Below are 249,461 nucleotides of genomic sequence, written 5' to 3'. Positions count from 1 at the left end.
TGTATGAAATGTTAAAAGCAGGAGAGGGATCTTGGGAGAAGCGGTTTTTTTTTTTTCTTTCTGTTTGTCTCTGGGTTTTGTTTTTGTAACGGTTTTCAGAACTAATTTAAGAAAATCATAAAAGTTAATGTAACATTTTTTCTGAGTTTCTTTCTTTCTTTCTTTTCTACAAAAATGTCTTGAATGTGTTTGGCTGATTCCAGATGGTTGGTAGTACATGATGACAGCTATGTGGGGTCATGTGTTTGACATGAGGGAGGGACGGCACGTCACGAGCTGATGCACGCAACTGTCAGCAGCAGCAGCAGCAGATCCTGGGAGAGTCAGAATGCTACAGTGATACAGTCAGTCAGTCACTTCCTGTGGTTTGTTTTTTACAAAGCAAACATGATGACAGAATGTTAGGATGCACTTCTTAAAAACTTGAAAACTTAAAAACTGCCACAAATCACAAGTATTTTCTCATCCAGCAAGACAGTTGTCTGTGCTTTCTGAAAGGATTGTAAATCACTGTTGCAATGATCTGAAACTACTGTGGTTAAAGTTTGGTTAGGTTCAGCCACTAAAACAACTTTGTAAGGGGGGAAAATCGTGGTCATGGTTTAGACCACTGCCAACATCGGCTGATGGTCGGAAACTGAGGGGAAAGTCTCCTGTGTCAAAGATGATGATGATTTGTCCATCCTCTCTGACCATGTGACAACTACTACAAGGCTTCTATTATATGTGCAATACTTTTGTCCTTTGAGATGTATATTTACAACAATTATGGGTTTTTTTTAAGTATATTTTGGGGGCTTTTTTGCATTTTAATGTACAGGTTAGTAGAGAGAGGCAGGAAATGGGAGGCAGAGAGGGAGGCAATGACACGTAGGATAGGACTGCTGCGGGATTCGAACCGGGGTCGCCTGCAGTGAGGACTGTAACCTCAACACATGGGGCAGGTGCACTACCCACTGAGCTAATGTGTGTCATGTTATTGACTTATCGTACAATAGCATAATTATCAACATCATCATGTCTATATATGGACTTATCGTATGATACATGGACATGACCTTTGACCTCAATATTGCCACACTTCACATTAGCAGCTAAGAGGCTATTCATTGGTTAAACAAGTAGTGTCCTCCATTCCTCACTGTGTATGTCCTGAGTGGAGACTGTAGAAGAATTAAAGGTTACATTATTATACTATTATATTATCATTATATCAGTGGTATAAAATGATACGACAATAATATCGTTTATCACGATTATTTCTGAGACAATTTATCGTCTAATAAAAGTAGTTATCATGACAGGTCTAGATTAGGTATCTAGATTTTAATTGGAGTCATACATTCTTGTTGTAACTTGGTCTAGAGACATGACAGATTGCACACTACAGTGTTCTAACTGACAGCATCAACAGGCATTTCATAGGTCGACGTTCCAGAGTGGATCATAGGTTTGTTAAATAAGGCAAGGAAGAAAAAAGCATTTACTGACACAGCAGTTCTTTGTTAGGATGTTGTGAGTCTTTCCAGATGTGTGTCTCTGTTGTCTTCAACCAAGACACAACAGGATGAAAGAAGAAAATAACACTTACAACCTTGTAGGGTTGTCGTGGATGTATGAGACAACAAGACAAGCAACTAAGAAGACAGACTGGTATGTGTTTCCTACCAACAGTCAACCATTTTTTAGTAGAACCTGCAGTACAAAATAATAGCACTTGTAAATTATACATTGGAATTATAAACAACAATACAACAGCATGAAACAAGACTGTAAGAGAACAAAATGGAGAAAAAGAAAATAAATGGAAACTATGGAGGCAACAACAACCACAGAAACAACAAAAAAAAAACAACTTTTAACCATGATCACGATCACTGTCACTTTGACAACAGAGGTTCCTTGACCCAATTGGTTTTTGACTAAACCATAATCTGCCCCTAATAACGGAGTAGTTTTGCACCTAAACTTCAGTAAACTTTAACCATAGTCGTGCTAGATTAAAAAAAACCCCAAAACAATCATAATTCCCTTTTTTAAGGTTATTTGTAAGAGTTTCGGGAGGATTATTAGATGATTGATAAACCATGTCCAGTAGACAGAAGTGTCCTTTTGTGAAGGTTTGTAAATGATACAAAATCCAAAATCAATATTTTGCCTTTGTCTATTGGCCTGATTTGGCCTGAAGATCCAAGTGTGCAACACTGTGGTCCAAAACAAGCTGTCAAACTGCTCTAAAATCAGAATTTTAATATTACCTTTACTCTAGAATCACAACAAGTTACCTCATTTACAGTTGTGTTGTAAAGTAAGACAGGTGAGATGTTTTCAGATCAATCAGAATCTCACCTATATTCCCACACAATGTAACGCAACACTGACAAAAAAATACACAGGCTTTATATGAAGTGAGTTAATTTAGTCAACTCCAGCACATTTTCAGCATCTGCTCATTGAATTTCATATTGTGAAAAAACAAAAAATGAAGAGAAGAAAAAGCTGCTACACACTGTCTCGCTCACTGCTGATGGTTTTATTAAGTTACTGCAACGTTTCAGTCTCTCATACCTTCAATTAGCCAATGATAGGACTTGGAAAGATACTCTGACTCATTGAGGAGTACCTAGTGTCCGTTACAGTCACCTGTCAGATAATACAATGTGAGAATTAGAAAGAACAGAAAATTATAAAAAGGTCAAATTCAATAGACAGCACAAATAAGGACATGATCAATAAATATTACATCTAGTTAGTGGTCAAAATACTGTGGAAAACTGACATTCAATAGAAAACCATTGGCTTCCTTCAATGTAGGAAAAAGTATAGTACCTTCATATCATGTGACAAAGTAATGGAATCCATTGGTCCACCTCATTTCTGTTACAAGGTAATTCATGTATACAGTTGTAATATAAAGCAACACAGAACTTAGTTTCTTATGCAATCACTTCTCTAACCCTCCTTCCTTCTGAGTTGGGGGACTCTCTGTGTTCTGTTGCAGTGCTGCTTTTCCTCATCCTCTGTGTGTGTGTGTGTGTGTGTGTGTGTGTGTGTGTGGCGCAGGACAACAAAGAGCAGCCGAGCGTGGAGGAGGAGGAGGAGGAGGTGGTGGTGGGGGTATGCGAGTTGTCAACAGCGGCTTTCTTCACTGGTTTTTGTGTACACTCTCACTCTGTGGCCCCTCAGTCACGAAGCCCTGCTGGAATACACTCTGCAGTGGTGGGAGTTTGTACATCCATTAGTTTTCTCTCTCTCTCTCGCTCACTCTCTCTCTTTCTTTTTCTCTCTGAGCTTTGTAATCATTTGTCCTGCATGCGAATGACACCGGCTGGTGGAAGGTGTTTTTTGGCTGACATATCTAGGCCAAGCGAGGCTGCTGCTGCTGCTGCTGCTGCTGCAACCGTAACGAGCATTACCCACATCAGGAGAAGAGGGCTGGAGGAAGAAATGCAGTGGATGTTATCAGGAGGAGAGCTGCAGAAAGGAAAAGTAAGAACCAGAAGAAAAAAAGAAATCACCAGTTCCACCATAAACACTATAAGGAATGAGTGGATCTGCACTCTCTCCACACATTGGTTGGGGTGATATGTGGAGTCGTAAAAAGTTGGATTAATCCTTGGCTCCGAGTCTGCCACATGTAGATTAATAGAGAACTGGGCTTCTTTGGCTTCTCATACCCATGAAGATGCTCTTATAATAAATCCACAAATAACCGAAGCTAGACAAGTCTTTTAGCTTCACATGTTTAATTGTGAGTTGTACACAGATCCATATATAAACTGCATATCTGCACCGTTATATGGGGGAAATACCAGTAATAATATCAGAAAGCCTTGACAGAGCTGCATTGGAAAATGAAACACTTTCAATTTTCAATAAAGGCTTATCACCACTTGCAAAATGCTATTATTTTTATACCTATAAAAGTCTTCAATTCAAAACAAGAAGCCAAAGTCATTAAATGTAACATGTCATCTCTTAACCTATTTGCAGTCTAAAATTTATTAGAAACTCTTTATTGAAGACGAAAATGAACAACATTACAAATCTGAGCAGTTAATGCCTACTTTGGATACTTGACAGCTTTAATAATACTAATAATGCTAGTGCTACAATCACATTTTGTTCAATGGCGAAAAAGCTTCATGAGGTTTGATACCTCAAATGCTAATTGATTGATTGATTGATTTGATTTAATGACCACACAGCCAGGCTGGTGGAATTTGTTTTCAGTACAGCTCTTGGTACAGGTTCCAACATTACATTAAACATATAGTACATACAAACAGACACAAACTTACATCACACATAAATACGTAAATACATAAGGGTTATACTTAATCCACAACAACAACAGTCCTCAGCGACAGCAACAACAACAGTCCTCAGCGTTTGGAGTTCAGAATGGTTATTGCTATGGGAATGAAACTATTTTTGAAGCAGGTTGAAGCAGGTTCTGGAAGAGATTGTCCTGTAACGCCTCCCAGAGGGCAGTAGCTGGAAGGCGTAGTGTGCAGGGTGGGTGATGTCAGAAGTGATCTTGTGCGCCCTGCGTAGTGTCCGTTTGAGATGGAGTGATTCAAGGGATGGTAGGGGTGAACCAATGACTTCGGATGCTCTGTTGATGATGCGCTGTAGTTTCTTCCGGGAGAGTGTGTCAAGACTGCCGAACCAGACTGTGATGGATGTGGTGAGGATGCTTTCAATGATGCCTGTGTAGCAGCGGAGCAGGAGATGAGACCTTACTCTGAATTTCTTGAGCTGTCGGAGATGGAAGAGTCTTTGCTGGGCTTTTTTGTAGATGTGGTCTGAGTTGGTTTTCCATTTGAGGTTGTTGCTGATGTGGGTCCCAAGGAATTTGAATGTGTCAGTGATGGAGATGGGTTCACCTTCAATGAACACAGGAGTTTTGGGGGATGGCTGGCGTCTGAGGTCGACGATGAGTTCTTTTGTTTTTGATGTGTTGAGTAGGAGGTTGTGGTCTGTGCACCAGGTCACTGCTTGGTTGATCTGTGCACGGTATTCAGTTTCTTGGTTGTTGGTGATGAGTCCTATGATGGTTGTATCGTCCGCATATTTGTACAGGTTGACAGAACTGTGGTGTGATGTGAGCTGGTTGGTGTAGAGGGAGAATAGCCAGGGTGAAAGTACATAGCCTTGGGGTGCGCCTGTGCTGAGGGACAGAGGGGAGGATGTGTTGTTGTTGATCTTCACCTTCTGTTGCCTGTTCCAGAGAAAACTGTGAATCCAGTGACAGATGCATGGGTTGATGTTCATGTCCAGTAATATATTGAGCAGTTTTTCCAGGTTTATTGTATTGAATGCAGAACTGAAGTCCATGAACAGGATGCGGGCATATGTGTTTGTGGACTCAAGGTGGTTCAGTATGTGATGAATTGCTAAGTTGACAGTGTCCTCAACTGATCTGTTGGCTCTGTATGCAAATTGGTATGGGTCCATGAGGGGGGTGGTGACGGTTTTTAGGTGATTGAGTATGATGCGCTCAAATGATTTCATGACTGCTGATGTCAAGGCAATGGGTCTGTAGTCATTGAGGCAGGAGATGTTATTGGTCTTGGGAACCGGGATGATGATGGATTCTTTGAAGCACTTGGGTACTGAGATTTGACAGAGGGAGGATGTCGGCAAAGACCTCAGCCAGTTCTGCAGCGCAGTGGTGGAGAACGGTGGGGCTGATGTTGTCTGGGCCGGGGGCTTTATACCTCTTCAGTCCCCTGAAGGTGCTCCTCACTTCTAGATGGTGAAGGGGGGGGAGGGAGGGGGGTCGGGGGTAGATGGCGGAGGAACTGGCGCCTGCTCAAACCTCCCATAAAGGAGGTTGAGTGTGTCAGGAAGCTGGTTGTCGCTGTCAGGTGTGGGGGTGGGTTCAATCATGCTAATGCTAAATACAATAAAAAATTAATTAGAAACTATGCATTATGTATAAGAAGAAAATTAACATTACAAACCTGAGCAGTCAATTCTAACTTTGGATATTCCACAACTTTAATAATGCTAATGATGCTAATGCTACAGTTACACTTTGTTTAATAGTGAAAAAGTTTTTAAGTGTGATACCTCAAATGTTATTCTTTTTTATTTAAATACTCTATTGAGTTTAAACAGACAGAACATCATACTATACACCACCCTAGACAGCTACAGCTCACCCAACAGAAGAGAGAGAGGAAGAAGAAAAAATGACAGTACTTGAATAAGATTAAATTATGGTAATACAGCAACAATGAATAAATTATTATTTTTTTTTAAATTACATTAGATTAGACTGCTGACTAATCAAATGAGGCAAAAAGTTATCATTTTCCAACCCATTATAGAATTTATCATCATGATGGGGTTTGGTAATGAGGTGAATAAATGGCTTGCTAATCATTAACACAACTTCTGAAATTCTCAAAAAAAAGTCTTAATTTTTCTACAAAAGTTACATTACAGAAACATATTTGTGACCCTCCACCTTGTTTTGAAATGAGATGGGAGCTGTTTTGAGGAGACTGTGTGGAGAGGCGGACCAGAGCACAGCTGAAGTGTAATGAGCCGTTCACCCTGGAAGCTGAAGGTATGTGTACTGTGTATATTGTGTGGTGGAAAACCCTCTGAGCTGAGAGGTGTGTATCTGTCACAGGCATCGACCCACATACGTACATGGATGGATGGCTCGGGGGCACACAGGTGGAGAAGCGGGTCAACTTTTAAACTGTTTCTTTTTTCATCCCCCTTAATGAATCAACATGCTGCTCTTTCTCAAGTCATTTGACAGATTCTTGACAGCGACGCAAAATCTTTCGGTGGCTTCAAAACATGACACAAAAAATCATCTCCTGCTGTGCTGCAGTAGCAAACTGTTTGATTTTGCCTTTGATAATCATTAATGCAATTCTCGTGTTTGTGTGTGTGTCACACAGGACACATGCTGACACAAAGATCCCAAATACACACACTTTATTTCTAATTAAAGCTAATAAAATACTTTAAGTCACTGAATGGAACAGCAGTATATTATGTTATATAATCTGATAAACAAGTCTCCTCCACAGTAAACTTTTTATAATCATCCTTAAACCTGATGTTTCTTCAGTCTAAAGTCTACCTTCCTCATCCTCATAATCAGGAAGGTTTGAATGACATGTCTACATAGACCTCCCAAAATGTATGACCAGTATACTGTACGTGTCTTCACCTGCAGGGACAGCTGTGTGGAACACTTTGGTGCATGTTGACACCTTTAGGTTGCATGTGCTGAGTATCTGTTGTCTCCCTCTTTATTTTCATGCAAATTTAGCAAAATCGCTGATCTTCAAATCCTTCCCTTGATACTGCAACTTCAGCAGTTGCTTATAAAACAATGGTGATCTAGTTGGAATTAAAGCTGCTTCATTGATTTTTATTTATTTATTTATTTTTAAATGTCATCATGATAAAACACAAATAATGAGATATTATCACCTCATAAAGTTGTTAATATTAGCAAATAGTTTCCATCTTACAGAACTAGCAGACATGTTGCAATGTAAGCATTCATTTAGAGTCATACTTCAGTGCACATGATAACTTTAAGTTCAAAATTAACTCTTTATTATGTTCTGTTACACACCAACACATGTTCTGTGTCTTTAGCTGCAAAATGTTCTATGTTCATCAGCTACTCTATAATGTTTTCTGATGTTTGGTACTGGACAGGTAGTGTACAACAACAAGGTTGATTGCTGCATTTATACAGCACCTTTCTAGTTTCAAACCATTCAAAGTGCTTTTACACTACAAGCGACATTCACACATTCACACACACATTCATACAGTGATGGCAGGCTGCCATGCAAGGTGCCTGCTCATCATACTGATACCACAGCCTTCAGGAGCAATGTGAGGTTCAGTATCTCGCTCAAGAAAACACCAAAATGTGGACTGGAGGAGCTGGGATTCAAACCACCATTGTTATTCTGGAATATCTTTGCATGATTTACAGTTACAAAAAACGAAACAAAAAATGTATCTTACACTGTCCTTCTATGCAGCCCCTCAGTTCAGCCTCTATCTAAAACAGGCCGTTTTAGCTCCTCTCATTTTAAGGCCCTCCTCCTGATGAGCACATTCTGTTCTGATTGGTCAGCTGTCCCTCTGCTCCAGAGGTTGTGGAGGCCACATCAACAAACCATAAAATAATGAAACAAACTACTACTATAGGGCACTTTCTCCTTGTTCTTTAAATTAAAATGTCGACGTCTCAAATCCATATGACATATTCAAATATGAATCCAAAATATGAGAGAGGACAAAAAGGAAAAACCTTAGCAACAACCTTAGCAACCAAGGCTACTGTGCAACATCAGCTCGTTTTCAGGATAGAGAAAAACTTAACTTTTGACTTGCAGGAAGAATTTCTGGCATCGGTTAAGCCCCAACTTTTTAGAACTTTGACCATGTTGAACAATTATGTCTGTCACATAACACTACATAGATAACATAACCACGAAAAGGATAATGGGTCCACTTTAATGCAGCTTTAAATGGCATGAACAGCACTCTTATACCTCCTAAAAATTGAATAGTGTGACAGCCTAACAAATCATGCATTTGTCTTTTCATAACCTCTGAAATATTCTGCATGAAAAGTAGGATCAGAGTTACATCATAGACTCTTGAACTCATGAGCCTCACATAGTCCATTGCTTATGATCAAACTAGCCAGCTACAGTATTTCACCGTGTCCTCGTCTGTACTGCATGAGGGATCCAGTGATCCTGTTGACTCTCAACAGGCTGAGACTTGTAACACCCACATAAATTAGCATCTATGATATGTAGCCTGTGTAATGTAAATAAGGGACGCGTCAGCCTATTCTGCAGCTGAATCTAATCAGAGATCAAAGTGGTGCTCATTCCGATGCTCTGTGGTACTTTCATAAATCACATTTGCGAGTTTGTACTTTTGTCTCGGTGCTTAAACCTGCACTCATTTCACTCCTCCAGCTGTGATTAACCCTGGGGCGGCTGTTAAACAATGCTGCTTTGGTCCTTGCTCTATCAGCCATCTTCACATCATAATAGCTGCATTTATTATTTTACAATGCAGTCGTCTCCTTAGCAGTCTGCTTCATGTAGCATTTAATTGCATTAGTCTTGTTAATCACTCTATGTGATTGCATATTAAGTGTCAGTCTTCCTTGTCCAGCCACTTTGACCGTCCGTCCCCTGCTCTGTACCCCCAGAGGGCCTCATCAAGTGCAGGCGTCCCCGTGCTCTTCATAGCTGAGTGCCGCTCTAATCACCCTTTCCTCTAATGGCCTATTCAACCTAAAGCACTATGGGTAATATTTAACAGGCCTCTTATACTCAGGATGTCAGGCCATCTCATAATGACTGCCATCGCCATTTGGTGCTGATCAGCCGGCCAGCTGTAATAATGAATACAAATACCACAGAGGAGGATGCCTGTTCTATCACTGCCTTCCAGCCACTGCCATTATTATGTAGTCACTTACATTAGGTTAACAAAATGAAAAAAGTTAGACCAAAACGAATAAAAAAACCCACAATATAAGACCACATCTGACTAAAAAAAAACAAACACCAAATTCACTAAAACATAGGTGTAAGAAAAATGTGAGTGCTGGTCTCAGAAAAAACAAAATTAGAAAAGCTTTATTCTTCATCTTACACAACAATACAGGAGTCATTAGAAAGTGTCACCAAAATTTTGGGTCTGGCTTTGAAAGTGGTCAGTCTTTTAACTCTATCCTGAGTATGGGTATCAATTGGTGTAAGGAAGCAAGGATGTCTGTATTGACAGTTGCAACATGCCATCAGACAGTTCAGAAGAAGCTTTAAAGCTTTAAACTATAGTATTTGGAAATAACCTAACAATCATGTGTAGCCACACCGTGTCATGTAACTGTGGAGGCATTTCTGCATGCAATATTGAGTCTAAGACACATTTCACTACAGGGACAATAAAGTATATTGTATCGTATCGTATTGTATCGTGTTGTATCGTATCGTATTGTAAATTGTTTAAAAACACTAGTATTGTATATATGAAATAATATACAGAACACTACTGGGTTGAAGATTAAACAAATATTATTACCAACCTAACCTGTTAGTCTCTGAAGGAACAAAGAAATCATCTGTGATTGGTCAACCATATCAGCTTATATGACTACAGCCAATAGCAAATAGCCAAGAAATACATTTGCATATATGCATATTTATTACCCAAAAGTGGTTTCTTATAAGGGTCACACATCCCCCTGGACCTAGGAGAGTGTAGCCTTCAGCCATAAAGGATCAACAGTTTAACATGTTCTACCCTTTCCAAGACCCCAAGCCTTTGCCCATATGTCAATCTTACATAAAAATCATTAACTCAACCATCTTCTTTACTTTTACAGCCTATTCTGCATCAGGTTGTGAAGCTCTAGGGAAAATCTAGTTCAAATAAATCATAATAGAAAGACATTTGTCAACCCTGAGGTTTCTGATCTACTGACTGTAGATTTGAAAATGACTCTTCAGTTGGTTTTGCTTTGGTAAAAGTGACTTGCGTAGTGTAATTAGTTACGAGTTTGAAACGTAACCTTGGTCAGTCACTTCTCTGCCCTTTTTTACTGTTGCATTTCTCCAAACGTCTATGGAGGTCATGAAAATGGCGGTTTAGCTAATGAGAGATACAGCTTCACAGTTCACAGCTTTCTGGGTAATTTTAAGCTAAGGTAATGTATTTAAATAAAACGTCTACTAAATATATAATATAGAAAAAATGCAAAAATAGATGTCAACAGAAAAGGTACAGTATAAAACTAGAACTATACAATCTACTAACTATATAATCTCTGTTTGTATAGCTCACCAGTAGCAAACCATGAACTGACTTTAACACTGACTGTTTGTTGCTTTCAGTTTTTTTTAAATCACAAAGTAATGTACTTGATATCTAAACTCACAATGTTGCCTTCAGGTATCTGTGAGAGGAGCTTCAACGCTTGGAGCTGCTGCTTCAGTACATTACTATTCATTCCTTACTCTCAGCTCAGCATGAGGACTGAGTACTGAACACATCCACATGATGGAACGTGTGTGTTGTTTTTTTTTTTAACCATGAGGCATTTGTTGATTATCTCATCGTCTTTCAGGCAACAAGAAGGTTCAGAGAGAGTTCCTCCAGTTTCTGGGAGTGTTTAGCTGCTATAACAAATAGTACTTGGGACCCTGAAAGCACAAAAAAACTTTTTAAACAAATGAAGAAATCGGCTCCAGCAGGATGCTCATATTTCAAACAGCTGATGCTGAAGAGTTCCTCCTGGCAGTTCCTCTTGTAGCTCAGCGGGGAGCCGTGAGAGCAAAGACGAAAGATGGAGATGGAGAGAGCAGGTGTTTCATTTTCCTCTCCTCCGTCGGGTCCCTGTTAATTCCCACGTTGGATGGAATAGCTGATGTGGTGATTACAGAGGCTGTGGGTACAGACATGAGCTTGATAAGGACATGCAGCCTTGCGGGGCTACCTGGGTACAGGTGTTTCTCTCCTTCGCCAGCTGAATTAAAAACGCAAGGTTGACCAACCCTGGGAGGACGCAGTGCCAGACAGGAGCAGAGCAGGTTTTCAGCCTAATGATGACGCTGATGAGGAATGTTGGGTGAAGTGCAGTAGGCCAGATGGGGTGTAAGGAGATGAAAGAAGGGGAGAGGAGTGTTGAAAGCAGCTGGTCTGAACCTTCATCTCTTCCTCTCTGAACTGTCTCTCTCTGCTGAGCTTTCATCTGAGCATTTTGTCTTGAGTTCCCTCAGAGAAAGTGCCATCCTCTCTTTCTGGTTCCCTCAGTACTCCCTATTCACAACACAACATAACTTGAAACTAACTGAAATTCATTTCTTTTCATGCATCATTAATTGACTTGTCATGTAGCCTCAGCCATGAGCTTGTTTTAAATACACACATTTTAACATCCCTTTAACAGTGTTGCAAAAGTAGTCATTCCACTTATATTTATTTATTTGCAAACATTGCTGACATCCTCTGCATGTCCCTGGTTTGTAAATTAGATATGAAGAAGATTTTAGCAGGAAAGCTAATGTAGGTTGTTGTTCAGAGTCTGTGGCTCTTAGAGATCAGGCTGTATGGAAAGACATTCTCTATCGACATAGATGGGAAACTAAAGGTATTCTGATGAATAAGTGCTAAGACAGGGAGTGACCGTGAGACCAAAAATATACATTTCTCCTTCTCTAGTTTCTGTTTTTTAGTTTACAGAGCAGATTTGTATACACTATATGCTGTTGTGTTGTGTAGCAGGATGCAATCAGGCTCAGTGTGATCATCTACCTGTGATAGAATATTGATGATAGATCAGGCTGCATGGAAACATATTCTCCATCTACAAAGATGGGGAATTAAAGATATTCTGGTGAATAAATGCTATGATAGAGGGTGAATGTAAAATGTACATTTCTCCGTCTTTAGTTTCTGTTTTTTTCTCAAATGAGTTGGATTTAAAGGTGTGTACAAACTGAACACCATGCAAATTGTAGATGAAAAGGTATGTTTAATCCATAATATCAAACTAATGTGTATGCCTACATGCTGTAGCTCTTTAAGGATAGGAGTTTGTTCTGTAACCACCTGAAACCTTTCTAATGACCTCTCCCTATATAACTCCTAGAACTTGTCATTAGTAAGTTATCCAACTGTGTGTGTGTGTGTGTGTGTGTGTGTGACCGCTTATTTTTGGTGTGTGTGTGTGTGTGTGTGTGTGAGTGGTAGCTTGTACAAGCAGCAGTCATGGATAGCAGGAGGTCTGTCCGCCTGTATTGCTCCAGTGCCCCTTGTGTACCTGCTGACTCGGCTGCAACAACCAGTCACTCAGTGTTACACACACACACACACACACACACACAGACACACACACACACACACACACACACACACACACACACACACACACACACACACACAGCAACTATGACAAGGAAACTATCAACAGATGAGTGAATTTCCTGTAAAAGCGTGTCCATACTCCATTATCATTTCCTGCATAAACAAACATAATAAAACAAGTGACATTGATCATCTGTGGAAAGTAGCAGATCCAGACTGTGTATGTCAGCCAGGGCCTTACTACCATTGGTGGTTTAGAAGAAGTACATTTGTAGATTTTTTTAAGGGCAAAAATCTCAAGCCCCATTGCTGTTAGTTGAATGTAAAACTAAATGAATGTAACAGCTTTTTCTTTTGCTCAAGTCCAAACTACAATCAGATGACGACATCCAAGTCCGATTCACTGAGGAAGGAATAAGCTGGGATGAGGTAAGACATTTCCAAAAAAGCCACTGAGTGGACCTTGAATTTAGAATATTTCATGAGAGATTTTGATATTGTGATCTCAACATAAACTCCAGGTTTGTAAAATAACCCTCATAGTGATGTTGGACTTTTGCACTAGCTGTTCTACAGCTTTCAACAACATCACATCATCTTCTTTAGCAGATGGTGTATAGATGTACAACCTTCCATTTATCTGAACATTTGAAGGATGTCTTTTCCATGTAGAGGACGGTTGCCAACTCTGTCTGCTGAAGTGAGACTGTAGATATTTGTTGGCCACTAGGGGGCAGAAGAGCTCTTCTTGTTCCTTCAGTTGGATGTTTGAGCGTCACTCTACAGAATGATGCATGTGAGTATTAGTTTGTTTTCACATTCATCTGCTGAAAGTAGAAAGCTTCTTTGAGCTAATTGAAAATCTTTTAATTTGAAAGGATGGGCCTATGAGCAGGATTTGTGACATCACAACTAGTTTGGAGCCATTCTTGGTCCAGTATTCCAACTGACACAAGTGTGATGAGGAAAATTGAAGCCTCTGGTGCACAAAAACTTAGAATGAACTGTACAGTGAAGTAGGAGACATTGTGTGTGTCCAACAGTTAAACTTTTAACATGAAACACATTTGCATATTGGGAGGAGATTTAATTTTGCAGTTAGTTTCCAGCATTGTGACGCAAGGAAGCAGCTTGAATTTTCTAGTTGCAGCTGCAGCAGATTTATCTTCATTTGTCATTCCCATCCTTAATCCTGCTGATGAAGATCTACTGGAATCACTGAAAAATAATTATGGAGACTGGAAACAAGCTACTGGTAGAGCAAGAGCAGTGAAAACTTTCACATTATACATTTATTCTTTATTCTTTAAATACTCACCTGACAACCTCATTCAAATCTAAACCAGAAACTACCACTGTCCTTTTATTGTCAGCTTTTTTTAGGTATTTGAAGAGGAGTGGAGAGATGGAGGTAAAGGTAATCCTGAGCTGTGTTAATACACACACACAGGATGTGGGAGCAGACTGACCTCGCTCTCATCTTTCACAAAGAGAGGTCAGTTGGTTTTTTGGAGCGGGAGCAGCTGCTGCAGTGTGCCCCAGCGCCTCACACTCAAATGAGCTCTGTTTCAGAGCAGGAGGCCGAGCACTCAGTGACCAGCTGGCCACCACGCAACAGGAATCGCAATGAAACGGTCCGGCCAGATGTTCGGCTTGTTGTTGACTGACTTGTCTGCCCTCAGGCTCTCTCTCTCTCTCACACACTCTCTCTCTTCCTCTCTCTCTCAAGCTTCTCTTTTTGCTCTGTGGCCTTAAAACGATTGCAATTCCTGAGGAAACACATGCAATAGCAGCCAAGAGAGTAAAAGAGGGTTTTCTGAACACTGAGGTAAAACACAGTTTTTTTTAGGAACACTTGTACATGTGTAATCCAATAGCTCTGCAATAAAGCCTATTCTTGTGAAGCTTTAAATGTGTCAAAGGCATTGGTTGTAATTTCTGCATCACATTTAAGGATGTAACTATCAGTTCATCTGTTGACTTTTTTCTTAACAATTAATAATTTATTTAGCCTATTAAATCATAGGAAATATGATCCTAACCCTAAAGACCAAAGGACACATTACTTGCTTTATATGTTTTAGGTGTTATACCTTTTAGATATATTTTAGATACTGTGGTGCACTTTTGCGGGCACTTTTATTTTTTTGGTATTTTATTTATTTTTTAATATTTTATTTTTTGTAGTTTTTTTGTATTTTATTATTATTTATTACATATTTATCTGTTATATTAGTACAACCTTTGCATAGTTAAAGATGTGTTGTGATGTTCCATCTATCTGTCTGTCAGTCTGGCTAAATCTAAAAGCAGCAAATTCTCAAATTTAATAAGCTGAAAGACAATATTTTGCATTTCACCTCCGCTTAAATGTTCAGTTCATCAGCTGTCTATTCATGTATGCAGAAGAAACTAACACAACTTACCTAAGAAAGGCTGATCTAAAGGCTTCTTCAGCTCTGACTGACTGGTGAGGACCCCCATATTGACCTCTGTGAGGTCATTATCAAGATCATTGCTACCTCTCGGTTCATTAGTGTCATTAAGAGTAGTTGAGTCATCTGAGGCCAAAGTGTAAATGTCAGTCAGTCACATGAAGCCAAATGTGAATGGTTAAGTCTCCTGATGAAAGGACATCATTGTAGGTGGAGGATAAGCCACCTACAATGATGTCCTTTCATCCTCTTTTTCCTGGGAGGGGGATGAAAGGAAGACCCTCGGATGAAGCGTCTTCAAGGATCTACAACTGTTGCCCTCAAGTCAACCCTGCTTGGATAACCATGACCTGGATGACTGAGTCTTCGCAGACAGTAGGAAATGACACAAACAATAAAGTTTTTACTGTAAAGTAAATAACGAGTAAACTGGAACAGGTATGGTGGTTTATAATAATGCAGCAGCAGTTTTGAATAGAACACATGCACTAAATCACTCAGTGGCCCATAACATATGTTAATGTACCTGTCCTGCAGAACATCCTACATGTGTCTTCTTGCTCTCCTGTCACTATGAGCTGCTCCTCCTCCTCTTCCTCTTCTTCCTCTTGTCGGACTCGTTAGTTTATTATCGGTCGGTGTGCAGAGGAAAAGGTCATGTCTGTGTCACAGCAATCATGCGCTCCTGCACTTTGTACCGGGCTGCATTGATTTTCTGCTGCTGATGTGACTGTAGGCCAGTGGAGGCAGCGCCCTCCTGCGCATGCGTTAGCAGGCGGGTTTTCCATTCCGATGTTGCTTTCAAGTACTCCAAATAAACTCGTATATCCAAATGTCACTTCTCAAACGCGCTTAAATGCATTCTTAATACTAATTCTTACAGTATAAGCCTATAGCCCGATATATCCCGTCATCACCCTTTCCTTCTTTCTTTCTATACCAAAGACTCCAGTGGTTTTTATGCCAGTCATCTTCATATTTTTACAACTTTGTATTACTAAACTAAACATTGTTTTTATATTAATGCCATTACAAAAGAAATTAGGCTACAGTGTTGACGCCATTGATTGTATATAACTGAACAATGCATCTCTACTTCCTATTGCTATGAAAAAGTGAAGCCAAATTTTTTCCTTTCTGGGAGCTTCCATATTTGTGAGATGTCATTTGGAGCCAGGGTTTAGTGGCCCATGGGACATGCCCCCTCATTATTCCTGCTGCAACAACTGTCAGTAATCATGTCAATGAATCTTGTCACATACCCTTTTATAACGTTAAATAACTACTTAAAAACAAACTTAAAAGAAAAATTAGCAGTTGGTGGACAAACATCAGCCTAACAAGAAGTACTTTAATGACCAAATCCGTCTTTCAGAAAAATGTATTTAACTTTATTTTTTTATTAACTATTGTGGGAGTTATGTTAATCAAGTTGCATCCATGGTATACTTAGGTTTTTCAGAAGCATTTTGTCTAATTTTTATTTGTATTTTTATTTTTTACACTTTTTTTTCTTTTTACGCTCCTTCTGGTTTTTATTTTACAGAAGACATAAACAGATATATATGGCAACAAGACAATATCCTTGCTAATCTAACTGCTGTTATTATGTTGAAGACCATAATAACCTCCATCTTGCATTACAAAACGTTTTAAGAAATGTGAAATGGACAACTGACAAATGTAAATGATATGAAAAGTAATCCACTAGACACTGGTCCTCTTGCGTACGCCGAGGTCCGACTTTCACCACCCGCACCTGAAGGCATCACCAAACATCCACACCGTCCCAGCAATTCACCGCACACACACAGCCGCTACCTGCCAGGCGGAATGGACGTATCCTCCGGTGCTGTCTGCTTCATCCTCAGCCCAGCGGAGCCGCGGGAGAAGCCAGGACCGACATGACAGCCCCGGCACGGGAGAAAAAAGCCCGCCAGCAGCCGCGAGTGAGCGTCCGGCCGGAGGCTGTGTGGGCTGCGGGTCGCTACGCTGTGCTGGCCGCCCTGTGTGCCCTCTGTTACAGCAACTCTCTCCGCGGGGAGTTGGTGCACGACGATGTGTGGGCTATCATCAACAACCCGGACGTCCGACCGAGCTCCAGCCTCCGAAACATCTTCAGCAACGACTTCTGGGGCAAGAGGATGGCGGACAACACGAGCCACAAGTCCTATAGACCGCTGTGCATCCTCACCTTCAAGTAAGTTCTCCCCGCTTTCTCAAGTCCGCTGTTTTCACCGAAAACAAACACTTTGTGCTAGTTTACCGTCGTTATCGCCATTAAACCGGTGTTAGTAAGCAGAAGCTAACTCTTTATCCAATGATTTACATGTTATTAAAGCTGACGTCATGTAGCTGTCCGCTCATAGAAAGAAGCTGTTGCAGCCTTACATGTAACTTTAAAATAACACAACAAGCTACGTATTACTCATTATAACTCTTTATTGTATTATATAGTAGCTTCACATGAGTGAGAAAATACAACAAGTGTACAGCAGTCGCTATTCATTCACTGTGAGCGCCTATGAGAGGATTCTAGGAATATTACAGCACCCTACAGGTTTCCATTCGGTCTCAGCTCCTATAATAAATATTTATACAGAGTCAGAGCAGGGACACAACACTGCTGATACTAATTCAGGTGCAAGGATTAAAGACAAGAAGGCAGAAGTAGGCATAGTTTGGGTTTATGCTGAATTTGTTTTGCAGCTTTTTAAAGGACTGTTAGTGTTATGTGCAGCAGGGTCAATGGAAGTTGAGGATGGGAAGGAACACAGCGTGCAGGAGGGCGGGTCTGCCTCTGCCTCTCTCTCTGCCTACTGCTCAGTTTGGCCCTGGTGTGGCCCGCATCCAGAACAGGGTGGGATTGTGTTAGAAATGATATTGTGTTGCAGAGAGCGAGGGGGGAAAAAAAAAGAGGGCAGTCCACGCACTGTCTGTAAGTGAGAGGAAATGTCTTAACAGAGGCATGCTGATGCAGAAAAATAAGTCTGTTTTCTTTTAACTTTATAATTCCACTGATGATGCATTTTGTGGTTGTGATGCTGTTTGCAAAGAGCTTTAATCGGTTTAAATTGCACAATATGAAAGTCAGTTTGTTTCCCTTTTAACTGAATTGCATTTTGATTGAGAGAAAATGAAAATGGTGGAAAAGAATTAGAAAAGATGAATGTGATGATCGTGAATCAGCAGCTGAGAATGAGAAACAAACCTTAAATACTTTATGGTTTCTACTGAAACGTGTCCAAGTTTTGTAAAAGTCGACTTTTAAAAGACGATATTGATGTTTGCTCAGATTTGTGATGTTTTACAAACTGTATGATCAAACTGTATACAAACGATGCCAGTTTTTGTTCTTAGACAACATTTCTATTTCAAACCTTTAGTGTAGTCGCTGTATCAGTGACTCAGGTATGATATCTGCACTAGTTCACCACCAAGGTTTCAGTCTGCGTGTTTGATCGTCTAACAGCATCCAAAACTGCTCCAGAACAAGAAGATGCAGAACAAATAGACTAACTAAAACATAACTTCTACCCCAAATCTACTTAAAGCAGGGCTTGTCCAGGTGTGTGGAGGTGAGAAGATGAACAGACTTTGAATTTCCTTCTCTTTTTTTATTCTTCATGCTACTACTTTTGCCATTTTGGGTGTGAACAAACACAAACATCTATCTGTACAGTTTGTTGTAGTCATTATATGAAGCATACTGAGACCTTTACTGATAATAAAGGTTCAAATATGAGTAACAGCAAAATTCCTTTACATGATATATTGATCTTTTTACACTTCTGACTAGGGTTGCAAAGAGGTAGAGCATTTCTGATGAATTTTTGGTAAATTTGTGAAAAACTTTGCATGAGAAGTTAAGCTGGGGAATTTTGGAAATATTCCAAGTTGGAAACTTTCCATGGGAATTGTAGGAATATATGGGAATTTATTGGAATTAACAAGAATTAACTGGAAATTTGGGGTAATTTATTTATCTTTCATTGAACAACAAAAACATGAATATACCCTACCCTACCCTACCCTACCCAGCCCCCCCCCCCTCCCTTCCCAAAAATGTCCCATGTGATGGAGGAATGCACAGTGCATATAGGGGGTGTGGCCCTGCAGTAAGTAATGTGCTATGTGCATGTGATTGACGACCAGGGTAGATAGGTAAGCAGTGGCACACAGTTCTGAGCATATGATCAAAAAACTATAACCCATTTAAAACATAATAGAATATCATTACACTATAAAAAATGCACAGAATATATCATAATTCTATTAACAATACATAATATGACCAATGTCCAATTTGTTCTGCGCTTCCATCGCCAGTGCGCCTGACTCGCCTCTAAGCAGGTTTTGGTGACGTTTGGCTGGCAGCACTGAACATGACCAACACGTGACGCCTGCTGTCAGACAAGCTGTGTGTGAAGAGAGACTCCACTCATGTCTGTGTGGGAGACCAGAGAGAAAGCTGTGTGTTCAGTTCTTTTTTTTTTGTAGCTTCTGACTGAATCTCTGCAGTTTAGTCTCTATCTCACACTTTCACACATCTGCTTTATTTCCTGGTTTCATTCAGTCTAACGGGAGTCGTGTTAAGTTACCGCTGATGCCCCTTCACATTAAAAGCCAAACAAAATAACAAAGACTTCTGTTGTGAAGTCAAGAGCAAATAGTGCTAAAGAGGACACTCAAGACAAACACATCATCAGTAAATTACACACCTTTAAGCGGCAGGCTTTGCTGTAATAGAGATGGAAACCCCCTGCTGTGCTCAGTTAGGCTGGGTCAGCACATGTGTATGGAAAAAAGGCCAACTAATGCTTCCTCAGGCAGCGCTCCATCACCACTCTGTGTGTGCCTAACATAACTAAAAAGCAAAAGGAGTGCAAGTGTGAGAGCGGGAAGCGTGGTGCGTGTTTGCTTTCATTGTTTGATGATACTCAGTGTAATTACCCAGCAGTGTTACAAGCTCTCCAGCAGCCGCTCCACACTCCTCCCTCTGGTAATACACTTGTTGAAGACCATATCGGCGGCTTAATGCTTCTCCAGAGAGCGGGGCGGCGTGGCTCGAGGCTCTGCAGGAGCATCTACTATCGGAAACACACACACACACACACACACACACACACACACACACACACACACACACAGTGTTGCAGACAGCAGAGCTTACAGTGACTGTCAGAGACAATAGAGAGTAAGGTGATCATTCAGGAGTGACAGGTGTTGCCTTATTGGTCACTCCGGGAGGAAGGGGGAGGGTGTTCATTGCTTCCAGGGATGCTCTCTTCACACAGTCTTCATCAGCTTTGTCAGGGTGGAGGATGTACACACCCTCCTGATGTACACCAGGATGGAGGATGCACACACCCTACTGATGTATACCTGGGTGAAGGATACACACCCTCCTGATGTATACCTGGGTGGAGGATGCACACCCCCTCCTGATGTATACCTGGATGGAGGATGATTGTACAGCAACACTCTTTTTTTTGTGTCACAGTCTTTAGAACAATCCTCACAACTCAAAATTAACAGCGTCCCATCGTCATGGGGATGGTAGAAAATGTATTTGGGATGAATAGAGATGCTTACAGAATAAAAGAGATTTTACATATAATAATATTAATAATGGGTTTTATTTATAGGCGCCTCAAAGACACCGTACAATACAAAGAACAATGCATCAAACATCATAAAATCAGCAAAGCAGAGAAATAGAATATTAAGTTAAAAGAAGAGTGAAAGAGTTTGATACATTTTCATCTGCAAGGTCTTAAGATGACTCTGAATAAATTTGAAGTGGGCCAGATTAAATCTCTGAATGTCACCTCTAATTTCTCTGCTCTCTCTCTCTCTCTCTCTGTCTCTCTCTCTCTCTCTCTGTCTGTCTCTGTCTGTCTCTCTCTCTCTCTGTCTCTCTCTCTCTCTCTCTCTCTCGTTCATTCAACTCCAAATGCTATCTCGATTTTTTATAATGAAAAGTATTATTAGATACCATTTACTGAATAGAGCTGAATAAAGTAGTTCCTGTGTAATTTGATAAGGCTGTACGGCTCCATTCATGCAGGATGTGACGAGTGGGTATTGTTTTGCTGTTGTGAACGTTCTGCAACCTTTTTTTTTGTATTTTGAAAGGCAGATTTTTGGCAGTGAATCATCAAAGTGTCATTTTGTGTGCTGCAGCTGTTTCAGAATCATGTATGATTATCTGAACAACGGAGATGAATCAGATTGCTGGCTTCCTTCCACAGATTGGAGTCACATCAGTGGACCTGCAGCTGAGAGAGGCTCAGGGTACGACTCAGCTGTTAGAAGTTCTCATGTGCTTCAAAACAGATGCAGACAGCTGGATAGATTTTGGACGTGCGTGCGCTTCTATGTTGGGTGTCTTTATGTCCACACATGTGCAGTCTCTGCAAACTTTTGATCCATAAATTTAGGTGGAGCCTGACTGATACTGGACTTTTGGGGTCGATGCCGATACTGATATTAAGGAGTTGAAAAATGTCCATATTGATATATCACCTGATATTTTATATATATTATTTATATATATTATAATTTTATATAAAGAATATATACACAAACATAAATTTGTTTGCAATGATCTTGTGACAAAGATATGTAATAAAGGCCATGATATTTTACTATTTGACAATAAACGTATATAAAATGACATCAATGCACTGAAACTGTAAACTACACTGAGAATTGAATTATTATAAATAACTAGAACTAACTAAGCTAACTAGAACTAACTTAATAACATATTCAACTTCAGTTAAGAAAAAGGATAAAATGAACATTAAATGCTGCCTATATAACAAAAAATAAATAACTCTGCACACATCGGACAACATATTCGTCAATATTGATATATCAGTGATAGGTCAATATCGGCCGATAATATCGACTGAGCGATATATCGGTTGGGCTCTAAATGTGGGCATCACTTTTGGGCCACACAATCCTCTCATTCTGACAGACACCACTTCTAATTATTTTTGGCATTTCTGAACTGTAATTTCTTGTTTCATATTTCCCAACTAATGCTGATACAGTGTATCAGTGATAAGATAATAAGGGTTGACTTAACCAGCTGATTTCTTTAGTACAGATCAGTGAATTGACAGACAGGAGAGAATTAGACACTTTAGATTTGATATTAAAAAATGTAGGAAAATATTTAGATAAAGATCATGTGTAAGGAGAGAACCTTCACTCTATCACACCACTGTTCACTTGTAAATGGATCTCATCATTTGAGTCACATTCTCCAGTTAAGCGGTCCAGGAATCTGCGCCTACAGAATTCCAATGACACTTCTGCAGATTTTCCACAGATTTTCCCAGTGAAGTGAAAAACGACTTTTCCCCACTTTTAATCCTGTGTCTTTGTGTTAATTTCTTATCCATCTTTTATTATATTCCAAATGTGTGTCATAAAATCAGTATCAAAGTATCAGTATCATCCAATCAAATGTGAGGTAACAGAGCAAGAAACAGGAAGGAGATAGGAGATATGTGTGTGTTTTTTATATTAGTTGGCAAAAACTTTGTTTTCATTTCCAGAACAATGTGGCTGAGCTCTAATTCACTGAAAACAATCTCTGTTATCTTAAATCAGGCATGTCCAAACTATTCCACAAAGGGCAGATTCGACGAATCAACCGTCTTAAGACTGAGATCAGGTGATTAATGAGTCCAGCCTGGTGTGCTCCTGCTTAGTTGGAATGAAAACCTGCAGCTACATGAACCTTTGTGGAATAGTTTGGACACCTCTGTCTTCACATTACAAGCAAAAAAACCATTAGGCAGAATTCCACAGATTTTCATTCTGGATTAACCATTCCATTTGTTTCTATCATATCAATAAATGAATCATATCAGTTTGATCCAGGACCTTTACTATTTGGATTAAGTTGCCTTTGAATTCAAGTCAGAAAGCTACACTTGTTTGCAATGTGCCAGATTCATATTAAACCAACATTGCATATCTTCTAAGTAGACTTTGTGTCAGCAGATATTATAGGACTGTTCAGGGCCAGAGAAACTTGATGGGAACATCATCTGTTAACAGTGTTGGGCACGTTACTTTTAAAAAGTAATTAGTTATAGTTACAGTTACTTCTCCCAAAAAGTAACTGAGTTAGTAACTGAATTACTCCACTATAAAAGTAACTAGTTACCAGGGAAAGTAACTATTGCGTTAATTTAAGAAAAAAAAAAGTATAAATATGGCTAAGAATTTGGATTTTGGGCTTCTAAAGGCAGATGTAAGCATAAAACTGCAAAGAGAGGTACCTACACAGAAATTTCAATTTATAATATTTATTGCACCTCATCAGACCACAACTAGTAGACATACTGTACTTGAAGTACAAATACAGTTTTCTCAACAACGTTAGCCACACTGCTACCATAGCCAACAGCGTCAACAACTGTGTTTTTGGCCACACGTTTTGTAGTTGCGTGTGCCGTTGAGAGATGCTTCATTAGGTTAGAGTTGCTTGTAACGGACGTGGACAAATACTTCGCTCTGATACATCATGTACATTTCACATGTATGTTCCTGCCTTTTACCTCAAGGAGATTAAAGTAGTGTCTGTACTTTCAGTTTAAAAACGCAACCTTTTCCTCCGAACTCGCCATTGCTGCAGCTTCTGCTAGTTTGTTTGTGTGAGACTGCTGTGTGCATGAGTTGTCTGTGTGTAAACACTGCCTCTGATTGGCTTACCATGAAATCTTACTCTGCCTTAACCAATCATCATCACGGTTGTCTCGCCCCTCCCTTCTCCCAGCTTTGCAGCTTTTGTGGCTGAGAGCAAAGTTGGATGAGAACAGGTTCACTGAGTAGATTAGCTTCAGTTTGTAACGTGCCTCATTTAATTAAGTAACGTAACGGCGTTGGAAATAGTAATTAGTTACATTACCTGTTACTGAAAAAAGTAACGCTGTTAGTAACGCCGTTTATTTAAACGGCGTCATTCCCATCACTGTCTGTTACCATATACCAATACACAACAACAGTATGAGTTTACAGCTGGAGTAGAGTTCAGCTTTATGTATTAAACATACACACAAAGACAGCAGGAGTGTTGTGTGTCACTAACACCACCAGATGTTCTGGTTTTTTTGCTGGATGTTCCACTGAAACACACTCGGATCCAAACTCTGGCCCGGTCAGCGTTTCAGCTCGTCTGGACTGAAGCTCATTCAGGCTAGCAGCTTTATAACATCTCAAACACTGATGGACTTTTTTCTCAGGCTGGACAGCTGGCTGGCTCACACACTACATGAAAAGAATCATTAGTTAGTCATCTGAGGGAGGAATCCTCTTTTTATGCATGTAGAGAAGCATATGGGTACACCGCTCTTTAACACCTGTGTCCTGGAGGTCTGCTACACACACACACACACACAAACACACACACACACACACACACACACACACCTGTAGTAAACCTATGGGAAATGTGTAGTTAGTCTAACATTGTCTCTTCTGTGGCTGTGACCACTGCAGGGCTTTTAGGATGTGATCAAGGTGAAGGACACACACACACACACAGACACGTAGTAGCCTCAAGGCCCCTTTCGATGTGCACCACGAACTGAGCAGTGTTTGCAGAAGGGAAAACAAGAAGGAGATAGAGAGAGAAAGCAAAAAGGTCCGTGTGATTAAAATAGCAACACAAGGACAGATGACACAAGACGGGGAAGAAAGAAGTGGTGACGGATGCTCTTGTGGTGAATATGTAGAGGAGGAGGAGGAGGAGGTGGTGGAGGAGATGGACACGGCAGATAATGGCAAGAGACAAGAGCAGGAGCCAAAGAGTGAGAAAATAAAGCGATGACAAAGAAGAAGGGTAAGAGAAGTGATGGATGATGCTGACTCAGACGTGATGTGAGAGCTTCATCTGCAAATGCTGTTTATCTCATGAGAAAGTTATTAGGTGAAGTTGAATGATGTGGACGTGTTGTCATTTTACCAAATTATCTACTATCCCTTTTTTTTTCTTTTTTCTTAAGCTTATCTAAAGCATTTTTTCAGTTTCCAGTCGTCTGCCCTTCCCACCTGCAGTGTTTTATTCAGCCTATTTTACATCGCGGGGATTCGGTGAGGAAAATTACCATAGCTGTTAACTGCTGATGCAATGTTCTCCGGAATAATTAACAACCTATTTTTAGGATCCTCTCAACCCTCCTTTGGGTCACGGCCCAGTCTCCAAACGCAGGAAAGTATATCAGAGTAAAAAGACAGAGAGTCATCACGCTGCTAACCAGCAGAGAGACAGACAGCCCCCCCCCCCCCCCCCGACCCTCAAAGGGGACACGGTGTCTGTCTCAGCAGATTTGATCGTGCCACGTCTAGCGTGCTCGGTTTCAAAATGTTGCTTGTATCGGATCATTTAAATTTTTGCTCCTGAGGCCTGAGAGCAGCTTTATTGGTTAGTCAAACACCAGAGGATCACATCTCAACAACTGTTGTCAATCACGGTCAAATCGACTTGAACTTTTCTTTGGATTTTTGGGATCCTCAGAGGATGATGCCCAATAATTCTGGCACCTCCATTTTTAAAGGTAGACCAGATGTAAAATTGTTCCGTTGCTTCTGGAATTTTGGAACTGACAACTATGTGTTTACCAAGAAGTTCCCCGGCCTGATGGAATATGTAACGCATTAAGTGTCTCCTTCCAATTAGACTTGCCCGGAAAACCAATAAAGGAATAAGTTATCCAGGAGGCATTCTGGTGATGACCTCAAACAGCTTCTTCTGAATGAAAGGAGCAGCAGTTTGACTCTACAGATTTCGGGTCCTGCCTATTTTTTCTATACGACACATAGTTCTCAGTAAAAACAGACAGTGGATATGATCTCTCAATATCATGTTGGCATCATAGCAACACCTTTCATCACACCTTTCGGTACAGTTTCAGTGTCTGTATTTGTAGAATATGCCACTCTGTTGGAGAACTCCAGTACGGAGAGTCGGTGACACACAGAGCTTCTTTCTTCAATCCCTCTTTGTTTCTGTGATATCAGTTCAAACTGGGACTCCTGCCTGTTGTTTCACCTGTTTCCAGACAGAGATTTGCTGTTGTCATTTTCCTTATTTGTTGTCAGTCTTCCTTCCTGACAGTCACTTTGGAGGTTTTGTTTGTTGGAGTGTGCGTTTGGGGAACTTGGATTTGTCTGGAGGAATTTTTCTTCACTTGGAGCGGTGACAGCAGGGGTTTAACTGGAGGAATAATTAATATAATCAATAAAATCCCCGTCCTGTATGAGGAGTGTATGTGGCTGACACAGCAGTAACCCCACCATGCCTGTTAGAAAGAAAGCCACATAATATTATTTACAGGCCACATACTGCTTAACCTCATTCTGTCTCAACTAAATATTTTAATTTATAATAGAATCATATGAAACATTCTATTATTGATGGCCATTATCAAAGTCAAATGGTATGTGGAAAGACAGAGCTGGCACTAGTAGCTCCGCCGCAGCAGCAGCAACGTTATCTGTGTGAACAACGCAGGCATATGAACTGCAGCAGTTCAGCTAAACACAGGCAGCTGCTCAAGTAGAGGCAGACTGTGTGTGTTACAGGTGTAAACTCCATTTCCTCTGCTTGTATCTCCAATGTCATTCTTTTGGTCACTACCCAAAGCTCAAGACCACAGATGAGGGTCGGAATGTAGATCGATCAGCCTCAGCTCAGTCCTGAACAAGGCCTGGGTAACCGCTGATGCAGCACCATCTGAAGCTGAAATTATACTGTCTACGTCTACAAGTACATGCGGGTCCAATAGGGTCAGTGTGATGTAGGGGTGCAACGGTACAGGTAACCCACGGTACGGTCTGTACCTCGGTTTTTGGGCCACGGTTTTGGGTTTGGTTTCGGTACATGTTTTGTGCAAAGAGAACAACTTTTTTTCTCCCAAAATTATCTCTTTATTTTGCTTGTCAGCTAAAACTGCATTTCACAGTAAACAATTACAGTATCACTGGTGTACTGAATAATGTAACACTTTCCTTTCAAGTTAACAGTTACCAAACACAACACTTTCAAATGGTTAACTGCCTCTTATTCCTTGACTACTCGTATACACTATACAGTATAAAATATGTATAAAAAATTACACTGGGTTGGGGAAGGGGGCGGGGGGCTGTCCGACCTGCCTGGACGGACGGACAGACACACACACACACACACACAGTGGTCTGTAAAGCATCAATGTAAAATGAATTGCGAAACCGAAAACCTGCGGTCCATAAGGTCGTATTTTTCCGTGCAGAGTGGACTGAACAGTTCAATATTTTACTGAGTACCATTGCATCCCTAGTGTGATGTAAATTTCAACATCAGATGTACAGATCTACATGAAGCTCTATGAGGACTATCTGCATACCAGTTTGTTGTGACTGCATGCTCACAGTGCTGTCTTGCTTTAGATGCCGATCTACAGTGCATCTGCCTAATGTGTCCTCCAAGCAGACTTCAGAAAGGAGTATAAACAGTGCTACTATGTGTCCATGATGTCCACAGTGTCCACTTGAGGATTATATCTGTGGCTTTACTTTCGCTCCTGAACACTTGAACTCCTTTACTTAGGCCACCAAGTTACTCCTAACTCAGAGTAAATAAAGCACTGTTACCATGACCTCAGGATGGTAGGTGGAGGAGGTGCATCCCAACTGCTCATGGGAGGTCAAGTGTTAATATCTAATAAGCTTTACTGTGCATATTCATGCTCTCCAGAAGATGAACCATCTCCACATTTGATACTTATTGAACATTGCTGTTGAATCAACCTCAGATCAAATCCCAGTTTTCATGAATGTAACCAGTTAGCTTGGTAGGATGATGTTTTCCTTTTGCCTTGAATTTTGTTACACTATTGTTTAGCATTATTATGATGTAATTTAGTTGTTTTTCTAGCTGCAGAACCAGAGGTCAGTGATCTCAACACCAGACCTACTTGAATCCCTGATCAAAGTGAAGATACAGGCTTTGATTCAGAGGTCTGGACAGGCTTGGACATTGATGATTGTCAGAGGATGAATCCTAATGATCTTGTTTGACTCACTGACTCTTACTGTAGCTCTGCAGGACAGTTACACTTTTCAGTTAGGCACACTAAATATCTCAGTCATACAGTAGCATACCATCATGCTCTCCAGAGGATTAACTTTCTATTCATTTTGGATATTACTTAAGGTGTCCTGTAGTGACACTTTCAAAATGACACCTAAGACCCAAACTTAAACCCTTTTGATTCATGACCCCATGACCTTTCTTGAAGTAAGTTACTAAAACAACTGGCATGTGTCTCATGTACATGAATAGTTTCGTCCTGGGAGGTTGACCGCTGTAGTCTCTGGTGGGTGTTAGCTGTTAGGACTTTTATTGTTTTTTTTGGTAGACATGAAACTCGCAGGCTGAGCGGAGGTTTTGTCTGTCTATTTACATTCTGTAGAGATCCAGTAGTGCTTACAGAAGCATATTTACAACATGGCATCATATGATAGTCATTTCATTTGATTATTTGTAAGATTGTGGCAGTTGTAATAACAGGTTGATTCTGAATTTGTATTTATTACAAGCTTTGGATTGCTGACACTGCGGTGTGTTTGCCTTTCATATTCTTTGGCTCATGTCATGCCTATTTTCCCTTCATTCCTTACGATCACCAGAATTTTTGGCATCTCATCAAGGTTGAGCTGAACCTTCAAACAATCTTTCATTATCTGCTCTTATCAAACACGGTTCTGTTGTGTGCTGTTGCGTTTTGACTGGACTGAATTGTATCTCTAAATACCAATGATGTTATCTCAGACCTGGCCCCTGGGCAATTTGAACAACTTTTGGTTTTGATGTCATTACTCAAAAACCTGGATGAATATCTTATGAAGGTAACTCCCATCTGTGTTCTATTTGTTAACAGTCATCAAATGTTTTTTACAAGCACTGTCAGATTCACAGTATTGATTGAAACACTAGAAGTAAAGTGCTACATCTGCCCTGATGTGCAAGGATGATTTTATCAGCATATGAGAGCAATTATAACACATATAATAGCATCATATAAATACCAAGACCACAATAAACTACCATGAATAAAGATATAAATAAATTATTTAATATCCATTGAACAATACATTTCAGTTGAACTAAAACAGTATAATTAATCATAATTATACACAAGGCTGCACTAGTAGCCCCAGGGGCCCTTGGGCATTGTAGTTCATGTCAATGTTCAATTTTTCATGAGTTTTCATGCACATTTAGCTGCTCAAAATTGTGTTTGTTTGGGAACAAGAACGAGAAAAAGAATAATTCTTTCAGATGCAATAGAGTCAAATAATATATATAACCAGCTAAACATAACAAAATTGAAGTGACGGCAAACTGTATGTTCTTCCCCAACACAGGTGAACACAACAGGAGTGTTGACAAGCATTCAGATCTGCTAACTTGCTGTGTCAGCCTCAGTGTCACGTTAGAGGCATCAGACCCATGATGTGGTTGACGATATGAAGCTTGAAGTCTGTCAAGTGTGTCAAATCTAAATGCTTTATTTGGTACATGTGAGAGAGCTTATCTTTCTACAAAATCCATACAATAGCACATTACATTCTGTTGTCACTAATACTTTGTCATTGATCGATGATAAGATATCCTTCACTGTAATCAGCTATGGATATTCATGCTTGCCAGAGCTTTAAATGTCATGTTGTTGGTGACCTCTCTAACCTTTTTCCCAAAGAGTCACCATTCTTTTTGTTCCTCAAGCATTGATAAAAAAATCACATTTCTTCCTCCTACAGCTTGAATGCAGGAGAATCTTTTTCTATCTTGGCTTGTCAAACATTGTCTTGACAGCAGCACTATTCAGTGAAGTGGTCACCATAAATGTGGTGAAGCATACTGATGACAACAACAACATGGCCAACACTTTCTATGACTGTCCTTAGTGTAACTTACAGAGGGCACTGTGAACACTGTTGTTGTTTGCTTAGCAACAAGGAAGCACACGTCATCTGGTTAAACAGAGGCAGACCAAATGTTTTACATGAACACTGGAAGCCTCAACATCAGTCAGACAGAATGTGTTCATACATTGTCCCTGGCCAGGTGTCAGCTGACAGCCTAAAATCAAGAAACCCATTTAAAACACTGTTTGTAAGACATGTCAGTTACAATAATTAAAAAAACACAGATCGATATAAGGAAGAGCAAACTATGGTTAAACAAAGCAACAAACGGTTACAAAGCAGTTTGACCAGAGCAGACACAAGCAATGACAGATGTGAGCAGAAACAGACATGAGCACCAGGACATTTAGCAGCACAAACACAGACATACTGGTGCAAACAAGCTCTAATGATTCCCATTCTCAATCTACATCTCTAAAATCCACAGGCCCACTTGATACATTTTAACATTTAACTGTGGAATAAAACATGATAGAGAGCAATTACCCTTTTCTAAAGTTTGAGACACAAACAGTAAAAATCATTATTTAAAAGGAGAGAGGTCAAAAAAGTGTGGCTCTGCTCTCCACTTAACAATCACACCCCCTCCTCTCCTAATCATCTGTTACTAAATACAAATAATCAATTCACTTTTACATTTATGCAAATATGAACTACAAATACATCAACTTGTAAATATTCCTTTACATTTCTTTTAAATCAACTGTTTTTCATATGAACTTAAATTATAACGGACTAATTAATCAAACACAAATCAATTCAAGTAGTAAAAACAGATAGGAGCAGCAGGACATCACACACATTATGTTCTTCCACACTGGCCAGGTTGAGTTCTTCCTGTGAGCACTGGAGGTTTTTTTTAGTTGTTTCAGGTTTTGGGTTGCACACTATTTGCATCACCAAGCAATCAAACAGACTGAGACTGAGTTGTTGCATTAGTTAGTTAGTATTGTTAGTGTAATGTGCAGATGTGTGTAGTGTTTGTGGCTCGTAAGAGCATGATGCAATCACTATTAAAGGGACCCATCTCACCCAGGACACTCAGACAAACGCTACAGGACATTGAGAGTACGCACAAATACATTACACAACAGCTTTTACGCTATAGCCATAAATGCACTTAACTGCATTCAATAATGGTAATTATTTATTTATTTTTGTTTCTGCACTTTAAAGACGGCATCTCAATTTCGTTGTGCTTTGTACAATGACAGTAAAGACTGTCTTTTTTTTTTTTTTTTAAGTATATTGTTTTGGGGCTTTTTGCCTTTTAATGGAGAGACAAGTAGAGAGAGACAGGAAACTGGAGGAAGAGAGGGGGGAATGACACGCAGGATAAGACCGCTCAGTGCGGGATTCGAACCGGGGTCGCCTGCAGCGAGGACAGTAGCCTCTATTCTATTCTATTCTATTCTATTCAAGAAAATGATTTCAACAATTCATTGTGAAACAGAAATCAGGAAATGTGTGGAAGCATGAATAATGAATGTGTAAAATCTGAGAGACACAATGTTGCATTTAAAATAAATCCAACTGAATTTAGTTTTTATCATGCATTCATTAGTTTTTTATATGCATTCATGCTGTTTTAAACTAAAAAACTAGACTGCAATATAGAAATTCTCTGATCCCAGCTTCTCAGTGACAGTAAAACTTAATATCTTTGAAGTTATGGACTGTTGGTCAGGATAATCAAGACATTTGAGAATGTCATCTCGGGCTTTTAGAGAAACACAGATCATGATATTTCACCATTTTCTGACATTCTACGGACCAAACAACTCTGATAAATAGAGTAATGGTTATTTGCAGCCAACAAAATATAGAATCTGTACTGGTATTGATACAAAGCACACATCATCCAGAGTGATATCCATGATAACATATATTAAACTCCATCATGCAGGCCCAGGCTCATTCTCATTCATCTGTGAAAGTAGTGGTTATACAGGCCCATCACATAAAGGTCACAGATTAGATTCCTCCAGCAGCTAGTGTGTGTGTGATGCTTCCTGTCAAAATGTCCTTGAGCAGGACGTTGAACCCGGACCTGTTTCCTCATTGTAAGTCTCTCTGGATAAGCACGTCAGCTAAATGCCTCAAATGAGAAATTCAAATTCCTCTGAAGTGCGATGTGATTGGATGGGTTGAGACCCTGGACCGACTCCTCAGGGGGGAAATCCATCTAACGGCCCCTCCCTTGTTCCATGCTCATCTCAGCATCAGCTCCCAGGGCAGATCAGCATCAGCTAAGGTCAGGCAGAGATAATGATGAGGAGTTAATGCCTCTCTGCAAGCACAAGCAGGTTTTATCAGCTCTCCTCATTGAATAGTGAATAACAGAGCAGCAGTGGAGGCCACAGTCTCCTTCATCACATAATGGACTGGACAGGGGCGCGCACATGAACCCATTAAACTAATTACAATCACAGATAAGAAGTTCAGATCTGAAGCTGTGTTTTGTTCAGCTCCTTCTGTTCCGTTTTGTTCTGCTTGGCAAAGCTTTACCCTAGATGTGAACCTCATGTAAAGCAATGTTAACCCTTTAGCATACACTTTACTGTTTTTCCTTAAGCTGCTTTAAGGATTCCACTTAGTCTGACACTACCTTATATATGTTCTTTATCATTTTGTTTCATTTCGACCAAGATCAAGATCTCAAACTGATCCGAATAATTTTCTTTAGTCTTCTGTTGTCGGTAAACTCAATATCGTTGGGTTGACAAAACAAGACATTTGAAGATGATTCTTGGCCTTGGAGAAACAGCAATCAAACATTTTTCGGCGTTTTCTGACATTTTATGGACCAGATGTGCAGTCAACATGTTGACGGAAGTGGGGCGTAACTGGTAGGTCATCGTGTGGTTACAAAGCGGAGTTGCTACTAGGGCTGGACGATTATGGCAAAAATCATAATCACGATTATTTTGATCGATTTTTGAAATCGCGATTATAAAACACGATTATTCATAGATGTGTAAACATAAGCATTTATTGAACCACCAGAACTCAACTTGAAATATATTTGAACAGCACAGCCAGAAATACATTAAAATCAAGAAAAATATATATAATGATAATTGGAAATAATAATAGCAATATGTAAAAACAAAAAATAAAAATAAATAGCCAAAACCTGCTGAGCTTTTTTTGTTGCTTTTTTTAATTTAAAAAAGCCATCCTGCTCTCTGCAAAACCTAGTGCAAACTAGCAATATGTAAAAACAATAAATAAAAATAAATAGCCAAAACAAAAATCCCCTGGCTGCCGAGCTTGTTAAACAAATTGGTCGTGTTGCCATGGTGTGCACTGTGTCAAGCAGTTCACACGCTCTCACGCCACACCTGTCATTTCTCACGCTGAGAAGTGATAGATCCCACTGCACAGAAATTAATATATTATGTAATCCATACATCCCAACTCTCTGCATATTGATAGCAGCTCCCTGACGCCTGCAAATGAGACACATCTCACATCACTGGGTGCATACGCGTCACTCCTCCTGAACAAGGGAAGCAACTAGGGCTGGACGATTAATTGAATTTTAATCGCGATATCGATTTAAAATTCTGAAGTGAACGAGCTGAATTGAACGAGCAAGAGCGTGCGCTAGAGAGTGACTGCGGGCGCGTGTTTCTCAATGTAGCTCGTGTGAGAGCGCAGCGTTCTGATAGCTGTGTGATCTCACTGAAGATGTCCCAGTCCTACCTTTTCTTCTTGTCAACCAAAGGCCTTTCTGTCATTTTAAATCTCCCAGATCTGCGCAGAAACACACCGTTCCTCCAGTGGGTATAACATAAGGGGCGCGGCACAGAACTTGCTGGGAAAGACCGGGGCGTTGGATTTATGTCACAGGTGCGCCGCCCCGGGCGGAACAATAATCGTTTTATGTCAATTATTACATTTTTATAATCGCGGGAGGCCCAAATCGATATCGCGATTAAAATTCAGTGATGCGTATGCACCCAGTGATGTGAGATGTCAGGAAACGGTCTGGCCAATTAGAGACCGGCCTACAATTTGCACTCCACTACCTGACACAGTTCGGTGAATGTTTCAGGACACCACCGATGACGTCACCGATGGACCGTGGACTACCAGAAGACCCACACTGTAGCTCACAATGTAGGGCTGTGATCTGGAAACATGGACGGTTATAAAGCAGAAGTCTACAATGTAAAGAAGAGCAGTGGAGAAGGCGAAAGACACAATCACAGGACGGATGTGCAATTCCAGGTTGACAATCTCAGAAGTATGTGGCAAGGTATAAGAACAATGACAGATTAAAAGCCTGCTCACCCACCCCAAATCATCAAATGCTGATATGTCTCTAACAATGAGCTAAACTTGCAACTTTTATTCGCCGTACGAGAACATCGGCAGCCAGCAAGCAGAAGCATCTGAAGCAGAGGTTAATGGATGGGTGGGTGCACCTTTCACATTTATCACCCTCTCTGAGCACGATGTCAGGAGGGGTTTCGAGAGTGTGAACACCAAGAAAGCAGCAGATGGTATCAGCCAACACTCAAGCTATCAAACAATGTGAGATTACTGTTCATCGACTGCAGTTCCACATTTCACACCATAGTTCCTTGATAGCTTGTCACAAAGCTGAAGGAGCTGAGATGAAACACCTCACTGTGCATGTGGATCCTTGACTTTCTTGTCAGGACAGACCCCCAGGTGGTGAGAGTACTTCAGGAACCTACACCATAGTAATACTTCACTCTTCCTGGTTTTACTATTCTCAGGTTGTTGATGTTCTGTTAGGCGGAGAAGGAATTGCCAAGGCGTTATACCAATTATGATAAAATAGGTGAAAATTGCATATCAGACTATTTTTCCTCACTGTGGGATTAGCTGCTGCACGATCTTAAGCAGGGTGTGATTTGATTTCGGGAATTCGACATTCTTTGTCTCTCTCTCTCTCTCTCTCTCTCTCTTTCTCTTCTCTCTCTCTCTCTCTCTCTCTCTCTCTCTCTCTCTCTCTCTCTCTCTCTCTCTCTCTTTCTCTCTCTCTCTCTCTCAAAGCAATCACACTGGTTTTCATTTGAAATTCATGGCGGTGCAGAAAATGGATTGAGATTCCGTTCAGGATTATAAAACAATCGCTTTATCCGGGAAATGTAAAAGGTAATTTACTCTGGAGATTCCCACACAGCGGTGTATAGGCTGACTGATTGTTTTAGATAAAGTTGACCCTTTTGTGTCTCTGTGGTGAAGCTGTACTGACCGTATTATTGATTTAGCGGTTTGTATCTATCTTCTTTTTTAATCTATTATCTTTCACACATGAACAAAAATTGCAACTCCACTTCCACTTCCCAGCATGCTGAATGTCTCTCTTTGTGTCCCGTCTACCAGGTTGAACATCCTGCTGGGCGGTATGATGCCTCTGTACTTCCACATGGTCAACGTGTGTCTGCACTGCGCTGTCACCTGCCTGCTCATGCACACGTGCGAGCGCTGCGTGTTCGAGGAACCACGCCTGGCCTTCGTCACCGCACTCCTCTTCGCTGTGCACCCCGTCCACACCGAAGCTGTGAGTACATGACACACACAATCACACACAGGCACATACACACAATCACACAGAGGCAATGAGACTCTTGCACAGGAGTCCACGCAAGAGACGAACCGTTCAGATCAAGGTTCCACCTGAAACACAGTACAGAAACAAGTTACAACACAGCACAGGTATAAAAATGAGAAATGCTTTTCTCTCAGTCTAATGTGAAACTTTGACCTTTCATAAATGTTCCATTACACTGAAATAGCTTCAATTCGAACAATGACCTTTACCTCCTTGCCTCCACCACCTGCAGCATCTTCCAGCTCTAATCCCTCCAGAGGAGCACTTTAAAGGAGTACTCCAACATAGATATAAAGCTACAGTCAGCAGCCAGTTGGTGTAGCTTTGTATGAAGGCCTGGTTCTGTAACAATTCCATTAGTTTAATCTGTACAAACATCCAAGTTATGTGCTCAGAGTAGGGCTGGACGATTATGGCAAAAATCATAATCACGATTATTTTGATCGATATTGAAATCACGATTATAAAACACGATTTATTCATGGATGTGTCAACATAAGCATTTATTGAACCACCAGAACTCAACTTGAAATATATTTGAACAGCACAACCAGAAATACATTAAAATCAAGAAATATATATATAATGATAATTGGAAATAATAATAGCAATATGTAAAAACAATAAATAAGAATAAATAGCCAAAACCTACCAAAAAAAATCCCCTGGCTGCCAAGCTTTTTTTGTTGCTTTTTTTAATTTAAAAAAGCTATCCTGCTCTCTGCAAAACCTATGCAAACTAGCAATATGTAAAAACAATAAATAAAAATAAATAGCCAAAACAATAATCCCCTGGTTTCCGAGTTTATTAAACAAATTGGTCGTGTTGCCATGGTGTGCACTGTGTCAAGCAGTTCACACGCTCTCACGCCACACCTGTCATTTCTCACACTGAGAAGTGATAGATCCCACCGCACAGAAATTAATATATTATGTAATCCATACATCCATACAGTGACTGCAATGGTGGGCAACTAACTAATCAGAATTATTGTTTGTTTATGGCTAGTACGCATCAAAACATGAAATAATAATTGACATTTTCTACACCTTTAACATAATACAGTACTCACTTCAAAACACTATTGAATTTTTGCTGGAATAAAATGAAAAAATAAACGATGGGTTATAGTCAGTCAATAGTCAACACCTAAAAATCAGATCAAAATGACTTCTAATCTTGCCAATTATTCAACGCTTTTTTTTCAATAACGTACGCTTTTACACTCGCTGAACAGAAAGGCAGGAACTGCAGTGAAGTGGAACATCTGCCCAGGTCTCCTGACTTAAGTTGAGCTGGACTCAGTGGCAAAAACTTTGTACTTCACTGCAACATAATTACATTCAGTCTTTATCCCACAGCCTGCACGGTTAGCTAATTGGTTGAAAGCATGGTGGAATGCCGATGGAGTAAATTGATCGCCTGTGGATATTCTCTCGCTCCTTTTTTCCCTGAATTAAATAGCCTCTTTAAGAAAAAAAGGGGAGGCAGAGTCAGGGGCAGAGTTTATGCTCAAGTTGATACAGAATTTATTCAGAGCCTAAACACAGGCGACATCCCCCTCGAGGGTGCTGTCTTTGTCCCAGTTGAGTGTTTTGTGCTGCTGCTTACTACTGAGAGACCACCGCCACCTCATACCTATTCAACAGCTCCTCTTCTGTGACCCCGAGTTATAGTCTAGTAATATTTCATTTTATTCTGAAGGTGGGAAATATTTATGTAGTTCAAGTCAAGGCCTGGGAGACATGGCCAACAAAATAATTATTTTTTTCAGGTATGAGGATAATTCACGATTTAAAAAAAAAATTTCCCTGCAAAGTGAAAAAAAACAGGATTACAGGTTATTCAACTAACAACTATCAGTATCAGATGCTTTAAATAATTAGAGCTCTACATCCAGTTTATTAATCAGTCAACAGATACAGCGTGCTCCTGCTTATCTAGATATGTGATATGTGCAGACAGTGCACAGCAGGCAGGATCACACTGTTCTATTGGTGTCATCTCTTTAAATCAGAGATAACATCTCACATCTTAATGACACACAGGAGGAGACTGCAGATCAGATTCTATTGTATAGTAGAACTACTACTATACTCTACACAGCTCATGTAGCACCTATCATTTACATGACTTTTGACCCAAAAATAACCTTTTGTGCATGTTGTAAAATATATATATATGTAAAATGCCCAATCATTAGCTGTTATACTGTTTATTTATCAGTGCTATTGCTCTCCATGGGAATGACAGAGTGATGAAACTTGGTGTCTGCCTGTCCTCTGCGCTTTACAGTAGCAGATAGCAGAGGCCTTACTTATAACTGCACTGTAAACCCAGATAAGTTGACTTTACTTAAAAAATTTTAGGAAACTGGTTGCCCTAAAAAAATTAAGTAATGTTTTATGAAAACTGTGTGAATTTAACTTAAAAAAATGAGGGGATGGCATTGTTATTTTGAGTTCAATACACTTAATACCAAGTTTGTTTGTTTATTTATATGTTAGTAATATCAATTGGTTTGCCCCTTTATTCCACTAAAAACTTAAAGTTAAGTGCACTAACCTCCAAGATGATTAAAATTAAAAACATTAGTAATATCAATTGCTTTACATATTTATTCCATTTATAACTTTAAGCTGAATACACTAACCTCCAAGTTGATTTACCTTAAAAAATCCTTCGCCCAATTACTCCACTATCTGAAGAGTAAAATAAAATCTGTTTAATAAAAAAAAAAACTAGACAGATTAAATTAATTAAGAAAATAAAAAAGCAAAACCACAAGAGTACATTCTTGTCTACATGTTTTATTAAACTTTGTCTTTATCATGTTATCAAACAAAATAGGTTTGCAATCATAAAATCAAATAGGACTCCAATGCTATACAACATAGGTAGCAATAGGAATTAAAGTAGATCAGTGCTAATAACACAAATCATACAGCAATCAGCATGGAATCAAATCGCAAAATCAGTGGCAATGCATAAAAAACTTGCTTATCAAACAGTGCCAACAGTAAACATGGTATTTTTAAAGTGCAACATTACAAATAACCAAGCACTCAGATCCAGAGCAGTGGTATAAGTGGTATTAAACAATTTGTGGTATTAAAACAATGGTCTAAAATATTCAGTCACAATTTTAATATTACGTTATAATGGATGAATAAGGGAAAATAACAAAACAATATTATATCATGCAACATCATTCAGGCAAGTGCCTGAATGATGTTCTGTTCTGATTTGCTTCCTGTTGATAGATAGAAAAATATTTTAATAAGACTTAATAAGAAATAAACTATCATGAACAAACACAAATGAACATTTTGTTTTGTCTAGGTAAATAAAACAATTAACACATGACAGATTTATTTGTGAGTAGAACTTGTAATGAACAATTGATTCTTTCGTTGAACTACAAAAACATGAATCCTGAGTAAAATAATACCCCCCGGCAGCCCTCCCACTTTACAGGCCAGCACAGACCAATGTGGCGTTATGCTAACTTTAAATTAACTTATGAACAGTGACATATCTTGCGTTAAACTACATGCAGACTTGTATATTATCACAAATTTAAAACAGAACAACCGTCGCACGTGCTACACCTTGCTCTGTGATCCTGTAACGTCAAGAGCAGAGCCAGTCCTGTCGTGCATGCGTTTCAAAACGCTACACTTTCAGAGTAAAGTGTTATGTCACTATACATTAATAGACAGTCTCAGAATCACTCGGACGGACGGACTCGGACGCTTTCAGCTCAGTCGGACATTTGTTTATTTTCCAGCAGGCCCTACAGGAAGTTACGTCATTCTAAAGGAACATTACACCTGAACTCTCACTGTACATAAAGTTTATGTAGTATTTCTAGGTTTATGTACATACAACTATTAAACATTTTAATGGTATGAGGAAACCGAAGTAAAACTTACTCTTCCCCCATAATTCATGTATTACGTTAATAAAATGTTTAATTTTACTTAAGAAACTCTAGTTCTTACTGAATCTTAAAAATACAAGGTAGAAATTATGACAGTTACTCTAATAGAGTTTACTGCACCAAAAAGTTACTTTTTTCAGTGGAACAGAAAAAGAAACAGACAAAGAGAGGACATTGTAATGTCAATAATGCTAATGCTAACAAAGGACAACACCAATTTTAAATCACCATAATTTGAGATGGAGAGCTTTTTCAGTCCCAGTCAAGCTGAAAAGTTGTGTAAAAACTATTTTCAGTACAGATGCAATGGGATCTATGCACAGCTCCACTACTTCCTGAACTTAATGCTGCTTTATATCCTGTCTTACATTATTGGACAAACTGATTAATCCAGGTGTGTCTGACCATTGTGACTACTCAGACACACCTGGAGTAATCAGTTTGTCCAATAATGTAAGACAGGAAACAAAGGAGCAGCATTAAGTTCAGGAAGTAGTGGAGCTATGCATAGAGCCCATTGTTGCAGTTGATACAAATGTAATTTCAAAAAGTAAGAATTTATGTAAGGGTTTTTCATAGTCCTCAGCAAAATAAAAAGAGGGGTCCCTCCCTGTGGCCCCATCTCACACTAGCTGATGACAATTTCACAGAGATAAAGACAATGTTAACAATGTTAATTTTTTTGTAATTTAGAGTAAGTAGTAGTAATTTATTTTTTTTATAGTAAATTCATATCAGATGGTCGTGCTGTGAATCAATAATACAGATATCCAAAACAAATTCAGTTACCTACCTAGCAGATTTTGAAGAACGCAGAGGAGTCATACTTAAATTATCTATGTACGTTGAAATTGATTGTTTGAGTAGAAATGAAATCCGGGCTAACAGTGTGTAAGGTACACACAAAACAGAAGCTTGAAAGAAAAAAACTAAAAAGTTGTGATTTATAAAAGCAAACTTGATGGTAGAATATGCACATCTGTATAGATACTCTGACCCAGATGCACAACTGAACTGAATCCAGATTTTATAATGATCCTTGTCACATTTTTTTTATTGCACTTTATCACAAGTGTTAAATATAGAGCCATTTAATCACATAACATGTTTGTGCTTGTAGTAAGTTGTGGAGAGGCTGCTGCAGCTGCTACACACACCCTGCCTCCTCCATCACCTCATCAGAGAAACTTCTGTATGCTGCATTTAGGAGTTAACTAATATAGAGTGTAGTCTCATTAGTCACATACAAGCCCCGTGCCTCCATCAGTCCATTCTCTGACAGTGTACACTAATGCACTTCTTGGCATCCATCTCCATGTCTGATCACTTTGTTTGATTTTGGGAATCATTTTATTTGTTGAACTGTGTGCATTAACAGCTGCTGCAGCTGTCAGCCTCTCAAACTCTTTCTGTTTTTAATATTAGAGCTGAACAATTCATCACATAGAAATTGTATCAGAATCACAACATGACTGACTGCAGTGTTCAAATCAAAGGAGGCTCAATATTTGGTAAAGATTAATGATCAAAATACATTTTTTTGTGTTGCTGTAGAGAGATCCTAGCTTGTATATCGTGTTCTACAGACTTAACCCTCCTGTCGTCCTCCCGGGTCAAATTGACCCCGTCTGTTTTGACTGTTCCTTCTTTCCTCCCTTCCTTCCTTTTTCTTTATTTTTTCCTTCGTTCTTCCCCTCCTTCCCTCTTTCTTTGCTCCCTCCTCCTTCCATACTCCTTTCCTTCCATACTTCCTTCCTTCCTTCCTTCCTTCCTTCCTTCTCTCCTTACTCCCTTCTTCTTTTCCTCCTTACTCCTTTCCTTCCTTCCTTCCTTCTCTCCTTAATTCCTTCCTCTTTTCCTCCTTACTCCTTTCCTTCTCTCCTTACTTCCTTCCTCTTTTCTAAATCAGGGGTGTCAAACTCATTTTAGTTCAAGGGCCACATACAGCCGGATCAGTGAAACCATTGCATAATAACCTATAAATAATATTATTATAACTAGGGTTACCCTGGTAAGAGATACTGATAAAATGTGTCAAAGCCCACTGAGGCAGATTTGTCCCTCAAATTGGAATCACATTACAAGTAATTTATCTTAAGTTGGACTACTATGGGAAAATCCGAGGTCTTGACTGTGAATGGTGAGTGAAAATAAGTGAGAAAAGCAGTGAATTCTTTTGTAAAACTGGAATTAATTATCTGCAATTTTCATACTTTGCAAATATATCCAGCAGGCCAGATTGGACCCCGGCCCTCAGTCAAAAAATAAACGTACAATTAGGAACTAAGGAACAGGAACTATCTACACCAATATTCACGAGTGAGGTTTTTCCATTGGCATCCATTGGGCATGCCAAGTTAAGCCATGCTGCGTTGATAAAACAAATCACAGTGATGCTGATACAACCCTCTCCTTTCTACTCAAGACATATTAGTTAAAAGACACACCTTCCAGCAGCTAGCCTGTTGTAATGAAGATGCAAATCTGTGCTTTAATGGGCTGACATGCTGAGTCAAACTGAGTCAAGCCAAGCCAGCACATGTATGTGGAAAAGGCCTTACAGGGCTTAGACATTTACCATTCGTGGTTAATTGTGGGAGTGTAGATGAGAGATGAGTGGTGGGATATGAGGTTCAACCATGTGCCAATATTTTCAAGTTGATTCAAGTCAAGTTAATATGTATTTGTATATAGCCTAACCTAGCCTATCCTAGCCTATCACAAATCACTACTGTGCCTCAGGGGATGTTGCAATCTACACAGCAATACATCATCTTCTATTCTTATCTTATTCTTCAACAGTACAAAGATATGACTTTGACTTTTGCGTAACATTAATTGATGATGTATAGATCTGACAATCTTTCACACCATTTCAGTCTTTGTGTGCACATAAACTTTTGGAGCCGACACACAGTTTTATAAATGAGTCCTCACATTATTACTTCAGTCCTATGACTCCTTTGTGTCTCTGGATGTCAACCTAATTCGGCTGTCACACCTATCAGCATTTTGAATCTTTGCTCCGAAGGATAACATTTCCCCTTATCTGACTGCCAAAAAGTATTGAGTCAAGTTGCACAAGTTGTGAAAAAAAAAGCAGATAATTATTCCTCACCCCGCTACTACAGAGGATGACAATAAAGGCCTCAGATGTTTGCTCCATGTGTGCTGTAGAGAAATTGGAATGGAGATGAGCAGAAGAGGGAGGAGGGTGAGGGGGAATAATGGAGGAAAGGAGTATGTGATTTGGCAGAGGAGGGCCATGAAAGGAGATGGAGAGACAGGCAGGAGAGAGAGAAGTGATGAATGTGTGTGGGGTTTGCAGCAGGACAGACCTCCTGCCAGGACGCTCCCATGACTCCCCGTACAGAGAGAGAGAGCAAAGGGAAGGCTCAGAGGAGAGGGAGAGGAAAAAATCGAGCCGGGAGCAGAGGGAAGCGAGACGACAAGACAGAAGAGAAAAGTGAGAGCAGGAAGCGTGAAGGAGTCAGAAATAAGGTCTCAGAGTCTCCAGGCCAGTGGAGAAGAGAGTTTGATTTCCCTGCTCATCTCATAGCATGCCAGTCAAAAGTCCCAGAACAGGCAGAGACACTTGGACAGGGTGTGACAGAGAGAGAGGAGAGGAAGAGCTGGCTGCTGGCTCTGTGCAGCCACTCTGCCTGCTAGAGTTTAGGTTCAAAAACACTTCATGGAATCACAATCAATTTTCAAACCCGCCTGTCAAAGTCAAGTCTTTTTTAAATCTGTTCTTGAGTCTAGTGAGGTACAATTTTCAATATTTTTTTATCTATGCTTAGGGCTGGGTATTGGTACTCCATACCTTTAAGGTATAGACCGAAATAAATAGATACCAAGTAGTATTGAAACGTCTCCTGTCAAACAATGCCTGCAATTGATCCTTTTTGCACCCAGAGCTAGAAAATATGACCATTTGTATGTTAATATGAAATGTGATTGGCCTACTGCAACAGCAGCTACAACAGGCTTGTGGTGGTGGTGAAGTCGTGGGTCGATGGGTGTAGAATGAAATAGTCAGTTAGTATCAGTATCACTTTAAAGGTGCTTGGATTGGTACTGGTATTGTATTTTTTAAACGATACCCAGCCCTGTTTATGCATGTCTGCAGATCTACGCAAAGAAAGGCGTTATGGGTAATTTAGCAGACCTCCTAAATCTCAACAAACAAGCTGATTGGCTAATCTAACTTTCTGCTCACATTTAAGGAACATTTTTAATTGAAACATGACAATAAATTGATTATAAATTTGTTGCTGATATATTTTCTGGTGATTAAGCGACTCAGTACTCCTTATCAGTTTAGCTGTGCATGAAATGTAACTGATTGGGGTCATTCTGAAGAAGCCATCACACTCTGTTTATAACAAACACAATTACAGAGTGATAGTGGTGCTTCTTTCCCTAACGAACAATCTTTGTCCAAGTGACACTGTTTACAATAGACAGTCATCATTTTACCGTTCACTTTGTTTTCTCTTCAAAAGAGGTTTGTCTAACCTGGGATATTATTTCCAACATCTCTGATCATCTGACACTTTGTGCTTCTTGCCCTGTTATTAGTGATGTTGCTACGTTACAGGACCTCAGCAATCACATCACAACTGATGGACAGAGCTCCTTCAGTTGGACAACAATGTGAAAGTTGCTTACTTTCACCCATGTTACTTACAAATTACCATTAGCCACAGCTGATTTAATGTCACTCTGCTGCTGCCACTGTTTGTTATTTCATTTGGCTTTCTGAATCTTTGGTACATCCCTATTTGTTTTTAAAAATATGCAAGAAGATTAGTTAGATTGTAGATTAGTTATCTCACAGAGTTCAGAAAATTCAAATGTCTTTTAAACTAGAATTGGATTTATAATGGAGCCAGCCTTCTTAATGTTTCTATCTAAATTTGCACATTTTAGTTATATTTTCAGTTCTATCATAATGCAGATATCTGAGGAGAAAAGTGGATGGAAACTCGCCTGAACACACACACACACACACACACACACACACACACACACACACACAGCTTGATGAATTCCAGACTGTAGCTCAGTATAAACAGTCTCCGTCATTAAGAGCAGATGGAGTTCATTTCTCTTATCGTGATAAGAGCTGATATTGGCAGACACACACACACACACACACACACACACAGGCACAGCCATTAGGGAAAGAAACACACGTTCTCACCCAAGGCAATTACCCACAGACCCAGCTCATGCTTGCTTTGTCCACTGGGCTCCTTCCATGTTCACCCAGTCACGTTTTAGAAAAAAACCCTTTCCAGAAGAAACAGACAAGGTCAGCGTGTAGAGTTTCTACATAGAAGCAGCTTCCTCTTCTTTCTCTATCTGAAGAGATTTTTCCTCTTGATTGGTCTAAGTCTTTATCTAAACTGAAACCTTTAGTGGCCAGTCATATGGATAACAGTTTTCATTGAGGTTAGAACATTTTACTTACTCAGCTCTCTCTGTTCTCTTGTGGGCAGTCAGATGAAAACAGAAGAAGGAAGATCTATTAATTCTCAAATTTTCTAAAAGTTGGTTTGTTTCTGCTTAGTCTGTTTCACTATTGGAGAACAGGCGTAGTGTGGCGTGACTGAAACCAATGTAACTTCATTAATTCATTTCCTTTCCTCCTTAGTTAGTTAATGGCATCAGCTGATATCATTAGTATTGGAAAGCTAAATAATTGACTACAGATGACCGTGTGTTCACCTAAGGTCAACCAGAATTTCTGTCTGTGCACACTTTTCAAGATACAGTTAAGAACCAAACTGAGCAATATCACACACATTTTAAATGATTCAAAATTGTATCACGTTTCAGTAATTGTAATATTTCCAGAGTAAGGTGTAGGGTCTTATTTGTAATGAAAAGTAACAGGTTAGATAGACATTGAAAAATACAAGTACAACCTCAACGCAACAAAAGTGAATACAGCTGTGGCCTCCAATTAAAACCAATACTAGACTTAAACTAATTGAGGGAACAAGGTTATAAAGAACCTGTGAAAACCACAATTTTCTAAATGTTGGGTTGTGTCTCTTGCAACATGGCTAACTAGGGGTGTGACTAGATCTAGTGGCACGAGGTCTCGCGAGACGAAAACGTGACGATATTTCTCGTCGAAATGAATTTTGTCTCGCTATAATTAAGGGGCACACCAAAAAAAAAAGACGATTGATTTTCTATCGCTCATTTGCTCATCATGTGTTCTTTTTATAGTGTCACGTGTGGATCATTAACCTTATTGCAGCTTCTAACTGTTGAGAGGATCTCAGTCAGAAGTATGAGATGAGGAGAGGAGCAGGTTAACCTCAGGTCACTGCATTGAGAGCCTGAAGTAGGAGGAGCAGCTATGGAAGCCTAATGATGTCAAAAGTAAAATGAGTCACACTACCAAATTATAACACAATTTATATGTTGTTCTACTTGTGTATTTATGTGATACAGGATTTGTGTAATTTACTTTTATTTCTGTGTTTTTTTATTAGCAATATGATATCATTTGATAATTGGATACTTTATTTAATTTATATTTATATATTAGAATTGTTTCTATTCTTTATAATTTACTTTTTAGTATTTGTGATTGTATCTAACCTTTGTATTTATGGTTCTTATCTCCATAAATACCAAAAGCTATAAAATATCTATATGGAGAAACCTTTTACAGTGCTACATACTGCATATGATAATTATATATTTAGAAAGTAGAACTAAAGTGATTCATTACAAGATGATTAGTTAAAACATTTCAATTTAATCTTTTCATTTATTTCCTCATTGAAGTTTTCTTATAAATAGAGTTAAAATCTTGTCTCGTCTCCATCTCGTGAACCCAATATCGTGTCTCGTCTCATCTCGTGAGCTGAGTGTATCGTCACACCCCTATGGCTAACACATGGGATGGAATTGACTAAACAAGTAAGAAACCAGATTGTTAGACTTCATAAAGATGATAAAGGGTACCATATTATCAGAAGGCCGCTGAGCAGAAGCCAAACACAGCTGCAGCAGTGGTTACGAAGTTCAGGAGGACTCATAGATTTATCTACCAATAACAGAAGTTACAGTGTTCGTCCTCGAAAAAACGACGGCAAGCACATTTCACTATTTATGCAGCGTTACATTGAAAAACAGACGGGAGAGTGCTTCTGACTTGGTAAAGTATGGACAAGTATTAACTGTGGAAATTGGTATTTCAAGAACATCACATGAAATCAGTCTCTACAGACTACGTCCACAAAGTAAAACCTGTAGAATCAGCACTTCTCTGTTTGTAATAAACCTATACTCTACCATCAGGGTCTGCCTCCTCACATTATGTGATCTCAAGCAAACACACTTTATAGATCATATTGACGGACTGAAATAATCTCAGAAAATATTGGATGGATTGCTGTGAAATTTGGTTCAGAAGTTCATGTTCCTCACAGGATGAATCACAATAACCTTGATGATTCTGATGCTTTTCATCTGGTGATGTCATCAAGTCAAATGTTTTATTCCTCGAGATAAATAAGATAAAGAGATAAATTCCAGGAGATAAATAAGAGGAGATCCTTTTCTGCCAGCAACTCTTCTATACTATAAACCAACAATAAACACATGTATACGACCAGTATACTGTGGGAATGCATTAAAGTACTGTCTTAAAACAAGAGTCAGGAGCCCAAATAATAATGTGATCATTCCTCCTGTTCATACTGACCATTAGAAGATCAAAATCCACAGTCCTCCTTCTGTGTAAAATTGTATTTAAAGTTGATCTGAAGCTAATATGAAGCTTCAGCGTCCAAGTCTTTTTGTTACTATACTTCCACCACAGCTCAACAGGAAACACTAAGAGGGAATTTGATGCTAAAAAGACTGTAAATGTGTCAGATATCACTTGATATAACTAACTCACACTGATGAAGCTGAATAGAATCTTCACATCTACTTTTAAATGACTGTGTGGATTTAGTCCTCCATCACTTCTTTTGAAAGCACATTTGAAGGAGATCTGTTAATAGTCAGAACAGACAAATGCAAGGAGAACCTTTCACTGTTCTTTTAAAACTTGAAATCTTGTGAATGTAACATTTAGGGACGTTGTGTTGCCCCAAAGCAGCCCCAAAGTTATTTCTCTCATGCTGAGGTCATGTGATGAAAACTGATGCCTCCATCCATGAAAAATTGTGAACCTATCTTTTAAATCCTATTTCAATTGAAGATAATTAAATCCTGACGATTCCAGTCGTTTTATAAAGAAAAGTAAACTGATTTAGGGTCTAATTTCTTGCTGCCGATTCACAGATTTTTGTTTTTGAACCATTATTCACATTATCGAGCTTTGCTGTTATGCAATACGTCCATCTGTAATAAGACATCTGAAATTACAGTCTCAGTGGGGTTTCTCTCTCTCTCTCTCTCTCTCTCTCTCTCTCTCTCTTTAGAGGCTCTTTGTATCACAGTTTGAATGACTTCTCCTCCAGTTCTTAATTGTTATTGTGTTGCAAATAAACTGGGCCTGAACCGCAACAGGATCAGGCCTCTGGGTTCAGACCGACTCCACTAGTTCTCTATGTCCAGTACGGCCGGTCTGGCAGTCAGTGGCTCTCTCCGTATCCAGTGAATGGGGCTCCTGTTTCAGAGCTGAAAAGCCCCCATTCATCTATTCCTCCATTCCTCCCCTCTTCTGTCTGCTGATAGCATGCTGGCCATGTGTGGATCCTGTCTGCCATATGTGTGCCGTGGGCCCTTCCATACCACACACACACATATAAAGCTGTCTGGGGGTGTTGGGGCTGTGGGTGAATGCTAGGACAGACACAGCTGAGGGACAGGCGACTGGAGATACACAACTCTTTTAGAATGTGCTCCGGGTGACAGTCCGCCTGCAAAAAGACACACCCTACACACACACACTATTTGCGTGTTTGGGTGTGTTTAACCGAGCCGTACTTTTACACTTCCTCCCCCCCTCCCCACCCCCACCCCACCATGGTGGGGTTTGGATGCAGACAGCCAGCTGTAGCTGAGCCCAGATTCTTGCTGAATTATGTAATTGGCCCGAATTGAGAGAGCGAGAACAAGCCAGACAGAGGAAGACGGGGCGAGAGAGTGAGACAGATAGGTATGTTTCATTCCTCCTCCTCTCTCTTTGTCACACTGGTTGCATCCATATGGAGACTCTTACTCCAATGATAATCAGACTAACAGCTCAATTACAAATTACATGCTCCTCCTGTAAACACTGTTATCAGTTCAAAGAGCTATTCAAAGTGAACTTTCTATTGCACTTCCTGACTTTTAATCCCTAATATGTCAAATACCAAACACACTGGATATTACACTCCCATAATGTGACCACAGCATCTTTTTATTAGATCCTCTCTGCCTGTTAACTGCCCGTCATGACATCATCAGGGTTATTTCCTCAAAGCCACAGAAGACATTCAAGCAAATCAAAGCAGCTGAATGCTTCAAACAGGCCTTGGTCCAAGATATTTTATTGAATTCTGGTTGACAGGCTTTTATAAAGCTTTTTAAATGATTTAAATGATGACTTGATTTAAACACACTATGTTATTATGTATTTATTTATATATTTTGGTTATTTAGAATAAATAATGCTCTTAACCAGTGTTACTTTGTGTATAATGATGTGGCTAAAAAGAGGCAGTTTGACTATGTGTGTTACTTGGGTTGAGTAAAATGATGCTTTGACTGTTGAGTTTCATTAATAACTTATTTTTATAATTTATCTCAATCAATGACTTCTGTTTTTGCTGTCTTGCCTTTGTCGTCTTATCTTATTGTCTTTTGTTTATCTTGTCTTATTTTATCTTCTCTTTTCTTATTTTACCTTGTTTTATCTTCTCTTTTTGATCCTGTCTTGTTTTATCTTGTCTTTTTGATCCTGTCTTGTTTTATCTTCTTTTTTTAAATCTTGTCCTGTGTTAGCTCGTAATTTAAAAAAAAATCTTCTCTTGTTTTATTTTATATTATTTTATCTTCTCTTTTCTTATTTTATCTTGTCTTGTTTTATCTTCTTTTTTAACTTATTTTATCTTGACATTTCTCTGTTGTTCCTATCTCGTTTTATTTTGTCTTGTTGTTTTTTTATCTTATCTTGTCTTATTTCATCTTGTGTTGTTTTATCTTGTGTTGTTTTATCTTGTCATTTTCTTATCTTCTCCTGTTTTATTTTCTTTTTAACCACTTAACGCACGCTGTTCCGTCTACGGGACGGGACGGATGTTAGGAGGTAGCCACAAGTTCTTCTGAATGTTTTAAACACCAACCCTTAAACATATATATTCATGTCGTACATCGTTGGAAAGCTTAGATTGTTCTGATTCATTCAAGACCACTCACGACTTATATGGTTGCTCACAGCCGTAATAGTATTAGCGATTAGCTCGGCTAGCCCCTGAGCTAAGTAAGAAAAGCTATAATGCCTACATACCTTCAAAGTCTTCCCTTTATCCACAACGTTCATCTTATGACTCGGGACTTTCTGTACAGCTCGCCAAGTATCCATTCTTGTGAAATATGAAATCCGTTTCCATAAAACCGGAATACTTTCCTCAATATGTCCATGTATTTAGTCCAACACGTAACGTAATAACACAAATAACAAACCATATACGGTCCATTTATGTCATTTCCTGACCTGCACGTCCATCTCAGAGTACATGTGACTAGATGTTCACGACCGTGAGCCTCTCCTGTTTCTGACGACACCACACACAAGCCAATCGGTGTTTAAGTTTAGGCAGTACATGTCTCCAAAGCCAATGAGGACATGTGACCGACAACAATGACGACATGGCTTTGATTGACTGCTGTTCTAGCCTATGGAAATATTCGGTGAAATGAAGTTGATAACCTTTTAGCCAATAGTCAGAGGTTTCCAACGGTGTATGACACTAAGCTATCAAGTTTGGCTGTCCATAAACAAACTCCAAGCGTAATCGGCGTGCGCCCTGTGCGTAAAAGAGTTGAACCATATATCATTACGCACACGGCATTTTGGTACACGGTTGGTTCTTCTTCGACTTGACATATGACTTATACCAAAATAAACAGATAGATAGATATATAGATATGGCCAAACAAAAAAATATGGTTATATGTAATAATAATAAAAAAAAAAAAAATAATAATAATAATAATAATATGGCGTCAGCTTTCATTAGAGACCAAGATTTTGATTGTAGGCAAAGGGGATGTGAAGTTATAGGTGTTTGATTGCGGTTATACAGCTTTGGTAACCAAGTGTCCATTTGGAGTCTCCAAAAAGGACCTGAGGAAAAACGCATGGACATACCTGTTGAAAAATAATTCAGAAAATTCATCTCTTGGTCTTTTGACTCCAAATTTGGACTGCATGAAGCCAAGACCTGTGGCGTCAATGTGTCTATATCCCGCTGAGAGGTCCCTGAATGTCTGTACACATGTCATTGTATAGGCAAACCTATGGGCGAGTAAACAACCCCATCATTGTAACCTCTGCCACTCTTTGTCAGTAAGTCACAGAATCACACAGACACTTTTACAAGAATCCTGAGAGTGTTTCCTTTCCAATGATACCAGACACATCTCTGAGTCTCAAACTATGTGGGATCTGTGCTGCTCACAACTTGGGCATGTCGTTTAGGCTAACAACATAAAAAACAGGGGCGTGTGTTAAGTGGTTAACTTATCTTGTTTTATTTTATTTTATCTTGTCTTGTTTTATCTTTTCTTTTATGTCTTCTTTTGTCTTGTTTATCTATTCTTTTTGTTTTGTTTTTCTCTTTTCATATCTTGCTTTATCTTATTTTGTCTTGTCTTGTCTCGTTTTATCTTCTTTTCTTCTTTATCTTTAAAAAAAAATCTTTTGGCTCTTTTTTCTCATCTTGTTTTATCTTGTCTTTTTATCATGTCATTTTGTATCTTCTCATTTTATCTTGTTTTATCTTGTCTTGTTTTATTTTCTCTTATATTGTTTTATCATGTCTTATTTAATCTTTTCTTTTTGCTTTGTTTTTTCTCTTTTCATATCTCCCTTTATCTTATTTAGTCTTGTCTTGTCTTGTCTAATCATATCATATCATATCATATCATATCATATCTTGGCTACAGTCAGAGTATCCACATTCCTCCCGTGCACTCCCGTTGAGTGACATTTCAGGGGAATTCTGCTGGTTGCTGTGGGTGGCTGTGGGATTTTCTCCTGTTTAGTAACTGCAGCAATGTTGTTCTGAACAGGCTTTAATAAAGTAATGGTGCTACATGCTCAACATAGTTTTCCCTGTTGTGCTGGACTGAGTGTAGAGGTTATGCCAGAGAATCCTGTGTGATTGGTGACTGGACAGTGGAGCATGCTATCCTGTCATTCATTGTCACACTTACAGTTACAACTGGCTATCCACATTTTGACTTTTCCAAAACTATTCTGAGCGTTCCCTTTACCGACATGCAGCTCGGCACAACTGTTAATCTTACATCTAAAAAGCACTAATGCAACCAAAATGTCTCAGGATCAATTCCATTACAACAAAAACAACATCACTTCTTTATTGCATAGATTATTGCACCTGGAAAAGAATCTTTTTCCATGCCTGGAAATCTTCTGCAGATCTGTCCAGACAAGAGGGGCTTGGGATCATGTGGCAGATGGTCATAAACTTTCCACCACCATGAGGAAAAAGAATTCCTCTGTGAGGTTGGGAAATGGAGAGCAAGGTGGAAGGACAAGTGACTGTGACTGTGAAAGAAAATGTGACACATTGTCCCACGCAGTTATGAAATATTCTAGATTTCTCCCGACTCGCCCTCTTGGCCTGCGACACACTGCGTTTGTTGATGTGCTCAGTAGGCTGACAGCTCTGCCTGCCCAATTTGCATATTGAGGTCACAATGCAGACTCAATCGAGGTAATGAGAACACTGGATAACGTGCAGGGGACCAAATTCATAAAAGGCCATTTTTGCAAATATATGACTGGAATGACACTGTTAAAGAGATGTTAAAATGTATGTATTTAAAACAAAGCCATGACTCAGGTTAGTTCAAATGCTGCTACATGACAGTTAATTAATGATAGATCCAGAGAAATTATGAAGGTGCTTCTCTCACCTCCATATTCATCTCTTACCACCTCTCCATAGAAGCCATAATTGCTTCATTAATAACAGGCATTAAGAAGATGCTAATTATTATACAGCTGTGATACCATTGCCATGTGCCAACAAATTAGTTGAATATAATACACATATCATCATATCATTATAATACTGAGGCTTGGAAGACATTGTGTATTTTAGCCACATTCTAAAAAGCAACACATAAGCTTTAGATAAGGTGTATTAGACACTAGTTTATAAAATATTTTAACAATTAATGCTCCTTCATCCCTTCCCTTCTTCTCTACCAAGTTACTGAAAAAAGTGCTTAAAGAACTTCATTATTGGCCTAAACATATAATATTTAGTAAACAGTTCCACATTCAACATTCATGTAAATGTAGCTGCATTCACTGTTCTTACATATTCACCTTTTGAGCAAATACATAAAATATGTCTGACATTAATAACACAAACACAATCACTGCTGAGTATAAATAATGTACATCAATTTGACGCTCAGTTAGAAACTCAGATTACCTTAGCTACACGTCCTTAATTTCATCATATTTCTTAAATGTATCATATTGTTGTTACCTTGTAGTTTGAGAAGCATTACATAGCTGCTTTGCACGGGATGTGCCATGATAATAGTAATAATAGTAGCAGAATATTAGTTCAGTCACATTACCTCACAGTAAACTATTATCACTAACACATATTATTTAAATTCTCTTTCAGCTACACACAGAAAGAAGATGAAGAACTGAGTGTATTATGTATTGTGTCACGCTGGATGTATAAAGAGGCACTTTCTCTCTGCAAGGCCAAATGTGCATACAATCTTTTATAATAGGCGATAATCCATTGAAACTTTTCCTACTGCATTTCTATGACCCATTCCTGTAAATTACACTGCAGTACATTCTATAGAGTGCTACAAATCTTACTGTATTTACACAATATACACATTTCTTACACTGTTAATCATTAAAAAAACAACATATACGTGAAGAAACTGAACATCGCAGGCTGCCCTAAAAGATGTGCATGTGTCCTGTTGTTAGTGTTTTTATCTCAGTGTGTCCTCATTGACATGAGTTTCTGTGTTAGTCTCTGCTGGAAGCATTTGATTTCTATGTAAAATGAACCGATGTGCCCAGCAGTGTGTTGACAGTATAAAGAGTTTTGAAGATGTGGACTCAGTATTGAAGCATGCAGTCAACCAATCAAAAAAAACTGTAATACTAAGTGTAAATGCAAAGAACTGTGATCAAATATCACTATCCATATTACATATGCAGAGACAGATGGTATGTTAGTGTCAGAATATAACAATCAAATGGCATATTAGACTTTTTATGTTTTGCAATTCGCTCTTTAGGTGTTCTCACTTTTTCTACATTTCCCAGAATGCCTTTAAAATCAAAACCCCTCTAGATTAACATGGAACATAAAGTAGATAGAGTCATTGCCTTACTGCATGGCATCCTGGTCTACTTCCTGGTTTGATACTGTAGATAAACATATATATGTACATACTAGGATTTAACAGTACACAAAATCCACAGTTCGGAATGTACCTCATTTTTGGGGTCACTGCAGTTCTTGGTACACTGGGGGGAAAAAAAGAGGAAGAAAATAATATTTTGGTCCTTTATTTTGAAAAGTGTAAACGTCCAACAATGACTCATTGGTCAAAACTATTACCGACAAAGTGTAGTTGTGGATCAATTACGGCACAAATTACTGATACTATATGATACTACATTCTGACACATGATACTAAAGTGATACTACTTGGAACTACATGTGATACTACCTTGTGTCACCAAATGATACTACATGTGATACTATATGATACTACAGTGATACCGCATGACAGTACAGTGATACTACAGTGATAATAAATAATACTACATGTGCTACTACATGAGTTTGAGGTAACAGGGCAATCAGGTGAACTTGGCTTACCTAGTAGTGAGTATACATCCATGAGCTTTCATACTACAGCTAAGTGTTGCACTGCCAGAACTAGAATTATTGATGATGCGCATGTCCGAGTAAGTAGCTTGTTGAACTATTTTGACAGTAATTATTTGGGTAAGGGAGCATAACCAAACCTAGGAAAGTCACGTACTGAACCAAACCATAATTAACCATAGTTAATAGCAGGAGACAACTCATATTTACCTGCTTTGGTAACATCAGACAATGCATTGAAATAAGTGGATGAGGACAGTAAAGAGAGACATGATGGAGTTCTGGTGTTAGAAGTTGACAGTGTAGGAGGAGGAGAAAGAAAAAAGAGGGAAGGGTCAAACAGACAGAAGAAGAAGAGGAGGAAGAAAGTTTGATTACTGCTGACATTCTGTGAATGCAACAGCCTGTCCCAAGCCATCTAGTCTGTGTGTGTGTGTGTGTGTGTGTGTGTGTGTGTGGTTATTAAATGGACAGAGCAACTTGGACAGCAGCTCTTTTCCCTTTGCTTCAAGGAGAGTAATCTGTTTACTGCTGCTTACACCCTCAACATATTCTTCATTGTGTGTGTGTGTTAGTGTCGAGGAAGGGAGAGGCTCCACACACTGATATTTTATTCATGCAGAGAGACAAGTCTACCCTGTCCTCTCTCATAACCCCCTCTTCCCAATCCCCCCACGAACCCAGCCTTTCATCTTGCACTTCTTTACCTCTCCTTCGATCACTCATCATCCCTCACTTCCTTCTCTGTTCTCTTTCCTTTCATCTGCGTCCATCTCAGCACCTCAAAGTATTTGTGGGTGACTAAGCAATGTCTTTTTAGTGCACACACACACACACACACACACACACACACACACACACACACACACACACACACACACACACACACACACACAAACACAAACAAGGGTTTCAATAATCTCCTTTCATCTCCCAGATTTCAGGGGGTTTGATGTGTATTTCTATATGGCAAAGAGATACTTTACTATATGTATAGAGGCACAAGTTGTGTGTGTTTTGCAAACAGCATTGCATAAAACACCAAAGTAAATGGTAAAAAAGTGTGTGTGTAAGTGTGAAACCTACATCTCCTCTTTTTGTCAAGGTCCTGGCTCTCCGGCACTGCAGCTGCTTCCAATAGCAGCCTCTTGGAGACACACCCTTCCTTTATAACCACTGTGGGACATCTGGCTTGGATTGTACATTTAAAGGAACAATCCAGTTTAAAGTACATGGTCACAGTTTAAACAATGGCAGATTCCAATGTGCCACAAAAAGTTGGACACGGTCACTTAGACTTACAGTACAGCATGACATATTTATTTGGTTTCTTATGTTCATTATTTATTGAATTTGCCTTTTAAAAGATTGCACAATTGGATTTAAAGGGACATATTCTTCACATTTGCAGGTCTACAAATATATTTAGGGTTCTACTGGAATATCTTTGCATTATTTATAGTTTAAAACTCTTATGTATCTTATACTGGCCCTTTATGCAGCCTCTCAGTTCAGCCTCTGTCTGAAACAGGGCGTTTTAGCTCCTGTCTCTTTAAGGGTTAGCCCACTCCTCCTGATTGGTCAGCTTCTGAAAGTAGCGTTTCCAGCCAATTTACAGCACTTATTCTAATTCATTACTCTCATTACTCTACTCAACTTCTCAAATTCATCCATACATGTTCAAGCTGGAATCTGATCTCAAATATGAGAGTGGACAACACAAACAACACACAGACAAATCTTAGCAACAACCTTAGCAACCAAGAGTTCATAGCAGGTTGAAGTCCTGGGTTTTGACTTTCCGGGAGCATTTCTGCATATGTTAACCTCAAGAACCATGTTGACCACTTTTAGCGTAGATATCAGACTTCATAACAGTTCATAAAAAACAGTAAATCACAAAAAGCTTAATATGACTTCTAATTAGAATATGTATATCAGATATCAGTCAAAGTACTGAGTGGATGGACAGGGTTAGTAATCATGCAAGACCAAATTCATTCATGTGTAGTTCTGAAGGTCCGCCCATAACTGTGCTCTACTAACCAGAGAAGTTCACAATGTATAACCGTAAAACACTGATATGTGGCATTTTCCCTCTTTTTTTAGCATTTAGCACATAGCATTAGCTATCAGACTTCAGCATTTTTAGCTGTGTGTCTCTTTAAAACATTTGGGAGGACTGTTGTGCTGTTAAGTTTTTCACTATTGCTTTAATTAGCTGTGCTCGCTAATGTATAGATTCCTACTTGATGCGAAAGTTTCTTCATATTATTTCAAAAGCTACTGAGTCAGTGTTGTGTTCGTCTGACATTATATAAAAGGGAAGGGGTTCTAGCTAACATTAGTTGCCTTTTTTATATATCCAGTTTGTAGTGATAGAAAAACAGTGGACTGTCAGAACTCCCAGCAACAAGTATCTGTATCCGCAGCACTCCATATGTGGTGTACAGAGTCATGAAATAACGTAGAGAGCTCTGAAAGCACACATGGGACTCAGCAATAGTTAACAATGTTAGCCACCTAGCTGGTTAACTGCTTTTGCAGCCATTTTGTTTTAGTTAAGTTTAGTTTAGTTTAGTTTATTTCGGTCATTAAATTCAAATACACATGAATAAATGAAGTACATAATGATATGTTCTTGTTCCTTGTCCTTCATAATAATAAAAATAAATTAATTGATATATAAATCAATTTCTGACTGAAAAGTTGCAGGCTGAAGCATATGCTTATAACATCTATCCTTTTTACATTAGTCATTTGAATAGATCCCTATGTACATAAAAACACAAAACATTTATAATAATTGACTATATATATATAATGCACATATATACATATACATATATACAGTGAAACTATACACATATACACATATTTCCATATACACATGGTATAAACATACAATAATACGTATGGCTCAGTTTTGTATTTGTTAATCATCTTATTTTTAAATATTTTGAAGTGATATAACAAACTGCTCCTAGTGCCCGCCCTTACTGACATTGCACCAATCCAAATACAGCACCAACACTGTTCTGTGTGTCCCTTACATAAATGTAGGGGGTCATTGTAGAAAAATACATGAACGTTTCATTACTTGGTAATTTGGCTATTTGGTAATTATAATTTACACATCAGAACAAACATCAAGGATATGAATGAATTTAAATTTCAGCTCAGCTTTAAAGCAACAGGTGGACCTTTAACATTTTCACATTGCTTTGAATATAAAACAAGGTTTTGTCCTATTCTCCCCTCTTGTATGATGTTACTATGGAGTTTAAATAGAACCTTGAATAAAACAGCCAAAACATGGCATTCAATTACACAATCTGGCATTGAATATCTTGGCAGTGAGAGCTTTTGAGCATTCTTGCCAGGCCTAATTTTCTCCTGTTGTAATTTAATATGTCTCTCCTGTTCTTTTGTTTCCCACTCACTTCCTGCAGCCTCTTGCCAGTGTGTGTGTGTGTGTGTGTGTGTGTGTGTGTGGGAGCTGATGATGAGATTCTACGGTGTTCAAGTTCCTTCGCTCTCTCCTTAATGACATGTCACATTAAAAAACATGAAAGTTCATCCACCATGTTCGCTCCTCCCTTCACTGGCCTCCATCCTCATCCCCCCTCCCTGCCTGTTCTGTATCAGTATCTGTTGGATATGTTTACTGCTCCTCTGCCACACACACACCACTGGCTGGAATTGTGGCTAATCAGCTTTATGGAGAAACGTCACCGAATTTAAGAAGATGTACAATATATACTTCTCAGACAGGAAGCTAACAGTTTGTCTATTTTTTCCAAAAGTCTGCAATACATTCTGAAATGATCCAGCCGTTAATGTGGATTGGAACTTAGACGTTCAAACATAGCAGACAACCCGAAATTGAGCAACATTTGGCCGGCTAGGTATAAATTCTATCATTATTCCCTTGTCTTAGGCTTGTCCAGTTAGAAAGACTGTATCAGCATGCTGCTACAGTACTTCCCATAAATCATGTCCTGCTGTGCTATAGGCTAATGGAAAGAAATCTCAGGTTTTGAGTATACAGGCTGTTGCTGTCACTTTTTTGTACATTTCCCTCAAAGATTTTGTCATAACTGGAAAATACTGCACTACTTGTCCTGTAGTGTTTGTCCCTCAGAGAGCAGTTTGGTCTCTTTAAAGAGTGATGTAACACCAGGCTGAAAAACAATGTTCCACTGCGCTCTCTGGTTGAAGGTTTTAAGGCTGTTTCACCTCTAATTGCACCCAGTGATGTGGTCTGAACGTGTAGCCAAACTACAGTGATGTCACAGGGTCCTAGAGTACACTTGTATTGATGTTATGTTTTATTTATTTTGCTTTAATAATTATTTATGAGACATGAGCTGGGGCATGGGGCACTATCACCATGTCTTTAAAGGATATACTGTATTCATACGTTTTCAAGTCAGTGAAAGAAGTTTTTCTCTCTGTAATCATTCCTCCTGTTCATACTGACTATTAAAAGATCTCCTTCAAATGTGCTTTCAATGGAAGTGATGGAGGACTAAATCCACAGTGTGTCTACACAGTCATTTAAAAGTAGATGATCAGCTTCTATTGAGCTTCAGCAGTGCGAGTTAGTCATATCAAGTGATATCTGACACATTTACTGTCTATATAATCACATTGCCTCTTAATGTTTCCTGTAGAGCTCTTACGTTACATTAAAAACACTGTAACGTTGAAACATAGAAGACTTGATTTAACTCATTTGGACGCTGAAGCTTCATATTAACTTCAGATCAACTTTAAATACAATTTAACACAGAAGACGGACTGTGGATTTTGATCTTCTAATGGTCAGTATGAACAGGAGGAATGATCACATAATTATTTGGGCTCCTGACTCTTGTTTTAAGACAGTACTTTAATGCATTCCCACAGTATACTGGTCGTATACATGTGTTTACTGTTGGTTTATAGTATAGAAGAGTTGCTGGCAAAGAAGCATCTCCTCATATTTATCTTCTTTGGAAACCCATCTAGTGGAGGAATAAAACATTTGACCTGATGACATCACCAGATGAAAAGCATCAGAATCATCAAGGTTATTGTGATTCATCCTGTGAGGAACATGAACTTCCGAACCAAATTTCACAGCAATCCATCCAATGTTTTCTGAGATTATTTCAGTCCGTCAATATGATCTATAAAGTGTGTTTGCTTGAGATCACATAATGTGAGGAGGCAGACCCTGATGGTAGAGTATAGGTTTATTACAAACAGAGAAGTGCTGATTCTACAGGTTTTACTTTGTGGACGTAGTCTATAGAGACTGATTTCATGTGATGTTCTTGAAATACCAATTTCCACAGTTAATACTTGTCCATACTTTACCAAGTCAGAAGCACTCTCCCGTCTGTTTTTCAATGTAACGCTGCATAAATAGTGAAATGTGCTTGCCGTCGTTTTTTCGAGGACGAACACTGTAACTTCTGTTATTGGTAGATAAATCTATGAGTCCTCCTGAACTTCGTAACCACTGCTGCAGCTGTGTTTGGCTTCTGCTCAGCGGCCTTCTGATAATATGGTACCCTTGATCATCTTTGGACAGAAAGAAGCTACATATTAGGGCTGGGTGATATGGACCAAAAGTCATATCCCGATATATTTAGGCTGAATATCGATATACAATATATATCCCGATATTTTTATCGCAAAGTGAGAGCAAATGTTTAGTCACAGTCAAATCCAAATATGACATGTCACAATTAATTTGATTGAAACCAGCAGGATGAAATAATGCTCAGCTGTTCAAAGAACAATAAAATGTAAACATAAATACTGTATAACCACAGGAGTACGTTCTTTGAAATCAAAGCTCCATAAGGTGCACATTTAAATGAAAAATATAGCCCATCTTAAATAAAAATAGCCCATAAAGTAAAATAAATATGTTTATATGAGAAAAGCATCAACATTTTGACAACTATAAATGGCTTATTAAAATTGTATTTTATTAAAAGTAGTTGCGACTGGGTAGCTCATATCTCGGTGATAGTGATTTTCAGTTTTCAGTAGCTTTTTAAATCTGACTTGTTCCACAGTTGCAACAGGGACCACATCTTTAGCAATGTGATAAGTGACCGCTTTAGTTATAGTACACCACTTGTCACTTTTCTTTTCATACAGTACACTACGGGAAAATTAAGCTTGCAGTGAGCTTTGTTTCGGGGCTGGAGCTTTTGCAGGTTGTGGATGGCTTGCAGCTGGGGCTTCTGCAGCGCGCAGTTTCACACACTCTTCGTACTGCAGTTTGTGCCACTGTCTGTTTTAGGTGGTGAAAAAGATTTGTAGTGCTTCCACCCCTGGCTGTAACTTGCTTATGGCACTCCCTACATATAACGTGATTTTGTTGCTCATCTGATAATTTGAATCTGAACCATCTCCATATTACTGAGCCAATACTTTTTCTTTTACCAACCAATTCGTCCTTCGCACGCTCCACAGACGTTGTTGCTTCCTCCAAGTTTGTTGAAAAGTGCCGGAGTGTCTACTTCAGCCCCGCCCCCCTCCGTATGTGAAATAGGAGGGGCGCGGGGAACAGTGCAGTGCAGAGAGCTCCGGGTCAGCAGCTTGTTTGGATGAAGGATCACAGCGCAAATTTGAAATATATATACGTATATCGATATATATGCGATATGGTACATTTCCATATCTCATTAAAAAATATATCGATATATATTTTTTATATCGATATATCGCCCAGCCCTACTACATATTAGTTTCAAATAAACTTTTAAATACATTTTTGCACTGTGGATTTTGGCTCCCATCACTAAGGTCCATTATGAAGGCGTTTTCTAATGGTCAGTATGAACTGGAGGAATGATTAAGTTCTTTCTGGCCCCTGACTTCTTTTAACATTCACACATTATGGACTCCTTGCTATATTTATGCTGCAGCTCTGACACGCTCACCAAATGGGGGCAAACATATTTCAATGGCTGTTGCAAAATGTGGCACATGTCTGATAGGACATATCATTCAAACAGAAGAACGTAGAAAGCAAGTGCGAAGGCTTTTTCTAATAACTGTGAAAAAAAACATAGTGGGAAATGTAGAAAGTGGCTCTCATAAATAACTCCTGGTGTTGTTTTTCTTAGAATGAGTAAGCAGACACTACGGGAACAGTTGAAACTCCATTACAATCATTTACTCACACTTTTTTATTGTTAAGTGAAATCACCTTCAAAGACAGCTTGAGGGCCTATAATACTTGTACTTGGCTTGTCATAATGGGCACATGTCCCCACCGTAATCACAGTCATTCTGCTCTCAGGTCTTTTCGGTATGAACAAGCATTCCTCAGAGCCAGATTCCACACAGACAGCGATGTGCAGCAGGTCAAGTTGTGGATCTCGCTGTAGTGTAGCAACACAATGGGCTCCACATGGATACCCAGCAACATTTCCTCACTAGAGCTGTCCGGCACATGAGTCATTTCTAAAATGTGTGTGTGTGTGTGTGTGTGTGTGTGTGTGTGTGTTGCAGGTGTCTGGTATCGTGGGCAGGGCTGACGTCTTGGCTTGTCTACTGTTCTTGTTGACGTTCCTCTCCTATATTAGGTAAGATGGCACAGCACCTCCCCCACACACCTTTTACACACACACACACACACACATGTAAAAGACATTACCCTGCCTGAGGGATTGATGATGATGCTGATGATGATGATGATGGGCCGACTGGGTAGACAAAATAACATGGACTTTTCATGAACGGGACATAAACTACTACAACAGATGCTCATGTTAGGTTGCGTGCCACATTTATCAACTTCCTACAGTACATGTGTCACTAGAGGTTGGTTGTAACTTATGGCGGCTGCTTCCTCTTTCTTAGTTTGTCAATTTAAGATCGTTTTTAAAAGACCACCATTTCCACTGCTTTGCTATCGTCAGACTTTAGATCGGCAACATCGATGGGGAAAGAAATCCATTAAAGAACGATCCCAGTCTCTTCCACACAGTCATATACAGCTTATTCATTAAACACTGCAGTTTTGGCCGATACTCAAAAAAATAATAAAAGTAGACTTATTTACAACCTGTTCAGTGGTTCTACCGCTGGTGTTTCTTCATCTGTTGGGCTCACTCGTAGTCTTAACGACGTGTTTCCACATCTCAGCAGTTGAGTGAGTGCTAATGAGATTATAGAGTGTTAAAATTGTTAGAAGTTATGCTCCAAAGTACAAAAATAGACCCAAGTTGTAAAAAAAACAAAGCAAAAAAACCCCAGCAATTGTCAAATTATAGTTGGTAGCATATAATGTAGTTTATAGCACAGCACTAATTATGTCAGTACAACAGTCATGCTATAGTTGCTCTTTTTTTTAAAATAGAAATAAGGTTTCCATGCTAATTCCAGCCATTTTCAGTATCAAACTAGTGTCAACACAACACCTGGCTCCTGCTGGTTCTTCACACTAAAAGACCACCTAGAAAAAGGAATGTGAAAATTCTGGAGGAAGTAAGTGTTAAAGGCAAAGTTGAAAATTTACTGATGGAGTGAGTGCTGTGGAACTGGACTGTAGAGAAAGTGTTAAGTTTGCATCAGCTTGAGATGAAGGGGATTTAGGCTGTACTAAACTGATGCATAACTCTCTGCCAGTGATTAAAATGTAGTGTCTGTTCACGGTGTGAGAATTTATGGTAATGATCCTGTAGTATGCTGCAGTATGATGGATAATATGTATAATGGATCCATGGGAAAATCACATAGTGCTCCATTAAATATATTTAATGCCTGCAGTTTGGGCTTAATCAGTCATATTTAGTTCTTAAACTATTAGTGGTTAAGTTGCTTTGTCAATCAACCAAAAATTAATTGGCATTTAATAATGGATTCATCATTTAAGTCATTCATCAAATAAAAGTATCTGGTTCCAGCTTCTCACGTGAAGATTTGATGGTGTTTTATGGTGAATATGTTTGAGTTTGAAGCAGTTTGTCAGATTATAGATTAACAGCCAGATTATCTCACATATCAACGTGCTGTCACGCCTCATGAACTACTGACAGATGCTGCTGATTAACTCTCAGTCTAACATGACCCACCTCTGTAGCACTGCTGGTATCTGTGATGAAGTTACTTACACTGCATGAAAGCTCCTGTCACTTTATCTAATACCTGAATGTGAACATTTGACTTTGACATAGATCTTAATTAAGTTAACGAAGCAATTCATTCCACCTATTCCATCATCCTACAAAAAGACTATTATGTGTAGTAAATGAACAGGAAGAGTCTGAGGCCAACCTGTTATCTTCTTCTTCTTCTCCTCCTCTGTGTTAGGAGTGTGGGTGTATGCTTCTCTGAGAACTCTCTGCCCTCCACGGTGTCTGCGTGCTCTCTGCTCATCAGCCTGCTGCTGGGCACGTGCGCCATGCTGGTGAAGGAGACTGGCATCACGGTGTTCGGGGTGTGCGTGCTCTACGACGCCCTGGTGATCTGCCGCAAACCTCTCATCTAGTAAGCACACAAGCACTCTGCCTTGTTTGTTTTTTTTTTTTCTTATCTTGATTTATGTGATGACAGTCTACTGAGTGTGCACATGGTTTTTCAGCAATGCTCAGATTTCTATTTACACAGTTAAACTCTTTTATACTTGCTGGCTGTGCACTGCAACCAGTTTGTTTTGAAGAGTGTTTTTTTTCTGCACAGATAGCCGAGAGAAGATTCATTTATATGTATAATTGTTCTTATATATATGTGGAAACCAATTTTACACCTTCGATGGAACATTTATACCAAACTTCATTTTTAATCACTCCTCAAACCTTCAAGTGGACTCGTTTAGGTTGGTTGATAAGGTTTTTCTGACATCCTGAGTCGGAAATTCAACTTCAGGGGGCATTCCAGTTCAAATTTCTGACTGGGAACTCTGAAATTTCAACTTCAAATACAAGTACAAATGGAACGTACAATCTATATGAGATTAAATGTAAGCATATTGAGAAGAAAGTGGGTCAAAGAAGGAGTTTAACTAAAAACATCTGGATTGAACTGTTTTTTGACAGTTGGTGGAGACTTTTAGTTGACTTGAAATTTGCACATGAAGACTTGTGACTTGACTTGGACTTGTCTTCAGGGACATGAGACTTGACACTTGCTTTTACAAGATTTGACTTAAGACTTGCTCCAAAAGACTTACAACAGAAGAAAACATTTTGACAATCCAAAGCATTAACAGTCTATATAGCTGTACACTTGGACTGCTGTCAGACTTTTCTATATTATTCTCATTGTCAGCAAATCTTATTAATAGAACCAAACTAACAATGAACTCATTCTACTTACTGTAGAAGTATTGTGTGTGTATCTTAAGGCTGATATATCTTATTCCTTTGTACTGTAAAGTTCCAGTGTGGTCCAAAAACGATTAAACAGGTTCCTTCATCCCTGAAGACACTGGTTACTGAAGCTTGTTCAGAAATGGCTCCAAAGAATAAAACCAGTGTGAAGATAGAAACCCACAGGAGAGAGTTTCCAGCACCACACTGCACATGTGCTTTGTATAACATTATACATTTGTCAAACAACTCCAGTACAAAATCAACAGATTGTGATATGTAGCATGACAAGCAAGTGAAGCTCTGTGGTATCTTCCATTCAAAGAGCCTCACTCCTGAGAGTTGATGTCTTATATGCCTTTTCTAAAAAGTTACAACAGCCACTCTCTTCAGGGATGAAGGAACATGTCACCCAGTGCAGTGATGTGGCTCGTTGGAATGTTTTTAATAGTTTTTGGACAACAATGGACATCTACGGCACAGTAGAATAAGATATATCAGGTTTGACCTGAAACTCAAAAGCAAACACATTCAAGTCTCAGGCTTTGACCTTACAGAGTCTTGGCTAGTAAAACTTTGCTCAACTTTTGCCGTAACACAAAGTCATGTCATAGTAATATAACAATGCGTGTGACTACCTGAGCATCATAACACACTGGGATGCTGACTAGAGCCAGACTAATTCATCTGTCAACCAATATTAACCTATCAGAGATATGTATCAGTCTCAGTATTTATGCTGTCCAATATGCACCAATTGTCTTTTAAAGATTTATAGGCTGCATTTAATGTACAGTATATTTAATACTTTTTCCTAATTCATGTTTAATATATACATATTCTATTCCCTGTGAAGTTGACTGTTTCAGAGCACTGATTCTTAAACTGTAAAATATCACAGCCTCCATTACATATTTTTGTCACAAGTGTTTGATAACCACATTATAAAAAAAGTATGTTTATGTACAGTACAGTATATATTCTTTATGTAGCTTTATCGGCATCAGAATTTTTTCACAGCCCCAAAAAGCCAATATTGGTCCGACCTTAGTAATAATTTATCATTACAGTATGTGATTACTGTACTGTTTTGCTCATGAATTGAAGGATGGACAGAAACAAACCATTTCGTTAACCACTTAACACACGCCCCTGTTTTTTATGCTGTTAGCCTAAACGACATGCCCAAGTTGTGAGCAGCACAGATCCCACATAGTTTGAGACTCAGAGATGTGTCTGGTATCATTGGAAAGGAAACACTCTCAGGATTCTTGTAAAAGTGTCTGTGTGATTCTGTGACTTACTGACAAAGAGTGGCAGAGGTTACAATGATGGGGTTGTTTACTCGCCCATAGGTTTGCCTATACAATGACATGTGTACAGACTTTCAGGGACCTCTCAGCAGGATATAGACACAATGAGGCCACAGCCACAGGTCTTGGCTTCATGCAGTCCAATTTTGGAGTCAAAAGACCAAAAGATGAATTTTTCTAAATTATTTTTCAACAGGTATGTCCATGCGTTTTCCTTAGGTCCTTTTTGGAGACTCCAAATGGACACTCAGTTACCAAAGCTGTATAACCACAATCAAACACCTATAACTTCACAACCCCTTTGCCTACAATCAAAATCTTGGTCTCTAATGAAAGCTGACGCCATATTATTATTATTATTATTATTATTATTATTATTATTACATAAAACCATATTTTTTTGTTTGGCCATATCTATCTATCTATCTATCTGTTTATTTTGGTATAAGTCATATGTCAAGTCGAAGAAGAACCAACCGTGTACCAAAATGCCGTGTGCGTAATGATATATGGTTCAATTCTTTTACGCACAGGGCGCACGCCGGTTACGCTTGGAGTTTGTTTATGGACAGCCAAACTTGATAGCTTAGTGTCATACACCGTTGGAAACCTCTGACTATTGGCTAAAAGGTTATCAACTTCAACCTCACCGAATATTTCCATAGGCTAGAACAGCAGTCAATCAAAGCCATGTCGTCATTGTTGTCGGTCACATGTCCTCATTGGCTTTGGAGACATGTACTGCCTAAACCTAAACACCGATTGGCTTGTGTGTGGTGTCGTCAGAAGCAGGAGAGGCTCACGGTCGTAAACTTCTAGTCACGTGTACTCTGAGATGGACGTGCAGGTCAGGAAATGACGTAAACGGACCGTATATGGTTTGTTATTTGTGTTATTACGTTACGTGTTGGACTAAATACATGGACATATTGAGGAAAGTATTCTGGTTTTATGGAAACGGATTTCATATTTCACAAGAATGGATACTTGGCGAGCTGTACAGAAAGTCCTGAGTCATAAGATGAATGTTGTGGATAAAGGGAAGACTTTGAAGGTATGTAGGCATTATAGCTTTTCTTACTTAGCTCAGGGGCTAGCCGAGCTAATCGCTAATACTATTATGGCTGTGAGCAACCATATAAGTCGTGAGTGGTCTTGAATGAATCAGGACAATCTAAGCTTTCCAACGATGTATGGCATGAATATATATGTTTAAGGGTTGGTGTTTAAAACATTCAGAAGAACTTGTAGCTACCTCCTAACATCCGTCCCGTTCCGTAGACGGAACAGCGTGCATTAAGTGGTTAAAGTCCGTGTAATGTAAGAATAAATATGTGTTCTGAGTTTGACATACCACAGAAAAGTGTGTTGTTAACCACCCTGCCAAATTTGAATGATTAAAAAAATTGCCAAATATATGAAATTAGGCTTCAAAGTTTTGTAAAACTCTGCTTCTTTTTCTGCTACCAAACGCTGTGGGCGTGGCCTCACGGAAACCCCGCCCCCATCAAGTGTCACCTGTCAATCAAAGTCACCACCTCGACCAGAAACATGGACGCTACGTTTGAGAGCTTTCTGCTGCTAACTCAGCTGCTAGCTCGGTGGCTAACTCGGCAGCTAGCTCGGCGGCTAACTGGGTAACTGTAGACTGTAGTAGTGGAAGTGTGCACTGAATGTATTTATACCTCTACAGCAGCAAGGGCGGGTTTATGCTAATCACCGCAGCGTTACGTAAATGTGGCGGTGATTTTTCAGACCCACCCACTAAATCCTGAACACAGAAATCTTGAAACACAGTTTGTGAAGTCTAGCTCAAATCTAAATGGTTGAAATGCTTTTTACACATTTTTTAGAAATACATTTATGACCTATTTAATGTGTTTAGAAGAAAATGTCTGAATTCACTTTACACGGTCTTTAAACTGCAAACTGTATGACTATCACTCTCTGTCTAGGTAACACCATTGTAAAAAGTGCTGTCCATTTTGCTCATTTGCTTATGTAAAAATAGTTGTAACATCTTCTTTAATGCTTTTTTAAAATGAATGAGGACATATTTGATTGACTCTTGAACCACAGATTACACAGATTGCACAGTGCTTCAGTATCAGAGGGGAACGTTTCCTTTATGGGTCCATACTGAAACGCAGTCAATTGAGCATTCTTCCTCTGTGTGTTTGTGCAGCTTTTACACCAATGCCATTGTCCCTCTTTTTACTACAGTATCATGCTGTGCCGCCCCCGCTGCTGCTGTTATAACCCCTGCTATGTACTTTTAAAAAGAAGCCTGCAGTGATAATGAAGGACAGATTCCTGCAGAGCAGTGAACTTCAGATAAAACACACACTCACATTTCTGCTCCTGTCTCCCCCCCCTCACCCTTTCCCCCAACGGGCTCCTCTTCCTTTCATTTTAACGGACCGTGCCAGTTTTTTTTTAGCCCATTAAGTACAAATCACATGCAGTATATTTGACTTTACTGCAAAACCATTTTTTTCCAAAGTGCACCATCAGTTTTTAGATTGATTTCCTCCTTTTCCAGCGAGCTCGTTTTGGTTTCAGGTCATTTTAGCACCTGCATAATCCATCACAGACATCTGATCAGTTTTTCAGGCTTCTTGTGAGTTCCACACTCCCACACACACACACACACACACACACACACACACTGTGATTTCCACCCTTACGGCATTCATAACAAGCAAACACAATTAAAAAAGTATTTGCATCTCCTGCCTGCTGCACCGCCTACAATCTTCTTTGTTTGCACCACAGGTATCAATTTAGGATCATCAAATGGTGCAAAAATGTATGTTTTCAAAGTAACAAAATCCTCATTCTGTGCAAAAAATAGCTTCTTAAATTCACCAGAAAAATGTAGACAAGACTGGCCTGTCGGATCAAATGAGGTGTGAATCTTCCAAATTTGTAGTCATCTTCTTCAAATTTAATTAGAATTCAAATGACTGCATTTGTGCCTCAAGGGGCAATTTGAGGGGAAAGCAAGTTTGGGAGCATAAACAAACAATTAATTCACACACATTGTAGCGCAGACGTCCCTCCCTGCACGTGTGCGTGGACGGTTTGTTCTTGCTGAGTTGTGGCAGAAAGAGAGAATTTTTTTAATTTTCCATTCACTTTCAGTTAAAAATGGAGAGAGAGAGAGAGAGAGAGAGAGAGAGAGAGAGAGAGAGAGAGAGAGAGAGAGAGAGAGAGAGAGAGAGAGAGAGAGAGAGAGAAGTGTGAAAAGAAAGAAAGAAGGAATAAATAAAAGCGTGAGCTGGATTGAGTGGAACATTGCGTCATGTTAACCAATCACTCCTGACATCTATCATAAATTTAATGTCACAATTATGATTTGCAGGTTAGTATTTGCTGCCAAAGTAAGAGTCCAATCAGATTCAGCACTGATTTTTTATCAGTGTGAGTGGAAACATTGACAGCAGTGGATATAGCAGTAGGCTCTAGTCTACTACATACCTTCATACCTTTTCAAAAATGGTATATTGCGGTATTTGTGTCAAAAATAAAATCCAGAATGTATGACATCATTGCCTACAGCACTGTACTGTATGTCTAATAGAGCTGCTGAGGTGTTCATTTTTCTCCTTACTGCACAAATTAGCAACACCTTTCAAACCATCATGGTAACTGTCATAAAAAAACATACATAAAACCTCAGATGTTATAGAAATAATTGGTTCCTAAATACCATGCCGGCCTGAATATAAGGCAACTCCTCATTATTAGACCACACCCTGTTTTCTAACTTGCATCATAGTCTCTCAGGCTCTGAAGAAGCTAGTGAAACACGGTTTATTCCAGTACTTAGCATTGATACGACTGCCTGTTTGCCTTCTTGTGATCAATGACTTTGATATTTGGCAGTTTGACATCTTCTGGTTCTGCTGCAGAGATGTCAGATGACTCTTTCGATTTGCTTTTAATCATCATGAATTGATTTCCTCTGTGGCAGAAAACATTTTTTTGTTACCAATTTTTTATTTCATTTCATTGGACATTCAGACATTAATATAATAAACAATATGGTCAATAATATATAAATGTACATGTGATTGGACACATACATTGCAAATCTCCACACTAAATCAAACTTTTCAGTAAACCCATGAGGTTGATGTATGACCAAACTGTTACTCCACATCTTTGGAAACATAATCAATTCATTCAACCTAAATGCAGGTAAATGTTCACTGTGATGGATTATACTGAAAGTTTCACGTCTCTGCAAGTTCAGTTTCATAACATTACTGACACTTTGGTAACCGACGGCAACCTGGAAGGAAGAACAAAGTGTGTTCATCTCATTTTTAAAGTTATTGTTTGATATGGAAAAAACAGTCTGCAGTGATATACAGTGGAAAAAACATTTAATGCAGCACTGTTTAACAAAAAGAGCTCTCCACATTCATCCAGGGTGTTTTAGTGTTAGCCATGTCATTGACACAGAGCTCTCATTGAGATTAGAGCTACAAAAAGCTAAAAGCTGTGTTCGTGCTTTCTAAGAGTATATGTGTGTGTGTGTGTTTCTCTCCATATTAGCATAAGTGTGAGTGTGTGTCTTTATGTGTGTGTGTGCCTTTGCGAGGGTGAACCATGCTGGAGCCAGGTCCAGATGTTTTCGGAGTGTCCCTGCTGTGTAAGCTGGCCTGGAATGTTCTGGAATTAGCCTGCTGCCACTGGGCTGGGGGAGCTGATAACACACTGAACCACTACGTGCTGGGGGAGGGGAGTTGTGCGTGTCTGTGTGTGTGTACGACATAGACTGTACGAGCATGCATGTGTACGTGTGTTTAATCGGTATTAAAGGTTATTTTGGGCAAGATACCCCAGGGTGTCTGTCACTTAGAAGTGTGGCATACGTCCAGGGAGATGAAGGGCTTTTTAGAATCTGTGTGTGTGTGTGTGTGTGTGTGTGTGTGTGTGTGTGTGTGTGTGTGTTTCTGTGTGCGACTTCCTGTTTGTCTTTGAGTGCCATCATGTGACAGTACCTCTAAAAAGAACAAACAAAAAGCATAACTACAATTTTTTGTTGAGTCCAAAGTTTCCCTGAAGTGTCATCTGATATTTGAAAACACTTAAATGACTAACAGAAGTATAGTGTACTAACCGAAGTGTACTAACAGAAGTATAGTGTACTAACTGAAGTGTACTAACAGAAGTATAGTGTATTAACAGAAGTGTAGTGTACTAACAGAAGTATAGTGTACTAACAGAAGTATAGTGTACTAACCGAAGTGTACTAACCGAAGTGTACTAACAGAAGTGTAGTGTACTAACAGAAGTGTACTAACAGAAGTATAGTGTGCTAACAGAAGTATAGTGTACTAACAGAAGTATAGTGTACTAACCGAAGTGTACTAACAGAAGTATGCAATTTGAGACACTGGCTGTGTTCAAAACCGTACATACTTCCATCCTACACACTAAACGACCAGATAGTAAGCAGACAGCTTACACTGTAGTAAATTACACGATAACCCACAATGCATTTCGTCCCTACCCGGGCTGATATCAGCAGGCTGAAGCTGATTTCATTTTAGCTCTAACTCTGTAAATATACCACTTTATCCACATTTCTAACCTTTTTAGGAAGAAAGTAAAGTAGACCTTTAGATCCACAATGTGACGCTAATTTGTCCAAATAACACCTGTTTAAAGTTTTGTTCCTGAGAATTCGGAGCCACTCAAGTTAGCCGTAGCGAGAAATGCACTTCCGGTCATTTTCACAAAATAAAACACCCGTTGCCTTTTATTATTAAAAAACCATAACGATAGAATTTGTGCTTTCATTTTGAAAACAGGAAGCGAACATACCCTCGCTGTAGCTAACTTTAAACCACCGTTTTTTTATGTTATGTTGCATCTTGGGTAATTTGAGTGTGAGTAGTCAGCTCTTGATGCATACTCTGCATTTCTGGTGAATCTAGTATATCATCCGGGAACTTCTCACATACTCTAAATCACATACTATGCAGCTGAAACACACTACATACTTCAAATGACGTCAGAGTTAGTACGAGTAGTAGGAAAGTATGCGTTTAGAACAGACTCAGTGACTGTCACACTGCTCACTGGGACACTTAAATAGAACAACTTTAATCTTTAATATTATTAGTAAAACCTGAGCTTTTCCTATTATGACAAAACCAAACATCTATCAGACTGTAACTGAAGAAGGATTCTGTGTTTTTATAACTCCAATCTTGTTTTTCATAGATTTGTGCATCATTTCTATCAGTTATTGATGACATTTGGGAATTTGCATGTCATTAATTTACCACAAAACAGCTGACACACAGTAAACATGAAGCAGTCAGATAATCACACAGGTTGTAAACGAGCCACCTGTTTATCCAGATGATCTAAACCAATCTAAATACATTTGGCTAACTTGGAGGTTTGTTTACAACCTGTTTGATTATTTCCAGACTTTGTGAGCGCAATCTTATTATTACTGATAGAAATGATCATAAACCAGTGTAATGAACCACAATGGTCTTTAAATGATTTTATTATCAGGTAATGATCTTAAAACATGGTTGTGTTCATAGTTTTTGGAAAAAGCGATACCCTGCATTGACATCAGTGTGTGTGTGTGTGTGTGTGTGTGTGTGTGTGTGTGTGTGTGTGTGTGTGTGTGTGTGTGTGTGTGTGTGTGTGTGTGTGCATTGTTAATGCAGTGATCCACTATGCTCCACATGTCCCCTCAGTCTGTGAGCAGCATGAGTTTGGGCCACTGGCGCCCGCCTCGTCTCCACTCTCAATCTTGTTTATGTCTTCCTCCAGATTAATGCCAGCCGCTATGATAACACTTAATACTCTAAAACTCATGCGCACACACACACATGCACGCACAGCAGTAAGCCTGTGTAATAGCAGTGGTAGCAGTGTAAAGCTCATAGAGGGCTGCAGCAGCATGATAATGTCAGTCTGAAAGCAAGCAAGTCAACATGTGTGGAGGGATACAGATGTCTCTCTGCAGGATTTAGACCTCTCTCTCTCTCTCTCTCTCTCTCTCTCTCTCTCTCTCTCTCTCTCTCTCTCCCTCGCTCTCTCTCTCTCTGTCTCTGTCTCTCTCTCTCTCTCTCTAAAGTCCTGGTAAACACACTGTGTTGACTTTGTTCCTGCTTCCACCACAATTAAACGTGCAGTCAGGCGGGGAACAGGCTTTACTGTTTCTACCTTTTTAGTGTTGGACTGCTCTTTAGATCCTGATTTCACTCAGCTGCAAGGTGGTCTGCTTTCCTGAGAGACAACACACACACACACACACACACACACACACACACACACACACACACACACACACACACACACACACACACACACATTTCAAAGCATTGGAATTTTTGTAGAGAGAAAAGGCAGCACACACACGCGACATTTCCATCTTTTAAATACTACAAAGCACTTTTATGAGTGTGGAAGCAGGTTGATACAGTGCATGTGGCTATGCAGACATACACATACAAAACAATTATGACATGTGTTGATGAATGGTGTAAAAAGCTTAGTATTAATCACATAATGCTTCTTGAGTTTACAGTGAAATATTTTCTCTGCATAGCAAACAGTATTAAATGTGTTTGTCCTGGTTCTGAATAACATTAGTTACTTTAGAGCACATTTAGTAGTTGGCAGTATGTGTATATGTTGGGATTCCTGTTAGATTAGATGATGATGATGTGGAGCAGGCAACTGGATTTACCAGCCAGTAAGCTTGCTAGTAAAAATCTTTTATTAGGATTGGAGGTAAATGAGCATCTGAAATACAGGATGTATTTTACAGATAAGTAGAATTATCATACTATAAAAACGATGGAAACGGAGGGGTTCAAATACCAGGTCAGGTGTAAATGCATATTAAAAAATCTGAAAAAAATGCTAAATTGATTAAGATTATAAAATGTGAAAATGATTTTAAAGGGGAAGTGTGCCAAATTGAAACACTATATTCAGTTTCCAGTGTCTTGGGGAGAATTACTACATATGTTAAAAAGTGTATACTATTCAGTGGTATACACTAAACATAACTAAACACAGTAACATAAAACTAATTAAAACTCATCATGAATAAAAACAAACAATAAATAGTATAAAAAAGAGCATGATATATTACACGTATACAGGTTGCACTAATAAAATCAATGTAACAGAATCACAGATTGTCTTTTTTATTTTGCATTTCTAACTTACCCACTAACACACCATCAGATTTTTCTCATTATCAAACTTGTAGTCTTCAGCCCCAACCGAGCCCCTAGCCTTCACACTACTATTATTAAACATGCAGTTGTACGCCCCAACATCTGGAAACACAACTGGTATGTAAAATTGGTGGAGTTCTCCTTTGAATGTGTTAAGTAGAGCCCAACCGATATATTGCTCAATTGATATTATCGTCTCATATTGGCCTATCACAGGTATATCGGTATCGACTTTTATACTGTCCCATATGTGCCAACTTTTTTTAGATAGATACATATACTGTAGGCCACATTTTATGTTTATTTAATCCTTTATCCTAATTCAAGTTTAACATATATACATAATAAATTCACAGTGAAGCTTACGTTGTCAGTGAAAATTAAGTTTATTCTTGAACTGTAAAATATCACAGCCTCCGTGCGTTTGGTAACTACTTTAAAAAAAGTGTTTTTATGTATATATTCTGTATATATAAGATATAGACTGATATGGATATTGTTGTACTTCCTATTACTGGTATTGACATCAGCCCAAAAATTCAGTATGGGTTGGGCCCTAGTATTAAGTATTTGAGTATGAAGTATTTGAGTATTATTTGGCACTACATAGTGAAAGTGGAATATTTAGGTCTAAATGATGAAAGGAGATGAGAATATGGAGCTTTAATTGATAGGTGTTGCATTTATGAGTATATTTCCAAAGGATAAAAATAGCTTATGATAGAATGACTTTATGTGAATCACAGTCTGTATATTATTTATTTATGACTTTATTCAAGATTAAAGTGTATTAACTTAAATAAATGTATATTTTGTTAGTAACAAGCTTTGGATATGTTTACTGATATTTGTATGTTATTTATATGTGTGTAGTGTGTGTCTGTATTTCAGTTAGATGATGGGATAAAAAACATATTGTCTGCTGAAATTTCCATGAAGTCTATACTGATGATGAATGTGTGTGAATAACCCTGTGAGGAATGACTGGTGTAAATAACCAGGCAGGAAAATAACACTCATTCATTATTCATTCATTCATTCCATTTCACACATACATTTGTTCGGTGAAAAATGTGCATTTTTGTGTGTGTTTTTGTGTATGTGTGTGTAGAATAGAGTGGATTCCAAGCAACTGTGTAAACGTCAGCATATGAAGCCCAGCAGGCAGTTTCTCTCTGTGTATCTCTCTGTGTCTGTATCTGATAGTGCTTTTACATGCAGGCGAATCATTTGATTACAACCAGATTAACCTCTTGAACCACACACACACACACACACACACAGACAAACACACACACACACTCTTTGGCAGGTTCCTACATACAGACTCTTGTTAGGCAGCCAGACTATGCTCAAAGCCACATAACTGAAGAGAATGTACAATTCTGGTGGAGATCCAAATAATTCCAAACATGTCAGGATGAATTACAGAGACATGTGGAACTGATCATGAATTTTCACTGTATTGTGATGATGCAACTATAAACACCTTGGATCCAATCCTCATCCACACTATAAGTGGAATAAATATTACAAAAACCTGCATCTACCTTTAAAATAATGAAAGCTAACTTGAACCATTTGTGCTCAGTTTGCTTCAGTTTCCTTCATGTCACCACATCTCATAGTTTAGTAGGTTATACGTATCACAATGTCTCCTTCTTTGGTTGTTCAAAACGTTTTTCAGAGTCTCAAAAAGCACTCAAAAATCACCAGGAGTCTTCAAAGCTGGGTGCAGTAGAGTTTTTATTGCTGGCAGCATACTGTAGTATCAGGCTGTAACCTGACACTGTTATCTCTCTTATCTCTTTCCTTGGTATTTTTTAAGCTCTTTTCCTCGGAATACACCAAGGCTTTCAGTAACTCTGGCCTTAGTTTATAAAAAACAAGTTTCCTTCTTGATATATCCCATTATGTTTGGTTTCTCTCCTTACTGCTTTTGTTTGTTGTATATTTGGTTACATGATTCCATTCTTGTGTTTGGTTACATTTCACATCAATCGGGTTTACAATACAGTAAATTCAATTTTATAAGTGCACATTCAGTCAGCTGGTGTGGAATAACATACATTTCAACCACTTGTCATGATCCCTTCACATTTGATTATCGTTTAGCGAATATAACAATCATGATCAGTAACTACTTATAGAATAACATACATTACTACTAGTAATAGTACTGAAAAATACCACCAATTGGTATGTGAGTGGTATGATAAAGTTTTGAAATGCTAATCTACATTAACTTTATCAATGCTGTTTCCATTGGGGATTAACATGTCTTTAGTTTTTTCCAGCAGGGCTACCATAATTTTTAAGTAATGTTGACAGGAAGTGGAACGTTTCCATGGAGTCAGTTAGACAGCTATAGGCTAACCCTTAACCCGTTTGTTCATTCATGACAGGATCACTTTTCATTTAGCACCACTATCAGGAAATATTCATATGTGTCCAATGCTTTGATTTATGACCTAATACCTGCAGATATAATAGCTGTACCTTGTGTTTAGCATTAATGTGCACAATAACTCACTATTATATTGATACTGACTAGATATGGTCTTAGATTTTGGTTATTGTGATATCTCGATGTTGCATTCCAGTAAAGTGATGTCATTTTCTCAACTTACCAGACTGTTCTAGCAGTTCTATTATTTGTCTCTGGCAATACGATACGTATTGCGATACAGGGGCAACGATGCGATATATTGCGATACTACAAGCAAGACGATATATTGTAAATTTTTTTACACACTTTAATTTTAGGGAAACTGTCTCAAACAAATTAACATGTACCTCTCTATGTCAAAAATAAAAGTGCCAGTAGGATTCTTAAAATAAACATTAACAAAAATGTTCACTGTTATTAAAAAAAAGAAAATTCAAAGCCCTGCAACATCCACCATCCAACATTTTTTTGTGCAATCTGAATAAAGGAATTACTTGCTTATATAAATGAGGTCGCTGGAAGTTTTGAAAAGTGTACCTCTTCGATAGTTCGTTGTCCTACATCCACCCGTCGTCGTTTCTCATTAGCGTGCCATGGTGCCTCGACAGATGCGCTTGCAAATTTATTTGCATGTAAATTGTTAATAAAAAATCGATAATGTGCGTTTGAGTATCGATACAATATCGCAAAATGAAATATTGCGATATTTCAGTGTATCAATATTTTCTTACACCCCTAGTCTTTACCCACTAAGTCATTATATCCACATTACTGATGATTATTTACTATTTTGGGGCGGCTGTGGCTCAGGAGGCATAGCGGGTCGTCCACCAATCAGTATATCGGAGATTCAATTTCCGCCTCCTCCACTCTGCATGTTGATGTGACTTTGGGCAAGATACTTAACCCCAATTTGCTCCTGATGGCTGAACCAATGGTGTATAATTGGGTGAATTTGACATGTAGTGTAAAAGTGCTTTAAGTAGTCAAAAGACTAGAAAAGTGCTCTATTAGTACACTCCATTTACCATTTACTATTTAGTTATAAGAATCTCATTGTGTGAATATTTTGTTAAAGCACCAATAGTCATCTCTAAAATATTATGAGGTATTTGGTTTAAAAATATTGTGATATTTGATTTTTCCCATATCGTCTAGACATAATTGTGAACATGGTGACAATAGCATTTAGCTCGAAACACTTCTGCACCTAAGTACACAGTGCTGCTAGCATGGCTGTAGACCCTTAGTCTAGTTGTAGCCAATATTCATTTATATTGGCTACAACTAGACTGTATTACTTTCGATACTGAAGAAAAAGGCTACATTTGATGATTTAAAGTTATAAGGAACGCCTTTTTTTGTATGATTAAAGCAAATTTATCGACATTTAACCTCAGCCTGTCAATATGAGTCGACAGCTTGATCTCCTTAGGCAGAGGACAGCTGTGGAGACAGTTTAAAAATAAAAATATATACCTTTATAAAATACAACATGAACATATTCCATTTTTTAAAGTTATTGGCACTGAGGATATACTATACGTCCTTCCACATATGAGAAGAATTAATTGGGATTACTTGGAAGTCAATCCAAGTATTGCGCCTGAAAAAAAGCCCTTTGAAGACAGAGTAATGATGGTGAAAATCCAGATCATCCCTGGAATTCAGACACAATGATAAATGTCCACAAATCTTCCTTTTGTCCCCTCAAGGCTTCTGTAGTCAGACAAACAACTTTTGGCGATCCGCTAGAATTGCCAATCAGTGGTAACGGAATTAAACCCGGGAGCAAAGTTGAATTTGTCAGTATAAACGAGGTTACTAATACCGTATATTGTAGTGCTGTTATGGGATTTGCTACAAGGAGGCATTGTAGGATTTTGCCAGCATCACAGACTGTCTTCCCAGTCCCTGTCTACCTCTTTGGTATCCAGAGAAGATTAAACTGCAGCTGATTTAATTTGAGCCTTAATTAAAACTCAACAGCTGCCAATGGATCCCCTGAAAAGGCTAACTGGTTGACAGACACAGAGGGAGAGAGTTTGGATATTTGTCAGAGATAAAGAAGTCTGAAAAAGGAGAAAATGTTCGCTCAGCCTGCGGGAAACAACATTTGTAAGCGTAAAAAAAACAACAACAACTGAGTGGAAAATTGTGATTTTTGTTCATGTTTGGTGTGAAAGCTGTCATGCTATGTAGCTGCTTTGTCAAAATCTGAACACATGAGGAGATGGCACCAACCGTTGTTTAACAGGATCAAACAAGATATTGTGTGAAAACCAATTGAACATACCTAAAAACCTAAAAAGCCCCCCTCCACTCAAAAACATGTTCCTCTTGTTCTTACAGTAAGGATGTTTGAGCTTGTTTGTGCAGAGTGATGTGTGTGCATACTGCCAAAGATTACAGCAGGAAGACTCTTTTATTCCTTCTTTTGTTGATCTCTCAGATCAGGAAGTTGTGTAATATGCTGGTGGAATAATCACACAGGGAACAGCGTTATGGTCCATATAAGACGATGTGAAAGTAAAACATAGTATAACTTAAATCCCACAGAAATGGTTTTGTTTCTCTTCACTCTTCAGTAGATTAGTGACTGTAGGAACAGCCTCGGTTCTCTTAGGTAACCGTTAGTGTACGTTGTCTTTCCTGGCGCTCCTGTTGACTTTCCGCCTGTATTCTTCATTTTTTCCTCTTAATTCTTTCAGTTGGTTTTAGCTCCTCTTTGTGGAGTCCAGCTTAAACAAATACACTTTCACATTCAAAGTGAAATGACTGATGATAGCCCGCTAGAGACTGTTTCACTTTGTTTCCCTACAGTCTAATTACAGTGAAAGTCAGACTAGTACATGTAAACAAACAAATGTGTTTAGTTTGGTTAACTGCCTCATCCCATAGATCTCTATGCAGTTAGCCAGAAATCATCTACTGGTGGCTAGTTCCTGTGTTTACTGTTATTCAAACTCAGAAACAAACTAGTGATTTATGTAAACACTATGTACAGCTGATATACATTTATTTCAAGCCCAAAAAAACCCCAAAACACCAGAATCTTATAAAATACGTTGAATTTAATGTTTAGCAGGACAGTTCATTTCAACGAGACGGGGAGTTCCAGTCCTCTGAAATGAGGCTAACGCAGAAGTAACTTAGAACTCCATTCTAGCAAAAGGCCACCAGGAGGCGGCCGTTTTGGTATCAAAAGGACTTCCATCTCAATACAAGTCAATGGAGAATTCACCAACTTTTCACTTGATTTCTAACCTCAGTAAACATTTTCAAAATGTGTTTATGGTCTCAATCGCTAGTTCAAAGCCTTCTTCAATGCACTATGATGTTCATTTGTGAAATTTTGGCCTCCCTGATTTTACATTTGACGATAAAGCAGGGTATGCATTAGGGCGTGGCTATGTTGTGATTGACAGGTTGATTGCCCAATGTCCTCGAAATCCAGCCCTCTCAACCTATCGCAACTCCCGCCCATGGCCCCGCCTCATGCCCATATAAGTAGAATCCGTGTTTTTATTTGTCCCAGCATGCACCTGAAATTTTCAAGATGGCGCTGCCTAGATTCGAAACTATTGGCTTCCGAGCAGCAGTCCACAAACCAATGGGTGACGTCACGGATGTTACGTTCATTTCTTATATACAGTCTATGATTTCAACACTACATACAGCTCTTCCTAGTTAGATTGGCACAATTAAACATGTCATTGTAAGCTGATATGCAGAAATAGAAACTCTTACATCAGCATATTTCTACAACTGACATGACAAATGTAAAATTAACAGCTTCTGTCAATAGATACCAAAGCATCAGTGAGAAGGATACATTACTCTCTACTGACTGAATGGGACAAAACAGGCGTTACCAATTCCTAGAAACAACAAAATATATTGTCATTGTTTTACAAAATGTTTCATATATTACCTCTCAAATTCTTTGCAAATGACCCTTAAATATAACTCATACAAGGCTGCAACTAAGAACTGTTTTGATAGTCAACTAGTCATGGATTATTGAAACGATGAATCGACTAATTGGATCAGTGGTTCTTGCTTGTAAGGCACAATGTGTTTGTGAAACTACATATTTACAGTATGGACTGTGGTTTATTTGGTGTGACTGATTTTAACTTTTGCATCGTTAGGCTACCGTACAAAGCTACTACCTTATCGTGGTGGAGGGGTTTGTGTGTCCCAATGACCCCAGAAGCTCAGTTGTCGGGGGCTTTTATGCCCCTGGTAGGGTCTCCCATGGCAAACATGTCCGGGGGGAAGGGCCAGACAAAAGGTAGCTCAGAAAACCCCAATGATGAGTACGACAGTTGGTTTTTCGTGTCCCTTGCCCGGACGCGGGTCACCGGGCCCCCCCCTGGAGCCAGGCCTGGGGGTGGGGCTCGGGGGCGAGCGCCTGGTGGCGCTGGTAGTGTGTCTACACTACACGCCTGTTACACTGGATAAAAGACAGAGCACTAAATGTGTAATGGGTATCTAATAAAGTACTCAGTTGGTATCAGTATGACTTAAAGGGTACTTGGATTGGTGCTGGTATCGTAATTTTTTAAACAATACCCAGCCCTAGGGAGGACAGGTTTCAATTAATGTGTATATGCTGGATAACAGTAGTTTAGAGAGGGTATTAATGGTCGACCGATACAGGTTTTTTAAGGCTGATGCCGATACCGATTTTTTTACATCAGCCTTAGCCGATGGCCGATATGTGCTGCTGATTTTTTTGAGCCGATATTTGAAGCTGATATTGCTTTTTATCCCTTCATTTACATGATAAAAATGACAATGATAACAAATGTTACACAAGTCTCAATTTAACCAAGAAAAGAAACATTTATTTACGAAAATAACAAATTAACAAATTGTATTGCAGAACATAAATAAATAGATAAAAATAAGAACATGAATATGTAAGCATAAATAAAATAATTACAATATTGCACACACTAGCAACAAGCACCATAATCTTTTTAAGTAAAGTGCACTAGGTAATCCTGTAATGCTGTTACTAGGCTAATTAGGTTCCTTGTCAACTAATTTTAATATTTCTTAAGAAAACAATAAACTCTAAAAAGTAGTCATTGAAATAAAGTGTTTAATTTGTAAAAACATACAGTACATAAAATAAAATGTTTTATTATGCCGCCTATTATGCAAAGACAACACACTAGTAGGATCTTCAGATGCATAAGCAACAAATTAAGTTTCTGCTCTAAAAACAAGCAACATGTAGCACCTATGTTTGTTGCATTATCAACTTTAACGCGAATAAATATTCAACCACACATAAACCATTTCTCCCATCATACTTCTAAAAGCTCTTCAAGACATGGAGCAGCTCACACACACACCTGTGATGTCTGCTACGTCCCGCTCTCAGTGAGAGAAACAAACACACATGCATTTGGCATTCGTGTTTTCACTTTCAAAGTGTATGGCAATAACACAGGTAATTTAGACGGTTAAAAATACTTTAAAGTGTGAAAACTTACCGATCTCTCACGGGAGCTGCGTTGTTATTGTTGGCAGTCTTCCAGCTGCACGCTGCCAGTGAGGGAGGGGTGTGCGCTTCACGTGCTCTCCAGCACCTCCAACAACACAGGGCTGCCGGTAAGCGCACCCGTCTGTAAATCCGGACGGGAAAAAAATAAATAAATAAATAAAAAAAAAAATTAAAAAAAAATAAAAATATATATATATATATATACATATATATACATACATATATATATACAGTATCTCACAAAAGTGAGTACACCCCTCACATTTTTGCAAATATTTTATTATATCTTTTCATGGGACAACACTATAGAAATGAAACTTTGATACAATTTAGCAGTAAATCTATAAGCTATACAAGCTGTACACGCATATCAAAGTTTCATTTCTATAGTGTTGTCCCATGAAAAGATATAATAAAATATTTGCAAAAAAGTGAGGAGTGTACTCACTTTTGTGAGATACTGTATATATACATACATATATATATATATATATACATATATATATATATATATATATCGGTGAACGCACCCGCGCATCGGCCGATGCCGATACCAGTAAAAAACGCGAATATCGGCCCGATATATCAGCCAGCCGATGTATCAGTCGACCCTTATAGTGTATACTGTCACTGTGTATTATTGTGTCTTGGTAAGCCCTTTGTGTATTATGACGCAGCCTTTCTTGCAGTATGGTGTAAGAATGTAACGCTTCTGGTCTTACAACATGAGAGACATGCATTCTTCAGAGAGACACAGATATAAAGAGAAAGATTTACAGAGATACAGAGGCAGAGGAAGGGATGGAGGAGGAAATGTACATTATTCATGAATGATGAGAAAGATGGAAGGAAAGAGATGGAATAGAGGATAAAGCGGATTCAAGGAAAAAATGAGAGGATTTCAAGGCTCAGAGGGCGACGCAGCGACTGGGGTGGACAGAGGGAGGTAGAGAAAGAGAGAGAGGATGAAAAGATCACCCCTCCATCCCACTGGCAGGGCCCGGAGTCTCAGCGCAGCACATTAAACACTGACCCGCTGCTAATTGGGAGTTTGTTTGGCAAATGGCTTTGATAAAACGAGGAAACAAAGACATAAAAATCACTCTTTATTTTTATTAAGCTGGGCGCTTTGTTCAGCAGCTGTTTGTAGCTGACTGGAAGCCTCCCACTGACTGAGATAATAAAGACTTTCTACACTTTTGCTGAGGTGTTTGGTTTTTGCCTGCTTTTCTTTGTACACCTTCAATTCAAAATGTTCTACAGATCTTTCACAATTATAATAAATTCTAGTCTATATTCTCAGCCTTTTAAATCTGACCTCTAACATAGATTACTATTGGGGTATACATTCAATAAGAGAGATCAGTTACAAATATATAGATATATATTTAACTAATACATGCACACACACACACACACACACACACACACACACACACACACGTGTGTGTGTGTGTGTGGCTCTTTTAGATATCTGTGGCTCTTTTAGATACTTCTGCTTCGGCTCCATCCTCAAGCTGTCGTAGCTGCCTCTTAGTCGGTAGGTTGTAGGTTGGGGGTGGAAGTGTCTTCTTAGCTGACTTTCTAATGTTAGCCACTATTAAAGCTTTTGAGCAATGTAATTACTTTTTAAAGGAGTAATAAGTGTAAATGATTACAGCTGTCAAGTGACTTGCCCAACACTGGTATAACTTATTAATAACATGTTTGAAGCTCTTTTATGATTAATGTGGTAACAGATAGTTTGGGGCTTTATTTTTTCTCTTTCCTTCATTTTATTCCAACGCTACAGCACAAAGCATCATCTCCATTTTATATCTACATTTCCTCAATAGTCAACATTAAGTTCAGAGAAATGACAATAAATCTTAATCTTACTCTCCTGAATCAGCCTCTTACATGATTGCTTGACATTAGCAGGTTTCAGCTCCTGCACTGGAGTCGGGAGTGTGTTTCTTCACTGAGCATCTAAAGGAATGAGCAGGGCTTTATGTGTCCAGCCACTTCCTCTGTTTGCTTTCACTCAGTCCACATAATTCCTCCTGCTGTGTTTACAGACGGCTTACAGAGAGTAGAGGACCATCAAATATGTCTTTTCAATCTCAGTGTGTCACATACAGGAAAGAGGCAGTAGATTGGCAGCTTTAATTTGGATTTGGAGAGCGCATATTTGTTTCGGTACATATGATTGTCTTCAGTGTACATCTGCTTAAAATGCCTGCAGGAAAAAAGCGGATTTGGAGAGAATTATCAGTTTGTGACATTCAGCTTTAATGTACTTGTACTAGAACGGGCATTTTCCACTCACGTTCTCACCATGAATACATGTTAATAAGAGTATATATCGACTGAAACATTAACTCAGGATCCGCCCCAATCCAAAATGCGTTCGACCCCAACTGACCCAAACAGAGAGAGAGAACAAACAACAGCAGCAGCCCGATGCGCTTAATTAATTTGATCAATTAACAAGCAGCCGCAGTGAGAAAGAGCAGCAGTATTATAATGATAATAGAGAGCAAGAACAACCAATGCAAAGTCACAGAAATGAAAATAATAAGTTCTTATATCAGCACAAATCTTTTAGAAGTAAGGAAGCAACTTTTTTTCTCAACTTTTCAACTCTTTGCATAAAACAGGAGCTAATAGCTGATAGCTTTTCCTTTTAATTTGTTCCTTCCATCAACTCTCTTCCTCTCACATAACAACATGGTCAGAGTTGATACTTCATACACTCAGGTCCACTTGGGTATTGGACATATTAACTAGGGCTGTCAATCTTCCTCTCTAATCCCATTCCAATTTCATTCCTTATTATTATATTTTTCGTTTTTTATGCCGTACATTGTTAGAAAGCTTAGATTGTCCTGATTCATTCAAGACCACTCACGACATATATGGTTGCTCATAGCCGTAATAGTATTAGCGATTAGCTCGGCTAGCCACTCAGCTAAGTGAGGAAAGCTATAATGCCTACATACCTTCAAAGTCTTCCCTTTATCCACAACGATCATCTTATGACTCAGGACTTTCTGTACAGCTCGCCAAATATCCATTCTTGTGAAATATGAAATCCGTTTCCATAAAACCGAAATACTTTCCTCAATATGTCCATGTATTTAGTCCAACACGTAACGTAATAACACAAATAACAAACCATATAAGGTCCGTTTACGTCATTTCCTGACCTGCACGTCCATCTCAGAGTACACGTGACTAGATGTTTACAACCGTGAGCCTCTCCTGCTTCTGACGACACCACACACAAGCCAATCGATGCTTAGGATTAGGCAGTACATGTATCCAAAGCCAATGAGGACATGTGACCGACGACAATGACGACATGGCTTTGATTGACAGCTGTTCCAGCCTATGGACATATTCGGTGAAATGAAGTTGATAACCTTTTAGCCAATGGTCTGAGGTTTCCAACGGTGTATGACACTAAGCAATGAAGTTTGGCTCTCCATAAACAAACTCCAAGCGTAACCGGCGTGCGCCCGGTGCGTAAAAGAGTTGAACCATATATCATTACGCACTCGGCATTTTGGTACACGGTTGGTTCTTCTTCGACTTGACATATGACTTATAGCTAAATAAACAGAAAAAGGACCTAAGGAAAACGCATGGACATACCTGTTGAAAAATAACTCTTCATTCATCTTTTGGTCTTTTGACTCCAAATTTGGACTGCATGAAGCCAAGACCTCTGGCTATGGCCTCATTGTGTCTATATCCCGCTGAGTGGTCCCTGAATGTCTGTACACATGTCATTGTAAAGGCAAACCTATGGGCGAGTAAACAACCCCATTATTGTAACCTCTGCCACTCTTTGTCAGTAAGTCACAGAATCACACAGACACTTTTACAAGACTCCTGAGAGTGTTTCCTTTCCAATGATACCAGACACATCTCTGAGTCTCAAACTATGTGGGATCTGTGCTGCTCGCAACTTGGGCATGTCGTTCAGGCTAACAACATAAAAAATAGGGGCGTGTATTAAGAGGTTACTTCAGAGGGTAATGACCTGTAGCATAGGTCCCTAGCTGGAATCGAACTTTTCTGCCCTTTATGGGACGTTACGTTAGCACAAACTCAGAAAACTTTCGAGAAGAAACTTCAATTGTGTTTTGTTTTTTTGTTTTTTTTTAAATTCGTTCCAACAGCCCTAATATTAACATACATTACTAAGACTCACAGCAGTAAAATAACACCCAAGTAGAACTGTGAAGACCTCTAATGGAGAGTAGTTCTTCATTCCTCTTTATACAATGATAGATAGATTGCTTTATTGGTTAAAATGAGATGGACGACTGAGAAATAAATATTAAAATGTATATCAGTGCGGTTTAAAAACTGTCAGAAGCAATGTAAAGTAACACTGTAGTGTGTGTTTTAACAAGAGGGAGAATGACTGAGCATGTGGTGAGATGGGATTTGTGTTAACGTATCTTTTGACTCTGCAAAAGTGCTTTCAAATAATGTCTGCTCCCACAAAAATAGAGTGCCGGTTTATATATTCACTTACCAGTTCTTCATTTCTTTTGAAGTGGGACCAAAACTGCCCCAGGGAGTTCTGCTTGACCTGCCCGCCTCTCTGTAGCTTTTGTAACAAGCTGTACTGCCGGCCCCCGCCTGGCATGCTCCAACGAGAAAAAAAAGAGGCCTAATTGGCAGAGAAACACACACACAAACACACTTACACACACACCTCCTGTTGTGGAAGGTTATTATCTTTGGTGAAGCCTGGAAGAAAACTAGTCCAAAGGGATTCAGTGTGTTTGTGTTTTCTGTTGATGCAGAGGGAAAATGTGATTGTATTAACGATGGATAGATGAAGATGACAAGACGGTGACAACAAGGCAAAATGCATCAAAGCCAGCTTCTGGTGTGTGTGTGTGTGTGTGTGTGTGTGTGTGTAGAAATGTCTTTGGAGGGCTGAAGATCAGAATACTTTGAAGAGTCCTGTTTGTTCAGATAGAAACCTTTGAAAATCCAACACTGTGTGAAGGGTCCCAACTGTGTGTGTGTGTGTGTGTGTGTGTGTGTGTGTGTGTGTGTGTGTGTGTTTGTTTGTCTGCCAGTCGGGTGAGAATGAGAATCAATGAAGTTTTTCATCCATGTTGAAAATGATCTGTTAACTTGAATTCACATTTTTTATTTTTATGCATCCGTGCATCATTTGTACAGTCTCTAATCTAAGTTCTTTAGCACTGGCTAGCTTTCTACTTATGTATTTATTTATTTGATAGTTTATTTAATAGGGACAAATACAACATACATAGACAGGCAAAAACAACTGTCCGATGCTTGTATCACAGAGTTTATAGAGAATGCTTATTTGCAACACCTGTCACTAAATGGGCTGGAGTATAAGATAGTAAAAATTTGGTTAACTAAATACATATAATATAATATAATATAATATATAATAAATACAATGCAGCATAGGCCTGTCATAATAACTTCTTTTGTCCGACGATATATTGTCTAAACAATATAATAGAAGATCATTTTATACCGTTATAATATAATAGCATAATAATACAAAGGTTGTAGCATGTGCTGTTGCTAATAAATCTGACAATCTACTTTTTATCCAAATACTAAAGATCCTGGATCGTGGTTCAGGTTTCAGTCATTGATATAATATGAAGTACAGTTTTAACTGGAGGATGTGATGACTGAAATTGAAACGTGATGTGATCCATAAGAAAGAAGAGGCATTACTCTGCTGGAGTTGTTTGAATTACAGAAATACTCCAATTGCAGTTGTACAGAGGTATAACAGAGTAGAGGTTCTTCCCTCGCAAACTATCTTTGGCACTTTAATACAACTACAATTTTGGCCTGCCATCAAGTTGCTCACAGAATTAGCGTTAATTGGTGACAGCTGATATGATCTGAAGTGTAACCTCCGATAGTGACGTCAGCAGTGGTTAAAAAATGAGAAGCTGCCAGCTGAATGTTTTCTACACTGATCTTTGCTTTCAGTTCATTTATTTGAGAACTCAGAGTCACTTACTGGTGTGTCCAAATGTTTTTTTTTCCATTCACATACACATTTTCACCTGTATGCAGTAGCTCACACTGTAGAGCCTGACTGTTGGAGAAAGGGAGGATAGAGGAGAGCAACACTGCAACACCAGCATGCTGAGGTGGACAAACGCAGCAGAGTACAATAAAGAAAGGAGCTGAATTTGATCAGCTTTACTTTAGTATACCTGATACCAAGCCTCAGGTTTGAAGATTTTTTAAGGTTTTTTTATTATTGTCATATACACAGAATAACACTTTCTATAATAACACAATTCTTGAGCTAAGACTCCAGCAGCCTCTACAATCATACAATAGAAATCATAAAGCAGAAAGAAAAGATCAATAGGTTGGAGATAATAGATAATACAACAATAGAACTCTATATAAATGGCAACAAATACATTACAGACTATATACATTGTGAATATTTTGTCCATTGTCTTTCTTGATTCTTGATTATTCTGTATATAGAAAAGGCTTTTTGATCTAAATGTTAAGTGGAGCCCTGGCAGACTCAGCTCCATTAGCCTTTTTTTACAGTGGAAAAATGAAAGTGAATTCAAATGCTACTTGTGTGGATTGATCCTCTGAGATTTACTCTTAAAATAGAGGTCAGCCGCTGCAAATATAGACATGACACTGGCAAATATTTGACTCATTCACAGGCTGATTAAGGATAAAGTGCTACGAGGGAAGTCAATTTAAAAAAAAAAGGTAATGCAGCATTTAGAGCCTCAGCCTATATTGTAAGGAGAAAAGATAAAGTAAAAGTAATGCTCTGTGAAACAAAGAAAAAACCTAGAATGTCTCCTCCCAGTTGCATTAAAATGCTTGCATGGTTATTTCCAAATCCAATTACCTTGGATTCGTGGCTCAGACAGCATACTAGTATGCATGCTGCAGCCTCACTTGTCTATCAGTAACATGAAGGCTGTTAGCAGTGAATGACCTGCAGTCACGCTGTAGGCAAAGCTATGGTTTCATTAGCTCCCCAAAAGTGTCCACAGCGCACCACAAACAGGTCACAGAGTAGCAATATTAATATAAGACGGCAGTAAACATGTCGTCCCCCTAGAAACAAGCCAGTCCCTGCAGGGTCACTAACTATTGTATCATCTCATTTCCATCAATAAAAGAACAGAGTTGGAGGGAGGGTTTGTCCTTAGTGATGGAATACTGAGCAAACAAACCAGATGTACAATGCTCCCTTTGTCTGTCAGTGTCAACCGCTTCACCACTTGGGTCTAATAAACAGAAAATCTGGAAAAAATTTGATTAATTGCAAATGAATTCTGTAAAGACAGTGATGAATCCTAATGACCTCTAATCCCAGCAAGACAAAGTTTTCTCTTAAATACTTCTATATCTGCCAGACTAATTGGTGTAGATATTCATGTTGAATTATAATAACTTTGATCCTCTGACTTGTTACATTCAGTAGTTCGGTTTAAAGACTAAATACCACCAAACAAATCTTTGTGTTTCCTGCTGATTAACAAATGTTAGTATGCTAACATGCTACACTAATGCTGTGTTTCAAAATGTGTACTTCTATACTTACAATTATATTTTGAGTGCATTCACACTGAGAAGTATGGAAAAATACAGTGCACTATACCCAGATGTTGCACTCAGAATCCTCAAAAAGATGAGTGTGGAACTATGGACACTTCTTGTCCTCAATGGTTGCCATCTTGGCTACATATCACTTTTCAAACTGGAAATGGTGGCCCGAGGACATTGTAACTACGCTAAACAATGCTGCATTATACTAATATAAATTATACATGTGTTTTTTACACTAAGCACAACTATACTTGAAAAATAGTGTTGGGGTGTGGGTGGTGGGAGAGCACGGATCGCTGTGGAGAGTCTGGTCAGGGCTCTGGTGGGTCTCAATAACCAGTCTGTGGAGTGCAAAGAGAGTTCTTTATTTCTGCCAGAGGTGGGGGTCCTTACAGAGACTTGGAGGTGTGTGGTTTAGGACAAATGGACGCACACAATCCTCTTGAACTGGAAAACTAGATCTGGAACATCAAAAAACCCAACTGAAAGCTCCTACAAGCATGTCTAATGCTCTCTTCTTTGCTGCTAACCCTAACCCTAACCCTAACCTCAGGTCTCTACACTGAGCCTGAGGTAGGAGGAGCGGAGCCTAATGATGCAAAAAGTAAAATGAGTCACACTACCAAATTATAACACAATTTATATGTTGTTCTACTTGTGTATTTATGTGATATAGGATTTGTGTAATTCACTTTTATTTCTGTTTTTTTATTAGCAATATGTTATAATTTGTGATAATTGGATACTTTAATTTATATTTATATATTAGAATTGTTTCTACTCTTTATAATTTACTTTTTAGTATTTGTAATTGTATAAAACTTCTGTATTTATGGTTGTTATTTCCATGAATACCAAAATTATCCATCTATAAAATATCTATATGGGGAAATAGGGCTGCACGATATATGGTTTGAGCATCGTCATCGCGATGTACGTGTGCGCGATAGTCACATTGCAGAGCCTGCGATGTAGGAGGCGAATGAACTCATCTAATTTCAAGGGTAGCTGACTGATATACACTGTATGTAGACTCTGCGTGTGCTGTGCAGCAATCCACCAATGACATTCGTTCTTTACTCAGTTGCCAAGCAGACTACCCTGACAGCCGTCAATCAAAATCAAAGAGGAGGAAACCACCCCCCTGCACATGGAGTGAGTCGCTGACGCTGCCGGTAACAACAACGATTGCAAAATGAGCAACGAACAAGAAAAAAACACAGAAAATGAAGACTTGTTGCCAAAAAGAAAAGCAGTTATCTGGAATTATTTTGGTTACAAGGATGATGTCGACCAAACACGTGTTCTGTGTTGGCAGTGCCTTTCATCTGTTGCCACAACGAGAGGTAACGCAACTAACTTGTTTGACCATTTACGTTGGCACCACACAGCTCAGTATGACGAATGCAACGCCAGATCTGAATGTGGTCAAAAACAAAACAAAAAATTCAGAAGCCTTTGCAACTTGCAAACAAGTTAGTTGTATTACCTCTCGTTGTGGCAACAGATGAAAGGCACTGCCGACACAGAACATGTTTTAATATCGCAATATATATCGCAGGGTTGAAAAAAATTGCAATGTTATTTTTTTCCAATGTCGTGCAGCCCTATGGGGAAACCTTTTACAGTGCTGCATACTGATAATCATACATTTAGAAAGTAGAACTAATTGACTTCTGACTAATTGACTAACTGATTCATTACAAGATGATTAGTTAAAACATTTCAATTAAATTTCCATTTTGTGAATTTCAAATTCCTTCCTCATTGAAGTCTAAAAATATAGTTAAAATCTCGTCTTGTCTCGATCTCGTGAAACCAATATCGTGTCTCGTCTCATCTCGTGAGCTGAGTGTATCGTCACACCCCTAGTACTGACAGAAGTGTACTGACAGAAGTGTACTAACAAAAGTATAGTCACAGAAGTATGTCATTTGAGACACAGCATAAGATGGTGACCATGATAAACATTACCTGCTGAAATGAGAATGCTACCATTTCATTGTAAGTGTATTAGTATGCTGATGTTAGCAGTCAGCTCACAGGACCATTCCTACAGCACAGCCTCACAAAGTCTCTAGCATGTCTGTAGACTTTTAAGGCCCATCCACACACAGTGTACTTGTGATGTCCGACACTCACTCGTCTTCCATTTTATCAAACGTAACAATCCAAACTGACTCCAAGACACGCATGACTGATGTGTGCCACTGTTGGACCCGTCATGGTTGTTTCATGGTCACTTTTTCATATGATTTCTGTAATATGATTTTTGCCACAGTTTGACCACCTGCTGCCTGTTCTTTGGTACTGCTGACAGGTCAGCTGACTCTGAGGACAGAGATGCTATAACAGTAAGAGTCTGTGACATGAATGGCTGGACAATTAAGCAGTGCTTTTGCACCACTGATGTCTTGCTTTTGATGTGAATTCCCAGTTAGTCTCGTTCCATAATCCATCATCCTAGATTGAATTAAAACATGCTTCCTCAGAGACATTCTGAATGTCCAATTAGCTCTGCTTTGTTCACACAGGAAACATATTTAATCAGTCTCTAATATGACAGAATAGAATGTCTAATCCATTAATGTGATGTGTGCTTGTCGCATCATCACATCATCACATTGCACTTCTACACTAAATACAAGGGTATTGTACAAGGTAGAGGTCGATGCAAAGTGCTTCTACTTGCACATCACCTATTGTTAAGTGGAGAAAGTGGATGCACAGTGTTGATTCACTTCCCCGACTACATGTTGCCCCTACAATATGTAGTGTAATTATAATTAGAATAATAATAATAATAATAATAATGCATTTTATTTCAAAGGTGCCTTTCAAAGCACTCAAGGACACTTTACAAGGCGCACATAACACAACAACAGTACATCAAACAAATGAAAAGTATACCTAGTATATGCCTAGCAGCAAAAACACAATAGTGAAATGTTTCCTATGATGAGGTCATAATGATATCATCAGAGTCTTGGACTACACATTTCAAAGAGTACCTTCACCTAGTCTAACGGCTTGATTCCATCGGGTGTGGATGTGTGTTGTTCCAGCTCTGACAGCTGATTGCTGCCAATCTAGTCAATGGTTGAGATCCCAACGGGCGCGTCGCGGCTCATTTTGGAAGCATCTCAGAAGTGGCTATTCGCTTCTTACAAAGCTGCGTCAAGCTCAACAGAACAGATCCAGCTGGACAGGATGTCAGACCATCCAGTCAACTTTCAAAATTAGACAACCTGTGATTCACAATCATATTCATGTAATGAACACAAATAAAACAGAGAAATGAAGAGAACATTTAACTACATAGTCTACTAGGGATGGGCATTTGAATACATTTTATCTAATACAATTATCGATTAATCATCATCTTTTATCTTAAAAATGCCATGATACGGACACTTATAAAAGCAGCTGAGCCCGAATCTCCTAGCCAAACTCTTCTCATATCAATCAATAGAGCACTCTGAAACACAATTGAGCCTCTTTTGGAAACACGTCCAAAAAGAAGACTCTTCTGTTAGTACAAGAATATTACTCCAAAATATAACATTGAAGGACTCCAAAATGCACTCAGCCAAGCCGAGAGAAAGAGGGAGAGTGAGTGACAGAGATAGTGTTACTTCACAATTATGCTTATTTAACTAGAGCCTCATAAAACAACCAGAGTGACTCACCTAAAGGCTACAGTGGTGACTGTCCACTGCTAACAAACTAAAGTAACTCCAGCCTACTGATTCTTGTTGATTAGCATGTTAGCATTTTAGCCAGCTCAGGGATCAGTGAGCGCAGCCTGGTGACAGTCAGTCCAGCAGCTGAACCGCTCTGACGGGACAAAGTAGCCGGGATGCAGAGGCATTGTGGTGCTATCCTGGGTATCCTGGCCAAGGTGCAGGGTTACAATGAACTCCGTCATTTTTAGTTTGAAAAGGTCCCACGCCAAACTTAGCCTTGACCTCTTGATGTTTACGTTTGATATCTACGGCAGCTGGTAGGTAGCTGAGCCGTTTTCTCGGTCAAATATCGCCCCCCGTTGGTAAGATGTCTCATTGTTGCCACATAGTGAAATTCATTGCATTGCTTCAAGACTCACACTACGCAACACAACTTCTATTTGAAACCAGAGTTTGATCGATAAAAATTTCATGTGATCGACAACATTTTTAACGATCAATTATTGATCATCGATTAATCATGCCCATCCCTATAGTCTACTGACCCACAGTAGAAGCACAAAAATCAAAGAAAATGACCAAATCAACTAAAGGCCACTTGTTCGGATTTGATTGTACTGCCATAATTACTGTATTAATAGTACAACTTCATTTAAAAGGTGGATTGCTTGGCCAGAGTACGCCACTTCTGAAACGCTCCTGGTGGGGTAGTACTATGTGCACAGGATGGGGCAAAACCATGTTGCAAACCTGCCTGGTGGGAACCTTGGGTAATAATCTGACTCACCCTGCTAACTAGTGGTGACGACCTGCTTTTTCTACAACCTGTGCAGCTCTGATGTACTGCTGTGCTACAGTTCTAAGAGACATCACAGCTGGGAGTCTATCCCAGCCTATCTTAACCCTAAATCTAATACTTAATCTCACCTCAATAACTCTAAGCCCCTAACCATAACTCCCTTTGAACGACCCCTCATGGAACATACACAGTCTTTGGCAACCCATGAATCTAAACCTTCAGGTTTTGAGACATTCCTGGACCTTTATGACTTTGCATTCTTCTATATTCTTGCTTCTACTCATTTTACTCACCATTTGAGTTTTCATCATGAGAGCATTTTACTCATTAATTAATAAAACAAAAATTGAAAATGCCAAAAAAAAATGTGAGCTATATTTTTTTGTCACCAGTCCGGCAGATCTCTGGATGCAGTTTTCTTTTATTAATATTAGATGCTTGTGCTTTGACTCTGCCTGCAGATACCTGGTCAGGCAGGGAGAGACAGGAACTCCAGCTTCATTAAATCTTAATCATGTACTGTGTATGTGTGTGTGTGTGTGTGTGTGTGTGTGTTTGTGTGTATGCTTGCTACTTGTGAGAATAAATATCTCATGCCTCTTTATTTGGCCGTTGGCTGACTGTGTGATCGTTCACTCAGAGAACCGGAGAATGATGGAAATGGAGATGAAGGAGTGGAAGAGGGAGATGTTGGAGGGACCGTATTTGTTTTTTCAGCTCAGTGGAGCATCTGCTCCACGTTCCTCCCAGACGTGTCTAATTAGCAACAGGGGAGGCAGAGTGTACATAATACTGCTCTCAAGGATTTATCTCCTTCTGCTTGTCAGATATGCTCTTTATTGTCAGAGTTTCGGTCTGGCTGCATTTACTGAACATGTCCACTGAGTGTCTGACTCGCTGCCACCGCTTGATTCCTCTGATTCTTTATAATTAATGCCCTCCTTAGGATATGTCCTTTAACACACATACCTTTTTGATAGCTTAATAGCTTTTTAATGAGTTAACAAGCTATTAAACAAAGGTGGAGTGTGGAATAATCCTCAGATCATCAGACACTGTCCTCCAGATCCTCTTGACCAATCAAATCCAACCAGAGATAGACACTCCATGTGAAGTCTCATTCAAGGCTGTGCAGGACTATTACATTAAGAGGGAGGGAATAAAACACCGGTAAGGTGTGGGACGTCCTTTCCACTCTCCACTATGAGCAGGAAATGTCCGTCGCCATAGAAACAGATGCATGCCTTGCTTCCTCAGCTGAATTACTGCATATTATGTACTTTTTAAACTAAACTGATAATGTGTACACCATCTACTTCACTTCACATTACTTGGTTTTAGATTTTAGACACGACCCACATGGACATGCAAGCAGAGAGTTACATTCGTGGATGGATCATATTGAGCCTCTGTGTTTTGTCTCTGCTTGGTATAATCATGGGACCTTTGGAGTTTTTAACAGGCTTTTTAGTATTTAGTATTTAGTACTGTTGGTCTAAATTTGCATAATTCTACACTTTTAAACAATATAACTGTAAATATGGCAAACGTTTGGGCTCCCTGATAGTGTTTAGTACAGTAACACCTGCTTTGGAGTGAAGAGTGCCACTTTTTTCACTGTGACATGCATTCTTAACATTCCTGTTTGTTAGTATGGTGCATGCTATTTACATGCATGTAAATAGCATGTGTGTGTGCCCTCTGTGGTCTTAGAGACTTCTAGAAGAGCTAATGAAGGCTTGTTCTCAGTGCTGGGTCACAGCAGTAATAACCAGAGCCAGAAATAGCCTGCATACCATTAGCATACTAATACAGTCAGCAGGAGGCTTCGCCCACTGCTTCACCTACAATGTATAATTGTGTAATGCATCTCATGTAAATGTGTTTAATGCGAAATGATGGTGATTGCTCATAATGAGGCTATTTGGATTGGATCCTAATTAGCAGCCATCGAAATCCTGAGATTCTTAATGTGAAGAACTCTCACATGGATCCTCATTAGACCGAGGGACCCCATTTGATAGGATTGTATCCCACGGTGCTCCACTGGAGAAGTTTTATTTAGAAAGGAAACAGTGACACTCATGAACAAAGTAACATGTTTCGTCAACTACAAGCTGTGAAGTCAAACTTACACTTTCTGTATGTTGTAATGAGTTGTTCTCATTTACTTTGATTGGTTTGACTTTGCCTCGACCAGTCTGTGTTCTATTAATGCTGCATTTCCCAGAGTTCCTTTGGACTACAGCCAGAGAATTCTGTAAAGCAAAAAAACGGACAATAATGATATTGAGCATGAAATATCTTTCTTCACCCTGTGAATAGTAGTTTGACAAAAATGATAACTCGAGGTCCAATTGCCAGCTTTTTCCTGGAGCTTTCAACTGAATCCCAGGGTCTTCATTAGCACTCAAGTGAAAAACTGTGAGATGCAATTAAAAGCCCTGGCAAAAGCTAGTAGGTGGATACAATTAATATATTTTTTCATTGTGTGAGTCCTAATCAATGACATTGGGCCCCTTTCCAGTTCATTATTTGGCATGGCCTCATACTCCATGTAAGTTCACTCCCACTCATAACAATCATGCTGAGCGGTTCCAGAAACAGTTGAACTTGTCACCTTCATTCAGATAGGAATTCTTCATTGTTCCTCTGTGACTCATTCAAAGGTCACACATTGCATCTTCTTTTTTCCTTCTTCAGTTTAGTGAGTACACAGTTTGTGATGGCCGTAGTCAGCCAAAGAAAATCTTGACTGAAATCATGCCTACTCTTTAACCAATCAATTGGTCAGTGTGAAAAAAGACCAAAAAAAGTAGCATTCATGTTATATAGTAAACAAAGTCCTCAGAGCTAATGCATGCTGACTATTCACGTTGTTAGCAGGGGATATTTTTTGCCAATCTATTAGAAAGTCAGAAGACGCAAAGACACATGTATATTCATTTATGCAACAAAAAAAATAGCAGAGGAGCAAATTATACATTGGTGCGAGTGCAACTTTCTTAGGATGCAGTACTTGCTCTGTGCTGAAGATGGCGAATGCTTGGTTTTTGGAAAGAGCCCTAAGAGAATGGTCTTCAGGGATAGAAACAACCCATTAGAGAGATACAATGAAGTGACTACTAAAAGTTATTACAAGCAATCTTGACATCAAGGTGTTATGGACATTACAGTAAAGACAGTTCAGGTTTGGAGAGATGTTTAGCCATTTACCCAGTAAGCTACGATGGCATTGGGGCGACTGTGGCTCAGAAGGTAGAGAAGTCGTCCACCGATCGGAGGTTCAATTCACAGCTCCTCCACTCCGCATGTCCATGTGTCCTTGGGCAAGATACTTAACCCTAATTGCTCCTGATGTCTGTGATAACGGTGTACGAATGTGTGTGAATGGTTAGCTTCCATCTGATGAGCAGGTTGGTACCCTGCGTGGTAGCTTTTGTCATCAGTGTATGAATTTGTTTGAATGGGTGAATGTGAGATGTAGTGTAAAAAACTACTTTGAGTGGTCAAAAAGATTAGAAAAGCACTATATAAGTACAGTCCATTTACATATTTGGTATCAACGGATACCTTAAGCCTGTGACAATCTTAAACAGACAGTATTGTTAATGCATACCACAAGGCCACAGTTGAATGTTTTCAGCAGGTAAAATATGTCGCTCGTCATACCAAACATGTCTGTGAAGTGTCTTATGTCAAATACTATTTTATGCCATTGGCCCTATATCATCTTAAGTTGCTGTGAGTTGTACTTTCACCACTTCTAAGCAGAAGGCAGAAGATGACATTATTTTGAAGCCTGACAAAGCCGGGTAAGGCCTCTCTTCCTCCGGGTAGCTCTCATGCTCCTGCCTCTGTCTCGCTGTGCAGTGCTTATCTTCTTCTTCTTTCTTCCATTCAATGGTGAGTGACAACCAGCCACCTACCACCCACCAGAGATATCTACCCCCACAAACAAACACAGCATGATCTTCTCTTTAAACTTTTGCGGGTTGGAAGCCCTGCATGATTGAAGCAATTGTCCCACCGATGAGAATTTTATCAGACAAGAACATATCGACCAACCAAATGGGAGACCACAGCCCTCGTGTTTGATTACTACTGTGGTCATGGAAATGCTCTGATTAGCTTTAACTGGCCTATATCACCTACTTCAGGACTGAGATTGATTGCATTCACTGGTGTAGTTTAGCATTTGGCATTGGTTGAGTCAGGTGTACTTGTCATGTAGAGGAGTCCCACTGGTATGTTTCTGTTAGTGCTTGTTGATTTAACAGTGTACACACTGGTGCTCATTCTCATTGTGTTTCAGAGTTGTCAGAACAATACAACACGACTTTGAAATCAGAACAGGATCTTGGTAGGAAAGCTATCATGGTAGAATGCCAGCAGTCAGACGGGGTTGGCTGGTTTTTGAAAAGTCAGGAAACAAGTGCTTTCCTGTAACTCTACCGGATTGTTGACAAAAACTACACTGTGCTTCAATCGTATTGTAATATGATAATGTGTAGAGGGCCTTAGATTCAGCCACTGTATGGTTCTCACATCAACAGTACATATAACAGATTGGTTATCCTACCATCAGAAACAATAGCAAAGCTGCATCCCTCAAGTCTGCACTGTTGTAGACCCTCTTGAAAGGTTTCGTCTCTGAAAATTGACCCGACTTTTTGAGTTTTCCGAGTTACTGAGCAACAGCAGGGGATTTTCCTAACTGAAAAGAAAAGAAGAACAGATGAAAATAATGAAACTGGACAGCAAGAACAAAGGCCTTTTTGACCTGAAAAATACTCTCAACGCTGCAGTTTTATCACTTAACTCCCTATCACCCGTTCCGTCTCTGACCTGACTTCGCTCTGTCTTTTCCCTCCAACATGTATTATGCACATTTTTTTCTCCCCTGCATTCCTTTCTCCTTTTTTGCCTCATTCTTCTCATTCCCTCTTTCATGCTGCATAACTCCTACCCTGCTTTCCTTGACACCTAACTCTACATTTCCCTGAAATGTGAGGAGATTTCCTGCTGGCTCAGGAGCAGACAGGCAATAATGAGGACATCAGGGAGATGTGAGAGGCATTTTGTTTTTAAAGCCATGGAGAGAAACGAGGTGAGGAGGAACAGAGACTCTCTCTCTCTCTGTGCTTTGACGCTCTCTCACTACTCAGAATATTCTGCAACTACATCCCTCTGTCTCTTGATCTCTTTTCCTATCATCCCCCAACTAATGTCTTTATTCGCTTTTTCGCTTTTTCTGTGCTGTAATGGCCACACATTACTCAGCATAATGTTATCCAGAGTACTCTTTCTGCTTCTCATTTAGTCTGTCTCTTACACACAAACATACACACACACACATACACACACACACATACACACACACACAAATGCCTAAAGAAAAAAAAGAATTTCATTGAGTAAAATAAAGTTAGCTACCAATCCTTAAGTGGCTTCATTTATAAAGCGTTAATTTTTATGGTTTTGCCATAATATCTATCACAAGTAATACAATGTTAAAAACATAACTCACAAACTCAATCGAACACTGGTATGACACCACTAAAAACAACAGTGATAGTGCAGCCAGACCAGCTCCCTGGTTCAGTGTTGGCTTACCACTTAGACAGAGACACTTACATCAAGGAATTTTCTTTTTATATCAATTGGTCATATAGTCAACAGGAATTGACAGAAAAGGATGCGCTCTTCAAGGGAGGCTTGCAAAGAATTTGAACAGCAGTGAGTATTAAATCAACAATATAAGCAAAGCAAAAAGCTTAGCGCATAAGAAGGAATTTGGGGTAGTTGATAGAACTGCAGCAGTAAACCATGTTGGAATCCAGGCATGAGCAGATTATCAGGAGTGTCATGTTATATGGACGAACTGTACATCTAAAGGGATATGACTGGACACTTGCAGTCAGCCAATAGACAAGCAGGGAGGCTAATTTTAGATGCAACACAATTCAAACAACAACAAAATACTGGAAAGACTTTATTTTGATGTCTACATTTTCACCATGTGTGGTTCTACAGGATTTCTTGGAGGGTCTTTATGGCAAGAATGCTTAAAAAGTTAACTCTTTTACACATAGTGATATATGCTGGCTTTGCTTGTGTTCTTCTACCTATAACAAACATTGATGTATACAGCATTGGCTGTTTTTGGCAATAAACACAGACTATGATCCATCAGTCAAATTCAAGCGATTAATACAAGTTATACTGGGATTAGTTCTGTCTGAACCAACCTGAAGGCTATGCTCCATAGTCCTGTGTCCTTCGAATGAAAAGGGATTTCTGTCATTTCTGGTGCACTCTGGTGAACTTTCAGGTCTAGATAGAACGATACATACTTTATTGTTTATTAGGCATCAGTCTGTTAAGGTTCTACAGTACAACCAGAACAGAAATTCCCAATCGCCTTAAGTCATCAAACATCACTGAATTGTTGTCCACCCTTGCTGTAACCGAAGCCCAAAGTCTTGTTAATCTGGCTGAACTGTTGGTTTGTTGTCTGACTTTTCATCTTTCTTGCACCATTGGGTCTTTGCGTAAAGATGTTGCCTTATTCGCAGATACTTTGGAGAGAAAAGCACTAAAGTGATTGTCGAGACTGGAATGGTAAAGTTGTAATAAACCGGAAGTATCCTATTAAGGTTTGTGTTTTTGCATATTACCTACAAATGGTGCTTTACCCTTCTTGTTCTTTCTTAGTCTTATATTGACTTGTGAAACACTCTGTAACACCTGCTTTAAACATATAAATTTATGTATATACTCAAACGTACCTTACATTGTCGACCAATATATCACCTTTCACAAGCAAGTTTCAGACAGAAAGGTGGAAATTAGTCTGAAAATGTATGGCACATGTTGTAAAATGGCTGGCAGTAAAATATATACTATTGCAGTTACTAGACTGTAAAAGAGGGAGAACTGACCAAACTGACCGCACTTCACAGACATGTCCAGAATCTATATTCTTGTGAAGACACTTGGTCCTCTTAAGTACAGAAACACAGAAGCACAGACACTCTTCAAACCACAGTTGGCTGGCATTCAGAAAAACCTCAAAGCAGCCCACTCACTGAAAACCTAATGTGCGATTTGGAAGCTCCACCAAAGTTAAAGTACTTCTCCTCTCACCCACTCACACTCAGTTGAAACTCTGCTCTCCCACTCTCCATCAAAGAAGATACCCATATTAAAGGAACACACCAGTATTTGGCAAATTATTCTCATTACTTATTAGGTGAAAAAGACATACAGAAAAACACTTCTCTTGTAGATGATACTGTCCAGTGCCTAATGACAATGTGAAAGGCATATTAGCATTATTTCAACAGCAGCAGAGATAGAAACTCTTAAAAAATATTTCCCTAGAAGTTCACAATAGTGGGCATTGGTAGACAACAAATAACTACAACGACCTGATGGAGTGGTTATGGGTCAGGTGTTGTTTGTGCAACAACTGGTGAACATGTGTACAATTGCAGATGTGAAATGACAGAAGATGCTAGTGGATGGACTGAATGGATGATGAAGCTGTTGCCATGACGGTTCCTTGTCCATCTGTAGTACCGAGCCACTCACCAAGGAACCAAGAACACAAATAGAGACTCATATTTAGACTTGTTCTGATAATGAACATCTTTGGTTTAACCACTGATGTTAACCTTCTTCATAAAGCAGCCATGCATACTGACTTAGAACAGAGCAGCATGGCTCTAGGGATGGCAATGTTGTTCGAGCATAGAGTCGGTTATTCTACCACTTTGGCTACCATGAGGTCAGCTTTTGTTGTCTACCCATTCTTTGTTGCCTATCCAAGCCTGGGCCACAGTGGCAGCAAACTGAGCAAGTTAACACAGACATCTCTCTTCCCAGAAACACCATCCTGCTTCAACTGGAGGATCCCATGGTCTTCCTTTGACAGATGATATATAATCCCTCTAGGGTGATCTGTGTCTGCCTCAGGGTTTCCTACAGGAGATGCCAGGGAAACCTTTAAATGGAGGTACCCAGGAGGCCTCCTGATGAGATTCCTCAACCACCTCAATTGGCTTCTTTAAAAAGGAACAACAACAAGCTCCACAACATCAATGATTTAATGAGAAGACACATGAAATACATATGTAGAATACTTATTTCAGTGTTGCCCTAAAGTTATTGTAATTGGATAGGTTTTGTTGGAAGAAAACAGGTGTGCGGCTGAATTGGAAGAAAATAGGTGTGGGGCTGAATCTAAATACGGTATTTAAAAAAGCACAAATAGTGTTTTTTATAAATGTTTATGTTTTACAAATATTTTAAAAATAATTTGTTTTTGGGAAGGAAAAAAAACAATCAAATAACAATGCATAGGTTGGTCACATTGCTATCTTTGTCACCCACTCTGCTGTGCTACGTGTATTAGCAGCTCTCAGCAAGAGGAGTCACATTCCCTTATTTGAACATCACTCCTAGATTTGGGGGGGAGGGGGGTGTTTTGCAGAGGTAAAGCTGAGCTATGGACACGTGCAAAGTGCACAGTAAAATCAACACTTAAAGAGTTAAATTTAACACTGCAAAATGTACTGTGTGCTCTTGAGGGACTATCCATAACCTGTTGTTATCCATAACCTTCCACCTTCCCCAAAGTTGGGTTGTAAAAAATAGGAGTTCCACTAGGAGTTGCCTAAGATAGACATATTCAAATTCTACAGATAGGGACTTTAATGGGTCTATTGACCAGGAGGTTAACTAACCAAAGTGATGTCTTCCTGAAACTGAATGAGATAGAGACAAAATGGTTTCTTAGTGCTACTGGCCCAACAGCATTATGCTAATACTTTGATTTTTTTTTTTTTTTACATCTACCTGAGCTGTGGTCATTTGGTTAAAAAGGGTATTATAGCAGACAGCAGGTCTAACGAAGGTTAATCGATCTCAATTAGCTGTTGACAGTTATGAGCACTCTTCCTTTGCGTGAGCACATGTGTGATATTCATGAGTCTCACTGTCTGTTGAAAACACTCCCTGCAGCTTCAACTGCCTCTTCCTGTTATTGATTTGGGAAAGATTACAAACAAAGAAAAGCAACGTGTTTCTCCATAAACTCAAATAAAATCAGAGGTTAGTGAAGACAGATCACTTTAATATGCAGACAGTGTTCTTTCTAACTCTGAGGAACAGTTCTTGAGCTGTCATGGGAGAAATGAGAAAATAGTATGTGTGTGTGTGTGTGTGTGTGTGTGTGTGTGTGTGTGTGTGTGTGTGTGTGTGTGTGAGAGAGAGAGAGAGAGAGAGAGAGAGAGAGAGAGAGAGAGAGAGAGAGAGAGAGAGAGAGAGAGAGAGAGAGAGAGAGAGAGAGAGAGAGAGAGAGAGAGAGAGAGAGAGAGAGAGAGAGAGAGAGAGAGAGAGAGAGAGAGAGAGATGCATGTGAATATCTCTTTGTCTCTGTGATTAATGAGCAGGTTCTTTGGGCACTTCAGGCTGTAGCTTCCAGGGAGGAACACACACACACACACACACACACACACACACACACACACACATGCACTTACAGAGCAGTCCTGTCTTTGGTATAATACTGAGCAGTGCTTGGGCCTTTTCTCTGGGAAAGCTCTGAGGTTGTGAGCCCATAACGATGCCCGATAGTAATCCTCCCCAAGGATTTATGCACATTTGACCTAAGCTGGCAGACGGATGAGTGTGATTTTGGGAGCATGTGTGTAGACTCCTACGCACGCAACCCTGATCATGACACTAAGTATGGGGAACCGGGGGGGTGAGTGATTAGAAAAAGATTAAAAAGTGCATTTCAAGCCTTAGCACAAAATATTTTAATCAAACTGCAGTGCATTTAAACTGAGCCCTTTATCCTGAATTAAAAACCTTTAGTTTGGACTTTGATCCTCTCCTCTCCCTGCTTTCTGTTTTTAATTGCAGAGGAGGGGTGCTTATGAAACTGTACCAAAAAAATCAATCAACAGTTCACTCTTATTTTCCATTTAGAGTACAAGTACATGAAACAACATAGTGAAACATTTAAAAAGGGTTGCACCTGTATTGCTTATATTCATGATTCCAAGAGGATGGCCTGCATAGTACATATAAGTATGTAACATAGCAGCATTTGCATTTATTATTAATCATAATAACTGACTGCAGTAAAATGTGTTGATGTACAGAAAACATATGGAAACAAACGCACTCATATCTGCTGCAGGTTTCAGTGTTTCAGAGTCAATTTAAAAACTTTTCATTTAGTTTAGGTAAGGACGGGGCAGATATGAGTCAGTGAGAGCTTGGTTACCATAGCAACCAGCGCACCAGAGTCTGATACCTGAGCCTCTTGCGAATTTCACAGTTTGAGAATATTTCACCAACATCAGACTGAGTTTGTTTGTTGAATTGGTTGATTGATATGTTTGACTGAACACAGTGAGATGGATCACTCTGCCTCTTTTTCTGATGTTGTTGTTTTTGTTTAATGCACCGTTACTGTCAAATCAAACATGCTTCTATTGCCATAAGTGTGAAATGATTATTGTAGAGTCGCGAGACGAAAATGCAACAATATATCTCGTCGAAGTGAATTTTGTCTCGCGAAGCTATAATTAAGGGGCGCACCAAAAAAAAAAAAAAAGACGATTGGTTTTCTATCGCTCATTCGCATGTGATGTCTTCTTTTTATAAAGTCACGTGTGGATATTAACCTTGTTACAGCTTCTACCTGCACCTCACAGAAGTATGAGATTAGGAGAGCAACAGGAGCAGGCTAACCTCAGGTCTCTACACTCCAACAACTGCACTTTTGTTTCACACAGTAAACTGTATCCTTGACAACAGTTTTGACAGCAGACTGACAGCAGATCCTATGCTGGAATCTCCAGGTACCAGTGGAGGATAATGTGGCAGCCAGGTGCACTGACAAGGGATGAGCTGAGCCTTTTCACACTGACTTCATTGACAAAAAGGGCACCTTGAACCTGACACACACACACACACACACACACACACATATTGCATGCAGGCAGAGTGTGTGTTTGTCAGTGACAGAGAGAAGTGTGAAGCGTTGCAGCTCTGTGACTACCCCGAAGCAACCCTTCACACTACATCACACATCATAAGACTGTTGCATTACATGACATCAACCCAGAGAGAGGGAGACAGAGAAGAAATGTGAACATGCACACACACACACACACACACACACACATAGCAGACATATCGCAAATGTAAAATAAAGCAGAGCACTGAGTAAGGACAATATTCCTGTGTGTTTGTTTGTGTGTATAAGCTTTTGACTGATAGTCCATGTGTCACTATGGGAGAATGTGTGTGTGTGTAGTTCTAGTATAGTACAACTTTTTGAAATCCTGAAATTATGTCAAGAACATGAATGAGTGTGCACTTCCATCTGCTCCACTCTGTGTAATCAAAGTGCTGCAACAGCATTAAATAATAGATCAAGCAGTGATTACTGCGAGGCATCACACTCTATCATCTGTGTTTTCTAATGAAAGAATTAGTCTCTTCTGATCCTCATGTGTTGTTATCAGCTGCTGTGGTGCTACAGAGAGGGTACCAATGTAACAAGGGCTTCCTCTCTTCATTTTCCCTTCAGTATGAACTGTAAACACTGTGGTGACTGTGTATGTAACGCCATCATCAGGTCAAAATGTTTATAATTAAAATGATCCAATGCTTTAGTCTTAAACAGAGAGCGCCTGCCTTAACTGTCTGGTGTGGTCAGAGCTAATTAAATGGTTAAAAGTAAATGGACTGTACTTATATAGCACTTTTCTAGTATTTCTGACCACTCAAAGCACTTTTACACTGCAAGTCACACACACTGAGCCACATCCACTGCAATTAGCATGCTAACATGGCTAAACTGAGATGGTAAACCTGATAAATATCAGCATGTTAGCATTGTCGTATTTAGCAAAGTAGCTCCACCATTTAGCTTAAAGCTCCAACTAAGTATGGCCTCATAGTAGACTCAATATTTAGTAACTGTAGACTCACAAAACACACACTATTATTTTATTTCACGTCTTAATCAGTTCTCTTTTTATTTACACCTGAGCTGCAAAAATGTTGTCTCCCCCTTCTGGCAGTGAGAGTAACTACAAAGACACTGATGTTCTTTATGACTTAGGTTAACCAGCTGATCTCAAACAGCCCTTCATGACTCCGAAAATGTCAGAGCAAATTTCAAAGTAGGCGTTATTTAGAGTAATGGACCACATAGTTGGAACCTAGATAGTTCAACTTTACACAATTTTATCGTCTGAAAAAACATTAGATCTAAATAAAGTGACACATAAACAGTGAAAATTACAACAGCTTAATCTCCACCATCCCTTGGTTGATGTTAAATGCGTTCTGGGTTACTTAGCTTTGATGGCCTTTGGCACTACCAGAGCACCCAAGTGAGAATGTCATACTAGATACTATATTTAATAACTCTGTATACTGTGAAATACAGAGAGGTTCCTCTGGTGGTGATCGACTCAATCAATGATCGGGCTGGGTATCGGCACTCAATACCTTTTAACGTATCGATCAAAATAAATCAATACCAAAGAGTATTGAAATGTCTCCCATCAAACAGTACCTACAATCAATCCTTTTTGCACCCAGAGCTAGGAAATATGACTATTTGTATGGACTTACTCACAGCCAATCAACACAAGCATCGATTTAATGCGACATATGATTGGTTCACTGCCACAGCAGCTACGACCCGTCTGTGGTGGTGAAGTCACAGTTCAGCAGCCAAGATGCCACCTAAACGCTCTAAAGTGTGTCTACACTACACACCTGTTACATGAAAGACAGAGCACTAAATGTGTAATGAGTAGGGGTGTGACGAGATCTCGTGACACAACAATATTTCTCGTCGAAGTGAATTTTGTCCCGCTATAATTAAGGGGCCCACCAAAAAAAAAAAAGACGATCGGTTTTCTATCGCTCATTTGCACGTGATGTCTTCTTTTTATAAAGTCACGTGTGGATCATTAACCTTGTTGCAGCTTCTACCTGTTGAGAGGATCTCAGTCAGAAGTATGAGATGAGGAGAGGAGCAGGTTAACCTCAGGTCTCTACAATGAGAGCCTGAAGTAGGAGGAGCAGCTCTGGAAGCCTAATGATGTCAAAAGTAAAATGAGTCACACTACCAAATTATAACACAATTTATATGTTGTTCTACTTGTGTATTTATGTGATACAGGATTTGTGCAATTTACTTTTATTTCTGTTTTTTATTAGCAATATGTTATAATTTGTGACAATTGGATTCTTTATTTAACTTATATTTATGTATTATAATTGTTTCTACTCTTTATAATTTACTTTTTAGTATTTGTGATTGTAACTAACCGTTGTATTTATGGTTGTTATTTCCATAAATACCAAAATCTATAACATATCTATATGGGGAAACCTTTTACAGTGCTGCATACTGCATATGATAATTATATATTTAGAAAGTAGAACTGAAGTGATTCATTACAAGATGATTAGTTAAAACATTCAATTCAATTTCATTTCAATGTCATTTATTTCCTCATGTTTTCTTAAAAATATAGTATGTCTCGTCTCGTCTCATGAGCTGAGTGTATTGTCACACCCCTAGTAATGAGTATCTAATGAAGTACTCAGTTGGTATCAGTATCACTTTAAGGGTACTTGGATTGGTACTGGTATCTTTTAAATGATACCCAGCCCTATGCATCTGAGCCTGGTGGAATCAAGCTGTTAGTCAGTCATTTCTTCTGAATCTTAGAGATCTCAATCTTTAAGTTCAGGTCCTCTAATAAGTGTGCTCGAATGCAATACTCAATTGTTATCAGTATCACTTTAAGGGTACTAAGATTGATTTTTTGAAGGATACCCAGCTCTATTTATTTATATGTTTTGCATTGCATCTTTGTTTGTCCTGCCTCTAATCCAGGGGTGTCAAACATGCGGCCCGTGGGCCAGAACCGGCCCGCCAAGGGGTCCCCCCCGGCCCACTTCCTGTCTTCTTTTCCTTCCTTCTTTTCATTCTTTGTTACTTAATTCCTTCCTTCCATCTTTCCCTACTCATTTTCTTCCTGTCTTCTTTCCTTCCTTCCTTCCTCCTTTTCTTTCTTTGTTCCTTCCTTCCTTCCATCTTTCCTTTGTCTTCTTTTCCTTCCTTCCTTCCTTCCTTCCACCTGTCCCGTCTTCCCTCCATCTTTGCTGCCTTCTTCTCTTTCCTCCCTTTCTTCCTTCCTTCTTTCCTTTCTGTCTTCTTTTCCTTCCTTCCTTCCTTTCTGTCTTCTTTTCCTTCCTTCCTTCCTTCCACCTGTCCTGTCTTCCTTCCACCTTTCCTTCTCCTCCTCCTTTTCCTTCCATCCTTCCTTCCTTCTTTCCTTCCTTCCATTTCTCCTTTCTTCCTTCCTTCCTTCCTTCCTTCCTACTTACCTTCCTTCCTCCCTCCCTTACTTCCTTCCATCTTTTTAATGATCCGGCCCACATCAGATCAAATTGGACTGTATGTGGCACTTGAATAAAAATGAGTTTGACACCTCTGCTCTAATCTGTCTTCACAAATTGAAGGAAAAATGGTACACAAAGTAGTGGGACCAAATTCACTTTCCCAGTGGGAATTGGGGGGGGGGGGGGCATTGATCAGAATATAGCGAGATGGAAAGAATATTTCACTCAGCATACTGTACCACCTTCTAGTCTGACTATCCTTCACTTCTGCTCTATTCCTCCTCCTGAGTTTCATGTGTCCAAACAGTCGTCAGGTACCTATCATTTCTCCTTCACTCTGACTACCCTTCCTTTTTTTTTAAACCTCTGAAGGCTGACAGCTGAATAGAGAATGTGATGGCGGTGACTGAGTCATTCAGCCATCTGATAAAATTTAAGAGGAGTACTAAAAGGTTTTTATTAATGTCTATCCTGCGTGAAGCTCTGACACATATTCTGAAAAGTTCTTCCCTTAAAGCTTACAACTTCATAGAGACTGAACATTATCTGTACTACTGAATGTCACAGAACACCCACAGCTGTCAGATGCTTATCATTACCTAACGTCTCTGTACTATCCCGCCGATGTAAAAAAAAAAAAGAAAAGAAAAGAAAAAGTGCTGACACAGAGCAGCTCTGACATCACTACAGAGGCCACTCCAGAGATTCGGTGAGTCAGTTTTAGCCCGGAGTCTTGTTAGCTGGGTGAGTGTGTGTAGCTGTGCGGCACAGAGTGAGGAAGAATAGGAGGAGGAGGAGAAGGAACAGAGGAAATGCCACTTAGAGGGAGGAATGTGAGGAATTTCAGCTGTGAGTGGAGCATCAATGAGCTGCAGTTTAGAAAGCAAAGAGATCGAGGCGCCACAATTACTGTCCATAATCCACAAATAAGATGCTATTACACTCCAAGTGGGACAGTGGATTTTAATCTGTGTGTGTGTATGTGTGTGTTTTTGTTGTTTTTATATGTGAGGAATCTGACACACACCCCTCCTCCTCCTCCTCCTCCTCCTCCGACCTTTCTTCAAAACAAATCAGCCAAACTCAATTTTTCTGTCTTACATCCCCCCCAAACACACCTCCTCTCCTCCATTCACCCTGCGCTGTTGCCGCGGTCACAGTTGTCATGGTAAATTAGCATCCTGTTATTCAGATACACAGAATCGTCTTTCCCATGATCCTACAGGGGTGAAAAAAAAAATAAAAAATTGAGGCCCTGGGTCTGAAGACACCACCAACATCTGTCCATTCCCCCTCATTCTAACCCCCTCTGTGTTTGTGTGTGTAATGGGGGTGGGTGGGGGGGGGGTCTCATTCTTTCATCATCACTTTGCGGCGTGAAACCAATCTTCTCAGCGTTGCTCCGTCTCACTGATTTTTCCCAAGGACATTGTGTTGCTCTGCATTTACTGTGTTTTTACCAAACAGCAGCTCCCAGGTGGATTTTTTTTATTCATCCAACCTCGAGAAGACACATTCACATTAGTGTAGCCAGGCAGCACGCAGCTTTCATCAGTTTCTACTGGGCAATGCTGTTAAAGTGGCACTACAACTGTGATGTAAACAGTATTTAACCCTTTATTGGGCAAATAATTATATTTGGTAACTTCTGTAAATATCCCAAAATATCCTTCCTTCCTTGCTTCCTTCCTTCCTTCCTTTCCTTCCTCCCTGCCTTCTTTCTTCCCTTCCTCTTTTCCTTTCTCCCTCCCTCGTTCCCAGAGGTGGAAAGAGTACTGAAATATTTGACTCAAGTAAAAGTACCACTACTTTGATGAAATTTTACTTGAGTACAAGTAAAAGTACTGGTCTAAAAATATACTCAAGTAAAAGTAAAAAGTAGCTTGTTAAAAAAATACTTTGAGTAAAAGTTACTTAGTTACTTTTATAACGGGGGTGGGTGGGGGAGGGGGGCGGCTGTAGAACAAAGTGATGGCTCATAAATCTCTAACTAGTTGTTTTAAATAAAGATAAAGGTATACATTTACAAATTCAGCTTCAATGACAAAATATGTCGACACACAACATTTAAAACATTTATGGAGATATGTGTCATTTTAGTGAAGACCATCCCATAAAACATTTTCAAATAACACAACCATTAAATTGAAGGTGGCATAATTGTGGATTCTGTAAACCCAGAGCGATTTTAGACTTTTTTTTTTGGATTTTCCAACACCCCTAAATTTGATCTCAGCAGCCCTAAAAATAAATGATAAACCCCTCCATAGTCTCTAAATATTGTGTGGGAAACACTGAATGATTATTGGGGTTTTTTAAAACACTTTCAGGGCATTGAATGTCAAATTCTCATTAGGAGCTGAGCCCCTCTAAAGCTCTGATCCTAGTCCTACAATCACCCTGTTGTAAACCAACAGTCATACTGCATATCTATGAATCACTATGGGTGAAAGTCACAAGAGCAATAACTTTTCTTAAAATTACCCAAAGAAGACCAAACTTTTAAGTACCCATGTTTAAAAGGCTGTGCCCCTGTGCAGCTTTCGCTCAATTCTCTCATTTCTGACGCTGTCCTTTTCACGTGAACGCATCATGCTCAATGCCTCGTCCAACACGAAGGGTGAGACAGATGACAGCACAACGTCTAATGGAGTTTGTTGTGTTGTGTTAGAGTTTATATGTCGCTATGAGAGCTAGCTGCCCGGTGTAACAGGCTGCATGAATGTTAAGTCATTGTATCATGCTGGTTAATGATTCTGTACGATACTCTTTGCTTTAAAAAAACATTCGGCCAACATTTTTTACTCAGTAACGGATGTGATTTAAAATGTAGCGAAGTACAATACTTCACACAAAACATACTTAAATAAAAGTAAAAGTACAGATTTTTAAAACTACTTTAAAAAGTACAAGTACACAAAAAAGCTACTCAATTACAGTAACGCGAGTAAATGTAATTCGTTACTTTCCACCTCTGCTCGTTCCTTATTTCGTCCGTCCTTCCTTCCTTTCCTTCCTTCCATCTGTCCTTCCTCCCTCCCTCCTTCTCTCCTCCCTTCCTTCTTTCCTTCCTCCGTCCTTCCTTCCTTCCTTTCCTTCCTTCCATCTGTCCTTCCTCCCTCCCTCCTTCTCTCCTCCCTTCCTTCTTTCCTTCCTCCATCCCCCTTTCTTCTTCCTTCCTTTCTTCTTTCTTCTTTCTTCCTTTCCTCCCTCCCTCCTTCTCTCTTTCTTTCCTCCCCCCTACCTTCCTTCCTTCCTTTCCTTCCTCCGTCCTTCCTTCCCTCCCTTCCTTCCTTCCTTCCGTCCTCCCTTCCTCCCTTCCTTTCAATGAGTGTCCTATAAAGGGTTAATGTATTGTAGTGGTGTGATAGGTGGTAGAGTTCAGGTCTGGGATTCAACTCTCAGCTCCACTCAGTGATGAAAATAGCACAAAAATGAAACAGTACTATTATTTATAGTTAGAACATCTTGTTTAGTAAAGATAGTCTCCAAATAATGAAAAAAAACACCCCAAATGTCTTTTAGTCTGAAATTTGATGACTTTTCCTAAAATGGCCCGGAATGGACAAAAGTGAAAATATTTTAAATGTAATGCTTTTGTATAGGTGCTACAATGTTTTCTCCATTGAGGCTGTTTTGGGTCAAATTTGATGCTTTCTAAACACACCTGTGGTTCAACATTTGGTATAGAAGATAAATCACAGGAATATGTACTTTTAAATTCTGCCAGTGTTTTGACTTAGTGATAAACCCACAGAGTGTTTGCTCTTCTGGAGGATTATTTTGCCCCTCAGGCATCTAACCCCTCTCAGCTAAACAGCATTTATTTGTCATATATCTTTATAATGATGTCATGCGATGTAACTCTGGTTCCCCACATGCTTGTTGTTTGGACTACAGGAAATAAATATTTGAGTAAATGTAGCTATTGTCATTTATAGTGACTTATTCCTAACAGTGGTGTGCACAATTCACATCCCAGTCATCCTCTAAGTATCCCTCTTTTACACAGTAGTTGTATTTACTGCACATCCTCTTTAGTTATATTTCCTTGTACCTGGATTCAGAAATCAGTATTTATAGCATGTTTTCGTGTATTTTAAGTCTGTCACATGCACAGCGCCTGTCTAGCAATAAGTTCAGTGATAGTCAAACAGCCTCTCTTATTCAGGATGAAACTCTTTCACGGAAACTCAGCCGAACGCAGCGTCTGCACACTCTGACTCCTCTTTGTCATTCTGTCTCTCAGCACCGCAAACCTCAGCAGAACAGACAGAGCAAAGACTTAGTCAAAGACAAATATAGAAAAGGAGAAAAAAGAGTAGAGAGCAAAGGGAGAAAGGGGTAGAGATGAAATAGACGAGACAGAATATGTGTAGAATTCCTGTGAGATCTCTTCTCTGGCTTTCTCTACAATGCTTTCAAAGCTCTGCACAAGGGAAACATCACAAAGTGATGGGGTGCTGAATGGATTCTCCATGCTTTCCTCTCTCTATCTGTCTGATCCCTCGCTCTCTCATGTTATTCTCCTGCTGCCTTTTTTTCCGCAGTCAGAGCTGACGCTTTAGTTTCTACCTCAGGCTAATGGACAGGAGTGTGTGGTCTGCAGAGAGTTCACAGATGACCTTGGCAGCAAATATGAGGATGAACCTAAATTACCATGCTACAAATGTGCAGGAAGTACTGGTAAATGATTGAAGTTTAATGATGATCTACTGAGAGATCAAAAAACAAATGCTAGAGATAATTTCTCTGATAGCATCCTGTGCCTGATTCATCTACATAGAGCAAGACTGAATAGTTAGCTTTTTACAGTTCTGCATGTGCTGCAAGTGAAAACACGTTAAAAAACATTGTTAATGTCATCATGACAAGTGAATGATGATAACCAGAGTTTTATTCCCTCTGCCTAATTTATAAAACACTTCTAACTTAAGATACCTAGCTTAAGCTTTTAGCTTAAAATAAACTAGCTCCTTGGGTGAGCGACAAATGGAATATCCAGAGGTGCTTCGGAATCCCTTCTAATATTTAAATGATAATTAAATCACACATACTGTATACAGTTAAAATCATTAATAAAGCAAAGTGTAGTTAAAGTCCAGTAGAATTGGTGTGGATGTTCTTCTGAAATACAAATACCAAAGTCCATTTCAAAGAGTTTGGATGACCTCGATCAAGCCCCGCCCATACCTGTGGTAAATCCAACCATGAACATCATATGGATCAAAGCTGATAGCTCCTCACTTTAGCAGATGATTTGAAACATTAAAGAAGGAAATAATGGCAGTGAAAACTGAAATTAGTAACAATCCCACAGCAATTTACACAGAAATTGATCACATAAAACAGAGATGTCAAAACGATTCCATAAAGGATCATGTGGCTGCAGGTTTTTATTCCAACCAATCAGGAGTACACCTGGACTGGACTCATTTAATCAACTGATCTCAAGCTTCAGACAGTTGATTGTGTGCTTTTGATTGTTTGGAACATAAACCTGAAGGCACATGGCCCTTTATGGAATAGTTTGGACATAAAAGCTAACATAAGCCATTGAGGATGGACTGCCAACATGGTCAAAATATTATCGGAACAAACCACCTTAACAGACCTCAAGAAGCAAGTAGAAGATTTAAACACATGGAGGGGAGCATGAGGAGAGTTTACATTCAGACTGAACAACCAGGATCAAGCTCTTCCATGGCAGTTTCCAAACTTTTAAGGTAGTGTTCCAGGTGGACAAAGATGTAGAGATTGAGCCAGGAGACCAGGAGACAAGCTGTTTATAATCACTGATGTAGGTGTCATGGACATCCTGTAGAAAGCCTGTTGAACGTAGTGACTCTTCAACTATGAAGGCAATCCAATCACCGTATTCCCTGACTACACAGCTGTTACTACAGCAATACTTCACAAAGATGCTTTTGAGGAAGACCAGGAATCTGATATGGAACACTCTTTTCCTGCCAGATTCAACTTCCTCCACAACAACATCCTTCCAACCAATCAGGAACCCACCAGGCTTGACCATAGACTGTATATAAGAAATGGACGTAACATCCGTGACGTCACCCATTGGTTTGTGGACTGCTGCTCGGAAGCCAATAGTATCGAATCTAGGCAGCGCCATCTTGAAAATTTCAGGTGCATGCTGGGAAAAAAAGAACACGGATTCTACTTATATGGGTATGAGGCGGAGTCATGAACGGACGTATGGGCGGGACCAACGGCGGAGCGGGGAGGCTGCGATTGGTTGAGAGGGCTGTATCTCAAGGACATTGGTCAATCACCCTGTCAATCACAACGTAGCCACGTAGCCTGCTTTATCGTCAAATATACAATCACGGAGGCCAACATTTCACAAATGAACATCATACTGCATTGAAGAAGGCTTTAAACTAGCGATTGAGACCATAACCACATTTTGAAAACGTTTACTGAGGTTAGAAATCAAGTGAGAAATTGGTGAATTCTCCATTGACTTGTATAGAGCCGGACGTCTTTTTGAACACAAAACGGTCGCCCCCTGGTGGCCTTTTGATAGAATGCAGCTCTAAGTTACTTCTGCATTGGCTTCTTTTCAGAGGACAGGAACTCCCCGCCTGGGCTTGACTCATTTAATCAACTGATCTCAGTCTTCAGACAGTTGATTGGTCGAATCGTGTGCTCTTGATTGGTTAGAACAAAAACCTGCCTGCACACGGCCCTTTATGGAATACTTCGGACATACCTGCCTTAGACTGTGTAAAGAAAAAGGTTATCCCAACAGCTGTGACGGAGAATTAACCCAACATAACTTTCTAAATGTTAGGGCATATGGACAATCTGAGTATTATTATCTCCCATTATCACGTAGGTTATGTCTGTCATCTGAAAAGTAGGCTAAGCATAATATGCAAATCCCCTGTGCGGGATTTGCATATTATTCTTAGCTGTGTGTGAGCATCTGTGTGAGTGTACAGGAGTGTGTGTATGTGTGTGTGTGCATACATGTTGTAATGTGCAAGTGGTTTAGTCCTTTAAGTTAAATTTTTTATCTATTCTTCTCATCTATTCTTTTTTCATCTTTGGTTAGAACACGCCCCTGCCTTTGCAGTGAGATTTATAGACAATCTATAATTACTTTGATAATTGAGTGGTGAAGGTGAAGGTGCTATGTTTTATTTCGAGGTTGTGCAGGCGTGTGAGCTTCCTCTGCAAACCACAGCCTTAGTTTTTCTGTTCTTTCTGTTTCTGTTTTTTTTTTTTTTATCCAAGAACAGGAGAGCAATTTCAAAGACTGTTCACACTGCTGCTGCCTATTCTGACCTGCAGTCTGAGGTTTTTTGTCCCAAAGGACTCACAGGATAATGTGGGCTGAGTTCATGGTTTATCTTACTTTATGTTCAGATCTATCTGTGGTGGTCCCACTCTTCCCAAGGGATCCTATTGTAAGAATAAGAGCAACAGGGAAATTGTCTTTGTTCCTCTTTTCCAATACACATTATGTGTTAATGCTTACCAATTACTTCACACGCTATGTTTAACACATATATGTATATTGTATGTATTTTATCTGCCTTTCCTTCCCATCACCTTACTCACCTTTCCTTTCCATCACCTTACTCAAAGTCATAATGAATAGTCTTACTAACTCCTTCTTATTTAAAGTCATGGGATCACTTGAGGTTATAAGCTGTGATCAAAGGTCTTCATAGTCCTTTAAATTAGAAGAGAATCCTTAATCAGTTAACAAGAGCCAACTGTTAGATAGCATTGTAGTAGGATATCTACCTTTTAGAGATAGAACATCTTGGGCAGACAAAGTATGTCAATCATCTCGCCAATTAAAGACTCAATTCAGACATTTTCTTCTAAACACATTAAATAGGTCATAAATGTATTTCTAAAAAAGGTGTAAAAAGCATTTCAACCATTTAGATTTGAATTGTGGAGCTAGGCTTCACAAACTGTGTTTCAACATTTCTGTGTTCACGATGTAGTGGGCGGGTTTATGCTAATCACCGCCGTGTGATTAGCATAGGGTGGTTAACAACACACTTTTCTGTGGTATGTCAAACTCAGAACACATATTTATTCTTACTTTACAAAGACTTTAAGTAGAAAGAGAGGAGTGTCTATTTTGATACGTAGACCGGTTCATTTTACACCAACATCGACTAATTATTGAATATTTGGCTGGACGGCTGGTATATGTCATTCCTCACCACAGGGTGTGTTTTTTTTTTTTGGTGGGGGGGGGGGGGTTTCCTGTGAGAACATGTCAGTTTAGATTAAGCTTAAGCTTGAAGCCCACAGTGTGACTAACTGTCTCTCTGTCTGTTTGTGTTTCCCCCTCAGTCACCTGTCTGGCTCCAGACTCAGGGACCTTTTCCACATCTGCAGCCCCTTCATCAAACGAGCCGGCCTCATCTTTGGCTATGTGAGTATTTACATTTATTTGAAGTGATGTTCTGTTGGTTTTATGTGTCTGTTTATTAAAACTAGATTTGAATAATGAATATATCTCTCTTTACCTTCTAGGCAGCTTCAGTTTATAATATAGTAACACTTACAGAGACTTGAAACAAGTGTATGCTTCACTGTTAGCTGTGTTATTATAGCATGATACACAGTGTAAAGCCTCTTCTAATATTTAATTGTGTAGTGTGTCTCACTGTCTGCTGCTGCTGGATTGTGACTGAACTGATGGGATGTGTCTCTGGTGCAGGTGGTGATCATCATGTCGGTCAGGCTGTGGCTGATGGGAGGATCCATGCCTCTGTTCTCTGAGCAGGACAACCCTGCCTCCTTCTCATCTCACCTGCTCACCAGGTTAGTGTCACACACACACACACACACACACACACACACACACACACACACACACACACACACACACACACACACACACACACACACACACACACACAAGGAAAGGATAAAGGAGAACACAAAGGATAAAGGAGAACTTCTAGTTATGTAAGGGTGCTTGCTTTTTATTTGTTTAATTTATGCTTCAATGCACCTCAGAGGAGAGAGGAGGACAGTAAGGAACCAAAGGTGAATCCTCTGAAGTTTTTTAGCAGAGGACACCACTTCCACTGAGTGTGTTTATCGATTGGTCAGCTGATCTGATGGGACAGTAAACAGTCCGAAAAGTATCTTTGGAACAGGAATAACAGCACCAACAGCAGCTTTGCAAATTCACTCATAAAATAAAAATGATTGATGAAAATGGAAAAAAATTAAAAGTGAGTTATAAAAAAAACCAAAAAAAACCCTCCTTTCTCCTTTTCCATCTTTTCCATTTCAAGAATGTCTCCTTCAGGAAAATATGAAGCCACACAGCTGTGTGTCTCCTTCAATCATCATCAGACTTTTACAAACTAAATAAGCGATATTTCATTTAAAGGTATTCTGCAGGCTGCTGTTTTTATTGCTCCCTCACGTCGGTTGTGTTCTTTCAGTATTTAATAGATTTAAATTAAGGGATTTAAATTGTCTATTTGTGTCTTATTCCATCCTTTTCCATTCTATTATCACTGTTTATTATTAAGTAAGAAATTGTCTCCATGTTAATTAATTCTACATATTTGGCTCTGTGCCATGAGTTGTTGCCGTCTCATCAAAAAGAGGCTGGTATGAATGAGTTCGTCACATCTGATGAATTAAATTCCTCCGACGATGTGAAGAGACAAAGCACCCTAAGAAAGCTTCATCATTTTTTAGACTTAAAAATATGAAAGTATATATAAAGTATAAGGTATATAAAAGTTTTAAAAATAACTAAATTAAGTGTTTCAATAATGATTAGAGACATTTCTTATTTTCAGTCCCTACTGAGATGAATATTGAGAACCTACACACAATGTGAAGATACAACACTATTTCTCAAATAGCACACATTATCATGGATAAAATTATATCACTGTTTAATTTGCACAGAATTAATATTCAGTAGTTTTGATATCAGTGAGTATTATCAGATGATTGACCACCCACACATTTTATAGAGTTTGTATGTGTTCAGAAGGGGCTCTTAGTGACTGTTAATGGTGAGTATTTGTCTTCAGTGGGAGTAGAGTGATGAATATGATAATTTATGTTAATTAAATATGCAATAATTGTAGTACATTTTACTAAGTTGTACTATTATCCTCAAAAACAGCTAAAAAAATAGAGCATTAAAAAAAAAAAAAAGGCTGATTAAAGGTGCAGTGTGTAGGATTCATGGGCGTCTAGTGGTGACTTAAATAACCCTCCTCCAAGAATGTAGGGGTGACCATACGCTCACTATGAAACTTGCAAAAAAAAAACAAGGAAGGCCAGTGTTTGGTTTGTCTGTTCTGGGCTACTATAGAAACATGGTGGTGCAACATGGCACCACGATAGAAGAGGAACCGCTCCCTATGTAGATATAAAGGGCTCATTCTAAGCTAACGAAAACAGGATTCTTAGTTCCATTATTATATGCTAATTAAAGCATACTTATAAATATTGGATTCCATTTCTGCCAAGTCCATTTCACTAGATACCATCTCATTCTTCACACTGTACCTTTAAAATTCTACCTACTGCACCTTTAATTTCCTAAAACAGCTGGTCACCGTTATAGCATCATTACTCAAACAGGAGGAAATAGTGTATTTCTTGGGGACTATTTTCAGCGGTGAATTAATCCACATTTGGTGCTCTCGTGAGTATTTCTGGCAGCGGGATGGTGTCTGTGAGATTGAGTCAACATATACTACAGTGTGTGTGTGTGTGTGTGTGTGTGTGTGTGTGTGTGTGTTCGCAGTGTTGGGAAGATTACTTTGGAAATGTAGTTGGTTACAATTACAAGTTACCCTGTTGAAAATGTAATAGTAGCGTAACTATTTCAATTACTTTCTCAAAGTAATGTAACTAATTACATTTGATTACATTTTGATTACTTTTCTTAATTTTGAATGAATGCTCTCGACTGTTAACCATTTTCACATTTTAAGACCTGATAGTGTTAACCTTTCAGCAGTACTTAAGACTACATAAAGACAATATAATAAAAGACTCCACAAGATTGAACTTCAGTACTTCAGTCTTTACTCTGAGAACAGCTGTGCATACACATCACATTTTTCATTATCTTAGCATATCTGTAAACTTTCACAAAAGTCAATGCAAATTTGGGGCAGAGCACTTGCTCTGTGTCATTCAAAAATCAAACTGGCCAACAGAATGATACATAAAGCTAACAGATTGTCCACACTAGTTATGTCTTCCTCCACTTTGTTAGAGCAGATCACTTTGATTCTGTGACACCTCGACACCCTCAAAAAAAAAAGGAGCTTCAGAAGAGTCAGATGCGTGGATGGAAAAGCAATTAACTGCTTGTTCATTACTTCCAGTTGAAATACTTACTAATCCCTCAGATAAAATAATAATAATACCAAAATAATAAATATAAATCAACCTGAGGAAACACAACCTTTAGGTTACAGAGAAAGTCATTTTGAAACATTGTTCAATCAATTATTATGTATTATGCATGTTTGGCATTTTGCCTTTAACCCCACACACTATACATCAGTCATTGTGGATAGGATCAGTGGAATAGTGATGGTTATTGTAACGGAGTAGTAGGGCCTGTTCCATGTGGTCATCTCTCATTCTGTTTCGAGATGCCGTCAAAAGATTGCCTCCATGACTAAACAGACGCTCCACTGGAGCACTGGAGGGCAATGTGGTGTTGTACTTCAGAAAAAGCTTCTTCACAATGGGAAATGTCTGAAGATATTTCAGGCTGATATCTGACTCTTCTAGGTACTTCCTGACTTCATCGTGAGCTGTGCTGTCAGATGAGGATTTGGCATTATCAAAGACAAAAAAGCTTTCGTCTGAGTTGTCATCAGAGTTTGAAGGCTCACCCTGTGCCATTGCAACAGAACTCAGTTTTTGTTGTTCCATAGCGATTGCTTCCTGCAGGAGGGTTCTTCTCATATCATCTCTCTTCTCAGGGCCTAGCCAGCATAAACGGAACTTTGGCAGAGTCACAGTCGCCATCGCTTCATTACCATCTAAGACCGATCCAAAGCGCTGCTCTGTGGCCTTAATGATAGTTGTGATGATCTGTGATGTATAAATCACATGAGGTAGCTTTTCAGACAGCTTTACCTTGAGGCTCAGCAGAGTTGGGATCACAAATCCTAAGTAACATTTGTTCTCCCCCTGGAGAATGTCAATGGCAACAGCTAGAGGCTGCAGAGCCTCAGTGTACTCTTTTAGAAATGCAGACTCTTGTGGATGAAGCATTGGGACACCAAGCTTGTCACAGATGTTCCTCAGCTGGTCTTCTGGTACCCCTACAACTTTTGTGATGGCCCTGAACTCAGAGCTCCACCTTGTGACTGATGGGATGATGAACTGCATGTTGGCAATTTCCTGAATCACCTCTGTGGCTAATGGAGATCTATGTGCTTTGTTCCAGATAGATGAACACTTAGCCATGGCACTTCTATACAGCTTACGTGATGGCCCATTCGATGCTGCTTTGTGAACCTAATTGGTAGCAATTAGATTCAAGGTATGAGCAGAACAGCGCTGGTGTTGTGGGAGGAAAAACTGCTCCTCATCTCCCTCTTCCTGAAGAAGACGATCGACATCCAAAAATTCCACTCCATCATTGTGGTCATCTGACTCCTCCTCAGTTGCACCAAACTCACAAAATTGCTTCCATTATCAGTCACAGTGGACTTGACTTTGCTTTGAATTTTATATTCAGCATGGATTTCATTCAGTTTTGCTGCCACTACATCAAAGGTGTGTCGTCCTTTAAGGCGTGCACATGCCAAAGCAGCAGAATGTCTCTCAAGTGTGCCTTTGTCAATCCAATGATATGTCACTCCAAAGAAACTGCGGTTTTGTGCCGACCAAAATGTCTGCTGTTGTGCAGACACTGTCCACATCCATCAGCTTTGAGGTTATGGATTGTTTCATGGATGCAAACTCTCTTTCAATGCGCTGCATCAGTGTTTTTCGGCACATAGGTTTCCTCCCGCCACTTATTCTCTCTATCAACTTTCGAAATGACTTCTGTTCCACCAATGAGAAGCACTGAACGTCATCAATTACGAAATCAAATACCAGTTTGTTCACACGTTCCTGTGACACGTTGAACCCTGCTGCTATCCTGGCTTGTTTTAAAGCACATTGAGGAGCCACTTGAGAAGAAGTGCTTGCCAATTCATCTTCCCTCTCATCAGGCGGATTGGATGTGTCTCGCATCAACAGGACCCTTGGATGTTTCCTCTAAAAAAGTGGATTAAAACCATAGATCATTATTTTGGAATTAAGCACATATTTGTTTTTACACAATTAATAAACTGATAACAAAACATAATGAAATGTAAATAAATACTAAAAAAATGTGTTTGTTGCATTATATGTGTACAGTATGTGGAAAACATGATACCATGTTAATGTAATGACTTAGACCTAATGACAACTAATGACAACCTAATGACAACTTAGACAATGGAGCTTCACATGACAACCCAGACAACCCATCACTTATGATGGCATTAATGTTCTATAAAATAGACCAAAATTATAAAGATGAAATTGTTCAAAAGTCAATGTTCTTTTGTCATGTGTTCAAAGGTTTAACCATTGCATTATGAGCATAGACTGTATATAAGAAATGGACGTAACATCCGTGACGTCACCCATTGGTTTGTGGACTGCTGCTCGGAAGCCAATAGTATCGAATCTAGGCAGCGCCATCTTGAAAATTTCAGGTGCATTCTGGGAAAAAATGAACACGGATGTTACTTATATGGGCATGAGGCGGAGTCATGAACCCGCCTCATGGCGGGACCAACGGCGGAGCGGGAAGCTGCGATTGGTTGCGAGGGCTGGATCTCAAGGCGATTGGTCAATCGACCTGTCAATCACAACGTAGCCACGTAGCCTGCTTTATCGTCAAATATAAAATCAGGGAGGCCAAAATGTCCCAAATGAACATCATACTGCATTGAAGAAGGCTTTAAACTAGCGATTGAGACCATAAACACATTTTGAAAACGTTTACTGAGGTTAGAAATCAAGTGAGAAGTTGGGTGAATTCTCCATTGACTTGTATAGAGCCGGATGTCTTTTTGAACACAAAACGGTCGCCCCCTGGTGGCCTTTTGATAGAATGCAGCTCTAAGTTACTTCCGCATTGGCTTCTTTTCAGAGGACAGGAACTCCCCGCCTGATTATGAGTCTAACCTGGTCTAATCTTTTCAAAATCTCAAATAAACTAAAAAAGATTACACCACTAGGTGGCGCTTCGAGGTCATATTTGGAAAAACTTTGTCATGCTTGAGATGGTTAGGTTACATCTTACTTTGTAATACTGTTCTTAAACTATAAAACTACAGCTGACTTTGTCATCACTTAATCTATTAAGCATGAAAAGACACAAAAGGTTGGCAGTCTTCTTCCCCATTGTGTTGTATGTGAGTGCTTGCAAGTAACTGAGTTACAGCTAGGCTATACCTAGCCTTAGACGTGTCTTTAGATTTGACATCGACTGTTTCGACGTCGACAGCACCTTCACCGCTGGCAAACACTCTTTGCATTGTACAATAATGTTCATGCCCTTGTCGGCTTTCTGTACAAAGTGGTGTCTGTGTTTCCAACTCAGGAACATATTTTTCCACGCCTCCGATATGTTGCTGAGTCTGAGTCTGACGCTGACTGAATGGCACATGACCAGAGACAGCCAATCAGAAGCATCAGTATCCAACTTGCGGCTTTGGAAGGAGGAGGTTGATATGAAAAAACAATTTGATAAATCTGAGTGCTTGCGGCTATTTTTCAAATGTAACTAAAATTGTAATCATGGAAATTTCCAAAAGCAACTGTAATTTAATTACACATTTTCTCCCAGTAATGTAACGGATTACAATTATGTAAATTTTGTAATTAAATTACGTAACGTCGTTACATGTAATTTGTTACTCCCCAACACTGTGTGTTCGTAGTAATGAAGGAGCATGTCACCCATTTTTTTGGGAAACAATGGAGCTCTATGGAGTTTGAATATTTGCATGAGATTTGTTTGCAGTAAGAGAAATATAAGAATATTACCAGGATGACCCTTAAAAGAGTATAGCAACCAAAGCTGGAAATGTAACCATCCAACATCTGTTCCCACCACCTTTCACTAGCAGGGTGTAGGAATAAGTCATGAGTTAGTTTTGCGTTAGTATGAGATGGATGGAGTGTCAGCAGACAGTAGTGAGGTCTGCCGGTCCTCTCTGCAGTGCCTGTGTTTGTCGTCGTCAATGAGAACAGTATAATTTGTCATTAGCACAGCAGCCTGTATACACAGTGACAAATAGCTCTCCTCTCCCTAAGCCACATGGGAAATTTATAGCAGATTCTCATATCCCTCACTCCGTCCTTCCTCTTGCCTTCATTTCCCCCTCTTATTATTTCACCTCCCTGATGTATGGTTGATTTTCCACTATTCCCTTATAACCTGTCTGTCTTTCTATCTCTCTGTCTGTCTGTCTGTCTGTCTGTCTGTCTGTCTGTCTGTCTCTCTCTCTCTCTCTGTCTCTCTGTCTGTCTCTCTGTCTGTCTGTCTCTCTCTCTCTCTTTCTGTCTCTCTGACTGACTGTCTGTCTCTCTCTCTCTCTCTCTGTCTGTCTCTCTGACTGTCTGTCTGTCTGTCTGTCTCTCTCTCTCTCTCTGTCTCTCTTTCTGTCTCTCTGACTGACTGTCTGTCTCTCTCTCTCTCTCTCTGTCTGTCTCTCTGACTGTCTGTCTGTCTGTCTGTCTCTCTCTCTCTCTCTCTGTCTATCTCTCTGTCTCTCACTCTTTTGTCTTGGCTGTTTGACATTGACAGTGCAGCTGTAGAGAGATGTAAACGTTGAAGGTTGTTGCACTGACACACAGTCTGACCTGAGTGGGTGTGTGTGTGTGTGTGTTATATTTATGCATTCCACCTTCATCTGAGATGTAACGCTGATCATCCATCATGTTAGTGTCTCTCTGCCAGTCCATTTATAAGTCATCACAGCAGCATCCTGACTGTTATTAATCAGCTCTGTTTATATACGTGTGTGTGTGTGTGTGTGTGTGTGTGTGTGTGTGTGTGTGTGTGTGTGTGTGTGTGTGTGTGTGTGTGTGTGTGTGTGTGTGTGTGTATGTACGAGAGATAAATTGATTTGTAGACCTACTCAAGTCCTTCTGTGTGTGTCAATTTATATTTCCCTCTTTGTCCTTTGTGTCTGTGTGTGTGTGCGCGCGTGTGTGTCTGATGACAGTCAGCATGATGGATTACAGTCACTATACGTGATGTGGTTGAAGTGTCACATTTCATTCTCATCATCTACTGCAGTCTGAACTGTACTGTAACCACCAGATGCAACACACGGTCCAGTGTCTCTAAAGACACACACACATACACACACACACACACACACTGTCCATCTGCTCATGTGTGATGTGCACCTATGTGTGAATGTCTGAGTGAAAGCTGTGTTGATTCAACTGAGGCTATTCCATTTTTTTTCCCCCTGGAGGTCAAGTACCTTTGTGTGTGTGTGTGTGTGTGTGTGTGTGTGTGTGTGTGTGTGTGTGTGTGTGTGCGTGCGTTCGTCTGTGTGGGTGTGTCAATTATAAAGTACATTCTGCTTCTGTCAGAGGGAAGATAAAGAGAGAAAGTCATTTAAAAAATGTTAATTGCATCATAATTTCAGTTTTTATGAAAACTGTGCTACAATGTGTTAATCATGAAGTAGTTGAGAAAACAGATTTGTGAAACCTATAGCTATAATTTAAAAATAAAAGGTAGCTCAGCTTAGTGAGAAGGTGAAAAGGAAAATAAACGATAACAACAAAAAACATTGGAGCGCTTATTGGTGCAGACAGAAAGAGTGAACGTGTAGTCGTTTAGCTAGAGGTCTCTCTGCAGATAAAACATATCTTTTTAAAGTTAATCACAGAGTCTAATCCTAGAATCCTGTGGGCTTTGATTGTGGGTCCTTTACTATGTAACTGCTCCCTTTAGACTACATCATGTAAGACAATAAGACTGCTTTCCATTGCTGACAACATCCATTTAATTATCTCTGTTACCAAATGGTCCCATACACTCACTGTGCCAGCGCTTAGAACAAGTCAATTAATGGAAAAAGTTGTTTAATTAAACACAGACAAGACAGAAGAGGTTGTCCTTGGCAACAAGGAGAAAAGAAAAGTTATTGCTTCCAGATCTATAAAGACGGAAGTTAGAAATCTTGAGTTTGAATACAGTCAGATCACTATTTTATCATCTCAAACAAATAGGGTTAGGGATAGGGTTAGAATCAAACATCTGTTGGTCAATCTACAGATTTCAACAGCTATTGGAAACATTGCCATGAAACTTTATAGATGCATTCATGGCTCCAGATGATGAAGCCTGGACTCTTGTTCCTATGTTGATGACATCAGACCAGACACCTCCAGCATTTTTAAAATAGCAGAATTCTTTATCATACAACCTGCCAGATGTCAGTGCCTGTAATTTCAGAATAAAATCAGTCAGATGCATTCTAACGTGGAAGCCGTTAGCTTGATATTGATTAAAATGCTCACCCTTGACCATGACTATAACTACACGTAGACTTAAATGTTCATGTTTTTCTCTCAGTAAGACAGGACTAAAATGTAGCTGTTCAGATTCAACACAACACTACTACACTGAGTTTTCTGATTTTTCCTCTCACTCATTTTTCATTTTTGTGCTGGGAAGTGCTTTGATGTATAGTTGTGGTCATGTTTGTGAAAAGTGTGAGCATAGAGCTGCTTCACACCTTAATCCTGCAACCCCTTCCCCAACAGATGAGACTCAGGAGAGAAGAACACCCATGCGCCTCCTGACAAATGACTCATTTTCTCTTTCTGCTCCCTGATCCCTCACTAATTTTTTTCCATCTACCTTTTGTTTCTTCTCCTGTCTGTGAGCCACAATGTGTATGTGTGTGTTGTAATTTGTGGTTAGAGGCCCTTGCAAAGTGTGGAAAATTGAATTTTCCACACTTTGCAAGGATTGAATTTATGGCCCAGGCCCATCAGATGAGAGCAGGTGGAGAACATTCTGCTGCACACTAAACGGCCTGTCAGCACCACATTGGAGGGCTACCTTATCTCTATGTGTGCAAGTGTGTGTGTGTGTGTGTGTGTGTGTGTGTGTGTGTGTGTGTGAGCTAGTGACAACCTCTGCAAGTCCTCTACAAGTCTTTGTATGCCTATTGACCCAGGCCTGTTTATTTCAGACTTTGTCTCCCGTGTCTCTCTCAAGCCGTCACTCTCTTTAATAGCCAATCTGAACAGAAGTCAGGGGAACAAAGGGAGACAGCAGAGGGATCAGGAAGAGGGAGGAACAGCACTACCACCTTTTTCGTCTTCCTGACATGTTTTCATTGCTGTGTTCAGAGGAGATTCAACCTGTAACCTCCATCCCCTCCCCACACACACCCTCCCTGGCTCGTCAGCAGATGGCTTCACGGTCCACGTTGAGCTTCAGTTAGATCATCCCTGAAGAATCGATACCTAACCTGCAGCCGCTCCTCACTGCCTCACTATTCAGAATTCAATCCAACACAGCCCACATCAGAATCAATGAGAACTTTAGCTCACCTTCTTTTATATGGCAACCTCGATTTGCCTCCAGTCAGAGGGGAGAATCAGCTTAGAGTGGTGATCAGATTTGCTGGAAGTCAGTCATGGGAATGGAATAATAATAGCAGATGAAAGAATGACTACTTATGCTAAAAAAGTTTTTACCATTGCCAGTGATTCTTGATGCAGCACTCTCACATTAGTACTGATTCCACACTATATGGCTTATGTGTATTCTGTGCTCTTTTTCCTGGTTTAGCCAATGCCCCTTAGTCTCAGTGGAAGGAAATCTTAATTAGTGATATTTTAGTCAACATTGTGATTCCAACTTCCAACTTCTTTCCTGTTTCATCATGACAATGACCACCATAAACAAATGGTTCTCACAGTTTCCTGTGGAAGAACTTGATAGTCTTACACAGACCTCTGACCTCAAACCCTCCCAGCACTCTTGGCATGAACTGGAATGCCAACTGTGAGCCAGATCTTATCACCCAACATCAGTGTTGGACCACACAAATGCTTTTGTGTTTGAATGGGAACAAATCCCTGCAGCCAGATTCCAACATCTGCTGGAAAGAGGAGTGGAGGCTGTTACAACAGCAGATTAGTGCCCGTGGTTTTTGAATCATATGCTCAACAGCCAGCTATGGCTTGAATGCTTTAGCTTTAGTAAAAAAGCCCCAGTAGTTTAGACCAGTTGTGGCACAGTGGAGCAATGCTTTAAAGAGTGTTTCATCTTCTATATTAATAACATTCTTACAAGGATCACACGAGTGATGCGATACACATTCTTGCTTACTTCAGAGGGTGCAAAGACATTTAGTGGTCGAAAAACCCTAAAAAGTACATTAAGATTGAATGCAAAGCAAGAACAAACAAAAATCAAAAGTTTTCAACTCCACCTCAACACAGTTGTTATGACATGAATAACAAGTGGTCATATATGATGGGAAGATTGTAACCCCAAAGATGGTATCAGGTGTCAGTCATGAATGTCCTCCATATTCTTGAGTCCACTAACTCCTGGTTGATGACCTCTGCCTCCTTCTCAGTCAGTGCTGTGACTGGTATAGGTCTGTTGTTCACACACTCACCAAGTAGGATTCATTGGACAGAAAGATTGGAGAGAAAGATCAAAGAGGATATTCATATCTGCTTCTAAAGATTATTCTGGAGACAAATCAGCTGCAGTTCTTCAGAAAATCAGTAATTACGTCTAATTTGCTGCTACTTTACCATGATTGCCTCCGTTGTTTGTATGATGGCTTCAGTGTGGGCTATTGACATCAGTCGATGCAGGTAAAATGACCTGAGCTCCTCAATACCACAGTTGTGTGTTTCACTTGAAACGGTGAAAACACAGATTTTCAAGGATGAAAGAAATTACGAAGATGAAAGCGCAGATAAAGAGATATAGGAGATTTTTTTTACAGTTTTGAGTTCATATGATAAAAGAGAGTGATAACTTGACAATACATGAAAACAGAATGTACACTCCAGCTTGTACAGTTAAAGACATTTCTACTGTGTTACAGATCCACTCATCTTCTCTGCAGACTAAAAGCAAAGCAGTTTGGTCAGTAATAACACGTCCGTCAGCCACCAAGTCGTTCTTAATGAGTGTGTGTATTCTTGTTCTGCAGTCCTTGTGAAAACCAATTATAGTGGTAGGACGTGTCCACATTACTGTGGGTAAATTTGTTTATGTGTAAAACATTTTCTGTCCACAATGCTAAAAGAATGGAAATATCTTCTTCCTTTGGTGGTTGGTAAACAACTAAATGGAGCATTACCACCATCTTCTGTGTGGCTAGTGGAAGAATGCTGGCCATGTTCAAGAATCTGTCCTTATTGCCAATCTAACCATGCTAGTGTGGACATGGTCTTTAGTCGGCAGCCAGATTATTTAGTTGCTTGTAGGGTTAGGTTTTACCTTCAGGGAGTTAATGCAGTGTCAGTCAGGGGCTAGAATGAATGTTATCAGTGCTAGATCAAAAGAAATAGTGTGTTCTGGTACAGGGTGTTGCTGAAATAGCCTGTATAACCTTTGTTATTTACTCATTCTTTTTCCTACTGCTTCATTTTTTTGCCCTCTGTCTTGCTTGTTGGAGCAGATGCAGTGCTTTTCTATCTGACCCTGTCCTGCTTGTTTTAATAGCAGCAGATAGCTGCCACTCTGTAGTCAGATCAATACTCCAGACAGCCATACAGCCTTGAACCCACTGAGAGAAAGACAGTTAAAAGGTAGAGGAAAGAGACGACCACAGCAAAAAGAAAAGGAAGCAGCAGCACAATGCAGGCTTTTGGCATTCAACGCATGCTGTGACTTGGCATAGGCTCATTTGATTGGTTTCGAAATGTCAGGTTAGATAAATCACTCCCAATCAATATTTAACCTTGGACAACCTCCTGTTCATTTTATCCTCAGGTAAACTGCCAAGCACTCAAGTATTGACATACACTTGATGATTGTAATGATTGATTAGTATTCTTGTTAGGTTTGACTATTGATAATGTTGTTATTGTAATGTGTTACTCAAAAGTTTCTCCTTCTCTTCTTCCTCCCCTCTTCCTTTCCTTTCTACTGCCCATCCACCATTTCTTCCGATTCTCTTTTTACCCCCTCTCCTCAGGATTTTGACCTACTCTTACCTGTTGTCCTTTAACGCCTGGCTGCTGCTGGCCCCCATCGTGCTGTGCTACGACTGGCAGGTGGGCAGCATTCCCCTGGTGGAGTCGTTCGGCGACGTGCGCAATGTTGCCACTGTGCTGCTGGCTGTGGTGATGGTTGCCCTCTGCCTGCACTGCGTCCTCTCACTGCAGGTAAGAACAAGAAAGTGACAAGTGGGTGGAAAGTGTTTAAGACCACATGCCTGTCTGCCCTCTGGTAAAATCCCAATGGTAACAGGCTTCAATTTATAACCCTGTGGTGTAATCAAGTGGCAGTTAAAAGCATCTGAAATGTAGCATTTTCCACTGAATTTCAAGGTACGAGTTCGGTAACATCTGTAGTTTCTTATTTTATTGGAAATTCAGTAGATCTTTTCATTCCAGTGATCCACCTCCCACACATTGGTTCAGAGTAAGATGTCCCCACATCAACTGGACAGATGGACATAAAATGAAATCTAGATATTCATGGTCCCTAAAGGATGATTCTCAAGGATTCCTGACTCACTCATCTTTTGCCCAGCGCCACTATCAGGTCGAAACTACAATGCAATTTGCCAACTGACTTATTTAAGCAACCTCCCAGTTTTTAGTCTTTGATGTCCATCAGGCTGAAATTTTCCAAAAAACTACGTTCATGCTCCACAAATGCTGAACTCGTATTGACCACATGGTTGTTGTCACAAGAGCTGGACCCACGGTGCAGACAAAAGGACCCAAGAATTAGTTGCAAAAACAAAAGTCTTTAATGATTGTGGATAAGCTGAGCTGGAGCTGGAGCTGGAGCTGGAGCTGGAGCAGAGGTGGCCATTTTAGTCCGGGTGGTGGGCGAGGACCACGGAGGTATGCTGACCATCTGGTGATGAGTGGTGAACTGAACCGGGTTTATACCCAGGGGCTGATTGTTGGCAGGTGACTTGATTGAAGATGGCTGATGGTGTGCAGGTGAGTGGTTAACTCCAGCTCCGCCCAGCTCCAGACAAACACATACACGCAAGTCAAGACAAACGCCCACAAAAGGGAAGGGAAAACAAGGAAAAACACTAAGATCCTGACAGTTGTTACTCGTTACTAACTACCAAACTACTAAGCTTCTTTCTATTTTCTCTGTACTTGGACTTTTACTCCCACCTGGCATTTTATTCTCAAGATTGTACATCATTTAATACAATGAATGAATGAAGTGGGCAAGTGCTAGTTTGGTTGCTCATGGGACAATAAATTTGTGAGACATCAACTCCTGTCTATTAACTGTTTTGTAGAGCGATTTATACTCTTGTAAAGTAAAAAAGTGAAATAAAAATGAAATAAAAGCAGATTATACCTATAGATAATATGGTAGCTTCTCTCTGGCAGTAAACCAGTGCATTTATCTATTATACATAGTGGATCTATTGAGACCATTCATTGGAGATAATCTTTGACTCTTAGGAGTAATAACATCTCATTCATCCTCTATTTACCATAGTAAGTCTTTTTCAACGTTCCACTGAGGGCACAATGTGTATAGAAGGACCTATTAATGAGTATGCTTTCAGACCCTAATGGGACACTTCATTAGTGCTTTATTAGAGGTTGTGTTGAAAAGGTCAGTCCAGTCAAGCCTCTGTGTTAAAATACATAGACAGAGTATCTATTAGAATACAAATGGACCTTTTGTTTTCAGCTACAGGATCATATTTCTAAGAAAATTAAGATTAAGACATTTTTCAGTTCTTATGGTGTATTTGCAATAAATTCACTAGATTCTGAAAAGGTGTTTTTGTTGCACTGGACTCTGCAGACACACTTCATTATGTTTACATCTCGCCACCAAAGTTTTCGGGCATGACTCACAAATATGCACACACAGATCATACACATATCCTCCCTATTACTTTATAATTTGCCAGGCTGGTCTCATGCACCTCCTGTTACCGTGGAGACAGACCTTGCTCTCTAAAAGGTATGTGTGTATTGAATGTGCGTACACTTGCATTTTTCAAAAATGTGTTGTCTATGGGGAAGAGGTTTTCACTCTCTCAATCAACACCGGCTTTTTTTAATACCCTCTGCCCTCCCTTAGCACTTTAAACTCTTGCTTCTCTTTCCTACAATACCTTCCACTTTATCTCTTACATTTTAGATGGTATTTAGTTCAAGGGGTCTTTACTGAAAATATCATTTAGTTACACTAAATGCAGCCATGTGTTGTGCTACTTTCTTTTTTAGCCTGTTTATTCCATAGATCTGTATTCACATTCAGTAACTTTTCCTTCAGGATGAAAAAGTCATGATTCTGCCACGCTAGTGAAGCTCGCACTCTGAGACGTCAAAATATTCAAAATAATTTTCTTTTCATCCATCAGAGCTCAGAGGAGGGAGAGCTCTGTTCTTCTGAATGCATATGCAGAATCACTTTATTTGCCCAGAACATTTTGTGCATGAGAATTGAATGAATTTAACTTATCCCAGCACCCTGGGGCCTTTCTGTTCTGCCTTTAGAGCAAAGCTCACAAAACATGATTAAAAGCTTAAACATGACCCTAATTTGTCCATGATAAATGATTTATAAAGAGCAACATTACACACCATTTCACATTTACACACCCTACTTTCAGATGTTCAATTCAAGTGTGTCAATTCATGGCAGTACATTTAAGACACGATACAGTTTTTTTGCCATCAAAAGATTTATGCTTGTACTGATATAAAACAAGTTGTACTTTAGACTCTTGTATATTATTAAGCACCCCGCATATTTCAAATCAGATGTAGCACAGTGTTGCTCTGAGTTTAATTTCCTCGTGTGGATATCCTTGTTCAGATGAATTTTTTAAATCAAAGGAACACGTCGAACAAAAAAATCAAGACACTGCTGAGCACTAGCAGTGTAACATTTTTGATATTAACTTTGAGTAAGTCCTTTTTGCTATTAAACAGTATTTTTAAATTAATCTGCTGTGTCATATCCTTGCAGCAACTGTCATTACTTCCTGGCACTTGCAGACTCATGGGCTGAACAGTATATATTTATGAAGTCTGGAAGGCAGGGAGCTGTCCAAATCTAGTCTGCACAAGTTCTTTTTACAGACTCCTGGGTGACTTCCATTCCTCAGCCTAGTAGCTGCAGATGTCATGTGGCAATTGACTTCAAGCATGCTAAACTACCAAGAGCTGACACATAAGCATGCTCGCTCTTACAGTAGATATTCTTTACAGTAGCCTGGATGTTCCATGTTTATTATCCTCTGGTCAACAAACTTTACCACATGTCCATTGAAATTGCTTGTACTAGAGACTTGATAACCTATTGACCTCTCAGAGGGTAGTTGTGAACTATTGTAGCTAATGAGCTGACTGCTAACATGCTAGGCAGGAGGGAACGTTATGGTACGTTCCAGTTGTAGTTCCAAGTCGGAAATTTGAACTGGAATGCCCCCTGAAGTCGGATCTTGGACGTACCCCAAAGTTGTAGTAATATCCTGTTTATTAGCAATTTTATCTCCTTTGTGTTTCAAAATGTGTTTTTATCAACTGGTAGTGCTATCAAGAGCTAACCTGGCTAACACTGTTTTTCTGACACTAGCTGGAATGACACAAACTCAGGTATGATGTCATTCCCAGCTCCAACTTCCAACTTCCGAGCTAAATGGAGCTCAGCATTAGTCATGATAGCTCACTGAACTACCGGGCTTGCTAGCGTTACAAGCTACCTCGCTAACACCAGCTTGGTTGTTAACAGGGCAAGGTCACACAGAGGATTCAAGTATTTGTACACTCTTATAAAACAGGAGGTTTTGTAACTGACGGCAAACGGTTACTCTTCTTTGGAGCAGTTTTCACTCTGATGGAATGATGGTTATTTGATATCGGATACTGCAGCGTGGCTAATGTGATAGATTCCTCTGTTCTGGACTCTCTCGGTTTCTATTGCCATCATAACTATAGAGACAATTGGCTGTTTGTCACTGATGTGTGTCCAAGTTCACTTTAATTTAACTCATCAGAGAATTTAGCTTTTTTAAATGCTTACATGAACTGTTTACATTGTGTACAGTTGTCAGTACAGAGTTTAATAGTCACTTCTTTTGCTATCGTACATATTCAGTTATAGTAATCAAAGGAACACAAGCTGGAGAGCTGTTTCTCAGATTTGCTTTAGCATATCTGCTGGGATCACAAGCATTAGAGTGGCTGCGAGAAGCTCCGGTGGCCTTTTGGCAGCCACAACAGGACACAGATGCTCCAGGTAGGATCCAGCTGCTAAAAACTTTTAATTGTGCCCAATCGATCTCATTTGTAAAGCAAAGCTCCATGTGCACAGATTCAAGTGTAGCAGATTCAATGTTTCATAGTTAGTCAGATATTATTAACTTTGCACATACAATCAAGGTTAACAAATGTTCCATTTCTGTCAGAACACACTGTTCAGATTTGAATAAAACCAGGCTGCAGAGATGAAGTGATTTTCCTCCACTATTAATCCTATTTCTGAACAGTCATGTATTTAAATTCATCAAGTGTTCCTGTGTGACGGGCTCGATGTTCTCACAGGTGTGTGTACTAGTGGTAGATTGTATAAAGTGAGGCGTTTGGGTCATGCTGAGCCTTGTAGCAGCACTGAGAGCGCCACTGCCAACGTAGAGTGCACGGATTAGTCTCTGTGGAAAGATATTCTGTCTTTTATGATTGGTTGAAAGCTGTTGGATGGAAGAGGAGCATGTGCGATGGTTTGTGTTTAAATGTTAATTGTACCTGTGAGGGCTGTCAGCACTGCAGATATTTTTTCATTGTGTGTGTGTGTGTGTGTGTGTGTGTGTAAGAAAGAAGGAGGCAGAGAAAGAAATATGTGAATGGTGTGTGCAGAGTAGATGTGGGTGTTTGCAGAATACAGGTGAGAATAAAATAACATGGCTCACACAAGCATTTCTTATTGCTTACTGAATAGGCGCCATTACTCAGTCCCCTATCCAGATCTTATAATAACACATCCACGGTTGATTATCTCATTATCAAGATAACAAAGCTGGTTTTCCTGAGATAATGAAATAATTAACTTGTGATCATGAGATAACTACCTAAAATAATAATTGGAAGCACAGCCTTTCTGAGCTTCCATATTTCTTGTTATTATGAGAAGTGTAAAAATATTTTTGCTTCATTATGAAACTGTGGTGGAATGTGTGTGCAGTAGTAATGGGAACGGCAGTTCTTTTTACTGTACTGAATCTTTAGAATCCGTTCATTAAAATGATTCGTTCAAAAGATTCGTTCACCGAATCGTTCAGTGCTCTCCAACTCCCTGAACTGATAAACAGCCAAATAATCCGTCATTCAGTTCATGATTCAGCCCTGAGGTTCACGTTCACTTACTGAGGGACGGTGCGTTCAAGGACTATATTATACAATCATTCGCGGGAGACGCAGCGCTGCTTATACATGCACTAAAAATATTACACAGTGAAAGTGTCCTCTGTGCACAGTAAAATAACATAACATAACATGATGCTACACTGATGTTAGCAACACAGCGCTACTGTTAGCAGTACACGTACTGAACGTGAATCAACTCCTCAGCCCTCAGTGCCCTGAGTCAGTGAGTGACTGACACAGCGCCACTTTCAGCAGTTCGCGAACGTGATTCGTTCGCGAACGATTTATTGAACGATATGCTGAGGACGTGAATCTCGTTCACGTACTGTGCTGAAAGTGGGCTGAATCATGAACTGAATGACGGCGAATCACGTTCGCGAACGAATCATTGAACGCCATGCTGAGGACATTAGTCTCGTTCACGTACTGTGCTGAAAGTAGCGCTGTGTCAGTCACTCACTGACTCAGGGCACTGAGTGACTCTCACTCACTCTTCTGTCTCCTCTCCTCTCATTACTTTATGTGTGCCTAAGTCCATTACCATAATGGGGATGGGGGCGTGTGTGTGTGTTTGTTTTCGTTAGCCGTTAGCTTGGAGAAACTGATGCTATTGGCATGAAAGCGTATCCCCGCGAAGGGGAAACAGAATCACTCAGAGTCAAAGTGTTGTCGTTCACTGAGTGATTCGTTCGCAGTGAACGAGTGAGTGAGTCGCGGCAGTTCCACTCCCGACCGGCAGCCATGCTCGCGGCTGAGCTCAACTGAACTGAACTGAGAAAGGAACGAATCAGTTCATGAAGTGATTCAGTTCACTTCGTTCACTCAAAAGATTCGTTCGTTCGAACGACACGTTCGCGAACGACACAACACTAGTGTGCAGAGTTTTTTAAGGTTAACAAACTTCCTGCTGTTTGTTGTTGATATGTTTTAATGGATTGAAAGTCTCTCACATACACACTCACACACAACGTACCTCCCTCAAATTGCATGCAGTTGACAGTATGAATATATTTTCCCAACCCTTGTAACCTTTCCTCTCTGCAGTTCTGCCCCTTTACAAAGCGCATACTGCTGAACCCACCGTGACCTCCGGAAGTAATTGGTGCTGCAGCATGCTCCTTCCTGCCCTCTCCCTTCACCTCAGCGTGTGATTGACGCAACATTAAACAACCTCACTGTGAGCCCTAAGCCTCAGTGGATTCTATCTTAACTTCCTTCCGGTGTTAAAGGACAGAGGGGTGGGGTCGTGCTTTAAATCAAGCTTTATTTTGCTTTACAACACCCAGAGGTAAAAACATATAGAGTGTGCACTGTAGGAAGGAAGTCTTTTACCTGCTGGATCACACACACACACACACACACACACACACACACACACACACACACACACACACAGAATGTTGGGAACTGGCGAGGGAGAAATTCACTGGATGACTTTTGCAGTGACTTCCAGATAGTAGTGAAGGATTGTATGGCTACAGCATGCTCTAGTTTGTTTGTTGTGTGTGTGTGTGTGTGTGTGTGTGTGTGTGTGTGTGTGTGTGTGTGTGTGTGTGTGTGTGTCAGTTTCTGTGTGGCCACTGCCAATGTATTGGGGCTGTGTGTGCTACATTTCAGTGCTACTGGTCAGTTTTATCAGGCATGTTTGTGTGTGTGTGTGTGTGTGTGTGTGTGTGTGTGTGTGTGTGTGTGTGTGTGTGTGTGTGTGTTGTGTTTGTGTGTGTGTGTGTGTTTGTGTGTGTGTGCACCAGGCCATCTGTGGTCCTGGCTGGCCTCTCCGGTGTGGGCGGCAGGTTCTCATTCAGTTTCTGTCTTCTTTTTCTGCATGGTCCAGCTGGGTCCACTCACAGATGTCAGGATATAACTTAGCTCCTCTAAAGTCCTCAGGCAGTCATTCTATTGGCTGTGAGCTTGAAATGGCCCCTCCTCTGTGTGGAAATAACACCTCTGGTTGGATATCTGTCTTTGGGGTCGAAAACAAATTCTCCCTGTAGTAATAATGACTGCCAGCTGTGTCTCAGCTCAGTCTCATATGTGATTACAGGTTGGGTGATATGACCATGAGACTATAAATTTGTCATATACTTTTGTATAAACCTATAAACTGTAGTTTATACTACCATAGTTATTCTCATAATATCTCTGGTTGTAATAGACTCTTATAGGCGATGATACAAATCTTGCTGGACAGTTGGACAGTTTTATGGCATGATTGGAATATAATAGGATATATATTAATATCAGGATAGGTAATTTTAGTTTATCCATGCCCATTTTGTTTGCTTGTTTGTTTATTTACACATATAGAAAAATTAAAAATGCACAGGGAATGCATGAGGGAGAGTTGCTGTAAAACCCTCCAGTGGCTTCCAGAGTGATATCCTCCAGGCAGCAAGATTACAAACACATAGTTACATTTTTCAAAGAATTCATACAAGTATACAGCACATCATCACTGCCACACTGAGAACATAATGTCATCGATGGACACAACTTATTATTCATAGTGCACGTTTTTGCAGATGGTAGATCAGCTTAAGCTTGGTCTGATGAGTACTCACCCTCACTATGTTGCAATAGTTAATATACTAATAAATCATTGACAAGTATAACATTTTGGTTACCTCATTGTTAATCAAGGGCAAGGTTTTTCCCAATAGACGGATAGTCTTGGCCCTAATATGAGGTTTCCAACTTGAGAAATCATCAAGCAGTATGTCAAGGTATTATGTATAATGTACATTAGTTATGGGGATGTTATCAATTGCAATGTTGGCAGAGGAGTTAATGATACCATTCCTGGATCTTAGTATTTTCTGATGATTCTGATGGCAGAAACAGAGTGTTTGAGTTGGACTTTCTATCTACGTCACTGTCTGCCACGGAGTCATCACTGACACCGTCACTGCAGAGTGCCAGAGTATGGATGTTTTAAATCCTTCACACAGTGTGGCTTTAACTCCTAGTTCCAGATATCCAGAGGAAGAAGCAAAGGTGTGTTCTGTTTACACCACAACCTCATCACATTTCCAATATCCACTGCATACATTTCAGAGGCAGAGCATCTTGAAGCAGTCTGTCCTCATAGCACACACACTTCACTACTGTGTTAAGATGTTTGGCTTTCATCTTTTGTGTTTTACAAGTATATTGAATACATGTTTGCAGTTAATTTATGATTGATGACACATACTTGCTGAGAGCAGAACAGTGTTTTATCTATTCTGCATTTCTTGAATAGTGTATATTTGTAGAATAAAAACTGCAGTCTTTCCTCTGCTGCTTCAAGATTTCAGGGGTAAACTACTACTGTATCAATAAGTGTATAATCTATGTGAGATATTCAGGAAAAATAGACAGTAGGTAAAGATAGCGTAGCATGTGAGCTTTGAGTGAGATGTTCCACTCACTTTAATGGTGGACACTGGCACACTGCCTAGAATGGCAAAGGTTTACCTCTACCAGCCACTATGGAGCTGGAAACACAAAGCAGCCACATGCGGTGTACAATGGGAGTAAAATGTCTTTGAGTTTGACACGTTCAGGGTCTGACTGTGTGAGATTAATATTAATAAATAGGACAGCTTCAGTGTTTCCCACAGGACAGGCATCTATTTGTGGTGGTGTGGTCCTCAGCTCATTTTTGATTCTCCCCAAATGAGAAAATGATCGCCCCCCCCCCCCTGCAGACTAACTGCAGGCCAAACTTCAACATGGTTTTCAGCATATTTGAGGGTGACTTGTCTGTTTCAGCCAACATGAAGGATCGGAACTGCAGACACTTAAAACACGCTGTTCCGCCTACGGGACGGACCAGAAGTTGGGAGGTAGCGACAAGTTATTCTGAATGTTTTAAACACCAACCCTTAAACATATATATTCATGCCGTACATGAATTCTTAGATTCTTCTGATTCATTCAAGACCCCTCATGAATTATATGGTTGCTCACAGCTGTAATAGTATTAGCGGTTAGCTCGGCTAGCCACTAAAGTAAGCTAACAGCTATAATGCTACATACCTTCAAAGTCTTCTCTTTATCCACGACGATCATCTTATGACTCAGGACTTTCTGTACAGCTCGCCAAGTATCCATTCTGGTGAAATATGAAATCCGTTTCAATAAAACCGAAATATTTTCCTCAATATGTCCATGTATTTAGTCCAACACGTAAGGAAACAGACACGGAACAAACCATATACGGTCCCTTTCACGTCACTTCCTGACCTACACGTGCATCTGTGGGACACGTGTTTTGTTTACGTCCGTGAACTCCTGTTTCATACACACCACACACCAGCAGATAGCCTCTAGCAAAGACATATGTTTATCTTCTTCTTCTTCTTCTGGCCGACCAGGTGAATTAAGTGCGTCTTCTTTGGTTTTATTGCCGCCACCTACTGCCCCGGAATTGTTACGACAAGCTACATTCACAGACAGAGTCCCATTATTATGCTTTTATGAGCGAGGTCGAGCGAGCCAAAAGCCGAAAAATCTATTCGTGGCGGACGTAATTCTTTCGTGGCGGGCCGCCACGAAAGAATGAATGTGTGGGAAACACTGAGCTTCCTTCAAAGGATGTGGCTTAATGAAGATGTGGCCTTCAGAGCATTCATTTTGAGTTCTTGCCCTTGACTCCCTGAGACTAAAATGAAACAAATGACATTGTAGATTTTGAGCTACAGTATGAAGGATCTCAAAGGACACCCTTCATTCACTATAGTTTATTAAGATTTATGCAGGAGAAGGAAAAAGGGACCTTCACTTGTCTTCACGTGCTCAATAAATACTTAAGTCAATACACAACATTTCAGTCACTGACCTTCTTCAGGTATATGATTTAGGCAGAAAAGGATACACTTTGCCACAATAGTTGGAGGAGTTTATGGATTGGGACTTTAGGCAGAAATATGTATTATGTAATGTAATATGTATATATATTAGAAACTGAATTTGAATTGCTCCACTTGAATAATTGCATTAAAAACTGATTTGAATCACATAATTTGACTTTGTATTGTTTAACTTGGATAATTGCATTGAAAAACTGATTCTGAATAGCTTAATTTAAAATTCAGTGTATTAGTTTGGAACTGAATTCCAATAAACTTGAGACCGAGTGTAATATGAAATTGAATTCAGTTGCTTTGAAACTGTATTTGATCCTTACTGAAAATGCAACTCCCTATAAACAGTATTTCAGTGCAGTTATATGATGTTATTCAAATTCAGTTTCTAGTGGCACATATTTCTGCCTATGTGGGACAGCCATGTTGACCTGTTGGGTTTGAAATGAGAACTTTGAAGACAGCAGCTTTAGAAATGGGGCACAGCTTGTGTCTTCAAGGACTTGAGCACAGCCTCCTCCCACTCTTCAGTACTGCCCATGTCGCCTGGATGCACTTTAGAAAAATCCAATTTGTATGTACTGGGGTAATTTCAATTTTTCACTTACAACCCTGCTTATTGTAATACTCACTGTATATATTGGAGCAGAGGAGATTGTCACAACGGCTGAATGGACCACCAGTTACTAGATAACACAGTGCACTACACTACAGAGGAAAATTGATGCAATGGAAGGGAGAGAAGAGAAGAAAATAAAATGAAGCAGAGAAGAAGAAAATTGGAAATAATAAATGGGAGAACAGCAGGATGTAATGACTAGAAGAAGAAGAAGAAGGCGGTGGCGGCGGCGGCCAGCAATTAGGAGCAACCCTGCAACTCCACCGGAAGCCAGTGACAGTGTTTCTGTTTGGTTGGAAGTAATGTATTACCTACACATTTATCGGATGAGTAGGCAGTTGCTTTGGTTAGAGGCTGCCTCAATTACTAGAAATCAAAATTGATTTACAAGTAAATTAGTTTTGAATTGAGGAACCAGTAAACAAGGTCTCCAAGTCTGATGCCCGTAGGATTCTGCAAGAAAATGTGAGCCACTTCTTCAGGTGAAGGAGTTTAAATATTTCAGGGTTTTGTTTTTGAATCAGGGTAAGATGGAACAAAAGATTGACAGGTGAGCTGAGCTTAAAGTCAAAGCTCTTGTATCACCGCTTCATTATCATTCAAACCCTCATCAACGGTGTTCAGTCTCAGGTAAGATAAAAGCATGCAAAATGGGTTTCTTTCACCGGGCGGATGGACTCCCTCTTGGAAACACTTGAGCTCAAAGCTTGAAGAAGAACCATTGATCCTTTACATCAAAAGGAGGCTGTTAAAGGGGTTCAAGCGTCTGTAAAGGATGCCTACCTGTTGATGTATTCTGGATACTCCCAACAGGGATGAAAACATTGGACAATCTAGAGGGAAACAAGTCAGCCTCCCACTGCATCAATCAGCAACTCATATGTCATCTCGCTTTGAACCCATAATTGCAGCCAATTAGTGTGATAATGAGAATGGCGAGACTCAATTCTTCACATTCATGGTTCCCTTGGTTTAATCAAAATTTGATCAGCAGTGTTTGAGGTAACATGTATGACAGATGGATGAGTAGGAACACAAAATCACAAACAGATGGAGAGGGGGAATAGAGGAAAAGATGCACAAATAGAAGAAGAGAGAAAGTAATAGATGCAGCAAATCTAATCGAATAGGCACACTAAGAGATGCAAGTTGAAACTGGTCTGTGATTTGGGAGTCAAAGATGAATGTCAAAGAAATGAAAGAATGAACAGAGGAACAAACAGATAAACAAAGGAAAAGATCACAAATAAATAAATGAAATTACAGGAGCAACCAGTAGACAAACAGAAATCAACTAATACTAAAAACAGACAAGAAATATAAGGAAAAACAAGAAGTGCAGAAAAAGGAGATTTTCTCTTATAATACAAGGGTTTGGTAGGAAATCAATAATATTGACTTCCTACCAAGCTCTGAATACTTAACTTTTTTCTTTCATTATTGTTTCATTGATGTCTTTTCAAAAGGGACCGGAGGACAAGAAAAGATTCATAAAGCTGCCAGTATGAGAAAATTACCTTTTGAGTTTCACTCATCAGGAAAATACACACTTAGAACCATTTTCTTAAGTATATTTTTTGGGGCTTTTTGCCTTTAATGTACAGGTTAGTAGAGAGAGACAGGAATCTGGAGGCAGAGAGGGGGGAATGACACGCAGGATAGGACCGCTCGGTGCGGGATTCGAACTGGGGTCGCCTGCAGCGAGGACTGTAGCCTCAACACATGGGGCAGGTGCTTTACCCACTGAGCTATGCTCTACCACACTTAGGACCCTTTTCAGCATGTAATCTGAGTCCAATGACATTACTGGCCTTTACATTCACACCTGGTCTTAATGATTTCTATTATTCCCGCACTGTGATTGGATCAAATATGTAAATTAGGTAGGTAGGGCTTTAAAATACATCAGCATTTCAGGTTAAGGAAGTGATGCGGGATACTATCAAGGGACCGCTAGGAGATGCAAGATGATGGTCACTTCATAGATCGAGACAGCCAAAGGCTTCTGTTGGCTACTTTCTGGTAAACTGCTATTATAACTGAACCTTCAAGAAGGGTATTGTAGTCAGTTGCTACCACTGATGTTAGCACAGCTACCCCCAAGCAGGTGAGCAAAGGGAATATCTAGGACAGAAAAGCACCAAACTATAAGTTGCTGTTTGTGCTGGTCATATCACAGCCACAAAAAATAGAGTCCTAAATCATGTACGTATGTGGTTATTAATATGCACTAAGGTCTGCCCACATGGGAATTTAAACAACAACATTTTATGGTGAAAATAATTCAGTTGACTGGACCTGTCACAATTATTGGATTTGCTTTCAGTCTTTTCGTGTCAAGTTCAACATTGAATTTGCACTGTTGACCAATGGCAAACTTTTCTGACAGAACCAGAGAGTATACATTTCCCTCATCTATTCATAATTAGCGCACTGCGGTTTGTTTGTGTGGCGAAAACTGAGGCTGTTAGCAGTCCGCTGTCATATCAGTAACAGTGTGATATTACTGTTGGTCCATTACTAGTCTACGATGCTATCAGTAGACACTGTTTATTTATAGATCCTCATGATGTTTATGGTATAGTCAGTCTCAGACCACAGCAGGCGCTTGTGGGCTTTTCTTTCTGTGGCTTAGGAGGTAGAGTGAGAAGATCTGTAGTTCAATTCCAGGCTCCTCCAGTCTGCATGTCGAAGCGTCTTTAGACAAGACACCGAACCCCAAATTGGTCCCAATGGCGCTGTATGAACATGTGTGTGTGAACAATTAGAACCCTCAGATGAGCAGTTTATACTTTACCGTCCATGGCAGCCTCTGAATGGGTGAATGTTCTTGTGTAAAAGCACTTTGAGTGGTCTGAAGACTAGAAACGGGCTATATAAGTACAGTTCATTTACCATTCATACTCAAGCCATTACCAGTCAGTGATCACATCAGTAGCTCATAGTGTTTTTCCAGTGTGTGTTGGTTATGATCTCAATATAGGTCCATCCCAGTCAGAGATGTACTCAGATGGCAGAACAAGACTCTGATTGCAGCTACACTAATCAGCGCTTCACACTTCTCCCGCTCTCATTACCGCTAATGAGCCGATCCACTGAACCCGGCGGGCGGGGACGGGGGGGATGTCGACTCAGCCAATTAGAGGTCTGTTTGTTCAAATAAACACAGCCATGGTGGGATAACATGGAAGGAGAGAAGGCAGAGGCTGTGGGCATAATGAAATATGAATATCCTCAGATATAGCCTCTATAGAAAATCGAATTAACTGTAATTTGATAATTTGATCGCCTTAATAGCTTCTCTGTTGCTCAAATGATTGTTAATATTTAAGACAGATTGGTCATGGCTGCTGAACATGCATGCATGCTTGTGTGTGTGTGTGTGTCTGTGTGTTGGCAAAGACTGGATGGCACATATTACCATTCATAATGAATGCGGAATGTCAGCCATGCTGTTTGAAGTGGTTATACTTGGCGCCTTTTGACTGAGTTTATTGAAAAATGTAATATCAGGTTTGTTTATTGTGAATATGCTCATATCTCTGTCTCCCTCTCTCTCTCTCTCTTTCTCTCTCCCCCCCCCCCCCCCCCCCTCTCTCTCTCTGCAGAGACAGGAGAGCAGGGAAGTGTTGGTGGGAATGTTGTTTCTGGTGTTTCCCTTCATTCCTGCCAGTAACCTTTTCTTCAGGGTGGGATTTGTCGTGGCCGAGAGGGTTCTCTACATGCCGAGGTGAGTTTATGTGTATGTTTATCTGTGTGTGGGCGGTTGAATATTTATATGCAGCTGCCCTCCCAGAAAGGCTAAATATGTATGTGTTATTCTGAAAATATTATTTCTTCTGGCACTGTCTTGATTTATTAACCATAATTTGAACTAAACCTGAGCATTTATTGCTTTGAGGGATTTTATCTGTCCTTCCTAAAGCCCTGATCACACTGGCTACACAATGTGCAACACAATTTCATTTTGTTTATCTCACCATTCAGTAGTTTCTTAGTTAAAATGTGTTAAAGAAAAGATGTGGGAGAAGTTTTTAAACTTTGTGCCCAGGTAAATTCTCCCAAACAGTTTTTTTTTCATCATGTTGTTTTTATAGTCATAAGCTATTCTTGCTATCACGGCAAGGCACATGTATCTGTATGTTCAATAACAAGGCAATTCAAAGTGCATAGATAGATAGATAGATAGATAGATAGATAGATAGATAGATAGATAGATAGATTGAAAAGCAACACATGGCAAAAATAAACAGACATTTAAATACAATTAAAAGTCTTAAATTGGAAGTGAAATAAAGCTAAAAGAGAGTAAACCAGATAAAAACAGGAGAATAAAAAGTTACATTGTGAGATATTGACCCTAAAACTTAGATTCAATGAAAAGCATTAATCACTATCAGTAATAATAACTCTCTACTTATCAAGTTAAAGCCTCTATACATGATATGTCAGCCTGTCCCTGATAAAAGTCCTCAGACCTTTTATTTATTGTATTACAATGTGTTATATCAGAATAGGTGTCATTATCGTGATATGAGATTATGTTCATACAGCCCAGACCTAATCTGTAAACCAAACAATTAAAATATGACTTTAGATGTTACAGAATACACTGACCAATGTGACATTATAAGCACCATTGTTGAAAAAAGTTCAGACCAAAACTGTGTTGGTAGTGGTAGTTAATTCAGCAGCACATGTCTAAAAAATGATATCATACATTCTGACACAAATTGATGGGAGAGTTAGGAGAACATTATCACTGGCTGATTATGAATATAAGTCACGGTCAGTTGATGTTGACAGCAGAGAGACAAAATACAGAGTGTGGAGCTGAAGTGTTTGTCTTTTGATCAAATTGCTGTTATTTCCAATGAGATTATTTTGAACCCATTCTATTTTTAAAACTGGATTGTTTTTGATACTTACTTTGATTTCATATATAATTCTCTTAAGTGGAGCCAAACATTATCATTTGATGAAGTATGTTGTTGTTTTTTAACTGAATCAGGGGATTCACAGTCACTGTATTGTAGTTAATTGCTGTTGTGTAGTGTATGTTGGACATTCCCTGTCTGTCAAGCACTGTGATAATCAGCTGATTGAGTTTGACACTCCTTTCAACAATCAGCCAGTTGATTGAGGTGGTAGCTAACTGCACATAGTATCAACTGCTGGAAGTTTGGAATTTTTCTCATTTTTCTTCTTTTGCTTTTGTAGCTGAAATACAGTGACTTTAAGTTCATTTTGATATCTTGATGTCGGCTCCTCTTACATCAACTGGTAAGAACGATACTTCCATATGTGGAAATTAAGATAAACCTAACACAGAGGTGTCTAAATGAAAACAGAAAGTAAATATGAGAAAAGAAACAATATGTTCTTACACACAGATATGATGCTTTTTTGTTTTTATATACTACTGGAATCTGAACCATTGACATCACTAAGCAAGAGATACAGTAATAAGAATAAAAGGTTAGACAATTTATTAGACCCATAGATCTAATGAGAATCTGTCCATCATTCCCTCTCTCCCCAACTTCCATTGCCACTCTCTTTCCATCTCTCCATCATTAACTCTAACCCTCCATCCGTTGCTTTTAGATTTGTGTTTTACTCCCATTCATGCTCTTCTTCCACTTTATCCCTCCATCCTTATTTCCCTCAGTTTCTTTCCAATCTCCACCTTCTCTTAGTCTTCTACTGTAGTTTTTCTTTGATTTTCTCTCTATTTGAGTTTTCGCTGTTAGTTAATCCTTTAGGGTTTGTGATGCTTTCGAGTGTGTAAATGTTTCCCCGTGAATCATGGGATCCTTAGGGGGCTGCGGGTGACCTTGCTTGGGCTTAGTCTTCCCATGGGGTCTGCACATAGTAAATCCTCCCTCCGAGCGGGAGGCTTTAGCTGAAAGCAGATGCCTTCGGGGGGTAGAGGTCAGACAATCCCCTGACTTGATCTCACTCAGCGCTCATTTAACCTGCTGCATGGCTAATTGCAGTGTAATTGTCCACAGACGCTTCTGCTGCTTCCTGAGCTCAATTCAAACACCAGCTTCTCCCCCGACTCCCAACTCCCTCTCTTCCTCTCTCCCTATCTGTTCTGAAAGAACCCAGGCCTGCCTTCTTTCAACAGGGAAGCAGCCGTTCATGCAGATGGTTAGAGCATAGGAAGCCTAATTAGCCAAGATGCATTTTAAACATTAGTATACAGTATGTACATATGCAGCGGTTAATGGTTTCATTTCATACATTGCAACTGTCAGGATGCTTTGTGAATACAGCAAGAATGTGCCTAAAATTGTCAGTTTATTATAATATAAAATAGGAAAAAAAGTATAATATTTGACCTGATGGATGCATTTGATAAAGGTCCACTTACTAATGTTTTTAGTGGAACCTTAAACCACATCTCAGTCTCCACCAGTAAATGGAGTTGGCTCAGTTTGTCCATCACATGGTAACAGGTGGTTGCTGTGCTGTCAGATGTGAGTCGGTTCTTATTTTATTGCTGCATCAATGGTGTATCAATGGTTAGTTTCCTCCTGATGAGCAGGTTGGCACCATGTGTGGTAGCTCCTGTCATCAGTGTATGAATGTGTTTGAATGGGTGAATGTGATATGTAGTGTAAAAAAGCTTTGAGTGGTCATAATGACTAGAAAAGCACTATATAAATACAGTCCATTTAGCAATCACCATTTATAGTTGTAATTATAGTTTCCAACAACAAAGTCACTATATAAATCCAATAATCTCCTTAGTATAAAATAATTCTAAATAATATTCCTGACATTAAAATAATGACTAAAGTTTAAAAACCATGGAAGATAATAATGGCTCTGTGTCAGTCCTTCATCATATGCAGACGATGTGATTCACTATCTGCAGGTACTGCTGGTAGACAGGAGGAGCTGGTTTGGGGTGAAGGCCTGTGAGCTCAGCTGGTAGCTAAGTTTACAAGAATGTGCTCAGTTTTAAAAAACATTTTAGATAAGTTGACTATATATAGCCAGTGTGCTTTAGTTTTAACTTCTTCATAACGTATTGCTCTTAACCACTAAAATGTAGCAGAGGTTGAATTGCAGTCTGAAGACAAAGCAGTTGAATATATCACTATTCAACAGTTTCGATTCATTATTAATAAATTCTTATTGGCTTTTTACAAGCAAAGGTTTTATTGGAGTTACAGTGACGAAAATAGAGAAGTAATCAGAGTAACAAATTCGTCAAACTTGAGTAAAATATACCTTCCACTTCACAGTTTCATTCTTTCTGCTCTGCTGCCCACACTGTTGGTCTGTGTCGTGGTTTCTTGGGTCCAGACCAATCCACAGAGTTGACTGATTGTGTTCTGACAGCACAGTAGATAGACTAAGGCTGTTGTCAAGCTGTGCGCCGGAACCAAGGAGGAGTATAACTAGACAGTGCTGATTAAATATTTATCAAGATTCTGTTCCTGCTTTGCTTTTTTCTTTGTCTTCTTGCCTTTAATGTTTTAAAAAACAGATTTCAATGTACTGTTTTAGGTATAATGTGAGAAAGTGTGTGAACCAGTCATGTTTCAAATAGACGAGCCAAAGCCAAACACGTTCCACTTTTTAGTAAATCATCCACCACGCCACAATGAGCCGGAGCTTTTGGTGATCAAATCAAATCACCCTCAGGACGAAAATTATTAGAGTGAAGGCAATGTCAAACTGAAGATGGAAATGAAGTGTAACGAGTTGACAGTTGTCAGTTGACAGGATTGTGGAGCCCAACCTCCCAAATCATGTTTTTTGATCCGCCTAGATTTAATTTCCTGGTTTCCTCAAGTACCAAATTTAAAGATACTCTGTATTCTTGCTCATTTAGGGCCTAGGAAGAGTATTTCTTCCTCTGCCACAATTGTGCTTCCTTTCCTCCCATCCTTTAACTGTCCTCTACCACCATCCCCTTCCTCTGTATATTCATTCTGTTCATCTCCTCCTTCCATACATGGACAGGGGAGTTTCTTGTGATTTCCATTCAGACAGGTTTCCAAGCTCTGCAGGGGGGGAGGGGAGGTGTGAGTCAGGAGCATTTATAACACCCACTGCAGACCCATAACAACAAGGTCAACTCAAAAACAGCACATAGCACTGTAGTAGCAGATTATACCAGTGCAGCTTGGGCATGTGTGTATATCACAGCGTTATTGGCTCCAGACTTTGCTGTTATTTTACCGTGTGACATATGAGCATGAGCATCATCGCTGCTGCGGCTCATCAGGCCCAACACAGTAGATTAAAGAGGAAAGTCTCTGCTGTTAAGTAAATCTTTTAACTGCAAAAACAACCCGACTCAGGACAGAGGAAATGTTTCACTGGAGGCAGAAAAGCAACTTTACAATTGACTGCTGTTTGGCTTCAATGGAGAGAAGCTGCTCAGTCACATAAGATGCAGTCACTCTTATAATACAACTACACATACACACTGTTTGTCAGTTTTCTTCACACATGATCCCTTCTGCTGACTATTCTCCGGTGAGTGCATTGATTGCCAAACCTCCGAACCATATCTTATCTATATTACATGCCTGAAGTCAACCTGAGCCCCTCACCTCATTCCAGGCTCCACTCTTAAACTCTTACACCTGGCAGACACAGTTCTTCACCAAAATTACACTCCTCCTCCTCCAACTCCTCCTCACTGCAGTAAGTCGCTCGATACTGAAAGCAGCAGTATAAAACACACATTGACAGAAGCCCTTTTCAGTGACATCAATTGATTCTACATTTGTGTTTCAATGCCAAGTCCTTTCTGAAAACAGTGTAATGCTAAAATATGAAGTCCATTTTATTCTCTGGATTGTTCCTGTCCAACCGTTGACTCATCATCATTGATTTCAAAAAGGAAGAAATCATTTGGATGTAATCAACTGCTGTCTGAATCATAGACTGTATAGAAGAAATGGACGTAACATCTGTGACGTCATCCATTGGTTTGTGGACTGCTGCTTGGAAGCCAATAGTTTCGGATCTGGGCAACATCATCTTGAAAATTTCAGGTGCATGCCAGGAAAAATAAAAACATGGATTCTACTTATATGGGCATGAGGCGGGGCCATGGGCGGAGCGGGGGAGGTTGCGAGGGCTGGATGTCGAGGACATTGGGCAATCAACCTGTCAATCACGACGTAGCCACACCCTAATGCATACCCTGCTTTATCGTCAAATCTAAAATCAGGGAGGCCAAAATTTCACAAATGAACATCATACTGCATTGAAGAAGGCTTTAAACTAGCGATTGAGACCATAAACACATTTTGAAAACGTTTACTGAGGTTAGAAATCAAGTGAGAAGTTGGTGAATTCTCCATTGACTTGTATAGAGACAGTCGCCTCCTGGTGGCCTTTTGATAGAATGCAGTTCTAAGTTACTTCCGCGTTAGCCTCATTTCAGAGGACCGGAGCCCCCGCCTGGTCTGAATATAAGCAGGGGGGAATCAAATCCAAGTCTCAGAGGTTTACTTGATATATTTCAACTGCATGTAAATTCTGTATCGTTTCCTGTTTCTCAGAGTGTGTGAGTGTGTATCTACTTATAACACTGACTGGCAAAATCAAAGAAAGAAAGAAAGCTACATTTAAAAAAGTCCAACCCACATACAAAAAAATATCTTAAACCTGATCATACACACCAGCAGGGGCAGGTGTCACATTGCTAAAACCCTATTTGCTATCTAGTATGATAATATTATATGCACCAGGGTCATTTGCAGAGACGTGGGTATGTGGTGATGAATGCACAAACAAGCTACAATCCAACAGGAGATCGAGGAAGATGCCTTTGAGAATAAGTTCCTTAACATTCAGTCCCACGTTCCAGCTGACACGAGTGCCATGCGGCCAGCAGGTGCACGAAATAACAATTAAGAATCTAGCAGATTACTTCTCATGGTTCATTTTTCTCTAACTAACGAGAGACATCATTTGATTCCAAATGCAAAATGTTCAATCAAATTACTTCCCATATGTGTACCTCCATGTGTGCATACCTGTGTGTGTGTGTGTGTGTGTGTGTGTGTGTGTGTGTGTGTGTGTAGCATGGTAATGTTTGTGGGTGGGAGAGGGGGAGCACTTGTCTACGAGCTGTTTTTTTCACAAGACTGTGTATGATAATCTAATTTTCTGCCATGTTCATTCACACTCTGTCAGGTTTTACCGTCACACGCGCTGCACACACACATGCACACCCATAAATAACAGTACTATCAGTCCTGTCAGTGTAGCTGTTTTGTAGCTATTGCATACACTATCATTATAATCTCGAGTGTAGACTGCAGTTTGTTTCGATATATACAGTCAGCTGTACATATACAGTAACTGTCAGTAGCATGTACATTGGATTCCAATAGTGGCTGCAAAATTACACATTTAATTATAGAAACTTACTGTATGAAATATTGGTTGTGGATGTACATTATAGGTATATTATCATTTCATATGCCAATATAGCACATTCATGAAATAAATAAAAGCTCCGCAAGTAAAACGACAAGAAGAGTAATTTATCAGTGTAATCCACACAATAGAGGGACAGACTGCAAATGGCTAATAAACCAGAGCTGGGGATTGTACGGCCCTATGGCTGCCCCTAACAGAAAATGACATCACTATAACCAGGAAAAGACAACACTTATGCCACATCACGAAATTACAATATTTAGAATCTGAGTCAGTGGGTCTGTTTGAAACCACATACTTTCTACTACTCGTACTAACTCTGATGTCATTTGAAGTATGTAGTGTTTTTCAACTGCGTAGTATGTGATTTAGAATATGTGAGAAGTTCCCGGATGATATACTAGATTCACCAGAAATGCAGAGTATGCATCACTCAAATTATGCAGTAACTGCAATGTAACTTCTGAAAAAAACCCAAAATACAAACGTCACAGATCACCTCGGTGGTTTCAAGTTAGCTACAGCGAGGGTATGTTTGCTTTCTGTTTTCAAAATAAAGGCACCAATTCTATCGTTATGGTTTTCTTAATAATGAAAGGTAACAGGTGTTTTATTTTGTGAAAATTACCGGAAGTGCGTTACTCGCTACGGCTAACTTGAGTGGCTCCGAATTCACAGGAAGGAAATAAAATTAGCGTCACATCGTGGATCTAAAAGGCTACTTTACTTTCTCCCTAAAAAGGTTAGAAATGTGGATAAAGTGGTATATTTACAGAGTTGGAGCTAAAATGAAAACAGCTTCAGCCTGCTGATTTCAGCTCTGGTACGGACGAAATGCATTGTAGGTTATCGTGTAGTTTACTACAGTGTAAACGGTCTGCTTACTATCTGGTCGTTTAGTGTGTAGAGTGTAGGATGGAAGTATGTAGTATAGAAGTATGTAGTATGCGGTTTTGAACACAGCCAATATCTAGTCTCATATCATGATATCAACATAATATCAATAAATAAGATGCTGTAATCACATCAAAATTCTACACATGTAGGCTTGAATAGAATATCTCTGACCAGTCACGAGCCAGACAGACATTGATATCTGGATAGCAAACATTAGCAGAACACAACCTGGGAATGACCGATGGCTGCATACACTGTTTGTCTGACATAGCTGACAGGACACACAGGGAAGAACAGAGGGAGGGAGGAAAGTGCCCAATCTGGTTAATGTCTACATGCTAATTTAGGGATGGATAGGGATAGATGTGGTGAAAGAGTGGAAACAGAGAGAGGGCTGGAAGGTGTAAGTAGCTGCTCTTTTCCCTTTTATTCTGAGTTTTTCTGCATGTTGGTGATTATTTGCCATCAGCTTTGTTGGTGTTTGGTGCTTGTCTACATCAAGGTACTTTTATATGCATTCTGAAGTATCACAGGGCATGCATAGAAATTCAGTAATTAAAATTTCTGTTACGGCTGGCAAAACGATTCAATCACTCGACTCACATAGAAATCTTGATCAAAAACAGTGTTTACTTGCAAAAGTTCGGTACACAGGGAGTCAGGCAGAGGATCAGGCAATATATTCAGCAAGAAGAAGACAAAGAAGAGGTCCAGGTAAAACAAAGCAGAGGCCAAAAACACCAGGAAAAAGATTGGACTGCTTTACATTACGTACAAAGATAAACTGGCCCTGAGAGAGAGTCTAACAGACTAAGCTAAAGCTAATCAGCTAATCACGGCAGTATAGATAATCACACAGACTGGAAACAGATAATGGCAGGAAGTGAATCTGAAATCAGATAAGGAGGTGAGTATTAAAGAATAAAACATATGAATGAATAACGTGAAACAATATAAAACATAACCTAGAGAGCAGGATGGGACATCCTCACTGTCATATAATGTTTAGACATGAGGCGGTTGACTTGTCGAAAAAGAAAGAGAAACACATCTGTTGAGTTAATTATAGCATGACTATTTATTCCATCTGTTCTTCTAATAATTAGAAAGTAGTGGTGACAGTAGCTGACTTACAGTTATAACGATTCCTCAACACTTTGCAACACCGCCTGGCTGATTTTTCTCATTTTATTCAGTCCTGTTCATATACAGAAGAAATGGAGTAGGTTCACCTCAATTTATTTCATAGAGCAGAGATATCCAATTAAAATTAACTGAAGTCCAATTTGTCAAAATGTCCTCAAGTGAATGTCCAGAACATCATAATGTCTGAGTTCTTTTTCAGTAGCTTGAAGTAGCATTGTAGTTCCATCAGCATCTGTGTCTAGTGGCTAGATTGTAGACTGTCAAATAAATACAGTAGAATTCATTTATTAAAATAAGAATTAAAAAAAGAATAAGATAAATATTGTTTCTTTTCTTTTTCTCGGTAGGTCTATTATGACCTCTGTTCTACAACATCAGAAAGGTTTCAATAGACTTTCTTGACATCTGGACACAAACATGCTACTGTCTTTGTCCTGTGGTTCCATCAAATGAGTTCAATTCATTCTCAACATGGACTGTTTTCAGACTATGTTGACAGTGCTGACACTTGAGGGAATAAAGAGAAACAAACCAGTATCATCTTGGAACACAGCATCCAGTTCTGTCTGAATGGGTGAGCATCTGTCAGCTAGTCCTTCACAATCATCCTGCCAACCACGGCTCAAACACTTTCCAGCTCTATGTGTCCATTAGACAGACAGTTAGAAATAACTCACTGATATAAACATTTAAACATATAACCAACTCAAAATACTGAAATAAAGTGACTATCATCAATATATTTATAATAACAGTGCATCAAATGTCAGTGTGTAATGTGAGATGTGGCTCTACAGCTCCTATCAGCTTTATGGAGCTTCATAGTGAGTTGAGCTGTCCGAATGCAACTTTATTGTTCTGCTTCATTCTCAGTGCTCTCATAGCGTCATTTTGGAGAAGAAAAAAAAGAAGCACTGTACACTACCTGCTCAGCACCAAACAGAAAACAGACACAGTTAGCTGTAGACATAGTGGAGCATTTAGCAACTAAAGAGCCATATATTTCCCTCAGGAGTTGGTAGAGAGCAAAAATAGAGTTAAAAGAGAGTGAATTTTGGACTTACATGTCTCTAAATGAATGATAATGTTGCTCCCTAACTACTGGATGTGGAAATAAGCTCCAAAGCATCAACTTAAAAGATGATAATATGTAATAGTTGTGTCCACTACTTGTTTTTACTGCCCCCAAGTGGCCAAAAAGTGTATACAACTGTAGAGCCCGATGGATATGGGATTTTTGGGGCCCATGCTGATACCAGTATTACAGTAGGAAGTAAAACACTTCTGGTATCAATATACGGCTGACAATCTTAAATATAAATATGTGGTTATCAAACTCTTGTGACAAAGCAGGCTGTGATATTTTCCAGTTTAACTATGAACTTTATTTTATAAAATGTTAAACAACCAAATACATGTACATATATATATTAAACTTGAATCAAGAAAAAGGATAAAAATGAACATAAAACTTTGCCTATATACCTTAAAAATATATTGGCATATCAGACAACATATATGCAGATACTGATATATTTACGATAGGCCAGTATCAGCTGAATGATAAATCAGTCTGGCTCTATCCAAGTGTGTGTAAAGTAATACTGACAACTGTAACACACTGTCTGATATGAATGGATCCAGTGCTGTTGAACACATGTTGAGTAAAGCAATATCATACACACACATGTAACGCAGCCTTGCTTGTTCTTCTAAGGAACCAATAAATGATAAAGTACACTTAAACCAGCAGACTTACATCCAGCCCTTATTGTTCCTCTCTCCTGTCTGTCTCTCTCCTCATGATTCTGTCTGTCTCTCTTGGGATTGTGCTCCTCTCTAAACTCTGCTCACACTTTTTTGGCCTTATCACCACACATTGCAAGTCAGGCAGGTCTAAGCCCTTCTTGATATTGTTTCTCTGTGTCTCTCCAAGTCTGCTGCTCGCCTGCTTTCCTTAAGCTGTGTGTGTGTGTGTGTGTGTGTGTGTGTGTGTGTGACCAAGACTGCAAACACGGACGACATTCACACTCAGCTTTTTTTCCCCCATGTAATCCAAGTCAGAGGATTTAAGGAAAATATTTGAGGTGTTGTGTTTTTATGTGAAGCCACATCAGCTGTCCATGGTGAAAATACGAGCACCTAAAGGACCTGAAGTGATTTAGGTTAAAGGGTCACTCAGTCATGCAGGTTGATTGATGAAAGCGATGACAGATATAAACCAGGAGGAGCTCACAGAACATGAATAACATCTTTACTTGATCTCCTTCTCCTCCCCCTGTCCTCCTGCAGTATGGGTTACTGTATCCTGGTGGCTCACGGTGTGGGTCGGCTGTGTTCGGTGGTGGGCCGCTGGGGCACCACAGTCCTCAGTGTCTCCATGCTGCTGCTGCTCCTGCTCTTCTCCTGGAAGACCGTCCAGCAGAACCACGTCTGGCTCTCCAGGGAGGCCCTCTTCCGGTGCGTTTGTATCAATATCCAAAAAAGATCTACGTAGGCACACGCAACTAAAACCTCTAATGCTACTTGTAGCCTGAATTATGTAACACTTTATAGTAAAACTCCTCTTACTTGGTCAGTAATATGAGTGAAACACAAGATATGGTTTCACTAGTTTTCATGCACATTTTAAGTGACTAGTGAAAATGTCATTCAAGTTTTTTTAAATTGCTTAAATATCACAAACACATTTTTTACACTCTGCTGGTACACACAGATTTTTTGAATTCACCTTGACATTATTCTTGATGCTTTATGCATTCTTCAATTCTACAAATGTATCCATTAATAAAAAAACAAGAAAAACACACCTTAAGAATTAGAAGCAGCACAGAAACACTCTCTATTTTAGCTAAAGTACCCACAACTCAACTCAACAAAGTGCTGCTGTCGGTGATGAATAATATTGGGCACTATTTAAAAAAACAAGAAAATCATCACAGGAAGCCTGTAATTCAGATCCTATTAACTCCAAATATATTTGAATCATTTTACTAATTTAAATACAAGCTTACTGTACACTTATTAATGCACTGTGCAGCTGTTCTGTTAATTAAAAAAAAATAAAACAATTAAACAAAATAAAGATAATTTAAAAAAACAAATCAGGATCAAAAGACAGTTGTTAAGATATTCCTAATTTTGACATAACCCTTTAACTTTCCAGTAATAGATATTAGTTTCACTCCTGTCAGTCATTGGTTCAGGCCCTCTGACTGTTTTTAATGGAACAATTGTTGAGCACATAAACACATACATGAGAATAATGATGCAGCTGGTTATATAAAGTAGTGTGAATGCCACTTAAAACTTGAGCTTATATCTGGAATCTGATTAAAATGCATCAGAGGCTGCCAGCTGTCTCTGTAATGCTTGTTTTTGTTTGTGATAATTGAACTGTCACCATCCTGATGTCAGGTTTTGTTGATGTCTAAGTGTGTGTGTGTGTGTGTGTGTGTGTGTGTGTGTGTGTGTGTGTTTGTTGCGTATGGGTTAATTTGTGAATTTTCACAGCTGTGGTAAAGTCCTTCCTTTCCTTGAGAAGTGTTTTGTTCTCTCAGTGAACTGGCTGTCACATCCACTCCTCATTTCCTTCTTCAAACTGACCTCATGCCTCCTCCTCCTCTTTCTCTCCCTCCCCCTCCTCCTCTTCCTTGTTTCAGCTCTGGTATCCAGACTCTTCCTCACAATGCCAAAGTCCACTACAACTACGCCAACTTCCTGAAAGACAGCGGTCGACACCAAGAGGCCATTCACCACTACACCACTGCCCTCAGGTCTGTCTCCACCCTAAACCTCTCTGACTGCAGCACTACTACTCATTCTCCTAAAGTAGACTTTAACAGCCTGTTTAATGACTTTATATCATAAAAATTTCCCTTCAGCACTCATTTTCAAACTTGGTCAGTCTCGAATGGTGCCACGAAGGCTGCTTTTGGGCAAATTTTGCTAAAACCAGAGGCATTAAGTCATGTAACAAATGCTACAAAGCCCTGATTCAGCCAATTAATTTTGTACACCTCTCCACTGCACTCAAAGGTCAGATTTTACTCAGCAGATACGTCTGATAGCCTTTAGTCAAGTTGTTAGTGGGTCTCCAGAAGTACATTTAAAATCTCAACATGAGAAATGAATCAGACAGTCGCAAAGATTAGTTTCCCATTCTAATATTAAGATAACAACAACTAGTTATTGACTGTACTGTTACTATAGTAGTGAATAGTGGTTTCTGCCTATCACCTCACTGTTACATTAATAGTCCCTATACGTTTCCATACATTAGCAAAATACATAAAATACCCTGCATCAGAAAACTCTTTGTCACCATATATTTGCATAAAATGCTCCATGTCACAGTTGCAAATTGATCATGTAAATGCAAATGTGTGGTGACAACAGCAATTTCATGCACGTGGCATTCTTGCAAATATAGTTTATGGTAATATATATATATATAGTGTCCGGATTAAACAGGCAGTTGAATACAAATGTGTAGTTGTATGCCCATGTGTGGGCAACATAATGTTTAATGCAAATGTATGACAGAGGGACTTTATATGCTAATGTTGTTTTAATATTGTGACATTGGGACTTGAATGCAAAAGTGTGACATTGAGATTTGTTTGCTAATAAATTATGGCATTATGACAATATATTGTCACATTAACTTTTTTCAACAACAATTTTAAGCTGTATATTATAAATATTAAAATGGTTTATGATGCACTACAATTTAACTGTAAGCATATAGTATTTCTTATTGTCAACAATTATAACTCCTCTTGTGGGCACCAATAAGTAGAGGCTGCTTTATAAACAGTGGCAATAGAAATATAGTAAAACATACTGTACATTAAACACTTAAACTCTCTGCATATTTGCATACATATAGTGTGTAAAAAATCTTAATGTATCCACAACCAGCTAGCAAGTCCATGTGGGCCCAATAAGGGTTCAATTTGGGCTGCAAATATGGGTCCCAAATGGGTTTTTCCGCAGTTTCCATGATGGCCCCACCTTCAAGTAGGTTCTGACTGGGTATGTTTGTCCATATGGGGTCCAAGTGGGATCAGAATGGAGGTTAAATGGGGCCCATTTAGCCAGCCCACATGGGCTTCACATGTGGGGCCCATGTTTCTGAAACAATATGGGGTCCATACAATTTGCCCTGTTTATGCCCATGCCCGGTTAGCCCACTTACATCCCTCATGGGGCTCATAGAGTCAACCCATATGGGCTTCACATGTGGGGCCCATGTTACTGAAACTATGTGGGACCCACAAAATGTTCCCAGTTCAAGCCCATGTCCACTCAGTACCCACATAGTACACATTTAACTCATGTGGGGCCCACATGGACATGCTGACTGGGCGAAAACTGTCACTCTATTCAATGGCCAGAAATATGGTGTGGTTAGCAGATGGAGAAAGGAGAGTACATTTTCTACTGGGATCTTCTGGGATAGCTATCCAAAATGGACCATTTCTTCATAATTCACAGTCATTGTTTGAACCATATACTAACACAAAATATGCAACATTTAGAGAACAATGTGTTAGGTTTCCCATCAATGTATTCAATGTTTTACAATGTTAACTTCGCTCTGCTACAGTTTCACATCAGTATCCCCCTACATATACCTGACACATGGGCGCAAACACACACACACACACACACACACACACACACACACACACACACACACACACACACACACACACACACACACACACACTCAATCCAGCCTAAAGTATAACTGACACTTGAGTTTACGGACACTCACGCTCTCTTTGTCTCTCTACTCTAAACACTCTATTCTTCCCCTCTGATGGCTCTCTGACTTCCATCATGTTGTGTGAAAGTGATAAAAATAAATACAAAAAAAATAAGATACTGCATACAATAAACAATCTCTGTGTAAAATAATCTACAATTATATAAATCTACAATATACATACATTCCTGATACTAAATACAAGTGTGCAATGTTCCTGGGATTAAACAGTAAGGACAGCCTCAGTCTTTTTAATGGGGGTCTGTTATGTCTTTCCTAATTTGGCACTCTTATCCTACATAGATGACATACATATATTTTGAATAGGCTTGAAACGTAGCCACACACATGGAGAGGAAACTCAGAGCTCCTGCTTCCTGTAGTTTTTTTTGTTTTACACGTGTTGATGCTTTGCACGTGGAATATACGGCTGCACAACAAAGGAACATACACACATTTCTGCTGGTGTGCATCCAACATGAACGCACTCACAAACTCTCTCCCTCACACACACACTCTCCCTTTTGTTCTTTAGTTTAGTACGTTTAGCTAGATCACATTTTGTGTGTTCTACTTTATTATCTTTCAAATAAACACTTTTTGGCTGGTCTATTTAAAGTAGCACAAGAGCGAAGGCTGCCAACCTCTATTGTTCAGAACTCCAAAAATCTTCAAACCTTAGCTATTATTATGGTGATTTTAGTTTTAGGTATTCATTTAAATTCCAAATTGATAATTGAGTATATTTGATGAGAATAAATGAATTAATTGGCTGTCACCTGTTTCTCCTTGGAGTCAGCACTAGACTAGCCAAGCTGAAGAACCTCTACACGGGCGCATTATATGGTGTTTCCATCCTGACATAACACCAGACTATATAGATTGGGTGTAATGTGTTACACCCAACACTGATTATCATTACTTGTTATGTTTGAGACATCCAGGGCTAAATATCAGTTAATCAGGCAGGTACATTAACTAGAATAATGGAATGATTGGATTTAAGTACAACATGTAGCTGCTTATCATTGTGTAAGAGTATAAAGAGCATCATAGTTCAGTATTTCCTGACTAAAGGCCCATTTATGCTCAACGTTAAATACGGATACGGACGGAGCCTTCTGTCCGTGCTCTGCGTTCATTTCGTCGTACTTCTGCACGTTTCCATAAACCTACGGATACGGACCAAACGAAGCAGTACCACCGTAAACCATGGGGGCAGTGTTGCTGTCACGACTCGATACGTAGCTCTAATGAGACATGAAAAAGAAATAACAATGGCAGAACTTTTTGAGGAAAGGTTGTGTGAGTTGGTTAGAAAATTTAAACATATCGTTTTTGTCTTTTATGCAAGAGGTACATTATCAATATCTCCTCCACAGTTGCCATGTTTGTTTTTGAGTTTGTTGTTGTCATAAACTTTTGACTCTGGAGTGCCCCCTGGTGGATGTATTGGTTAACATCCATGCCAACGTAAAGGACACATGGAAGTATGTGAGCAGTGATGGTTACATCGTTTGAAATGGACAAATACATTTTCGTACGTCCGTTGAGCATAAATGGGCCCTAAGAGGCAGCAGGTAGTGTATATAGGAAATAATAGTGGTGTAAGAATGGAGCCTTGGGGAACAGCAAATTAAAACTATAGTGCAGATGAACATGAGTAATTACTGTACAACAGAGCAGTTCCTGTTGGAAAGATATGAACGTAGTAGATTTAAAGCAGTAACCCAAAGATTTACCCAACTTTCTACAGTAGATGACAAAAGAACAAGTACTAATTAATCACCTCTATCAGCTGTCAGAGGATGATCATTGGTGACTTTAACATATCTGTCTCCATACTACAGCAATCTCTAAAACCTGACTGAAAACCATTAGAAATGTTACTATTATTCATGAAAGAAATGAAATAGATTCAAATGATTTTCTGAAGGTCTTCATAAAAACAGTGATGTTGGATAAGTGAAAGAGGTTCTGGACTAGCTCTCTTAAACAGTAGTTGAATAATGATATGTGTAAAGCAATTAATAAAACTACCAGTGTTCATAGAACTGTTAATAATCAATGAAGTGTGTTCATTTAGCCAAGTGAGAGGGTTTGACTTTTGCCATCTGTTTTTAAAAGGGCTAAAATGACCAAGGAGGCAGCGGCCGCCGAATACAGATTCATCATGGTTTTATGGAAGATTAGTCGGAATGGGGAATAGACAGATAAGAAAAGGCCTCATTAAATTTGTCGGCAGAGTCAGTGGTAAAAATGAGGCTGTGTCGCAGGGCCAAGTTTTTATTGAGAGGGAGGTAAAGGAGCTTTGCAAATAAAAACCATTATGTTCTCGAACAAAGACATTTGCAAATTCAACATTTTCTGGATGGAAATCAGAGAAGTACTGTAAATCTAGGATAGGGCCTTTGGAATGTGAAGCTCCTTCATCTGACTGTATGAGATTCAATAATTCAGTTAGATCTAGGAACTGGCGGGACTCAGTGTATGATAGACAACATACATGAACATTAAAATCTCAGAGAATAACTACACTGTGATGCTTGGATATAACAGTACAAGTTCAGAACAATCTATCAGAGAATAGTTATACCTAGGAGGTCTATAAACTAAAATACTGAGCAGTGTTTCCTCTACTCACTGTTGCTCATACTCATGCTCACTGTTATGAGCATTAATATCAGTGGGCTACTAATGATTTTTAAACACTGTGCTAACACGATAACACCTTATGGTATCATGGACTTGTTTCACTCACTGTCACCATGTCAAAATTTTTCTTTCAATGATATCTTTGACATTCATCAACACAAAAACACTCACATGTTGATATGTTAACAATGGCAGGAGATGAGCAGCTATGGTTCCTGTGATTAGAAGCAGGGGAAAGCGATCTGGTGTAAAGAACAGCACTGTTTCTAGTCATAATATTAACTCATCGTATTGTTGAGTTATCCAGAACATTTCTGAAGACAGGTGTTGAGAAATGCATGTTCCACTGAGAATAAAAAGATTGGCAGCCTTTTCTTTTTTGGTTTGAGCAGACAGAAGCTTGACAGTCACATGACATACAGTAGATGCAGGCCAATAGCAAAAAAATGAATCTTTTAGCTTTTACACATTTTGATTGATTTGATTTTGAGACTAGGTTGGTGACGCTGTTTCCCTGTTGAGCTTCTTGATTTGACTGGTGGTGTCATAGACTCATGGTTTTGGAACTCTTTGTGTTTTGTGGTTTTGGTTTTATGCCTATGTTGCCTAGTCCCTTGGGTCATTGACTTTTCTTTGAAGGACTTTCTGGAATTCTTAGTTAGCTTGTGGTGTTATTCTGGGACAGTGTGATTTATGCTGGGTTGTTTTTGAGAGGTGTTGTGTTTTCTGTTTTTTTGTTTGTTCTGTGTTTTTCTTGTGTACTCGTCCTCACACCTGCCCTGCATTTTCATCAGTTGGTTCGTTGGTATTTCAGTCCAGTTCTCAGTTCAGGCTTTGCAGAGTCATCTGTTCTGTTCTGTTCTATTCTGTTCTGTTCTGTTCAGCCTGGTCTGCCCTGTTATGCCAAGTTGGTTCTATTTAGTTCAGTCATGTCTTGTTTTGCTCAGCCAGTTTTTGGTTTTGCCTCCATATCCCAGAATAAGCCCTGTTCTTCCCTTCAGTCTCTGCCTATTGGTCCACACACTCTGTTACTGTGACATTTGAATGGCTAAAGCTTCACATTAGCTTCACATAAACTTTTAAATACATTTTGTATGCTCACAGGGAAACCACCAGGTTCCTTGTCTAGTGAATACAAAATCAAACAATTATTCAATTAAATCAATCATAAAACAATATATGAATTGGTCTAACAATCTATGAAGAAGTTGCATGTGTGTGTGAGTATTATAGATCTCCATTGAAACTATTAAAACCACATCAGTGAGCCACACCGCTGCACTGTGTGATATGGTCCTTCATTAGCACATAACACATAAATACATATAGTTATGTCCTCAGTAGGAACCAGTGGACTTGATGCTGATAGCCACAGAGAGGATGAAGAAGATTAACATCCTGCTGGTGGCTAGAAGAAAAGTCAGATGAGTCATTAGGGTAAAACACCTGGGAAGTATGAACATCTGTATGAAATTTCATTGCAATCAATATGTTGTTGAGATATTTCAGTTTGGACTAAAGTGTACCGGGTGCAGCTTTAAATGATGGGATTGTTTGGTAGATACTTTTATGAGCACATTGTATGAACTATACACCTCCACAAGCGCATATACAATATGTCACTGAGCACTTTGAGCCTTCACAGGAAGAAAACAGGGTGGAATTATTATATATAGATAGATATATTTTTGACATGCAGTTTGCACATAATGGATAGCCAGGAACTGAAGGTCATAGCCTGTGAAAAAAACAAACAAGCATTTTTATTTTATTGAACCTTGAAGAACCCATCCACCGTTCACTGGCTTTTACCCAACGTATGACCCCATGCTGTACTTAGAGTGCATGCTGTTTATTTTTAGTGACTGTCCCCAGTTGGGAATTCAACCTTCATAGGATGACAGCATTAGTGACACATCTATGACACTAACCTTCAAAGCAGCTTTTTATTTTTAAAACTGTTGACAAATCCAGTTTTTTCTTTTTTTTATTAGATTTTTAAGCTCAGTGCATTGAATATACAATACCAGATTTACTTATATATGCTTACACATGCTTGAAATACAAGTTCACACACACATACACATGCTATACCTTTGGGTGCATGCCCTCATGCATGTAATGGCCTTGTTTCAGCTCTTAGCTTGTGCTCTATTCATCTATCACACACACACACACACACACACACACACACACACACACACACACACAGGCTGCATTAATGGAAGAGCGCATCCATTAGTTGTACCTGTCAGTGCAGAGGCTTCTTGAAGAACCACTCCTCTTAGCTGTTCACCTCCATCCTTTTCTCCTTTCATTCACATTAGTTCATGTCAAAGCAAGCTGCTGTTCATCTGTTAATATGTTTAAGGGTAGATTTTTCCACTTTAGTATATTTCTTTGGTCGATCTTCACACTTCTGTCAAAGTCAGTGTCCTGCCAAAATAAGATGAATTTTAATTTGTCTACAGGAGCCAGTAACACAACTTTTTTCGTTGTTATTATTGTTATTATTATTATTATTATTATTATTATTATTATTATTGTTATCATTTATTTTGTATTTTTCTATGGATTTTCTATGAATTTAAAATGACTACAATATACTGTAACAATTTAAATCTGCACTGTAAATATTGTTATTGATTTATTTTAACTACAGGTAATTGCTTTATAAATTAATTGACACCTGATCACATTACTTATGTGCTGTCATCACTATGTAGATGTATAACATGTACAAGATGCATAAAATGAAACGATGACAATAAATAAAGTAACCTTCATATACACACCTTAGCCATGTATGTACACTACACATGAGCATGAATAGCTTGTGAAGGCTGATAATAAAGATTGGGCCAATTGTTGTCATGAATAATTGATACATCATTTAATCTATGAATGTCAAAACATTCCAGATCCCAAAGTGATATCTTCAAATTGCTTGTTTTGTCTGAGCAGCAGTCACAAATGCAAAGACATTTAATTTCCAATGATATGAAACAATGAAGAGCAGCATATGTCCCAAATGAGATGATATTATATTTTGGATTCATTGTAAACTGTAAATGAATTTGACAAGTGTAGCCTAAGAGGGACGTACTCTTCAATTCTTCTACAGCAGCTATCATCAAACCCAGTTTTAATACAGATTCATGTTTTTATGCTTTGATGTTCCAATGTAGCATCACTTTGATCCCAAAGCCCATTGCAACAATGACCCCCATTAAATCTCATCACCACGATGTCCATGTGTCCAACTGCTCTCATAAAATCAAAGACAAATTGATGCTTTCAGCACGTGTCTCCTTTTTAGATTTTATCAGCAGTAGTCCATTAACATGACATTGATGTTGAAGGCAGAGTACTAAATGAAACAGTTGGCTGTGATCTGGTGAACATGCATCCCAAGCTAGTGTGTGTCACTCTGCCAAAGATGGTGTGTTTAGAGAGGGAAACATTTTGTATCATTTTGATGTTTCAAATTTCATCAGCTATTCAAAAACACCAGTGGAGATGTCTGTTTTACAGTATTAACAAAACACACATCATTAATTCTAATTATCTAAAGTTGGATATATGTAGCATGCAGAGCAGCAGCTTGTCCTCTCAGTCAAATTATAATGTTAATGGAAGTGAGTAAGTCAAGTTTAGTTATGTAATACCTTTTGCAGACAACAGTCACAAATCGCTTCACAGCCAAGATACGTAAAATCAACTACAGTCATATAAAATCATGATAAACACCAGATAGAATATACAAAGAGAACAGACATTAAGTATCAAGTTAAACCATGATATACCACAAACTACTTAAATACCTGTCTCAACAGATGGTTTTTAGGTGCTTTTTAAATGAGCTCACAATATCCAAGGACCTCAAGCTTATTGGGAGACTATTCCAGAGTTTTTTTTGGGCTGCCGACTGCAAAGCACAATCTCCCCGAGTCTTAGAAAACCTTGAGTAGAGCACCTAAGGGCTCAGCTCATGGTGTGAGGGTATATACTGCAGAGCCTGGCCATGTACAGCTCAATATGTAGCACCAAAATTGTGAAATTAATTCTTAAATGAACTGGAAGCCTGCACAATGTATTATGTAGCAGTCAGTGTGTATAATGGGAACTGTAACAGGATCATTTCATATTTTTCACCGCTGAAAACCTACATTGCAGTAATGACTATATATTAATATTAAATTTGAATGTAATTACTATTTTTGAGAGTAATTCTTAAATAATTTGAAGTATCATAGTTAGGTATTATCACTCCATGTGAATGCAGCGAATAAGTAAAATATCCTAGCCAGCATGTCCATGTGGGCCCCACATGGGTTAATTGCAAGCTACAGTATGTGGGTACTGAGTGGGCATGGGCTTATACTGGGCAAATTTTGCAGGTCCCACATGTGAAGCCCTGTGGACTGACTGTATGAGCCGCATAAGTGATGTAAGTCGGCTAAGTGGGCATGGGCATAAACAGGGGCAGATTGTATGGGCCCCAACTCAGACACTGAGCTTGCAAATGCTCTTAATGGGTTTTACAATCGTTTTGACGATAAGCATGATTTTAATACAGAGGTCCAGGAGCTGAGGCATGAACTGACGGATGACCAGCATTTTAATATAGACCTCAGAGATGTAGAAAAGGCCTTTTTCTCGGTTAAAGTAAACAAGAGTCACGGTCCAGACAACATATGTGGACGCGTACTTAAATCTTGTGCCAGAGAACTGAGCCCTATCTTTCACTTTATTCTTAACAAATCCTTACAGTCACAACATGTCCCTGCAATCTGGAAGGATACAGTAGTAGTCCCTGTCCCAAAGGTCAGCTGCCCCAAGGTCCTAAACGATCTAAGACTGATGGCTGTCTCATCAGTAATCATGAAATCCTTTGAGAGACTTGTCAAGACCAAGATCCTGGAAGTAGCAGGGCAGGCATTAGATCCAATGCAGTTTGCATACAGACCAAATAGAGGGGTAGAGGACGCTACAGTTACCCTGATCAACCAGATTGTCAAACATGTTGAGCAAGTCGGGTCACATGCCAGACTTTTATTTATTGATTTTTCATCGGCCTTTAACACAATGCAGCCCCACATCTTAGCAAAGAGGCTCCTAGAACAGTTTGGCCTGAGTAAAAATATTGCGGGTTGGTCCCTTGACTTCCTGACTAATAGAACACAGAAAGTGAGGGTTAATGGATCCTTATCTGACCAGGTCTGCTCCTCCACAGGTTCCCCACAGGGTTGTGTTTTGTCCCCTGTATTTTTGATTTTGTACACTAACATGTGTCAGAGTGGGTTTGATAGAAGAACCATTATGAAATATGCAGACGACACAGTCATCATCAGCCTGTTACAGGCAGGAGAGACAGGTCATGGTCCGGTTGTCAACCATTTTATAGAGTGGTGTGAGGAGTCTCATTTAGAGATAAACACAAAAAAGACCAAGGATATGAAAATCGATTTTAGGAAGCAAGCCCCTCCACATGAAGTCACATACATCAAGGGTCAGACAGTAAAACTTGTACAATCTTACAAGTATCTGGGTACAATCATAGACACTAAACTTACCTTTGATGAAAATTGTGAAGCTGTGTGTAAGAAGGGCCACTAGCGTCTTTTCTGTTTAAGGAAACTGTCTCACTTTCATGTTGACAGATCACTGATGAAGCTGTTCTACCGTGCTTTTATTGAGTCTGTCATCTCTTTTTGTATGGTGGCATGGTTTGGCAACCTGTCTTTAAAGAGCAGGAACTCACTGAGCCAGGTCGTCAAATGGGCTAGCAGGACGATCGGTGAGACACAGCCTAGCCCAGAAGCCCTGTATATAAAACAGCTGCAGCGGCTCACTGGTTCCATCTTAGGGGACAAGTCTCACCCCCTGTATAGTGACTTCCTGCTCCTCCCATCTGGCCGCAGGTACACCGTACCTAGGACCAAAACTAAAAGGCACAGGTCTAGTTTTGTCCCTGCAGCCATCGTACATCTTAATAAGAACTTGTGATCCCATGATGATGGTTGGGGAGTTGTGGAGTTGATGATGATGATGATGATGATGTTGACGATGTTTGTGTTGATGATGATGGCGTTGATGATATGACGAGGAGTGCACTTATGCACTTTATGCCATGCACTTTTAGGGTAGCCACCCTACATATATAATGCACTTTATGACGCAGCATGGAATGATGATGGGGATGATGATGAGTTGTGTAGCTATTTTACTGTTTTCATTTTCTTGTATTGTTTTGTATGAATGTCTCTCACTGCAAGCCAAATTTACCTGCGGGTACAAATAAAGAAATCTAAATCTAATCTAATCCATATTGTATTTATTTTATTTAAGGTCCATTCTGATCCCATTTCAACCTCATATGGGCAAACATACGGGGCCTACATGGGTCTCACCCAGTTGGGCCCCACCTGAAACCCAGTCAGAACCCACTTGATGCCCATATGGGCAAACACTGGTGGGGCCAACAAGGAAACTACGGACAAACCTACTGGGGACCCATATTTGCAGCCCAAATGTAACCCACATGGAACATACTGGCTGGGAAAATACTGATAAATATTTGTCAGTGGTACACTTGAGTTATTGTGAAACTACAAATGTATTTTTTTGATCACCCTATTTTTCATCCATATGTTTTTATGATTTTCTAAATAAATAAAAAAGATGTATCAGTCTAATATAATCTAATATCATATTCTCATATCCTCTTTAATATTATTTTGTAGCACTCAGTGGGTAGACAGCATTATTAATGCCTCTTGTGGATAGACCCCACAGGAAATGTAATAATGGCCCTATTTAACCCCCTCCCAAGCAATCCTGGCTCAACCTCACAGCTGCATCATCCCTCTCCTCATTCCCAGGCTCCACATTCTCCCTCTCTTCCATCCTGCAGCAGCACAGTCACAGTGTGTGCTGCCAGAATGTGGGAGCTTCAGCACAACAACTCTGCTAATCCATCCTGCCATTCTGCCAAAGCTAGAGACGAGAGCCCCGGCAGCTTTCATCCAGCTCCAAACCTCATCCCAGCTCGTAATAACCCAAACCCACCATACCACTCATTCTAACTTTAATTAACCAACCTCAACTTCTTCTCCTGCGCCTTCTTTTTTTCCCACTAGGAAGGCTATGAGAGGAAAAGAGATTCCTTTGAATCCCTCATGTTTTAAATTCCCAGAGTTAGTCTTCTTTAATTCTAATAGCAATTTTTGGGGGGATTTCCTGTTTCCTCCTAAGAGAGAAAGAAATAGAGAATTAACATATATATATATATATATATATTTTATATATATATATATATAAAAAGTAAATACTAGGCGATTTATGAAGGCAGAGAGGGAGCTCGTTACCGCTGAGGTGTGGAGAGGAGGAGGAGAATTAGAAAGAATCTTGATGTGTCGATTCTTCAGAGCTCCATCAGAAAAGGAAAGTTTTGTGGCATAGGAAATACGAGATGTTGATGCATCTGTTTGCTGCAAGAATTCAACTTTTTGTTTTTACCACAATAGTAGCGAGCTCCAATTATTGGTTAGTCAGCCAGGGTGAAATATCACTTTCATGTCATATCCCGAAAAGCTGAGTCAAGAGCAACCTTTTCTTGTTTTTTGCCTTTCTTCACTTCTGGAGAGACCTTTTAGATAACTGGTGAAACATCTTCAGGAATCTAAAATACCTCCAGTTTCTTGTGATGTATCCAGCTTATCTGGACCTGAATAACTGAGAATCTTCACAGGCTTTGCTTTCATGAAGTTTCTTGGGATTTTTTTTCAACAGTTGTATAATGACTGCCATGCTTCTGGAGGCTTTTGTCTGAGAAAATAGCCCTAATGTTAGGGTGATGTCATCAGACTTCAAATTCTTATTAGAATTGCTGCTTTACAAATTGAATGTAAGAGTTTGAAAGATATAGGCTTTTAACAGGACAACAGGCTCTTGTTACCCAGGCACGACTTACATGTTACTGTAATGTTCGCGCTCTTATTTGCTCCCACAAATTCAAAATAATGTGAATATTTCCACAAAGTGAATACTGTCCCTTCTTAGCTGCTATACAGGTGTGCAGTGATATAACAGTAGCACGTATCCAAGTGTCTGCCTGCCAAAAAAAGTAATAACGATGCAAAATTTATGGCAGTTTTTTTTTTTCTTATGGTGAAAAGGTAGCTACAGGAATAGTTGGTTGAAAAAGAATAGCAGATTACCTTTTTTTGAAACATAACTAAACAACTGAGTACTTAAAGTCTGTGTAAAGTAAGAATAAATATGTGTTCTGAGTTTGACATACCACAGAAAAGTGTGTTGTTAACCACCCTGCCAAATTTGAATGATTAAAAAAATCGCCAAATATACGAAATAAGGCTTCAAAGTTGTGTAACAATCAGCCTCTTTCTCTGCTCCCAAACGAAAACTGAAACCCCGACCCCTAGTGTCACCTGTCAATCAAAGTCACCACCTCTATCAGAAACATAGACGTTACGTCTGAGAGCTTTCTGCTGCTAACTCAGCTACTAGCTTGGTGGCTAACTTGGCTGCTAGCTAAGCTAACTGGCTAACTGTAGACTGTAGTAGTAGTAGTCTGCGCTGAATGTATTCATACCTCTACAACAGCAGGGGCGGGTTTATGCCATTCACTGCCGCGTTACGCGTCCACTAAATCCTGAACACAGACATTTTGAAATAGTTTATGAAGCCTAGCTCCAAAATTCAAATCTAAATGGTTGAATTGCTTTTACACCTTTTTTAGAAATACATTTATGACCTATTTAATGTGTTTAGAAGAAAATGTCTTTACACAGTCTTGAAATTGCGGACCTAACATGTCAGGTTATTAGTTACATCAAAAAGTAATCCAAGTACTCTAACCCCCCAACACTAAATATAACATTTCTGGAATATACCTTTAAATAACATCTGATGCATGCAGATACAGCACCTGTGTCCATGCTTACAGCTAGAGGCTGTAACTCAAAGTAAACTTTCTGCTTGGATTTGAGAATCCACATGATGTAAATGTCTACAGTAGGGATGGGCAATACCACACTTTTAGGATTCGATACGATACCGATACTTTTTCTTGCAATTTCATCGATATTGATACCGATACTGATCATTTCTTTTTGGCAATTTTTTCCAGTCAAAATATTGTCAAATAACTGTCAAATAATCCAAATTGCAATATGGCTGAATCTGAATCACAAGAAGCTGCAGTTTTTTTTTTAAGTATTATAATTAATCAAATATGAAAATCATGTTACAGATTAAAACCAATATCACAACATCACAATTTTAATGTTTTTTTCCAATGGAAAAATAAAACTGTCATGCAAAGATGAAAAATCCCCACAAATTGTATCTCATATTTTCTTATCTTTTTTACTCTGAGCCAGAAATGTTCAACTTCAGTAAATGTATTTTTATGGTGTGGAAATCAAGATGACTTAATTCCTCTTACTTATTCACATAATAAAATAAGGATTTCATACCTGGCTTAATCAAGTGTTCTGACTTCTGAAAATAAATGTATATTCACACATATACGTTTTGCATAATTACTTCGGCAAAATATCAAAAGTAAAAAGTAAACATTACTAAAACCAATGTCTGTTTTAAGTAATCAACAACTCGACTATACTGGATATAAATATCTTCTTCACCTGAAGTATGTTGTGTTAAAATTAGATTGTGATCATAAAGATTCAGGAACAGACACAACACAAGCGTTGTCTTTATCACTACACTGGTTTTTGAAAACTCTCCAGCAAGGTCTTTTGGTGGACAGTGGGTGGTGCAGGAGACTGAACTTTTTCAGCAGCTTGTCTTTTTTCAAGCTCACTGTGGCTCTCGGGATGTGTGGTCGTCAGGTGTTTGGTTAAATTGGTTGTGTTGCTGCTGTGTGCACACCTGGCACCTTCCTGTAACTTTATCAACTGGTGAAAAATAACTTGCATTCGTGTTGGCTGTGCAGTGTGCACTGTCGGCTGAGTGGCTCATGTCTCAAATTTCCTTGTCACATGACACGGGCCACTGGGGCCAGCGCAATATGCTGCCAGGTACGGGGGTGTCTCGACACATAGTAATTGAAGTAAGTAAGTAAGTATCTAAAACAGTTGAAACAGTTAAAGATGATCTGGGATGATGAAAGTATTCATCAGTCAGTCTCTCATGGTCACAGCATCCCTCAGTGATCCGTCCTCGTTTTTTTAAGTATTATAATTAATCAAATATGAAAATCATGTTACAGATTAAAACCAATATCACAACATCACAATTTTAATGTTTTTTTCCAATGGAAAAATAAAACTGTCATGCAAAGATGAAAAATCCCCAAAAATTGTATCTCATATTTTCTTATCTTTTTTACTCTGAGCCAGAAATGTTCAACTTCAGTAAATGTATTTTTATGGTGTGGAAATCAAGATGACTTAATTCCTCTTACTTATTCACATAATAAAATAAGGATTTCATACCTGGCTTAATCAAGTGTTCTGACTTCTGAAAATAAATGTATATTCACACATATACGTTTTGCATAATTACTTCGGCAAAATATCAAAAGTAAAAAGTAAACATTACTAAAACCAATGTCTGTTTTAAGTAATCAACAACTCGACTATACTGGATATAAATATCTTCTTCACCTGAAGTATGTTGTGTTAAAATTAGATTGTGATCATAAAGATTCAGGAACAGACACAACACAAGCGTTGTCTTTATCACTACACTGGTTTTTGAAAACTCTCCAGCAAGGTCTTTTGGTGGACAGTGGGTGGTGCAGGAGACTGAACTTTTTCAGCAGCTTGTCTTTTTTCAAGCTCACTGTGGCTCTCGGGATGTGTGGTCGTCAGGTGTTTGGTTAAATTGGTTGTGTTGCTGCTGTGTGCACACCTGGCACCTTCCTGTAACTTTATCAACTGGTGAAAAATAACTTGCATTCGTGTTGGCTGTGCAGTGTGCACTGTCGGCTGAGTGGCTCATGTCTCAAATTTCCTTGTCACATGACACGGGCCACTGGGGCCAGCGCAATATGCTGCCAGGTACGGGGGTGTCTCGACACATAGTAATTGAAGTAAGTAAGTAAGTATCTAAAACAGTTGAAAGTGATGCATGCACCCCCAATTCTTATTTGTTAGTTAATATCGATATTTGTTTAAGCAAATCTATGCCAAATGAGTAGCGTGTGAATATCGTTATATCGATACCACAGGATCGATACGCCCATCCCTAGTCTACAGCGTGAAGTCTACAAGGGTTTTCCAGGTGGTGTGCATGTGGTGACAAACATGAGTGATTATGTCTGCCTGTGCACACCCAATGGAGTTTAAACGTTTAAGATGTCGATCAAGCATCACAGTGTAATTGGAAGCCTCTCGGTTCGACACAGAACAGTTAGACTGTGTTGTTCGGTGCTGTTATGGCAGCTTTCTCTCAGGTGTTTCCACAGCTGTACCTCTGTCTGTGCTGTGAAAAGCCTATACCCATTAACCCATGCAACAAGGTTACTATAGTAACAGTAAAGAGCGTTGCCACGGCGCCCGCTCACTTCTTGCCCCGGGCATCATGTCAGGCTAGTGTCACCATTATGTGCACTAACTATAAAAGTGTATTTCTATTACACTGAGGTCTTTTGTTGCAGTGATGGAGAGCTGCAGTAAATGTCAGCAGAGAGGCTGCTGGCTGCTGCTTCCACACACTCACTGCTGATTTATCTGCACCATTTGCTCTGTAGATAATCCTTATCACTGTGACAAGGCACTTAGTCCAATCAAGATCATGTTATGGTATGGTTTCCTCTGGAAGTATGCAGCCATTAGTGGTTCTACAGACAAACATAAGTTGACAGCGGTATTTGAATCCAGAGTGCAAGTAAATTGGCTTTTTACAAATGACATTCATACTGAGATGAACCAACCACTAAGTCGTTGTTATAAGTCATTAGCATGATGAGTCACTGAGTATCTGGATGTGCATAGACTGTATAGAAGAAATGGACGTAACATCCATGACATCACCCATTGGTTTGTGGACTGCTGCACGGAAGCCAATAGTTTCGGATCTGGGCAGCGCCATCTTGAAAATTTCAGGTACATGCCGGGAAAAATAAAAACACGGATTCTACTTATATGGGCATGAGGCGGAGCTGTGGGTGGAACAGGAGAGGTTGCTATGGTTGCGAGGGCTGTATCTCAAGGACATTGGTCAATCAACCTGTCAATCACGACATAGCCACGCCCTAATGCATACCCTGCTTTATCATCAAATATAAAATCAGGGAGGCCAAAATTTCATAAATGAACATCATACTGCATTGAAGAAGGCTTTAAACTAGCGATTGGGACCATAAACACATTTTGAAAACATTTACTGAGGTTAGAAATCAAGTGAGAAGTTGGTTGTTGAATTCTCCATTGGTTTGTATAGAGACGGAAGTCCTTTTGACACCAAAACGGTCGCCCCCTGGTGGCCTTTTGATAGAATGCAGTTCTAAGTTACTTCCATGTTGGTCTCATTTCAGAGGACCGGAACTCCCCGCCTGGTTAACATGAGAAAGTGTTTGTTCTCCTGTCACATGAATCCACATTGTATAATAATACCTTTTATAACTTAGATTTATAGTTAGATTTTGTAGTCATTGTATTTATTTATGAGACATGTCAGTGTATTCGGGGGAATTCCAGTCCTATGCTTTGAATTTCAGATCACACTGGACCTTGAAAGCAGAATTCATTGATCTTTTTTTAGCACTTGTGGGCAGAGTAACAACTTCAAAACACAATAACTGACATATTCTCACCTAAGGGCAGATATGTCCTAAACTATTCCATAAAGGGTCGTGTGCCTGCAGGTTGTTGTTCCAACCAATCAAGAGCACAGGATTCAATCAGTCAGCTGTCTGAAACTCCTGATTGTTTGGAATAAAAACCTGCAGCCACATGATCTTTTATGGAATAGTTTGGGGGATAAGCAAACAGTTGCTGATTTACACAAAGCAACATTAGAATTCATTAACAGTTGTTTTTGTGTCCACCTGCTGAATTCTGCTGGAAACCAGAACAAGGGGCTACAGTCGTGTGCCTGCAGGTTGTTGTTCCAACCAATCAAGAGCACAGGATTCAATCAGTCAGCTGTCTGAAACTCCTGATTGTTTGGAATAAAAACCTGCAGCCATATGATCTTTTATGGAATAGTTTGGGGGATAAGCAAACAGTTGCTGATTTACACAAAGCAACATTAGAATTCATTAACAGTTGTTTTTGTGTCCACCTGCTGAATTCTGCTGGAAACCAGAACAAGGGGCTACAGTTAAAAAGTGTAAAACACTGAGGGGAACTGCAGAGTTGGCTGTGGATTCATCACTGAAAGCACTTTTCATATTATACTCATCTGATCCATTGTTAATATACAAATATTACTTGGTGCAAAAAGTGTAAAAACATGGCTCCAACTTTTTTCAACTGCACTGCCTGTATCTCAATATCACACATTAACAGATGTTCTTTGTGTTATGTGCAGTGTGGGTGATACTAAAATATATTACATACTGAAATAATTTTAAAAATGTGACAAACTTTAGTAAATGTAGATGTGTCATATTTTAAGATGGAACTCGTCAGGGATTTAAGGTGGTTTTATTTTTTACATGAGAGCGATAAGGACTTTTGATTTGCACATGGATTGGTGTAGATATATTGGACTTCAAAGGCTTTTGAACAATGCTGAAATATGAGAGTTTTGTATGGAGTTAGATTTGTTTCATAATGTTGTGTGCGTGCAGATCGACAATCTGTGTGTAAATGTGTAATCTGTAAATATAAACACCTTCCACAAATACAAAAAAAAGATTTGTATACTCACAAAAATATTTTGCAAATATAAAACGGATCTGCAAATACACAAACAAATTCCACAAATATAAAAAATACATTACATTAATTTACAAATAAATGAAAAGCATTTGTGAACTCAGTTTTTATTTGTGAATCGAAAAAACATTTGTGGATCCCAGTTCTACGCCTGTGGATTTGCTTTTTACACACACGGAGTTTTGAAACAAACTTTCCGCCGGTCCGAACGAAAATCCACTCGTATCACTCGGCTATTTTCGGATAGCAAGCGATCACCTACTGGTGACGTCATTTCCGCATATCAAAGTAAGAGCACGCAGTCTTTCTATGAGCTTTTTAAAATGTTTATCAGCGATAAGTGACGTGCATTCATGGTTTCATGTTAATGTCATACAGTGATTATTAGTGTGTGTTTATTTGTTCTATGTATATTATCTAGCACACACTTTCATATACATTTCTGTTTGAGTATGAAAGGCACCAGGATGCTTGTGGGCAATGTTCAGCTCTCTAAAACGGTGGCTTGGCTGCTTCTTCAGTAAGCAGTTATCAGCCACCTCATCCTTTATATTTTTCATTTATTCTTTCAGATGGGTAAAAGTCACAACGCACTTCACATCTTATTAGTAGTGTACTCTTACTAATGTAGTTCTAATGTCTATGTGTGAGCATTCATGTTGCGGGCTGGGAGAACGAACAGGGTGCAGGATTTTATACATTGCAAATATGATTAAGATGCATTGTAAATAGACCAGAAGTCATAACAATCCAACCTGTAAAGAGGGCCCCTGTAGACTGCTGGTGACTGACATCCAGACATCTCTTCACAACCTTTCAATACTAGTGTAATCAGTAGAAAGTTATGGGTTTTAAGATTTAGACATTTTCAGCACAGCATTTAAAAGACAATATTTATCATTAAACAATAATAAAAATAATAATAATAATATATTTTACATTTGTATTCATTCTGTCTTATGAATAGCTGTGTTTATTTTTTATTATTGTTTAACGATAAAAATTGTCTGAATGTTGCCCACAAGCATCCTGGTGCCTTTCATACTCAAACAGAAATGTATATGAAAGTGTGTGCTAGATAATATACATAGAACAAATAAACATACACTAATAATCACTGCATGACATTAACATGAAACCATGAATGCACGTCACTTATCGCTGATAAATATTTTAAAAAGCTCATAGAAAGACTGCGTGCTCTTACTTTGATATGCGGAAATGACGTCACCAGTAGGCGATCGCTTGCTATCCGAAAATAGCCGAGTGATACGAGTGGATTTTCGTTCGGACCGGCGGAAAGTTTGTTTCAAAACTCCGTGTGTGTAAAAAGCAAATCCACAGGCGTATAACTGAGATCCACAAATGTTTTTTCGATTCACAAATAAAAACTGAGTTCACAAATGCTTTTCATTTATTTGTAAATTAATTTAATGTATTTTTTATATTTGTGGAATTTGTTTGTGTATTTGCAGATCCGTTTTATATTTGCAAAATATTTTTGTGAGTATACAAATTTTTTTTTTTGTATTTGTGGAAGGTGTTTATATTTACAGATTACACATTTACACACAGATTGTCGATCTGCACGCACACAACATTATGAAACAAATCTAACTCCATAGCGCGCTGAGTGGACGTGCATTAACCTGCTCTGCTGCCCTGTTGGCGAAATCCTTCTTAAATATTGTACTTGAGCTAGTGAAATACCTCCATTTCGATAAATAAGTTTAGGGTAATGCCGGCGTCACAGAAAAAAGTCAGTCAAGGGCGAAACAAAACTCTTCAAGCTACATTGTCGGAATTTACGGCGTCGAGCACTAGCAAGAAATCCTCAGCTAACATCAAAGCCATGGACTCCGTCAAGGCTAATGTTAGCCCGACTCCGAAGGATAAATCGCTGGATAGAAGCAATGACGAGGCGGTGGGAGAGCCCGGTCCTATATCGACTGCCATTCTGACTGCTATTAACGACATGAAAACTGAGTTTTCCACCAGGTTTGATGGCATAATGTCCGCTATTGAAAGTGTCAGGAAAGACATCACTGACTGTGTAGAGCGTGTCACTGAGGCAGAGACAAGGATTTCGACAACTGAAGATAATGTTGCCTCGCTCCAAACAAAAGTACAGGTCCTAGAAAACAAAAATAAGGACTTGGAGGGGAAACTACTGGACCTGGAGACGAGATCATGGCACTCCAATTTGAGGCTTGTCAATTTACCGGAGGGAGTGGAGGGTGAAGACGCCTGTGCCTTTTTGGAGAATTGGCTACCGGACGCACTGGAGCTCCCGCTGGGGCGCACAAAACTGACCGTGGAGAGGGCTCACAGAATCGGGCCAAGTGCACACAACAATCCTTCACCCCGAACGCTGATAATGAAGTTTTTGAACTTCAGGGATAAATAATTGGTGACGAGAGCAGCCAAAACAAAAAGAGAAGTACGATACAAGAACCAGACGGTGAGGTTTTACCAGGACGTGGCAGCCGGTGTTCACAAGAAGCAAAAGGAATTTGACGAGGTGAGACGGCAGCTCCGTTCAATGGGACTCCGATATGGCATCATCCCCCCTGCCCGACTGATTGTGATTTATAAGGAACGGTCTCACATCTTTAACAACCACGTCGAAGTGGATGACTTCATCAAACGGATCAGGTCAGAAGAGGACCAGGCTGAACTATTAGGAATGGATCTGGGGTGTCACGGTTTACAAAGTAGAAGGTAACAGCTGATGAGAAAAATAAAAGACGCAAGATTGAGCCGAGCTGGCACAAACTACATTGATGAATATACACCGTTGTTAAATAAATAATGTTTATTACAGTATGTGTAAGGCTAGTGCTCGTGTTGTTAACTTTAAAATAGCTATTTGGGGTTTATATTTTGAGTTTTTTTGTTTTTTGTAGCTCAGTGATACTGTCCTACCCTTTTGGTGGAACAGTTATACGCTATCTGGAAGTTTAAGGATTACAGGGGGAAGAAATTCAGGCGAAGTGTCCTGGATATGGGTGATGGTTTGGGTATAGTGTTCGTTAGTAGTAGTATTTATGTTCTTCTTTTGGTTGTTTCTTTTTTTACTTTTTACAGTCTTCTTAAAATGTTTGGGGAATATTACTATACAAACTACACAAATGTCTAGTGAGATAAAGATTAAAATGACTTCATGGAACTGCAGGGGGTTACGAAAACTTGCTAGACTTGATTAGGGAGTTCGGTAAGATTTCAGGTTATAAGATTAATAAATCTAAAACTTCCATTATGTTATTAAACCATGTAGACAGGGAAAATCCAACGAATGTAGTTGCGCAATTTAAAATCATCAATTCTTTCTCTTATTTAGGCATTCAATTTGTTCCATTGCTTAACAATATCATAGAAACTAACTATAGACCAGTTATGCAAGAGGTCTCAAATTATTTAGATAGATGGGCTGCTTTATCAGTGTTGTTAATGGGGAAAATTAACACTCTCAAAATGAATGTACTCCCTAAACTGTTGTATTTATTTCAAAATTTACCTCTGCCGCCTCCAAGCAATTTATTTTCTCAGCTGAAAACACTTTTCATCAAGTTTTGTGGAACAATAGACGCCCCAGGCTGCGCCTATCATTGTTGTACTTGCAGTACGATAGAGGAGGGCTTAAATGCCCAAACCCACTATGGTACTACTGGGCGGCGCAACTGAGAACACTGATGTTCTACTACTCTGAGGAGAATGTGCCACTGTGGAGAGAAATGGAAGGTGATACACTGAAGCTGCCTTTGCCCATTTACCTGTACTCAGCTAATTTTAAGAAACTCAAAAATAACACCAAGAATCCTATGGCTAAAAATATGATTAGTGTGTGGCAACAAGTTAAGAAATATTTCAAAGTAGTTGATTCACTCTCATTATTTAGTCCGATATGGGGAAATGATCTCTTCCCCCCAGGAGGAGGTGAGGGGGGGTTTCGAATTTGGGCTGAACAGGGGTTACAAAAAATAGGAGATCTTTATAGTACTGACGATAAACATCTGTTGTCTTTTGATGAAATTGTTGTCAAACACGTCTTAGCTCGCAGTCAGTTCTTTAGATATTTACAACTGAGGGATTTTATTAGAACTCAACAAAATCAGTCCCTGTCCATTCCTAGCCTATCAACACTCGAATAAATGATGGTGAAAGACTGTCAGGGAAGGGGCTTGATCTCCAAAATATATAATGAATTGGTTGGTGAATCTTCAGAATTCTCAGTAAATAAGCTTGAGTCCTGGAGAGAGGACCTACAGGAGAATATCTCCATTGAGGAGTGGGAGAGGACATGTACCAAAGCACAATTACAAACAGTGAACACTTGTTTAAAATTTCTGCAGTACAACTGGTTAATGCGTTCTTATATGACTCCAGTTAAACTTAATAAATTCAATAACGCTATACCGGATGTTTGCATAAAATGTGACAAAGAAAAGGGCACGATTTTCCATTGTTTATGGCAGTGTTCTCAAATAAAGAAATTCTGGGAAGAAGTGAAACAGTGTATTGAGGAAATATTAGAGATAAAATTACATTTAGATCCAAAAATATTTCTATTGGGTATCTACCCAGCTAATTGTAACATAAGAAAGAAGCATCGATTATTTTTAGATATAGGCCTGTTGTTGGCCAAAAGAGTCATTGCAATAGCTTGGAAAGAGGTGGATAGACCAAGGATAGGTAAATGGCTTTCTGAATTAACAGTAACTCTGCCCTTAGAAAAGATCACATATGCAATCAAGGGTAAACAATCTATTTTTGATAACATCTGGGGCCCCTTTAGAAATTTTCTTTCGAATAAAGACTTGTCCGGTTTGGTGGAAACACCTGGGGATGACCCATAAGTAGCCCTCTGTAGTCCATTTGGGAAAAATGTTTACTGTCTGGTGTGGACTGACCACTTTCTAATTCATGTGCAGTGCACACTTGTGAATATGAGCAGTGTATGGTTGGTTTTGTATTTATTCTCCCCTATCTGTATTCTTATTTCTATTATTTATTATTTTATTATTTATTTTTATTTACTTATGTAGTATTTGTATTGTTTTTTATTGTGTACTTAAGTTCCCTTTTTTCGTTAGTGATTTATATTTACTATTTGTGTTGTTTTGTTGTTATGTCTTGGTCGTGAATTGGAACATGGGTTCTACATGGTTTGGGGCATATGTCTGGAGTCCCAGTAGTTATATGTATGTGTTACTATGTCCGAAAATAAATAAAGATATTGTTGGAGTAAATGCTCTTACATTTCCTCAGCTATGTACAAATAAACATTTCATTCTAGATCAATACAAACTGAATTATTGAGAGTTTAAGATCTTCATGTCCCCCTCCTCTTCCTCTCAGGTTATACCCCCGCCACGCCAGCGCCATGAACAATCTGGGCACTCTGACACGCAGCCCAGAGGAGGCAGAGCGCTACTACAGGAAAGCACTGGACACTAACCCTCAACATAACCGAGCTCTCTTCAACCTGGGAAACCTCCTCAAGTAAGACACACTCTCTCTTTTTTTCCCTTATACTCACTCACTCACTCTCACACACACACACATACACACACTAAAAAGGCTGTCTGACATGCGTGTTGACAGCACCCACTTTCTATCACACACACAACAAAAGCTTGAGTTGACAAAGCTTCACTTTGTGACAGAAAATGAAGACACTCGTCACAGCTGGAGCATTTGCAAATGTGTTAGCAACGTTTGAACACTCTCTCATAGAAAGAAAGTCTCCATTATAATCCATTATTTTTTCCTCAGCTGTGTGAAGTAATCCTAAAAATGGCAACAACCCTCGTAGCTAGAGAGCGTCTTAATGTTCCTGCAGCAGCTTCCTAATTGTTGCTAAAAAAGTGTCTTTGTTCCCTCAGCTCCACAGGATGATCACTGCAATAGAAATCAAACACTCTCCTTCTTTCCATCACCACAATAAAGACAGGAGAAGGGAGAAACGTTCATGGTTGGCATAGCATGTGTTATAATTCAGTATATTTTATCTCACTTAAATTTCCAAATATCCTGAGCAGTGTGTGTATTATAGATTTTGTCCATTGTTCAGGGGCCCATGTTTGAGAATAGGTGACACAATCAGCAAAAAGCATTTCAAGGAACATTCGAATAAAGTCAGGAAAGGCTCTACAAAAAAAGTATCTTTTAACCCTCATATACTGTTCATATTCTGACTCATAATTAGTCTCTACACCAATTCACATTCATAAATTTTTATTTTTCATAAAAAAATAAAATATAATTTTTATATACATATATATAAAAATGTATCAACTGCACAAAAAAATGATGCATTTTATTTCCATGTTTGTATACTGTGGGACACATTAGGTAAAGAAATGTGTATATGGTGTTTTTACTGCTCTCAAATGGTTAAATGGGTCAAATTTGACCCTGAACAGTACGTAAGGGTTAAGAAGGGACTTAAATGAGATGACTGATTCAGCCGACCTGATTCAGTACATTACAACATTTAAGGAATTTGAAGACTTGGTACTTGTTCTTGAGTTGGAACTTAATTCCAAAACAATGATTGTATTTCACCTCTTGGATTTCTATAGGATAATTCTATCAAACTTTTAAAGGAAATCAGAAATTTTTCAATAATCAGAAGTCACTAATAATAAAATATATGCTTTAAAAGTTGTAATTATTCTGAGAATGCAGTGAATGCACAAACTGCTGAGTATATTTCTGTTTTGGCTTCTTTTCAGATATATAATTAAAGTACAGATTCATTGCTTTTGGTTCTGTGGTGCAGCACCTTAGAGTCACAATGTGGCAACACTGGCAGAAATTGAATAGAGAGATATGTTGAAACATAGCCTCAGGACTCCCACTGAAATGAACGGTCAGCTAAAGTTGCACGGTCGTTAATCATACTGCAGTCAGAAACTGAAGGACCTAAAAATGAATGACTCGCCACGCTTGCTGAATGAAAGCTCTCAATTAGCCTGAGTCCTGACACTGCTGCTGTATTGTGACACGCTCTTTATACAGCTGTGGAGTTATTCTTGAGTGTGTTTGTTTTGTGGTTAGACAACGTGGACTGAGCTCTGCTGCTTCTAATAGAAAATTACATCAATAATAGAAGATGAAATGAAGTCCATTATAACAGCTCGGCTCCATTACCATCTCTGTGTTATCAGCTAAACTGTGACAACACACAAACAAACTGAGCCATCGATCCACTGCTGCAAATCCACTAAAGTTCTGTGTGTGTGTGTGTGTGTGTTCCATTGTGTTATAATAAAATAAAAAAGCCTATAATCTGTGATTAAAAATATTATAATAATGCTGCTACTGATGATGATGAGGATGATGATTAGCGATTACTTTCATTATCAGTTAGTCTGTGGAAATATCATTTTGAGTCATCAATGAATAGTTTTGTCTACAAAATGAAAGAAAATCTCCAAAATTATAATTATAAAATCTCAGAATCAAATTTAATACCTTCAAATGTCTTTTATGATCAACAATCTGTAACTTAAAGATATTCCATTTCCTCTCATATATGTAAATCTTTTGAGATTTCTGCTTAAAAATTGACTAAAACAATTTTATTATCTATTATTGACTTATAAAAACAGATGCCAATTTATTTAGTCAATCAATTAATCAACTATCAATTAATCAACTTGTTACAGCTCTGATGATGATGATGATGATGATGATGATGATGATGATGAGAAAACAATAATAAGGGTGCTAATGATACTGTTACTTATGATGATAGTGAAGATGATGATGATGAGAAAATAATAATAAAGGTGCTACTGATGTTGTTACTTATGATGATAATGAGGATGATGAAGATGATGATGACAATAGTGCTACGATGATGTTACTTATTATGATAGTGAGGATAATGATGGTAAAGATGACAGTAGTGCTACTGATCCTGTTACTTATCATAGTGAGGATGATGATGATGTTACTTATGATGATAATGAGGAGGATGATGATGAAGATGACAATAGTGCTACTGATCCTGTTACTTATGGTGATAATGAGGAAGATGAGGATGACAATCGTGCTACTGATGCTGTTATGATGATAGTGAGGATGATGAAGATAACAATAGCGCTAATGATGCTGTTACTTATGATAGCGAGGATGATGATGATGATGAAGATGAGAATAGTGCTACTGATGCTGTTACTTATGATGATAGTGAGGATGATGATGATGAAGATGACAATAGTGCTACTGATGCTGTTACTTATGATGATAATGAGGATGATGATGATGAAGATGACAATAGTGCTACTGATGCTGTTACTTATGATTATAATGAGGATGATGATGATGATGATGATGAAGATGACAGTGCTACTGATGCTGTTACTTATGATTATAATGAGCATGATGATGATGATGAAGATGACAGTGCTACTGATGCTGTTACTTATGATGAGAATGAGGATGATGAAGATGACAATAGTGCTAGTGATTATGTTGATGAGAAAATAATAAAGGTGTTACTGATGCTGTTACTTATGTTGATAGTGAGGATGATGATGGTGAAGATGACAATAGTGCTACTGACCTGTTACTGATGATGATAGTGAGGAGGAGGATGATGAAGATGGCAATAGTGACTACTTATGATGATAATGAGGATGATGATGATGATGATGAAGATGACAATAGTGCTAGTGATGATGAGAAAATAAAGGTGTTACTGAGGTTGTTACTTATGATGATGAAGATGGCAATACTGCTACTAATGCTGTTATGATGATAGCGAGGATGATGATGAAAGTGACAGAGATCATGATGGTGATGATTATGAGGAAGAGAGAATAATAATAAGGGCCCTACTAATGCTGTTATTAATGATGGAATGATGATGATGATAATAGTGAGAATGATGATGAAGATGATTATGATATTTAGAATAATGTTGATAGTAGTGAGTGATGATGATGATGATACAATAATAAGAATGGTTCTACTAATGCTGTTACTTATGACAATAGTGAGAATGATGATGATGATATTTATATTCAACATTCAACAAAAACAGAATGCAGGAAAGCAGAGCGTAAGTGGAGAAAAACTAAACTCCAAATTCACCTTGACCTCTACAAACAAAGTCTTTGTAATTTTAACTATGAGTTACTCAAAGCTAGACAGCGACACTTTTCTGAAATTATTAATAAGAACATAAACAACACTCGTACTCTGTTTGCTACGGTTGATAAGCTTACAAACCCCCCTCAACAGATAGCTCCAGAACTCCTTTCCACAGAAAAATGCAATGAATTTGCCTTTTCAGTGAAAAAATCCAGTCCATAAGGTTAAATATCAACACAAATCAACAAAACGATAAAATGACACAATCCCTAAGACCTCCCAGGAATAACTCAACTGCGATGTCAGAATTTAAAACAGTTGACCAAAAACCATAGAGGAAACAGTTCAGCATCTAAAACCATCAACATGCTGTCTTGACAAAATGGCATCAGATTTTTTTAAAACTCTTGTGAACTCTGTCCAAACAGATTTGAGACAAGTAATAAATAGCTCACTTCAATCAGGCACGTTTCCTAAACCCCTAAAAGTAGCTGCCATTGAGCCACTCTTAAAAAACGCTGGATGCTTCCATGTTAACCAACTACAGACCTATCTCAAATCTTCCTTTTATAGCCAAGATCGTTGAGAAAGTGGTTGTTAATCAATTCAGCAATTTCTTGAACTCCAGTGGCCTTTTTGACAAATTTCAATCAGGCTTCTGACCTAACCACAGTACAGAAACAGCTCTTATTAGAGTGTTAAATGACATAAGGTTGAACACTGACTCAGGTAAGGTGTCAGTTCTGGTCCTGTTGGATCTCAGTGCTGCGTTTGACACTGTGGATCACACTATACTGTTGAACAGGTTGGAAACTTGGGCAGGACTCAGCGGAACAGTCCTAGACTGGTTCAGGTCCTCAGCGGAGTTATTTTGTGACCATTGGAAGTTATGAATCCGATCGAGTGGCTATGACGTGGAGTTCCTCAGGGGTCAGTTCTTGGACCCCTTCTGTTCAGTCTATATATGCTGCCTTTGGGTCAAATTCTGCAGAACTCTAATGTAGACTATCACAGTTATGCAGATGACACGCAGATATACCTAGCACTGTTTCCAGACGACTACAGTCCAATACAGTCACTGTGTCACTGTGTCACTGTTTAGAGCAAGTAACTAATTGGATGAACCAACATTTCCTTCAATTAAATCAGGACAAAACTGAGGTAATTGTTTTTGGCAATAAAGAGAAGAGGATTGCTGTCAGTAAACAAGTCCGAAACCTTGGCGTGCTGATAGACTCAGATTTGACTTTCAGCAGTCATATCAAATCAATCACCAAAACAGCCTTCTATCAGCTTAAGAACATATCCAGAGTGAAGGGTGTTATGTCCCAAACAGACCAGGAGAAGTTGATTCATGCTTTCATCTCAAGTAGACTTGACTACTGTAACTTCTGACTGGACTCCCACAAAAAAGCATTAAACAATTGCAGCTCGAGTTTTAACCAAAACAAAGAGATCAGAGCACATTACTCCAGTTCTAAAGTCTTTACACTGGCTCCCAGTCAGCTATAGAATAGATTCTAAAGTTCTGCTACGGGTCTACAAATCACTGAATGGTTTAGGTCCAGAATACATACATGACATGTTAGTAGAATATAAATCCAGTATAGCTCTGAGATCTACTGACTCAGGTCAGATAGTTGAGCCCAGAGTTCAAACTAAACATGGTGAAGCAGCTTTTAGCTGTTATGCTGCACACAACTGGAACAAACTACCAGCAGAACTGAAATCAGCCCCAACTGTGAACATTTTTAAATCCAGGTGAAAAACACTTCTCGTCTCCTGTGCTTATGATTGAGCTCTTTTAAAGCACTTTAGATTTAATTTACTTTAGATTTTTAATCTTTCATTTGCACTCTGTCCCTTTTTTATATATATATATATACATATATATTCTTTTTATTGCCAAGTGCACATTGGATAGAATACATGTTACTTACGAAGCAATCATAGTTTAGCATGTTTTTTGTAATATACAGAACTAAAGTAAAGGGTAAAGAGAGAGAAAGAAAAAAAAACACAGCAGCAATATCAAACATAAGTAGACTGGAATTGACAATTTGGTGGATTTCTGCACAACCTGGGTACTGTTGCAAAACAACAACAACAAAAATACAAGACACAAAAATGTGCAATGAGCTGCAAATTTACAGGACAACGACAACGGCAAGAACTAAGCAGAAGCCATGAATCTGATAACAGGTGAAATGAATAACATAACAAAAAAAAGGACCTGCTTATAGTCAGTATCATCACATAGTTGTCCTGAGAAATTGTTCATATTGTAACATTGACCTCTCTCAAGTCCTTCAGGTATTTTAAGACTGGCTCCCATACTTTGTCAAAAATTGCCCGTCTGCCTGCATTTTTATATCTTAGTTTCTCCATGCATAGGATCTCACTAAGCTCCCTCAACCACATTTAAATTGAAGGAACATTATCCGACATTCAATGTTTTAAGATAAGCCTTTTAGCCAACATGGCACCAAAGCATAAAGACAGTTGTACAGACTTTGGACTGTTAGAGTACTGAGTCGAGTCACCCGCTGATCCCAGAATGGCCACCAAGGGGCAGGGTTCACATAGCCTATTAAATGCCTTTTGAGTGAAAATCAACTATTGAAGACCAGAATGAGTGAAGACTGGGACACGTCCAAAGTTGATGAGTGAGTGTTCCAACCTGATTCCTGCATTTGTTACACAAGGCTGATACATTAGGATACATCTTGTTAACTTTTAGCTTCGAATAGTGTAGTCTATGTATTATTTTGAACTGAATTAGTTTGTGTCTAACATTAATTGAGCATCGATGAATATTTGAAAGGCATGTTTCCCAGTATTCAATGGAAAGGGGTACTCCCAGTTCAGACTCCCACTCAGACCTTTGTTTTTCTGTGTTAGTTTCTATCTGACTGAAGATCGTCTGATATAGACTTGATACTGCTCCTTTTTTACCTGGCAAAATTTTCATTATTCTTTCAAGTGCAGTGTGTTGTGAATGCCTGCCAGCGTTGATACATGGGTCTTTATAAAATTTCTGATCTGTAGATAACGGACTGGCGAGACTGGCAGGTTATACTTAGTTTTCAGTTGTTCAAAAGACATCAGGTGCCCCCCCTGATACAAATCGCTCAAGAACCCCACTCCCTTCTCCCTCCACCGAGCAAACACTGGGTCCCCAGCAGAAGGCTTGAAAGCATGATTGTCACAAATTGGTGTATCCCTGTACATATTTGGGGCCTTCAAGTGTGATTTAATCTGATTCCAATTTTTTATTGAGTTGTGTATCATAAAGTTACCTTTGTACAGGGATTTGCTAATTCTGATGGGGCTGTTTAATAGGGCTAGAAGAGAGGTCCCTTCACATGCTGCTTGCTCTAAAGAAAGCCAGGCAGGGGATGGTTTGGTTGTATCCTCAGTGAGGTTCAAACTCCTCCAGAAAGCCAGAATATTTAGATGTGCTGCCCAATAGAAACATTTGAAGTCTGGTAGGCCGAAGCCACCCTCTGTTTTTTGCTTATGCGTGCTACTTTGTTTTGGCAAAGAAAAGCAGTCACTATTGAATCCAATTCCCTGAAGTATGCTTGTGGAACGCAGGATGGTATTGATTGGAAGATATATAAAAAACGTGGGAGAACTACCATTTTAATGGCGTTTATTCTCCCTACCAGTGATAGTGGGAGGGTCTTCCTAAATTCAATATTCTGCTTCAGTTGGTTCATTTTTAAATTCCAAGCAAATGAAGCAAATCATTATTTTATGCTGCAATCTTATATTTAATGTTATATTCTAGTATTTTATTTCTCCCTTTCTATTTTTCTGTAAATGTTTAAAACATACAATTAAACATACAAAATGTTTAATTGTATGTTTTAATGTTTCTCAAATTACATGTTTTTCTGTTTTATGTAAAGCACATTGAGTTGCCATTGTGTATGAAATGCGCTATATAAATAAAACTGCCTTGCCTTGCCTTGCCTATTGATGAATGTACATTGTACTCTTAACAGACAAAGAGCAGTCAGAGTAGTCACTGATCTGGAGGCAGGGGAGTGTGGACCGGCTCTGTAGTAGAGAGACCTCATTGACCTTCTGAGTGTTAAGAGGAGGGACGGGAGATTTCCAGGATAAAAACATTCTTCTTCTAGCCAGGAGCATCAAAAATGTAATCATATCAGTCACTTCTGTGCTACAGGGAAGAGCCGAAGAGCGCTAACAGAAGGCAGGCATCGATTTTAACACTTAACCCATCAGAAATCATTTTGAAAACGTCTGACTAAAACTCTCTGAGCTCCAGAACAAACTGTATTTATAAGGGTTTCACAGTCTGGGTCAATATGTTGGTAATGTTTTTTTTAGAAAGAAGGGATTTCTTTAGGAGGAAGAGGATGATGTTGATTCTGATGAGGATGATGATGATGTGTTCCAGGTCCCAGGGGAAGGAGAAAGAGGCCGAGACTCTCCTGAAAGACTCGATACGCTTCGGTTCAAATTTCGCAGACGCTTACTCCAGTCTGGCTTCACTCTATGCTGAACAGGTGAAACATCCACACAACACAAAAGCAGCATCTGTCTCTCACACAGACTGACACACATTTGACTTGATGCCCAGAGGCGTATCGTAACTCATCACTACTTCATGAATTAAAGCAACTAATGTAGTGTTAGAGAAGCCGCTTCAGGGGCACACACACTTTATTCTTGTTTTAATCCTCTTATTATTTTGTCTGCGTTCTTCCACAGAAACGCTTTCCTGAAGCCAATGAGGTGTATGTGAAAGGTATAGAAAACTGTCCCGACAGCTCCGACCTGCATAACAACTACGGAGTGTTTCTGGTAGATACGGGTGAGTTGAAACCAGCTGATGTAAACAGAGAGCTTCCTGTACAAGATGATTCAAGCACTTCCCCAAGCCCCATATGTTTGCCCATATGGGGTCAAATATGATCAGAATGGACGGATGGATGGATGGATGGATGGATAGATAGATAGATCGATCCATCGCCATGGTGACGGCTGCCTCCTTGTTCCGGTAGAGCTGCAACTACCCTCCCCCTTCATTAGAAGTGCCCTCCACACTTGGTAGTGAAGAAGTAGTGTATAGGGAGTAGTTTGGGTTTGGCTCATATACATTAAATGCTGCCTATAATATATTGGCACATATCAGACAACATATAGATCAGGGGTGTCAAACTCATATTCATTCAAGGGCCACATACAGACCAATTTAATATCATGTGGGCCGGATCATTAAATAGATGGAGGCAGGGCTTGAAATTAACTTTTTGATCTACTAGCCAAGTGGCTAGTAGATCAAAAAAGTTACTAGCCAACCAGATATTTTACTAACCAAAACCAAAACGTTGCTTTACTATTGTATTTGTATTTCACAGGGGTGTGACGATACAGCTCAACAGACGAGACAAGATATTGGGTTCACGAGATCGAGACGAGACGAGATTTTAACTCTATTTTTAAGAAAACTTCAATGAGGAAATAAATGACTGTTCTTTTATTTGAAATTCACAAAATGGAAATTGAATTGAAATGTTTTAAATAATCATCTTGTAATGAATCACTTTAGTTCTACTTTCTTAATATATAATTATCATATGCAGTATGCAGCACTGTAAAAGGTTTCCTCATATAAATATTTTATAGATGGATAATTTTGGTATTTATGGAAAAAACAACCATAAATACAAAAGTTAGATACAATCACAAATACTAAAAATCTGTCTCGCCACTTGAGGAATTTGGGTCGCAAATGGCGAGTGGCGAGTGCTAATTTCCAGCCCTGGATGGAGGGAAGAAAGGAAGGAAATAAGAATGGAAGGAAGGAAAGAGAGACAAAAGGAAAGAGAGACGAAAGGTAGGAAGGACAGACGGAAGGAAGGACAGATGGAAGAAACGGAGGAACGAACGAATGAAGAAAGGAAAACAGGAAGGTAGGAAGGACAGATGGAAGAAACGGAGGAAGGACAGATGGAAGGAAGAAAGGAAAAAAGGAAGGTTGGAAGGAAGAAAGGAACGAAGAAAGGAAAAAAGGAAGGTAGGAAGGAAGGACAGAAGGAAGAAAGGAAGGAAGGAAAAGAACACAGAAAGGAAAGTGGGCCGGATCACACCCCTCGGCGGGCCGGTTCTGGCCCACGGGCCGCATGTTTGACACCCCTGATATGGATAGACCATGTGATAGACCAATATTGGCTGATAATATCAGCTGATTTGTATATCAGTCAGGCTCTAATGTCAAAGGTTTGCTCAGCTTCCACATAGCCACTGCTTTGTTTCCTCTCAGTACATTCTGAAAATCAACTTTCTGCCAGAGAATTCAAACTTGCTGCAAAGATCTCATCTATCAGAGCGAAGAGTCAGTCAAAAATCATGTTCTTCTCACGTGTATATAATGTTGAAAGAACAAGTTGTTAGTACATTTTTATGCTTGTTGTAGAGTGTGTCACAGCTTTGGGAGCCGGCTGTTAAAAAACAGCTTTTTTTTCTTTTTTTCTTTACCAATTAACATGGCTCCTTTCACAACATCCAATTGAACTTGTTGTTGTCTTCTAAATTTGACACCCAGCACAGCATGTGATTGCAGCGCTTTGCATCAGCAGACTCTAAAAATGTGAAATGACAAAACCTCCTTCAACACAGCACTAAGAAAGACAGAGCCTCTGCTCCCTAATGCATCTCAGTGAGGAGAAACTAATTAAAAGAAAGGGCTTAAAGAAACACATTTATTTAGTAATGTAATAATAAAGAGTTGAAGAGATGTGAGATGTTTGTCATTTTTTCCATCATCATAGCTTAGACACAAGGCTGGATTAGTACTCCCAGGGGCCCCTAGGCACTGAAACTCATGCTCAGTCCACTAGTTGAGCATTTTTTCCCACACACTCATTGATACAAACTAACCACAGTGCATTGTGGCCCGCTAACCAATCATTACTTGCCCAGCCGTCAAATTAACAAATAAAAGTCAATCATGAGACTTACTTTCCTGGAAAAAACAACTTTTATTTTATTCTGATTGGATAGCGCTTCTGTTAGGTGGAAACCTTGTAACTCCACATTTACTACATACTAGGTTTCTGAAAGCGACTATATAACTATTAACATCAAAAGAATGGGGAGGCTGCGACTCAGGAAGTAGAGCAGGTCGTCTACCAATCGGAAGTTTGATTCTCGGCTCCTCCAGTCCACATATTGATGTGTCATTGGGCAAGACACTTAAAGCGATGGTTCAGAGTAATTTCAACCTAGCGTCATATGCACCATGAGGTCTATCTAAACACCACCTCAGCCATTTTTTTCATTTGGTCAGAAAATAGTGGCGTTAGAGCCATCAGTCGAATGGCTCAGTACAGGCTCTAATGGAACCAACAGTGTATCTGGTAAATTACTCCATTAATAATGCCTGGATTATTATCAAACTTCAACAGTAGTACAAATAGGGTCTTTACTCCAGCATATAAATCCAAGCATTGAAGTACACCAGGAGTTTATTAAAATAACACTTACCTGATGGCTTTTACTCTGCTGCTACTGCTAAAGCTGTAAACATCGTTGAAACATCACGCAATCACTGAAATACTGTGTGGTCTCGTGAGATCCCGCACAGATCTCTAGACGCGCAATATTTCGACGGTTTACGAGATACACTGGTGGTCCCGCTAGCGCCTGTACTAAGCCATTCGGCTGATGGCTCTAACTCCACTATTTTGCGACCAAATGGAAAAAAAATGGCTGAGGCACTGATTAGATAGACCTCATGGTGCATATAACGCTAGGTCGAAATTACGCCGAACTTTAACCCCAAATTGATCCCAATGGTGTGTGACTGGTTAGTTCCCATCAATGTATGAATGGGTGAATGTGTCATGTAGTGTAAAAGCACTTTGAGTGGTTAAAAAGTCTAGAAAAGTGCTATATAAGCAGAGGTGGAAAGTAACGAATTACATTTACTCACGTTACTGTAATTGAGTAGCTTTTTTTGTGTATTTGTACTTTTTAAAGTAGTTTTAAAAATCTGTACTTTTACATTTACTTAAGTATGTTTTGTGTGAAGTATTGTAATTCGCTACATTTTAAATCACATCCGTTACTGAGTAAAAAATGTTGGCCGAATGTTTTTAAAGCAAAGAGTGTCGTACAGAATCATTAACCAGCATGATACAATGACTTAACATTCATGCAGCCTGTTACACCGGGCAGCTAGCTCTCATAGCGACATATAAACTCTAACACAACACAACAAACTCTAAAAGAAATGTCCGTTAGACGTTGTGCTGTCATCTGTCTCACTCTTCGTGTAGGACGAAGCATTGAGCATGATGCGTTCACGTGAAAAGGACAGAGTCGGAAATGAGAGAATTGAGCGAAAGCTGCACAGGGGCACAGCCTTTTAAACATGAGTACTTAAAAGTTTGGTCTTCTTTGGATAATGTAAAGAAAAGTTATTGCTCTTGTGACTTTGACCCATAGTGATTCATAGATATGCAGTATGACTGTAGGTTTACAACAGGGTGATTGTAGGACTAGGATCAGAGCTTTAGAGGGGCTCAGCTCCTAATGAGAATTTGACATTCAATGCCCTGCAAGTGTTTAAATCATTCAGTGTTTCCCACACAATATTTAGAGACTATGGAGGGTTTATCATTTATTTTTAGGGGTGCTGAGATCGTTAGAAAATCCAAAAAAAAAAAAGTCTAAAATCGCTCCGGGTTTACAGAATCCACAATTATGCCACCTTCAATGTAATGGTTGTGTTATTTGAAAATGTTTTATGGGATGGTCTAAAATGACACATATCTCCATAAATGTTTTAAATGTTGTGTGTCGACATATTTTGTCATTGAAGCTGAATTTGTAAATGTATACCTTTTATCTTTAATTAAAACAACTAGTTTATGAGCCATCACTTTGTCCTACAGCCGCCCCCCACCCCCACCCCCGTTATAAAAGTAACTAAGTAACTTTTACTCAAAGTATTTTTTTAACAAGCTACTTTTTACTTTTACTTGAGTATATTTTTAGACCAGTACTTCTACTTGTACTCAAGTAAAATTTCATCAAAGTAGTGGTACTTTTACTTGAGTCAAATATTTCAGTACTCTTTCCACCTCTGTATATAAGCACAGTCTATTTACCATCTAGCCATGTGTCATATCAGCTGGAGGTGGAGATGGATCGCATCAATCTGACACTGAAATGACAGTTGATAACAGCAAGGAAAGAAAGATGTTTTAAAGGTTACTACCATAAGATGATTGGCTGTGTGGTTGAAGGCTTTGAGGCCAAAGCAGAATAAAACAGTAAATCATGTAGGTGAGGTTGTGTTGCAACCTGAACTGTGAGAGTTAGTATCTAGCAGGCAAACAGCAGTCCCTGAAGTTGTAAATCATACCAAGTTTTATGGAACATTTTCTCCTTTCTCTGCTGTTTATATTATTTCTCTGTACTGTGAATATCTCCTGTATTCTCTCCGTTCATCCTTCCTCCTTGTTTCCTGCTTCATTCTCCTCACATTTCTTGTCCCTTTCTCCTCACTCCTCTTCTCTCCTCTCCACCAGGAGAAGGAGAGCTGGCAGCCGCTCACTACCAGCAAGCTGTCCGTCTCAAACCAGCGCACTACGTTGCCATGGTGAACCTGGGCCGCCTGCTCCGCTCCTCCAATGAGAACAAAGAGGCGGAGTCGTGGTACAAGAGGTAAGAATAAGAGCAGGAATAGAGATGTATTTTACTCATCACTCTGTAGCTGACTTTGACCTGAACATACTGCCTGCTGTTACTGGAACTAGTTTGTTTTTTATTATCTTCCCACTGAAAAACATGTACATTTTTATTTTAAGTTTTACTTAGCTGTTGGTTTCCCTCCTTGACTATATTTTTTTTTTAAACTTTTATTTTCCAGCATTATGAAGTGATTCACTACCACTAAACAAACACACAATTAGGGTTTTGCAATAAATCAATATTATGTCAATATCGTGATATGAGAGTAGATATCATTTTAGAATGTGGATATCATAAATGAAGTAAATTGATGTAATTTTAAACTTACCACACTGTCCAAGCTGTTCTATTATCTGCCTTTATCTACTTAATCATTCTATCCACATAACTGATGATTATTTATTTTAAAAAACTCTTCTTGTGAAAGCATCGATAGTAATCTCTACAATATTGTCAAAATATCCATATCGAGGTATTTGGTCAAAAGTATAGTGATATTTGTTCTATCTTATCTTATATGAAATGTATGATATACGTATAATGTAGTTACTAATGTTAAGATCTACCTCATTAAATATGAACTGTATCTGTACTGTGTGATATAGCACCACTGTTTACATTCAGTGTTTCAGTGCAGAATGTATTGTGTGTATTCTTGAGGTCCTCCTGTTGGCTTTTTTGCAGTCTTCTTCTTCTTTCTCTCCTTTGTTGGTGCTTTGCTGCGCTTCTGAGCTCGTTACTCCCTGCAGTAGTTCATCAGAACAGCAGCAGGAATGTGAATTGTGTCACTGGTGTGCATACATGATACAAACAAAACGGAGAGACAAACTGCCCCACAGCGCTACTACTCATCCAAAACTCCACAGACAACCTTTAATGTCTAATAAAGAATTAACATTTCATCTGACAGTAGCCAGACAGGAGCAGTAACACACTGCAGAACTCAATGATAGTAAATTAATGAATGGTTATTGTGGATGAGAATACAAAGAATTCCAAAAATGTGGATGTAAGCATTTAATTAACTATAGATGATAGTAGATACAATTATAGACAAATCAAGCAAATTTTGTAACCAATGCTCCAGAATGGCATCAATGGATCCATTCACACTCATGAAGGAAATAATTATAATAACTAACAAACAGAATCTTACAAGAAAAGGCAGCATACTGTTTTCTAATGATTTTCAAAGTATGTTTCCATCTGTCTTCTACCCTCCCCTGTTTTAGATCCTCATTAGCTGCTTTATCACAGCAGCGTTCCTGCCTGGATTTCCTCACAAGTTTCCTTCCCAGTGACAATGATAACCATAAATTTACCACACACGACATACATGATATATTTACAGAATGACCTCACATGCAGTGTAAACTACAAGAAACACATAAACAAGCTCTGATGAAACAAAAACCTGTGTTTGCATTTAGTAAGCACTAAATCTCTAATCCATCAACAATATGATACATCAATGATATTATGATAACAAATACTGTAAACCCAACATTTATTTCATTTAATCCAGTCTCTGCTCAGTAGATGCTGCTTCAATAATGGTTTAAAACTACATACATAAATCTCATTCATTGCTTGATATATGAATATAGCTTGGATTGAGTTTGTCCTTGTTGGAGCAGTTTAACATTTCTCTGTACTCAACTTACAGATGTTGATATTGATTGTTTCAACTGACTCTTGGCAAGAAAGTAAACAAGTTAATGTCCCAATATTACTTTAACAGGAAATATAAGTGCAGACAGGTTGAAGATGTGTGAGCAGTAATTATTGAACCTCCATGATGTTGTTTCTGTGTAACTTGTAATCATGACCTTTGACCTTTTATCCTGCAGGGCACTGCAGGTGACGAGGAAGGTGGACATCCTGACACCGCTCGGTGCTCTGTACTACAACACGGGCCGCTACGAAGAAGCTCTGCAGGTGTACAGAGAGGCTGCCGCACTGCAGCCGGGCAGCACCGACATCTGGCTGGCTCTGGTAAGCGCATGCACGCACGCACACACACACACACACACACACACACACACACACACACACACACAGAGAGACATTCAATTACTCACTGAATCATGAAATACTAAGACATCTGGATATGAGTGTGTGGCAACAAGCTGCCACAGCCAAAACAACATCTGTCTGGCCTTCAAGACAGCCAAGACATAAATAAACTATTCCTCTTTTTTCCATCTCACTTACTGTCTCACTCTCTCACGCACACACACACACACACACACACACTTGGATTGTCCCCAATTGCACAAGCCATCCCCAATCAACTTGGGTTAAGTCTGGCACACGTCCCTGAAAGTGACTTAAGTCACACCCCACACTCACACACCCACACACATACACACACATATACACATTCAGACACACATATACACATTATACACACAATATACACACACACACACACACACATTCTCTTGGATTGTCCTCAATTTATGGCGTCATTTCAGTGCCAAAAACCGTGCGCATAAAAACCATAATCAGTGCGCATAAAGACCACTCTCTGCGCGCTCGCGGTCTCTGTTTACACGCTCGCGGTCATTTTCTGCGCGCTCGCGGCCACTCTCTGTGCGCTCACGGCCACTCTGCGCGCTCGCTGTCACTCTCTGTGCCTTCTACTTGCCCGCCTTTGCTGAGTTTTGGCACAAAGGGGGCGGGCATTGAATAGACGGCCCCGCAACCCCCCCCTCCTTTCTGATTGGTCACTACTGTCTCCAGGTCAGAGCCAATCCGACGCAGAGTAGGGCGGGTCATCATTGCGGGTCAAGATGTCAGAGAAAGAAGAGGTAAGTTGAGGAACAGAGACAGATATACAATGCTAGCCTATAACAGTAGTGGCTACGTTTAAAGTTACGCTACGAAAAATTGCTGACCCAATACATAACATTCTCATAAACTTCCGTTATAGTGGTCTGATCACAGTGGAGAAGACCTGGCATTTTCATGGGGCTATCATGGCTGAGCAAGTATGTCTTGACACAGTTAGACTATCTCTCATATTTCATTTTGATATCTCTGTCTCTCTTGTGATACACATACAACCAGTCAACAGATGTCAGTCAATCATGCAAATTAAATCTTTTAAATATTTTTTCTTTCCTTGTTTGTCTATTTTTAAAAACTTTTTATTTATTTATTTATTAAAAACTGGTATATGTAAATATTAAATGTATGCAGCAATGTGGAACTATTTATTCTCTTTCCCCCATCTGCTGTTATGCTTCTTTACACAAGAGTAGACCCACCTGAACCCGCTTCTGTATGCTTACTTCATATCAGGGCTGCAGGATTATCATGTGGGCCTAATTGTTGATGTTATAATTGCAAGTATAATTTCAATTTAGTAGAACTATAATTAACCACTTAACACACGCCCCTGTTTTTTATGCTGTTAGCCTAAACGACATGCCCAAGTTGTGAGCAGCACAGATCCCACATAGTTTGAGACTCAGAGATGTGTCTGGTATCATTGGAAAGGAAACACTCTCAGGATTCTTGTAAAAGTGTCTGTGTGATTCTGTGACTTACTGACAAAGAGTGGCAGAGGTTACAATGATGGGGTTTTTTACTCGCCTATAGGTTTGCCTTTACAATGACATGTGTACAGACATTCAGGGACCTCTCAGCAGGATATAGACACAATGAGGCCACAGCCACATGTCTTGGCTTCATGCAGTCCAAATTTGGAGTCAAAAGGCCAAAAGATGAATTTTTCAGAATTATTTTTCAACAGGTATGTCCATGCGTTTTCCTCAGGTCCTTTTTGGAGACTCCAAATGGACACTTGGTTACCAAAGCTGTATAACCGCAATCAAACACATATAACTTCACATCCCCTTTGCCTACAATCAAAATCTTGGTCTCTAATGAAAGCTGACGCCATATTATTATTATTATTAATATTATTATTATTATTATTATTACATATAACCATATTTTTTTGTTTGGCCATATCTATCTATATATCTATCTATCTGTTTATTTTGGTATAAGTCATATGTTAAGTCGAAGAAGAACCAACCGTGTACCAAAATGCCGAGTGCGTAATGATATATGGTTCAACTCTTTTACGCTTGGAGTTTGTTTATGGACAGCCAAACTTAATAGCTGTCATACACCGTTGGAAACCTCTGACTATTGGCTAAAAGGTTATCAACTTCATTTCACCGAATATTTCCATAGGCTAGAACAGCAGTCAATCAAAACCATGTCGTCATTGTTGTCGGTCACATGTCCTCATTGGCTTTGGAGACATGTACTGCCTAATCCTAAACACCGATTGGCTTGTGTGTGGTGTCGTCAGAAGCAGAAGATGCTCACGGTCGTAAACATCTAGTCACGTGTACTCTGAGATGGACGTGCAGGTCAGGAAATGACGTAAACGGACCATATATGGTTTGTTATTTGTGTTATTACGTTACGTGTTGGACTAAATACATGGACATATTGAGGAAAGTATTTCGGTTTTATGGAAACGGATTTCATATTTCACAAGAATGGATATTTGGCGAGCTGTACAGAAAGTGCTGAGTCATAAGATGATCGTTGTGGATAAAGGGAAGTCTTTGAAGGTATGTAGGCATTATAGCTTTTCTTACTTAGCTCAGGGGCTAGCCGAGCTAATCGCTAATACTATTACGGCTGTGAGCAACCATATAAGTCGTGAGTGGTCTTGAATGAATCAGGACAATCTAAGCTTTCCAACGATGTACGGCATGAATAAATATGTTTAAGGGTTGGTGTTTAAAACATCCAGAAGAACTTGTGGCTACCTCCTAACATCCGTCCCGTTCCGTAGACGGAACAGCGTGCGTTAAGTGGTTAATGACTACATGGTTGTTGGAGACTTTAACAATGGGAAACTGATATTTTAGACACTCTTATGGTTTTTGTCACCAAATTTCCATCGCAACCAGGGTAAACAACACTTGTGACAATGCATACAATCAAACACTGTTCACTTTGGTAACTTATGTGAAACTCATAAACATACCTCCCACTAAAACACTACCCCACCGGTCCCGGCATAAAATCAAATGATATCAAAATGAAATATGAGAGATAGTCTAACTGTGTAAGACATACTTGCTCAGCCATGATAGCCCCATGAAAATGCCAGGTCTTCTCCACTGTGATCAGACCACTATAACGGAAGGTTATGAGAATGTTATGTATTGGGTCAGCAATTTTTCGTAGCGTAACTTTAAACGTAGCCACTACTGTTATAGGCTAGCATTGTATATCTGTCTCTGTTCCTCAACTTACCTCTTCTTTCTCTGACATCTTGACCCGCAATGATGACCTGCCCTACTCTGCGTCGGATTGGCTCTGACCTGGAGACAGTAGTGACCAATCAGAAAGGAGGGGGGGTTGCGGGGCCGTCTATTCAATGCCCGCCCCCTTTGTGCCAAAACTCAGCAAAGGCGAGCGAGTAGAAGGCACAGAGAGTGACAGCGAGCGTGCAGAGAGTGGTCTTTATGCGCGCTGATTATGGTTTTTATGCGCACGGGTTTTGGCACTGAAATGACGCCATACCAATTGCACAAGCCAACCTCAATTAACTGGTCTAAAGTCTGGTGTGTGTCCCTGGAAGTGACTCAAGTCATATCCACACACACATACACACACATATACACAATATGCACACACATACACACACACCCGCACACACACTCTAGCAGCATGTCTGTATTGTATACTAATAAGATGAGACACAGTGGCATTTTGCTTTTATTTAAGTAAGTAAATGTCAGCACAGATATTTAAGCCAATTAGAGGATGTTGTATGTGAATGTAAGACAGTGAATAGATTTTTGGTATCAAAATACTATCATATATGTGAAATGTTGCAATTTAAAAGGCTATGTTACAGTAAAGTGATGCTATGATCTAATTCTGCTCTAAAGTACGCACACACACACTCACACACACACTCACTCACTCACTCTGCCTGTCTCTCTGTTTCCCTGCAGGCTCAGGTTTTAGCCATGGCCGGTCGTACCAAAGAGGCAGAGAAGATGACCCAGGACATCATATCCAGAGAGGGCAGCTGTATCGAATGTTACCGCCTCCTGTCTGCCATCTACAGCAAGCGGGGCAACTACACAGAGGTGTGTGTGAGAAATGTTAAACTCTCTGCAGGAGATGGTTTCCACTCCACCGGTTACCGTGGAAACTAATAACCTTCTCGTCTTACCTCAGACCAGCGGACATTCGCTGGCAAGTAGCTGCCACTCATCCTCCCACTCTGTCCTATCACCACCATCAGCAATTTCTGTCTTTCACTTTCTCTGTGACTCAGTTTCACTCTAAATGTGTCAAGTGTTCACACAGTACAATGATATAAAATGTCATCATGTATGAAATCATCTGGATTACCAGTGTGGTGTTGATGGACCTTATTGTCAGTGTTGTCTCATAATGCTTTCTTATAATTACAGCTGGAAAAAAGCCAGAATAGCAAGCAGCTCATCTTGAATTGTCAGTTATTGAAATTATATGAAATGATTTATGTACTGTATTGACCCAAATATGAGACGACCCTGATTATAAGACTACCCCTCCTGTTCAAGACTGATACCCAGCCAGCATGTCCATGTGGGCCCCATAAGGGTTAAATGTGGGCTGTGAATATGGGTCCTAAGTGGGTTTGTCCAGAGTTTCCATGGTGGCACCACCTGTGTTTGCCCACATGGGCTTCAAGTGAGTTCTGACTGGGTTTCAAGTGGGGCCTTAACTGAGTGAGACCCATGTAGACCACATATGTTTGCCCATATGGGGTCTAGGTGGGATTAGAATGGAAGTTAAATGGGGCCCATTTAGCCAGCCTACATGGGCTTCACATGTGGGGCCCATGTTTATGAAACAATATGGGGCCCATACAATCTGCCCTGTGTATGCCCATGCCTGCTTAGCCCACTTACATTCCTTATGGGGCTCATACAGTCAGCCCACATGGGCTTCACATGTGGGGCCCATGTTACTGAAACCATGTGGGACCCGCAAAACGTCCCCAGTTCGAGCGCATGCCCACTCAGTACCCACATAGCCTGCATTTAACCCATGTGCAGCCCACATGGACATGCTGGCTGGGTATAAGTCTAGAAAAGGAAGGGTTATTTTATAATCCAAACAACTTGAATTGAATGATTCTCATTTGCATTTTATTGCACTTACAATAACTTAACATGTGTAGTTAGTTGTTGTCACCTAGTTCATTGTCTCTGCTGTGCGGACCTCACATGCAAACACACAAGGAGAAGAAACAGACTCAGCATGAATGTAAATGAAAGCAAAACACAGTAGAGTCTCTCACATTGAACTGATATGAAACTAGTGCACATGCATTAAGTAAATAACATAAACATAGTCTCTAATGTGAATAAGCAGCAGGGGATGGATGGATGGATGGATAGATAGTCTCTAATGCATTTTGCTGTCATTTACTATCATACTCAGTGTCTCTCAGGAGAGACAGTGAAGAAGTTGAGTTGGCAACACTTGTTCCACTTTTGAGCCACTTTGTTCCTGACAATCACTGTGTCTCTGTGATTTTGTTTTTGCACCATCTGTTGTTTTGAATGTATACTGACATTTAAAGTGCAGAGCCAGAATATAGAACAACTTGTACTTCCAAGGGGAAAAAAAGTCTTATGTTTGGACCAGGTGTACCAACGTGAGTCCAACCTTTTACTTTTAAACAAATAAAAACAAAACCTACCTCACATTCTATCCTGACTGTAGTTCAACCAGAACAGGACCAAGTGTTACTGATGGAAGGAAGAGCATGTTTTCTTGTGTGTTTGCTGGTGTGATGGATAATGTACAGTACGTGACAGGCATTGCACACTCCAAGACTAAACACAGCTGCTTGTGTGAATGACACATAATGTCATTACCATGACAACAAGACTCATTGTCAGTCTGACACGTGAACGTTAATATTGCTCTCAGCATGATGTTGTTTTTAAAGTCTGCAACAAAGAAAAGGAATGCTGAAGAAGAGAACAGGAAAGTCACTTATCCTGTGTGCTTACTATGAGTGTACCATAATGACTCATAATTATTCTGTCATTAATTGATGTTTGATTAATCCTTAAGGGTTAATACTCTTCATACATACTGTATATATGTAGGTTTAGCCTCCAACTAAATAACATACAATTGTAACCATGTACCTGAATTTATCAAATTCATTTAAAAAATGATTTGTATTTGAACTGAACCTTCAAAAAACAAACAGGAAAAAGAGCTGTGTAACTCTTAAAAAAAATATTTCCATAATGTTTGATTGTCTTTAAAAACAGGAGCTTCTGGGTGGATAATGTGTTGAGGCCTAATAGGAAAATAAAGTGGGTGTAAGGGCCAATAAGTTAACAATTTAATGGTAATAATTTAGTTTAAAAAAAAATTAAAATTGGTAATAACAGTGTAATTATAATTCATATAAGATTTAAAATATCGCAGTTTAAAATGTATAGTTCAGTGATGTGTACATGATAAAGATGTTCTGTATCTTTAAATTTTTTGCTGTGATGTTGCTGTGCAGTTGTGCCTATGACCAGATGTAGTAGTTTTCAGTTTGAAGTCAGATAATGTGGAAGCAACAGTCTTTTGACCGTGCACCAGACATTGTAATTTACTTTCAAGTTTTCAAGTAAACATTGTGAAAACCAAAGGGAAGTTGTCTCCTCGTTGTCTCATCGTACGCGTGGCAAGGGAGTGTTGGTTGACTGACTTCAACGGTTGGTGAGAACGGAGTGCCACTTCATTTTAGTCAAAAGACTTAGCTAGTGATAGCTGCAGCATGCTAGGAGAGTGAAGCTTGCTGCTCAGAAGAAAGGAATGAGAGCTCAACCAAAGACGCTGATGCAGAAACGAGTCATCTTCTGAAAGACAAGGTATTGTAAAATCCTTACCTTTATCCACATGAATAAGGAGGAGAAGAAGAAAAACAGGTCCTTGAAGATAATTTTGAAGCTTTTGCCGAAATTCATAGCGGATTGCAAAGTGAAATGCTAGCTGCAGATTCTTTCCACGGAAGCTCATATGCTGTGCCTCGAGCCAATTGATGTGGAGTTCGACATAATATGAGAAGTTGTTCTGCACTCGTTTATGAAGAAAAGTGACTTTGAAGTAAAGTGCTTTTAAGTTTTTGCATGCAACTGAAGCCAACTCTGCTAATAAGATGGCTAACGTAAAGGAGCAAGGAGGTCTCGAGGATACACTGGAGCCAAGAAGGTTACGTAAGCTGACAGAGAAAGCACAAGAGGAAAAACTGCAAAGGTCTATAACAATGAGGAAGCGCAAATTGGGAACTCTGACAAATAAAATGAAAGATGTGGAGACAATGATGAGTGAAGCTCAAAATTTAAGACGTGGAAGAGATGATGGAAAATGATTTTGCACCTTCTTTAAATGAGTTTACATGATTCAACAACGAAGTTGCCAGTCTTTTTTCTGAAGATGAAAAATATCTGATCAGGAGAAATGGTTTGAACCCAAAATGGCATCCATTAAAAAATTCATGAAAGAAACTAACACATGGATTGTTTAGAAGTTCATGAATCTGCACTGCAAAAAGAAAAGGATGATGAGGTTGACCTGCAAGATACTGTTAAAATAAGCGACTGTTTCACAGATTGGTGTCAGTGTTGCTCGGCACATCTGCACGAATGGATCTCAAGTTAGTTCCTCATCAACCATATCACGAGTTTCGTCAACACGATTTAAACAATAAGCTGAACATGCGGCCCTGCTTGAACGTGCGGCTTCACAAAAGAAAAGACAGCAGCTTGAAATTGAAATGGCCAGACTCAAGGTTGCAAAGGAAGAACTTGAACTAGAGACTGCATTAGCAGAAAGCAGCGCAAAACTAAAAGTGCTGAAAGAATATGAAAAATCTGAAGATGGTTCGAATAGCCACACATCAGCCAAAAAGCTGCGAGTTGAGAACAGGAAGCAAGAAGGAACCATCTTTTCACTTCTTCAAGCAGACAACGCAAACTTTCACACACCACCACAAATGCTGCAATCGTTCATCATGACTTGAATAACACACAAACCAACAGAGGTGACGAAATACTGAAAGTCATGCAAAATAAAAATGTAATTACTGAGCTCCTTGTGAAACAACAGAAGCAATCTCAGCTACCAATGAAGGATATTCCTGTCTTCAAGGGCGATGCACTGCAATACAAGTCCTTCATTAGAGTGTTTGAGCATTCAATAGAACAAAAGACGGACAATGATCAAGACAAATTGTACTTTTTGGAACAGTTTACAGCCGGTGAACCCCAAGAGTTAGTTCGCAGCTGTGCTCAAATGCCACCCAGTAAAGGCTACTATGAGACAAAGCGACTGCTTCATAAGCACTATGCGGATGAGCTACAGATTGCCAGCGCGTACATTGAAAAGGCACTAAAGTGGCCGCCGCAGATCAAGTCTGATGATGGGAAAGCATTGAATGCTTATGCAATGTTCTTGGTTGGATGTAGCAACACTATGGAAGACATAGACTTCCTAGAAGAGATGGACAACCCTACTAACCTACGGATGGTGGTGTCTAAACTACCCTACAAAATGAAAGAACGTTGGCATGCTGAAACATACGATATCAAAGAGCGAAGAGGCAGAAGAGCAAAGTTTGCCAATTTAGTGAGCTACATAGACCATCAAGCTAAAATAGCCATAGACCCTCTCTTTGGTAATATACCAGACAGCCGCCCAAGCACAACTGTGAAAACTGAATACAAAGAAAGGCTTCCTGCAAAGAGAGAGGTCCGTGGAGGCAGCTTCGCAACCAATGTTTCAACTGAAAAACAACAGCCTTCGGGAACTTGTGTGAAATCAGCAAACTCAAGTAAAACTGGGACTGCCTATGAGAAGCCATGTTTGTACTGCCAGCAGTCTCACACCCTAGCTTCATGCAACAAAATCAAAATGCAGTCACACAAGGATCGCATGGAGTTCTTGAAGTCGAAAGGCTTACGTTTTGGATGTTTAACCTACGGCCATCTCAGCAAGTTCTGCAAAAGAAGAATTGAGTGCAAAGATTGTGCGTTAAGGCATCCATACATTCTACATATAGTAAAAAAGGAAAGTTCTGTCTCTCCTGAGAAGAAGGATGGTGCTCACGGAAACAAAGAAGGTTCTGTCTCATCTGAGAAGGATTATAGAGGTCACGGAGATGAAGTGTCATGTGCTCAAGTTTCTGTCAAGCAAGAATCCTGTAGCCTTACGGGGGCCGGAGAACCTGAATGTGTGCTGTCAATTGTACCGGTGAAGATTAAGTCAAAAAGGAGAGACCAATTTGTGGAAACGTTCGCCTTTATGGACCCGGGAAGTACAGCAACATTCTGTACGGGAGACCTGCAAAAGAAATTGAACATTAAAAGGAAACCAACAAAAATACTTCTCAGCACAATGGGTCAAAACGAACCTGGAGAACAGAAAGTCATGAACAGTTATGTGATAGCGGACCTGGAAGTGTGTGGACTGGAAGACACCAAGTATATCGATTTTGCCCAAGGTGTACACACACAGCAACATACCTGTTCATTCCGACAACATACCTAAATAATCAGATATTGAGGTGTGGCCTTACCTCAAAGAGAAACACTTGCCGTGGCACATCATCAACAGTAGAGACGGAGGCCCTTATGCAGTGAAAACTGCCATTGGCTGGATCGTCAATGGGCTGATGAGAAAGGAATTGGATGACACAGACAACAAGCCACCTCAGTGTTCAGTGAACAGGATCTCTGTGATGGAAATTGAGAAGCTACTGGTTCAACAATAGAACACTGACTTCTCAGAGTGCAACTACAATGAAAAGGAAGAGTTGTCACAAGAAGACAAACTATTTATGCAGTCTGTACAGAAAACAATCACTCTGGTGAACGGACATTACAGCATTGCATTACCACTCAGAAACGGGAAGCTCCAAATGCCTAATAACCGTTGTGTAGCAGAACAGTGCATAGTCAGTTTGTTCAGAAAATTCAAGAAGAATCCTGTGTTCTCTGAAGAGTACAAAGACTTCATGGATACCATCATTGCCAAAGGCTATGCTGTCCCAGTTCCAGCACATCAGCTTAACCGTGACGACAAGAAGGTGTTCTACATACCACACCATGGGGTGTATCACCCCAAGAAAAGAAAGTTACGAGTGGTCTTCGACTGCACAGCCTCGTTTCAGGGCCAATCTCTGAATGGAGAGTTACTTCAGGGGCCCAACTTGACCAGCACGCTGGTTGGTGTCCTCTTAAGATTTCGGGAGGAGCCAATAGCCATGATGGCAGACATCGAGTCAATGTTTTATCAAGTCAACATCCCAGAAGAGGACGTGGATCTCCTACGCTTTCTTTGGTGGCCTGATGGCAAATTGGATGAGCCCTTGGAAGAATTTAGGATGACAGTGCACCTCTTCGGTGCCACCTCATCACCAAGTGTCGCTTCATATGCGCTGAGAAGAACCACAGAGGACCACAAAGACACTGCATCCCCAGAAGCTGTGCAAACAGTCTTACGTAGCTTTTACGTAGATGACTGCTTGACAAGCTTAGCTACAGAAAACGATGCAGTGACCTTGGCTAGTAACCTTCGCACTTTGTGTGCTAGTGGAGGCTTCACTTTAACAAAATGGATGAGTCACAGCAGGAAGGTGTTCATGTCCATCCCAGAAGTACACAGAGCCAGTGAAGCAAAAGACCTGGATTTAAGCCATGATGCTTTACCAGTTGCGAGGGCTCTCGGCATACAGTGGGATACAGAAACAGACACTTTCACCTACAGCATGAAGCTACAAGACAGACCGATGACAAGGGGCATTTTATCCATTGTCAACTCAATCTACGACACCCTTGGTTTTCTGGCCCCGGTCGTCTTGCCTGCTAAACTTCTGCTGAAAGAGCTTTGTAAAGGGCAACATGGCTGGGATGACAACATTGATGAAAAACATGCTGAAGTTTGGAAAAGATGGAAAGAAGATGTTACGCACCTTTCCAACTTCCATGTAAACAGATGTTTGAAACCTTCAGACTTCGGAGGCACAGCCACAGCTCGTCTACATCATTTCTCAGATGCCTCAGAGTACGCATATGGCACTGTGTCCTATCTACTGTTAGAAAATAAGCAAGGCAAGAAACATTGTTCTTTCCTGATGGGGAAAGCAAGGGTGACTCCATTCAAGCAGGTCACAATTCCCCGACTTGAATTGACAGCAGCAGTCACTGCAGTGAAGTCTTCTGGACCGACAGCACAACCGTGCTCAGGTACAATCTTCAGCTACAACCTTCTCAATGGAGCTACATTGGAACAGCAGAAAATCCTGCAGATCAAGCTAGCAGGGGCCTGAAGGCCAAGAGTTTGATACAGGGAGGAACATGGATTAATGACCAGACTTCTTGACGAACAATGAATGTGATTGGCCAAAACAACCTGTACAAAAGAAAGAAAACCTTCAAGACGATCCAGAGGTCAAAAACACAGTTACAGTCAACATTGTCAAAGTCGAAGATAACATCGAACCAATGAACAAGTTGTTCAATTATTATTCGGACTGGCATAAATTAAAAAGGTCAGTTGCTTGGATTTTAAAGGCAAAGAAAGCTTTGTGGCAGTTGAAGGATGAAACTCTCAAGAACTATCAGTCAAACTGAAAAGAACCCAGAAAGGCAAAAGTTAAAACTAGAACATCACATGGAAAAATACAAAATGACAACAGAACGGAAATCACTTACCTTGGATGATCTGGACACTGCAGAGTCAGAAATAATTCAGTTCAGCCAAAGACAACAGTTCGGAGAAGAAATCAAAGCTCTGAAAAAGGGCAAACAAATCAGTTGCAACAGTCGTATGTTCAAACTAGATCCGATTCTCCAAGATGGCACCTTGAGAGTTGGCGGAAGACTCAACTTGTCGGCCATGCCAGAAAGCATCAAACATCTAGTGATACTCTTTAAAGACAGTAGAGTCGCCACACTAATCTTGAGAGACATACACCAAAGAACAGGACACTCCGGACGGAGTTATGTCTTGGCACAACTAAGAAGCAAGTATTGGATTCCACAAGCCAATTCTGCCATCCAAAAGTTAATCAACAAGTGCACAGTGTGCCGCAGGGCAAGTGGAAGGGTCGGGGAGCAAAAGATGGCAAACCTACCTGAAAATCGCCTCACGCCCGACAAACCTCCTTTTACGAACACCAGTGTTGATTACTTTGGGCCATTTGATGTTAAGCGAGGCCGGAGTACAGTCAAGAGGTATGGAGTGTTGTTCACCTGCCTCATCCTCAGAGCCGTGCACATTGAAGTTGCAGACAGCCTTGACACAGACTCCTGCATCAATGCAATTTGACGTTTTGTATGCAGAAGAGGTCAAGTCACTATCATGTGTTGTGACAATGGCACAAACTTTCTGGGCGCTGAAAGGGAGATGAGAGAAGCCATAAAATGCCTGGATAATGACAAGATAGAAGGAGCTTTGCAACCAAAAGGGATAAATGGATATTTAACAGTCCAGCTGCTTCCCATCAGGGTGGGATTTGGGAAAGACAGATTCGTACAGTGCGAAGAATCCTCAATTCCCTGTTGAAAGAGCAAGCTGTGAACGACGATTGTCTTCAGACAATAATGGTTGAGGTTGAGTGCATCATTAACGGCAGGCCGCTCACAAGTGTCTCGGATGACATAAATGACATTGAGCCTCTAACGCCCAATCATTTATTGCTGCTGAAGTCTCAACCCAGTATGCCTCCAGGCATCTTCAGCAAAGACGACACATACACAAGAAAACGATGGAAGCAAGTCCAATATCTTGCAGACTTATTCTGGACAAGGTGGACGCGTGAGTACCTTCCATTCCTTCAAGAACGCCAGAAATGGACAAGGCCAAGGAGGAACTTTGTAGCTGGAGATGTTGTCTTACTGGTGGACAGTTCTCCCCCTCGTAATTCCTGGCTCATGGGAAGAGTAGTTGAGACGTTGCCGGACTCCAGCGGAATGGTGCGAAGAGTGAGGATAAAAACCAAGACCAGCATCTTAGAAAGGCCTGTTAACAAACTATGCTTGTTGGAAGAAGCAGTGTCAGAGGAGAAGATTTGAGAAAAGGAAGAATCAAAGAACACCGGCTTCATTTGGACAGTTCATGGACATTTTAAGTCTAGTATTTTGAGTCTTAATGTTTAAGTTTGTAATTGCTTAGTCCTCATGTCTAACCAATTAGGGGCCGAGTAATGTAAGGGCCAATAAGTTAACAATTTAATGGTAATAATTTAGTATAAAAAAACAGTTAAAATTGGTAATGACAGTGTAATTATAATTCATATAAGATTTAAAATATCTTAGTTTAAAATGTGTAGTTCAGTGATGTGTACATGATAAAGATGTTCTGTATCTTTAAATTTTTTGCTGTGATGTCACTGTGCAGTTGTGCCTGTGACCGGATGTAGTAGTTTTCAGTTTGAAGTCAGATAATGTGGAAGCAACACAGTCTTTTGACCGGGCATCAGACATTGTAATTTACTTTAAAGTTTTCAAGTAAACATTGTGAAAACCAAAGGAAAGTTGTCTCCTCGTTGTCTCATCGTACGCGTGGCAAGGGAGTGTTGGTTGACTGACTTCAACGGTTGATGAGACCGGAGTGCCACTACAGTGGGTCTGATGTGTCTGTGGAATACAAATTACTATTAACACAAATCTGCAAACTTCATTAGCCCACGTCCCTGCATTTTTGAGACGATCCCTAACTTCAGCTCCTCAGTTTCCTTTGTGACTGTCAAGTCTTCAAGGTGCCAGACTCCAGTGTCAGATCATGAGGTAAAAATAACACATGTTGAACATCAGTTAAGCTTCATCCTGCACTGCATAAGTCATCATGGAAGCTGATGTCAGGTTATTGACGATGAATGGAGCTGGATGAGTATTGAACTTAACACTAAGTGGGCCTACGGCTCCTTGTGTTTAACCTATTCCTTTATAGTCTTAGTAGTAAACTGTGTGCATCAGGTGACACATGGTTGTTTAGGAATTAGGATTCCCATTAGCTTCCAAATCCATTGATATTATGTGTTAATGCCTGACTAAAGTACATGTGTTACTCTATACCCTTAATGCCTACACTACAGCTGCATGACCAATTAACACATCTGGATCACTTCCTCTGGCTGGCAGTCACACCTTTTGTCCAAAGCATTAGATACACTGATTTACAAGCAAACGGATGTTATTTCCAGTTATTTTAGTTATCTTATACCTCTGATGTCAAATAATAAATAATTGATTTAGCTCAACATAAAGACAGGGTTCACCTTTTAACTGCTCTAAAGCTCACTGATTAACATGACACATCTGTTTGATTCATCTCTACACAAACAGAGATTTATATGGATATTCATTTATATCAGTATCTCAGAACTAAGGCGACCCATATATCAGAATGTTTCCTCTCTCAGTCCTCTGTTTGTGTAGCTGTTGTAGATTTCCTGAGAGAAAACAATAAGGGGAAAATGACTTCCACACGGAAACTGTGGCTAATAATTTGTACATTTACTGTACACAGTTCATCACGTTTGAAATGTTAACCTCCAGTGTATTCATTATTCTTTGTGGAGAGTGTGTGTGTAGCCTCTAACCACAAATGAAACATCAGGATTTGGTCAGTCTGTGCTCCGTGTTTTTTGGAGGATGAGTTGTTTGAGCTGGACTGCAGAGGAAATGAAACATGGATCCACTGTTACAACCTCTGCAGCTCCAGATCGCCTGTTAATTCTGAGAAATCCTCTCTCTCTCTCTCTCTCTCTCTCTCTCTCTCTCTCTCTCTCTCTCTCTCTCTCTCTCTCTCTCTCTCTCTGTGTGTGTGTGTCAGTGATAAAGCTGATGCTGCTCTCTCTGTGAAAGACAGGAATAAATTATCATCCTCTTCATCTCTGCCCACCTCCTCTTTTCTGTCTGGCTACCTCTGCTTTAAATCACTTCCTTCCTCTTCTCTGCATCATCTGCTTTTTCTCCTCTCTCCTCTCTCACAGGCCTTACAGTCAAAGAATGTGTGCGTGTGTGTGTGTGTGTGTACTCAGTGTCTTTGTGTGTACTGACTGGTGACTGTGTGTTTTTGCACCAGGCTCTGGATGCTCTGGACAGAGCCCTGCAGCAGAATCCCAGTGACCTGGCAGTGAGAGCAGAGCTGTATTTCTCCAAAGGAAACCAGCTGAGAGAGATGAACCAGCTGGACAGAGCCTTCGAGGTAGCCCCCACCCCCACCCCCTCCTCTCTCACTTCTCTGTCTTTTCTCCTGTTCGTACTGAAAGCAAGTAAAGATAGTATGTTAAAGAGTGTTTTAAAACTTACAACTGGTTTGCTCTGCTCTGAAATTCTGGATAAATTGGTAACTTGTGTTTTTTCACTTCCTTTTCAAACACCGAAAAATCCAAGCAAACCAAAGTACATCAGTAAGAGCCATGTTAACAACTTTAGATTCTTCTTATTAGTTAACTCTCTCAAGATCAATGATGATAACACAGAAAGAAGGTCCTGAAGAAGCTCATATTGGCCCAAGTAAGGGGTGTGAACCAGGACCACTTCCTTTAAATCAGGCGTGTCCAAACAAATTCCATGACTCAAAGGTTATTAACCTTTACATACTGTTTATATTCTGACTCATAATTAGTCTCTACATCAATTCACATTGATAAATTCCCCATCTGTTATTAATAAATGCTTAATTAATCCTTCTGTGAAAAAAGACATTCACAATCACTATTTTTTCAATATTGTTTTTGTTATTAAACTTTTTATTTTCTTATTAATAGCTCATACATGTACATCTCATCAGGTCTTATCAATGAAACATATACAGACAGAAAATAGGTTAAAAAAAGGAAAGAAAAGAGAGAAGGAAAAAAAAGACAATCACATCATTACAAAAACACCTACACTCTCGATCACAGCACTCCTGAGCAGGTATACTACCTAAATTTATAGGTAACTTGAGTATCCGAAAAATGGGAAATGATAATGATAATTACAAAATGACAACAATAACCGTAGTAGTAGTGGGTTTATCTACCCCATACGCACCTTCCTTTATCCAAGATTTCTCCTGTGAACAGTACCTTATCAAGGGGTGGTAATAACAACGATGACAAGAGCAAACGTAACTCAAATAATATTAATAATAATCATAAATAAAATAAAGAAATCTTGCTGCATACATGTATAGCATTGATTAATAGTCAACACCAGAAACAGAAAACATAACCAGATGAGTGAAGTCAAAAAGTAGTGGGGGGGGGGGGGGGGCTATCACTTTAACCAGCATCTTGCCTATAAGTTGCCAGATAGTTGGTCCAGACATTCCAGTAACTTTCAAACTTATCTTGTTCAAGCTTCAGAATGAATGTTAGCTTCTCTATTATGAAAATATCCTTAACCACTTTGATCCAATCTTCGACTGTAGGAGAGTCTTTTGCCAACCATTTCCTTGTGATTGCTTTTGTACTTGCTAGTAGCAAAATATTATACATATATTTGTTTCAGGTCCCTTCACAGTGTCCGGTCTTAGCCCCAGACATAAGGTCACAAACCCTGATGGGATCACTACATTCATGATTTTCTCCATGTTCAATTTGATTTCTTCACATAATCACTATTTTATGATCCACAAGAACATTTTTTAGAATATGATGAATGTTGTAATGCTGATTTTTTAAATTTTTTAAAATAAAAACAGTTCAAATTTGTACACTTGCATATATGAAAATGTGTATCAGCTGCACACACACAAATAGAGGGATCCATTTTACAGTATGTAAGGGTTAATGATGATTTCCAGGTTAACATAAATATAACAGTCAGTTGTGTGCAGTGTGTTGTATAAGATACACAGTTATCTGTATGGAGCAACTCTTATTTTGTGATGAGGTCTGAGCCAAATATCAACACTGGTCATATTCTACATTCAGGATATTGAGACACCCGTGCTCATGTGAGTTGGGTGATACAACAGATACACAAATAGAAATATGTATTTTTCCTGCAACATTAGCTGCATTCTGGGACTGGACTTTCCATTCCCTTTGAGTTTCCAGAAGCGTGTGTGTGTGTGTGTGTGCAGTCCAGTCCACATCTGTATTTGGCAAGACAAAAAGGCAACAGAGGGACAGAGATGTCATAGCAACGTCTGCAGCTAATAAAATAATCAGTAGTTTGAGATCAGTGTAGATAAACTAACGAGAAAGCCAGAGTCTGTCACAGTGCAGTGGGCTCCAAACATAGCAACATTGCTGCGATGAACCGGCGCTGCAGTGTAATGTGTTTATCAGCTGCTGCTGTAAAGTTCAGAGAGAGAGAGAGAGAGAGAGAGAGAATTTATTTGAAGTGGCTTTCAGTGTAAATTCATTTGAAAGTACAGACTGACTGAAAGGCTGAGTTAACACACTTCTAACAACATAACCCTATATTACGCATTCATCTCATTACTCCAATTACAAACTGTCTCTCAGGACTGCCAGCTTTCACTTTCACTTCAGGATTTAGCGTCCAAACAAAGCTGCTGGAAATGTCTTAAGACCCGTAGCTTTGATTTAATCTGTGAAGGAAGTTTAAGGAAGGCTCAGCGAGCTTTGATTGACTTCCTGACTAAAAGGAAAACAAATGGCCTGTGATCACATGCTTGTGGAAACACTGATATCGTGGAAACATGACGGGAAGAGCTGAGACGGTCAGCTCAGGTCGCCGCAGCTTTAAAGCAAGCAGTGAGAAATGTTTGTGTAAGGAAACTGGATTATTAGTAGATGAGATAGTGAGACGTAGTGTTGGTTAAATGGCATTATCAGTGTCTGAAGGAGGGGAACAAACATGAGGCGAGCGGCCTGGAAAACCGTTTGAAGTTTGGTTTGAAACTGGTTTATTTTAAGATTTCAACGTCTGTTTTTTGTCTCAAGTGTGTCAGAGCAGAGCGCCTGGCTGCTAATTCAAACATCCTCAGCCCTGAAGATGAGAAGCATAGATAAATTAGGTGCAAATGTTGAGTCTTTTTTTTTTTTTTTTTTTTTTAACACCGCAAACTCTTTCCATCGCTGTTTATTTATAACATTTAACCTTGAGAATAGAATTTCCGCATTCCCGCTTTATTTAAAGAGATGTGATCAGAAGGAACACAAAGCACAGCAGAGCAGAAGAAAAACAGCAAAGACGTCATTATAAGTGAACTGTGTTTTTATAAAAGAGCTGCAGCAGAAAGAAAGTGTTAATTCCCTTATTTCAATTCAGTGAATTCATTAAAGAGTCATTTGCATGTTGTGGCATCATTTGTGCTCCTTTATACAGCTAAAGTCTGCACTCAAGGATTTATCATAGGTTGTTAAATATGTTGCATCTTGCTGTGAAATGAGTGTTCTTTTCCTATGAATTCATGTCAGTGCTCACAACATTCAGACTGAAGGAGAAAGTATGTTTTATCCTGCAACCTATGTAGAGTGATTATCCTCACTTACAATCATCAATAAGTGAGTTGTTCCATACAGATTAATGTTAAATCTATTATTGTATTTCTTTATTGGAAACCAGTAAAGTACAGATGACAAGTATAATGTAAAGACATATGTTCCATTAGTTTTATATGTTTTCCCCACTTGTGGTGTTACAGTAGAACACCAACTAACTCCAACACCCCACCCACCCACCCACCCACTACAACCCTGAGAAAAGAAAGAAAATGTACCACAAAATGAATAAATTAATACATCAAATAAACTAAAATAATCAGTAAGAGCTACAACAAATATAACAGGGAGAAAACACCAATAAGGATGTTCAAGATGCCAACCTCAAAAGAAATATATATGCATTAAAAATATGTAAATAAAAAATCAAATAGGATCCAGAGAAGTAAGAGTATTTGCATAGGAGATGATGGGCTTTCATCTTTTGTAAAAATTGGCAGAAGAGCCTTTAAGGGAGTAATTCACCTTTTCAAATGTCAAAAAATTCCAATGTAACAAAATACAACTACGAGCAATGAGTGAAGCAAAAGCAACATCCAAGTGTTAAGTGTTAAACCTAAAGAGGAAACTATGTTGAAGGGTTAGACTCCTGCACTGAGTACTAACTGTTACTATCAGTAAATAAATGCAGTAGTGTGTGTCCTCTGCCCTTAAAAGCATTTCCAGAGATCACTGAAAGCAACGGCTGAACATAAAGTTTATCCATGCAGTTTATTATGTGCTGTGTTAATAGCTGTTTGGAACCGCGCAGTGTTTCTGTGGGTTTTTCATGATGGATATACGTATAGTGAGTTTCACCTTGACATATTGAACAACGGGGCAAAAACACACACATCTCAAAGGATGCAGAAAAATGCTCGACACTGCAGTGAATTTACCAGGAAGTTATACATTTTTTCTAATACCTCAGTGGACATTATTCATAGCAGGAAAACCACAGGTGTAACTAGCTAATAACATTAATGAAGGCTTTATCAGTAAGCTGCATGTACCATCATCCTTAACCTCATAAATTAAACCTGTGCCATACTACTTTGTTTATACAGCACTTTTCTAAAGAGACAAGAGATTATAGGTTATATAAAATGAGCCTGATTAAGTTTTTAACCTTTTAAAATAAACAATGTACCATAGGAAGTGAATAGGTTTTTATCAAGCTGCAACTACCACTGCTTGAGGCAGAGGTACCTTAAAGTGCAGTGCCACAGACGTTCCAACTGATTCATTGAAAAAGCTTTAAATTCTCTCAGAAAATATAAAGTTAATCATGTTTTCAACAAGTCATTATGGTTTAAATCTCTAAATTGAGGTCCTCTTATAAGTGTGCTGGCTGTAATTTTGGAAATCATTGCTCTGTTAATAAGATTTGAAGACTTCTAGTAGCTTTGATGTCTGCCGTGTGGGTGTTGATTGACAGTTGGCTCACCTGCTCCTCTCCCTGGCTCCAAGACTCACTCTTAGTCAGACTACTGTCACAATATTTCACTAAGTTTAAAATGACTTGAAATTCAGTACTTATGACACAGCACTCTGTGTTCTCAGTAAGCTAGTGTTAGCTTGGTTTAGATGTAGCTGGGAGTGTTTCCAGAGTGTGAAAGGCAACACCCTGTACTCTTATTTGGAAGTTCCTGGCTCCAAATGGAAAAATGGCGCCGACCATAACTTGGAACTCTAGGCTTCATAAGGCTCCACTGGTTGACATCACACCTCGCTACCTCCATCTCCAAATAGTCTATGGTTTTAATTTGCTTTTTTAAGATGTGCACTGATATGGCTTCACTGAGACTTTTTGGAAGACAACAGCATTTTATGATCACCTTTAGTTTTCAGCTTTGACCATGGAACATCCAGAAATCTGTAGTGAAGGCCAGAGGATCCTTCCTGCAGTCAGAGAGCACACAAACACGGACATGCCTGACCATGCACGCCAAAAGCCAATACTTAAAATCAGTCCTAAATATAACAGGAAGCCTGTGGAGAGGAAAAACTACAAGGCAATGCTTCACCTTCCTGAGATGACAGACTTGTAAATTACAGATATACAGTAGGACACTACACTTGTCTGTGATTCTGCAAAATCATGATTTATAGTAATCATAGTAGATACATTTCAATTTACTCCTCATTGTGGAGTGCTATTGTAGTGACCTGGAATCATGTAGCAGCTCATTTGACTCATCAGTGTCCCAGTGTTCACTGAATCACTAATCAGTGCCTGAAATCCAGTTGACTGTGCAGTCATTCATTCCTGCTCAGAAGCATTTTCATCCACAATCACTGATGAATGATGATGGTTTTATTTTTGTGTCTGGTCGTTGGTCAGGAACACAGTATACATATTCTCTCACTAATAACACAGTCTAATGCTTCTCAGAGCATATTTTCAGTGTGCTTGGATTATTAGATTCTTTTAGTACCTTTAGCTCGTATTTTTAGCTGCTTTTTTGGGATCAGACAGATTTTATTGCCACATCTGACCAAGACCTAAATCAGTGTCTTCAGACACTTTACAACCACTATGAATCATCTTAATAGCAAACTGTTTTGTGTGTCTTGAGTGGGCTGGATGGGACTCTTGTGACTCTGTTAAAATGTGGGGCTTTTTCTCTTCTGTAGAGCTACAAGCTGGCTGTGGAACTCAAACCTGACCAGTCCCAGGCCTGGATGAACATGGGAGGGATTCAGCACATTAAGGTAGAATTCTTTATTCATTTTCAAAGAAACCACACATAGCTGTGACTTAAAGTCAAACATATTTCAAACATAAAACTCTTGTTAATCCAACTGATAAACATGCAATGACATAAACATGCTCTGGTCAGCCTGATCTGGAGTTACCGTACTTTCCGGACTATTAGCCGCACCTGAATATACGTTATTACGTGCTTTATTATTTTTTCACTTTGCTTCATGTTTGATACACGTTGTTGTCCGACTCGTTTATAAGAGAGAACGGGAGAGTTTCACTCAGTAGGTAAATTTTTCCTTACAATGACAGGTGCGAACGAGGTAGATTACTCCAGTAAAAGTAAGACTTAGTTTTATGACTTAGAAATCGCCAAATGACTTACTTTAACGAATTTCGTTTGTTTATATAATGCAGATTTGTAAAATATTACTTTTATGAGGATCACAGTCACAGACAATAAACTTAGCATTTGATAATTGTGGTAGCAGCGGTGCAGCAGATGTAATGAAGTCCACGCAGCACGCTGGATGCTGCGTGCTGCGATTCCCTGGAAAATTGGCTTCTTCTCCCTCAAACAGGGTACACTTGCACTCACACTAGCCAAATAATCCGGACTTTAGGGGGCAAACGTGCTTGGGCACGGTACGATTGCCTAGTGCGCGCTAAATGAGCAGTGTCAGAGTGGGTGGGTGGGTGGGCGGGTGTGTGCGAGAGATAGCGCTCCGTTTATTTATTCCCTTCATAAAACGCGTTATTATCCAAAACTCATTTTTAACTTTTAATTGTTCTTCTTCTACAATAATTAAATTATTTAAATGTATGAATCATTTTGTTGTAGCCCATAGTTTATTGGTGAATCTTTTACCTTTTCTATCTGTAAATAAAGCAATTGTAAATAGTGAGCGCTCCGTTTCTTTATTCCCAGTAGCGTAACTAAAACAACACATTATTATCCAAAATGTATTTTTAACTGTTTTAACTTTTAAGTTTCTTGTAATACAATAAATAAATACTCTTAATTAAATTATTTAACTATTTAACAGTCCGGTACAGTCAAATTTGACTTTTCTGACCTTTTCGATCTATAATGAAATAACTAAAGCAATTGTAGGCCTAAAATTAATAAAAATCCACTCAACTGAAATGTAAATAGTTATTTTGTCTTACTTATTACATAAAGAGATGAAAATTAACAACTTAACTGCTTCAAGAAATGACATCTTTGCGATTGCTGACAGGGGGTAAAAATGATCCCCTCCGGCGGTTCTAGGTATATTGGAATGTTGGCGGTTCTAGTGTTATTAATTACCATATGGTTCGTGCACAGAAGTGATTGTCGGGAAAGAGGCAACTGTTTGGGGAAGCTCCTATTTATTAACATTTCAACACAAGTTGCATATTTGCATACGTTAACTGTTACAATTTAGTGCAATAGTAGCTCCCATTTATAAACATTTGAACAAACAAGTTGCATATTTGCATAACGTTTTCAACCATTTAGTGCAATAGAAGCTACAGAACATATAAAGCTACAACAACAAATAAAGTGCCTGTAACACGACAGTAAGTCTAAATTGCAGTAACACGGCTGCTTAAAATATACGGTTATCAGCCTACCAGAAAAGTTATTACCGTAATCCTCCTCTTCATCTTCATCAACATCATCAACAAATAAAGTGCCTGTAACACGACAGTAAACCTAAAATTGCAGTAACACGGCTGCTTAAAATACGTCATTACCGTAACCCTCCTCTTCATCTTTGGTGAAGTACACGGCTGTAACCAGAAAAGTCAAGTCATTAATCCTCATCTTCGTCTTCTTCCTCCGTACTAAAACCACAAAAGTCCTCATCTTCAGTGTCGGAAACAAACAGGTTCAGGGCTTCGTCAGCCACTCTCCCCTCTCTTTCGATGTCGCTCTCAAAACCAACGAACTCCTCTTCGTCACTGTCGGAATCGAACAGCCTCTGAAAGGCCTCAGGTGTGGCGGCGTCCTCCTCTCCATCACGCAGCAGTCCAGCCTTTCTGAACCCGTTGGTGATTGTGGATTTTTTCACACTCCTCCACGCCATCAGGATCCACTTGCAAACTTGTGCGAAAGTGGCTTTTCTCATGCGACCCGTTTTGGTGAACGATTTATCGCCGCTCGTCATCCACGCCTCCCACTGAACGCGTAGTGCCACTTTGAACGCACGATTGACACTGATGTCGAGTGGCTGCAGATGCTTCGTTGTGCCCCCAGGAATCACAGCTGGAACGGAGTTTGTGCTCTTGATGGCTGCTTTAACCGAATCTGTTATATGCGCCCTCATACTGTCCAAAACAAGCAAAGCTTTTTTTTGCCGAAAGTATCCTCCAGGGCGTTTGACGTAGCACTCATTCAGCCACTCCTTCATTACGCTTTCCATCATCCACCCTTTCTTGTTGACTTTAAAGGAGATGCCGTTTGGGATCTTTTCTTTTGGCATTGTAGTCCTCTTAAAAATCACCATTGGCGGAAGCTTCACTCCAGATGCTGTGCAGCCAAGAACACAAGTGAAATTTGTTCGCTCGTGTCCAGTGGTTCTCAACGTGACGGACGATTCACCTTTCTTGTTAACAGTCCTAGTGAGAGGCAGGTCAAATGTTAATGGCACTTCATCCATATTTATTATCTGGTCCGGTCCGATGGAATATTCCTCTATCTTTCTTTGTGTGAATTCGCCGAAGTTTGTTATTTTTTCCTGGTAGTCGGGAGGGAGTTGCTGGCACACAGTCGTCCGCGCCCTGATGGACAGTCCCTTTCGCTTCATAAACCTGAAACACCAGGATGGTCCACCTCTAAAATGTTCAATTTTCATTTCGGTGGCGACTGTTTTGGCCTTCAGTCGGATCTGCACGGTGGAAACACCTCGGCCGTCTGTTCTTTGTGTGTTCACCCAATCTTCGAGAACGTCTTCAAGTTCGGGCCATTTGCTTTTGTGACCTCTGAAAGCTTTTTTTGACTTTTTGCATTGAGACAATTCTTCCTGCTGGCGTCTCCAACGTCTCACCATTGACTCGTTGATTCCAAGGTTACGTGCAGCGGTTCTATTTCCTTCGTTTACTGCCAAATTGACTGCCTTTAACTTAAAAGCTGCATCATATGCATTTCTACGTTTGTTTTCCATAATGAGGATGTCTCACAAACTGTCTTGCGCTCGCAATGTCCGTCTTTCTCGCTGTCGTTCTGTCTCGTACCACTCGCGGTAGAAGTCTGCTTCCGGAGGACCTCCGCGTTCCCGCGCGCGCGGCTACTTCAGCGTGTTGAAGCAAATGTGACGTCAACATGGTGGATGGTAAAATCCATAGATTTAGGTATCCCCCTAGTGGCCGTTAGCTGTAAAAATCCGTAGACAAGCCGCACTGTTATATAAGCCGCAGGGTCGAAAAATGGGGAAAAAGTCGCGGCTTATAGTCCGAAAATCACGGTAGATACCAGATTTTCCATTATTGGCATATTTCACGTAACTTTTGGATGAAAATACTCATTGTTGTCTTTGTTGATATGAAAAATTAAAAAAGATATGTTCGGTTGAAACACAGCAGTGTGCTAAATTGGATCTGACCACCCAGAAAACCGTACAATACGGTTTCAGCTGTCAGATGTCTGATTTTCTACACACTGAGACATTAAAACTCTGTTTAACGAGTTGTGCAGCAGGTTAAAGTTAAACCTCAGACACAATGACTTCTAGTAGCATTTAGGTGATTTCTATAGGACTCTACAGGACAACTACAGGTGCAGGGCGGCTGTGGCTCAGGAGGTAGAGCAGGTCGTCCACCAATCAAAAGATCAGTGGTTAGATTCCCAGCTCCTCCAGTCCACATGTTGATGTGTCCTTGGACAGAATACTTTACCCACTCCAGATGGCTGCAACAACTGTGTATGAATGGTTAGTCTACCTCCTGATGAGCAGGTTGGCTCCCTGTATGGTAGCTCCTGTCATCAGTGTATGAATGGGTGAATGTGACTTGTAGTGTAAAAGCACTTTGAGTGGTCAAAAACACTAATGAAGTGCTATATACTAAGTACAGTCTGTTTACCATAAAGTTAAGGTATCGCTATATCCAGTGTTATTCACTTAAACACAGCATATGTGTATTAAATAAACATGTTAAATACAAAGCCCTAGGTTTAAAGCATAGATCATCTAATGGCAGAGCAACCCAGGTGATTCTGGATTGAACACATATTTGTTTGTAATGCATGTATTATTTTTTTGTGTGTGTGTGTGTGTGTGTGTGTGCAGGGAGACTATGCAGCAGCCAGAATGTACTACCAGAGAGCCCTGCTTCTCAGCCCTGGTTCCAAACTTCTGAAGGAAAACCTGGCTAAGCTGGACCGGCTAGAGAGGAGACTGACAGGGGGGGCGTAGACCACCACCACAGTTCTTCTGGATGCTGCACTGTCCCAGGTACAGATCAAGGGAGGAGGGCACTGACCGGCCCTCCTGAGCCCAAACACCAGCCACTAGGCTGCTGGATAAAACGGACCTGGTTAAAACAACAGCCTTCCTGTGTGAGAGCAGAGGAGGAAGATGGACTTGTCAGGACTGCAGGGTGTTCGGAGGTGGACTGAGTGTCCTGGAGATGGGGTCAAGCCTCAGTCTGGGGGTAAGAAGGAGCGGACTGGCTAGTTGAAGACCACTGGGAGCCCCATGCATTGCCCAATCTGCATCAGCTTTACTTCAGCCTTCACATCTGCTGCAGACATTTAAGTTGAATTCATTATTATTTAGGTTCATGTGAAGTCTTTTTCTTTGTTGCACTTAAACACAGATTATAATTCAGTCCTGCCTGTGACAATTATTCATGTATTCAAATGAGTAAAGTGAAAGTGTGTGAAAAAAAAACTTTATGATGAAGGGAACAAGTGTGGAAGTTAATTCTTGAACCTTGGGAATAGTATGTTTCACAAAATCTAAGCTCAGTCATTTAGCTAGCTTTTCAGAGATTTTCACCACATCTCATGGTCTTCTTCAGTGGATGGAGATGGCTCAGGAGTCATCAGGTGATGTAAGTGTGGAACTGTGATGAGAACAAATGGTCAGTCAGCATCGACTGGGATCAAAGGGTTCATTCAGCAGGAGTCAGTGGATGGTTGGAGAAATAGGTAGCACAAAGTCAAAGTTTTGCGAGTTATAAAGAAGTCTTGGCTATAGTCTAAAGTCCCGGAAGTCAAGACAACCCCTGATATACTATGAATACAAGTTAACTAGGAGATTGTGACAACTGAAATTGACTTGACGCAGCTAGAATATTTCACCAAAGAGCTTTACCTCTCTAATCTACAATTACACCTCTTCCTCTCACTATGAGGGTGAATTTGCAGAGGAGTTGTGCATCTTTTATCTCACACAATCTTTGGCTGAGCACTTTAACCACAGTCAAGGCACACAATTCGACCAATTAGCTGTCTGAAGAACTGAGATCAGTTGATTAAATGAGTCAAGCCTGGTGTGCTCCTGATTGGTTGGAATAAAAACCTTTATGGAATAGTTTGGACACCTCTGATTTAAGCTTTTAAAACCTACATTAACATTAAAGGGGTACTGCAAATATTTAGTGCACCTCTATAAATTGACATACTTTTTTTTAAAAAGGTTGCCTTCAATGTCTCTGTCCAGTTTATAAAACAAGTTTTCCTCAAACTGATATAATCCTGATTACATCACGATGACATCGCCAGACACCAATTTAGTGGAGTGCCCCAATAAGTAGCTATAAGTGGTATAATCAGCCACATTTGTCCTTTCAGTAAACTTGAATGCCTTAATGTCCCACTGGGATGATTTGTGCTATCACGTGTTATCTGTCTGCACTGACAAATGCACCTTTCCATCCTGCGTAGGCCACCTGATTGGCTGCTGTCAGACTGATTGAAAATACATCTGTCACCAGGAAAACTAAGAGTAGATTCTCCACAAGCCTTTTTGTGGCATCATTTTGAGTCTTTTGGGTTCACTTCCTAAACTTACAGGTCATGTTCTGACACTTGAGCCAGCCCCATTCTCTGAAGAAGTCCATGAGATGCAGTTGATAGCTCCAAAAACCATTTAAATGGAGTTTTGAGCTTTAATAATGTTGTTACACTTTAAGGGAATGATACCAGGTTCTATTTAATCCCACTCCCTGTTGGAGTATATCAGTTAATATATCAATGGAAGCTCTCAGATTAGAATAGAAATGTAATAAGAACCATAAGAACTGCTTCTCTTATTTGACATAAACCATTCAGTGTTCATTTGACTTCCATGCGTAGGACTGGCTGCAGTACACAACCTGATGTCACCAGCCTTCTGCGAGTATAATAAGCTAGTGTGTGTGCTCCTGTGTGTGAGGAGCTGAAAATCGTGGCTTCATGCTTACCATAACCTCTGAAGATTGCTGTTCGGTCGCTTGTTGTGGTTTTGTTGACATTGATGTTGATTGTGAATGAAATTTTGTTGTGGAATGACAATGGGATGAAAATGAAGTGACAAGTGCAATGACTGACTTGCACCAAGACAATAAAGTATATGTTTTATTAAATGGTGTTTGGACTTGTTATTTGATGTTTAATTCCACTGTATGTACTTTTTCTTCATCATTTTAAATGTGCCTTCTCAACAGGACACTAAATAATCAAATGAGGGCTGCATAACACATTAGGGACGTTTCCACTGCAGGAACTAAGTAGTAATTTTACAGGCCGTGACCATTGGCGTGTCTCCATAGCAGGAACCACCCCTGAAGAACAATCACATCACCTCCAGAGTCCAGTGGGTCCTACCAAGGTCCTACTCTGCAATGGAGACACAACAGCTGAGAGGGCCGAGTAAGAGGATGTTCCTGTAAAGTTCCCGCCTCTTAAATTTTGCCCAGAACCTCCTTAATGGAAATGGGACTATAGTTGAGATTTGGGAGGTGTACACTGGAGCTCCTCTGTGGGTCACTGCAACTCAGGATTACACATAACACATTTACTGCTATCTTTGCAGAGGAACGGCTTCTCCTTGTTTTTGAATGTTCTAGGAACAGCTTTCTCCTCCTTCATTTCCATGTTTTCCTGTCATTCCTCTTCCTCCCTTGTGTTCCTGTGTGTCTCCACATGTCTCCATGTGATGTAAGGGTGGTTACCTTCTCTGATGATCACCTGAACACCTGAGTTCCATCCACTTACCAACCCCCAGCTTGTAAATCTACCTGGCTCAGATCATCCATTTCCTTCTGACCAGAAAGGGGAGAAAACTAAAAGAATGAAAAAAAGGCATTATGAAAAATTCTCTGAGCTCCAAAGAAATGAAAAACCTGATTACTACTACTACATTTTACATAGCTACCACAATGAGAAGTGCTGCATAGAAGACGGGCAGTAAACACATATTGCAGCTTTTTAACAATGTTCATTTATTACGATTTATTTTAGTAACTCATGGTGGAGTCTCATCTGTTGTATATGTTGCACTATCTTGCTCCCATGAATGCTGAGTGTGTACTATAGAAGAATAAAGAACTTGATTAAAAGATTGATGTATCCAATCAAAAATATAGCTGAAGTCCCCTATTTGTAGAATTGTGATTATCCAATTATCTTCTAAAGAAGGAGAAGAAGACATCTCTGTACAATCAATCTCTATATAGCGCCAAGTCACAACAAAAGTCATCTCAAGGCACTTTACACACAGAGCAGGTCTAGACTGTACTCTTTAATATAATTTTAAGGAGACCAAATATTCCCACATGAGCAGCACTTGGCGACAGTGGGAAGGAAAAACTCCCTTTTAACAGGAAGAAATCTCAAGCAGAATTGGGCTCTAGGTGGGCGACCATCTGCCTTGACCGGTTGGGGTTGAAGGGAGAGAGCGAGGCACTGTGACAAATAATATTTAAAAGAGTAAAAGCATAAATAAGTTGGGGACAGCAGCAGCACACATGGCCCTGTCTATCAGGACCTGGACGTCACGGGACCCTGAACTTCCACTAGGACCCCAAATGTCATGGGACCTAGATGTCTGTCAGGACGTTGATGCATTCACCCTTAGAGGCAAGAGACCACAAAGAACTCCAGACTACAATAGTCATTGCACAAGAAGTACAACGAAATTTGCTGTGCTGTGCCTGAATACAAAAAATAGAAAATAAACATATATTATATATTTTCATTAAAAAAGCATTTAAAAGCAGCTCGAAAGCAGTGTTGCACAAGTCGTCCCATTATTGCACATGTTTTTTGTTTTTTAGTACCATGAGGATTTTTATCAAAGATAAAAATCTTCAAATTCTACACATTAAAAGATCTGGATCAATCTTAGAAAAATTGATAAACAACATGATTTATGAGCGTCAAATTAACAGCTATTCCATGTCTCTGGTGTCTGGCGGTGTTTTCAATTTTCAGGCAGCCCAGTAATCAACACATAACTCTACACTTCATTGTCATGCTCCACGCAGTTAGCTTCAAGCACAAGTATAAAATATCTATAAATGTGCAAACAGAAATTGGATCCGTTTCAGTATTGTGAAGGAGCTCGATAGTCCCACCCATCAGGCCTTTGGTTCAATTTTCATAGACACCCAAACAGGAGGATCACTGGAGGGCCATGGCACACGCCCAGTATTGTAAGAGCATGCCACTGATAAGATTAGTCTAGGAAGGAAGCTTTCCAATAAACTGTTCCTCTCAGCCAGGCGAGGTTGACTTCCTGACAAACAGGAACAGAGAGAGAGGGTGGGAGACAAGTGGATGGCTTTTCAGGAACAGGCTCATTTGTTGCTTGACAACAAAACATTTAACTTTATCCCATGTGTTGTTAAAAGGGCTTTGTGTTTTGTAATATACACAGGAATCAAATGTACCTTTAACTACAGTGAAAGCAAGACAATGGCCAATGCTGTAATGTTGCAATAGTAACATAAGAGACTTTCTTCTCCTAGAAATGTTATTATCTAGAATGAAGGCCTTAAGGAAAATTGCAAGACAAGCAATACCAACATAAGCAGTAAAGCATCTCTGCTCACTGTAAACACTCCAGGGTTTATTCCAGCTTTCTTTGGTCCTGTACCACATGTTGTTACAGTAGCTAAAGTTAAAAAGTCAACTCACTGACTTCATGATGCTCATCTACTTTTGCTGCTGTTACACAATACCTTCTAGGATCTACCTCTATCTTGTTGTTGCAGTTTTTTCCAAAACATTCTGGCTGCTGTTCAGCAAGTTACATAAGCCTATAACAATCGGTCTTAAAAACAGGTACATTTGGAATTTAGTTCCATCTAAAGTTGGAGTTGGAGGAGAGAGAAGCACCCTGTGATACCCAAACCTGCAGCCAGGTAACTCTCCTGAACAGCTTTTCATATCTTTATGTTTGTCTTTATGTTTTTGTTTATGTTGCAATTTTTACACACACACACACACACACACACATACACACTCCAATAGGCTGATTGCCATGGACTTTACTGCACACTATGGGTGGGAATAACAGGTTACGATACCAGGGTTTCCCACAGCACTTTACAGCTTAGACGCCCGCCTAAGTAACACACGCCTGCCGCCTTATCTAACATCTTCAAAAAGATATTGCGCACAATTTAATTGATTCCCGCAAATCCAACACTTATAATGCGGGAAATTCCTGCACACATTTACAGCGATGTATATTAATGTTCAACCAACGTCTGCAGCGGTGCTTAACTGTAGGACGACTGGCTGGAACCGCTGTGTCCGACTGTCTGACTTCGACCCTGAACACACCTGTAGCTCTCTCTGCACCTCCCGCTAGCATAACACAAACAGGCTAACAGTGATATTAAGTTTAAGGAAACAAACACAGACAAGCTAACAGTGATATAAAATTTAAGGAAACAAACACAGCTGGATAAAACCTTAAATCTACATCATTTGCGGCAGAAATTGTGTATGAAAACAGCGCCATGTGATGTCAACATTAATAACGTTAATTCTCAGACAGGTAACTGTGACGTTACTATAGCAACAAGCCTCAGGTTAACCGGCTCAGAGTATATGGACAGCTCCAACTAAACAGGTGATATTAGCGGCGCAATGTGTAAAATGTTGCGGTGCTGCGCGTTTTATCAGCTGATGTTACAAAACATCAATTTTAAGTCACTCAGCTTTTTCTCATTCAACAGACCTGAAGAAGAAAGACAAAAGTACATTTATTATCAGTGTATCAGCAACAATGGCAATGTAAAACTGCATCCTAAGCCTCTCTAACACATGCAGGTCTCAGCATATTTAGTTGGCTTCTTTGTTAACCTTTCTCCCTCTCTTCTCTTTTTTCCAGGCCTCCACCAGCCAGATGGGTTAGTTTGTTTTGTTTGCACACATTACATACTTCACTCATCCACACAGTGCATTAAAAACTGACTTTGTTAATTAACATTATTATATTTCAAGCTGATAATAACTGTTATTTTAGAAGCTTTATTCATGTGTGATTCCGTTCCGTTCCGTCCTCTGCCGCTGATCCTTGGTCGGGTCGCGGGGGCAGCAGCCTAAGCAGGGAAGCCTAGACTTCCCTCTCCCCAGCCACTTCGTCCAGCTCTTCCCAGGGGATCCCGAGGCGTTCCCAGGCCAGCCAAGAGACATAGTCTCTCCAGCGTGTCCTGGGTCTTCCTCGGGGTCTCCTACCAGTGGGACGTGCCTGAACACCTCACCAGGGAGGCGTCCGGGAGGCATCCTAATTAGATGCCCGAGCCACCTCATCTGGCTCCTCTCGACACGGAGGAGCAGCGGGTCTACTCCGAGCTCCCTCCGGATAACTGAGCTTCTCACCCTATCTCTAAGGGAGAGCCCAGCCACCCTACGGAAGAAGCTCATTTCGGCCGCTTGTACCCGCGATCTTGTTCTTTCGGTCACTACCCAAAGCTCATGACCATAGGTGAGGGTAGGAACGAAGATCGACTGGTAAATCGAGAGCTTTGCCTTTCGGCTCAGCTCTCTCTTCACCACGACGGATCTGTGCAGAGTCCGCATTACTGCAGACGCCGCACCGATCCGCCTGTCGATCTCACGCTCCATCCTTCCCTCACTCGTGAACAAGACCCCGAGGTACTTGAACTCCTCCACTTGGGGCAGGATCTCATCCCCGACCCGGAGAGTGCACTCCACCCTTTTCCGGTTGAGGACCATGGCCTCGGATTTGGAGGTGCTGATTCTCATCCCGGCCGCTTCACACTCGGCTGCAAACCGATCCAGTGAGAGTTGGAGGTCACGGTCTGATAAAGCCAACAGGACCACATCATCCGCAAAAAGCAGTGACCCAATCCTGAGGTCTCCAAACCGGACCCCCTCCACACCCTGGCTGCGCCTAGAAATCCTGTCCATAAAAATTATGAACAGGATCGGTGACAAAGGGCAGCCCTGGCGGAGTCCAACCCTCACTGGAAACAAGTCCGACTTACTGCCGGCAAAGCAGACCAAGCTCTGACACCGGTCATACAGGGAACGGAGGCCCTTATCAGGGTGTCCGGTACCCCGTATTCCCGGAGAACCCCCCACAGGACTCCCCGAGGGACACGGTCGAATGCCTTCTCCAAGTCCACAAAACACATGTTGACTGGTTGGGCAAACTCCCATGCACCCTCAAGGATCCTGCAGAGGGTGTAGAGCTGGTCCACAGTTCCACGGCCTGGACGAAAACCACACTGCTCCTCCTGAATCCGAGGTTCGACTATCCGACGGACCCTCCTCTCCAGCACCCCCGAATAGACCTTACCAGGGAGGCTGAGGAGTGTGATTCCCCTGTAGTTGGAACACACCCTCCGGTCCCCCTTCTTAAAAAGAGGGACCACCACCCCAGTCTGCCAATTCAGAGGCACTGCCCCCGATGTCCATGCGATGCTGCAGAGTCGTGTCAACCATGACAGCCCCACAACATCCAGGGCCTTGAGGAACTCGGGGCGGATCTCATCCACCCCCGGGGCCCTCCCATCGAGGAGCTTTTTAACCACATCGGCAACCTCCACCCCAGAGATAGGAGAGCCCACACCCGAGTCCCCAGGCCCTGCTTCCTTACCGGAAGGCGTGTCGGTGGGATTGAGGAGGTCTTCGAAGTATTCCTTCCACTGATCCACAACGTCCCGAGTCGAGGACAGCAGCGCACCGTCCCCACCGTACACGGTGTTGACGGCACACTGCTTCCCCCTCCTGAGACGCCGGATGGTGGTCTAGAATCTCTTCAAAGCCGTCCGGAAGTCTTTTTCCATGGCCTCGCCGAACACCTCCCATTTCCGGGTTTTTGTCTCAGCGACCGCCTTAGCTGTGCTCCGCTTGGTCTGCCGGTACCGGTGTGGAACTTGTGTTTGAAGTCATCAGAAATGTTTGGCGCCTGATGTTGGCATCTGAAGCTACGCTAACCCTGCAGATAACAAACTAAAAGAAGTCAGACACATAGAAACCTATGTGTCCTTGAACAAGGACAAAAGACTTACACTGGATAATGTGGGTTTTTTGTGAGTACTATATTTTAAAAAGCGTCACTGCATCAACTTCAGGCTCAAAATACCAGGAGTATTAAAGTGCACACACGCACACAAGTTCTTGACCTGCTAGAGTTGGTTAATAGGTGGTGTATTGCTCTTCTGGATTACAGCAGAAATCACAGTAGGCTCTACGGAGAGGCCGAGACTCTCACTGACTAACTGCCACTTTTAACAATGAAGGTTTCTGAAGGAGAGAGGCTAGAGGAGAAGCAGACGATGCAGAGGAGGAGATCAGAGCTGAATTAGAGCAAGGCTAGCCAGGCAGAAAGAGGAGGAGGACAGGAAAGCAGAGCACGGAGGGTCATAATGTATTCCCGTCTTACTGAGAAACAGCAGTGTCAGCCTTATTCACTGCCACACTGCACTGTCAGAGAGACAGACAGAAATGCAACTCTTTAAAGCCTATTAAGATGCTGTTCTGAGAGTGGATTTAGCAGAGGGGCTTCTTCGGCAATCCAGTGCAACTTACTCACCAACCAAAAACATTAAACTTAAAAGCAAAAATTGGTGACTCTTCTCTTTAGTTCCTGGGCCTGGAGCAAAGCCTAGAGGCTGCAGATAAGTATGTTTTCCCACAAGAAATAAGTAATACACTAGGTCAATGCATTGTGTGAGCTAAACAAAATACTCTGGACTGTTGGTCAAAAACGCATTTAAAAAGTAGCAATTTCTTCTCCTTTGGCCACTTGGGGGCGATAGAACAAGAAAAAATATATATATTTTGTCACCCTTTAGAAACGTCATGGCTTAAGCTTTGACACACTGTTTCTACATTTTTGGGCATAAAATGTATAAAATACCTGTACAAGATACTGACAGAGACGACAGGAAACAAGGGTAGAAAGAGATGGAGTACAAAATGCTAGGTTTGGAGCAAAGGGGATAAACTGTGGGCAGGAGTCAGTCCCCCACACCCACATTTTCTAAACCCATTCTTCCTGCTGTCTGTCAATTAGCACATTATAAATGCAATTAAGGATATGGAATAAAATCTATTGAAGGTATTAAAACTGTTTAATTTTGACACAAGATCTCTCTACAACATTGCCTCAATATTGGATGGGTGCTTCACAAATTCCTCTTGACCAATTTGATATTTAATCAAATTACCACACAATATTTGCCACACACACCACTTTGTGGCCCTGGGCAGTGGTTGCCAATTCTGCTCAAATTTGGAATCCAGCATTTGACTTTAAAGGTCAAAGTAGAAGCAAGCAGTGAGCCTGTAAACTTTCATGGATGTTTACAACAGACTTTACTGTTCAACTTTCTCAAATAAGTTTGGCTAACCTGGAAGGTGTTTTCAACTTATCCGATCATCTGATTGCTCATTGTTTATTAATTGATGAGAGTAAAGTTTTATCATAACTACTTAGAAATTAGAAATTATGGCAAAAACTACAAAATTCGGACCAAAGTTGTAACAAGCTGGATTGTTAAAATGTACCATGCTATGTCACACTTAAACAACTTGTGACAACTTCTTGCTTTTCCTCATCAGAGACTTGAACTTACATTACATTTCACAGGACATGTACGTGTCATCAGATAGCACTATGGAAGCATAGTATAACATGATCTTGATTGGACTAAGTGCCTTGTCACAGTGATAAGGATTATCTACAGAGAAAATGGTGCAGATAAATCAGCAGTGAGTGTGTGGAAGCAGCAGCCAGCAGCCTCTCTGCTGACATTTACTGCAGCTCTCCATCACTGCAACAAAAGACCTCAGTGTAATAGAAATACACTTTTATAGTTAGTGCACATAATGGTGACACTAGCCTGACAAGCGAGCAGGGCCCCATGGTGATGCTCTTCCAGTGTCCATGGAAACCATGTTCCATGGACTACTGAATCATAACACCAGGAGAATAATCCTAAAATATATGATCCTGAGGATAAGGTCAGTTCAATCCATAAAATCAAAGTTTCAGAAAAAGGACAAACAGCAGTCTGATCAGATGGAACTAAATAAAATGAAGGAGAGAAAAACAATGGTTAAAAAGTGAGAGCAGGGAGGATGGAGGAGGAGTGGTTCTTCAGGAAACCTCTCCAGTGTCAGGAACAACTAAAACAACAAAACGCTAAAACGCTCTAAAACGCTCTCTGTGTGTGTGATAGATGAATAGAGCATGAGCTAAGAGCTGAAACAAGGCCATTACATGCATGAGGGCATGCACCCAAAGGTACGATGTGTGTGTGTAAACTTTCTTACACACACAGTGCTCCTGCATGTTTAAACACAGCATGTTTCTGCACCACACGATAAGAACAATAAATACACTGTTAGTTGAATGTTCATTAACTGAACCTGATGAGGCATGTTACTGAGAGTGACGTGATAGTTCAAATTATGAGAGAACTGTCCTGCTGCTATTTACTATACACTTTTATATACGTAGATGTGTAGCACCCGACCCATGTAGCTATTATGTGTTACTATTTACATAACCAGGGTTGTAGTACTATGGGCGGGGCCCTGGGTACCTTACCTGTGGAAATGTAAACAACACACTCACAATACTTTAAATCCAAATAATGAATTTAGTTATGGAAACAAATATTTAAATCCGTAACAAAAATAAAACAATGTATTGTATATTACACGACAATCAAGGGTTTTTTCTTTCTTTCCTTTTTTTTTTTGACAAATATTTTTATTGACTTTTTCAATTACAGTACAAAGACACAAAACAGAACAAAACAAAACAAGGCACATCAATACGTACAAATAGGCACTTGAAGATATTCCAAATGTGGAGATTTAAGTGGTATATTTTACTGTTGTGGTAACTGACTGATTCTCATCATGGCGTTTAAGGAAAAGAAAAGGATAACGCTAATGAGTGACCAGCATGTACATACACAGATGGAAACACATTGTGTACTTCTAGAACGCTCCCACAATCCAAAATGTGATCAGTGATCTTATTAAAAATAAACAAAAAGTTACATATATAAAAATAAAATAAAAAATATATAATACAACAGTAGACTACAAAGCTGCAAGAAAAACTGCATAAATGAGCCCCAAATCTTCTCAAGAGTGTTATATTTCCCTTTAACAACATATGTAAGTTTCTCTAAAGCAAGGAATTGCAGTAATCCCTCAACCCAACTCTGCCTACTTGGTCTGTGAACAGATTTCCATGACAGTGCGGTGTAGTAACTCTGGTGTAATATATGTTCTCATCACCCATTTATACTGTAGGAGTTTGAACCTTGTGTTTATTGTTTGTACTTGGCACTGGTAACATATATCCTGCCATTCTTCTACAGTGATTCCTTCAGTAAGTCTGAACACCATGCTAATCTTTTATCCTCTGAGGATTCTTTTGATGCAGCTATGATAATCTGATAGAATTTTGAGATTAGTCCAGCTGTTCCATAATGGTTCAAAACTGTGTTTTCTAAAGAATTTGGACCAGGAAGGTTTACAGAGTTCTGCGTCTTTGTTATGAAGCTTCTTATCTGAAGATACTTGAAAAAATGTTTAGAATCAATGCTAAACTTTTGCTTAACCTCATTAAAACTTAAAAGAGTGTCATTCTCATACAGGTCTGAAATTTTACTAACACCTCTGTCTGCCCAAAAACCAAGGTCATTAGTACCTGGTGTGAAGTTTCTGTTCCCCCAAATAGGAGAAAAACTGGGATAAAGGAGCATTTTCCCCAAGATAACTTAACACCTCATGCCATACTATCAGTGTGTTTCTAACAAAGGGGTTCGCAGTGTGTTTTTTACATAAGGGGATTTTGGAAGTTGTGAATTCCTCCATCTTTACCCAGTGCAACGGTGACCGGTGTTCATACCAACATGAGGCTGCTCTTAGTTGGGCTGCCCAATAGTATCCCTGGAGGTAAGGGAGCTTTAACCCACCTCTGTCTGTATGGTAAATACAACAAGGTCATGCGCAGTCTTGAGCGTCCACTGTTCCAAATGTAATTACAAAAAAGTTGTTTCATTTTAACAAAGAAATTAGAAGGGGGAGCATGTGGGATGGTTTGAAATAGATATAGGAACTTAGGAAGAATATTCATCTTTAGAACATTAATACGTCCAATCATAGAGAGTGGTAAAGATTTCCATCTTTTAATTAGGCATGGGCCGGTATGAGATTCTGGCGGTATGATAACCATAAGAAAAAATATCACCGTTTCACGGTATGGAGGTATTGTGATTACAGCTCTAAAATGTTCCTAAAAGGAAGAAAAATAAAGACAGACATGTTAATTTAACCCTCCTGTCATCCTCCCGGGTCAAACTGATCCCATCTCTCTTTTGACTGTTATTTCTTTCCTTCCTTCCTTCCTTCCTTCCTCCCTCTTTCTTTAATTTTTCCTTCATTCTTCCCCTCCTCCCCTCTTTCTTTGCTCGCTCCTCCTTCCATCCTTCTTCCTTCCCTCCCTCCTTACTCCTTTCCTTCCTTGCTTCCTTCCTTCCTTCCATCCTCCTTTACTTCCTCCCTTCCTTCTCTCCTAAATTCCTTCCTCTTTTCATCCTTACTCCTTTCCTTCCTTCCTTCCTTCCTCCCTCCCTTCCTTCTCTCCTTACTTCCTTCCTCTTTTCCTCCTTAAGTGCTTCCTTGACCTGAGGACAACAGGAGGGTTAACCTGAATATTCACTGTAATGACAGTGTGAGGGGTCGTGATACTCTACGCTGCAGCTGCACCACCTGAGGGATTTCTGACCTTTCCACTTCCTGTCTTTGACCAGACTAAAAACAGCTCATACCTCAGGAACGGTATGACAGAACATTTGGCGGTTTAGGTTATCGTGGCTTTTTCAAATCCCGGTATACCTTGAACACGGTTATCATCCCATGCCTAACTGTTAATAGATTCTACTACCGACTCAACGACAGGGTTGTAGTTAGTAGGTACCATGGATTCTATTGAAGGTGTGATTTTAACACCAAGCTGTAAAGCTATCCACAATATTCCTAAAAGGTGTAGATAGCGGAGGACTTAATCTCTCAGATCTTTTCAGAAAAAGGATTGTAGACTTAGAAGCATTTACCTTATAACCTGAGAAGCTGCCATATTTTTCTATTAAAGTCAATGGAGTAGGTATAGATTGTTTCAAGTCTGTCAGAAATAGAACTATGTCATCGGCAAATAATCCTATTTTATTCTCAATATTATTAATTTTGATACCAGTTATCTCCCTGTTGCTTCTAATCGCAATTGCTAGTGGTTCAATAGCTAGGACGAAAAGAAGAGGGGACAAAGGACATCCCTGCCTTGTACCTCTGGAGAGAGAGAACTGCTCTGAAACTGAACCATCACTGAAGCCTTTGAGTCATGATATAAGATTTTAATCCAACTAAGGAAGTAGCTACCTATGCCAAAACGGTTAAGCACTTCAAATAGGTATTTATGCTCGACCCTATCAAAGGCCTTCTCCGCATCAAGTCCTATCACAGCCATATCAGGTGATTCTTTCTTGGCATATATAATATTTATTAACCTATGGATATTGTGAGAGCCTTGCCTTTCTTTAATAAAACAATTTTGATCCAGAGCAACAATAGATGGCAAATGTGTTTCTAACCTTCTGTCAAGAACTTTTGCTATTATTTTCACATCATTGTTGATTAAAGAAATGGGACGGTAAGATTCACACTTTGTGGAGGGCTTTTCAGACTTTAATATTAAGGATTTAGATACAAAAGGTAGAAATATATAAATTTCACCGGAGCCTAGCCCCACACGTCTACTCAGTTGCGTGTCATAACCGGAAGCCTTCTTTCTTTCCTTAAATTTGGACTAAATGGCCCACACTCTCACGCAGTGTTGCCAACTTGGCGACTTTCTCGCTAAATCTGGCGACTTTCCAAACCCTCATAGCGACTTTTTTCCTCAAAAGCGACTAGCGACAAATCTAGCGACTTTTTCTGGTGTTAGCCTATTGGAGACTTTGAAGTGAAAGCATGTATCGTTACTGTCCTCAACGAGTAGTGGGTGCTGCCCTGAGCCCCTCCCCTGTCCCAAAGCACTCACAGGCGGTCAGGTTCACAGTAGCCTCACACAGCTGCAGTCAGAGCAGAGAGGAGACCCACACCCCAAACCCCTCCGCATCCACCCTGCATAACAGTCTTTTGATTCAATTTGATATTCTAACATTTAATAATAAATATCAAAATGTATTTACATTTTAAAAAACAAACAAACCAAGAATCAAAATAAGAAAGCTCAATTGTAGTTTTTAACATATTTAGGGTTTTTTAACTCACTTTTTGTCTCTCCCAAGACGTTATTCCTCTCTCCTACATCGTCCATTACAATAACATGCACATGATAATTATGCAAATTAGACGATGACGTCATTTAGCGACTTCTAGCGACTTTTAGGACAGCCAATAGCTACTTTCCTTACTGAGGAGTTGGCAACACTGCTCTCACGCTGCAACAAAATTAAAAGTGTCCTTTAATTAAACAAAAAACGTTGCAGGCCTGAGCCTTTGCTTGGGAGCGGTGAGACCTAAAACAAGTAGTCACTTAACTTGCTACTGTAAGCCACACATGAAATGCAAGTGCACTGTTTTTGTTACTTACAAAATCCTTCGTCGGAAGTCAAGTTCAAGTTTTGAACTGAGTATGTTTGAATGGGATCAATCCCATCCAGTACTGTGTGCTGTGATACCGACCACCTAAATATAACAAGGACTTTTAAATTTTTATTTAGTTGGAATGAATAGCTTTGTGAAGCTTTTTTTTCCTTTCCCCCCTGCCCTTCAAGAAGTCTGTGCACGCCACTGTTTATCCTCATCCATTTTTGGTTTCCTTTAATAATTTGCTTCCGTACTATTTGTTGCTGCTTTATTTTTCTCAATAAGTTGCATATTTTCTTTCATATTTGAAACTGTATTTGATATGTATATGTGTATATGTCTATGTATATACTGAGCAGTTCCATGGCAGAAAACGTATAGTTTCATACATGAAGTTGACCATATTTTCAATTAAAGACAGAAAAGGTGAGTGTCCACAGGTGAATTCATGTAAATATATATCCAACTTTAATAATCTCTTCTTGAAGTTGAAGGAAGAATGATTAATGCTTGATGCTGATTAACTAATTAGGGAAATCAAATAATTTAAATGGGTGTTTGAGATGCAGGTTTCTATTTTATTTAGTTGCACAGGATATTGCTTGGGATATTTTTTGACCCTGTAAAATTTGTCAGTGTGATAATTAAATGCAATAAATACATTTCAATTAAAGTGACTTTGATATTTGTGTGAATGATATTCAGTAGCAGAAAACATTTATACCTGTAATTCTACAGCAATATGCTATAAAGTAGGAATGTAAGAAGAATACTAATAATTATCAGTTATTTAAAATAAAAATTCGACTTGATCAGTTTTTGTTGGGTTTTTTGGTAAACAGCTGCTTTTTCAATGTCAAACTCTTGTTAAAAGTTTGACTGTGTTAAATCATGCTTTGAGTACAAAGGTTTTAAAGTTGAAGTCAGAGCTGCTTAAATACAAGTTAACCTTTGTACCCTAATATTTTTTACTGGCACAAGTACCACATTGGACAAAAGTGTCCAATGTGTTTGATGCCATAAAAAAGGCATATTCGAGAATATTTTTTTCATGCATCTTCTAATCCACTTCTCCTTGGATGATCCAAACCATTGGTTTAATTAATTTTTAACTTTTAACCCCTTTGATGCCAGAAAATAGAGTCCCTGGTTAAAAAAACTGGTGTGTCATCCTTCCCTCCAAAGTCGTGGTTCCCTGCTGGTCTAGTGGCTAGGATTCGGCGCTCTCACCGCCGCGGCTCAGGTTCGATTCCTCGTCAGGGAACGCGAAGGTGACATGAGATTGCTACTTATATAACCAAGCCAGTTAATTGGTCTAGCCAGGCCAATTTTGTGTCAGGGTGATTTTCAGTTGTTTAATCCTTCCAGACCTTGGTGTCTCCCTGATGATCTAGTGGTTAGTGCTCTGTGTACTGCAACTTATTTAAAAGGACTTCTCATTTGGGGAACCCCCAATGGATTTCAAATCCATCGTCTTGATCCATCGTCTTGATCACTCGGCCACTACTCGGCTACTCCGAACTAGGTTGAACGATCATTACCACATATGCATACGTTATAACAATATTGCTGAATTAGCCATATGGGTCGGTAAACTATGTTCCTGTACATGAATTACGACATGAAAAATAAAATAAACACTAGTTTCATTCATTTGTACTTACTTTAGATTTACTTGAAGGACGACAGTGGTCTTCGAAGTGAATTAAACTCAACGCCGGCAACTTTCCCCAAAGCCTCTCCTTGGCAGGCGCAACGGGAAACATCCAATCAGCGACGGGATTCCCATAGTAACACCCATAGTAAGATTGACCAATCAAACTGCGGTGCGAAAAAACGCTAACTCCTGATTAGATGCTTTACCCCTGTGACTGGCAGGTTGCTGGGCTCTTTGCCCCCGTGTTAGGACTTTGTTAGGAATTAATTAGGAGTTGTTAGGACTTGGTTAGGACTTGTTAGGAAATGTTAGGACTTGGTTAGGACTTGTTAGGAAATGTTAGGATTTGGTTAGAATGTGTGAAAGCAGGCCGATCGCTGCAGGGGCAACTACAAAAAGGGGCAAAAGGGACTGCTGCGAGGGGAAAGAAAAGAAAAGAAAAAGGGGAAAGGTAAAAAGATGGTAAAAAGTCGACCAATTTTAAAATCTTTATCACGGGTGAATTACGTTAAAATTAAAATAAAACATCAACAACAACAACACAGTGGCCGTAAAATGAGATAATATAACACAAACAGAATAGTTTGGAGTTTAACTTCGTTCCGAACCAGGTTGAACGATCATTACCACATATGCATACGTTATAACAATATTGCTGAATTAGCCATATGGGTCGGTAAACTATGTTCCTGTACATGAATTACGACATGAAAAATAAAATAAACACTAGTTTCATTCATTTGTACTTACTTTAGATTTACTTGAAGGACGACAGTGGTCTTCGAAGTGAATTAAACTCAACGCCGGCAACTTTCCCCAAAGCCTCTCCTTGGCGGGCGCAACGGGAAACATCCAATCAGCGACGGGATTCCCATAGTAACACCCATAGTAAGATTGACCAATCAAACTGCGGTGCGAAAAAACGCTAACTCCTGATTAGATGCTTTACCCCTGTGACTGGCAGGTTGCTGGGCTCTTTGCCCCCGTGTTAGGACTTTGTTAGGAATTAATTAGGAGTTGTTAGGACTTGGTTAGGACTTGTTAGGAAATGTTAGGACTTGGTTAGGACTTGTTAGGAAATGTTAGGACTTGGTTAGGACTTGTTAGGAAATGTTAGGATTTGGTTAGACCGGGCCAATTTTAGAGGTTTTAAAGAACCATATTTACAATGCCAGCCCAATTGGATGAAAAAAAGGCTGCAGTAAATATGGGAATGACAATAATTCACAGCCATTGCAATATCAGTTACAAGCATGCTAAGTGGAACAGCCCCGAGATTGTGAACCCTGTAGAACATCTTTTCTATGAGCACAAGTTATGATTGAACATGTTTCTTCCAGTCAGGGAAAAGTGGGTCCCTGATGGTCTAGTGGCTAGGATGTGGCGCTTTCACCGCCACAGCCTGGCTTTGATTCCCGGTCGGGGAACGATAAGGTGGCATGTGAGGTGACTCAGAGGCGGGTAATAGCGATGTGCATCATTGAGTTAAACAGGCCAAAGTTGGTAAAGGGTGATCAGTGTCTGATTTACTTTTGTGTTAAGCTTGCCAACAGGCATGGTTACCTGATGGTGTAGTGGCTAGGATTCGGTGCTCTCACCGCCACGGCCCGGGAGGTGGCATGAAGTGGGAATGCTACTTATGTAGCCATGGCAGTTATTTGGTCAAACTCGTCCAGTTTTGTGTCAGGGTGATCACAGTGTATGATTTCAGTTGAGTTCAAATCAGTTAGGATGACCCTGGAGATTGTCACAACAACTTCTTGAAGCTGTATGATGACCCATCACTGCCTTTTGGACCTTACTGTGACCTTACTGTATGTAACTCAAAAAGAATCACTACTTTAACTGTAATGTCGTAGAATTTTTTGATTCAGTTTTCACAACTCAAGATTTAAATGAGCTCACTTTATTTAATTTGCATGAAGTGTGGTCAGGCTGTTTTGCTAGATGTTGCACATATCTGAAAAGAAACATGACAATGTTTTCTGCTGTTAAACTAGGATTATTTGATAACGAAAAATATGCAAATATTAATATTAATTTCACAAGTTTAACTGTTGAACACATGTCCCCATTTCACTGAAAACTTTGTGCAGTGCATTCACTGACGACTTCACATTTTCACATCACACCTGTGTTTATTGCATAATGGACCACCACTCAGTACTAACTAATTTGTGATATCACAAATCTGAAACTGAGATTTAAGGTGAGTACAGACAAACCTTCACCCTTCAGCAAATTAATGTGAAAACATCTAACTCATACATCATTCTGCACATGAAGTAGCTGGTAGCCATGTGACTAACGTTATCAATAAGCATTATAAAATAGTAACACAGGAAAGAATAGTAATGCTTACGACTAGTGCTGTGTGTTATCACATTGTATGCCCGCATATTCTATAGCACAAAGGGAAAGAAGTGAGTATGAAAATATGTATGGCTTGCTTGTGTAATGTTAGTTGGCCAAACACAGTAATGCTGTCAGGACAGTACACATACTAGTAACAATAGTGCTACTGCTAACCATGCCTTGCTATTTCAGAAACTTTTGACTAAATGTATGATATTTAGCTATTGGACTGGTGAGGAAATACTCTGACTGTTACTTTGATACATTTTAGTCTTACCAACTACTGGTGTTTTCTATAACTAAAGATGTTTATTGTAATAATAATAATAACAGCTTAGCAATTCTGAAATATTTAATGTGTGAATTGTTGGTCATGTTGGGTTTGTTTAGATTAAAGCTCTGAAATGCAAGACAAAAAATGTAACCTGTGTATAACCACAGGTTACATTTTTTGTCTTGCATTCCTTAGGTCATAATGCCCAATACTGCTGTTACTCCACCATGGCAGACTGGCAGATGCTGTGTATGGAAGGAATAACACCAGGAGCTACTCTTCAGACTCTTCATCAAATCCTCATCAGTGGCTTTGAGTACAGCAGGCCACAAAAGCAGATAGATCATACTGAATTACACAAAAGCAGACAAATCATACTGAATTACACTTTGCATGCTGCTACTTTGTCACTACTGACCATGTATACCTTACATGGTGTCATTATTGTCATTGTTTCTGAATTTGATTTGCTTTTGATCTATTTGATCTCTTTGTTCTGAACTGAAGGGGCAGTTAACCACATTTGAGATGTTAAAACATAACTGTAATACATCAATGTGTAAGACAGTGGAGTTTTGTTTTCATTCCAACTGCCAAGTGTAGATTGTACAGATTTACAATTGATTTTTTTTGTCCAGATGGTTATAGCAAGAAGAGAAAGGTGATGTATACCTCTAAAAAATGTAGTATTTATGATTATTGTTTTCTGGAATTGACTGTGCAATACTGCTCACCAATAAACTTGACATGATTTGAGATTATAGTGATGCTTCATCCATTTCAACCTTCAATTCTTTCTAACACTGTAGATAAAGTATTAGTAAGGGCTCCGCTGGCTTAGTCCACGACTGCATAGAGATCACTGACCATACACAAGTGAAATGTAAATTGATGTACTGTTTACCACAAAGCAGAAAACTTATGGTGTTTCATAATTAGGTCATTAGTTAATGAAGCAGATCCACATCATCTTTTGAAAAATATTTGTTTACTTATCAATAAACAATAGGCAAAACAATAATAACTTCTGAACATAAATTAATTAAACATGTCTACTGAACAGGACTCAATTGCCTTTGATCTCTTAATGATGCCTGTGAATTTGGGGTGCATGTTTCTGCAGATGTCAGAGGTAGGTATGGCATGGCAGTTGAGCCCCTGTGGATGGTGGAGCATCATGATGGCCCTGCTGCATTATCAGAGCATCATAAACCAGCCCTGCAGGTCAAAAAGGCTCCTTCCAGGGTCAACTCTTGAAGCAGGCTTCAAAATATGTGTTTTTTTTTTACATCTGTTTAAATAAATATTGTAGTAAATGAGTTAGAAGTTACAGTCCAACATAACTATATAATAAAATATCTTCATTAAATCAAAACACATTTTTTAATAGTATTTTTGATAACACAACATTTTTCCAGCTACATTTTTCCCTGTATTTTGATTCATATGTAGATATGAACAGGGGAAAATGCAGCATGTAATTCAATTGTACAGTTTTTAATTTGATCCCTTTGATATCAGCCTCAGTTTACTGTTAACTTTCCTATAGCCATATAAGAGGTGAATTGACTTACTCCAAATGCAATACCAATAGGAAACTACTGCTGCTGCTTCACATTAAAAGCATTCAACCGGTTAAATATATGCTGATTTTCATAGTAAAGCAGTGCTGGACTTTAGCTTTCTTTACTAACTAATCTTACACTATGTGTGAGTTGAGTCCGCGTGTTCGTTTAATAAAGCAAATAGGAGAAGATATTCGGTCTCAATATGCCATTTATTTAGCAGTAAATGAACAAAGCATACAGAGCTCTGGGTCAAGATCTTTCTATCCCTGACGAACAACAAAGTGTGTCAGTTCACGAAGTCTGACTGACTATGCTCTCCCTGACCCAGTCTTATACGTATGTATTTATACAAAATGTTTATGCAATGTATAATGTGTCGTCTTCTGATTGGCTGTGTATCTGACTCCATCCTTGCATCCTCACATTCCAGGATCTTCTGACTTCATGTGACTCCATCCTACCTCCTCGAACAGCGTCCGATATAATGAGATATTTCCTGTTTGAAACTTATAGAACACAAAGCATCCTATATCTTATGCCTTCAGAGCAATAGCCCCCATTGTTATTTTCATATTTTCTTCAGAGACAAGTAGTTCTTTGTCATAGTTAATACATAGTTATAATCACTTCTTTGCAAAAGTTCAACTCTCTTCCATGCTTTCCACTGAACACACAACTTATTGTTTTCATAATATCACACACAGCACCACATTATCATATGAAGCAAATAATAAGATACTTCATTCCATTAGCTGATACTTTAGCATTTATCAATTCATAGCATATATTTACAGCAGCAACAGGAAATGCATTGTATTTGTCACCATAGTTACCACCTATGTGATGAGTTCTGCATTTTCTGGGTGTTTTTGTGTATTTCCAGACAAAATAAGTGATTCATTGACTTACTCCAAATGAAATACCAATATTTCCTACTGCTGCTAGATTAAAAGCGTTCAACTGGGTAAATATATGCTGATTTTTATAGTAAAGCAGCAACAGGAAATGCATTGTATTTGTCACCATAGTTACCACCAAAAGTGATAGTTTATTATAAATGTGTCTAAAATAATCATTTTCAACAGGCTTCCTTAAAATGCAGTCAGTTTTGTTGGTTGTTCTGCAAACAGATACCCAGTTGCCTGTTTTAGCTGCCTGATAAGTGTTTGCTGTATTATTAAATTGCACTTGCCAAATTAACCAGGACTGAAATCTTAAGGATTACAAAACATTTTTCCTTGCACATTGTTCCATATGATGACTGTTTGAACTTCATGTGCAGAATGATGTATGAGTTAGATGGCTGTTTTCACAATAATTTGCTGAAGGATGAAAGTTTGTCTGTACTCACCTTAAATCTTCTTCTAATTTGTGAAATCTTTGTGATATCACAAATTAGTTTAGTACTGAGTGGTGGTCCAGTACGCAATAAACACAGGTGTGATGTGAAAATGTGAAGTCGTCAGTACATTGAGCACAACGTTTTCAGTGAAATGGAGACATGTGTTCAACAGTTGAACTTGTGAAATTAATAATACTTGCATATTTATAGATTTAGGATTTTTTCAATCAGGGAGAATAAGTATTTCAGAATTTGTATAAGGTATTCTGACTTTCTTACAGACTGTTTTTGTATGTCTTAACAAAAGGGACACATTCAGTCTTCTTCAGGGAGGATAAATGCACACTTGCAGTTTCAAAAATGTATTTTCTTTATCAAATAATCCTAGTTTAACAGCAGAAAACATTGTCTTTTCAATTCCATTTATTTTCAGATACGTGCAACATTTAGCAAAACAGCCTGACCACACTTCATGGTGTTGGAGATGTACCCCTACCACTATCAGATTCAGTGAATATCCTTCTAAGTCTGCGACATTACAATTAAAGTATTATAAGTTTCATACCATTCCACAGTAAGGTCCAACAGGCAGTAGGAGCCCATCATACAGCTTCAAAAAGTGTTGACAATATCCATGGTCATCCTCACTGATTTGGGTAAAGGTGACAGTCACCACCCTCTCTGGGTGCCATGGACACATGTAACAGTGGGTATTTAAATGTGATTTAAATGTGTTTTCACTGTGGGTTCAAATTTAACTTTATACAGTGTATTTCTTTCTCTTTGCCACAAGAGGGAGTATTCACCAAAGTGAGTGCTTATAGATGAGCTGCAAGACTTCTGCTCCTCTGACAATAAACACAACTTATATAAATGATCAGTGTCTGCTTTTCCTGGAAAAAAATAGTAATGTGTGTTACCTTTTGACAACTTATTCCTAAGAACTCTTAGAGCTCTTCTGATGTCATTTGGGCAAATGATGCAGTAAATGATCATCTCATGTAAATTTCTCATGTTATATGTGAAAGGGTGAATTGTCCATTTTTTTCATGTGAAGATAATTGTGAAGAAGAAACTATGGTGCAATGGAGTCACAAATATCACTTGCAGAGATGTTTTCAGGACTTTCATTCTGAAGAGGAACTGCCTTTTAGAATTTCTAATACTATCTCTTGAAGTATTGGCCTGTTAAATGTTGTGTAATTGTTTTTTTTATTATATGCTCTACTATTCATACTGTTCTTTATTCTTTCTTATTGATGTTCCAGGACTGATAGATGTAAGGGTTCTGTGTGTGCTGCTTCAGTAGACGGATGCTTTTCATTTCTAATTTCTCGTAATCTTTTCATATTAATTGTGTCAAAGATCTTCCAAATCAACCATCACTGCAGTACTGTTGCTTCATTGTCCCATATGTGACCTACTATGTAGAAGTGTGGAAGAACACACAGAAAACAAACACAGATCCAACATCTTCACCCTGTAAAAAAAAAAGTAAAGCCATAAGAATTATGGCACTAAAGTAAAAGCACTAAAGTTTAAGGATCTGGTTTTACTTCAAAACTTTTAATAATATCCAAGGGTTGTTTTAAATGATTTGGTACAGTGTGTCTTTTTGACTTGTTTATTTGAATGTGTTTTGGCTTTGATTTCATCATTGAATGATTAATATTTTGTTGGTTATTTTACTGTTATTTATATTTTGGTATGTGTCCTTGTCTATATATTGTACTTTATATAATAATAAATGAATAAACGAAATAAGAACCTCTGGTTTCCGGCGCTTCATCAGCGTCCCTGAATGCCTCCTACAGAGTGGCCGGACAGCGACACTCAGTGGCTGATTGGAGCAACTGCAGCTTGTTTCTATACTTCTGAGCTTCACTGTTTTCAGCTCACTCCTGATTTTTAGGAACTTTTAAACTGTCCGCAGCAAGATGAGCTGTTAATGTGTGTTATAAATGTTGTATAATGTTGTATATTTAATGACTGTCTTTTAACATGTAAGAAATTGAGTAACACATTAAAAGATGTATTGTTGAGTTTTTATTTGACAGTCTGTGGAGACTGTTGAAATAAAGCAGCTCTGTACACGAACTGCTCAACAGTGAACAGACACAGTGGAGGAAATGATAAGTTTAGGTGAAATGTTGTATTTGAAAAGTGACTGTGTAATGCTTAAAATGTCTCTGGCAACTGGCTGCTGTACTGCTACTGACACATACAGACACAAACAGAAAGTGTTTTGATCCACAGAAACAATAAAGACAGGAAACATGTTTTTAGGAAGTTTTATTGTAGTTTTTTGTTGTTGCTGTTTTTATTAGTTTATTAAAGATATTTGCTTGTGTTAAGTGAGACACTCTATATGCTCTGTAAAGCAATGCTACCACCACTGAGCTTCACTGTTTCCCCAGTTTGTAATTTGTAACCTCATACGTTTTTGTAAATAAGTGAGAAAAAAGTCAGAAAATGAGGAACACTTCACGAATTTGCGTGTCATCCTTGCACCTCCGTCGTGTACGTCTTCTCTGTCCCAATTCCTCACACTAATACTAGATAGACCAATATCTATCTGCTGTCCGTGATCATGTCGAGCTCAGCCAATCAAGTTGCTGTATCTGCAAATCTGAAACTGAGATTTAGAGTACAGACAAACTTTCATCTTATGTTGTAATCCTTAAAATTTCAGTCCTGGTTAATTTGGCAAGTGCAATTTAATAATACAGCAAACACTTATCAGGCAGGATTATTTGATAACGAAAAATATGCAAATATTAATATTAATTTCACAAGTTTAACTGTTGAACACATGTCCCCATTTCACTGAAAACTTTGTGCAGTGCATTCACTGACGACTTCACATTTTCACATCACACCTGTGTTTATTGCATAATGGACCACCACTCAGTACTAACTAATTTGTGATATCACAAATCTGAAACTGAGATTTAAGGTGAGTACAGACAAACCTTCACCCTTCAGCAAATTAATGTGAAAACATCTAACTCATACATCATTCTGCACATGAAGTAGCTGGTAGCCATGTGACTAACGTTATCAGCATTATAAAATAGTAACACAGGAAAGAATAGTAATGCTTACGACTAGTGCTGTGTGTTATCACATTGTATGCCCGCATATTCTATAGCACAAAGGGAAAGAAGTGAGTATGAAAATATGTATGGCTTGCTTGTGTAATGTTAGTTGGCCAAACACAGTAATGCTGTCAGGACAGTACACATACTAGTAACAATAGTGCTACTGCTAACCATGCCTTGCTATTTCAGAAACTTTTGACTAAATGTATGATATTTAGCTATTGGACTGGTGAGGAAATACTCTGACTGTTACTTTGATACATTTTAGTCTTACCAACTACTGGTGTTTTCTATAACTAAAGATGTTTATTGTAATAATAATAATAACAGCTTAGCAATTCTGAAATATTTAATGTGTGAATTGTTGGTCATGTTGGGTTTGTTTAGATTAAAGCTCTGAAATGCAAGACAAAAAATGTAACCTGTGTATAACCACAGGTTACATTTTTTGTCTTGCATTCCTTAGGTCATAATGCCCAATACTGCTGTTACTCCACCATGGCAGACTGGCAGATGCTGTGTATGGAAGGAATAACACCAGGAGCTACTCTTCAGACTCTTCATCAAATCCTCATCAGTGGCTTTGAGTACAGCAGGCCACAAAAGCAGATAGATCATACTGAATTACACAAAAGCAGACAAATCATACTGAATTACACTTTGCATGCTGCTACTTTGTCACTACTGACCATGTATACCTTACATGGTGTCATTATTGTCATTGTTTCTGAATTTGATTTGCTTTTGATCTATTTGATCTCTTTGTTCTGAACTGAAGGGGCAGTTAACCACATTTGAGATGTTAAAACATAACTGTAATACATCAATGTGTAAGACAGTGGAGTTTTGTTTTCATTCCAACTGCCAAGTGTAGATTGTACAGATTTACAATTGATTTTTTTTGTCCAGATGGTTATAGCAAGAAGAGAAAGGTGATGTATACCTCTAAAAAATGTAGTATTTATGATTATTGTTTTCTGGAATTGACTGTGCAATACTGCTCACCAATAAACTTGACATGATTTGAGATTATAGTGATGCTTCATCCATTTCAACCTTCAATTCTTTCTAACACTGTAGATAAAGTATTAGTAAGGGCTCCGCTGGCTTAGTCCACGACTGCATAGAGATCACTGACCATACACAAGTGAAATGTAAATTGATGTACTGTTTACCACAAAGCAGAAAATTTATGGTGTTTCATAATTAGGTCATTAGTTAATGAAGCAGATCCACATCATCTTTTGAAAAATATTTGTTTACTTATCAATAAACAATAGGCAAAACAATAATAACTTCTGAACATAAATTAATTAAACATGTCTACTGAACAGGACTCAATTGCCTTTGATCTCTTAATGATGCCTGTGAATTTGGGGTGCATGTTTCTGCAGATGTCAGAGGTAGGTATGGCATGGCAGTTGAGCCCCTGTGGATGGTGGAGCATCATGATGGCCCTGCTGCATTATCAGAGCATCATAAACCAGCCCTGCAGGTCAAAAAGGCTCCTTCCAGGGTCAACTCTTGAAGCAGGCTTCAAAATATGTGTTTTTTTTTACATCTGTTTAAATAAATATTGTAGTAAATGAGTTAGAAGTTACAGTCCAACATAACTATATAATAAAATATCTTCATTAAATCAAAACACATTTTTTAATAGTATTTTTGATAACACAACATTTTTCCAGCTACATTTTTCCCTGTATTTTGATTCATATGTAGATATGAACAGGGGAAAATGCAGCATGTAATTCAATTGTACAGTTTTTAATTTGATCCCTTTGATATCAGCCTCAGTTTA

At 39.5% G+C, this 249,461-nt stretch overlaps 1 protein-coding gene across 1 annotated transcript; it reads left to right on the top strand.

Annotated features, from left to right (window-relative positions):
• Positions 1-17,187: 17,187 nt before the first annotated feature.
• Positions 17,188-224,843, top strand: tmtc1 (transmembrane O-mannosyltransferase targeting cadherins 1). The gene is made up of 19 exons (XM_053314047.1): positions 17,188-17,526; positions 35,691-35,868; positions 62,486-62,559; positions 64,289-64,465; positions 117,691-117,772; positions 118,061-118,164; positions 130,608-130,797; positions 145,074-145,195; positions 156,226-156,393; positions 157,596-157,709; positions 181,600-181,743; positions 189,776-189,884; positions 190,090-190,192; positions 194,919-195,054; positions 196,932-197,076; positions 201,081-201,218; positions 212,227-212,349; positions 218,225-218,302; positions 222,569-224,843. Exons 1-19 carry the CDS (start codon positions 17,231-17,233, stop codon positions 222,692-222,694), a joined length of 2,607 nt encoding a protein of 868 aa, XP_053170022.1. The 5' UTR covers positions 17,188-17,230; the 3' UTR covers positions 222,695-224,843.
• The last annotated feature ends 24,618 nt before the right edge of the window (positions 224,844-249,461 follow it).

This window comes from Scomber japonicus, chromosome 23 (assembly GCF_027409825.1).
Source record: "Scomber japonicus isolate fScoJap1 chromosome 23, fScoJap1.pri, whole genome shotgun sequence".
In the NCBI taxonomy this organism is placed as follows: Eukaryota; Metazoa; Chordata; class Actinopteri; order Scombriformes; family Scombridae; genus Scomber; species Scomber japonicus.
Note: the sequence above shows the minus strand (reverse complement) of the source record. Positions and strands in the feature narration are given on the sequence as shown.

What these genes read in the sequence shown, in the direction of transcription:
- tmtc1 (XM_053314047.1), top strand. Translation starts at nt 17,231, where the DNA reads ATGACAGCCCCGGCACGGGAGAAAAAAGCCCGCCAGCAGCCGCGAGTG. An exon ending in CTTCACTCTATGCTGAACAG is followed by an intron (nt 189,885 to 190,089) that starts GTGAAACATCCA and finishes GTTCTTCCACAG; the next exon opens with AAACGCTTTCCTGAAGCCAA. An exon ending in AGTGTTTCTGGTAGATACGG is followed by an intron (nt 190,193 to 194,918) that starts GTGAGTTGAAAC and finishes CCTCTCCACCAG; the next exon opens with GAGAAGGAGAGCTGGCAGCC.